At 47.1% G+C, this 288,358-nt stretch overlaps 4 protein-coding genes across 6 annotated transcripts; 2 read left to right on the plus strand and 2 right to left on the minus strand.

The window, feature by feature from the left end:
- Nucleotides 1-8,104: 8,104 nt before the first annotated feature.
- LOC144179653 (cholinesterase-like) lies at nt 8,105-168,854 on the minus strand. Of its 3 annotated transcripts, none has more exons than XM_077708090.1 (3): nt 168,616-168,854; nt 15,548-17,040; nt 8,105-10,697 (listed from the first exon to the last, which is right to left on the minus strand). In XM_077708090.1, the coding sequence occupies exons 2-3, from the start codon at nt 17,035-17,037 to the stop codon at nt 10,520-10,522; spliced, it is 1,668 nt and encodes a 555-aa protein (XP_077564216.1). In that variant the 5' UTR covers nt 17,038-17,040; nt 168,616-168,854; the 3' UTR covers nt 8,105-10,519. The 3 variants fall into 3 exon arrangements, with proteins under 3 accessions (XP_077564216.1, XP_077564217.1, XP_077564215.1); XM_077708091.1 differs by lacking the exon at nt 168,616-168,854 and adding an exon at nt 62,053-62,133; XM_077708089.1 differs by lacking the exon at nt 168,616-168,854 and adding an exon at nt 31,173-31,516.
- Nucleotides 168,855-202,297: 33,443 nt separating this feature from the next.
- On the plus strand, nt 202,298-235,824 carry LOC144178085 (alpha-(1,6)-fucosyltransferase-like). The gene is made up of 7 exons (XM_077705613.1): nt 202,298-202,643; nt 206,862-207,201; nt 209,532-209,805; nt 210,347-210,536; nt 213,322-213,486; nt 225,317-225,595; nt 235,544-235,824. Exons 1-7 carry the CDS (start codon nt 202,306-202,308, stop codon nt 235,770-235,772), a joined length of 1,815 nt encoding a protein of 604 aa, XP_077561739.1. The 5' UTR covers nt 202,298-202,305; the 3' UTR covers nt 235,773-235,824.
- Nucleotides 235,825-241,299: 5,475 nt separating this feature from the next.
- Nucleotides 241,300-282,499, minus strand: LOC144178086 (uncharacterized). The gene is made up of 4 exons (XM_077705614.1): nt 282,447-282,499; nt 248,460-248,593; nt 245,568-245,715; nt 241,300-241,438 (listed from the first exon to the last, which is right to left on the minus strand). Exons 1-4 carry the CDS (start codon nt 282,469-282,471, stop codon nt 241,365-241,367), a joined length of 381 nt encoding a protein of 126 aa, XP_077561740.1. The 5' UTR covers nt 282,472-282,499; the 3' UTR covers nt 241,300-241,364.
- LOC144178908 (uncharacterized) lies at nt 266,249-271,093 on the plus strand. Its single transcript, XM_077707048.1, has 2 exons — nt 266,249-269,308; nt 271,079-271,093. Exons 1-2 carry the CDS (start codon nt 266,372-266,374, stop codon nt 271,091-271,093), a joined length of 2,952 nt encoding a protein of 983 aa, XP_077563174.1. The 5' UTR covers nt 266,249-266,371.
- Nucleotides 282,500-288,358: the final 5,859 nt, after the last annotated feature.

The raw sequence follows: 288,358 nt of genomic DNA on the forward strand, positions 1-288,358 counted from the left end.
CGTAAATGTTTAGGTTGAATAATTAGCTTGTTTTTTGAATAGTGCATGCGGCGGCCGCAGTGGCGCCACCGTGCACACGATCCAAAAAAGGGGGGGGGGGGGGTTCCAGGCGCGGGCCGTTTTTTGAGGCGGACTTTCGCTACTGCATACATCGCAGAGCCCTGGACGCAGCTTCTCAGGGTTTTCTTTTTCTATGGCGAACAGAGCCTTCTGTACTTTTGCTAGTGTGTTTCTGCGGTCCCTGCCCGAAGACCAGGTGCAGATGTAGTCAGCTTACAGCGAGATGTGAACGCCGTGAGGTAATACTTCTGTGATGCGGATGAGACATATGCTGAACAATGTAGGGCTCTGAACACCACCTTGTGGGACACCTTGCTTGATGGCATGCCGTGTCGTGTCACCGTCTTTGGTTGCCACGTAGACGTACTGATCCTCTAGGTAATCACTGAGCCAGGCTTGCGTTCGGCCTCGCAGTCCTACGAACGCCACCTCTCTTCGAATTGCTTTGTGGGCAACACGGACAAATGCTGCCTTTATATCCAGGAAGACCGTCAAGTGTGACACAAGTATAAAAAAGCAACGGTATAAAGCGAATGAGTCGAAACTTCTAACGGTTTTTATAGCCAACGTAGAAGCTAATTTACAAGGGGAAGGTATGGGGGCCGCCTCCCCCTTCTCTTCTTACATAGCCCATTGTCGATTTCCAATCTTCAGTGCGTTTCACCCCTATTTCATTCTTGGCTACCTTCCAAAACATCAACCCGCCGCGGTGGCTCAGTGGCTAAGGCGTTGCGCTGCTGAGCACGAGGTCGCGGGTTCGATTCCCGGCCGCGGCGGCCGCTTTTCTGATGGAGGCGAAAAGCAAAAACGCCCGTGTGTACGAGATTTCGGCGCACGATAAAGATCCCCAGGTGGTCAAAATTAATCCGGAGCCCTCCACTACGGCGCGCCTCATCGCCTGCGTTGCGTCGGCGCGTTAAACCCCACAATCAATCAACCTTCCAAAACATCACCCGCAACCTGAGGCATGGATCCACTTGCGCAGAGGTTCTATTCACACATTTTTATACGGATCTGAAAACATGTCAAACAAAAATTAAGAGAATAGATTCACTTTCGGCAGTTTCATGAAAGGTCAGACAGCCATATAACATCCACTTTATTATTTTTGGCATAAATCTCACATTATTCCGTGTGCACTGGGAACAACATATCGAATGCATTTCGTAGCAAAAAGCGACCCTCCCCTCAAAAAAAAAAAAAAAAACAGAAGCCCAAGCATAAAAGCGCCCTCGACTAATTTCCGTAAATTTTATATTTCGGCTGCTGGAAGACAACAACGGTTGTAGCCACCTCAGCTGTTTCTCTTGTTTCGTTGTGCTTACGACTTTTTAAAATGAAAAAATGTACAAAAGCTTAAGAAAACGTGAGAGTATCAAAAATATATGTTGAAATCAAGAATGTCTATCTCACATACCACCCCTACGTACCGAAGACGAAAATAAAAAAGTTCGGAAAGACTAACCGAAACAAGCAAGCAATCGTGTGCGTGCACTTACCCTTTAACGCTCTCTATCTGAACGAAAATGAATAGTTAGCAAAGTTGACACGTTTAATCGATTAAATAACGTAAAATAGACGATGACTATCGAAACATTTAAAAACTACAAACAAGAAAATACAAACATTAAAAAATTCAAAATGATTTACAGAAGTAAAAAATAAATTCTATACCCGGCTCTCACGGCAGAGGCACGAAAACTCAGAGAAAGAAAAAAACTAGCAGAAAAGCAAAACCACAAGAGGAAAGGCCCTCTCAAAATGCTTAATAGGGTCAATATAAATTATTTGTCAAAGGTAAAAATTCTGCAGAAACTCTTTTACAAGTCTTAAAGGAGCCATGAAGACAAAATACAAGTTGGGTTCATTAGAAAGACTGCTTAGTCCCGATAACAATGATACCAATATCATCGCAATCTTCGAACAAATAACGGAGATATTAAAGAAAACGTGCAAAGCCGAGGCGACCCCCTAGCCAATTTCCCGCAACTTTTCTATGACGTCACGGAACCTTGTTTGTGCGATTGACGGCCGCCTAACTGACCTGTCGCGATGACACATGACTGGACATCTGTAATGGGGCCTCTAGTTCCATTTGACCGCATCACTTGAATGCCAACGTGCAGTTAACGCACTGAAAATTATGTTTTATTGTTGGCCCGTATGACGTCATTGTTGCTCATAACACGTCATTGTGGCGCGAAATTTGAAAGTTTTTAAATACTTCTTGCGTTTTGTTTCGTTAAAAAACAGCTTTTGTGGCTCTAATGGAGCTGAGTGAGATACTGAATCCTAGTTCTTTCAAATTAAACGAAGTTGTATTTTCTCTTCATGGCTCCTTTAACAACACAGATGTTTAAGATTGAGCTTAAATCTGTTGGCGTTAGCAAAAAAATTTCCCCGCATTTCCCCGAGGGGAAGAATGTGAAAGTGCGAATGCACGAGTTGAATTTGCGCGGTTCGGTAATGTTCGCGAAAGAGAGATCACACACACACACAACTACAAAGAAAAAAAGATGCATTTATTCACAGACACCTATTTGTGTTGTCGTTGTACTTGATTGCTAGAGCGGATCTCAGCTTTGAAATTTCGTGTCAGTACTCCTTTAAGCGGGTGCATTAGCCCTTCTCACGCCCGATTCCTGGCCAATCCCCCACGTGGGTATGTGCCATGCACAGACACCTATTTGTGTTGTCGTTGTACTTGATTGCTAGAGCGGATCTCAGCTTTGAAATTTCGTGTCAGTACTCCTTTAAGCGGGTGCATTAGCCCTTCTCACGCCCGATTCCTGGCCAATCCCCCACGTGGGTATGTGCCATGTCAGCGGCCAGGCAGCGCGCGCCCATCTCCCCCCGTTGCCAAGGAAGACGAGGAGATTCCTGGCCAATCCCCCACGTGGGTATGTGCCATGTCAGCGGCCAGGCAGCGCGCGCCTATCTCCCCCCGTTGCCAAGGAAGACGAGAAGCGAGCGCACCCGCAGCTGTTGCTATGTGGACGGACGGCGGTCGCCGGAATTCAGGGTTGCTTATAAAGTGCATTCGCACTTAAAAAATACCGCGATAAAACTTATCTGGCGCGAGGCGCCCGACACGCCCTTCGAGGATCGGCGCGCCAGCACCTTCGCGTACACTCTGTCCAGAGTTCGTGGAGGGATCTTTCGCGTGCTATTCTCCTCGCCAGTCCACATGCGTTGCCGGCTCAAGTAGGAAGCACAGCCGCTGAGTTCCGCGATAGATGTCGAGTTCACGAAGCCTGTTGCGGCCGGTTATAGCCCGTGCTAACGCGGTCCTCCTTGGTACAGATGTGAAGGCCCTCGGACAAAAAGATCCGTGCCTGCCAGTCATGGAGAACTTGCAGCGGCAAGTTTGGAATTCTATGTGCGATGCATTAGCCTAGCCCTCGATGAAGGGATAGATGGGACGACAGAACAAGAGCGCCACTCGCGAAGAAGGGGAAGCGCTGCGCGGAGCGTGCGAGCAAAACTTTTATTGAGCAATTATATGCGTGGGGATGGCTTCTGAGTCCAGAAGTCCAAGCGTCGTCTTCGCACGTTCCGCCCTCTCCGTCAGCATGACCTGGTCGGCGAGGTGTGCGCTGGACAGCGCTGTCTCCCACTGCTCGAGGTTGGGGCTAGGGGAAGGGGGTGGTAAGTCCGGGTTTTGGCTACATTCCCAGGCTACGTGGTATAGAGAGCCTGATTTTCCACAGAACTTTCATAGGTGGCTGCTGATTGGGGAATTGCATATGGAGCCGTACTGGGTGAGAAAACGTGTTTCAAGCAAGTGAAGTGTCGAGCCTTGTTTTTTACTTAATTGCGGGTAAACTCTATGTTCTAGCCGGTAATGATGGGTAATGTTACGGTAAGTCACAACAAGGGTGGGGTAAGGTTCTACTTCCAGGGCCTGGTGTGCGGAAGCCTCCGCGCCGCTACTCGAGAACGAATGTGACGACTTCGGTCCAATCCGAATATCGCGCTGTTGTAGCGGCGGCGAAACGACAGCGAATTGCAGAAGATCCAGAGTTGCGAGCCAGCGTACATTGTACATGCTTTAATGGCCGCATTTTCATTGCTGTTTGGAGGGGCTAACGAGGACACCACGTAAAATCTTTGACCGGGCTTCCAAACAAAACATTTGACCGAGCATGCAGGTATACCCACGCAAAACTTTACCTAACCAAGAGTAAGCGAGGTGGGGTCGCCAGTTCTCGTGTTTCTTCAGCCTTGCGCCACTAGTCAAAGCTCCACCGTTTTTTTTAATTGTGTAAAGAAATAGATTAAACTCGGCTGGTTTTAGTTGTCATACGGAGTGCTGTTGAGTGTTATAACGAAAATCACCTCGGAAGAACTGCGACAACTGAGAGCCGCAGTTACAGCGCCGAAATATCAATTGTACCAACTCCGGCGTACGAAGAAGTTGCGATTCGTAGCAACGTTAACGCATCATAGAACTTTCAAGAAGAAAGAAGAGTGATTGAGAATCAGAAATACATCTGTAAATTACGCAAATACAACCTTTATTGTGTAACAGTGGCTACTACGGTTCGTGCGCTTTTTTTTCAAGTGTATCTTGAATCGTCGGTAAATGCGTCACGTAGCGGGTCGAATTGACTTCACTGCAGTGTTGTGACGTCGTAAAGCAACTGAAACCTGTCGCACACGTCACACGCACGCATTTCCGAATTCGAATCTCAATACGGGCAAAAGATTTTGTAATTATCGTGGGTGGTGACAGTGTCACGCTGGCGATATCCTCATTAAAATTACGCAGAAACGCTTCGAATTTAAAAAAAAAAACTCGAAATGAGGATAAGCAGGGTTGGAATGCCTACGCTTCAGCACAGATTTCCCGGAATTTTTGCACACTTCTAGGGGATAAATAAAAGTACCTAACGGGGGTGTCTTCGTCTGAGGCAAAATTTAGATAAGCAACACGACAATGGTATCATCTGCTGCTATAGACTCAAGAAAAAGGCTTCGCACGTCTTCCTCCTCGTCCTTGACAACCAGCAGCCCTTTGCCCGCTATTTATATTTTTGAAGAAAGGAGCAGCTTACGGTCGCGGCGAAAGGCCCGATTTTAATTAGTATGTCAGACAAACAGAACACAAGTTCATAGTTAGGTTACAAAGGTTTAAAAGCGCTGCACAGGGGACCGAAACTGAAAGAAAGTACACAGTGCGAAGTGCACAGTAGCGCACTCTGTGTCTTGTGTTTCGTTTCCTGGCCCTTGTGCAGCGTCTTCAAACCTTTTCAATCATTTACTAACTCGCCCAAACGACGACTAAGATGATCTTGGTCAAGCGCCAAACAGGCGATCTTGTGGCTAGTTGCGCCAAGGGCAGCAGAACGTGAAAGCGCAAAAAGAGAGGCCTCCTGGCCTGAACTAATTTGAAGGTGGCTTATATCAGAGGGCTGTCAGTAGCGTGGCACCTCCAGGTGATGAAAGTATTTTCATAGATACAGATCATCTTCGGCTGCTGACACGTGTCCGAGTACTTAATTATTCTTATTTAGGGTACGCATGTACATGGAGGCCGCTAAATATCGGCATGTGGTAGCCGCCTTCTAGTCCAAGGGTCGCGTACTGACACTAGTGTAATTGCATTTCATCCGGAGCTTTGGAAGCTAGCGGTTGAATAGCGACGCCGCAAATGCACCGCGCGGGTCGTGAACTCAGCAAACCAAACCATTGCGTTCTAAAAGAACGGAACTGCCCGCGGACGATAGGCCGCCGGAAGCACGGTCAGCTGCCGCATCACTTCCGCTTGCCGTGTTCAGTGCGTCCTGAAGCCTTTCAGTTAACGTTTCCAGCAGCCAATGTGGGCGACGCTGTTCTCGTAGCCTTTTTTTGCTCGGTGCGGATGCTTGCTTTTGCTTTGTATCTCATCGACATTAGTTCCCTTTTTCTGCCGCGCGGTATTATTTTCGTTTGTTGCATACTCGACGTGGGCCAGCCCCTCGCCGACAGCAGGAATTACTAGCTTTTATGCGTCCCTTTGCACCAGTGGCTTAACGACTCGTGAAAGTGTTCACATAAATTGTCGCCTCATAAAATTTCACCGTCATGCGCACATATGCGAAAACGTAACCTGGACTCCGGTGCTGCTGCAAGAAAGCGGATAGATTGGTACACTTAAAAAAAAAACATTGCGTGCATTTTTGCTCAAAGGAGCTCTCGCATGGCTACGACATCCGCTGTGCCGCCTTCGCAATAACTACCACTCCCTTCCCCCCCCCCCCCCCCGACGTTGTTCTCAGCAAAAATAAAGCGCATAAAGTAACAATTTGCGTGCAGAGATCTGGTGCATCCTTGTGAATAATAACACCAACAGCACCACGCCTACGGCTTTTTGCAGGTCAGGCTTCGTGGGCAGTGCCCGCTGTACTATGCATTATTGATTATGGCATCGTCCGCCACAAGAGTGTCGAGCTATCCCTAGGAGTTGCAGCAAGGTTGAATGTTCTTTTATTCGTTCTGTCGCAAGGCACACGAAATAATAGGCGATTTGCAATTGCAGCACCTACAGTATCATCGCCATTCGCACATTTGGGCCCACGGCCCTTTTCTCGGCGGTTTAAGTAAGATAAAATAAATCCGCTGCTCTATTTTCTACTACGGTGTAAATTACGGTGTTAACTACGGTGCCAACTACGGTGTTAATTACCTAGTGTAATAGAAATTAAGCTCCCTAACTTCCTTTTAAATTTTACAAAATACGGTAGTGCGCCTGCTAGTAGGCACAAACATCCGTGGGTCGTCCGCCCATTGCATCTGCATGCACTCCACAAAACTCGAGAGCAGAATGTTTATACCGACAACTATTATACTCAGGCAAGAGCAAATGGCATTCGTTAATTCGACACACCAACAACTTAAATCCTCGAGTTGCTTTGCCACACACACTTCAGAGAAACCGGAGCTCCGATACCAACACGATGCTAAGCTCACGGCCAGAATTCACAGAGGCGAATATATACACAGAATGCAATAGCACTGGGAAGCACTTTCAGCAAGTGAAGAAGGCGCTTCGAGTGGACCAGCCTTTCGAAGACGGCACAGCATACGATCCGCGCTATACATTAGGTGCAGCGAATCTCCGTAAATTTCCACCTTCACCTTACTTACCTAGGAATCCTTCTGTGTCCTTCTATTCCTTCTATTCCGTGTCCATCCTCCTGTACCCTAGGGTTCCTTCTATTAGGTCAAATATCTCTCCTCAGACGGGGTAGACATGACCTAATTCCTCCGTGTGTCGATTTTTTCAGCAGCAACCTTTCTCGGGAGGAAGAGGTTGCTTTCTGGAGACTCCGTGGTGAGGTAGCCCTCACACTTATACTCACCTGGACTAATTAGGAACGCGCACCAGAAGATACGGGAAGTATCCCATGTATCAGCCTCTGGTGACTGGGACTGATGGCAAGCATCTGCTGTGGTCATTTCCGGGCACGGCGACTACTGCAAGCCCAATGGCTACGACTGCGGTGTACACCACATCCTGGGATACATGCACGTTCTGATTTTTCAAGAACGAATCTTCTCAAAAGCTTTCCAATAAATCTCGCTTCCCACCAGGCCGCTCTGCTTTCTTTCCTTGGAAATTTGATTCTTATTTTCCTTTGCTTCCCTTAGCTTAAACCCTACTCTTCTTTCTCTTTCTTGATCTTTTCCGCTATATTCCGTACTGCAAAATTAAAAAAAAAAAAACTCGAACTAATGTTTCCCTTTCAACGCTTGCTTGGCAATAAACATTTGAAGCACCCGAGATGTTTGCTGTAACTAGCACTCCGAGACTTGGTAGGATATCTCCGAATACCGGGCATTATTACTCGAGAAGATTTGGCCACGACATTTCATATCTGCATAAAATGTTATTTGGTAGCTACTCCACTTTCTTCGTTTGATGCTTTATTCCATGTTCAGTAACACCGAATGACGTTCTGGCCCATTTCTCTTCCAGCACAGCGCAAACATGCTACTAAAACATTGCGGAAAGGGTCAAAGAATACTGCCGTAGTGAAGCGAGACAGCGGAGAATCTACGGTTGGGTTTAACACATTTATTTTGCAACAACAAACAGAAAAACAACTGGGTATAATTTTCGCACTGGATTTACAATATTACTCAATGTTTCCAAATCTCCACAATACACAAAGAACACGCAAAAGATCACGTGGTGCAAACTATGCGCTTTGTTGCTGGTCGCTTATCACGGTTTGCCCATATTTTAGCTATACATCGATTGAGTATTCTAAGCTTCGTAGCCCACGCGTGGTTGTGATAGGGAACTGAACAAAATTTGAAGCCTGTTTATCACAGCACGTATGTTTTATAACCGACACATATCTGCATCACCGTCGAATGTGGCTTTGCAGAGGGCTTAAAAATGACCACGCAGCTTAAGTACTTACTTGGCACCCGAATAAAAAAAGCGTTTCTTTCTTTGCAGCGAAATTCAACTGCATGTTTCAGAATGTGTTGTTCATGTTATACGTTAAAGGGCAGACAACCGATCTGTGTGGAGTGCATGTCACCTAGCTTATATGAAAGCCAGTGTTTTCATAGGGGGATAACCACAACAAACTTCTAAATAAACGGGTGGCAATATTCTTATTTTCGTGTACACTTCTGAAGTCGGAAAAGTGTCGCCTAATAGCGACTAAGCAGGACACTACCGTGCGTATCCAAACAACCCCGTCGGTTAAAATGCGTGATTCAAAAACTGCATAAAGGAGTAGGAAAGGCTGCGCATTACTATTCTTTTAGCCGCGGACAAGTTTTCAAATACCTCTTTTCATCTCACGTAGTTAAAATTTTGTTGCCGGTCTACTCTATGTCATGGTTGCGAGCATTAGTTTTGGCAGGCTTCGTACGGCTCGTAGATATACAAATTCTGATTTTAAAAGTTCTAGGGCACTATCAGTGTTTAGGATAAACGTGTTTGAAGTGTTGTCCTTTCATTTGAGATGCAGAAAAGATACTCGACAAAATTGGTTGCCTGTCCCTTTAATGATATTATGCAGGTACTTCCATAAGCTGCCGCAGTGTGCTCTGTCTGAAATAAAATGCACAAAACGCAGCTGCACTAATTCCCGTGCATTTATTGTTTTCGTTGTTTCCGCTGGCGGCCTGCAAAAATTCGTATATCCTCTAGACACAGTGCTTAGTATACATTGCTTCAGCGGTGATTCAATCCCGGTTCGAGTTTTGGCAATGACAAAAAAGGCGGGTCGTGATTTTCTAAATCCAATTCATAAGCCATGCATATTTTTTCAGACATTTTTTACTTCATCACTTCTGGGTTTGGATGTTTCACCTAAAACGTGCGTCATACACATTAGAGATGGTCTGAAGAGCCTCAGGTCTGTTGAAAATACAGCTCGCTTCACACCTTAGTAAGCGCATTGGAGTACGTTTCCCAAAACGTTTTGTACAGACTCTTCCTGGGAACGTAAAAAAAACAGCTTTAAAATATGGTGTAGTTTTAAAGAATTCTTAACACTACTGGAATCAGTGCAGCTGGGGCCTACAGCTTTTTTCCCGGAAATATAATCAAAATAACGTTTCATTTTTTTAGAACAAAACACTTCCGGCATGTTATGCACGGTGAAATATGCCAGTATATAGTGTAGTACATATCTTCAAAGGCCAATAAACGTTTCCCATTATTAATATTCATGTGCAGCGCAATGTCCAGCACGCACTACGACCTTCCCCATGCAGCAATTTCAAAGGGCAAAGGAAGTTTCCTGGGATGAACATTACTAAATAAATACAAGGCCTACACATTCTCCAAATTCTTCACTTTTGTACTGGGTGACATACCTTAAATTGATAAATTTGGTATATGCAAAAATACTCAATCTATACATATTTCCAGCTGCTACGTGGCTACAAAAGCCGGAAAACATTTTTTTTTCAAAATCCGCGTATTCGAGGTCATGTTTTCTATTTATCAAGCGGGAGCCTGGTTCACGAGAAAACACCAACGAAAATTACTTTGCAATAAAGATAATAATTCGATTGCCGTCTGCGATGTTAACAATACGAGTTACAACGCCTTATCAAAATGGCGGTAATAACTTTGCTGTTTCAATGCCACGCACAGGTCGACCCCAGACATGCGGGTTTGCATAATGCTGCAAAAATAGTGACTTCCGTTAAATGCCATAATAAATAATGAAAGGCGCGAGCAATCTAAAAAAGCACGACAACAAGTTGCACAGAGCATTAAAATGGGCACATACAAGATCAACAGACGGCCACTTTCAGCCATAAAATAATCCAACCATTGTGTTAGGGTACCTGAGTAAGTAAAGCCGAACTCTTGCAGTGGACGTACAAAACACATGTTTATGGCGTGTGATGTACCACGTCAGCAAGATGTCTGTAGCTTAGGTACAGCCTAAGAAAACTGTATAAAATCTACTTTTGCAGTATGTACACCGAATGGTAGTGCTCAGGAACAGTCGTATAGGCTGCTTTCGGTGTTGGGCTTAGTAAGTGTTTCCCAGAAGCGGCATTTTTCCAACTGTAGCAGCGTCTCAACCTGCGAGCTGTTGCGATCCAGACTGACCACGCTGTGCGTCTCTGTGTCGAACATGGGCCACTCTTCTCCGCCAACTGGTGGAGGAGCCCTGCGTTTCGAAAGCACCGAAGGATGAATTGGTAAAAGACAATAAAACACCGCACATTGTATCCTAAAAACGTTTTGAGTTTTCAAGTGCAAGCTTTTTCGCAAGTGAGGCCGAAAGTCACGACCCGAAAGTGCGAGCTGAAAATGAAAGGCATGTGTACTTTAATATATAAATCTACTATCGAAAGTAGAAGTTTTCATTGAATTGAGTTCAATTTATTTCACACGTACTGCTTCACGAGTACCCGCAGTTGTGGTGTTTTCATGGGGACGTTTAATCGATATGAAAAACGGTCAATTTTTTGCGGGAGCAGAAAGGTACGCATAACAATAAAAAAAATGAGATTTACATAGATTCGTACACAAATGAACGGAAGGATTGTGAACATGGAATTCTTCAGTGAACATACAAACCGAAAATAAAAAATAAAGGCCACATTTGTACACTAAAAGTTGAGAAGAAGCATCCTACAATTCAAGGAAACAAGAAAGGAAGTAATGAAGCAAGTAAGTGAGTGGGTGAAGGAGTGAGGAAGTGATTGAGTGGGTGATTGAGTGGGTGATTGAGGCATTGAGTGAGTGAGTGAGTGAGTTAGCAAGGAAGTTAGCAAGGAAGGTAGGAAGAAAGAAAGAAAGAGAAAGAACGAAAAAGAAGGAAGGAAAAAAGAAGGAAAGAACGTTAACTGGGCGTACAGGTTAGCAAATCAGGCTCTACGCCTGATTTGCTAACCTGTATGGTGGAAAGAGAACATCGGCGAAAAAAGAGCCAGCAGACACCGACGAAAGGTTGGAGCACCGCCTTGACAGGTATTCCCAGCGTTAGTCCTCTAAACGTTCCAGTTCAGAGGTGGTCACTTGACAAACAATCAGGAAGAGCCCGCAGTGCATCTGGTTCATGAAATTTGCTGGCTAGATGCTCTTTGACGCGTGTCGTAAACAATGGCTAGTGATTGAAGCTTTCAAATTAGTACGCAACTTGTTCTAAACTGTCCTTGCAATCAGATATAGAACACACTTTATTACGTCTTAACCTTAGGTCATGCAACAGCGGTTTTCCAACAAAAAGAACGTTGTGGTGGTGGTAAACGCTTTTGACGTGGGGATGCTTATTAATAAAAAAATTCTTTTGGGATGAAATGTTCGGTAGCGAGTTCGGCTGAGGGAAGATGCATTCATTTCCAGCCGGACCACCTCACGGCAAGCGTTGGCTTGGTTGGGCTCTTGCCTTTCTGAAAGCATCAGTTGTAATTCCGCGAGCCAAACGGGGCCATGCAGACAAAATAAAAATTTGTGTTACTCCAAATATTTCGTGTTTTATAGTGCCTTCAGCGCTTTCCGGAAGCAAACGAGGCTTTATTCACTCAGGAATTAATCGATTTAGCTTGAAGTTTTGAGAGGAAAGACCAGCGAGTAATATGAATGGGGGACAATGGTACCATCGATTCTAAGCGAAGCGTGCTAACAGATCATCGATTTTTAGTGAAAGAAAAAAGTGAAAAAACAGAAGAAACAATATCTAATGCATTGTCCGAAAATCACTCGAGATACAAGTAAATCGTAGACTCAAACACAAAAAATACTTAAGTGATATTTTATGCAACTAAGAAACAACAAAATACCTTCTCCAACTGCTTCTAAAACTGTGCCCGTCATGCTCTTTCTCTACCCTGACACCATCGGTTCTTGCGGCGTAATGTTACTGTCAAATGACCTTTGATATATTTGGCTCCTCCGTTTTCAGAACCAGAATAAGTTGCTACAAAAACCTTTTCTAAGCCAATTACCGCTTCCCGTGATCCGCACCGTTCAAGGAAGCGCAGTTCGGTGAAGTATGCGAGCAGGATTTTGGCGCCATCAGCAATCTTTACCGCGCTTTCCGGAGACATGCGTTCCATTTGCGCGTTGAAGGACCAGGGCTCTCGCCTCCCATGGAGTGACCGGTCGGACGCAGCCGGCACCCGAGGGCCTCATGGCGTCAGTTATCGACTCGCAGTTTTTTGTTGCGCGGTTAACCAAACCCGGCATTCTGCTTAAAGGAAACAAGGTACGGAGAAATGAGAAGGGATAGCCAAGCATTAGGGATGGCACTCTGTTTAAAAAGAACGACTGCGGCTTAGCTCAGCTAATCCTGAATATGCAAAACGTAAGCCTAGCTTAGCATGCCTAGTTATTGTATTTCCCTTGGTTAACCTTTGATTCAGCTGCAAGTATTAGTCTATTCGTCAAACGCGTGCCTTTGTCTACGCTTGTTGTCCGGCTGCCGGCGTTTTCCAAGCCAAACGGCTCGCTGGCCGATATCCGCTAAGTGGTCAGGCGCCGCTCGCCGACACAAGCAAAGCATCCAGATCCCGCGCAACGCTAGAGAGGACGGCCGGATTCGCTCTCATTCATGCCCAAGCTCGCAAGCACGCGGCGAGTCACGTGGTCAGGCGCGAACCAGCTGCGGAAAGGGCATGCGCCAAGGCGCCAGTGAACGCGGCCGCCTTCGGAGCTCGGCCCGGTGAGTCCCAGGATACGTTGACCAGGCCACGGCGCAGCTGCCATCATAGGAAGGTCGAATCTACCTCGGCGGCAAAACCACTCGACGAGATTAGTAAAGGTTCGCTTCAGGAAGTCAAGAAATTAGGGTGTCTTTTCTTCTCCGCGAAATATGCTTGTACAGCATCGCGATATATTCAATACACAATGGAAGTATACCGCTACAAAAACGACTGAATTTTTAATATACTTCGGAGAAGATGATGGTTAGATGTTTATGGCGCAAGGCCGACTAGGGCAAAGAGCGCCAAAACAGTGGTTAGGTATGAAGGATGTAAACGTAAACTCTAAAATCGTTCAACAAAACAAAAAATAAAATAAGTAAAAGACAATGAGGATGGCTGGTGTAGGAGGCCAGGTTGTGATTGTGCGTGGGATGAAATTAGGTCTAAAAAAACTACGCGTGATAGGAAATGAGGTGTAAAAATTGGATTTCCGCCAGAAACTTAAAAGTGCGATGTAAAGAAATCATGGGATCATCCGCTAAAACAATGCTGGGTGTAGTGCAATGTGTTGTCTGTAGAGGTTGGCGAAGTGTTTGTGTCGTGTTGTGTGGAGTCGCTTTGCATTGAAGTAGCACATGGATCAAGGATAGGCCGTCTCCACACCTGCTACACAGGAATCGTGGAGATCCCGTGAGCAGGTAGGAGTGTGTTTCACGCGTGTGGCCCATCCGTAATCGAGCATACTTCGGATAAGACATACAAACACTGAACAGCACTTACGACAAACAATAGCGGTATTCTGGTATCGCAATACGGCCGGACCTGCCGGCCGCAGTGCCCCCATTCGTGTACAAGCTCATGTTCCGGTTTGGGAAATCAGGGAATGAAGTCGGAGACTGAAAAACTGGCAGAGGGAAGCGAGAGACAGAGGTGGGGAACGCCGGGATGTACACAGGAGGACTATGCGCTGGAGCCCCCTTGAGAAAAAGAAGGTACGGTGGGGCGCGCAGCGCACGGAGGAGGAGAAAGAAAGCGGAGCATCGCCGAAACAAGCGGAGGCGTGTTGGCTTGACGTTCCTTGGCAGTTGCTACGGTCCCTGGGGGCGCTATAAGAGTGCCGGGTTTCTCAAGAGGCCGAGTGCAAAGCAAGAAGGAAAGAGCAGCATCGGCGGCGGGCCTAGCGAGAGTCGACCGACCCCGAAGACATCGTCATGCACCGGGCGCAACGCGACTGGAAAAAGCACAGGCCAGCTTCTCCAAGACGTGCCAGCGTGAACGCCGTTACGACAATAGACAATACCAAAAAGACAATAGCTTTTTAGGGGGTCTAAAACCCTAAAATTTTGGTCTCTGATTGGCGGCCCCTTGATTCAGCCGCTCACTAAAAGATAAAATAATTCTAGAGGTGTGTATAGGCAAAACATTTCCAAACTATAATTGACATCATGGAACAAAACGAGAACTAGAATATATTTGAGGAAAACATCAATAAGTAAGAGGTACTAGCAGTATTCCTTTAATTAACAAGACATATAATTGATATTTGCAAGAGAAAATAGTGATACACGTCGAACACATTTTTTGACCCAAAATACCGGACTAGCTCGCGAGCTAGGCTAGACCGCCTGGAAGATTTCCAAAAACAAAGGTTCTAGTGGATGGTGCGTGACCACTGGAGCGCGGTAAAATTTAAGTGAGTACAGCAAACCTCCACCGTATATATCGTCAGAGAAGCAAGATGGGAGGGGATGCGAGCACGGAATATGGGTGGGGGAGAGAAGACCAGAATTTGCGTGGCAGGGGTGGCAGAACACGACCGTCTTTCGACCAGACATGCAGCAAAATGAACTGACACGCGGCGATTTTTTTTCGTTTTTGAACACTTATGACTAGTTTTGTGTTCAGCCTCTTACGTTTTATACGGCAATAACTGGGTGTACGGAAGTTTTCCTGGCGCCACACGCAAGTTTTGAGCCAGGCTATGGGTGTTCAACGTGCGCGCTTAGGCGTGCTGTCTCTCGGCGTACACTTTTTTGCCCCTGTGTGTGGTCACCTCACAAAAATGTGTCAACATAAATTTTATGTGTTATTTTTCCATATACAACTGGTGACTTTGGTAAAGCGAATATAAAATGTCAGCAACCTATATGGGCAAGCAATCGACGCGCTGTCCACGACTTATGAAACATGAACGACACCGCATGTAGTTTTATACTATGCAACCCACGGTAATATTTCGAACCTGCAGGAATGTAGCTACAAGTGTATTTTTTTTGTTTTATATACATCGGATAAATAAATGCGCGTTTGCTTGAAGTGCTAAGGGGTTCTCGTTACGGAAAGAGAAACAGCCAAGGAATGCACTCACCCTGACTTGGCGAAGGTCGACCAGATATGTATAATTTTCCGGCTGAAGGCTTTATCATCCTCTGAGTAGCGTTGGCTGCTAAAGTCTCTGAGAGGTACTCCAAACACATACTGCACGTCCTCGAAGTGGGTCAACCCCATCCAGGGGTCAACATGCGTGGCCGTTGTGGAATGGTACACCATGTTGTAATAGTACACTTCGGAGTCGTGCTGTGACAGCCTCTCCCCGAAGAAAACCTCGGGGCAGAGTAGGAATGCGTCGCCGATTGCGTGGCCCAGCGCGGACCGCAGCTTGCCGTACTCGTGCTCTCCTAGCGATCCCACGTAGAGGTTGTACACAGCATGGGATACATGCAGCGGCACAAAGTAGAAGGCCTGAAGGAAGAAGAACAGCATGTCCGACTTGGTAACATTCAGGGGTTTGGAAAAAGGAAACTGCATCCAGAAGCGCAGGCTGGCGAACACAGAACCCTCGTTCTCCACATTTCCCAGAAGAAACTGCTTAGAAATACTCTCCGTGGGCTCCAGCACAGGGTCATGAGGCAGGTACTCGTCGCCGTAAACGGCGCTGAAGCATACAATGTACTGAGCACAAATGAAGGCCTCCATCAAGGCCAAGTGGCGAGCAGTCTTCTTTTGTAAGCAGGGAACAATATCAGACGTGTCACTGCTTGTACAACCAAGGCTCTCTGCAAGCTCCAACGCCTTCATGCTGGCCTTGCTGAAGCTGTCAGTCAAAAAGTGGACCACGGTGCCCGCGCTCTGAATGATAGCCCGCTGAAACAACGGGCGCGCCACCGGGGAAATAGTATGAAACCCTATAGACCAGCCTCCAGCACTCTCGCCGAATAAGGTCACTTTTTTCGGATCACCCCCGAAGTGAGCAATGTGATCATGAATCCAGCGCATGGCGAGCACCTGGTCCAACAAGCCTTGGTTTCCTGGTGCAGGAACGGTGTCGTTTGGCAGCGTCAGGAACCCGAAGGCCCCAAGTCGGTAGTTCATTGACACGACAATCACATCACCCTCAGCTGCCAAGACCGCACCGTCGTAAATATCCATGGACGCAGAACCGAAGTTGAGGCCGCCGCCGTGGATCCACACCATGACGTCCTTGGACGCTGCCGTGTTGTTCCCCGCAATATGTGGTCTCCAGATGTTCAGGTAGAGGCAGTCCTCACTCTGCTCGCTTTCCCTGTCTACCCATGGCGGTAGCGGATTGACCGGAGTGAACTGAATGCACGCCGCACTTTTCTTTGTGGCCTGCAGGACGTACGGCTTCCAAGGTGGAGCCGGCACAGAGGGCCTGAAGCGCCGTTCGCCAACTGGAGGCGTCGCGTACGGTATGCCCAGGAAGACGTCCACCTCTCTAGTTCCATTGAAGACGGTGACCGTCATACCCAGGATCTTGCCGTTGTCGGTCTCGACGATCGGGTCAGCGACTGCCATCGCGATGGCGATGACGACAGCCGTGGAGATGAAGGGCATCATGGCCTGCACAGCGAGGACGAAACGAAGCTTTCGGAAACTGTTACTTCAACCCTTCGCCCACCATTAGTTCCCATATGGCGGCTCTCGGCTCGTGTATGGGGGTAGGAGAATATTACGTCACTGAAACGGCAGGCGGAGCATCTGTTTAACGACACACACATTTCACCATCACCCGGTCGTTTCTGACAGCGCCGAAAAAGATGAGTAGGGGGGTCGAGTGAATGCTCTGCTTTGTTCCAGTGGGAGATGCTGATGCAAACACTGCATACACTGCTTACCAGGGACAAGTAGAGTACAGATGGCCTTGCGAGATAACGCATTTACCCATTAGAAGTTCACAGCCTAGCTGTCATGCTCTCCTGTTTACAATACGAGAGCACGAAGCAAGAGCAAGTTTAAATGCAGAACAGGCGAGGTCTTATTTGAATTGAGACATTTCGATACCAATAAGTTTAAAATGTGACGGTTATCAAGTTTTCTGTTTTGAAAAGGTTATATTGGCTGCATTCTGCACCACAGTGTGCCGTTTTATAGCTCTCAAAACATTACATTACTTTTACAAGTGATTCCCCTCGTATTTTTAAAAAGCGAAAAATTTGCAAGAAAATGTTTGCCAGTGTTTATTACAAAGCCCAATAGGGAAACTGAAATACTGCTTCGCCGCAACTCAACACTGTTTGGAACTGATGTACATCAGCAGCAGAAAAACAAAGAAATGTAATCGCTAGGTGCATTTCCGAATGCTTACCCCAAAGCCAGTTTAACGACCATTCTGTGTTTGAACTTCCAAATAGAAACACTGCAGCATCATTCTAGCCATTGGCGTTCGCCATGCAACCACGAAAGGCGTAGACGACGTGCTCGGGGCTCGTTTGCCTGCCCCGGACTTGGCAGTTTGCCCCGTAACAATATTGATATTTACAACTATCCTCATCACAGAGCTCATTGACGTATTGTACTACGAACAGCAGTTGTATGCAATCTGCGATCACGCTTTGATTCAGCTTCATCAAAACAGACTTCATTGATCAATTCATACAACCAACAATAAAATTACTCGAACGACGAAGGCACGCATACGAATTGAAATAAAAGGTCCGTCGACGCTGTGGCATTACCCAAAATCAAGCCTCAAGTGCTGCACTGCGCAGTGCCTCAACGAGGTCACATTTTTAATCGAAGGGTATTCCTGTCCCAACACATCAGCCTAATTTGCTTTGTTGGCATTCATTGTTGGCGTGAAGCACAGTTCATTGTCGAAGCCCAAATCACGGCGCTGCTTTAGGGCGTATGGTACAGTGCCTTTATTCGCACAGGTACCTTGAGTGAGAGAGATGGGCAGCTATCCTGCTGTCCAAATGGGCAGCTATCCTGAAATAGCTGCCCATTTGGTTGCAAACATGCTCAAAATAATTTAGTTGCCAAAGAGCGACGTTTGAGTGCAAGTTTCTGCTTCCTCCCTTATTTCATCGATGCCACGAAAAAGGTTATTTAGCTGAATGATACACCTGCCAAACAATTTAATTGCACGAACATAAACCGGCGTCATGTTTCAATACTTCGCGGAGAAAAACAATATTGTCGCTGCCCAACTGTAAGCCCTGAAAATGCCCGGCTGATTTTTCTCGGTTCGGGCCGCGATAGTGGGGCCAAAGCAAATGGGGCGTTGATTCGATAAAATGAATGGGAATTTATTCTATAAAAGGGTTTAACCTGATTAGCAGGTAAGGTCAGGGGAACCTAATTGTTAGTTGCTGACTAAAGAGTGTTGATTCATGTGAGGGTGGGGTAAACCCCACCCTCTGTGAAACGGCAGCCCGGATCCCGGGGGCCTTGGTCGCGCCTTCGGCAAGTTTTGTGTTATTTTTTTGAAGTGGTTTAAGGTTGCTTAGAAAACGGTCTCATATTGCTGAGTGCTAGTGATAGCTATGTTCGTGGTTAACTTGGATGGTACTGGCAGGCAAGTTCACACCATGTTCGTAAATAAAGAAGGCCTTTCGCGCCACTTATTATTTTCTTACTGTATGTCTGAAAGGTTGCGATGGGACAAGGCGCGAAGTGCGAAAGATTTCATTTGATGTGTTGTGAATACACCCCCCAAATGGAGCTCTTTTGAAAGTGGCGCTGTTCTTCAGCGGTCCCTGGATGGTTGAAAATAGCGCAACAGACCAGGGTGGGAGTAGGACGGCACAAATGAGGGCAGCACAAGCGCTGGCTTAAAACTGATTTTTTAAGAAACCCCCCTTTTTACATCACAAACTTGTCTTAACTTTTTATCCGCTTCACACCGACTGCTATTATGAAACGGGCAGCAGCCTATGTTTACAAAGCTAGAAACACGTCCCTGTAGTGATCATACTACTCCGCCCATACTGCCTCGTCAGGTCTCGTAAAACCTGATTCGTTTCATTCAGCGGAAGCGACGCGTGGCTGATGCAATCTCTGCCATTCTAGCTGGTAAAACATGATTTGATTATTTCTCTGGTGCACCAACCCAAGCGTTTATCAATATTTCAGTGTCAGCAAAAGTCAGGCTGCCCTTGCACTTCCCTTCAGCGTCTCTCTCAACTTCTATCGCCATCTTTCACGTTGTTTCTTTCGATCCCGGTTCTTCAACTTGCCAAATTACACATATTGGGCTAAAAGCACGGCCCCAAAGCGCAACGGAGATTGCCGGTCCTGCAAGCTGGATAATGCTACCGGCGCTCGAAAAAAAAGGAAGTCGCTTCTATTACCTGCCTTCTGGGTTCACCACTGAGTTTACTAAGGATTTCATGTGGAAGCTGAAGCCAGACAATTTGTTGTTCTTCATGCCGTTGCTTATTTTTGCACTGGATTCGAGGCGTATAGTGCAACCACATTTGTTTAGATTTGATCAGCCGCTGTGGTGGTTTCGCATGAGGTTTATTTCCTGCATGACTTCCTACTCTCCCTAGCGTGGGTAGTCTAGCAACTGGTATTACCGATGGCCCGACTCGTTCTCCGGTCGTGGCGAGAGCTTCCCTTCGGCTTTGTCGTTTCGATGCCCAATCCAATCAGGACGCGCTCTCGTGTCGCTCCCGCCGACAAAGCACGTAGACCTCCCGTCACAAGCTACGTGTAGTACTGTGGATAATACACGACTACAGCGTCGTCGTACAGCTGTGAGTACAGCGTCGTCCTGTCCCCTTCTTTCCCCCGTGCCTGTGTTAGCCACGCCGCCGTTTACATCGTTGTGTCAGCCCTGACGCATACCGCTCGTCTTGCTTACAACATGCTCGCGCAGTTGCTACAGCAATGTTGCTACAGACCACATCCACATGTTGCTACATACCATATCCACGCTGCCACGGATTTGGAGCCCTATGCGTCACAACAGTAGGCTGCTCTTTATCGTCAGTTAGCAAATCAAGGAGGATGGCGCCCACGAGGCAGCTCTCCCTCTTTCCCTATCTTTATCCGGCAGCTAGTTTCTGCCAGGGAAACTGCTCATCGCGAGCGGGACACAGTGAAATCGGTATCCCAGAATCCCCCGCTTACATTGTTCTACTGCGATCGCGTTTACATTTCTTACACAAAGACACAGTCCCATCTCCACCCCCTATTTACTTGCGCAGTGACTCCGCTGCGCCTCGCAAGCGCAAACTACCACATCTAGGGTGTTGACGCGAACGAAACAGTGTTCGCTGCGACCTTGTCGCAGTAATATAAACGCATTTATATTTATTCAAACGAAACTAAGATTTCTAATCTGGCGATGGGCCTCCTTTAATAATCAGCTCTGAAAAGTCCACGAGCAGTCCCAAAATTTCATTCGAACAGGAAGAGCCAGCAGCACCAGCTGTAAAAAGGGTATAATCTTTTTTTAATTCGCAAGTTTTTTTTGCCAAGTACCCTCACAGCCAGTACCGTGTAACGCCCCCCATTGCCGCAATAATGCAGATTTCGCGAAAGTTCTACATTTAATCGTTAAAATACCGTAGCTGGATATAATTGCTTGAACAGAATTGTTCAAAACCAGAAAACACGAAAACTAAAAAATAGCAAACATGGCGAACCCGGTCATTTTAAAAAAAAATGCAGAATTTGCGGAAGTTCCACCTCTAATAGTTTTAAAGGAGCCATGAAGAGAAAACACAAGTTTGGTTCATTCATAAGATTGTCTCGTTAGAATCATACTGACACCACTTTTAACGTAAACTTCGCTCAAATAAGCTACATAATTAGGAAAAACGGGAATGGTCATGCGACCCACCAGCTCATTTCCCGCAACAGAACCTATGATGTCACATGAGCTAAGCTCTGCGATTGGCGGAGGCCGGCAGAAGCAGACGCAAATTAGGTAGAGCTTACAAACTAGACGAACGAGCGATTTGCGCTTAAATTTAGGGCACATTCTTTACAAAGCAATAAGAATGATGGGACAAACAGTGGAAGTTACGAAAGTACATGTAAACATACAAGTACTGATGCGTTCTGCTGTTCGTACTGCGCACAGCATGCCTGGTTTAGCTGCACAGCACTACGGGGCTTGGGGTTGTCTCAGACGACACTGGCCGATTGACGCAAGCAATGGTGTCTTACGTGACCCCATTTGTCGAGCGAGCACTGTTTCAGGGAACGAATATTTTCTCCCAGAAATTAACGTTAACAGGGCATCTGTTGGGGCTAGTTGGTTATGCATAGCTTGAATGGAAAGTGCTTAAACTTTGACTGGTAAACAAGGACGAGAAAAACTACAGCACAGGACGAAGCGCAAACTAACAACTGATTTATTTACGTGGATGAACATATATATACACACGTGCTTGTGTGAAAAGGAGACACAAAAAACAAAAAGATACAAAAAAGTTTGAACGTGTGTGATTACAACTGCACACTGTGTACAAGGAGCGCGTGCTCAGTTCTTAGCGCGACAAGAAGTCTATTTCTCTTTTTGATAATGTGATAGATGGTGCGCTGACGTAATCCCCTTCTTTACCAGAAACCATGCTGTATGTTTCCCATATCTGGCGCTGCAACTTGTTTCTGGACCTAAGGAGCACTGGCGTTTTATCGTACTCAGGCGTGCATCCAGACCTTCTACAATGCTGTGCCAAGTTGCTCGGCGCATTTATCAACGAGCACGCGTACTTGTGCTCCCGGAGCCGTTCATTGAGACAGCGACCAGTCTGGCCGATGTATGACTTGCCACCATTAAGCGGAATCTTGTACACAACACCTTGTTCACATTTCACAAACTTCTGCTGTGAAATGTGAACAAGGTGTTGTGTACAAGATTCCGCTTAATGGTGGCAAGTCATACATCGGCCAGACTGGTCGCTGTCTCAATGAACGGCTCCGGGAGCACAAGTACACGTGCTCGTTGATAAATGCGCCGAGCAACTTGGCACAGCATTGTAGAAGGTCTGGATGCACGCCTGAGTACGATAAAACGTCAGTGCTCCTTAGGTCCAGAAACAAGATGCAGCGCGAGATATAAAAAACATACAACATGGTTTCTGGTAAAGAAGGGGATTACGTCGGCGCACCATCTATCACATTATCAAAAAGAGAAATAGACTTCTTGTCGCGCTAAGAACTGAGCACGCGCTCCTTGTACACAGTGTGCAGTTGTAATCACACACGTTCAAACTTTTTTGTATCTTTTTGTTTTTTGTGTCTCCTTTTCACACAAGCACGTGTGTATATATATGTTCATCCACGTAAATAAATCAGTTGTTAGTTTGCGCTTCGTCCTGTGTTGTAGTTTTTCTCGTCCTTGTTTACCAGTCAAAGTTTAAGCGCTTTCCATTCAAGCTAAGTTCTCCCAGAGCAAAAACAAGCCAGGTTTAAATGCGGGCAAAAACAAACCAAACGCTTGCCACGGTATGGTGGCGCCATCTAGGTTACGGAACGTAAAGAAACGCGGGAACAAACCAACACCGCTGTGCAGGGTGGAGACAACCTTTGAACGGTCCCGTGCCGCCGCAATTGGGCCAACGGGCTCAACGCGTTATTCTTTTTGTTTCCCACGAGACCTAGCAACGCGAAACAGACAATATGATTCAAACTTCTTCGTAAACCGCGTTGCGGCGATAATTTTAGCGCGGTTTTGACACAATGACTTGCTTCGGCGGCGAGCGAGCAACCGAAAATGGCGGCGCCAGCGTATACGTGTCTCTACCCTGTACGGCGGACGCGTGAATGAAGGTACTCTAGGCTGCAGAGCGGTCGGTTCCTGTGATGTCACTTGGGACCACGAAAACGCACAATTGAGCGGGAAAATCAAAATTTTACCCTAAATTGTTTAATTTCTCAGTGAATAAAGCACCGTTTGTATCCGGACAAGCGCTGGGGGCACTATAAAACACGAAATCTTTCGAATAAAACCAACTTGCATTTTCTCTTCATGGTTCATTTAATTATGTAAATAAAGATACATCGTTGAACAGAACTTTCGGAAACAAAAAAATAGGAAGAAGGAAAAAAATGCGAAAATGGGGAACTGTACAACGCTCTTCATTTGCAAAAAATGCTATTTTGGCGGAAGTAACACCTGTAATCATTATAATAGCGTAAATGGAGATAATTGGTCGGACAGAATTTTGTAAAATAAAAAAAATTGACTGTAAAGAACTCACACTCTTGACAAGCGGCATAAGAATACGACGCGTTAGTAGACAATTCTCTGAACTTCTGCTGATTTTTCCGTGGCAAGTTCACACCCAGTTCGGGACGAATGATTTGGGAGGCCCACAGCACACACTCACGGTGGCGCTTTCCCTGTGGCTCTATGTGTAATATGAAACAATGAATCTTGGTTAAATGCGTGCCGAAAAGCCACCAGTATTTCTGCTTGTTTTCTGTGAGTCTCAAGCGGCACTCAAGATATCTAATAACCGATGTTTTAACGCGCACATCTGCTCACTATTACTCACTCTTAAATAATGATCAATAACCTCGGGACAGCACAGCGGTTTGAGATAGGTGGTGACGCAGTGGAAGTGGTAAGCCAATGTATCTACTTTGGCCAAGTTGTGACTCCGGATCTCAATCATGAGGCAGAGATAATTAGAAGGATAAGAATGGGGTGAAGTGCATCCGGCAGGCATTCTCAGATAATGAATGGCAGCCTACCATTGTAGCTGAAGATGAAAGTGCATGACCGCTACATCTTACCGGTACTTACCCACGGGGCAGAAACTTGGAGGCTCACTGAGAGGATTCAACTTAAATTGAGGACGACTCAGCGAGCAATGGAACAGAAGATGATAGGCGTAACATTAGGGGACAATAAGAAAGCGGAGTGGTCACGGAACAAACGCGTGTTAAGGACATATTAGTAGAAATTAAGAAGAAATGGACGGGGGCAGGGCATGTAATGCGAAGGCAAAATAACCGCTGGTCATTAAGGCTGACAGAGTGGATCCCTAGAGAAGGCAGGCGTACCAGGGGACGGAATAAAGATAGGTGGGCAGATGAGATCAAGAAGTTTGCAGGGATAAATTGGTCGCACTTAGCACAGGAGCGGGGTAATTGGAGATTAATGAAAGATGCCTTTGCCCTGTAGTGAGCGTGGATAGGCTAATGGTGGTGGTGGTGGTGGTTGTGGCAGTGATGATGATGATGATTATCTGCTCACTGTTGGCCGGAAATATTGCTGTCTGCTATATTCGTCAAGACTTTGCATTGTTACTCCAGCCCAGCCTAAGAATCTGTTCTTATTGGGGTGGCCATTTGAGGTGAGGACCTTTGTGGTGTGCAATGCGCTACTGTTTTCATAAAAGAGTAGTGTATCCTCTTACCTGAAGCAGTGTTTAGGCCTCCACTGACAAACATTTAAAAAAACGAAGGGCGAGATTTATTCCGGCTTTTTTTTCACTAATACGGGAACTGAGTTAAAAGAATCCCGAATACGAAAGCGTGCTCAGGCAACAAGAGAGACTAAAATTTATTAAATCATTTTGCGTTCGAAGACGAACTATGATTCTTCCCCTTACCCCTACCGGTTTAGTATTTTTTTTTTATTTCTATTTGCGAAGTGACTTGTCATGTCTGCTTGAAAGCGAAGCTACGATCTAGACAGGCTAAGGACGCGCCCTACTTCTAAATCAGATGAAAAGTTTTGCATTCTTTAGCAGTACTGCGAAGACCAGAAACCTTACCCCGCCTTCTTCCGTATGTTGGAACTCGAATTGCGGATTTATCGGTATTGTATACTTGTTTTGTTTAATTAACCAGACGGAACTGTGTCCGAAGTTGTTCCCGAATCCGACGAAGCAATTTACAGTAAAAATGAAGTACAAAACATTCCATTATTATTGCGCTCTTTGTTTTTTAAAACCCTGAGCCATGTCTACGCCGATACCTACCCAGATGAAAAACGTGGTTTTTGCATTTTCTTGCTCGCCTCCGGGATGGTTGTTGTACACGCACAAAATTACTTCCCGGTTTCCTCGCCGCAAGATTGTGTTGCACATAGTGCATTTCTGCTGACATATGTACTCTGCAAGGCTCTAGGGCTCTGCAATTGTTTTATTCTTAGAAATCCATAATGCGAAGCCTATGGTATCTTAACATATCCTGTATATTCTCCATTTTAGTCACAATTCTTTTAATAGATCTGCTAGTTTAATAATTGAGTTTTGCAAGTTCAGTCAACTTCTTAGCAGGACCGAAACGCGGAGTACGTGATGCTATGGCAAAAAACATGGCGAATGTACCTGCAGCTTCGTTTATCCGTGTAATTGCAATCATATCTCGTAACCAAAAAGACTGTACTAACGCTCAAATTAGCAGGGAACAGCACGAGACCTCCTTCGTTTGATATTTAACACCTGTTACTTGAAAAAGGTCACTCTGATGAGCAAGCGTCTTGCGTGCACTGCGCACCAAAATTTGGATTGGTTTTTGAAATGTGCAAAACAATGCAAGCAAGCCTCGACTATAACGACTGCGGGTTAATTTGTTCCAAAGCGATTTTTGTGGAATAAGTCAATGATAAATGCACAACCTACTTCCCTCCAACGCATTTAGAACACGAGATGTAGAGGAATGAGCTCTAGAAAGAAATGTCCTAATTGCTCTTACACAAACTACTCGGCAGAAGAAACATCCGTATGCCATTTGGATTTTACCATCTGCCATGCGATTAAAATCGCTGCTCAGTGCTTCCATAGATCTTCATGGCTGTACCACGAGGTTTATAAGGCTCGTACTCTATTCTACCCAATCAGCCAATTCAAACCGGAATGTTTATCGGAGTGAAAGTGTTTTCATTCGTAACTATTGTTTAACCGACCGAAACCCCTTGGCGCGTTTTAGTGTGCAGGCGTATGTACTTAGCGAGGCCACTAGAGCGGATGCTAAAGCGATTCGGTTTAAGTTCGTTTAGCCGCTCCGCAACCAGGACAAGATATGGGAAAAAAACTGGCGGAGGGCTTTGATGGCGTAGTTCTTTTGTTGTGTGTGCCGCAGTTCTGGTTCGCTGCGCTAAATTGAAACAGCACTAGAATACCGATTCTCGAGGCTATTGAATTCTCTCCAAAGTATGTGGCAAAGCCTGTTTAATTAAGCTAAAGCTCTCCCGGGGCGTCTCGGAAGCCAATAGTCCAACATGGCGTTTTAACTATTTAGATGTTACCGATAAACTAGAACTCATCTAGGTCGAATTACCGGGGGCCCGCTATACTCATTACCGAACTTTGCTGTAACAATGTTTCAAAAGAGACTCGTAGATTATGCCAGCCCAATATGGCGCAATGACTTTTCACAGCAATTAGAACGCATTCAGGGTGTTCCCATCCTAATTGGAAATACACCTGCAACTCCATGACAGCGATGAAATTCTGAAAAGGTTTTCTGCGCGTCAGCCGAATAATCTAGAGTCGCTTCACTATTGCATGATTGCAAGGGGCGCAACTTGTAGTCGCTTGCGTGTAGATTGTGTGCTGTAGACTGTAACCCTCAAAGGCAGTAGAAAGCAACGGGTGTGGGCGCCTAGGCGTCAGCTTTTGAAATTAATATGTTTACGCCTACGAGCTTGCGCTCCCTCGAGATAAACTACGTTTAGCATGCTGAAAGCTTTTCGAAACGCGCAAACAAAAACACCAAAAAGTGGCGAATAGGTGACGGAGAGAAAGACAGCAAGGCAGCAGTAAGGTGATATGTGCGCCCCGTCGTTTTTCCCTTTCCCTCTTAGTGCGAAGAAAAACTGGCCTTTTGTAAAGCCCACACACATTAGCGATGTGAGAAGGGGAATATATTTTGAGTAGGTGAAAAGAATCCAAAGAAAATTCGCTCCAGGCGCGACTTACGAGTTGAAATTGTTTCAAGCATTCGTGCCGCGTTATAACCTGTACAGCTGTTACTGTTGCAGAGCCTGCGCTAACTTAGCCACTGGGTAGTGCGCGAAGCGAAGTGGCACGTGCAGAGATACCTGCAGCGTCTTGGGGTTACGTGCACTGTGCTTGCATATTGGCGGGGAGCGGAGAGGGACCCGCTCACACGTGTTTGAAGGGAGCGGAGTGGGGATTATAACTACGAGGAGCATGCGCTCTCGGGCAAGGGGGGCCCAGATGGTGACTTTCGTTTTGTCGACTTCTTCCTGTCCGCAAGGGAAACGTGGTGAGTGCGCCAAAAAGGGAGCTCTTCCGCTGTATTTAGGCTGAGAAATCATGCCAGCCTATACACCTCCGGGGAAAATCTAGCTGAACGAAAATGAGACGTTCTGTTGTGCGCATCACCCTCTACTCTGCAGTACATAGGGCTATTGCGAGAAAACTGAATTCTTTCGAAGATGTAACGAAGTGCGCTACTGGTGACGATGACGAAATAATATACCACATGAAACAAAGAAAGGAAAGAAGAAGACAGGAAGGACGGAAGGAAAGAAAGTAAGAAAAAAGAACGGAGTAAAAAGAAGAACCGACGGAACGAAGAAAGGACGGAAGGAAAAAAAAAAAAAGAAATGAAGGAAGAAAATAACGATTGAAGGAACAAAGAAGGACGGGAGGAAAGAAAAAATAACGGAAGGAAGAACGAAGAAAGAAAGAAGGGAAAAAGAAAGAAAGAAGGAAAGAAAGGAAGGGAGGAAGGAAATCCAGCACGGCATCGTCCCAGTACGGCGGACAGTCGCGTTACGGCGAAGAGCTGAGCGTCGCAACACGGCGGAGAGTCTCACTGCGGCGAAAAGTGCGTTACGACTGAACGTCGCAACACGGCTGAGAGTCTCACTACGGCGAAAAGTGCGTTACGGCTGAACGTCGCGACACGGCGGAAGGGGAATTGTTTCATCTGTTCAGGCGTTCAAATAATCTGCAGCTAGTTTCATTCAGCATTGTCAAGGCTGTGCGTTACGTGCAAGAGTCTGCATATATATGTAACACTCACACAGAGGCGGAGCGTCGGAACAGAATTTCATACTAGACTGCTCCAAAATTTTTATAAAAGCGAATCTTCTCGCGTGTGTGTAAGTATATCTCTACGCAAAATATCGTAAAAGATGCATAATTTCGTTTTCAAACAGGAGACCTACTGAAACCACCTTGCTAACAACTAAACGGGCCCTGGGGGTTGGAAGGCGGGGGGGGGGGGGGGGGGGGGGTGTTGCCGATACATCGGTGTTCACATTTTCAGGTAAATCAGTAGAGTTTCAGCTGACCGTTTTCGACGGCCCGCTCCACTATCGGCGGCCCGCTCAGCGCAACCGGAGCCAATGCCGTTTGCGGTCAAGCGCGCAACGCATGCGCACTGGCGCTCCCGCTTGCTTTCGGAGCGGCGCGGGCCGTGAAAAGAATGGACGCCATCCCGCCATGGGGAAGTGGATGTCCAGCGAAGCTGTTGTAAACCACTACACATGCTGATGGGGGATGGTACGAAATGTTCCTCGTTGTCCTGGCGGGCTTGTCGCTTGCACTGGGCTTTTCTGGCGGCAAATGCAGGGTCCTGACGCATGCGCTCAGCGTTTTGGGCAAGAACTGCTGGGTCCTGCCTATACTGACCCATGCACTACCCTCGATGATTTCAACCCCCCACCCCCCTTTCGAGTGCAACTGCAAACCTAATCTTTACCAGGACAAATTGAGGAGGGGTAAGAGTGGTTCCGTTGTTCACCAGCGCCTTATCATACATCATGCGGGTTCGGTGCTTGTTTTGTGGTTTTTTTTTTTCTCTACACGAATACTGAACTCTATGCTGCACGCCTGACTAGCCTGACTGACGCTTGCGCTCGGCGTCTTGGGCGAGAACTGCTGGGTCCTGCCTAGGTTTTTTGTTTACGACACAAAATTTTCCGACCATCGAGAGGCTAACGGATTCGCTGTAAAACGGTCAGCTAAAATTCGCTAGTGTCCTTGTAATCACCTCATTCAAGAATTTTGTTAAAGCGATGAGTATTGGCGGAGTTAATGCAAATAAAAACAGCGCATTTTCGCCCGCGGAGTGTTTCCTGGTAGGTTTGCCTGTGTCCCCGTACCGCGCGAGCATTCCGTTTGGATATTGCCCATGATGCCTTGCTTCTTGGTGACAACAGCCTGTTGCGCGCGTCTGCTACTGATACAGTACCGAGTCGCAAGCATCGCTTTAGGATGGGGCTGTCGTACTTTCCACGTTACGTCGTTTGCGTCTTTTTTTATATCATTAGCTCACCAATCCCGCACCTCGCTCACGGCTGGAAAAGCTGACGAAAGGAATGAGGCGGAATTTGTACACTACCACAGCACGCCGAAATGTCACGCGAAAAGAGGACCCTGCCAGAGTCACCGCGGGGACGCGGTGACGAAATGTATTAGACGTAAGAGAGACAAAAATTTGTGAGTGATTCACTAAAGAGTCGCCCCAAAATTTCATAGAGTGAGCATTTACCTGCGCTCAGAACCGACGTAGGTTTATATATGTCTTAATGGAGCCATGCAGACAAAATGCAAGTTTGGTTTATTCGAAACGTTGCCTCGTTAAAATTACACCAAGATCAATTTTAACGCAAACTTCACTCACGTAAGCTGCATAGTTAGCCAAAAAAACTACATGACGCTTACTATGCTCCCTAACGCTCAATATGCGCGCATCGCGAACTGCAGTCTTCTCGGTTACGGCGCATATCTGCTGCATCTCAGGAAGTGATCACGTGATCAGCGAACGGATGGAGGCGTGCGCTACTCTGCCGTTATCTCGCAGCGCTTCGCTGCCGCCGCCGAGCCTTTTGCAAGTCGGGTTTGAACCTCCCGCGAAAATATCATGTGGTTCAGATCAGCCCCAAATAGAGACGGAAGTGTGAGGGGGAGGCAGTGAAACATGCTAAGCCGTAGCGACGCACTGGGAGATTCATTCATTCATTCATTTATATTTATTGCGTGTCCAAAACGCCCCAAGGGTTTTTACGTATTGGTACATATAAGGTAAGAGTACTTGTAATTGTAAACATGTCACTAATATATTTACAACCCCGTCTTAATCGTCAGCACAGATTGAACAGGGAGATATTCGTGCACGCAAGGCGTCATCAACGCAAGATGACGCCTTAGCAGCGCGTGCCTCACTCCCCGCTCACCAGACGCCGCTCGTCTGTTTTCTTTCTGCCTCGGGTGCCTCGTTCGCTCTGTCAGTTACACGGACACCGCCGCCTTCGCCGCCGCCCCGAAACGCCTGTGCTTGGCGCCAAATCGCTGCGCGCAAAATGAAAAAGGCCATGCGACCCACTCGCTGACTTACCGCAATAGAACCTATGAAGTATCATGGGCAGCTGTGCGATTGGCTGTGGCCGGCAGAATCGAACGCAAATTAAAGAGAGGTTATAAGCGTGGAGAACTAGCTATTTGCGCTTAAATTTAATGCATATTCTTTGTATAGCCGTACGAATGGCGGGCTAAACAATGGAAGTTGTGAGCGCAAAAGTAAACATAAAAGCACCACTGTGTACTGAGCGCACTGTGCCGGTTATAGCTGCACGGTCGTCCGGGACATTACGCTTACATCGCCAAACTGGCATAAGCGACATTGTCTTCTGTAACTATGTTTGTCGAGCATACCCAATGTTTCACGAAACGAGTACTAGAGAGCAAATGAACGCAATACTCTACCGATCACGTAAACAAGCTGTAGCCTTGCATTCGTTTGACCCACAGAATCAGCACGAACTGTCAAAGGCTCGATCCCGAGGAAACGTTCTGGCTCACCTATTCTCCTAGACTTCGCAGGAGTCAGTAGACCTTGCTGCACGGGCTGCGACTTCAAGTGGCATTGACCACACAATCGGACGCGAGGACAGCCCGCACTGAATTCTGTGCGATTGTGCTGAGACAATCGAACATTTGCTTAGCGTTCGCCCAATGTACACTAGGGAGCGAAAGAACCCTCGTGCAGCATTAACACGCTTGCACACACACCCTCTGTAAGAATAAACGATTTTGGGCACGTGTGCTGACAACACGAAGCAAAGCCTCGCCGTTAAAGCCCTGCTTATATTCCGTTGTGACATCCTTATGGATCCCCGGCTCTAGGTTGCAAAAATTTAACAGTGCGGAATAACGTCCTATATTCTTTTTATATGGACGATAATCATATGCCGAAAAGTGGACTGTGATAATAATCTCATTCGACGCCCCGTTGCATGTGGCACGTGTATTGGTCTTACTGCATGTGTTATCGTGACAAATTGACATACGAACAACGGAGCGCGTGGCTTTCAGTGCATGCCGCGCATTCTGCCGACAGGCCGCGTATGCGCAGTGCAAACACGTGACGAAAGTTTGTGCGCAACGTTGATATAGAAACACCGTCTTTCGGCGTGTGGGCGTTTTGGTTTGTCTTCCCACCGCGTCCGGCGCCCGCTCTCGCAAGCGTTATCTAACTTAGTTGCTGGGAAGAGTGAAAACGGCGCACGAGCTATTGTCATTTATTTTTTTATTTCACGCTGAGCGCCCAACGGACGGTGGAAACACGATGGGCTTTCCACACCAAGGTTGGTCACAAACTCTCGTAAGTTGTTCGCATTGCGCATACGCGGCCCGTCATCAGGATGTGTGGCATGTACTGAAAGCCTCGCGCTCTGTTGTTCGTATTTCACTTTATCTCGACAGTACATAGCTCATGCGTCGATTTCGCTGTCATTTCTCATACCTTCCAAATTCGATTGATTGGTTGATTCATTGATTGATTGCAGGGTTTAACGCGCCGACGCAACGCAGGCGATGAGCCGTGCCGAAGTCAACGGCTCCGGATTAATTTTGACCACCTTAGGGATCTTTAACGTGCGCCGAAATTTCGTACACAGGAACGTTTTAATGCAAAGCTTTTTACCTCTACCCCCAACGGGTTCTTTCGCGACCGTTGGTGTCAACAGAAAGCTCCCGCGAACAAACAAAATAATTTACTGGCACCGCCAGGAATCCCCAGGTATCGAACCTGGAATATTAGAGTAACAAAGCCTGAGCCCATTGTCTTACCGGTTTAGATACGAGCCCACACGGAGAAGGGCAAGACAAGTGGTGCACTCACCAATCACATCTGCGAATTTAACCCGTGCATTCTCGCTGAATGCCCCGCGATAGCGATTAAAGAAAGCTCACACCAACCCATGGCATCTCACTTCTAGTACGCCAATATGCTAAAGCATAAAGATCCTGGGCCTACATCTTCAGGCCAACACCAAGAGTGACGTATACTTGCAGCGCCGCAAACACAGCATCAATAAAAGCATACACATGATCAGGCGAGTTGCCACGAAGAAACGAGGCCTCAAGGAATCCGATACCTTTCGATTAGTTCAAGCTTTTGTCCTCTCGAGAATCACTTACGTCAACCTCCTGCTTCTTCTCGGCAAAGAGGACATAAAGATGCTGTATATAATGATTAGAAAGGCGGTTGAGCAAGCCATTGGTCTTCCCATGAGTGCTTACACAGAGAGGCTGCTTAGCACGGGGCTCTACATCACGGTGAAAGAGCAAATAGAGGGCCATCTTTCTATCCAGAAGCTCCGAACGAGCAGAACTGCGGCGGGTCGCCGCATCCTTCACCAGTTTGGCTGGGCCGCAAAGAATGTCACTCAGTTTGATGTGCTCCTCGACTTTTGCCGACAAGAACTAAAGTTGCTCCCTTTGATTAGAAATATGAACCCCCTCACACGATGATGGTCGCCGACAAGCATAGGCTCAAGCGCTCAACACCACGCTCGGTGGGGATCACGCAGTTATCTACACAGACGCCTCCCAACATCGAGTGCATCAGTACGCCATCATCGTGGTTACCTCCAGAACCAGCCTCCTTGCTTGTGCCTCACTCAAGACCGAAGACATGACGGCAGCAGAAGAGGCAGCCATCGCCTTGGCTCTCACTCAACCAGGGGTTCGTAAGGTAGTCACCGATTTCCAACAAGCCTACTGGAATTACCAGTCGGGTTTGGTGTCCCGACCTGCACTGCGTGTGCTAAAAACCCACTCCCCAAAATGGTTCCATTCAGCTCATCTGGACACCCGCTCACGCTTCCATAGAGGGCAACGAATACGCCCACCAAGCCTGCACTTTTACCCACCGTGCTATGGAGCTGCACGAGGACAGTCACCCGCTTGTCTCGTTCAGGGACATGACCCAGCATTATTGCCTTCTGAGACAGACCCTACCTTCGCCTTACCCTGACCTATCCATAGAACAACAAACTACTCTACGGCTCATACAATCCGGCTGCTTCCCACACCCGACGCGTCTTCACTTAGTGCACCCGAATCGCTACGACGCTGAATGTAAATTTTGCTCAGAAGTAGGAATACTCTGCCACATAATCGGGGTGTGCGAGTTTAGCCCTGAGCACCGTCCTATCTTTCCGTCAACTACCGAACAAGAGCAATGGGAGATGCTGCTTTCCAGCCCTTCTCTGCCTACCCAGCTACAGCTGGTGGACAGAGTACAGGCGGCGCGGACTGAATATGGGCTACAGTGAAGAAGGAACCACTCCCCTGGGCCGCACTCTGGGCCGTTCAGAAATCTGAATAGAAGTATTTGCTTCTACTCCTCCTCCTCCACCGTCTCTGCCGTCGCGGACGGACGCGACGAGATCGGCGGCAGAGACGGAGAAGTGAGGTCGGCTAGCACCGGGTTTGGGCTTTAGTTCTATAAAAAAACGGTTTCCACACAAGTTTTGGTTGTATTGGTTTCCACCAATACAACTCTTCCAATTACCGTTCATGCATCGTGCATTAAGTTAACCTTACCAAGAATAGCTCTTTGAAGTGATAGAGAGTGTGGTTAAGTGCATTTCACTTCTCTCTGGTTTCACTATTTTTAGAGGGACGTGAGTGAATTTAAGTGACGTCGCATGGGTAACCGTTGTGTGTGCCGTTTACAGCTTTGCTTTCCAATCACATTCGAAGGGTGGATTGGCGCGAATTTTTTGCTTTACGCCTACTTTCCAAATTCACTTGCTTCTCTTTTTGCTTCTAGTAGCCTCCTCCAGTGGAAGAAGCTGGCCCAAGATCAGTTTCCCAGGCAGACCTCTTCTTTTCGATAAACATTTCCTCTCTCTTTCTGTGTATTATCAACCATAACAAATATTATGTAGACACAAATCTGGTCAAAAGGAAGCCAGGACGGCCAGCAGTTCCAAGCAGTATGGTGGCGCCACCTGGAAGGACTGACAGCAGCCAAGGCGTTCCGTTGTTCACGGCACCCTAGTGCGATGTTTGCTTCAATACTTGCTCTCGATACGTCAACCCAGACGTGAAGAAGAAACACATGATTGAGTAGGAGAATCAAAAGTATAGCCTAAATTGTCTAATCTATCAGTGAATCTATCTGGGACGGAAAACTCTGGGCGCACTATAAAATCCCAACCTCTAGAAGGAAACAAAGTTTTATTTTGTCTGCAGGGCCCCTTTATTCGCCGCTCGTTCAAGGCAATGTCGTGCTTGGACGTGTTGTGATAACGCCTCGCACGCACGTACGCCGACAGCAGAGTATTCCATTCCGTTATTCCCATCGGTTCAAGGCATTTATAACCGCAAGAAAAAACAGCTCAAGGGTTGTTTTTTTTATTACGATAGTATGCTCGTTGGCATACATACTATGTCACAGGTATAGATTAACTCCAGTTTCGCAAAAAAAGGCAAGGAGGAAGGGATGTTGGGGTCCCCAAATCCACCGATGAAGGTCAGGTGGTCTGCCAGGGTGGATCTGCCTCGGATGTGTCTTGTTATCGCCGCTTCCAGTGAAGGGCTGCACGATACGGCACCGGGCCTTTTTTAGCGTGCGTAGCGCATTCGATCGCGCCACTTTCCGAGAAAATATATGCGTCCTTGTATTTAGCGATTGGACAAGTACACAGTAATCGATATTACAAGCGGTCTCGCACGAGCGGTGTGAGCTTCGTAGCTGCGGCTATACGTTTTTTCGACCCTGCATACTATTGAACAAAACAATTAATCCACCCTTGATCTTCCCCCTGATGGCCCAGAGGCTTTTTTTCTCTCTAGAAAGGCTGTTCGCTCACTTTGTAAGTGCTCCTTGCTACCAGTAGCGATATGTCGCGGTTTTTGCCTGCCACGGCACTATATTGCCCCCCCCCCCCCTCTTTCGCCAAGCCTACCTTGTGAATGGAAGGAAACTATGTTTACTCTAATAACGACACAACCATTTTGCAAAGCACAACATCAGTATTTGTTTATCTGAAAGTACAGTTGACCTTTTCTATATACAAAGCACGAGTTCAAAAGTGAACAATTCGTGCCAATGATGTAAAGGGACCGTGTAGACAAAATACGAGTTTGTTTTATTCGAAAGATTTAGTGTTTACTGTGCTCCCAGCTTTCTCCGGTAGCAAACGATGCCGTATTCACTAAGAAATCAATCCATGGAGGTTCAAATTTTGATTCACCCGCAAATCATGTGTTTTCGAGACGTCAGAAATGATGTCATAAGAGCGCGTATTCAAATAAACTTCCACTGCGTCGTTCGGCTCTGCAGCTTTGCTTACCGTCAGCCCTCCCAGATGGCGCTACCAAAACGGCAGTGTGCGGATATTTCGGCGCACGTTAAAAATCCTGGAGCAGTCTAAATTCTTCCGGAGACATCCGCTACGGTGTGCCTCGTGGCCCATGTGCAGCTTTGAGGAGTGAATTACCGGAAATTATGTTTTTTGACCCTCTCGTGTAAACACGCTTTGGTGTGATGGCTTAAAGGGGCCATGAGGACAAAATACAAGTTTGTTTTATTCAAAACATTTCCTGTTTTATAGAGCTCCTAGCGCTTGTCCAACAGCAAATGATCCCGTATTCACTGAGAAATTAATAAAGTTAGGTAAAAACTTTGATTCTCCCGCCAAATCGTGCGTTTTCGGAACGTCAGCCATAAAGCCATCAGAGCGCGTATACAAACAAACTTGCAGTGCGTGATTCGGCTGCAGCGCTGCTTGCCGAAATTCTTCCGACATGGCGCTACCGTACTCATGCACGGACCGTTGCCTGCCGTTGCTTTGTTCTTTGACCATATTTGCATCTGGCTTGCTTTTGCTACTGTAGAAAGTAATCGTTTCGTGAAACATGGGGAATGTTCGACATACAGGGTCACGCAAGACCCCGTCGCTTAGGCCAACCGGCCAGTGTCATGTAAGACAACTCGAAAGCGGCGAACTGCTTAACAGCTGGAACAAGCATAGTGTGCCCAGTACCAACATCAGTGTGCATCGGTACTTCTATGCTTACGCGTATTTTCGCAACGTTAATTGTTTACCGCACCATTCTTATTGCTGCAAAATGAATATGCATCACATTTAAGCGCAAACAGCTCGTTCGGAAAGGTTATAACCCCTGCCAAACTTGCGTTTGCGTTTGCCGGCCTCAGCCAATCGCACAGCTGGGCTGTATGACATCATAGGCTCTGCAGCGGGAAATAAACTGGCGGGTCGCATTACCCTTTCCTTTTTTCCTAATTGTATACCTAATTAACCGAAGTTCGCGTTAAAATTGGTGTCAGGATGATTATAACGAGGCGATCTTTCGAATGAACCAAACTTGTGTTTTGGCTGCATGATCCCTTTAAAGTATCTGTTGACGTTTGAAATAGTAGTTCCACAGTTTAATCCAACAGCTTTGTTTTTATTTCGCGTATAGGATGCGCATACAGTGCCGCCTAAAAACCGTGCAGAAAAAGAAAGAAAATTAACACACTATCGGTATTTGAACCACCCACTTTGATGGAGTGCGCGAAACGCTTGAGACCAGTGAGTCACAACTGAACTGGGGGAGGGGGGGGGGGGGAGGAAGAGCGGGGGAAATAACCGGTGTGCTAGATGGAGGCCCTCGGTTCGTATGTTACATAAGTGTTTCCTACATGGTTTAAAGAATTTCTGTCTGGTAAACTGAACATTTCTTGAATAGCGCTTCCGCAGTAAGCTTTCCTGAAGGCTATCATATCTGAGTACCACTGATTCAGGCGCTTCACCTTGGGCTTAGATTTTCCACTTCTGGCTGCCCGCGGGTTGGCAGAGGCAATAGTCACCCATTTGTGCTTTTTTGGGTAGCTTTATACGCCACTTTTGGAGGGGCCAGATCGTCTTCGATTTTATAGGCACGAGCCATCTCTGGCTCCCCGCAGGGTGCCAGAACCGCCACGACGTTTGTGCTCTGGAAGTTTACCGACGACGCCTCAAGCAGGTGACAAAAGGGGGTTGACTTAAGCCATGAGCCCAGCTTCAACCTAACATCGCTGAGTTGTTTGGTTCCTTCGGGTTTTAAGGTTTACAGTTGCTTTAATTGATGTGCAGCGTAACTATGCAAGCACAACAGTTCTCTTTACTAAAGCGTTTTGTCTTAATATTAAGCGTATTTCCTTTGCAACGTGCGGCTTTTTTTCGTCTTGAAATTGCAATGAAAGACTCCAACTTCCTGCTTCAGTTACCCATAATTTTTGGTCGAATTTGTGTTAAACATGGCTAGTGTTTTTCAGCTTGTAGACGAGGGTAGCCTACGGACGTTTGACGGAAACATTCATTCTTCATATTAGTTCAGGTACGTGTTATATTACACGAACATGGCTGTCCGTACGTGGAGCCTTTGAATGAATGTTTTGCTTATGCCCCCTAAAACAGCGCTGGATTTCCCTCAAGGAACGGCGTTATAAAGCGCACCAAAAAGATTTCAAATATGTTTTGAGGCGTATATCCCCCTTTTTAACTGGCGGGTTTAAGTAACCCCAGAACAGACTCGGGAAAATAATAAAGCAATGCGGAAAATCCGGGATGGTCCAGAAAAAGCCATACTAGCTTGGCGAGGGACTCTTTCGCAGTTCAAAAATAATGGATGTCCAGCGACGGCAAAGGCTGCAAAAATGAATCGTTATCGCTGCGTAATGTCCGCTTTCAGCTTCAGTAAAAGACCCGTCCGGATCGAGCGCACCGACGAAAGAGACGCCGAGAAGCTTCAGTGACTGGTAGTGATTTCCCGCGCATAGCGATAAGAAGGTGCTGACTTGGGGTAACAATTTACCTCACATCACAGAAGGTAGTCTGCGCCCCCCTTAACATCGCCAAAAGCTGACAGAATATTGCGAAGTGGGCCGCTGTAGACGACAGAAAAAAGGCTGGCGATTGCGATGCTCCCTAATGCGATATTTGGTCGCAGCTGCTAAGATGTTTTGACAGTGCAAAATATGTTGAGGCAAAGAATTTCCCACGGACATATTTGCATGGTTACAGAAAAAGTGTATTTGCAGTGCTGCCGTGGCTGCCGAAGCATAAGCACCGGTTGCCTCGCTCATTTTCAAGACGTCACTCGGGGTTCTGGCGTCGGTGGTGGGGAGCCTTTGATCTGGCAGCTCGTTTAACAGCAGCGGCTGACGAAGTGTACGAAGGGTTAACAAAACTTGTCGCTGAGCTAGGTGGTACACGCTTTAAGAAAGAAGAAAACGAGGCGCCAACTAGACGTGGACGAAGAAAACAAGGTAATACATATACAGGCGCCAACTTCCAAATGTTTATTTAAAGGAAACCACACGAATTTATACATGACTTATCTAAACAGAAACAACAACAACAACAGCAGCAAAAAAAAAATAGTGCCCTTCTACTCTGTGAAGAAGGATGACCTTCAAAGCTGGACGCAGTCCACGGAATGCATGAAACAAAACACGTTTATAATTTGTGATGGAGCATATTTCCTAGCCAATTAGCTGAATGACCCTTTGAAGGATCCAAGCTTTGTTCTTGTAGATATACATGGAACTGCCTGATCCCTCCCGCAAGGCCGGGTTCAGACTTGCCGCAACTGTCGTAATAACTTTAAAGTATGACGTCATTTCACGTCTCAGTCAACCGAACTGCGTGACATGCCATTTTCGTATGTCCATACATCACAATACGGCTTTTGCGTCGGTAGTCTAAACATAGCCAAACACACAAACCGAAGCCGCTCTGCCACTAAGGACTTCGGACAGGTCCCATTGGGCCGTTTAACGTCCGCGTTTAAACCTCGCGCCAGCACAACGGACATACCATTCATCAGTACGCGCATGAAACCTATAGTTGCGCGTGCACGCCCCCCTCCTCCCTCCCCCCATTCTTCACTACAAACCGGCGCGCGCATAAACCGATAACCGGTAATGTGCGCGTGCTTAGAAGTGACAGACGCCGTTGAAAATATCCCCTGAAAGCCCTCTGAAGAAGTCATATTGGCTTACGCCGGTGTTCCAAGTGGGAAAGTTGCTGTTAATCCGGGAGGGATTCACCGCTACTCTGCTACCTCAACTTGATGCGGTAACGGCGGCGCCGGCAGCTTTCCTCTGATTTTGCGCCCATTCGCGCTTGTGTTCGGGCCAACTCGCTCTTCCTCCGAACGAACGGCATGGAGCCGTCCCATAGCGATTTGAAATTTGGAAGCCCTAGAGCTCTATTCTCACGTGCAAACATGTGGCTGTCCGTTTTCCTTCCCCCTCGTACGCATTTTACTGTGTGTGTAAGATGTCTGTGTAACACAGCAACCCACACCCGAACCATTCAATTGAGGAGGACAGACGAATAACTGCATTCAGCCATGTAATTTCGATATCTGAATATACCACCAGCACAGCCGGCATTTCATCGGTAGCGGCATTAAGCCTGGCTGTGCGTGCACGCCCCCTATTTTGTACCCACAAACCGTGCACGCATAAACCGGCAACAGGTGATGGCGCATACTTAGGCGTGAAAGACACCGGCGAAAATGTCATTCTGAAGGCCTTCCAAGCTGAAAAAGAAATATGGGCTCAAGCCGGCATTCCAACTGGGAAAGTTTCGCTTCTACCGGGAGGGATTTGCAGCTACTTGGCGAACTGAGTTTGAGTGGAAACGGCGACGGCGGGTTTCGGTCGATTTAGGGGGAAGCCCTTTGGCAGCCGTTACCTGGGCTTGGTTGGAGCGGCTTCTGTTTATGTCCGCAACACGTGCGGCTACGGCGCAATCCCTCTCACTGCCTTTCCCTCACAGATGTCTCATGCGTCGCCACCAAGGAGCGCCCTGTCCCTGACCCTTTCCCCAGACGCTGTTCCATTCTCCGCTAATCCAAACCACGTTACGTTTGCGCGGGTGGGTCAAACACGATATGCAGCAACACGCTGACTGCTGCCTTGTGCGGGGCTAATCCGAACCACGTGACATTTGCGCGGGAAGTTCAAGCACGATTTGGAAAATGCTGGCCGGCTGCGGCGGCGCACTGCGAGGTAGCACCGGAGTAGCGCACGCCGCCGTACGTTCGCTGATCACGCGAACACTCCATGAGACGCAGCAGAAATGCGCCCCAACCGAGAAGACTGCAGTTCGCGCTGCGCACAAATTTTACATTAGGGAGTGTATTAATCGTTAGTGCATTTTTACGACCATACGTGCTCCTGTTTTTTCGCAATCATCTGATAACCGCACTACCGCCTTTATCGGCCGACTGCGCAACTTGCCAAAGGGGCATCGGTGGAGGCGAGGGGGAAATAGTTGTGAAAGAGATGTCTGCGGTGGGGAGGAGGAGCCCCGGAGTGGAGGCGAGTAAATCGATGACACCGGAATCAAAACGAGGAGGGGGGTTAGACATATACTGCTTTGCAGTAAAAAATCAACCAAGGTATAACCATGCTAACAAGTGTAAAATGTAGTGAAAATGGCTAAAATGAATAAGTACTACACTGCTGAAAGAATGACAACATATCTACTTAAGCCTCAAGAGCAATTAAGATGGTCCAATAGCGCGTGCGTGCAGTCCAGGCGCCGACCAAACCGAACAGAGGGAAGGACATCTGCGCGTGCTAAACTACACGCTGTGATTTAAGAATAACATTTCTTCGTCACTTAACGCTAGTGACGGCGTGCTCACGCACTTGTCGCCTGCTCTTTTGATAAAAAAGCCTCGATCACCTCCCTTTCCGTTTTGTTTCTTGCTCTCCTCAGAAAGGTCGCGTTATCCAGGAGTGGCTCATACCCACAGCGCTTCCAGCGGTCTGCAAGATGCCCACGCATGTAACTGCTGACGGCCTACGGGTGTTCTGTGGCACGCTCGTTGAAGCAACGTCCAGTCTGACCAATATACACTCTATCGCAGTTCAAGGGGATACTGTAAATGATGTTGCTAGCACACTCAGTGTAGAGCATTGCGTGCTTCTTTTAGCATGACTCCGGTATCTTATTGGTTATCATAGGGCAACCTTTAGCCAGCTTGCACAGGGCGGAACACACAACGCGAACTTTATACCTGGATGCGACCTTCTTGACGTTGTGCGAAAGCCTGTGGATGTACGGCATTACTTGCATTTTCATTTTTTCCCTCTCTTCCTGCACTTTTCTACCGTTTTTTTATTTTCTGCAGGATGCTTTCACGCACGCTAGTGATAACGGTGGGAGGAAATCGGGCGGCTTCCAAGCGGCTGATCTGCTTTCTAGAACTTACAATCAGATTGTGCTCGCAAGATTTTGTTAAGGCCGAATTAAGGCATGTGGCGGCTATTCTGCTCTTTATCAACTTGGAATATGCGCTGTCGTATGGAAGAAGGATTTTTTTTCGTTCTTGGGTAGCACATCCAACACGTGTGGTCCTGTGCGAATGTGAGTTTTAGGTCCAAACATTGTACCGAATTCCTCTGAGGCACCTACCTCCCTGGTAAAGTCTAGCGCGCCAGATTCAGATAAAAAGGTATTAGCCACATCTGCCATGGCAACGTCAACGTTAGACTCAGCTAAGTTTAAAAGCACAAGGTAGTCGTCCACATATCACGTTTATCACTTCAAAACCACGTTCCCTGTCGCGCATCCCCCGCATCTCGCTGTTAGCGCAGAGTACTGCCCGTTTTGCCCCCCCCCCCCCCCCCCCCCCCCAGGCACTTTGTACCGTGCCGCCACATTTTTCTGCCGGCAAGCCGAAACCGAAAAAGTGCGAAAAGAAGCATGCCAAGCGCTTTGTGGCCTGTGACGTCGGGGTAGTCTACGAGATACCGCTTTCTTGCGGGGAGGCCTACATCGGCCAGACGGGCAGATGTGTGAATGACCTGGCACGCGAGCATAGTTCTTCTTTTAACAATGATACGCGCGCGCATTTACCCGCGTATTCGAAAGATTGCAGGCCTGTCAGTCCTTTAGAAAAACGCAGACCTTTCTTTCAGCAGATTAGAATTCTCGGCAGGAGTGATAATACAGTGGCGAGGGAGCTCTCGGAAGCGTTTTATATTAAGCAGAAAGGGGACAAGTGCGTCAGTGATACTTCTGTGCGTTTGCGTGCCAGCGAGTTTGAGTTTCTGAAAACGTCAGTTTGATCATGTCGTCTCTTTGATTGCGGTCCATGTAGTGTACAAAAGTGCGCATGCTCCTGATGATACATGTTTAAATATGAGACGATGCCTCAATAAATGTTAGTTACAAGTGAGTTCTTGTCCCGTCGTCCTTCTTTACTGTCGTTGTCTAAGTCGCGCTCTATTTTTTCGATCACCCCACCTTCACACGCGTATCTCCCTCCACCCTCTCCACTACGGCAGCGCTGCTCCTCTTCATGTTAGAATCTCCCGCAATGATTACCACCTTATCATCTGCCACGTGCCGCTCCTTACTGGGATCCGGCTTATCGACTGGTTCTGCTGGCCTATCTTGCAGCACGTGGCGTTTGCAGCACGTGGCATTTGGCGTTTAGCTGTCGTCTTTCGTATCTCCCGCCCTGTGTGTCACTTCGGTGCATGCCTCCGCTCCGCTGTACGGGCCGAGGTGCTCGTCATTTTTTGGAAAAATGACGTTCCTTTCTATAGCTTCGTTTCAGCTGCTTCGAACTTTCCCTCAACGGCCTTCCTTTCGTCGTGTTCGTTACTTAGCACTCCTCCAATTCAGAGACATGCTTAGCGAGTTACGAGTTATCCTCTTTTACACGTTCTAGGCGCCACACGATTAGGAATAAATGATATGCACTATTATGAGAAATATTAAAGTGAACGCACGAACGCCTAGAAAAAAATTGGGAGCGCATCTGCTCCTTTCGTTGCAAATGTCGTCAAAAGACGATAGTCTTTGTAGGAATTTGAAAAGGAAATGCCCCCCTTCGCTTTCCCGCTCACCTTTCATGTTGTTACTGTTCCGTCGCGCTCATCCCAAAGTAAACCCACTAAAGGTTTGCTCAAGGCGATTCAAATTTACCGCGTTCCACTGCTACAGGCGGGGTTCCTCGATGCCAGCGCTGCAGTACTGCGGAGACGCGAGTGAATGGAGGCGGCCGACTACAAGGTTTATAGAACCGCGTGGCCGTGCTCCACGTGCGTTCCAAGCAGAACACGGAACCTAGCTAGTGGAACCTTCCGTTGCTGTTGCCGCGTAATTTTTCATATGCCGCCAGGAGGCGGCGGTTTTCTGAAGTATATGTAGAATATCATTTGTTATCGAAAAACCAAGCACCCAGGAATTTTTTCATAAAGGAACACTGTAAATATCCCTTGTGTACTAATTTCCTGTCTTGTATTTGCGTAATGCCTTGTTCTTGTTCAACAAAGTTGACAAGTATGAACATATAAACCGGGCTTAGACGTTTACATTTGGCTGTGAGTATATCAGACTATTGCGCAGTAAGCATTTTACTTTGGTAGGGTGGGTGATTCGAGTTACAGACAGACATAGAGACAGACCAAAATTTCTGGGTTTAAGCAGCCCAAGAAAGACTATCATCTTTATTAATACCCTCAGACCCAGCTATGAGTGATACGCAGCGGCCACCATCGGAAACAAAGCGGAAAGGGGGACGCTGTTCTAACAACTGTTCCCATTCCCGCCGTGCGTCTTATAGGCCTCCTGCGCTGCCCTGGGGGCGCTGCCAAGCGACTTCCGGGCAGTACTTCCGGGTAGTACAAAGCTGCGCGGGTCCCATAGGATCGCGTGTTGACAGAAGCAAACTGAGCTCGATGTTCCCGATTGTTTTGCGGCATGGTCACCAGCCCATCCCCGACGAGTCAGGTCTCTTCCAGCGATCAACTTGGCATTAGGGGAAAAGGCTTTGCAGCGCTAAATACGTTTACAGCACCTACGAAAGTGCCGGGACGGTGACGCGCCGCTCTCCCACTCGCAGGTTAACTGACCATCTGAAGTGAAACTTCTAGCTTAAACTAATACTCTAGGTGACCCATCAAAAAACAGCCGATCAAAAAATAAGAGGGCCGCAATCCGCGATGATCGCGCTTTAAAAAGCCAGCGAGTCCGCCGGACCGCTGGCTCGCCTGCTGCGGAAGCGCCGCTCTTTTGCGTACCTGCGCACTACGCGTGCACTACAGTACTCGTTTGCGTCGACGTTACGACTATATGGTGCAGCGTTAGCTTGCCGTTTTGTTGCGTGTCTGAGTGACAAAATGCAGCGAGCGTCAGAAGCGTGCAATCTGTTCTACGATTCCGAAATTAGTGGCGGTAAAACAAGGTGGTCGGGCGAGCTGTGAGGCCGCTCGCTTTCCTTGTTTGCTCTAATTTTACTTAATTAACCTCTTGCATTATACATTCCCAGTTCGCACTTAATAGGCTAGAATGAGCGTCAGCAACGTTTTGAATTGTAGGGCCGAGTTGCATGCAGCCGATACGGCGAGGTCTGGACGGAAAAGCGGGTGAGAGGGGGGCTTTGAACGAAAAAAAAAAATAGCGAATTGCCAATAATATTTGACAATAATCTGGCGAAGTGTGAAGACTGGGACAATTCAGCTGGAAGCGATCAATTCTCTGTTCTTGTCTCGCTGTCTAACTCCATTTGAGGACAAAACTGGCGTGTCGGCGTTCAGATTGTTAGCGACGACCCCTGCACGAGAAGACAACCAACAGAGTCAGTGATGATCGTATGCGTTCGGGGCCGCGCGCCGTGCATGAGGCTGTTATGGGGCAAATATAGAAGTACACATCTTTGCAGGCAGCGGGCGTGCGATCTGGTGTTATTTTGCTTTCTTTATTAGGGCTTAATTTGTTTATTTGACGCTATTGCCTCACCTACTCTCTAGTATTCATGTTCCCTGCCGTTCGTAAATCGAGCGGCGTAAAACATTACGCAAGAATCATTTAGTTTGCGAAAATACAAAACACAATGTCCATTCGTTTTCAAGGCGGTGCCAGGCCAGCAGTGTCAACTGAGTCGGCCGCGCAATTCTTGCGTTCGCTTGCATTCTCCCGCGAAGCAACCTTTCGCAGTTACCAGCAGCGTTCCGTGTTTATGCTACTCGTGAACTTTCCTTTGTCTACCGCACGGAAGAAGAAAGAACGGTAATGGTCGTCAGGAAGTTAGACCATCCGACTTGGCGATACTGTCCCAAGCCGCGACGACCACGACAGCTCGCTCAAAAGAAAGCCGATAAATCGGATCGCTTGAGCGGATGTTCTTTTGTTTAGCCTCTGCAAGTACTTTAAGGGCTATTTCATACAGTATGCAGTCATTTAAACGCGCCACAAAGCGATTAAACTACGTACAACCAACTTTCACTTTGACTTGTAATGGAAAACACATGGAGGGCGGCGAGGGTCATCTGCTTTTGTGCTACCCAGAGGCGTCGGCCACTAGGAGCGCTGCATGTCGCCAGCGCAGGAGGCCTATCGGCTGTCGGAAGCTACCATATTATCGGTGAGATGTCGTAAGCTGCTGCTTTGTAGAAATGCCATCATGGTGGGAGTGCCAACAGTTACTGAAAGAGAACCCTCCTTTCCCCCTTTGTTTATCACAGCGCCATCCGCGTATCGCTACGAGTCTGCGTCGAGGCTGTTTGCCACGCGTTCCTGTGTTCCCTTTCATATTGCTCATATTAGTACCTGCTCCTTCGTCTGCCTCGCGGCCATACCGCTAAAGCTCCTGTGCATCCACTTGCCGCGGACAGCTACCACACTGTACCTGCTTTCTACGCGTGTCCGTCATATCCGTTGTAAACCCGACACAACGAGAAAAATCCGTGCAGGTAAATACTCAGCTTCGGCTGTTCTACACTGTCTCTGTCGTTGCGCTGTCCTTCACTACCGAAAAGCGCTGTTGTCGGAGCACAAAAAACACGACTGCACAATTGGACTGCACACTGTGCACTGTACATCAAGCGTCGCGCCGTCGAGCGTCATTGGCTCGCGCCGCCATGGCGAACGGGCCGGCCCTCCCCTCCTATTTTCGCGACACTCCCCTCCTATGCTTTCTTTCTCTGGTGGGTCTTCCAATCTTTTTTCACTAGACGGTATTCCCATAGTTCGCTCGGTCACGATGACGCCGACGCGGTTGAGCCCTGGTACAGGCTCCAAAGGGCTGCGCCCTGAGAAAGGTTGCTCCATTCAGCGCCCGTTGCGGGGCGGCTTGGCTGCTCTGCGATTTTAAAGGAGTACTGACACAAAATTTTGATACCTAAAAAATGATATAATTGGCTTCAGTAGTTTGTACAGATGCCTCACAGAAATTGTTGCAGCGATCCGAGGCCAGAATCACATCTAAAATCGATTTTGATTGTCCAGGCCGCGAGCTTCCACAAATCGGCAGCGCTAGCGCAATCGCTTTCGGCGTGACGAAACATTGGCCTGCGTGTCGGGCCGGTTTAGGGTGACGTCATATAGTCGTTTTCAGAACCGGAAACGATATCCTGCGCTGCTGTTGTCGGTGGTATTCGTTTGGGCAGGAGACGTGGGCGTAGCTGTGTGAGCAATGCTTGTAAACGTCGCGTGTTCGACGTCTTTGCTCTTCAGTTCGTTGCCGGCGCATGGTGTTCGGCACTGGTGCCGAAAACTGCGCGATGTCGTCGGGCACCGCGGCGACGCGGCGGTGCGCGTCGCCGACCTCGCCAAAGTTGTGCTATGGCAAGCTCGCGGTATGCGAAGTACTGCTCATGGAAGCCTGTCCGAGCAAGTCGACGACGACGCCAAGAGGCATTATTTTCCACGCGACGACATGCAGCGCTAAACGTGGACTGAGTTCGTGCGCGCCGGCGGCCGCAAGAACTGTCGCCCAAGCCAGCGGGCTCGGGGTTGCACGGGTCACCTTGGGTGTTGGGAACTTAGTATCGTGGCGATTATTTCATCGCTGGTATCTGTACAACTGCGAATGACCATCCGTTACATAACTTTTCACCACACTATCATCCCCTTTTTCGCATATGAAGCTTTATTTTGGTAATAATTTCCGTTTCAGCGATCGGTGACCAAGACATCTGCCGCGGCCTGTTTTGATTCTAGCGTGCAGGTGGCGCCATCTTTCGGCCGCTTGCCGCACCGTGGTTCCGGCAGTGCTGGGTCGGAGCGCCGAACCTCCGCTGCCGGTCAGCGTAGGGTTACCATCGCGGCAAATATCCGAACGCCACTTTTAAATTCAGCGCTGATAACAACTCCTAGCACAATTTTCAACACACTAACATCTACTTTCTCGCATGTGGAGCTTCTTTTTCGTGATCAGATTGATTAGAAGAGTGGGGACAAGCTGTTGCTATCACGGTATGCGCCGGTTCGAGCCGCAGTGATATTAAAAAACGGACGACGGCGACGACATCGACGGCCTCATCGCCTGGCCAAATAAAGTTGTTCTGTCTGTCGGGTGGCAGTGACTCATCCGAGTCTGACGATTCAGACGACATGTCGACTGCGCGGGAGGATCGCGGACCATGTGCAATCGTAGCAGACGATGCGGTGAACGCATGGAGGAAAGAAAAACGTCCCTGACGTCACGGGTGAGACCGTGACGTAAGGCTGACCCGCTTGCAGGCTGGCCTTCGAACGGACATTTTCCCGCGCGGCGACCAAATTTGAAATTGGTTGCAACAAACGTGCTATAATTAATTCTGTGTTGGCGGCTGACGGCTTTCGGTTCGATTTTCGTAATTACTGGGCCAATAGGTATTCTTTACAGCATAAAAACTGCAAGCGATAAATTTCGCTTTCTACCCATACCCGCCGACGGTTTTATCGTGTGCGCCACAAGAAACTCCCAACCTGGCTAAACAAAACTACTGGCATTGTTACGGGTATAAACCAGGGTCCGAAGAGAGGCGGAGCAGGCGGAGTAACTTGGCACTCTCAACTCCGGCCATGCGAAAAAAAAATGATCTGGCTGTTAGTGCATGTTTTTTGCGTGCTTGTAGATTGTTAGCAATTTTATCACGAAAATTTGCCTCTTTCCCCATTTTAACTCTAAACTTTAATTTTTGTCAAGAACGAAGCAGGGCAGCAGTGGCGACACCAAGACATGGCGGGCTAACGCGGAAACGTTCAAGTACCTTTGAGAATTGTCGTGTAGATTAGCAGACCTCCTTACAATTCGAACGACATTTGAAATTTGGAAGCCCATTTGACTCAACCGTCATTCCAAACGCTCGTGTAGCCCAGGTATAACTCAAAAACAAAAAAGTAGTAAACGAGATGCTTCTAAAACACGTTTAAATATTCAAGAAATGGTGATGGAACTTTGCTTTTAATTTTTAAGCAGCTTTAGGGCCCAAGTGGCCATTACATAAGCGTTATGTGGTTAAAGGCACTTAATATGCAATTTAGCAACTAAAAAAAATTTCCCCGCATTTCCCCGAGGGGAAGAATGTGAAAGTGCGAATGCACGAGTTGAATTTGCGCGGTTCGCTAATGTTCGCGAAAGAGAGATCACACACACACACACACACACACACACACACACACACACACACACACACACACACACACACACACACACACACACACACACACACACACACACACACACACACACACACACACACACACACACACACACACACACACACACACACACACACACACACACACACACACACACACACACACACACACACACACACACACACACACACACACACACACACACACACACACACACACACACACACACACACACACACACACACACACACACACACACACACACACACACACACACACACACACACACACACACACACACACACACACACACACACACACACACACACACACACACACACACACACACACACACACACACACACACACACACACACACACACACACACACACACACACACACACACACACACACACACACACACACACACACACACACACACACACACACACACACACACACACACACACACACACACACACACACACACACACACACACACACACACACACACACACACACACACACACACACACACACACACACACACACACACACACACACACACACACACACACACACACACACACACACACACACACACACACACACACACACACACACACACACACACACACACACACACACACACACACACACACACACACACACACACACACACACACACACACACACACACACACACACACACACACACACACACACACACACACACACACACACACACACACACACACACACACACACACACACACACACACACACACACACACACACACACACACACACACACACACACACACACACACACACACACACACACACACACACACACACACACACACACACACACACACACACACACACACACACACACACACACACACACACACACACACACACACACACACACACACACACACACACACACACACACACACACACACACACACACACACACACACACACACACACACACACACACACACACACACACACACACACACACACACACACACACACACACACACACACACACACACACACACACACACACACACACACACACACACACACACACACACACACACACACACACACACACACACACACACACACACACACACACACACACACACACACACACACACACACACACACACACACACACACACACACACACACACACACACACACACACACACACACACACACACACACACACACACACACACACACACACACACACACACACACACACACACACACACACACACACACACACACACACACACACACACACACACACACACACACACACACACACACACACACACACACACACACACACACACACACACACACACACACACACACACACACACACACACACACACACACACACACACACACACACACACACACACACACACACACACACACACACACACACACACACACACACACACACACACACACACACACACACACACACACACACACACACACACACACACACACACACACACACACACACACACACACACACACACACACACACACACACACACACACACACACACACACACACACACACACACACACACACACACACACACACACACACACACACACACACACACACACACACACACACACACACACACACACACACACACACACACACACACACACACACACACACACACACACACACACACACACACACACACACACACACACACACACACACACACACACACACACACACACACACACACACACACACACACACACACACACACACACACACACACACACACACACACACACACACACACACACACACACACACACACACACACACACACACACACACACACACACACACACACACACACACACACACACACACACACACACACACACACACACACACACACACACACACACACACACACACACACACACACACACACACACACACACACACACACACACACACACACACACACACACACACACACACACACACACACACACACACACACACACACACACACACACACACACACACACACACACACACACACACACACACACACACACACACACACACACACACACACACACACACACACACACACACACACACACACACACAACTACAAAGAAAGAAAGATGCATTTATTCACAGACACCTATTTGTGTTGTCGTTGTACCTGATTGCTAGAGCGGATCTCAGCTTTGAAATTTCGTGTCAGTACTCCTTTAAACGGGTGCAATAGCCCTCCTCACGCCCGATTCCTGGCCAATTCCCCACGTGGGTATGTGCCATGTCAGCGGCCAGGCAGCGCGCGCCCATCTCCCCCCGTTGCCAAGGAAGACGAGGAGATTCCTGGCCAATCCCCCACGTGGGTATGTGCCATGTCAGCGGCCAGGCAGCGCGCGCCCATCTCCCCCCGTTGCCAAGGAAGACGAGGAGATTCCTGGCCAATCCCCCACGTGGGTATGTGCCATGTCAGCGGCCAGGCAGCGCGCGCCCATCTCCCCCCGTTGCCAAGGAAGACGAGGAGCGCGCGCACCCGCAGCTGTTGCTATGCGGACGGCGGCGGACGCTTCAGGCTCGCTTAAGAAGTGCATTCGCACTTAAAACAAAAAAGTTAGTAAACGAGATGCTTCTAGAACGTGTTTAAATATTCAAGAAATGGTGATCGAACTTTGCTTTTGATTTTTTAAGCAGCTTTAGGGCCCAAGTGGACATTACATAAGCGTTATGTGGTTAAATGCACTTAATATGCAATTTAGCAACAAAAGAATATCTAGAGAACAAGAAACGCAAGGGAATACCCCAAAAAATTATGCACCCCCCGTCTAACGACGACGATGGTTGAACACGAAGCTTTCTCGTGGTGACTTCTATGGTTAGCCAATCCCTAACACTGCGAGTATGTTCTACTCTGAAGGTACGCACTACGTTTCTAGAATACCCACAGGAGCTGTAGGGTATGCATGTACTCCATAAGCTTAACGTTTGGGTTTGAGGTGTACGGCGCGAATTGGTACCTGCTGTTTGGCGTTCGCTTCGACCACGTCGAAACGGAGCAATCGGATAGACGCCGGCTTCACAACGCGAGGGACGCGGGTTCGATTACGGTCACGGGAACCGCTATTTTATTTGCCTTCTCGTATGATCATTCATCACCATCGTAAGAGAACGTTGGCTTTACCTGCAGGGCGTATTTGCGTACAATGGCATCCGTGGGAGAGTAAAGCTTCGTTTTAAAAAGTTCACGAACTGCAGCAGGAGATTGAAAATTCTGTATTAAAAAAGAAAATTATAAAATTAAATAACAAAGGGTACTGCACCAGTAGGAACGAACACTTGCAGCGGAAAAATATCATCTTCATGAAAACAAGTTACAAAATTACTTTTAGTCGTTAATAATGTCCCGTACGTGAAGCTTTGTTTCTGAATGAGATAGGTAAAGGCGACGCTTGAGCACTCAAGACTTTTTCAATGCCTATTGTATGGTTTTTTATAGGCGGAGCCCAGTTTCAATCAGAGGTAAGGGCAATTCCAAGATATATAATGCATGAAAATGGTACGATTTTGGTGTTATGTACTAAATTGTTACAAGTGCCCGACCTCGTAACAACAGGAAATCTAACGTGTTTAGTTAATTCAGCGTTTATTTTCTGCGCAATTTTCCGCACTATTATGTTAGTGTAAACAAATCATGATGGAATGCAGTAACGTCGTCAGATGTTATTATTATGCTGTAAATTACAGCCATCGCTAAATGGAGAAATTGTTATAGAAACCTTTCACGCTACGCCTATGTAAACTACAAGTAACAATATCCATAGTACCGACCCTTGGGGACTACTGACGAGACACCTAGTGAGTTAGAAACGCGGGCATTTATTTTACTAATAGCCAGTGGTTTGGTAAGAAATGTTCAATCCAAGCTGCTGTCATATCCTGAAAATTATTGTTTCAAATTTTACCGATTAGACGCTTCCAGGGAGCCTGATGGAAAGCCTTCGACGAATAAATAAATAACGCATAGCCACAAAGGTACGCGTGCTGTAAAATGTGCAAATCAGTGACCATGACCCAAAATTTGAGTGCTACATAAAAACTTTTTTATAAATCCACGTTGATTGCTGGCGGAGGAATTATTCTGGTTAACGTTGTTTGGCATAAGTGATAAAAGAATATCTGTAAGCAACTTGCAGCTTATTGAGGTAAATAAAATAGGGCTATAGACATATCCCCGGATTGGAAAAACTGCAGGGTGCGAGCGAATTTCCAGTCGTCCGGCAAGCAACCTGAATCCAGGGGTTCTTGAAGTAATAACGGAAACAAATAAGCTAAGTAATGTGTAGTTAGTGTTTTTGAACTATGCTGTTATGAGGTCATGCCAAGGGCTAGCCTCGCCAGGGGGCTATAGGGTTTCAACGCCGGCGACGTGCAAACCAACCCAGGCCCTGACAAGCTGGATCAAATTCTTGGGCTTGTTAAGAAATTAACATTATCGAATAAAAAATTTCAGAAAGAGAAATAAAACTAAAAGATATTCAAACAAACGTCACGGACATCAAAAGGCGACTCAGCGGTGTCGAAGAACGGTTAAATGCGATTGATAAACTGTGCCATGACGTCACCCGGTTAACTCAGTCGTTAAATAATCACAAGAACCGCTGAATACCATTGAGACTAAGCAACTGGAGCAGGGCAATCTGGTTGTTGATGACCTAAGTAACCGTATGCGCAGAATTAACCTCATATTCAAAGGAATTCCGGAAGAACCCAGGAAAAATGGGGTGACACTAAACGCATCATCAACTAGTTTGTTTCCTCCAATCTAGCCTTGAAATTTGGCGAAATAGAGCGAGCCCACAGAGTAGGCCGACCTAAAGCAGATCACATTCGCCCAATTGTCGTGAAATTTCTGAATTTCAAAGACAAGAACACCATCTTAAGAAATGCTTCCATACTAAACGATCTGCAAAACATTCACGTGTGGATTGAAGAGGATTCCTCTGACTGAATGCAGCTCACCAGGAAAAACCTGAGAGATTTTGCTTGCAAAGAACGTGAACCAAATGAGAAATATACTGTGATTAATGATAAACTTCTCCTCGAAAAAAAAAGTTAAACCTTTGATTCATCAAAAAACCAAGTAACCTGTCTTCCACGGTGCGATGAAGCTGCAGTCTCTGCGCTAAATGAGCAAACTGCCGTTAGCACACAAGTTGACGACATTAGCAAGGATGATCGACGCAAAAATGTTAACCAAGGAAATTCATTGTCACTCATAGTGTGCAACTTTCGAAGCATGTTCCATGACAAGATCAGCTATGTACATTTACTGAAGCGTGTTCTCCAGATATTGTCCTGGGGACCGAAACTTGGCTTTCACCCGATATTGCAGACAACGAGCTATCTCTCTTTAAGGACTTTATTAAATTTAGAAAAGATAGGGGGGGGGGGTGTACGGGGAGGCCGAGTTAGAACAGCCGTGAAATCTAATCTATGTGCCCGCGCTATTGATACAAAGTGAAATATTGAAATTTCGTGGATTTCACTTCAGTTGTGTGCTTCTGTGACTTGCGCAGTCGGATAGTGTTACCGTCTGCGAGATTTCAGTGCTGAATTTATTGACAGCCTAAATGAGTCTTTAACTTTAATCCAAAACATGCATCCAACGTCAGCAATAATCCTTGCCGGGGATTTCAACTACCCCGCAATAAACTGGCAGACGTGCACACCCCAAGGCTGCGCAAGGAAAAGCGAATGCAGGGCATTTCTTGATGTTCTTTCGTTACTTGATCTACATCAAATGGTTTGCAAACCAACACGAGGAAGTTCTATTCTTCACCTCGTCCTGACAACCGAACCGGAAAATATGCTTCTTAACGTTTTAGAATGTATTAGGGACCACAATGTAATACACTGTGGATAGCTTTTAAAAAAAGTAAGCATGAAAAAGCAACAAAAACTATTTCCGATTACTTCGATTAGTTCATCTATGGTATTATGTATACCAAGTGCGAAGAGTCGTTGTGTGGGTGCATGTGGGGGAAGTAGCAGCATGGAGCGATAGGCTCTTCGAGGTAAGGCATCGAGGGAAGTGCGTTGAGAGGGGGTGAGCTGTACGTACGGGAGGTGATAGCAAAAACGGTTCACCAGGAAGCACTGCACAAGTTTCAGTCGTTCTAATTCCGTTAGTCCGTGTCTCCTAGATGCGATACGTTTAATGAAACCAATAGTTTGGATGGTGTGAGTGCGCAAGAGATTTATAGTGGCTGTGTTCTTCCTGTTGGCTTGGAGATGCATGCCGAGAAGGCGAAGCTGGGAGACCCGGCGGATGGGTTGTCCGTCTACCATTACCTGAATGGAGGTCGAGGCCGTGGGTCTAATCCTAGGTGGAGGAAGGCGCAGGAGTGCTTATTTAGTGGCTGGGCAAGTAAAGCCTGCTTGCGCAGCAAGACGGGAGACAGTGCAGCCCCTGCTGAGAGTGTGGCCTCTATGTGGGCGTCGCTGCATTGCGTGACCCAAAGTGTAATATCATCCGCGTATATTGTGGGGTGGAGGGACGGTATATTTTCTAGAGCCTTCGAGATTAAATAGTAGTGGCGAGAATAAATAGTAGAGGCGAAAGTATGGCCCCTTGGGGGGTGCCTCTGTTAGGCATGTCGAAAGTGTTTGATTTGACGATGCCCAGTCGGAAAGTGGCGGTGCGATCGGAGAGGAAATTACGTATGTAGGTGTATGTGCGATCGCCTAGGTGTAGTGTGTTAATGGAGCTAAGAATGGCAGAGTGCCCTACCTGATCAAATGCCTTATGGAGATCTAAGGCGAGGATTGCCGCATAGTCTCTGGTGGGAGCGTGTTGTAGAATGTCATGGTGAATTTGCAGAAGGGTGTCCTGTGTGGACAGCCCAGGGCGGAAGCCTATGAGGTTGGGGGGAAAGAGGGAATGTTCTTCATGGTGTGCGGATAGTCGCCTGTGGATGTCGTGTTCGAAAAGTTTTCCGAGACATTAGGTGAGCGAGATCGGTCGGAGATTGGGCCGTGCGAGAGGTTTAGCTGGCTGGCGTTGGCTTAGCCCAAATATTGGAAATATTGGACGCGGAAGTGCAAATGACCAATAATTTATAATAAATTCTCTTTTTCTTTGAGAGATGTAATAGGAATGACATATGTACGGCAATTATGCGTGTCGCGCTATTTTTTAGTAGAAATACCATTTAAAGTAAAAACAGTTTTGCTAGCTCCGGAACGTTCGCAAGTGCGCGTATAGATTGTAGGCTTCTAATCTCTTTTATTGAAGTGAAAAAAAGGCGGCCATTGCTACCTATGCGGTTAGTTTGAAACATGTCAAGGCGATGGTGGTACAGTGCGGTGGTGTAGCAGAGAAGCCCCAGGCAAACGTGTCCCTGAACCCGGCGGAGCCCCTCGCAAGTCGCCGGAGAAGAGCGAGCTCCACGGGACCAACGTATTCTAGTAACGTTGCACGGTACAGGTTCCCCAATCTCCGTCGCAGGCCGCTCGGAACCTGTTTCGGCTACTCTCCCCCAGGCGCAAACGTCGTCCGCGCAGGGCTATTTTGAACAACGGTGCCTGGTGTGCTGTGTGCTCACGAAGCTTGGGATTTGGCCAGGGTGATTTTAAGAGCTTAAGCTGCTTATTTGGACCAAACCTGGACAAAGAAAAATTTGAGTGCAGTTGTCCTTTATAGGCCTCAAGGAATTTTAAACCCGCGGAAAATAATAATGTATCCCGCCAGTTCACGTGGTTTAAGACAACTCCTCCAGTTGTTTTACCTGTTTACAGCCATGACTCAGTAAAAGACCATATTGACCCTTCTAGGGTTTTAGGCGAGCAATTTTTCGCCTAACCCTCCTCCCTAGTCTATACTACCCCTGACCACTCTGTCTCTGAGAAACCATCAGTATAAATAACCGCTATAGTGTGCACTAAGTTTGAGTCAAACCTTGAGACCCGTTATGCAGTAGTGGGCAATCTCGCATCCGCTCGTCCGCTTAAATGCGCCTTGATTACACGTTTGGCCCGTTATAAAGAGTGACTTGCCCAATAACAATGACGCCAACTTTATTGCAAACTTCACAAAATTATGTAGGTATTCCAAAAACAGATGACCCCGTGATACTCGCCACAACTTTCTCGTCGGGTTTATATGGCGTTACAGGATCTTGTTTATGCTGTTACTCGCCGACAACCACAGCAATCACTCAGAAACGTGACTGTGCTTGGCCCCTTTAGCATCGCTGACATTACTACTTGAATGGTAATATTCAGTTCGAACACTGGTAACCGTGCTCGAACACTGGTAACCCTCGAGCGTAGGCGGTGCTTCCCTGGCCAGTCAGTACTCGGATGGCCAACTCAACCTAATGACCAGAGAGGATATCCAGTCAAAGAACAGGCATCCCGGGCGCGCGCATTTAATGCCTTCCAGAGCGCGAGGCATATAACATTAGCCCCTTTGGTGGAAATATAAAAACATTTGTCCCTCTTTTTCCCACGTTCAGGGCAGCGGATGAACTACTTGAAGAGGTGGACAAATTCAACGTTTTAAATACGTTGTCTGTGCTGCTCTCATGCACGAAAACAAAATTGGAAACACACACATGAAAGTTCACAAAATAGTTGTGCCAAAACTCCAAATTGAATAATTCTCTATGCTCGTTGCGCAATGGATTCGATAAATGGGCTACCCGCAACAAATGAGAAGCGCTGAAAAAAGTATGCACCTGAATAACCAGATACGAATGTTACGATTAAGAGATGCAGTACAAACCTGTGAGCCCGATTAGAAAGGAGACATCCTTCCTCCGCAAGTATTCATGGGTATTTTACAACATGATGCAGGTGATAAAGTACGGTGAGAATATCGGCTTTGTACTTCAAATTTTGTGTTCGTGTTTCATTTCTTGTCAACGTTGGGTGAGAAAATGAACCGCAAAAATAAATATAAAGGTAAAATTACACCAAAAAGAAGCGATGCAACACCGGAAGCTTTATCCGCATGCGTATGTTGTTTGCAACATGGAAGTTTGGAAGAAATAAGTCGAGATTGTCACTACAATTACACATATAAGGGGTCACGAAATGAAATGTAGGAAAACACACGCTGCCCATGCGATACCAGCGCATCTGCTTCATTTCCATACGCATAATATAAAAAAGGGCTGCTGAGAGGGACGTTTCACCTGTTTTACGAACACAAAGCCATCATCACCTCAGCGTTCCTCAAGCTGAGGTACCTAGTGGTATCATTAGGCCTCGAAACATAATGTTAAGCTTAACGTCACATTGACGCCTGCTAACGTTGCCCCACCAGCAGATTATCTGCCACCTCAGCGATGGTGATGCTGTTTCTATGGCTCCATCTTACACCTCCAAATCGTGGACGGTTGAATGAAGGAACTTTCCAATCACTTGGTAAACAATAGCTCTCCCGTGTATTCAAGCTGATGGCATTAGCAACACCGTGGACTCCGAGCCCCCAAACATAAGCTGTAACCAACCGTGGCGAGTTTATATAAGTGTAAGAAACCACGAACGGTTGCCGTCGGAGCCTTGTCCAAGCCACGGAAGATGGGCTGCCTGTCTGTTTACCAGGCAGGGAGCTCCGAACCCCTTTAGCCGTCAGTGTAAAGCTAAAGAAGAAAGAACTACCCATCCCCTACTTCTTTCTATTCCCTGCGGTAAATTCAAAACCCCTCAAAAACTGATCGGACCATGAAAAGGGTCCACACCGGTGTCTCTTACCTACCCCTTCCAACTTTCACTCTACCAAAACCTGACAACTATCCCAGTTTTTTTATTATTGAATCGGTTGAAAAAGACAAGCCTATGGCCTCAATGTCCGCGTTTCTCATTTCGAATTTCATAGAAGGAATAATCAGAGCCCTACAAAGTCAAATAACAAAGGAATGGAGTACTGCTGGTGGAAGTCACCACTCAGCAGCAGGCCTCAGAACTGTATCAGACCGAAATTGCCTCAACTCTTGAAATATTTATATGCTTGGTTCCTGGACACTGTGGGATCGCTGCCAATAAGGCTGCCGATCAAATGGCAGTTGCTACTGCTTTGATGAATCCAGTGGACATAACAACAGTACCTTACGCCGACGTCATGCTACACATTACAACACAGCTTCGTAGAACATGGCAATCAGACTGGAGTCAACAAACAACAAAGTACGTGTAGTACAACCACACATAGTGCGATACACAAGTGACTCACACAACAGACACACTGAAGTGGTCTTGACTAGGCTACGGATAGGCAACACATGTGCAACGCACTCAGAACTGCTTACTGGCTCCTTAACACCTCGATGTAGCAGGTGTGGGGAGGGCATACCAGCAGTCCCCATACTAATCCCATACAAGGCACTCGACAGAACACGACACAAACATTTCCCTGCACTCTGCAGAAAACACAGCTCACTACACCGTGTATTTTTCTTGCCTGACGATGCCACTTTTTCTGTCGAGAATGTTTATAATTATTTAGCATAAGTGAAATTTTCAGACCTAGTTTCATACCACGATAATCAAAATCTGGCCTTCTATACCAGCCATACTCGTTGTATTTGAATGATTTTGCTTTTTTTCTTGCTGACCAATTTTACTAATTAGACTTCACGTCTTCATCTCGCCTATATAACCACCGTTCTTTGGACCAGTTGGCCCTGCGCGATTAACATCCAACCGACATCATCAATATATCTCATACCCAACATGTTGAAGGCTCACTCCTGCGATAGCCCCAAGTTTTGGCTGCAGTATGAACAAATAAAAAATAAATAAATATTAGAAATGTAGTTTGATCCAATATCTTGTTCAGAACTGCAGTTCCGCCTAAGCTATAGTGATATTACTGAACATAGTTTCGGGTATCACACATCTAGGTAGGACTTAGCAAGGTTTAATTACACGTTCGTAGATAACTATGAACGAGCCATGATGAAATATAACAGCGCCTTTAGAAGAAATGAGATACATGAATATTTTTAACTCATCAAATAGGATGAATTTGTACAGATTCCATTCCTCTTAGCAGTGCAGGATGACTCCTCTATTTGTAAACTGTAACTCTACAATTCAGTTTTTCGCACTCTAGTGAAAGCATAATTACAAAACGGTAGGCCCTTGGTATCACCAAATGCTGCCCTGCACGAGCTGTCAGGCTACGTGTTCTAGAAAGCGCAAGCACAGTGAAAGAGAATGCTGTAGGCTGCTGTGGCTCCCAAATCAATTTTCAACCACAGCAGCCTACGGTATTCCCTTCCACAATTCTTATGCTTGTGCATACGCTTATTGCGTGCAATTAAAATTAGCCGAAACTCACAGTATTTAGGGGGAGCAGATGATTCAAGAGGAACCCTTGGCGTGACCACGTGACCAGAGGATTCAAATCGAGCTGGCCAACAGTAGAACAGAAATTTGTGGTCAGTTGGGCATAAATGTTGCCGGTTTTTGAAGTGAACGCAAAAAAAAAAACTTTAGACAAGTTCCCGTCACTGGTGCGAGTCGCTGCATTTAGCAATTAACCAGATAGTTGATGCGGGTGTCCTTAACAAATAACCTCAATTTTTGGAAGGTAAATTGGGCATGGTTAAAAGCTTTTTCGGAGCTCTGTAAGTGTAAACTATCGTTTAACTCGACTTGAAAGCTTCGGTACGCCGCTAGGCTACTCATAAGTGGCCAGGTGAATCAATATAATAGTCACATAAAAAACAGTCACCTTATCTTACAGAAAAAATTGTTTTTGTGGGTGTGTCTCTTCATTGTTGTTAATTTGTAAAATGAGAAATGTTACAAAATTTTCAGATATTCCCAGTAAAAAGCACAAAATAGTGACGACGCGAGAAGGCGATACCTCGTGCCATGTCTGAAGTGCGCCTCGTCCTTGTGTTTCCCTTTCCACAGGAAAAGTGAATATTTAGACCGACTTGGTAAGGTGCCGCTCAAAACGTTTTCTGTAAGGGAGCTCTAGGCTGTTTTGGTAGTTCATCCGGAACTAGCAGCTTAGATCGCGTTCATAGAAGGTGTATGCATGTGCCCGGAACTGCGGTTCGCGGAACTTCGAACGTGTGGTCCTGGCGAGCCGTAACAGGTTACCATGAACACGTCATATAGAAAGGAAAAAACAGGAACATTCCTTACATCTTATAAAATTCCAGCGATGCAAATCATGGAAACTTATTTTGTGAGAAAAAGTATTACGCACCGTGAGAATGGGGAATAATGTGGACATCTCCACAGTTCCTACAATTAACAACATGTTTGTGTAAAGGAAGGACATTTATGAGCACGCTATCACCTGCCACCAGGTGTGAAGGGGTGTTCGACCAGACTTAGCGGTCAATAAACTCTCGTTATACAATTGAAAGCTCGTGCGCTTTCGTTGGTCGTTGCCGAAGCGAAATAGCTGATTAGTTACATTACACCGCGATTCCATAATACTCCCAAAAGGAGAGAAAGGCCAAACTTTATTGCAGCTTCACATCTACGCAGAAACGATATTCTTGTTCAAAAAATTTCCGCAAGTCTGGAACTTCACTATTGAAGCCAAGCATATAAAATAATAGCGAGAATTACACCTTAAGGAACACGCAAGATAATGTGGACAACCAACAACGATAGATGTTTCCCTAAGAACCACGACGAATATTTTGATACAAACCATACAGCTTCTGTCTCGCACGGTAACATTCAAAAGCGTTTCGCCTTTACCCTCAGAAACATCCGGTTGCTCCAATTAGCGTTGTCTCAGCGTTTAGTGGTTTTGCATAAACACGGCACACGTACGTGTAATCGCGCACGTTATTTCCTTTACGGGGATTGTAATGGCGATGCAGACGAAATATTTCTAGGGGACATCTTCACGCCATTTCAATGTTTAGAAAATAAGCATACTGCGATACTCACGTTACACACACGGACAATCACTGTACACAGTAGAGCAATGAGAGACAGACCCGGAACCCACGATTTAGAGAGGCAACTGACTATCGGTTCCTCCGGTGTCTATTCTTCGAAACGAAGCTCTTGAGATCGCCGGCCCAGCCAGTGTTGCATCCCTTCGCTTTCGCAACCACCTGCTAGGGCTCGCGGCCCACCCTGATTTCATAAACCTCAGAGAAGGCTATGGTTTCCTGTAAGTTGCGTTTCTTTTCTTTTTATAGCTCCCTAAATCTGGCGCAGGAAAATTGCGCGTGTGCGATAAGGGTCACCGTGCAACCTTGCCTCTGCTTGGAGAGTCGTGAAAGCTTATCTTACAGATAGAACATAGGGGAAAAAACCTACTGACTAGACATGTTAGCCCACGCTTTTACCCGAGTAAGATAATGACGCAAAAGGCCAGGCGTACGGAAATCGTGTTGAAATAACAGCATGTGATTAAGTAGGGCCGCAGCCATCTTAAAAACGGCTTTTGATAGCTGCCGTAAACTGGGTTGGCTGTACTATGTTTGATCTTTTTCTTTTAATAGAGCTACGCAATTGATTAGAGCGTCACAAACACACCGCCGCTTTCATAACTCCCTATTGCTAGCGCATCTCCAGGCGCGTTACATCACACTGTGGGGCTTGAGTACTTGTCATTGGGTAATAATTCCCGCAATCGCGCTTTATCTTCCCTGATAGCTCTTTGAGCTCAAATAGAGCAATGCACAGCCGCTTTTCAAGAGTAAAACACCGCTCCATGTGTGGGTAATGCTAGAGGGCGCACCATTTCAGACCTCGTAGTAGAGCTTTCAGGGGCTTTCTTTAAACAATGTAATGCCGTGCGCAAGGGCAACTGTTCAGTGTTCTCTAGTAATTTCTTTTAATTTACTCCTGCGAATGTCGTCGAGAGTCCTCTGCCACCTTTGCCACCTAACCACTCCAGTTCTCTTTGCCGTCCACTTCTGACGCTCCTAAAAAAAGTAAGGGTTCCGGCTAGTCGGTACTTCATCCGCTGCACAGCGCACAAACCGACAACCGACAAAGGGAGCAGACACACCACAGACACCAACTCACGCTGCTTCCCTCCCGTTTCGCGTTTCCCTCGATAGACACGGTAGACGTTTACTCACATCAGTTCAATTTTCCCGCTGAAAATAATGATAATTACAGCCTCTCCCTTTGTATCACGATGGCAGTATTTGTCTACCTCTAACAAATTTGAGCGGCTGTCTTCCTCCCTATCCCATGCCTCCTTCCACGGCGGTTCTATATTGTTATCCCTGCCCCTACCTTTTCCTGCTCTTGCACGTTTATGTTATCTCCCTCCTGCTGTTCTAAATTTTCATTGCTTAAAATTAAAAAAAAAATACAAGGAACATTAGATAAACAAAAGGCATACACGCTTCCTCCTGACGGATTCCTTGGTTGTCGCCTGGGTATGCACTTGGACGAGCACGAAGTTTGCTCTTTTGGTCACAGCGGCTTTGAATATGAGCTTTTGCAATTTGATTTCGCAAGAAGAAAGCTTAGCGTTCAACCGTCGTTCAACCGTCAACAATTTTTCTGACTAATTTTGGACGTCTGTGCACCTTTCCTGAATTCTGAATGGCGCAATCGGATGGACGGCGGCTTTATAACCAAAGGGGGACAGGGTCGATTCAGGCCAAAGGAAGCGTTTTTCCCACTTCATTCACGATCATCATTATCGTCCGAGAATGACAGCACCACTGAAGTGCGGTTTTGACGCGACATGCGGGATCACCAAGACATAGCAAGCTTTGCTTTAATAGACAACTCGAGGTACATGTCATACAAATTTGCAGTGACTGTTCTAGGCAGAGGTATAAAAATATAAAAATCCACAAAACAACTGCACAAGGCAAGGTAAAAAGCATACAGATCGTACTACAAACTGAAAAAAATGTTTCATCAAGATGTTACTGGAATCTGTGAGCATTTCTGTTTCGACGTTTGCGTCTAAATCAGTCGCAACAGGCGGGTTTGACAGGGGGTTTTGCAGCTCGCGGAAGGGTTCCTATTGGGGGTCTCCCCAGCACAAACGGGTGCTATCTTTTGTCAAGCACGTGAGTAGCTCTGCAATGTGTGCGAAGGTTGTGACGAAGAGCCGGTAGTTCATGCAATTCCGGGGAATCTTTGCCAACCCTTCTTGTCTTTTGGTCTTGGAAAATTTGCTACGGGTGAACGTTTTGCCGTACCAGGCAGGACTTACGCGGCATTGAGGACGTGGCCCAAAAACTGGACTTTCCCGTAGAGTCGTCCAGAGCCTTTACCCACTTATCTTCTCCTGCTGTGGTGCAAAATATTCACAACTGCTGCATTTCTTTAAAATTTAGGGAGCCACTGAATTCCTCTACATTTGTATGACCATTTTTTTCGTAGGAATGTTTTGACATTTCTCGCACTAAAGTCAAATCTGATGTTCCAGCTATGCAGGTGGATGGCTGTACGCGACGCGGCACTTTTCAGGCTTCAGCATTAACCCCGACGTGCGAATGGCCTCGAGTACAGACTGCAACCTTGAAAGCTGTTCATCGAAAGTCCGGACGACTACCACAACGTAGTTGATTGGATTGGATTGGGAAAACTTCATTGTGGCCTGCGAATAAAGTCCTATTGCTAGGTCTTCGCGACTTGGCCGGAGTCGTCACCGCAGATGTAGCCTCCCGGCTAGGTTCCCCCGCTCCCCTTCACCGGGTCGCCGGGGTCCCTTTACCTGGCCAGCGCCACGATGACTCACTGGACAGCGTGGAGTTGTAGGCTTTGGTCTTCAGTCCGCACCGCCTCTTCCGAAGGCAGGCGGCATCCTTCTTCTGTTTGATTCGTCCGGGTATGCGAGGCAATCCCAGACGATGTACGATGTGCTCGAGCCTTTCTGGGGCTTTGTGGCACACCCGACAGGCGGTATGCGGGTATGTCTCCGGGTACATCTTGCGCTTTAGGTAGGGGCTCGGGACCATCTTCGTTTGGAGTTGCGAGGTAGGCGAGGCAGGTGTTCCACTTCAGGACAGCCAGCAGAGTGTAGATAACTCTTTGAAAAGTTGCTAGTGCCATGCACAGCCCAAACGGCGTCACCTTGAAATCGTGTTGAACTTCCGGGGTAATAAATGCAGTCTTCTCTCGTCCTCTCTCGTCCACTTCGATTGGCCCGTAGCCTGACAGAACGCTGAAACAAGACGTTCGCGGATATGCTGTCAATGTACGTCGACGATGAACACAAGACGTGGGGCGAAGTGATCCCTTATGTCACGTTTGTGTACAACACAGCTATCCAGGAAATTCCGCAGATGACCCCGTTCGAGCTTGGCTACGGAAGACGGCCGACTACAATGTTCGACGCCATGCTGCAGTAAGTAGAAGACCACGACCTCATTGCTGACGGCCAAGAATACCTACAGCGTGTGTAGGAGAGTTCGTACAACGGACCAGCAGCTGATGAACGCCGGACACTAGAACCTCCGAAAACGAGACACCGAGTATCGCCCAAGTGGGCTCGTATACGTTTAGACTCACATTCGACGACGTAGACCTGATGAGAAGGTCTTGCGACGGTATGTTGATCCCTGCGAATTCAGTAACATAGCCTTCAGTAACACAGCGACGTGTTGGGTAACTTACCTACGAGGTTGTCCCCGACGGGGACTCCGGCACGTCACGAGGGTGCACGCGGGCCAAAGTCGTCCACGTGGTTACCCTCAAGACCTAGTACGCAAGGTGACGGAGTTTCTTATTGGTTGGATTATCGGTGTATTTTTAGCATCGGGCCGATGCACTCTTAGAAGGGGGGTAGTACCGCGAACTATACCCTTGCCAACATCTTTACGTGTTTGTTGCCAACGTCTGGCCGCGCCCAGCTGTGTTATCGAAGAAGTGAAGCGTGGCTTTCCGTGTCTTTCTTTTGTATTCCGCGCACGCTGTCTAATTTGATAGCACTTCTGTATCCGCCCTCGTCACAAAAATAGAATGTTCGTCTTCGATCGCCAATTCTCCAGATCTAAATCGATGGTTCTCGCAGGATTACCGCCGTCGGATAAATGCTCGCAAGAAAATTCCGCATCAATTAGATTCACGAACACTTCCCCGTGACGTCACTTTGTTGAATGCTCCTTCTAAGATTGTGTATTCTTTAAGTTGTTACCGGTGCACAAATTCGTTCCAATAAACCTTTGTTCCTCCTTCACCAAACCTCCGTCGTCCTTTGGTGCGTGGAAATATTGTCACATCACAAAGCCGAGTCCAGATGGAAGGGGGTTTTAATGATTGAAGAGCGGCGATCAGAACAGCCAGCAGCCGGAGGCTAGAAGAGAGAAGAGGAAGAACACAGAGCAACCAGGCCGATCCCCTCGCTCATAAAGCCGTGCAGACGCTTGGCGGGGGCAGCAGCTTGCTAAAAGCGTGAACCCCCGAATACCATGTCATCGTGGCAATACCCCCCGCTTTTTCAAAGCATCGTCTCGATGCTTACCTGATGTAGATAGAATGTAAAAAAACACACACACACAGCAGAAAAACACGACGCAACACGCAAAAATTTCGCGGCCAGTGTCAACGTGAGTGATACGGCTTCATCCGGGCAACATGAACCACTTCAGGGAGTGTCCTACTACGCGTTGACCGTAGTGTTTCTTCGGGAAGAACTTCATAGTTCACTGCGCTTACTTGGCGTATCACTTTGTAGGGCCCAAAGTAGCGGCGTTGAAGTTTTTCCGAACGTCCTCGGAGTCGCACAGGGCGCCACACGCAGACTTGGTCACCTGGTTGGAAAGTTACTTGTCGGTGCCGTAAGTTGTAGCGGCGGGCATCAATCGTTTGTTGGTGACGGATGCGTTGTTGCGCAAGTTGTCGGGCAGCTTCGGCGCGGCTAGCGTATTCCGTGGCGTCTGGAGTAACCTCGTGGATTTCATCCGGAAGCAGCATCGCATCCAACATAGTTGTTACTTCGCGGCTATGAACCAACTGGAAAGGAGTGAAGTTTGTCGTTTCTTGAACTGCCGTATTGTATGCAAAGGTCACGTACGGCAGTATGTCATCCCAGTTCTTGTGGTCAACATAGACGTACAGGCGTCCACAGAATAAACCGGACCAAGCGAGCGGTGCGCGAAAACTATCGGCGCGACACCTTCCGGCCCAGCGCCTGCTGTCGAGATAGCGGAGGGCGCCTGCGTGTCCCTCCCTATAGTTTGTGCATGTCAGTTTCCTTGACTGCGGCTGCAGCACTCCGTTCCTTTCGAATGCGACGCGCGGGGGCGCCTGGCCCGACTCGCCTACCGAGCGGACGTGATGCATGTCAGCAGCCGGCATCGTGCGCCATGCGCTGATGCCGCGTAACTGTGCGTTCATCTGAGAATGTTCGTTCGGCGCTCTTTTTATCATTTTAATGACTGGAACGCAAACTGGCGTTGAAGAAAGGCTGCGATAAAGATTCACACATGACTGAACCAGTGCTGGTCGTTATGCGACAAACACACAGTTGATAGCAAGAACTGAATACAGCGAAGGTTTATTCGGTTCGGAACAAAAAAAAAAAAAAAAAAAAACATCAGTGCTTGTCCGAGTGGTTCCCCTTATTTATTGTGTGTGAAGTTTCCGTCGTTTTTGATAACTTCACGAATGCGTCGGGGGAGCGACTCATAAAGCGACTTTATGATTTCGGGACGGGGGCGCAGGCGTCCCCATTCATCTTAAACTGCCTGCCACAACTCGTCCGCCGTGCGACCGCAGTCATTTCGTTTGCCGAGATTCATCTTCATAATCCCCCACACATTTTCTATCGGATTTAGGTCTGCCCCGCACGGAGGCCACCGCAGCTGTCGCACCGCGTGGTCCTCGAGCAGTGAGCTCACGGCTCGTGCTGTGAAGACAGGGCTTCGGTCCTGTTGCAGGATGAAGCACCCGTCCAGGACGTAGGGGAGCAGACTTGTCGAAATGATGTTACAGTACTGGGAAGCATTGAATGGCCCAGAAATTCTGACGAGGGGTCGCAGGCCGTCCGCACTCATTGCGCCCCATACGCTGACGGAGCACCTCCCACTGGAAAGGACGCTTTGGATGTAGCCGGGCTGGTATCTAAATACCATCGGGCTAAATACAGAAATACATTCAGGAAAGATATCTCCGAGGAAAGATATATTCGAAGATGTTCGGAGGGTATACTTTTACTTATACTTTTTTTTTTAGTTTACATCGATTGAAATTACTGGCACATTTTTTTAGCGGGAGGCTGCACCCCCACTGCCACGTAGGCGAACAGTATCTTGTATAAAACTATGCATCAATTTCATCCTCTTTCCACATCGGGAATTACAAAAGCCCCGTTAGCCGATGCGGGTTACCTGAAGTGTTTCGTAAAAAAACAGCGACAAGAAACGCTTAACAAACGGTGCTTATAAAACTACGATTAAAACGTTTCAAATGAACCCAGCTGAATAAAATTTACAGGGACATTGTATATCGGTCGCTCCGAAATATAGTTATTAACAAGTAGTTATGTATTGCTAGCCTTAACAATTACGCTTAGCGTTGCACTCGGGACCCCCGAAGGAATGCTCAGCAATTCTCACATTAAACCGTGCTCCCGATTTGACCTCTTACACTGTAGTAGTTTATATATCATCTAGAATGCACATTACCAGCTACGTTTCGCAATTTAGTTTCGTACCTGCAGCTCATCGGACGCCAAACACGCCGCTGTTGATCCCAGCGAGTGGAGAAAGTCGATTCGTCTGTGAATATAACTTCCTTCCACTCGTCCGTTGTCCACCGCTCCACTTCCCGGGCGAACTCCAGCCTTTCCAGCCTCTGGCGGTCCGTCACGCGCGGTTTCTGCGCTGCCACGCAACTCCCGAGTCCCGCCTCCTTCAGTCGTCTTCGAATTGTCTCGCAAGAAACATTCAATGACAGCTCCTGTCGAATTTCTTTTGCATACAGGAGGGGATCTGCCACAGCGGCTGCGACAATCAGTAGTTCCTGCTCCTCACTGGTGACTTTAGGCCGCCCGCTGCGCTCTGCGTCAATGAGTCTGCCCTGATCATCACGGTAAGCTTGAATAATGCGGCTTACAGAAGTCCTAGACCTCCCGGTGAGGTGGCAACTTTCCCACTGAGTAGTCCCTTCGATGAAAAGTCGCACGATGTGCCTCCGTTGCTCGATGGGGACGCGGGAAGGCATTATTCACGAATATGGCCATGCAGGACGAGTTACGTGCTTTATACACTTCATAGCTATCACTGTCCAATGGGTGACATGGAAGCTAACGCCTCATTGCTTTTCGATAGCAATTCCCTCACACCGACAGCTGTGTATTTCGGTCTATTTTTCAGAAGCGAATAAACTCTTTCCTTCCTACTTTCTTCCCTCCTCCCACCTTTAAACCGCCTCTCATATGCCGCACAGGAAAAACTCGAAATTAAAAAAAAAAACATCGCTGTTTTTAGTTCTATCAACTGTGTGTTTGTCGCATAACGACCAGCACTGGTTCAGTCATGTGTGAATCTTTATCGCAGCCTTTCTTCAACGCCAGTTTGCGTTCCAGTCATTGAAATGATAAAAAGAGCGCCGAACGAACATTCTCAGATGAACGCACAGTTACGCGGCATCAGCGCATGGCGCACGATGCCGGCTGCTGACATGCATCACGTCCGCTCGGTAGGCGAGTCGGGCCAGGCGCCGCCGCGCGTCGCATTCGAAAGGAACGGAGTGCTGCAGCCGCAGTCAAGGAAACTGACATGCACAAACTATAGGGAGGGACACGCATGCGCCCTCCGCTATCTCAACAGCAGGCGCTGGGCCGGAAGGTGTCGCGCCGATAGTTTTCGCGCACCGCTCGCTTGGTCCGGTTTATTCTGTGGACGCCTGTACATCGAAATCATGTTGGCGATGGTCTTGTTCAGCCTTTCGGTCAGCCCATTTGTCTGGGGGTGATATGCAGTGGTTATGCGATGGTCGGTATGACACAGTTTCATTACCTCTTAAGTAAGTGCTGCGGTGAGCGCTGTGCCTCTATCGGTTATGATGACTGATGGGTCGCCGTGACGGAGCACAATGTTATGGACGAAAAATCGGGTGATTTCAGCCGACGTTCCTTTGGGCAATGCTTTGGTTTCGCAATAACGGGTAAGATAATCAGTAGCGACTACAAACCACCGATTCCCAGCTGATGACGTAGGGAATGGCCCCAGTAAATCCATGCCGACCTGCTTAAATGGCCTGCTTGGTGGATCAACAGGCTGAAGGAAACCGGCTGGTTTAGTGGGCGGTGTCTTTCGCCGCTGACAGTCACGGCATGTTTTGACGTAGCGCTTGACTGTTGGAGCCAACTTTGGCCAGTAGTACTTCTGACGAAGCCTTCCGAGTGTGCGGGTGAAACCCAAATGCCCCGACGAAGGGCCGTCGTGGGAGGTGTGTAGGATGTCCTCACGTAGCGCTGCTGGCACAACAAGAAGGTGGGTGGCTCCTGTACGGTCAAATCCTTTTTTATAAAGGACTCCGCTGTGCAGCGAAAATGATGAGAGCGAGCGCTGGAAGAGCCGTGGAGGACGCGAGCTGTGACCTTCGAGGTACTCAATGAGCGCCAGAAGTTCTGGGTCCTTCATCTGTTCTTCGGCAAGGACTGATGGTCCCAACGCTCCGAGAAACGGTGTATCATCTTCCTGGTCAGCAGTAACTCGCTCCAGCGGGGCTCGTAATAGGCAATCAGCATCGGTGTGGCGTCTTCCGGACTTATATACGACCGTCACGTCAAACTCTTGGAGCCGCAGGCTCCACCTCGCGAGACGTCCTGACGGATCTTTTAGGTTGGCAAGCCAACACAGACAGTGGTGGTCGATGACCACTCGAAACGCCCTGCCGTATAAGTACGGGCGGAATTTCGTGACTGCCCATATCACGGCTAAGCACTCCTTTTCGGTCGTGGAGTAGTTTGCCTCAGCGCGTGATAACGTGCGACTTGCTAGGCAAATACGCGTTCAGCACCATCCTGCCACTGGACTAGGACTGCACCGAGACCGACGTTACTCGCGTCGGTGTGAAGTTCGGTGTCGGCGTCTTCGTCAAAATGTCCTAAAATAGGGGTACTTTGCAGGCGCGCCTTATCTCATCGAAAGCATTGGTCTGCTCAGGGCCCCAAACAAATGGCATGTCTTTGTCAGACGAGTGAGGGGCTCGGCTATCTTGTAGAAATTGGCCACGAAGCGCCGGTAGTAAGCGCAGAGGCCCAAGAATCGGCGCACGGCGCTTGTCAGCGGGCGTCGGGAATGCGCTCACAGCCGCCGTCTTGTCAGGGTCGGCGCTGACACCCTCAGGACTAACCACGTGGCCGAGGAACTTGAGCTGTTGAAATGCGAATTGACATTTTTCCGGTTTGAGCGGCAGTCCCGCTGAACGGATCGCGTTCAACACGGCATGCAGGCGATCGAAATGTTCATCGAAGGTCCGGGAAAAAATGACAACATCATCCAGGTAAACTAGTCAGGACTGCCATTTCAGGTCCGACAGTACACAGTCGATCATTCTTTGGAGGGTCACAGGGGCAGAGCAGAGACCGAACGGGAGAACCTTGATCTCGTATAACCCATCTGAAGTGATAAAGGCAGTCTTTTCGCGGTCGCGCTCATCCACTTCGATCTGCCAATACCCGCTGCGTAAGTCGATGGAGGAGAAGTACCTGGCATGGCGTAATCGGTCTAAGGAGTCGTCAATTCGAGGGAGAGAATAAACGTCTTTCTTCGTAATTTTGTTCAACCTCCTGTAGTCCACGCAAAATCGAAGAGTGCCGTCTTTTTTTGCCACCAGATCCACGGGCGACGCCCATGGACTCGTCGACGGTTGTATAACGTCGTCTCGCAACATTTCTTTGACCTGGTGATGTATTGCATCTTGCTCTTTTGGGGAGACTCTGTACGGATGTTGACGAACAGGTCTTTCCCCTTCCTCTTTCACGATGCGGTGCTTAGTTACCACTGTCTGTCGGACCTTCGACGAATGAGCAAAACAGTCAGCAAAAGAAGAGATGACGCTGTGGAGTCAGCGCTTTTGGTCTGCCGATAGGTCCGGGTTAACCTCAACATTAATGCCTAAGTTGGAAGCGGCCTGAGGGGTTTCCGTTGTCGAGGTGTGCTACTGATCATTTTCCTCCATCGCAAAGAACGAAGGTTGTCCGGTACAGTCATACTCTTCGTCCAGGTGGGCTACGGGGGTCTTCATCAGGCGTTGGTGTGCATTACCGAAGTTGGTTATCAGAACTTCGGTCCGGTGGTCGCGGAGCTGCACAAGTCCTCGAACTGCGCAAACTTGCCGGTCTGGTAAGAGGAACACGTTGCCTTCAGCGATCCCGCAGGTGGCGTGGCTTTCACATTCTACCGTGACGAACAGGCTAGCTCGGTGTGGTAGTGTTACGTACTCGTCGCAAATGCGTAACGCCGCATTTCGGGCAGCTCCCTGTGTCGTTTCGGGAGCTGCCCTTCGTTTCGGGCAGCTCCCTGTGTCGAGAACGTCACGAGTAGCTCTCGAAGGTCAATAATCGCGCCGTACTCATGGAGAAAGTCTAATCCCAATATTAGCTGCTTGGTACATTCCCGCAGCACTAGGAAGCAGCCAGAGAAATGTACGCCACGTATCTGGATCCTGGCGGTACATACACCGATCGGCGTTACCAGATGCCCACCAGCCGTACGGATCTGTGGACCGTCCCATGGTGTTGTTACTTTCTTCAGTTTGGTGGCTAGCTCGCTACTCATCACGAAAATATCGGCGCCGGTATCCACCAAAGCCGTCACGTGATGACTATCGACCATAACTGCAATATCGACCGAAACTATTTTACTGTCGTGATGGTGCGCCGACGGAGCTGGTGTGGTGAAGTCGTTGGTATGGATCGTTGGTGTCGAGTCGGGCGAGCGGGTTCGTGGGATACGTGGAGGGTGTTGACCTTTCTGAGCGGCGGCGGTCCGACCTCCGGATGACGCCGGATTTCGTTTCCCAGTTAGGACTGGGGGTCCGGCCGCTGGTCTTCCCCGAAGAGAATGGACGTCTAGGTGACGTGAAGCGTCGGGGCGAGGGTGACCGAGACACACGGCGTTGTGCGGGCGGCGCAGGGCGCAGGTGGGCGGCCAGGTACTCTTGGATGTCGTGGGGACGTTCACCGTAGCGCGGTCGTGGAGCATCTGGCGAGAACCCCCGTAGACCCATCTTGCGATATGGGCGATGGCGAAGAACATGTCCGGCTTCTCCGCAAAGATAACATAGAGGCCTGTTGTCCACCGTGCGCCAAATGGTAGCCTCCCTTGCGTAATGGCCTGGCTCAGTTTGTGGAGCACCATCGGAATACTGCTGAAATAGCGACCTAGGCTGGGGTTGTATGTGCCGGAACGTGGGGGCAGTTGGTCGTGGCATGTCCGTGTACGCTATGACGGGAGGGGCTGCTTCATAATACGGCGCAGGGGTGCTCTGCGATGAAGTAGAGCTTTGCATCACCTGCCGAATTTCGTCGCGGACAACGTCGGAAATGGCGTCGACGTTTGGCTGGCGACCGGCGACGTGGAGCTTCTGCAGCTCCTCCCGCACGATGCTTCTGATAATCTCTCGGAGATCTGCTGTGCCGCAATTACTCGTGGACAGCGAATGGCAGTTCGAAGTTGCCGGGTCAGTCTGCCGAACGTATTGGCGAAAGCGCTGCTCCAGTGCGTGCTCCATCATGGTCGCTTCCCGGGCGAAGTCCGCTACGGTGGCCGGGGGATCACGCACAAGCCCCGCAAACAGCTGTTCCTTAACGCCGCGCATTAAATGGCGCACCTTCCTTTCTTCGGGCATGTTAGGATCGGCTCGCCTAAATAGCCAACACATGTCCTCAACGAACATGGCAACCGACTCATTCGGCTTCTGCACTCTCACCTGGAGAGCGAGCTCAGCCTTCTCCTTCCGCTCGCTGTCACCGTAGGCGGCGAGCAGCGTCCGCCGAAATTCTGGCCACGTTTTCATAGAAGCTTCATTGTTTTCAAACCACGTCCTGGCATTCTCTTCGACAGCGTAATATACATGCGTGAGCTTCCGCACCTCGTCCCACTCGTTGAACGCCGCCACACGTTCGAAGCTGTCCAGCCAATCTTCGGCGTCCTCAAACCTCTCACCGTAGAATGGTCTCGGAGTGCGCGGGGTATGGAGCACCACTGGCGGGACTTGCATACTTGTCTGGCTCGCCGTTGAAACCATCGCGACCCTGCTTGGCGCGGCCCTGGTTGGCGTTGCAACGCGGCCGAACTCAGGCTGAAGGCCACGCAGGCGCCGGCTGGTCTTGTGGACGGGTGTTGTGTCCACCGAGGCCGAACCAGTAGCGAAGCAATCGTCCGGAGCTACTCAGCAGCTACACGAAAATGCCACGTCACAAAGCTGAGTGGAGATGAAAGGGGGTTTTAATGATTGAAGAGCAGCGATCAGCACAGCCAGCAGCCGGAGGCCAGAAGAGAGAAGAGGAAGAACACAGAGCAACCAGGCCGATCCCCTCGCTCATAAAGCCGTGCAGCCGCTTGGCGGCGGCAGCAGCTTGCTAAAAGCGTGAGCTCCCGAATACCATGTCATCGTGGCAATATCAACATGCTTGGCCGCACGTTTGTTCAGAAAAGTAAAAAATGTATGGCGACGCATTTGGGTAAGGTAGTTCGTTCGGACGGGAGGTGTAAACCCGTATTCCAGTGACCTTGTGCTGTAAGACGCAACGCATTTAATTAGGAAGGCTATAATACTTAAGTCGTTTTGACTATATATTTTATCCTTTATATATGCTAAGGTAATCGCCAGTGGGATAAGTGGTAAGTTTTGAGAACATGTATTTGTCGAAATAACGGTTCGGTAAGGCAGGCGAATGTTGCGTCGCAGATTATACGAAATATTATCTAATCTAAAAGAACAACTGCTTTATATTTGATGCTGATGTCGTGCCCCAAACGAAGCAGCAGTAATTTAAACAACTGAAAAAGAAGTCGTTGTGGGTGATTATTTTTACTTCGAAATGAACCTAATTTCCGCGGAATATCATTGCTACAACTTCAGAATGTTTTCCCGAAAGGAATTTTATATGTTTATTCCAGGGCACGCACTCATCAAAAATCGCACCCAGTGTTCTTACTCAGCCTAATTTAAATTTTCGAACCAGCTACCCTAACGACATTTTCCAAGTTAATGTTGTTGTCTGTTGCTTTAACGCTTTCCTGCCCAACATAAAGATTTTAGAAAAAATGACCACAAGTAAATAAATTTTGTGTATTTACCCCTTCCCATTGATGCTTCGACAAGTTAAAATTGAAAGCCCAGAGTATTTCACACAGAAAACAAACCCACACATATGTGTGGGCTGGGCTTAAAAACGGCATCAGGCAGAGAAAAACTACGTTTTTACGTATTATTTATAAGTTTTATATTGTTTTCACGAGTATTTATATTATAAATAGGATTTTGTGAAAATAAATAATAATGAAGTTTTAGTTAACATAATTATTAATTATAATTAATACTATTATCACAAGTAATTACGCAACGAGTTGAAGGTTAAGGCGCAAGAAAACATTACCAATGAACCAGAACAAAACCGCGAATAAATGAGACACCAATAAAGCAAGAACAAATTTTTTATCGCTAGCGTTGCAGTGCACGAGCCCGCCACCGTATGCCGCCCAGCAAAATTTTCGTGACGACTAAAGCCCAGCCCACACATATGTGTGGGTGCATTTTTCAAGCGTGATAACAGTACGCACACGAAGGGAACGGGTGTTTTTTAGCCGATCGTGTTTTCCCAATTCCTGAAAATCGCGTCTTACGCTTGTTATTCAGAAAATACGAGAATAGCAAGAAGAAATACCAGCTTTCATCGTGAAGGCGGCTAGCGTGATTGCGACGCTGCGACGGCTTGGGCGCCGGTTTTAATATGCGATTTCTCGCCCCCTGGTGGCGAAATGAGTGAACCACCGAAACCAATAAAGTCTCTGAAGCGTTCGCAGTGACTACCCAGGGCTCTGAAACCGAAACCGAAACAGGTGCCACTTAGTAAACGAATTTGTTGATCCTACACGTTTGTGTGGGCTGGGCCGTAAAGGGTTAAACAAAGGGGCTTTCGTTTTATCAACATTTATTTGAAGGCTATGGTTCAACGGCAAAAGTTAAGTTTTCTAGGATAAAATAACCCGTAGTTGCAATGTTAGCGGCATTGCTCGAGGTAATTGACAGAGTTGTATCTTCGGCATTAATTGTATATTTTGTGTTCTGATAAACAAGCACTATACCATTCATTTAGGTATTAAAAAGAAGATGACCTAGTAGCTTCCGGTACACCAGCTTTCACTGCTGGTCTGTTTTATCACAAGTAATTGGATTTTATGTTTCAAATAAGATGTAACAAGACCTAAGACGAACCTCCGAATGCCATAACGAGTTAGGTTTTGAGTAAGACTGCGTGATTAATGTAATCAAAGGCATTGCTGATGTATTGCTGAAACAGAGTGTGCGTCAAACGCACGGTACCCCTCCCTCCCTCTGAGTTGTGGCAGTCGGTTGCAGGATTGCGTAGGGGCGGGTTGACAGAGTTGGCTACCACGAGGTAGCACTGCGGTAGCCGGGCCATTTCTGGCGGAAGTCCTCACGCGAGTGGAGCGCTTTCACTAGGAAACTTAATGCCTCGACACGTCATCTCTGTCCTGGCTTGAATCACTCTGAAGCGTGTTAAGGCAGATTGGCTTTCTGCTCCCACCCTACACAAAGCAAGTGTGCGCAGGCGGCTGCGCGTATTATCTAAGCACTGAGCCCTGCGCTGTGCAACAGTCAATTGCCGGTACCTTTTTGGCAGCCAACGGGTAAAACGTTTGGTGATCTCATATGGCGGTAGGGGAGCTTGAGCAGCGCCGCCGACAGAGAATAGCGCATGATTTAAAAAGCCGTGCAATTGCACAAAAATATAGCAGTGGCTTAGCTCGGCTGTGCCAGGATATACGTAGCGTGGGCTAAGGTTCAGGCGGTTATTCTTAGGTTTCCTGGTTGTCTAAAATTGGCTGATTATCAAGCTTACTGCTGCTAAAACGATTTCCAATCCAATCCAGTCCAATCCAGTCCAGTCCAGTCCAGTCCAGTCCGGTCCAGTCACTGCTCCTCGCGCATGCGCAGCACGGCTCTACAGGAGCCACGCGAAACGGCTATCAAGTGGTTCCGGCGCATCGTCAGACTTGGCTACTGCGCAACGGAGGCGCACAGCTGGGCCAGTGCCGGCGCCAGTGCACCTGCAATGGCTATAACGTCCCTCCTATGGAATGCGCAGACCGGCGAACGTGCAAACCCAATTCTCTACGCAGCCGTACTCCAATTGGATTGGCCGAACCAATCCAATCCGATCCAATGTAATCCAATCCAATCCAATGCTCCTCACGCTTGCGCAGCACGGCCCTTCAAGTTCCACGTGAAACTCCGCAACCTCGGCCAGTGTAGCTTACGCTACAAAAGCGGTCTCGTCCTAGCTTGGATAATTTATACGCCCTTGCGCGGGAAAGCCGCATCCAGGAAGAAAGTTGATACCCGTCCGACGTGGCTGAATGATTCGTGCGCACGCGTATCTAGGTGAGTTACACCTGCCGTTTTAGGCGCTCTAGAGATGTGGCACACTTCGAACTATACTTTGCAATTTGGAGTTTTCTTTCATAGCGCAGCACTCGTTGCCGAGTACCCCTACAGCAGGAGAACTTGTAGCATCCAGAATGAGCAAATAACGTATAATTGTCAAAAGAAACGCATTTATTCGCTATAACTAGGCAAGTAGAAATAAGTGGTCGAGCGGAATTACCATAACTGAACCGACAAAACCAAAAATGTGCATTTGAGACATCACCTCCCAAAAAGAAGACTGAAAAAGCTTGGGAAAGACGATTGGATGTACGAATAAAATAATAGCGAAAATGAGCTAACCGTGTCAGACGTTGCATTTCCAAAAAAAATGCATAATTGACGAACATAATACATTTAATGGCTTTATTAGCGCAAAAGGGAATAATTGGTCGACGGAATTTTAAATTAACTGGCGTATTTAAATTAGATATATTATATATCTCCCCTAAAACAACAAACACTATACTAAACAGCCGGGGAAAATAACGTCGAGAAAACGGATAAAAACAACGAAATAGAGCGAACCATGTAACGCCATCTATGCATTTCTTCATTTCAAATGATGCATTTCAAATGATGCATCTCTTCAAAAATGCATGATTGCCAGGAGTAACACATGTAATCATCACAGTAACGTAAAAAGAATAAAATTAGTCGAACCAATTCATCATTCAATAAACCAAAAGTACAATAAATAGAAGAAATAACATTTTACAGAAATGAAATTAAATAATGCAAAATACAGTTAAACCTGCATGTAACGAACTTATATGTAACGAATTACTCGATTTAACGAAGTTTTTCCTTTCCCTAATTCTACCTTCATTGAAGCCCATGTGTTTGCGACCCCTATGTAACGAAGGAGTTGCGACGGTTAACCTTGGTGTAATGAATTCGCTACGCCGATGAGCCAATGTTTTTTGCCCTTTTTCTAAAACAAATCGGCTGGCGAGATGCACCAATTTAGCGAATTTCGCCCGACCGCAATCTCCCGTACGTTTCCACGTGTGATTGCAATGGCGGTTAGGGGTGTAGTCGCGCGTCTCCACTAATATCTGTGGAGTCTGTTCGTCGGTGATCAGTTCTGCTGCCAGAAAAGGAAACGTTTTGTCTTTTGAAGACGAGCCCGCCACCGCACCGAGCGTGGTCATGACGCCGTCTTTGCTTGCGCAGGCTTTACTGCTGTCGTCAGCTGCTTTGGCTGCGTTTCTCGGAGGAGCCTCCATATACCCCTGCCTCGGGTTAACGCTAGCCGAAAATTACGTGGACAACTCCTGCCGGCTCGCCGTAGATCCAGACAACGAAAACGACTCACCCTCAAGCCCACCACTTTTAGCCCCATCCCTGCTTTCCGCCTGGCCACGGAGAGCTACTTCCTGCGCGGGACACTCTCTACCGCTATTTAACCACTTGAGGCACGCCACTGCACCGAGCGTGGTCGTGACGCCGTCTTTGCTTGCGCAGGTTGTATTTGCGCAGGTTAGTTACCTACCTTGTGCTAGATGTGTATGTTCTAGTGACCGAATGTCGTGCCCCACTGGCCCGTTTTATGCCACGCGAAAACTGCTCTTTCAATCTCTCTGTCCATTATGTGTCAATGCTCACCTTACTCTTCCTCTACTTGCCCTTTCTGGGTACGTTGAACTGAACCCTGGCCCCGACAACGTAATTCTGACTCCCGTAACCCTTGAGCTCATTGCAAGCACCCTATCACGCCTTGAAATTTCGCAAAACACTGTTCTGTCACAGCTAGCTATAATTCGTGCAACGCAGTCCGCCATTGAAAACCAGATTGGTCGCCTATTCAGTCTCGTTGACGAACATGAAAAAACACTCGAAGCTATTAAACCGCGTCCCCCGATATCTGACTCGAGTAGCAAACCTGAAATAATTAGACTGTCTCCACAAATAAATAACCTCGCGCAGAATTCCGACAACTCGGAAAATCCCCTTCGCAGAGACAACGTACTTTTTTTCGGCATTGAAGATGCACGCGACGACACTTTGGAACAATAGGAATCACGGGTCATTAGTGTGTGTGCAGATAAACTTGACATTCTTATTACAAAGGAGGACATCGAACGTGCACACAGGCTGGGGCGTTTTCATGATGGTAAGAGCCGCCCAATCATTGTTAAACTTCGCGGTTTGAAGTTAAAGGTATCATTCTGTCAGCCTTGGCCAAAACGTAAAAGTTCACAAATTTCTACCCGTGAGGATTTTTCGTATCCGGAACATTGAAGACCACCTTCAACAGACTAAACTCCGCTATCCGGTGCTATACAATCAGATTAGGGCGCTCCCAATTGGCTGCGTTTTGCTCTTCCTTAAGCGTGTTCACACCAGTGCCTCGAATTTGTAGCATCGTGAACTTGTCTGGACAGCCACGTTCGATAAGGCCATTTGCGGCCTTGGCATTGCGGAAGGATGTGACGATCTCCCAATTGGCTGAGGAATTTGCGGACGCATACACTTATACCATAAATGCAGGACTCCCTTCCTCGTTAGCCTCCATGTCCTCGTCAGCGTTGGATGCCCAATTCACGCTTCGGGAGTTCGCGAGCGCGCCAAGTTCCTTACGCAGGCGATGTTCGCCAGGGCCTGACGAAATCACCGTTCAAATGCTGCTTAATTTGCCTGCAGAACGTAAAAACGATCTCCTCCGGTACTTCAACCACATTCGGGAGACTGGTTCCATTCCTTCTTCGTGGAAACTCGCCTGGCGGTGCCGGTTCTTAAAACTGGAAAGGACCGAACGGTGGTATCTTCATACCGGCCTGTTTCCCTCACATCTTGTGTGGCGAAGTTATTGAAGAAACTGGTTTGTGCGAGACTAACTTGGTGGCTAAATTGCTATAAGAAACTATCATACAGCATGACTGGGTTTCGACGACATTTAAACGCCCAGGATAGTGTTCTGGACTGTATCAGCTATGTCGAACATAACCGAGTGCATGAACTTTCAACTATAGCTTTGTTTTTTTTACGTTTCGAAGGCATGCGACTGTGTCCTGATACAAGCTATACTAGACAGACTACATGCCATGGGGGTTTCAGGAAACCTTCTGCACTTCGTTCACGGCTTTCTCACAGATAGGTACATGCGAGTACGGTTGAGGAGTGTGCTAAGCGAAAAAAGAAGCGCCTCGAGCAGGGTTGCCCAGGGCAGTGTTTTGTCCCCTATTCCTTTCAATGTGACTATGGCTGGGCTACCTGCTGCACTAAAAGAAGTTCGAAAACGAGCTCAAGTATCCGTGTACGCTGACGATGTTTGCATCTGGGTGTCCGGATATCAACATAAGCGACTGGCAGTGATGGCTCAACGTAGTGTTCACACAATGCAGAATTATTTGTCCTCCATCGGACTGACGCTCTCGGTCGAGAAGTCCTGCTCTGTTCTTTTCCCTGGGATCCGGAGACAACCCATCCGCGTTAATTTAACATTGGGCAGCCTCTCTATCAGTCAAGCCACTCACGTGCGGTTACTTGGTGTCACCCCGGACAGCAGATTGTATTGGCGACGGGCAGTTGACATGACTGTTTCGGCTCTCCTTCCCCGTGTGAACATTTTGGACCTAAGTGGGGGAATCACCCGGCGTCCATGATTAAGCTGCACTCAGCTCTGATTGTGAGTCGCATTCTTTATCACTTGCCTCTGATCTCCTCTTCAGAATCCCAGTATGAGCGCCTCGAAGCGTTGTATAGGAAAAGGTTGAGGCTAGCAATTGGAGTTCCTCAGGGAGCGGCAAACGAGAAGCTCATACGGTTGATCCAGTCTGCTACACTCCGCTTGATGGCGTCACACAGGTTACGGACGCAGGTAATGCGTCTTGGGGAAACCAGGGCTGGACGAGCAATAATGAGACGGCTTCGAACAAGGACGGCCTCTCATTCGCACACTGCTATTAACACTCTGAGAATATTGCGCCATCAGTGGCCAGGTAAATTTCCCGTGTCAATGCCGCCATGGTCTTACGAGAGCCTTCAGAGTCAGCTACATGTTCCTCCTCACATGAGAATAAAGCGAAACACGCCAGTGGAAGCAGCCAGATATTTGGTTCTTGAACATTTGGAGAACTCTTATCGCAATCACCTTCAAATGTTTACGGATGGCTCAGTCGATCCACACAGATGGGTTAGTGCAACGGCGTATATCATTCCTGATGCCCAGGTTTCCTGAGCAGCACGCCCGGATAATGTGGTGTCCTCCACCGAATGAGAGTGCATTGCCATCGCGGCTGCTTTCAGAAAACGTAAGTCATATGAGCCGCAGGAAGTTGTAATTCTGACTGACTACAGCAGCACTACAACTTTTGCAGCGTGGGATTCCCACGAAAAACGACGGTGAGCGTTCCTTACTGCTTGTGCAAGACCTCACCAGCAAGGGTTTTAATGTGCGGTTTCAATTGATTCCATCCCATGTTGGCGTTAAGGGCAATGAGACCGCTGATCAGATGGCACGGAGTGCGCTGCAATTCGTACCGACGGTTAAAATTTTCCCCAATCACTGGAAAGACTTCAGGAGAACAGTGGCCGAACATTTCAAGTCCTTGGAAAATACCTATCACCAGCCTTGGGTTACAAAGGGATTACAAGATCGAATGCAACATTGCTGTACAGCATCCCAACGGGCTCAGCTAAGACCACATCATGGCTATTCAAGGTGGGCCTCGTGCGATCGCCTCTGTGTTTGTCATGTGCAGTGATAGGGGATGTATACCACCACGTAATGTGTTGCCCAGAGCAGGATTCCGAGCGGACTGCAATGCTCTCAGCGATTCGAAAGCTGGCAGCACCACACAGCACTCTGGACTACATCGTCTTTCCCCAAGGGGACATTAGATGCTGCGCAGAGACGTCTCGCGCCTTTTCCTAAGCTTCCTTTAGGAGACGCAGCTGGCAGGCTCATGGTGAAAGGACACTACCATTGGCTAATTAGGGGCAGCTTGGGCGGAGCAATTGCCGGCATATTCAGCCAGGCTAACCCCACCTGATCCCACATAACCCTACCACCACCACCACTGTGGGCGTTCGGCTTGCAAGAAAAAGGTGGTACGCGTATGCGAAACAAAGTGATTTCTCCAGTTTTAAGATGAGATTTTATAAGCTTCAGATGAATGAAAAGCAATTTTGTTATGATGCACAATCAGACTCAGTCTTAGAAGTTAAATCCTAGCGATCACAGCTGGCTTGCCCAACCCCAGTTTCCCTTTCCCAGCAGCCACTACTAACCCCGATTCATGCAACACGCACACACATAATATCCGTAATGATGGCTAACGTTCACAGCTACATCTCAAAAAAAAAGATATCGTGAAATCCATTCTCGCTGACAACAACACACATGGTCAGGCCATCTTCACTGAGTCTTGGTTATATTCTGACATCAACAACAGTGAGCTACTGCAAGCCAATTGCCCCTACACTGCTTTCCGACGGTGGTGGTGTCCTTGTATTCACCTACCAGCTCCCGAACACTTGTACACACGAAACCCTTTGTGTGCACTTATCTGTGCCGTCGGGAACGAAAGTACTGATGTCTTGTTATCACCCGTCAGATTCCGACTCTTCTTTCACCAATGAACTTAACTCCGTCCTTCTATATATACCCTTTAAATTTCACCCTGCGGCTACATTCTTTGAAGGGATTTTAACTTCCCAGAAATAAACTGGGTCAATCTAAACGCATAATCGCGCCACTCAAAAGATTTCCGTGACTTAGAAATAAACTTTAACTTTACGCAAACCGTAAATTTTGCAACCCGTGGCACAAACACTCTTGATCTGGTTTTGACTTCTCACGCCGAAAACCTTCAGTCGTTATCTTCTGTAGACGGGATGAGTGATCACAGTATTGTTCTATTCAATTTGACTATTTCCGCTCTAATCAGACAGCATTGAATACAATTATTTCGAGATTACAGTAAAGCTGACCATTCCAGAATTAACAGTGAACTTAAAACCTTTTTTGAACACCTATATGAAACTGCTTATAGAAGGTCTGTAGACGAAAACTGGTGGTTGTACAAACAAAAACTACTCAGCCTGATCACTCACTACGCACCCCTCGTTCGCATCCGTGCATGGTGTAATGGGAAGGCCCTGGTGCACAAACCTGTTAAAAAACAAGCTCAAAAGAAAAAAGCGCCTCTTCAGAGTGGCAAAAAAAATCTGGTACTGCTTCAAAATGGAAGAACTACTTCAACTGCTTGCGAGAGTACAACAGCCTCTTGAAGCGCTCGAAGAAAAAAATTTTCACCAGCAGCTTCTCGATATTCTCCACGGTAATCCCAAACAATTCTAGAAAATACTCCCTCCCAACAGACATAAGTCGCATAACATCACCTTAACCAATCCTGATGGGTCACACTTCCCAGTCGCAGAACGCTCTGACGTCCAAAACTGCCATTTTTCTACGGTTTTTACATGTGAACCTTTGACCAACATTCCTGCTTTACCAAGATTTGACTTCACTGAGATGCCTGCCATTGAAGTAACTGCTGAAGGTATCATGAACCCAATAAAAAAGCTTAAAATTTCTAGCTCCCCTGGACCTGACAACATACCAGTGAAAATACTAAAAGCTACCGACGTCATTTCCAGCCAGATCTTACCAACAATTTTTACTCAGTCTATAAGCAAGGGTATTCTGCCAAAAGACTGGAAAATAAACAAAGTAGTCCCTGTTTTTAAGTCTGGTAAGCGCTCCGACCTACCCCATTATCGCCCAATCTCACTTACATGTACTGCCTGTAAACTTTTGGAACATATCATATATTCGCACGTAGCAAACAATCTCGAAAGGAATTCTTTGTTTTTCAGCAATCAGCGTGGATTTCGTCCAGGCCTGTCATGCGAAACTCAACTGTTTGAATTCACCACAGACCTTCACCTAAACCTAGATTCTTCATTAAAGACAGACGTAATTTACTTAGATACGTCCCCCATAAAGAATGCGTCCCCCATAAATGAATACTGTCAAAACTTTCATGTCTTCATCTTGACCCACTAATCCTGTAATGGATCACCTGTTTACTAACAGATCGCGTTCAGTTCACTTGTGTTTGAGATCGCTGCTCAGAAACTACCCAAGTAATATCCGGTGTTCCTCAGGGATCAGTACTAGGACCACTTCTTTTCCTTATATTTAAAACGACCTCCACACTGGCATTTCATCTTCAATCCATCGTTTAGCCGTTGATTGTGTAATTTACCGGCGTGTCACAACCAGTGACGACGAATCTGTTCTCCAAAATGATTTAACCTCAATTTGCAAGTGGTGCTCACGCTGGATGAGGAATCTAAATGTTAGCAAATGTAAGTTCATGCATGTTACCCGGAAGCGCTCCATAACTACATTCCCATATAGTTGAGGCACAGTTAGTCTATCTGAGGTCGATAGCTACCGCTACCTTGGCGTTACCATCACTAACAAACTAAACGGTTTGAACCACGTTCTAAAACTAACAGCCGATACCTCGAAGTCCTTGAACTACATTAGAAGATCGTTATACCTGTCCCCTCCATCGATCCGTAAAATAACATATGAAACTTTCATCCTCACCAAACTGGAATATGCTTCCTCCATTTGGAACCCGCCCCAAACGTACCTGGCTGACACATTAGAAGCTGTCCAAAACCGCGCTACCCGTTTCATTTTATCCAAATATGACCACACTATGAGCGTCACCAATTTAAGAGCATCTCTCGGACTGCCCCTCTTAGCATCAAGACACAAAATTTCACTGCTCTGCGTATTCCTTAAATTGTACTATAACTTCCCTGACGTTTGTTTTACGCTTTTATTTCCACCCGTGCGCTCATCACATCGCCTCTTCAATTCTTTGAGCGTTCAAAGACTTCACGGTTCCAGTAACGCTTTGAAAAAATCTTTCCTTCCCATAGAAATAGAACAATGAAAATTCCTCCCAGGATCCGTCGTTGCAAAGTAAAACCCTTCGAAATTCCGCGAGTTACTAACCTCCTATATCCTAAATTAACCGACAATATTCTGTTTCTTGTTTCTTGGTCTACGCGTAATTTTAGCGTCATTTTCAATTGCTTTTACTTCTAGTTGCTTCTTTACATGTCTGATAAATATAATTACACCCCCCGCCAATAATACAAAAAGTGGAGACCCGAAGTTTCGAACCCGGATCGGCTCATTCTTCAGAGTGACACGGCTTACATTGCAACGTCGCCTTGCAATATTTCGCCGCAGTCTGCCTTCCACGAACCCCGCTCTGCGGAACGCAGCTCGTGTGTTTACACAGACTGGGGAGTCCCTCGCGAGCCATTGCGGCGCCGTGGGGCTCGCTGTAGATACTTTGACTCAACGTAAAGTCACTTCCTCCAGTTTGCCTCTTTTTCGAAGATGCCAGTTCCGGCGAGGTCACCTTGTGGTCTGCCGCCTCGCATTGTTAGGAGACGTGGGCTGCGTTCCTTGCCCTGTCTGCAGACGTCGTTCTTGCTCTGCCTTGTCCTCTCGGGAATATTTTGGCGTACTGAGCGCAAGGAGTGGGGAACACAACTCCGGGTGTTTCGCCCATCGTAGCATGGTCGGCTTGGTCCTTAGGGCAAGGGGATTAGACGGCCCGCCGACGCCAAAGGCTTGTGACCGTGTGAGAGTACGCAGGCCGGCAGGCCGGCGCTTCTGGCTCCTGGTTCGTAGGGCAGTGGCACGCGTGCCAAAGGCCATACGGTTGATGCCCTCAGTGAGTTCATTGCCCTTTTTATCTTTTTCTTGTTTTGTTCGGCGGACTAGAAAACGGATAACTTCTTAGATTTGCTTATTTCTCTCCCTCCCCCTTCTCTCTTTTTTTATTTTCTTCTCTTTTTTAAGGTTGTCAGCTGCAGTGATCTTAACTACGCAAAACTTTTTCATGCCTGTTCGTCTTTACTTTCTCAACACGAATGTATGTCGGAAGTGTTCCTTTATTACTGTCTGTATTCTTGTTATGTGTGTAATATTGTTTTGCCCACCCCCTTAGTACTACCCCGCAAGGGGCTTTTAAGGGTACAATACATGATTATGACGATGATGATGACGATATTCTAGAGGCCGTCTCTGCCGCCGAGAAAGAAAAGCGTCACCACCCGGTGCAGTGTCCCATCTAGCATCCCCTCAACAATTTTGAGTGCGGAAAAGAGCATCAAGTTTGCGAAAAGGCACCCTTTCAACATGGATTTTGTTATTGAAACGCGTTTTGACACCTGAAAGTACCAAAAAGCGAAAGTAATACTTAAGTTACGTTTGTGAATACGGGGGCCGTGTAGCAGGCGCAAATCACGCAGTTTTTCAGTGTGAAATGTATCCTTGAACAAAGGTGAGTTCACCATCACTGATGTCTAGCATTTTGCTTTCGTGTCTGCTTCATTCACGCAAGCTTAAATTCTAAACCTGCATGTAACGAAAGACTGCATGTAACGAAAAAATTCAATTTTTTTGTCAACTTCGTTATATCCAAGTTTAACTGTATGCATTTTGTGAATCTGCCACAAAAACGAAGAATAAACTAAGAAATCCCGGGAGGGAACGTTGGGAATACGAATAAGAAATGGCAAAATGAGCAAGCCGTGTAACGAACTGCTTTTCTAAGAAAACGTATTCTTGGCGAAAGTAACCCATTCAGTTGTTATTTAGAGATCCGTCCATCCCCAGAGACGAGACTCGATAGTCAAGACGAGAGAGTAGCGACCACCGCAGTCCGTGTTTAATACAACAATGAGAGAAAGCAGGGGCAAAAGGTAAAGCAGTGTGCCCTCTAACGGGTCACGGGATATGTCGATGATGCCAGCCAACGGAAATTGGCCTCAGTTTATTAAATATGGTTTTCAGCAGCAGGCTGATGGCGGTCAATGGTAATAAAACTATGCAGCACTTCAAAAGATTCTACAGTTCTAATAGCGTAAACTGGGATGCACAGCTGAACGGAATTTTGATAAATAAAGAAACACGAGAAATAGAAAAACGTTAAAATTTTAAAGAACTGCAATGACAGAATCAGGAATATGTATTTTATACGTCTCTTCCAAGAAAATAAGACTAAACTAAAAAATCCCGGAAAATAACTTTCATAATCCGCAAAAAAATATGGCGTAAATGGCCAAACAGTGTTAGGCCATGCATTTCCGCAAAAATCCGTAATTTGTGGAAGCAACACAATTTTTTTATTGCGCCATTTTGCCCCAGGGCATCAAAGGAACTGAAAAAAAACGAAAAGGTCGGGAGACAAGCGCCTTCATGGACTACAGAATGCCGTACAGGCCAGTTTCAGCAAGGAAGTCCAACACAATTAATCGTTGTAATAGCGTAGATAGAGGTAATTGATAAAACCTTACAAACGTTCTTTGGCATTTGCGAGTGACTTTTACATATATCTACGATTTTCTATATTTTTTAATATTAGAAATTATTCGACATTATTGCAGTTTTGTGAATATTACGCCTTGTATTTTATTTTTAAAGATTATAGTTCTTTTTTCATTGAGGCATTTGTGCCACCAGTTATTTATTTGTTATATTGTATATGTTACTCCACCCTCCCTGTGTAAAATCATCTTGCAAAAGGGCCCTTAGTGGTATTCTGAATAAATAACAAGAAATTGTTTAATTATATCGCCTCACCAAGAAGCACCGACACCCACGCAATTTTTTGCATTGAAGCATGGGGATTCACTTACAGCACGTATATTGCACCAATTGTGCGCCTCCAAAAAAGAGCGTTTCGGATAATTAATTCCGTAGCACGTTGCTCACCGTCAAAACCATTGTTTATTCACAGTCAAATAATGCCGGTGATATTGCTGCGTGATTACCGGTCAGTCATTTTATTGCACAACATCATTCATAACAACTTGCCTTTACCAGCGACAATGCTTAGGAAATCTAACATAAGTAGTCGTTCTGCCTCCCAAGGCAAATATTTAATACCACCTATACACAATGTATAAGGCCAGCGGCGATTGCAGTATGCTGGTGTGAAGATTTGGAACGAGCTCCCTTGTACAGTCATCCTGTGCTTAAATCAACGTGCTCATAATGTCACGACGTATTTGAAGGCCTATTTTTTATCTTCCTTGTCCTAAACTCACACTCCTGTTTTTGGTACGGCAAGCTGATCATTGTTATGTATTACAATACTCTTGTAATATTCCCTGTATTTCCTGTTTTTTTTTCTCTGTGAATATTTTTATCAAGTGTTTTGTTGTATCGTACGTCTGTAACTCGTGATTCCTAATTTTTTTGGTTTACTTTATTTTGTGTGCTGTGCTGTTCGCAAGCGGTCTTTTCTTTTTACCTTTTTCTTGAATTGTTGTACGCGTGTTGGTACTCCCCTATGTCAATTTCTATGTTTTGAATGGGTCCATAACTAGCCTGAGGCTAAGGACCCAGCCACTGCTGTTTGTATTTTTTAAATGTGAAAACTGCACAATAAACTTCAACTTCAACTTCAACTTCAACTTGTCGAACATGCAAGTACGCCGAGTAATCCGGTGAATAACGTAATTTTAGCTGAAAAGAGCAAAAAAAGTTGATCCCGGGGCATCTATCTTTGCGCTGTGTCGAATTATTGAGATTTTGTGAAATTTTACGTGTAACTGAACACTTGTCGAACAAAGTGAGAAATGAGAAAAACCGGGGTTTCAGCTGAATGCCCTCTCTAGAAAGTAGCTAAATACATATTCAGCGCAGTTCCTGAATCCGTACAACAATGCTGTAATAAAAACATTCCTCACAGAGCATTTGTTGTGTACTACCAACACAGCCGCAACCGTGTAACATCCTGCACGCGCACAAAGTTGCGTAAATGCCGGGGTGAACACATTTACAAGGCGGGGCTAGACAAAACTAGTCGAACGAGACTAAAAAAAAAACATGAGGGGAAAAAAATAAATGTTATAGAAGAGGACACACAAAACCCAAAATAAGCAATCTATACACCGCCCCGCCTCTAAATGAGGGCAAAAGTATGAAAGCGCGAGAAGGAACGATATATTCGATTATGTTCGACTGGTGTCCTAAACAAAATTTTGTAGATTATGGAAGCTATCAAACAGATTGTGTTCATTTGCTTCTCCATATTACTGAAGTGTACTGTTGTTGTAGTTATCCGGCGTTTTCTTCATGCGTGCTCGAGGTCAAAATATTAACGTGCAGTTAGCGTACATTGTGTTTAATGTACATTTTGTTCTTCTTTTATTTTGTGCTGTACCTTAACCTTCTAACGGGCTCTGTGCCAACAGTATGCTAAAATAAAAAATAAAATGGCGAAAATAGACCCGCCGTGAAATGCCGTGTTCTTGCAGTTAACACGTGTAGTAGTTATACGAGCGAAACAGATGAGAATTGATCTAGCAAAATTACACAACAATAGGAAAAAGAAAAATATAAAAACAACTAAATTACAAAGTTGAACCGCCCAAATAAAAAAATCTGCTCCATAGACTGCCCGAAAACACCTACAAAATAAAAAAATCTTTAAAAAGAGCGAAGGGAGCACAAATAAAAAAGCTGAGAGAGAAGAGAAGAAACACTTATTAGAAAAAAGCTGAATAAGCAAATTAGTGTTTTGACACCCTACATTTGCATAAAAATGCACAATTGGAGGAATTAACCCCTTTAATTGTTATAATAGCGTAATTTCAGAGAATTAGTCAATCGAAATTCAATACAAACACGAAATAAAGAAAAAAATAGTGAATAGCTAGAGAAATTAAAACTACCAATCTTGCAATTAGGAGCTATTCACTTTTTTTAATATACGGGCTCTAATAAGCGTGTTTTTCCTCCACCTTCTAACGCCCTTCCCCCCCTCTAAAGAAACAAAATCCCAAAAAAGGACCGGAGAAACGCGAATAAAAAAAAATCCGAAATAGCCCCACCGTATAAAGCCGTGCATTTGTACAAAAAATATGTAATTGGCGGAGTTGGCCCATTCATTAATTACAATAGGAAATTGTGATCAAAGGAAATAAATTAGCAAAGAAAAAAGCTTGAAATGTCGATATTACAAACACTACAGGCATGTACAAATTATTCAGGTGAACTAACCAAAATAAATTTTGGTATCGTAAACACCAACCCCAAAAAAAACGAAGACAAAGATAAAACTTTGAGAGAAAAGCAAGAAAAGCGCGAATAAAGAAATTGCGAAAACGTGCTAGCAGTGTAAGAACTACATTGTCACGCAAATATGTCATCGGTGGGGTTAGCACCCTTAATATAATGAGGAAACTGCAGAGGATTCGTAGAACTGCAATTAAGAAAACTAAAAGTGCAAATTCTGTACAAATACTAAACTTAGAAAAGTGAATTACGAAATTAAAATATTCGCTTTATAGACCGCACTCCAAAAACGGGTACAAACGTACTAAATCCCGGAAAAGCGACTGATAGCGCAAATTAAAAAAAATTGCAAAGCGAAACGACTTTTCAACGCCTGCAATTGCAAACTGCAATTGCAAGAAAATGAAGAATTGCCGCAGTTAACGCATTTAATTGCTATAATAGCGAAAATGAGGACTATTGTTGAAACTGAAATATGCCAAAAATTCAAAAAGGGGAGATATGTTCAAAAGTCCAGTAACAAAATAAAAAATGTTCGCCTGATACATTTCGCAGAAAGAACTATGGCGAAAAAACGGCCGAAAAGAGCCCCACAAGCACGGAAAAAATTCCCAAGTCAGACCAACAAGAATGCATTATTGGCTGAGGAACACATTTGTGTGTTGAAGAGCGTAATTGGGGAATTTTTCTCGCGAGGAATATTAAAAACTAAAAAGCACCAGAATTACAAAAAATACAAAAAATATAAAACGAACCAGTGAAATCAAAAATCTGGGTTTTATATATAGTACGCGTACAAAACAGACAAAAATTTGAAAAATACCAACAGGAACGAGTGGAACACGTATAGAATATTCGGAGAACCATCCAACCGGGCACCCTGTCTTGCATTTGCACAAAAATACACAAAATCCGAAGTTAAGGCCTTCAATCCCTGTATTAGTGTAAAGGCACATATTTGGTGAAAATAAAAAAATGCAAAATAAGGAAACTTTAAATAACAATATGTTTGGCTATTCTTAGGCAAATCTGAATACAAAAAACCACAATGAATGTAGGCCTCGGAAGAATACTGCGGCCTAGTAAACGATTTTCAGGTTTTCGCCATATCTTTTCACGTAAAAAATATATTGAGCCGGTTTTGTAACTCATTCTTTTCAAAAATATGTTCTCCTAGTGAAGGTGGTCTTAATATTTCTATGCGGGCTCACTGCCTACGGTCTTTCTATTTTCAATTTGTTTGTGTAGTCCAGTAAGAACTATTTCAAACATGTCAACGTCGGTTCGGCCCAAATACGACATCTGTTAAAAAATCTCGATGCATAAATGAGTCTTTTTCACACTTCTTCGCACTTGTGGGTCTAAATATAGAGCACACATTTTCTAGTTTTGTACGTAGCCATATGGCATTGCGATGATGTGGTGGCTCTAGATAAATAGAATTGGCCTTCATTTTGGTTAGTTGTGCATAAAGCTCCAGCAATAGCAGCTTAATTAGGATATCTCGATAAGGTTAAGAGTAGATTAGGAAATTTTAGGAATTGCGTAATAAAGGGCAAGCAAAAGCGTTTCCTGTTAGATGTTCACTTCAGCAATCCAAGAGCACTTTTCTATATACAAATGAAAACTACAGGTACCCGGGGCCCACAAATTGACAAAGAAATCTCCTGCGGCCAACATTTACGGATATTCCAAGGTGCATTATACAGCTTTCCAACATTACTGTTAGTTGCGCGGAGTAAAATATTGCCTCATCAATGTCGTGATAATTAATTGTAGCAGCGTGTCCGGCATAATACAGCCAATTACTACTAATACGGTAAATATAGAGATTCATTCACCTATTGCTCTAGTTCGCAAAACGACGCAAAAATTCACTGTACAAGAAATTCTTCATGTGCGCTGCGATTGGAAGCATGAATTTTTTTAGAAAAAGCAGAAACGCTTTGGAAGTAATGGATGGCCCAATCTTTCAGCACCAGGGAAGAAGAAGACACTCACCCGTGGAGAAACGTATTCAGCTATTTAGCACCCTGCATTTCATATATTGCATGAAGGATACATCACCGGCGAGAGCCGCTGCAAGCCAGTTGATTTGATGTGTGTATTATTCGAAAAACGAATACTGAAAAGAAACCGATACAAACATACATACTCAAACTTCTCCCACGAACATACTGGTGCGAGGAGTACACGAGCCGCAGCCTCATCCACGGGGTTTCAGTCTCTCGGGAAACACAAAGTTCTGTGTTAATTTCCCTGGAGGACAGCTATCTTTTAGCCTCCCAAAAGGACTTATCTGGCCCGGCTTGATGGGCCCGCGCTGATATGACAGCGGAGGCGCGCGCCCTTTCAACAACAGCTCGGAACAAAATAAACATCCAGCGGAAGTTTGCGCACGTGGACGACCTCAACGGGAGGCCGGTGTACTGGAACTCGTCGTGATGTTTGGCTGATGCAGTTTATGTTACGTTTATAACCTTACACGTCGAGTATCACCAGAGTCTAAGCACATAATCTGAGCACGTAATGACATAAACTTGTGTCATGGGCCAACAAAAAGCCCTCACGAGAGCATTAGGCACTTGCGTCATTAAAAGGTACAAAATTTCTCTTTCCGCGGTACCTTTCAGAACATTTACACTAAAGTTTGGATATTGGAAAGCTATGAAGCTCCACCAATTTTAGAACTGTACAAGTTGTTTAATTTTTTTATTGCGGGTACAGTCAATGGCCGCTGCTTAATGGTGATGGCAGAGCCCCGGGATTATGATTCCGAGATCCGACCTCTATCAATCGGTTACAACTTATATTTTAGGTGGCCCGATAAACATGGTAAACTCTGAGTTTAAGAACAGTCGCGAAGTCCCGCAATTATGTGCAGTGTGTTGCCTGAAAGCATTTACCTTCCTTGAAACTTCAAGAGGTTCAAGAACGTTGAACCGAATCAAGCATTAATCACACTACACTATATTTTATTGGGTACTTACGACAGCTTGCGTAACCACAAAGTTATGTAAGAAACCAATATAATTCCTTCAAAGATCTAGCTGTACAATCGTTGGTCCTCTGCTCGCCTTTTCTTTAATAATAACGAGTACAGTACTTTAAAACGTCTTCGCCACAGCTGCTTTGGCAACTATTAGGAATACTCCATAATGTCAGCACGTACATTCATTACAGTTTTAGCGCTTCCTTCGCGCCCCCTTGATTAAAAATGTTCGTTGGCTCCCTGTCGGCCACACAAGAAAGCCGAGTAAAATGAACAGCAGCGCGGCGCGGGCTCATTAGCGGCACCCATCTTTCCACACTGCCCTCAAAGCGTTTTATCGCGAGATCCGCGCACAGATTCCCTCCCAGCCTAGTTATCCTTCGCGCACGTAATCGAGACAGGGACGAAGAAACAAACCATTGACTTCATTTATTTTCTGCGGAAATGCAATATATCAAGAAAACCAAAAACGAAGAAAGGGGAACCTGAAAAGAAGATATGAACTAGAATCCCCACAAATATCAGTCATCGAAGCGTGTATTATTCAGATACGCGAGTCTCTTTCTACGTGAGTCTCACAGCAAAATAAACAAACCACAACGACGAATCAACAGCTAGAAACGCGATCAAAAAAATTCAGGGAAGCTTCCAGAATGGCGGAGCTGTTGTAGGTGATCACTGACGGACACGATGTTGAGTTTTAGCATCGTTGTGTCGTGCTTGACGTCGGCGGCATGGCAGGCATTTCAGTGAACCTCAGGCCCTTATGCTGAACAAGGCCAGAGTGAGCTTGTCGTTTTGGTCGACTTTTTCGTACGACACTCCGCAAGCGCGACTTATCGTCTCTAGCGGGTGTTTTCCATATCGAGCCTCTCGAAGCGCGGGCTGATCCTCGCCCGTCCGAACTTTCCGTGGCCGGCCCATGTGTAGTCAAGGATCACCTACAGCAGATTCAACATTCAAGTCGCGGCTCTTCTACGGCACACAGCGCATACGCAGGACAGCACGAGGGCAAACGAACGAGGGGCGTACGCGACCGACGTGTCTTTCTCGTTCTAAGCAAGTGTTGGACAGACAGACAGACAGACAGACAGAACAACTTTATTTGGCCACAGCTGGGGCGACTACGCCGTCGACGTCTTCTCCGTCGTCGATCGGGCAGCAGGGCCCCTTTTGGGCAGGGGTCCGGGGCCGCCGGCCAGGCGGGCCAGGTCTTCTTGAACTTGGGGGATTGGATCACGCACGTCGGCCAGCGCTCCTCGCTGGTGATGGTAAGGAGAAGGGGGTGGGATCGGTTCCTAGATAGTGGGATGCTATCACAGGACCGTATGATGTGCTATAGCCATGCGTAAGGGGTAGAACGATATAGACATGCGTTTACGTAGGTGTCAGGAGGGATCGCCGACATGACGGCAGGGGCGGGGAAGGAGCGGGTCTGGAGCTGCCAATATATGACCGCCAAGGATCGGGATAGAGATGGGTGAGGAGGTGGGGAAATAGAGCGCTCCAAGCGGTAATGGGTGAGGATGTCCCCGTAAGTGTGCAGCCTGTCCCTTAGAGTGAATATCTAACTATCATTGGCGGCGCCATCGAGCACTCGGAAGACCGAAGGTCGAGCATCTCCGTGAGCCGCTGAGTTTCCAGGTAGCGCGGTATGGCCGGGAGCCCACACCAGAGGGACAGAGCGGGATTCTGTGCCTTCAAAATGACTGATAAAATTGCTGGGGAAACTCTTCGTAAAGGAAATTTAGGATGGCTGATTTAGAGTCCCTGATAATCGTTGTTTGAAGGTAAGTACTCTGGGTCGTAGCCCACGCGATGGCGGTCTCTTCTCCCGACGTGGGGGATGTTGTAGGTAAGGAGGCGGAAGCAAGCTGGGCTTGATTCGAGTCAACCACCGTGGCTACAGCAGCCGCTCTGGTAGGATAGGTTGCTGCATCTGTGTATAGCGTGGAGAAGCCTGGAGGGTACGCCTTTTCAAGGGCTTTCGCGTGAGCCAGTCTGCGATCCTCCTTGTGTACAGGATGCATATTTCGCGGAAGAGGTTTGATTCGGAGCGTCTGGCGGATGGAAGGGGGGATGTCTACCAATTGCTGATAGTTGGAGGTGGGTGGTGAAAGGCCTAAGGAAGCAAGCAAGTGCCGACCGGAATGACCCTTAGTAAGTCTTTCTAATTGGGTGGTGCGTTGCGCTTCAACTAGCTCGTCAAGGGAGTTGTGGAAACCCAGTGCAAGGTGGCGGTCATTGGAGGTTTTTGGAGGGAGTCCGAGGGCTACCCTGAAACATTTACGTATCAAGCCGTCAATTTTGATTCGTTCACTTACCTTTATGGTGAGGAAGGGGGTCGAGTATGCTATTCAGGACAGGACAAAGGTTTGTATGAGTCGAATGAGGTTGCCCTCCTTGACACCCCTATGCTTTGAAGCTATTCCAGTTAGTAGCCTGGTAGTTTGTTGTACCCCACCTTCAAGTTTTCGGTTAGCGTCCAGGTTGTGCCCGTGCTATGAAGGCCCAGACCAAGGACCGTGATGGTGTCGACGGTAGGTATGATTTTGCCTGATTGGGTGGGAATCGAGATGTTGGGGAAGGGGTTATGTGTGTTGGGCCGAAAGAGGAAAAGCTCGGACTTTTGTGGTGAGCAGGAGAGGCCGCGGCTAGATGTGTATGTTTCGATCATTTGGGTAGCTGTTTGAAGGGTGTCCTGAATGTGTCCGCCCGAACCCTTGGAGATCCAAATAATGATGTCATCTGCGTAAAGGGAATGGTGGTGGTATGGTAGGGTCGATAGTCAAGGAGGAAGGACTTTCATGGCGATATTGAAAAGAAAGGGTGATAGCACCGAGCCCTGGGGAGTGCCATTGCTTCCCAAATTGTTTGAGGACGTTTTAATAGGAGCCAGCTGCAGAGTGAGCGCTCTATCCAATAAAAAAGAATGAATATAGTTGTAAGTCCGCTCTCCCAAATGTTAGTTCGTTATATCCGCGAGAACTGCCGAATAGGAGATGGTGTCGAATGCCCGTGTAAGGTCCAAGCCGAGGATAGCCTTGGTTGTCCGCTAAGGAGCAAGAGCCGGGTCCATAATATGATGCCGGAGTTGGAGCATAACATCCCGAGTGGACAAGTTAGGGCGAAAGCCGAACATGGAAGGCGGAAAGAGATGTGTCCGTTCGGCAAAACTAGTCAGTCTGGTGAGGATAACATGTTAGAAATGTCTACCCAAACACGATGTCGGTGATATGGGGCGAAGGTGATCTACGTGTGGTCGTTCACCGAGTTTATAAATTACGACTGTTTTGGCAGTGCGCCACCGTTCCGGGATAGACCCAGACTCCCAGCACTCGTTGAAGATTCGCGTGTCATTCTTCAATGATAAATCGTCTAGGGTACGTAAAATGTTATTAGTTGTGACCTCTCCCAGAGGCCGATCTGGTGTTCAGCCGCTGCATGGCCTCCCTCACCTCGGCCTCAGTTATGGGGGCATCCAATTCGCCGTTGGAGTTGCTTGAGTATGAGGGGTGTTGAATACGGGGACTGTGTTGGACATATTTCTTACTGATGTAGTTCAGAAGGTCTTGCTCCGATCCTTCAAATTTGTTAATCACGTATTGTATGGATTGGGATTGTGCTATTGTAGTGGTACTCGGGTCAATTAGATGGCGGAAAACGTTTCAAGTTTTTTCGAATTGGAATTGGCGACAATAGACTCGCATGTGGCCTCGCAGGTTTCAGCTACGAGTTTAAAAGAGTAGTTTTCTATTCCGCGATTTAGTCGAGCAATCCTTCTTCGGAGGTTCCGGTTGTGTTTTTGTTGGGAGAGGCGTTTTTGCATGCTAGTTTTAGCTTGACACATATGAGCGAGGCGTGAATCTGGCTGGGGGAGATCGGCATTCATTTCTAATTGACGTGTGGCCGATTTAACGCGATTTTGCAGACCGCCCTCTCACTCAGAAAGAGTGTCCCTAGCGAAACAAGGAGATTGTTCGGTGTGTCCAAAGGTGTCCCAATCGACGATGGTGGCAGATTTCACCTGCCCGGACATGTGCTTAAAGGGGACTGTGATATGCAGTATTTTGTGGTCACTGCCTAGATCCTGTTGCGTGTTTACCCACTGGGCTTGAAGGTTGACATATCGGCTGAAGGTTAGCTCAGGGTAATGTCGACGATAACACTGTTGCCCAGCCTGGTTGGGTATGCGGGATCCGTGAGGAGGGTAAGTTGTTCCTGTTGTGGAGCTTCCCACAGTGATCTCCCTTTGATAGTGCCCTTTATGTAGCCCCACGCTGGATGGTGCGCATTTAATTCACCTGTTATGAAGATTGGGCTTTTCCGTCAAACAAGAACAGCCTTTTTAAAGAGACAGTGAAAGCGATGCCAATGAAAGTGAGGGCGGCTGTGAACGTTGAAAATAAAGAGACTGGGGTGACATACTTTCTGGCGGTGATTTCCACAAAAACGTGGTCTATCTCGCTTTCAAGAGTGGGTTGTACAGCGGGAATATTGCGATGAACTAAAACAGTAGTTTCGTTAGGACTCGAATGTGACTCGGTAAGGATTTATATCCCGATGGTTTGGCCGCGACCCCTGTCTCCTAATGGCACATTGCATCTGGGGGAGGACCTAGAATTTGATTATCAATGGTTTGTTGTAGGTTGCCGCGCTTATGTCGGCACCCACGACAATTCATTTGCCAAATGGTATAACTAGAAGTTGCCATGATCAGTGATTTGAGAAGTGGATGGCCTGTCGTAAGGCTTGGAAGCTTTCTTGGTTGTAGGGCGTGACTCTACTGCCAATAACCGCTCTTCTAATGTAGCTACCTGGGAGGTCAGTTTCGTCACAAGGTTGCAGAACGGCTCACATTGTGTAGCTAGCTTGGAGGTGATAGTTTCTGTGATGTGAATACAATGCTCTAAATCTTGCTTGGCGATTTGGGGAGCAGAAGAACCAGTTTGTGGAGGGTAGGGAGGCGTTGAGTGAAAAGAAGGCGGGTTATCACTGTCCATGACGCTTAATTATCGGATTCACTGGGTGGTGGGGAAATGTTTTCAGCTGTTTGATCTCGGCTCGAAGTTTCTCATTTTCTTCGAGAACCTGATTGAGTAACTGCTTTAAGTGAACTAGTTCATTGGATGGGGGAGATGCGCTCTACGCCGCCGCTGCTGCCTAGTTTACCCACTTTGAAGGTCGGGACGATGCCTTTTTCTTCTCTTGGGTGGTGTTCCCCGGTGTGGCTGCTACAGAAGCTGCAGAGGCACGTCGTTTTTTGGCGGCAGGTTAGTGCTGTTCATGGGAAACAGGTGGAGATTGAGGGTGACTTCCGCCGATGATGACAGTGTAGCGCTATCTTCTCGCCATTGTTTGCGGAGGATGGTGGTCTTTCCACGTGGAGGTGTCATTTTGAAGCGTTGCCTGTATGAACAGTCTCCCAGAGGATGTGCGCCGCCGCACAGGGTGCATTTTGGCTCACACATGTGGGAGGAGAATTCGACGAGATGGTCCCCACATCTCCTACAGCGCGTAGGGTTGGGACGTGGGCAAACGTCTTCGCGGTGTCCCTTGTCACCACAGCCGAGGCATGCCTCCATCTTCTGACGATGGATGTAGCATCTTTATTCGGCACCACGGTAATAAATGTATGGAGGTACCTTGTAGCCGTCGAAGACGATTATGGCGGTGCTGGTTGAGCCATGCGGCGCGCCTAGAGGGCTTTGGGGTTAGATGGTGTGACTATACTTGCTGTGATCGCTTCCGGCCTATCGTAGGCGGGTATGCCATGTATGACTCCTTTGGAGGTACCTTCGGGGGTGACGACATAAGGAGACAGCTGGAAGTACTGCGAGTCGATTTGAATTGCCGTGACAGCATTGTATTGGCCTGCCCTTGTTATACTGGGCGCACTAAGCGCGAGAATGTTCTTTTCGGAGTTGAGGCAGAAGATGTCAACCGATGCGTTGGCCACAGAGATATTAGCAGCGGTAAGAATGGCGTTGGTTGGCGGAGCCCGTTCGAGCAACGTTCATGCCACCGTGGGGCCTAAAAGTAACCTTGATGTGATCTCGGGGAAGAGGAGGCAGGCAGGGGAGTGTGCGTGATAGAGAGCCGCTAGCAGACGTGTTGACCTGGTTGCTAGAAGGGACAGCTTCACGAAAGGATTGCCGCGGTGGCGGTAGCATTCCAACCAGTCCTTTTCGGGAGTAATGTAGGTAGGCGAGATGCCCTAACCTTGCACTGTGACGGCAGCCAGAGTCATTGGGAGGAACCTTGTTCCGACAAGGCGACAGCGTCGCAGGGGGGGTGTCGATGAAATCGAAGAGGCGTTAGACCTAGCCGAGGCGCGGCGTCGATGTAGACATGGCGGCGTTCCCACGGTGCAACCTCTGGGATGAGGCAATTGAGGCTTGATAAATCGTCGGTGGGGTGTGCTAGGATATTTCACACACCGAAATTCAACGATAAGAGCAAACTACGCAACTAAGAAAGTGTTTGGTGCGGAGCCCATGCGAGCACGCCTTACTCCGAGTGGCCCCCTGGTGGAAGATCGAAGTGTTGGAACAATCCGGCGACCGCTGGAGTTTTTTTATGGCCAATGTTGGCCCATCTCCCTTAGTGGATATGCTTGGCTTGACGAACGTGCGCTCGAGGCAGGTGGTGAACGCTGGAAATTTCTTTTTTTTTTTGCGGGCGGGAGGGGGGGCGAAATTGACCAATCTCCCTAACTGTGTATGCTTAGCTTGACAACCGTGCGCTCGAGGCACGCGTGCACGAGCGCTCGGCATTTTGTTGGTATTTTTCACTGCGGACACCATACACGAACGATTTGCTCAAAAGCTTCACTCTAAAAAAGTGGCAGTTCTCTGATACCTTAAAGGCGCCATGAAGAGAAAATGCAAGCTTGTTTTATTCGAAGGATTTTGTGTTTTATAGTGCCCCTAGCGATTGTCCGGATACAAGCGATGCTTTAGTCACTGAGAAATTAATCAAATTAGGTTCGAATTTCGATTTTCCCGCTAAACCGTTTGTTTTCGTGGTCTGCAATGACATCACAGGAACCGACCGCTTTGCAGCCTAGAATACCTTGACGCGCGCGTCCGCCATACAGGGTAGAGATGTGTATACGCTGGCGCCGCCATTTTGGGTCGCTCGCTCGCCGCCGAAGCAAGTCATTGTGTCAAAACCGCATCGAAATTATCGCCGCAACGCGGTTTACTGGCGAAGTTTGAATCATCTAATCTGTTTCGCTTTGCTAGGTATCGTGGGAAACGAAAAGAACAACGCGTTGAGCACGTTGACCAATTGCAGCGGCACGGGACCGTTCAAAAGGTGTCTCCACCCTGCAGGGTGGTGCTTGTCTCGAGGAACCCCGTTCTGAGCCTAGATGGCGCCACCATACCGTGGCAAGCCGTTTTCTGATTTTGGTTTGTTTTTGACCGTGATGAAACCTGGCTTGTTGTTCTGGGAGAAAATAATCGTTTCCTGAAACAGTGCTCGCTCGACAAATGGGGTCACGTAAGACACCGTTGCTTGCGGAAATCGGCCAGTGTCGTCTTAGACAACCCCCAAGCCCCACAGTGCTGTCCAGCTGAACCAAGCATAGTGCGCGCAGTACCAACAGCAGTACGCATCAGTACTTATATGTTTACATGCGCTTTCCTAACTCCCACTGTTCGTCCCACCATTCTTATTGCTTTATAAAGTATGTGCCCTAAATTTAACCGCAAATCGCTCGTTCGGCTAGCTTATAAGCTCTACCTAATTTGCGTCTGCTTGTGCCGCCCTCCCCCAATCGCAGAGCTGGCTCGTATGACATCATAGGTTCTGTTGCAGGAAATGAGCTGGTGGGTCGCATGGCCATTCACATTTTTCCTAATTATGTAGCTTATTGAAGCGAAGTCTACGTTAGGAGTGGGGTCAGTGGGATTGTAACGAGGCAATCTTTTGAATGAAGCAAACTTGTGTTTTCTCTTCATGGCTCCTTTAAAGCCGTTTTTTCATGCTGTGAAGGAATGGATCAGGTAACTCTTCCAAACCTAGTTATGGCGCTCGAAAGAAATACTGTGCACAGTTGTTTAATGAAAGCATGCCTTTGCTCTGGTTTTCGCATAATGCGGTCTAGCTATATCTACCGAATGATTGCATCGATTTTTTTAACAAGCGAGGCTGTTTAGAATATCATAATTTGTCGTGTTCGTAGTTAAAAGTATCAAAAACCTTCCGAGCGCGGACCACCCGGCTGTTAATAAGACCAAAAAAATGCCTTGCGCTCGTTTGTGCGTGCCTCGCGAGGACAGATCAGTGTCACCAACGCACTTTTGTCAAGCCAAGCATGCCAACTTAGGAAGATTGGCGAAGATTGGCCAAAAATACTCCAGCGTTCGCCGTAATCGTGGCCACACTTGCTCGGAACGAGAAACTCCAGCGTTCACCGTAATCGTAGAAACTCTTGCTCGGAACGAGGCACATCATAGCGTACGCCCCTCCAATGTGATGTCCAATGATTATTGTTTCCCCAAAAATGAAAGAACCGCACACTTATAGTAGCGACAATGATGCAGTGAATGTCGTTGCGGCAGCGAAGACGAGCAAATCGGCTGCAATCGTGGAATTAAACATTCGTGATGGTAGTGAAGGTTCCGTACAGCTTCGCCACGTTCAATTGTTCCGCATTAGTGTGAACTTCCTTCATTTTTTTTGCTTGCGTGAAATGGCATGCACAGGCAGCCGAGTCGGCGCGTCATCAGTGGGGAGACTGAGGCCCCGCATGTCGGCGAAGCAGCCGTTTCAGTCTCGCCTAGGTCACCTGTGTCGCCTAGGTACCGCAGCCGTGAGGATCCAAGCCAGCGAAGAGATAACATAGGCGCAGCTTGCGCTCTGTCGGATAAAGGTTGAAAGATGTAACGGAGTGGTTGACCTTGGACAATGTAGCGTAGTAACGCTTTCGCTCTAAAAATTGGCCAAGCAATAGCTGAAGTACAATAAACGTTTGTTTGATACCGTTTGTATATTTGTGTTGTTGTTTTTTTTGGGGGGGGGGGCGCAAATATTACCGGAGAATATAAGCCAAATTATTTGCGTGGCATGCATGCTAAAGCAATATAGGAGTAGGAATTGGTGAATCGGCCATGATCTTTTGACGCCCGCGGTCGACCTCACTGGCCAATTCCCTTTAGTTGGTATGGGACCAGTACTAAAGCCGTTCGGAACTCCGTACTGAGAAGCTACGGATCTATATCACGGTAGCTTCGTAAAACTAACATAACAGACGTAATAACCAAGTATGGCCAAGGGAAGCCACAATTCTTGCGCATTCAAATTACGAGGGAAGACGTAGGTGTGCCTCAAAAGCCATGTTCCATGTGGCGTAGTCGAACAATAATGCTTAAAGGAGCCATGAAGAGAAAATACAACTTCGTTTAATTTGAAATAACTATGATTCAGTATCTCACTCAGCTCCATTACAGCCACAAAAGATGTTTTTTTAACGAAGAAAAAGCAAGAAGTATTTAAAAATTTTCAGATTTTGCGCCACAGAGACGTGTTATGAGTAAGAATGACGTCATACGGGCCAAAAATAAAACATAATTTCCATTGCGTTAACTGCACGTTAGCATTCAAGTGATGCGGTCAAATGGAACTGGAGGCCCCATTACGGACGTCCAGTCATGTGTCCTCGCGACAGGTCAGTTAGGTGGCCGCCAATCACACAAACAAGGTTCCGTGACGTCATGGAAAAGTCGCTGGAAATTTGCTAGGGGGTCGCGACTGCTTCACACGTTTTCTTTAATATCTCCGTTATTTGCTCGAAGATTGCGATGATATTGGTATCATTGTTATCGGGACAAAGCAGTCTTTCTAATAAACCCAACTTGTATTTTGTCTTCATGGCTCCTTTAAGTAACTTGCCTGTGACTGCGCTTCCCAAGGTTCAATCCGCGTTCCACACATTTTACCTCCACTGGCAAATCACCCTAAGTAGGCGTATGACCATCCAGGACTCAGTACGGAGAAGCTACAAACCATCATCATGGTATCTTAATGAAACCAGCAGGACACACCCCAAATAGCAGTTAAGTAACGCCAGGGCAACCCATAATTCCTTCGAATTCAAATTACGTAGCCACTCCTCACTTACTTCGAAAGCATTATTGCATGGGGCATACTCTAAGTGCCATGTATTTCTGGGGAATCTTCGAAAAAACACTTATAAAACCTTTGATTCTATTCTTCTTACAATGCTTGCTTGCGTGTTGCCAAAGCTACGTGTTTTATTAGGCCTTCCGTTTACTTAGCTTGATCTCCACAAGTGGAGATCTCGCTCAAATAGTCATGCTGATTTTGATACGCGTCGCAGTATTTCCGCGAAGTGGTGCCTGCCACGCCAAGTACACATTTGCGACCTTGTAAGCACTGCGTGTGATGATATAAACTTGTTCGTGGTATGAACTAGACAATGGATAAACTAGGCCTGCACAACCCTATGGCAGAAATAAGGGCAGCCACCATATTAGCACAGAGACAGCGTCGGGTGAAAACGCAGACAAAACGAGCCATACCTTGCGTGGTATGAGACCAAGCAAAAAGGGAAATCCTAAAACAGGAGCCCGATCTTTCCCCAGAGCAACGCGAACACATAAAAATCTTGCCTCTCTCCAAGAATATGCTCCCAGAGATCTACAAAGAGACGAGGAAGGCTAAGAGGGACTTCATCCGGCGGACATTCGATAATAACAAGGATACGGTGTATGCCGACACGGCAAGCTACAACTGCACTACAACAGCCTCAAGGCCAACCAACAAGGAAGGAAAAATTTTAGGCTGCATCTCCCAGAAAAAATTCCCCGAATTTCCCCGAGGGGAAGAATGTGAAAGTGCGAATGCACGAGTTGAATTTACGGGGTTCGGTAATGTTCGCGAAAGAGACATCACACACACACACACAACTACAAAGAAAGAAAGATGCATTTATTCACAGACACCTATTTGAGTTGTCGTTGTACTTGATTGCTAGAGCGGATCTCAGCTTTGAAATTTCGTGTCAGTACTCCTTTAAGCGGGTGCATTAGCCCTTCTCACGCCCGATTCCTGGCCAATCCCCCACGTGGGTATGTGCCATGTCAGCGGCCAGGCAGCGCGCGCCGATCTCCCCCCTTGCCAAGGAAGACGAGGAGATTCCTGGCCAATCCCCCACGTGGGTATGCTATGCGGACATCGCCGGTGGACGCAGGTTCAGGGTCGCTTAAGAAGTGCATTCGCACCTAAAACGTCACAGTCAAACAAGCAGAAGTGGAAGTGGCCATTCGGCTGAGAGCAAAAGAAAAAAGAGGCCTAAACATCGTAACGGACTCCCAAGAAGCAACATGACCAATCAACGCTGGCTGAATACACAAATAGCTCAGATTTATACTATTAACAGCATCCCGTGGACCCCGTGATATAAAAAACTGGAAGGTAACCAGGAGGCCGATTCGGCTGTGCGTCCACTCACATACAACGCAGTCGACGGGGCCATCACGCATCCTTACACAGCGCCAACCTATGGTGAAATGCTGAACTTAGCCCGACGGCTGAGGGCCCAATTCTTACCTCCCCAATAATACTTCGCAGGCTCAGAAGCTCAAATTATGCGAAAAACCCAAACATGAATACACGTATCCAAATGGTCCAAGAGGCTGCTACACCAACGTTGAGACCTCCTGAACACCTTTTGTTCTTCCTAGTCTTGTAAACACATTTTGGCAGCGATGCGTTTTTTTACATAAGGTAAACTAAAAAATTACGAGGACACCCAAGCACATCATATGACTTAGTGATTGCGAAAGAATGATTGTCCAATTGCAGAACGCGCACTTGTCCTCTTATTATTGCCATCACCGTGTTCCCTGTGTGTATTTTTCTTTTTTCGTTGAGTACGAATTAGCACAGATCCGCATTGACATCGCCAAGAAAAGATGACATTAAGTGGGGGATCCATTGCTGCTCTGCGAATGCTAATGGTGTAATTAGCATGGTCGCCAAATGTGGCGCCACGTGGCAGACAGCACAATGTGTGTTTCACCCAGCAGAAGTTGACGGGCCCGTAAATGTCGCTAAGCGCCCAAAGCCTGCTTGCGAATCAGGAAAGACACCGTCCAAAGCGTCACTACTGGAGTCCTTCAACAAGAAGGCAACACCAAGCCTTTGAACAGTCCAAGACACCAGACAAAACGTCACTCTAGGAGCCGTCAAGAAGTGTTTCGCGGAGTCTATGTGCCGTCCGACGGCCCATTTTTGTACCACGGACCCTAAATTTCCGACAAACATATTTAGCTACTGTTTTCGCACTCAAAAAAACGTAGACGTGCACTAGTTTTATGCCACTTCCCTGTAACTACGAGCCCCATTATTTGATGGCCGCGACTGCCACGGTTTAATTTAAAAGCACTACTTAACTTTGTTTCCGAGTGCCGGGCACAAAAACTGGCCGACGGACAGCTCGCAATATGGCCGACACCTCAAAAACTGGAGAAGGCCAATTAAATTGTAGAATTTTGGTTTGATTGACTGCTCACAACGGTGGGTTTTTCACCTCTTGGGGCCCGCAAGGCTGTATACATGAAAATTGACAAGCCGACTGAAGACACACCCTACGGGCAGCTCACCAGGCACGTTATGCGTGATGCCGTTCCTCCTAGTTGAGCATGGCCTAACAAACATATGTATTCCTACTACTCTCAAAGAGTAAGTTGATATTTCGCAGATTAAAATAAAGGCAGACGTACAACAAATCCTTCGCGTTAGTTCATCAGTAGTAATTTTTACGGCGGAGTTAGCGCGTTCTTGGTTCGAATCTTACAGCGGAGCTGTTAGCCTCCTGTTCATCGGGTGTTCCTATGTCGTCCAAATGCAGCAAGGTGGAGAAAGTGAGAAGAAATTCGAAGTAGAAGTTTTTATCTTGCTAAGAGGGCTAGTTGCAAACAATATGGCGTGCTGTCTCGCACTGAAATCTGCACATTTGTGTAGATTTTCTGAATGATGTTCAAAGCATCAACGTTGGCTGTCCATTTTGTATAAACCGGATGGCTCCTAATTTTCTTTTAGGTTGTGTGAAATGTGAATAAATAATTACTTTTAGCTTCTAGAAAGAATTTGTGACAACTGCGGCTTTCTAGGAGCAAACCTATCGCAATAGGTTCCCTATGTGCGGCAACCACATGGAAGTAAATGGTATGCGGACGAATTTTTATGTGTAGCTGCAATATGTAGGGAAGAAACACAGACGATTTCCAGCGTCAGTAATTTAAATTGGTTTATTGGTTGACAATTCAAAAGCAGGGTTTCGCCTCATATGTACTTGATTCACTTACGCTGAAAAGGACGTCAAAAGAAAGCGTTTCCAGTCTTACAAAAGTACCACCCCTATCTTCGCTCCATTTACTTTCTCCGCCTTCAAACTCTCCCGTTGTCCCTGACGCCTAACTCACCATTCATATCCCCGCACAGTCTTACCATCACTACTCTGCCTTTCCGTCCCTTGTTAACTTCTCTCCTTCTCTTATTAGTATTCCGCTTACCTCCTTTTACTGCGCTTCCTGGTCACGTGACCCTTGGGGGACCAAAGAAGGGAGGGCACTGACTGGCCCCCATTGGCGAGTAACCAGTGACCCACCAATTGTCAGTGTGTGAATGCTCCACTACCAGATTTGTTCAATCCAGTGAGAGACAGATGGATAAGCGGGTCTAACTTGTCGCGTTTGCCAACCTTGAGAAATATGTCTTGTTTTTACAACAGTAGTTTGCACTACTCGTGCAACAGGCGAACTTCTGCAGAAGGAAAAGCCAGTCGAAGTAAAGGATTCCAGGACTAGGAATGCCTTTCACGGGGCGAGGCCCGTAACATGAGCCTCTCCTCGATGAATAACAATATTTATTTTTTCTCTCTCTTGGCGACGACTACAAGCCCAGACACCCCAATTCTACACAACATATCAGCAACCACGTACCCTGGCGAACTCCCACCCTTTAAAAAGCAGCGACTGCAAGCACTGGTAAGCAGAGGCCTCCGTCTCTGCCTCGTAGTGCCAAGGCCAACGTCGGGAAATATGGTTCTCGCGGAAGCAAGAGAGCCACCAGTAAATGCTTTGCGAGTGCAGGAGGTGCGCCGCCATTACCAGAGCCTGACTACGCAGCATGACTCGGACCCTTCGGTTTCCCGATTTCAACAGCGTTCAGCGCCAAAGATTCATCAGGCCATCTTTGGTGATGTCATGGCACCACCCCCTGTGTGTCAATGACAACACAGCACTGCGTTGCCTCCATCGACTATTCCTTGCATTGACACCAATGCTCATATCCCCGGGATGCCCAAAATTTTCTATATCTACAGTGGAAGCAAGGCAGATGACGCTTAATTACATGCATGAACGTTATGCTGATTATGTGCATATATGCACCAATGGATCGTCGACAACGGCCTCGTCGTCGTCAGCTTTCACTATACCGAGCCTCCACATAGATAAAGAGGTCAAGCTCTCGCACCCCACATCGTCGACGGCTGCAGAGCTTTACGCAGTCTATCTTGCAGTCAGATTTATGGCTACCATGACTTCACCGACTAAATGGGCACTTCTCACAGATTAGAAAGCAGCTCTTCAAGCCCGAAATCCAATTTCGTCTAACAGTAATGACATTCTGTTGGAAACCCACATCTTTGATGTGATGGCAACTGAAATAGGAAGAACTCAGAGAATAACATTTCAGTGGATTCCCGGGCACATTGGAATAAACGGAAATTCACCAGCTGACCAATTATCAGCAACCGTTCATTCAAATTCCACTTGTAGCGCCATGCCTTTTAATTGAGGTGATGGGAAAAATTATTTGAAAAAACTAAGGACACACATTACTTTGGAAACCAGGCTGACCGATGAATATCGTTCATCGCTGTTACACCAAGTGGTATAACCAAGTGGTATAAGTGGTATATAATAACTCATTTCGGTCGTTCGGTCGGCGCGTTATTAGAATGCCTTCGTCTAAACGTGGCCTACACCAAGAAATTCCTTTATCGTATTCGACTTGCTGATGACACCTGCTGTGCTTAAGGACACCAAGCTGAAGATGTGCATAATGTCCTGCTTGAGTGCTCTCTATATGCGACCGAGCGGAAAAAATTAAGTGACTAGCTTAGCCTGCTATCCCGGACACCCCTTTCTTTGCTGAAAATGTTGGGTCCGTGGGACGATCTACCAAACCAAACGAAAGCCTTCCTTGCCTCTAGGGAGTTTTTTCAAGTGACGAAAATGTGCGAACACTATTAAATGCGAGTACATTCCTCTGAATGGATGTGCAAACACACAGAGGTGCTTCTATATTGGCGGAAGTATATGTGTCACATTGTGGATATTGTGTTGCATATAGACGTATATATGTATGTATATATATATATATAAATATATACATATATATATAAGAGAAGAAAAACTTCGAACAAGGTAAAAGCACGATTGTGGCCTACGTTTCAGCAAAGAGAACTTGCTTTCCTCAGGGCCATATATATATATATATATATATATATATATATATATATATATATATATATATATATATATATATATATATATATATATATATATTATATATATATATATATATATATATATATATATATATATATATATATATATATATATTGTCACGGGCTCTGACACATCGGCAATCCAAGTGTTCAGCTATGGCCAACCTCTCCTCCAGGGATATGCGCCACTGCCAAGCTGGTACACAGCCTTGAGAGGCGACGACCACGCTGAGAGCCTTGCGGACGTGCGTACTGTTCCTGGTACATTCGAGCTGCTTTACCTACCGGCTTGTATTTGACTATCCATACATCTTATTACGAGCAGTGCCTTCATTGCCACGGTACAATATATATATATACGCTTTTCTGATGGAGGCGAAAAGCAAAAACGCCCGTGTGTACGAGATTTCGGCGCATGTTAAAGATCCCCAGGTGGTCAAAATTAATCCAGAGCCCTCCACTACGGCGCGCCTCATCGCCTGCGTTGCGTTGGCGCGTTAACCCCTACAATCAATATATATATATATATATATATATGTATATATATATATATATATATATATATATATATATATATATATATATAGTCGTGAAGTGGAGTCCTTAGTTGCTGCAGGAATACGCACAAAGTAGAAGTACGCTCTTCGGAGACTTTATTTCCAACGTTTCGACCTGAGACAGGTCTTCCTGTCTCAGGTCGAAACGTTGGAAATAAAGTCTCCGAAGAGCGTACTTCTACTTTGTGTATATATATATATATATATATATATATATATATATATATATATATATATATATATATATATATATATATATACATATATATATATAAAGAATAGGGGTTAGCAAGAAAACCTCAGAAAGCAAAGGGGGTGGGGGAGGCAGCAGATCATAGATAAAGAAAATAAATTTTTGAGTCAGAAAGAGAGGGGTGAAAAAATGCCCGCCGGGTGGGATCCGAACCCACGACCTCCAGAATACCGGTCTGGTGTGATGACCACTACGATACCGCCGGGGCTGTTTCCCCACCGTTTTCTGGGGTATTTATGTTAAGGTATTTTTGTTTCCTGCACTTGGGGGTGGTAGCCAGCGCCACTCGGACTACTGGGGTGAAGGGGACCTTCTTTTTAACTCCCGGGCCGTGACTCCAGTGTCTACGACTTGTCGAGAGTGGTCGACCAGAGTTGAACCCTCTTAAGCTACCTTTGGCACCAAGACTGTAAGAACAGAGGCCTTCGCTATGCATGTAGCGAATCAGAAATGGAAAATTAGGGGCTATGTGAATTAAGACAATAAGGGTTGGCAGTCAAGAATACCTAGGAAAGCAAAGATGCGGTAGGTCATAGCGAATCAGAATAGGAAATGAGGGCTGGTTGATATAAGACAGAAATAAGGGTTGGCAGTCAAGAAAACCTCGGAAACAAAGGGGAGGATGTGGTAGGTAATTGAAACAGATTAAGAATTTGGAAAGAAAGAAAGAAAGTAGAGAAAAAATGCCCGCCGGGTGGGATCCGAGGTGGGATCCGGGTGGGATCCGGGTGGGGCCTACCACATCCTCCCCTTTGTTTCCGAGGTTTTCTTGACTGCCAACCCTTATTTCTGTCTTATTTCAGCGAGCCCCTCATTTCCTATTCTGATTCGCTATATGCATAGCGAGGGCCTCTGTTCTGGCAGTCTTGGTGCCATAGGGAGCTTAAGAGGGTTCAACGCTGGTTGACCACTTTTGATATGTCGTAGACACTCGAGTCACGGCCCGGGGGTTAAAAAGAAGGTCCCCGTCACCCCGAGAAGTCGGAGTGGCGCTGGCTACCACCCCAAGCACAGGAAAAAATTACATTGACATAAATACCCCAGAAAGTAGAGGGGAAAAATAGCCCCGCTGGTAGCATAGTGGTTATCGCACCAGACCGGTATTCTGGAGGTCGTCGGTTCGGATCCCACCCGGCGGTCATTTTTTCTCTACTTCCTTTCTTTCTTTCTTTCCAAATTCTTAATCTGTTTCAATTACCTACCAAATCCTCCCCTTTATTTCTGAGGTTTTCTTGACTGCCACCCTTATTTCTGTCCTATATACACAAAGTAGAAGTACGCTCTTCGGAGACTTTATTTCCAACGTTTCGACCTGAGACAGGTCTTCCTCAGGAATGAACGCTTTGGGTATATATATATATATATATATATATATATATATATATATATATATCAAAGTAGCAGTCCTTATTGCCACTGCTGGTTGGCGTTTTGACAGTGTTTTATAGTGCCGAATAAGGTATGATTGCCTTTTTTTTATGCAGGAATAAATAATTGAATATTCAAGTCGAGAAAAAATGCGCCGTTTTTTCCGGAAGCGGGAATCGAACCCACAACCTCCGCATAACGCGTATATATATATATATATACCGTAATTACCCGATTCTAACGCGCACCCGATTTTACAGGCAAAAAACCGAAAAACCTGCACCTCCGTTTGTAACGCGCAAGGTACTTTGTCAGCAAGAAAAACGAATGCGAGAGAAACGGGCGATTTATTTCCCGAAGTAATCTCACGCATCTCACTCGTCGTCGCTCTCCGAGAGCTCCTTGTCGCCTTACGTTGACCGCAACATCTCGTCATTGGTGCCGTCAAGCGCGTTCGCGATGCCACACTTCTGAACGTACGTTCAACTATGTTCGATGGGATTGCGGCCCACGCCTCGCATGCCCATCCCGCGAGCTTCTCCAGAGGCATACGCTTCAGCCAACCGTTCGTTGAGAACGCTGGGAGCCGCTCGTAAGCCGCGGAAGCTAAGGTCCCTGGAATTACTAAGGTAGCGCCATCTTTAGATCTCGCCGCCTTTCGCCCTCGCCCGCGCTCCTTTCCTCCTTCGTTTTTTGCCATTTTCTTTTCAGCGGCTTCATAATTTTTATAACTGTGTTCATTATTCCTACCCTCGAATTTCCCATCAGAATTCGCAGAAACTCTCCTAATACAGCAGCTTTATTAGCCTAATGCGGCTCAACAATGCCATTTGTCCTGGGGAAGGAGGCCTCGTTCCCACCAACACTTAAGAATCTCTAACTCTTTGTGATCTACTCATGTTTAACCTTTTGTGACCCTACCTATTTCCTGTTCAGTTGCTAGCTTCTGTGAAATGCTCTTTTGTGCCCCCTATCTATTCTCTTCATCCGAGGGGGGCACACCCATCTTCGCTTCCGCCCCAACGAGTCTCCCCAGCCACTGAATACCTTACTGTATACTCTTCCCTTTCTTTTCAAACCGCGGTTGTCCAGTTTCCCTCATTGTCTGAACTTGCAGCCCGCGCGGCATACGTTGACCCGTCATGGTGCAACCTTGAACGCTGCCTTGTTAACACGACCCCTTTTTCTCTCTCTTTTTTTTTGTTTTAACATAGGCGTAGACTGTATGCACACTCTCCATTTCTGAAACATTTTCCGCTCCTTCTCACAGTTTTATGCAAACCTATATAAGAAATGTGTTCGAAATGTTTGCGACAGCAAAATCATGTAACTTTACTCTGATGAAGGCAAGACCCGTTGCCGCTACGTAAGTAAACAAACATTGTTTGTTATTGTTCTTGCTGTGTATCCGACTCTTTACTTATACTATATATATATATATATATATATATATATATATATATATATATATATATATATAGTCTGGAAACACAACTTTACACAGAGCGCAAAAAATAAGGTAAGTAGAGGCAGAGGCACACGTGAAAGACATTAATAATAAAAATACAAGTTCGCTGACGTTTCAGGAAGATGACTTCCTTTCTTCACAGTAGAGAATAAGTTGGTTTCACGGTTATATATATGCAGAAAATGTAGCAAGGGCGAGGGCAGGGCAAGTCAAGGGAGACACCACAAGCGCAGGTCTTGTGGTGTCTCCCTTGTGGTGTCTGTGGTGTCTGCGTGTCTGTGGTGTCTGTGGTGTCTGTGGTGTCTTGTGGTGTCTGCGCTTGTGGTGTCTTCAGTGTGTTCACGTCCTCGTTAATTTGCGCGCAGTTGGATTTTTAAGATGCGTCAATACCAACTTGCCCAACATTCGACCCTTTTCAAGGGAGAGTTTGTACAGTGGGATCATGGTTGGTGGGCAGCAAAATAATGAGAAGTGGAAGAGGGAGGGAAAAAGTAAAAATAAAAATAAAAAGCAATCAATAAAAATGTAACAAGAACCCACAATCACGCGGTACGAAGATGAGAAAAAAGAGCCAAACAAGAAAAAAACAACCTGAAAAAAATTAACAGGGTCATTCCCCCCCTCCACCTTGGCAACAGGGGTGAAAGAGGGGCCAAAACAAGATATGCCCATGCACGTGTTTGACATCGGCAAAAAAATCAGTCAGGCGGGACGAAGAATGTCCAAAGAAGATATGCCCATGCACACAAAAGGCGAACATCTGCCCATACACACCCGTTCTAAGAATCAGAGTCAGGAGATTGAAACATGAGACACTTGGCTTGTGTTGGTGCGAGGCAAGGTTCGCGCCCAAAAGCAGTTGGACTGGCCGTTTCAACAGGAAATGAGTGTACATTGGTATACAAAGACCAGAGAAAAGCGGAAGGAAAAAAAAGACACGGTCAAACAAGCCATGAAAAGATAGAAAACGGAAGGCACGCGTATGACGTGGCGCCGGTCGGTACACATCTGGCCGGTACATGGTACCAGTTCAGAGAACGCCTAGGTGGTCAGGACGAAATATTTGAAAACAGCAATACAAAAAAGAAAGCAGAGAAGGAAGCAATCACACACCCTCGCGTGCACAAACTGATTACAAGGTGAGCGTGTCAAAGCTAACAATGGTACCGGAGCCTTCTACCCAGAACGTAATGTCCAGACTTGCTTGTCAAACTTGGTTTAGTGAAGCCATTGTGCTAAAAAACGAGGTGCTAGCACAAAACTATAACGATCTATTGGGGGTCGCCAACTGATGGGAGAATATTATCAAGGGGAAGAAATGAACAGGCATAACACTAGCCTGAAAAATGTAGCCGAAATTTTAATCGGAGGAAAGACACGTCTATTTTACGAAACTTTCATTGATGTCAAACGTCGCTGACTTAAACTTATAGATGAGGTAGGACTCACGAACTTCGCGATCGTGATGCGTTTTTCAAAAGTTCAAAAGAATGACCAGGAGTGTTAACATGTTTTGATAGAGGCAAAGAAGTGCAGGTTTTGCATGAGAGCGGTGATTGTTAAACCTCAAACGAAAGGGTGTTTCAGTCTTGTATTGTTCAGTATTGTTTGCCGCAGAGGGTGCATTCCAGCAGGTATACGACGTGGGCGGAATCACAGTTAAGGTGCCCTTTTACATTAACATAATAGTTTGAAGCTGTGCTGGCGGCGCGCTGTGTGGTGGTCATTTTTGGGCACACCTTACACCGTGGTTTGTTACAGGGCATGCAACCAGTAGTCTGTTGTCGGCTGATGCTGGATTTGGTGAGAACGTCACCCAAATTTTTGCTGTGTCTATAAACAACACGTGGCTGCTAGTGAAATAGTCTTTTTAGGCGTTCACTTTGAGCAAGGATATTGTGACGTTTCATTAGTATGGATGGAGCTTTCGTAGAAGAGGCCGAATGGGTCAAAACGGGGTTTATTTGTGGATTGGGTTTCGGAGATTTTTTACGGAGAATGTCGGTGCGGTTCAACTGGTTAGCTCTTGTAATCGCGTCATCGATCGCCTGCTCTTAGTATTTTTTATTCAAGAGCGTGGTTTTAAGTTCTCTGCAGTTAGAATCGAAATCCGCCTAGCTTGTGCGAATTCGCCTAAAATGGTGAGATTGGCTATAAGGTATTGCAGTATTGCAGTGCCTGACATGGCTGCTGTGGAAGTGCAAATACTGGCGCGTGTCCGTAGGTTTCCTATAGAGATTAGTCGGAAGCCTGCCCTGAGAAAATGTGACAGTAACATCCATGAAATTTATGCTGTGAGTATATTAGGAATGAGAGAGGGAGATAGTAGGATGCGCAAGGTTAAAAGCCTCAATGAACGCAAGAAGTTCCATTTCACCGTGCTGCCATATCATAAATATATCATCTATAAACCTTTTGTAGTACAATGGCTTCAAATTTTGGGTTGCGAGGAAGTTTGACTCTAGACATCCCATCAAGATATTCACGTAGTTGGGCCCCATTTTGGTTCCCATCGACGTTCCGATGACTTGCATGTAATTCACACCAAAAAACTCAAAATTGTTAAGCTCAAGGATAAGGTGAAGGAAAGTTTCAAGGGTGAGAGAATCGATAGGTTTGTCACCCGGCGTCCGCTCATACCCACATTATACAGCGGTGATTCCATCCGCATGCGGAATGTTAGTGTATACCGACACGACATCCACGGCAACAAGTAAACAGTTGTTAGGAATTTCTATCTTCATGATATCCGAGAGGAAATCATTTGTATCCTTAATGAAGGATGGAAAGCTGGGGGGAATGTCGCGAACGAGAGAGTCGACTTAGCGCGAGAGGTTCTCGGTGACAGTACCAATGCCAGAATCAATGGGGCCACCTGGGTTTTTATTTTTATGAATCTTAGGGAGAAGGTAGAATCTACCGGCGACAGGGCTTAAGGGGATAAGAGAAGGAACAAGTATTTCAGTTATTTCCTGATTTTGTCGTGTATATATTTTCTGTATATATATAACCGTGAAACTAACTTATTCTGTACTCTGAAGAATAGAAGTCCTCTCTCTTCCTGAAGCGTCAGTAAACTTTTATTTTTATTTTTAATGTCTCTCACGTGTGTCTCTGTCTTTACTTACCTTATATATATATATATATATATATATATATATATATATATATATATATATATATATATATATATATATGAGTGTGTCGAAAAGAAAGCAAAATACCGGTTCAGTTCCGGGTCGACTAAATCACAACCCGAACCGGTTGCGAACCGGTTCGGTGAGTACATTGTTAGCGAAATTGGAAAAAAAGTTTGGTAGTTTAAAGCGACCACGAAAACTAAATACAATTTTGTGGCATTCCAAAATTCAAGTTTTTTTTCTAATAAAGGTTGCGCGACTTCAAGTGAGCAATTAGGCCAAATGTTAAAAAAACAGATGAAGTAGCAATAATCTACTAGCTAATTTCCCTCCCAGTTAGAATATTCAATGAAGCGCATACCCGAAAACAATGCATGACTGAAACAACAAAAGAGCAGAAAAAGAGCAAAGTATTAGCATTTGGCAAATGGAATATAGAGGTACCGGCCTGCCTTTCCACATGTATCGATCTTTAGTGCCGTTTTTTTTTTATTCGACACGAAATACGTACTTCTTTTCGAGGTCGGGGGGAGAGAGCCTTGCAAATGGAGAAATTGCGTGGAATACGCTAACAGGTCTCTCAGCTATATCTTTTATCATTATTTGGATCCGTTAAGAACGCAAAGTTGTCCGCTCTAGACGTCCTGAAAAACTGTTATACCAGGCAACACGGCGCTCGCACCATTTGCCGGAGTGACACGTTTGGATATGTTAAGGATTCGACAAAGGAAGGGATGTCTAGAGCAAAATCTACTTTGGTGTTTAGCTTATTCGATGGCTGTATGCAGAGAAAAACAGCTTAATTTTTTTTGTGCGGAACCTCGACGCGAGACAATTGAAAACCAAGCCCTGGGCCCGCGGAAATACGCTGCTAAAGTAACATTGGCGGGTTTGATTCCCCGAAGGTACTCCTGTGCTATGAGGAGCGCCGTATATTGAACGCCGCCAGAGCAATTTAGACCACCTGGGGATCTTTACATGCGTCTAAATCTCCACACATTGGGCGAGAGAGCGGGGAGCAACGGAGAAGGAGAGAGAGTAAATATTTTTTATTCGCCGAGCAGATGTTTATGTTATGGTCCTCGCCCCGTGAAAGGCATCTCTAGTCCCGGGTTCGCTGACTTCGACTAGCTGTCCTTGCTCGGGTCGCCAGGTTGAGCTGGGTATCCGTGTCTGGGCTGGCCAGGCAAGCCCTGCACTGCTCGAAGGTGGGACTGGCAAATGGGGGAAAGACTGGAGTGCGTTGGCACACCCATACTATGTGGTACAGGGTGAGTTCTACTTTTTTCATTTAGATCAGAAAAACGGCCGCAAGGTGCGGTGATCGAACCCGCATCATCATGGCCAGCAGTCAACAACTCACCCTCCGAGCAGTCTTTGGTGGTCACACTTTTTATGTATATTTACACTCTACGTGTACTACCATTTAGAGAAAAGTATGAAATGCAATTAGTATGCACATTTCGGGTGCTGTCCTTCGCCGTTTCGCAGTGAAGCAGAGTTGCGGTCGGAGCGAGGGAAGGCCAAAGTCGATGTTGTATTTCGCCTGCAGGCTGCCGAGAGTGTGAAATTTCATTTGCTCAGCCTTGTCGCCTTCTCGCGCTACCAGCAGTGGCATACCTTTACAACATTGGTGAAGATACCTTTCAACATGTTGCGACGACGAAGAGAGCTTTGATAGTGTTGTGACTGCTCTGAAGGGGAAAGTGCGGCAGAAGTTGCGGAGTTAATGGTGCGTGACCGAAAGAAAAAGCCCCGAATGGCGTTTACCGCGCATTATCAACTGCAGATGGCCGAACCGTTTCGTCGTGAACTGGTAACCGCTATTTATTTGTTCGGTTCAGTTCCGGTTCAACACCCTGATATATATATATATATATATATATATATATATATATATATATATATATATATATATATATATATATATATATATTTACTACAACTGTATCTGACGCTTGAGGGTGGTAGCCAGCGCCACTCAGACTGCACGGGGAGAAGGGGACCTTCTTTTTCAACCCCCGGGGCGTGACGCGAACGTCTACAGCCTGTCATGGGCGGTCAACTGGCGGGTAACCCTCTTATGCTACCTTGGCATCAAGGCTGCCACCCTCAAGGCTGCCACCACCCTCAAGCGTCAGATACAGTTGTAGTAAATATAAATAGCCCAGAAAGTGAAGCAGAACACAGTCGCCCAGATAGCCGAATTGGTAAGGCATTCGAGATCTAATCGAAAGGCGTGGGTTCGGCCCCCACTCTGGGCGCGTGTTTTTATTTCTTTCTTTCTCACGTAATTAATAATAAAAATAATAATGTAACATCACTAACGGTAAAAAAAATAGTCTAACCACTCCCCTATGCCTTCTTTGGCGTTGTAGACTGCCGGCGTTTCTTTCTGTATTTCCTAACGAGCCCCTCATTTCCAAACCCTATTATCGTGCGAAAGCTTAGCGAGGGCCTCGGTTCTGGCAGCCTTGATGCCAAGGTAGCATAAGAGGGTTACCCGCCAGTTGCCCGCCCATGACAGGCTGTAGCCGTTCGCGTCACGCCCCGGGGGTTGAAAAAGAAGGTCCCCTTCTCCCCGTGTAGTCTGAGTGGCGCTGGCTACCACCCTCAAGCGTCAGATACAGTTGTAGTAAATATAAATAGCCCAGAAAGTGAAGCAGAACACAGTCGCCCAGATAGCCGAATTGGTAAGGCATTCGAGATCTAATCGAAAGGCGTGGGTTCGGTCCCCACTCTGGGCGCGTGTTTTTCTTTCTTTCTTTCTCACGTAATTAATAATAAAAATAATAATGTAACATCACTAACGGTAAAAAAAATAGTCTAACCACTCCCCTATGCCTTCTTTGGCGTTGTAGACTGCCGGCGTTTCTTTCTGTATTTCCTAACAAGCCCCTCATTTCCAAACCCTATATATATATATATATATATATATATATATATATATATATATATATATATATATATATATACATACATATATATACATATATATACATATATATATATATATATATATATATATATATATATATATATATATATATATATATAGGCAGTAGAAGAAACTTCTCGAGGAGCCAGAAGAAATACTTGCACGATTAAAAACAAAAACAGTGGTTTACTGACGTTTCGACTGGAGGACCAGTCTTCGCAGTGAAGACTGGTGAAGACTGGTCCTCCAGTCGAAACGTCAGTAAACCCCTGTTCTTGTTTTTAATCGTGCGTCTACCACCATTTTCTCAAGTATATATATATATATATATATATATATATATGTGTGTGTGTGTGTGTGTGTGTGTGTGTGTGTGTGTGTGTGTGTGTGTGTGTGTGTGTGTGTGTGTACCATACAGAGAGAGTAGTTACTGAGTGCGCATGCGATCTTTCAGCCGCTGCTGTCTCAATGTACTTATCTAACCTTGTAGTTCCTTAGGGCAAGTATTGTGCCTTTTGCATACTCCAATGCCTGGAGTAGCCAGCTCCTGTTTGGGTTGGAGCTAAACTCTCCAACAAATAATTATTTCTCTTCCTCTCCCCAACACCCCATACAACCTTGTCTAGGCTTGCCCCTACCACCCATACCTAGTCTCTTCCTCCTCCTTGGAGCATTGGGACCGCGAGTTGGCAAGCTTCCGGCTGGAGACGCAGGTTAACCTCGTGTCTCGGGCAAGAGCGGCTGCTGTGATTCGCGGCTATCCGCACTAGGAAGGCCACCCACAGCAGCATTTCTCGCTACAATTAACGTTCCTCTTGCTCCTCCTCCAGCCCCTCCTCTCTCTCTCTCGCTCTCTCATTGTGGTAGGATGAGACGCTGTCAGTTGCCCGTTCCGCAGCAGTGAACGACTTGGGCAGGAATTTGCTTGCTTGGTTAATTGATTGATTGATTGATTGATTGATTGATTGATTGATTGATTGATTGATTGATTGATTGATTGATTGATTGATTGATTGATTGATTGATTGATTGTGAGGTTAACGCATCGCAGCTACAACTGGCTATGAGGCGCGCCGTAGGGGAGTGCTCTGGGTTAATTTTGACCACCCGGAGATCTTGCACGTGCGCCTAAATTTTGACGCACGGGCGTTTTCGATGTCCGCCTCCATCAAAAAGGCGGCCACCGCGGCTGGGATAGAAACCCCGTAATTGGGCTCAGCTGCATTGAGTAAAGATGAATGTGGTGCAGATGCTCAATGCTTTAGCCTCCTGTACGCGCTGTAAATCGCCAAGAGATTTTCCGCGTCACCATCGATGAAGTGAGCGGTGAAACTGTTAGTCTGTATGACGTCCTCCGTATACACAGAACTTATGCCTATTTCATTCATCTGTATGGCAGCAGCCTCACCTCCGGGGTTCTGTGTGAGGCAGCTGGTATGCTTTATTAGAGACTTGCGTGGTTCAGCAGCATTTGACTGCTTCGTGGCCAAGCGGTACATCCGACGAAACACTCGAACGCTCGGTCATTCGGCGTGAGCTGCGAACTACTAGCTGAGAGGGACGGCACCACTAGCAGGTTCTTACCTGATGCAGCTATCTCCGGCTATAGCCTCCCGCCCACGCGTTAGCCATGAATTACCAGCATAATAATGATCATCGTTAGCAAACGATCCAATGCGAAAAGGCTCGACGATGATTTTCTTCCGCTCTCACAATGCACCACTCTTCCGCTTAAAACGATGCAACATTTTCCAGTGGAACGCTCGTGGTCTGAGGTCTAAGCTCGGTGATGTACGTCAGCTTCTTCAAACTTACCGATTCCCATTCATTGTCATTTCAGAGTCACGAGTAGATCAGAATTTCCGCTTGAGTGGGTACTATTTCATCCACTCACAGAGAGTAAGCGGTACAAGACGGCTTCTTGTCGGGTTCCGTACTGACGTTCCGGCAGTTGAAATTCCCGTCTCACCCCACGAAACAAATGAGTACGTTTCCGCAACTACACTTATTGGTTCTCAGAATTTCCCATTCATCGCAGTGTACTTACAACCCAAGGCAAAGTTTGAGGAGACCAGGCTGGACAACCTCATCATGTTGAGTGCCACGCCGCACATTATCTGTGGGGACTTTAATGCTCCTAATGAACTTTGGGGCAATTCCCTACAAGCCTACATGGTGCAAAACTCACAGACCTCCTAATTAGACATGGCATTGAGCCCCTAAATGATGGGAGCATTACCTTTCTCAAAGCCCTCAAAACAACCAGCTGTATCGATATATCCTTCGTCACTGCTGGTTTTTCCGCAAAATTCAGGTAGTGCACAGACTTAGAGACAAGAGGAATGACCACTACCCGATTTTGATATCAACTCGTGACTCGCCCTCACAGACTTACAAAGAACAGGTCGTGTGCACAGACTGGAGAGCATTTGTGGAAGCTATACGCACCTGGATTACGGCTGCGACTCGAGATGACGAAATTATCCCAACGATACTGCACTGTTTTCGGAAATCCACATGCTTAAGAACAAAACGCTGGAATCAACGCAATAACGACGCTCAGTACCAAAGATTGTGTGCCCTCCGTACAAAATCTGTAGAAGCGTACATCCCTCCGTACAAAATCTGTAGAAGATTTACGAGCTTCTCGAAGGGCTGAGAGACATGTAATTCGTCACCTATACAAGCTTCAGCGACAACGGTAGAGGAACTTTTGTGCAACGTTAAATACTCACACACCATTGACACGCACCTGGCGTGTTGTCAAAGGGTTAGTCACGCAACCTAAGCAGCTGCGCCCTTCCATTGCCCCTCTCACTGCACGAGCACTCCCCTTAGAAAGTGGTCGCAGAGGAATATTGCGAGATCCTCTCCGCATCAACGCTGAGTACACTTCCACCTCTTAAGCCTCCCAAATCAGCTGTTTCAGCACTGTACCTGCCTTTTACATTACAAGAACTGACAGCAGCCATTTCCGATTTAAAGACCAAGTTGTGTCCAGGTCCGGATGGCGTAAGTTACGCAACTTTCACGCATTTGCCTCACAATGCCCTGCTCCGTCTCCTAGAATTCTACATTTCTCCTAGGTGAGCGCTAAGCTGCCCTTTGATTGGAAACTTACGCAAATTAATCCTATTCTAACGCTTATCCGGCCGCCCACGTGTTATTCCTCTTTTCGGCTAATATGGTACATAAAAGAATGTCGTGCTTTCTCGAAAGCAGACGCCTTTACCCGCAAGAGATGAATGTATTGGATTCTAGCCACATACCAATCGCAATTTTCGTAGTCATGAAAGCTGCATACGACTTTGTCACAAACACAGCCATTCTTACCGCTCTTGCAATAAATTGCTTTCGAGGAAGACTCTACGATAGGATCGAGGATTACATTGCTGGACGTCAGCTTTTCATGCGCACTTCGGACGGGGACACATCACGTTTGCCCGTCGAAAACGGCACTCCACAAGGAGCCGTTTTAAGTGTACTGCTCTTTAATTTGACTCTCATACAACTGAAGCGGTGCCTACCGCGGGGCGTTAAAATCACGATTTGCGGAGACAACATTTGTATCTAGTACGCAGCACGCTCCCGACGCACCACTCAGCAACGTTTCCGGAAGGCCCTCTTCTCCATTTCAACCTACCTTCGACCGTAATCTCTCCTGGTCGCCTGAGATAAAAAAAAAACTGTGTGCCCGCATCTCTGCGACACCTGCCGAAATATGCGAAGAATATTTTTACCAAACACGACGCTTCCACCTTGGCCACACGCTACGCCCTTTCAGAGAGGAACAGAATCTGGTCAGATTCTACCCACCACCACACGTTTCTTTACGCCCTTCACCCTCAGCTGTCGTCAAGACCTCCTCACAAGCTCCCCCGTGATCTAGAAACATTATTTCATCGGCTCCGACTTAATGCAGCGTACACCAACAGCTACAGTTTCCGCCTTGGACTATCTCCCGATTCCAGGTGCAACAACTGTGCATCGGAAGACACAATTGAGCATCTTTTACTCTACTGTCCCGCCTTCAAGGACTCTAGATCAATCTTGCTACACAACGTGTCACGCATAGGTTATACGCAAGGACCAGTGACTTTAAAACCATTTTAGGGCCCTGGCCTTCTTGTTCTCAGCAACGTCTAGCCCTATAATTCTGTTTCCGTACCTTAGTGACACTGGCTTAATTCAAAAACTTTAAATCTCTTCACTCGGAGACTTTTGCACTTGCCTTTTTTTACCTAAGTTCGTTAGCTCTCTCAAAGCTTGTATCTCTTTTCTTCCCTCCTCTCTCTTGGGCCTTTTTCCTCCTCCCCTAACATAGTAGCATGAACGCGATTTTGTACGCCGGTTAAACACTCTGTTCTCTAATAAAGAGCTTCTCTCTGTGTCTCTCCGCTCTCAAAGAGCATGCCATGCAGGTTCTTGATATAACCATTGTTTGCTAACTTAGGAATAATCCGGCGCTGAGCCCCGCCAAAGCATGGCTCAGATAACGTTCTACGACAAGGAGGTTTAAAGGCTCGGTTTCGAATTCTCCGTGCCTGAAAAATGCGTCTACGCAGCCGCCGCCGGCCTAGGTCTGTAGGGCTGCAATGCGCTGTGGTTATGAAGCACAACTTGAATTATTTTCCGGCAACGACCAAAAAGGTACGACCGTATTCCATGTGACCTGAACCATGTTTCCCGGTAACTTAACTCTGGAGAGCTAACGCGGATTTTGAGGAACCACGAATAAGACGGACCACACTCCATTTTACGTGCCCCCAATTGCAGTAGCAACACTCCAACCCATCCCCCCCCCCTCCCGTCTGAAGATGCTTCCCAAGTATGAGGATGCCCAAGTGCACGGGTATAAGGCCTATACAGGTGAACAAACAAGTGGTTATAAACACACAATTGAACCTTAAGTGCACAGCGAAAACAAAGATGAGGTTATTTCAATGAATTTAAGTCCATTAGGGTACTATACTCAATGTGCTGACAGGACAAACTGCTGCAGCAATCAGCCCCAAAGCTAAATAATAACTTTCTCCCAGATAATGCGTTATGACCAATACGTTAATGCCTCACGTAAGAATATTGTAAATAAACTTCCGTCCAAGTGTTAGTGTCGTCTCGCGAGAGCTTCATCACAATGAATCTTTTTCGAGAGCAATGCGCAAAACCGCTTTACCCCAATCAAATTCCAAATTGCCTTTTTATACCACGTCCACAAAAGCGATTATCCTCAGTCTCAACTTTCTGCAATGTACGTTGCCGTCATTCGCAGCGCACGCACAGTGCTGATGAATTATGTTTTAGGAGAGATATTTTTATTTCAGTTCATATTTCTTCTCTGCTGCAATGCGCTGTCAAATGGACACTGAAGGAAACCAGCAAAAGGGTTTCAATCGAAAGAGTCTGACCTTCCCATAGTCATTTTAGCGTTGATTCGGTGCCGAAAGATGCGTAATTGCTGAGAAACAGCTAATCAAACGCTGATCAATCGTGATCAATTTCCCTCTAGTATACATTAGTAGGAAACTCTATGCCGCCGCCCTATGATGATTCAGATGAGGATAATGATTAGAGGCCCTCCCGTCGCATCGGGACGCTCGTTCTCAGCAACTCACTTACCTGTGTTGTTCCACTTTAACTAACCTAATAGATCTGCCTGCTCCAAATTCCCCCTTCCTGCTCTTGCACACTTGTGTTTTCCTCTCCCACTGTTCCAAATGCTCATCCACTTAATTACTCTTCCACCCTTCTCTCGTCCACACGTTCCCTCCCCCACTATTACAGCCGCCTGATCTTCACCTCTCTGGCCCTGAAGGCTCCGCCTCACACCACATCCCAAAGCCTCTGTCAACGTCGTTTCCCCATCGCCCCGCGGTGGTCGTATCTCTGTGCAGTCTACTACAATATGCTCCACGGTTTCGGGATCCCTGGCGCAGCATACACAGGTTTCATCCTCTTGAATGTAGAAAGATGTGTATACCCCTGTCCTTTCCGCAGTCTTCTGTGGCGCTGATGTTATAAGTGCAGGCTTCCCTACCTCTATTGCCCTAAACTTCTCACTAATCACTCCATGAATATGCACCAACGCGGGCCCTTTTTCTGAATGTTTTCCCTCCTCATCAATCAAGAATTTTTGATGGATATGGTATCTTGATCTTAGTAATTTTACATGGTTTCAAAACTTCTTTGATACGCTTTTGTCCTTCTTCCGTATTTCTGCCATATATTGTTCGCTTTTCTGCTTGATCTTTGCTTGCATAATTTTCGGCACTCCTAGTTTTTTTTTTCAGGTAAATATCCCAGTTTTCCTTCACTACCTCCGGTTCCATAGCAGTTCTTTTTACCTCTCTATGTTCTCTCGTCGCCTTTTTTCGCTTGTCAATAGCCTCTTTTATTTCCTTTTTCGCCCAGCTTTTCTGCTTTCTCTTCCCTTTGCACCGGTTTCGTTGCTTAGGTTCATTCATCTTACGGTTTATGAACGCGATCATTTCATCGTACTCCAAATGTTTGTCTGCGTACTTATTGATTTCGTCGTCCATCATATCGGCTTTGATCTTTAACTGTTCGTCGTTCAAATTAGTTTCTCCGGTTGTACCGATTTCTAAATTCATCCGGGTTGCGCCTCCAAAGGGAAAGGGAAGCCACTTGTGGTCGCTTCCCAAGCTGTCTGTTCCGTTCTCATCTATCCTCATTTCCTGCAACCTTCGAAGACTGTTTCGAAGACTGAACTGTGGTATATGCTGGACAGTCTGTTAGCACTTTCCTACGTTACTTGTCCGTCACACTTGTTTTCTGTGTTTACTATTACAAACCGGTTTTCCTGACATAGATGTATCACTAGAGAACCGCTCTGATCTGCGCATCCATACAAATCCTCTATGTTGGCATTCATATCACTAACTAAGATTATTTCACCCGAATCTTTGAACTCGTTTATATCTCTCCTCAAACAGTTTACCATTTTCTCATTTTCTTCTCTAGCTTTGTTTCCAGTCCACAGATGCACAACTCCTAACCATGTATTTTCCCCGATATGGTGCCTCTAACCCACAGATGCTCTTTATAGCTGTCATGCCCTCTCTTCCAGTCGGTGGCTTGTTTAATAAGCATGCCAACGCCCCCCCCCCCCCCCTCTCTTCATTCCTGCGGTCGTGCTGCATCCTTCCCAGACATAATTGTCTATGACATGTGGGGCTCGTAGGTCTCGGAGGTGAGTCTCGGCTCAAGTGTACGCGTTTATTCCTTCCCATTCAAGTTGATTTTGAATTTCTAGCTTTCTGCTTTCCTGCATATTTATGAAGCAGATTAAAAATCTATTGCATTTGGTTTTCCCTTTCGCTTTCCGCTGACGGGGTCTATTTTTGTCTCTTACAAAATTGTTAGCTCTATTGTTTCCACTTAAATCCGCTCTCTGTATGTTCTCAGCTATGTCGATAGGTTCTTCAGTTAGCTCTATGCCTACTGCCTCCCAGCTTTGAGAGTGCATACTTCCCTCGCTTCCCCTTTGCTGCCTAGTTCGCCTTCCTAGCTCCCCGGAGCCACCCTAGCGCCACCCCACCTTGTTTCTGAGGCTGGGGCTGAAGTGAATTTCAGCTCCCTGAAAAGCGAAAAGCTTGCCTATGTCCAATGCTGCTCGCTACCCTGTTTACGTCTATCACTACAAACCAAAGTTCCTTCCCGCGCCTCTTGATCTCGCTGTTAGCACCGAGTACTGCACGTTCGGTGTGCACGCCCTGCTTTGTCACCTCCGGCACGGTGCAGGCTGCAATGAGCACAGTTGGGGCGGTCGCCCGCAGATCGTTTACCCCTTGCGCTATCTCCTGACGATGTTTTCCCCCCTCCCCCTGGTCAAAATCGTTATGCCCCGCGGCAATCACCACGAGGTTTCTGGGTTTACTGGACGAAGACAGCTGCCTGTTTACTTTTGTCATCAGCGCCTGCATCGTTCGACAGGAGAAGCATCCCACCTTCCCACGCTTATCCCCCTTTACCCTTTGCACTATGGCTGCGCTTCTCCTCATGTCTAATCTCCCGAAATGATTACACAAGGATGGCTTGGTAGGCTAGTTGGTGTAGCATCATAAAGGGTTAACAGCGCACAAAGACGACCCCACAGAAGGAAGTGATAACAGGACGCTATCATGCTGTTCATTACTGGTACCCGGCTTATCGACTGGCTTTGCTGGCCTATCTTGCCGCACGTGGGAGTTGCTGTTGCCTTTCGTATCTTCCGCCCGGTGTGTCACCACGGTGCATGTCTCCGCTCCGCTGCCGGGCCGAGGCGGCCGATGTGCTCGTCATTTTTTGACGAAATGGCGATCCCTTCACGATTGCTTTCAGCTGCTTCTAACTTTCCCTCAACGGCTTTCCGTTCGTCGTGTTCGTTACTTAGCACTGGCTCCAATTCTGTCACAGGCTTGTTTAACCCCGAGTTTATGCCTCTATGCGTCCTAGCCGTGACACTACCAAGCATAAACGACACGTACGGTAGAAAGATTCATGACAGTAAACACGGCAGCGCGTGCCGCTCAATACATGCACAGCGCTTTGGTGAGAGGCTGGCGCGCTCTGTCAGTTTGTGCGTTTAGCCGCCGAACCCCCTGAAACCGCTTTATCGCTCGGCTGCCTGCTGTATTAGTGACGTCACGGAAGATAACGCATTTTTTATCACCCAATCGGGCAGCGAAAACCAAGTTTTAATGCATTCGCTGGGTTTCGCGCTTGATAAAGGGCACATCATCGACAGAAGTATTCTCTGGAATACTTTCCAGATATCGAACGCAGCTACCTCAGCAGACAACAGCGCAATCCGTTTTCGGGGAGTGGATCTGCCGAATGTACGAACTACGAAAGTTCGTCATCTCATCGCTAGACCGCTCTGCATGTACTGAGTGGCACGCGCTCTCGTGTTTACTCTCATAAAGCTTTCGACTGTACCTACCCCTTCGTTTGCCTCGCCGCCATCCCGCTGAAGCTTCGCTGCATCTACTTGCCGCGGAGAGCTATCTCACTGTACCAGCTTTTTACGCGTGTTCATCATCTCGGGTGTAAACCCGACAGAACGAGAAGAAACCCTGCAGGTAAATACTGAGCTTCGCCTGTCCTCCGCTGTCTCTGTCATTTCGCTGTCATTCGCTGTCCAAACACGCAGTTGTCGAATCACAAAAAGCCCGACTGCTCAGGTGGACTGCACATTGCGCAGCAGCGAGTATGGGCGAGTAGCGCCACCTGGCGGCTTCCAGAAAAGACGTTGCACACGTAAGACGTTTTAACCAATACCGGTGCAAGTTCCGCGGTATAGCTTGTGGCGTCGGCATCTGCCTTCACGTTTTGACAATTTTCTACCGTGTTTTAAAGAAAACTACGCGTACGATTGGTATATTTGTGTTCTGGATGAGCTTGTGTTTTGACTTCGGGTTTTTTTTTTATGGACGACGGCTTAGCCACGCTGTTGTAGGCTGGGCCAGCACGTGTCCCCCACTTACCTTTTTCGACTCGGCTTGCCCGTCCGTAGCAGGACCGACGCAAAATTTACATGCCCGTAGGCGAGTGCGTTGCATTGATTTTCCAGCTTTCCCACGTTTTTCTTGAGAGTGCTACCTGTGGAACGATGGTACGCAGGTAGTTGAATAAATGTGTAAAGGCGAGGGGTGCCTTTAGGGTATTATCTGCCGTATTCTGAATCCCTTTACCACCCATGCCTCCAGTCGAGGAGATCCGTAAGAGCATTTTTCGTATGTAAAAGCATTGCGGTATCCTCCACTCAGCCGAGTCTAGGAACCAAATGGAGTGGAGGACGAACATAAGAACTGTGCTTCTAATGCCAGCCTGAACTTGGCAGCCTCACATCGCCACGACGGTGGTTTCCGTGCGGTTCTCGGGGGTTTCCCTCGGGTGTCTTGAGCGGCGCTAAACGTATGCTCGCCCCTTGGTGAGCACGTCTTGAGTAAGGAGCAGCTCTGGCTCTTATCTCGTGCACCAGGACTTAAGCGCCCCTTGGGAGTCCACCTGGGACTGTTCTTGAGTCCTGAATTACTGCTGCGCGTAGCTTCGCCCTGCTCTCTTGCTTGGCAGCGGCTGTGCCAACCGCAAGGTCAGGGTGTTTGCTCAATAACTTATTCCTCATGCGAATCCCACTCGCGTGCAAACTGCAAAATAAAGAATTAGGCTTCGCCTGCATGCATCAACCAGGATAACATTATCGTACTGCGCGATGAGGACGCCTATGTAGTGTGCCCGGCACTGATATGCGGCGTTGCATCGATGACAGGAATATCCGGAGTGAGCGCACAATACGCCGTATTGCTCCCGGAGATAGGTTCGCCACGTCAGGTGATGTTGTCACGAAAACCGAGCTCTTCATGCTTCAACACGTTCGACAGTGCACCGCACTGCACTGCCTGGACGCATGTGCAAATAACACCAAGTAACTGTTTCTCCATAACACGAAACAGCGAGCGTGACGTCGCCGTTGCGGAATGCAGCGTGCCGCATCTCGCCGCAGCTGCCGTCGAACGTGCCGCCTGCTCGCACGCAATCTGTTTAGATCACAGCTTATGATCCCAGGGATACCGATTACACTCAGTGGTGCCAGTAATCCCAGGATTTCAGATTTCAGAGAGCGCAGAAAATATCCCGACAAGATTATCTGGTTCAACGCTGCCGACGTCGCCGACTTTTTAGCGCCACGGTGCATTAATGTTTAGCTTTATTACTTTGGGTGTGTAGTAATTCGCGAAATGCTCTAGTATAGTCATTATGCTTACGTAGCACGTACTTTTTTTGCGAGGTTGGCGTTTAGAGCGCCTGAAGTGAGAAGTTTTTACATTTTTGTATTATTTACTCCAAAATTTGTTTAGCAGGATGTGCTACATGGCGATTTCTGGTGGTTCTGAATTTATATTTCCTCATTTTTACTGATCGGTGTGCGTTTTTTTGCCAGGTTTAGTGCAATAAAACTAAAACATCACTCGTATAATGAATTAACTGCCGTAACATATCCGTAGCCCATTTGCACTTTACTTAGACTTTGATATTGGAGATATTCGAGGTGTCGCCCTTTATTTTTGTGGCCACCCTCCAACTGTGGCGCTACATTGGCCCAGGCTGAAAATTTAACAACGAATTTGCTCTAAGGTAAACAAATGATTAAGTGATTCGCGCAAAATTTCACAGTGTGCAAAGGTAGCTCTCCGAAAATACGTGTATTTCGCAGACGTCCCTAACTGAGAATGTAAGATCCGAGCCGCAGTTGCGCACGACACATGCAAACGTACTTAATGTTGAAGAGCTAATAAACTGCGATTTTTAGTGGGTGCTAGCCTCCACAGCTGCCGTGGTTGCCAGCCGTGCTGTAAAGCAGCCGCGGAAGGTCATCACCACCAACTGCAAACGACGACCCGGCAGCATAGAAGTGAGCGCCAATCAGAATCTGGAATCAGGCGCAGCGACTACTTCAGCATCTAAGGAGGAGGCGCGCCCATAGGTTCACCAACAACAATACTGCGGGGGGGGGGGGGGGGGGAGGAACGATGCGTGGTTCAGCAAGCGCCGCGGTGCGCAGTGAATGTCTTTCTCCCCTCGGGCGTGCCAGTACGGTGCTCGCTGGACACGGTCTCTACCCGTGCCTGGATCTGAAGACGTTACACCAAATCGCTCCTCCCCCCGGGAATCATGCCGTCTCCAAGAGTTCACAATGTAGGTAAAAAGTAGCCAAAAGTTAAGCTTGGCTTTCAAAAACTTATGAAAAGCAGTGGTTATAAAAACAAATGTGTACTGATGTACAGTAAATAACATCCCTGTCTAAAATCACACAAGGAATGCTGCGACAACCTAACAAGAATTCCTTTCGTACGAGAAAGAACTTTGTTGTTACGAGAAAGGCATCTGTTGTTACGACGCACATTTCTGTCCTAACGACAAAGTCAACTTTCTGAGCGACAAACATTCCTGTAGTCACAACAGAACTGCCATTTACGCTACTCTTCACAATGGGCGATAACATTCAAACCATCTGCCACTGCTGATGGTACATCAGAATCACGACACGCGAAAATACGACTAACTACAGAAATTTTTCTTGTCGTCCTTTTCGACTGGGATATAACTGCAAGCATCATCAGCAACCTTTTGACTGTACAGAGGCGCGGTCGCGGCCCCAAGGTCTGTATGCCAAACAAAAGATGGAGCCACCCAGCCAAGCGCCTGCCTGAACATGCCGCTCACAGAAGCAACTCGACGCTGTGCGCTTTCGCGCCCACATTTGCTGCTGCACAAGCGTAGACGTCTTCCACCTTTCTTCAGATTTCACAAATACGTGTATCTGCGCACCTGGTACTCTCCCTTCGAAAAAAGCTGCACCTGCACCTTACGCGTGGGTAAACTTCGCATTTTGTTTAAATTCGGGATCCCACCATGGCCCTTATACGGCGGAAACCTAAACTGTCACGTGCTAGAAGGGCACCGGTCATGGAGGAATTCTTTCCGCCATGGCACCGGTGGTGGCTAGACCGCTGGCGCCATATGTATTAGGGGGGCATAACTACTCGCTGTAAACGGCCTACAAAGTGACGAGCCGCCGCCACCACCACTGCGGGGCTTCATACCCACAACACTAGAGGAAAATCTAGCGCCAGATTCGAGGCTAGGGGAGCATCAACGGGCGTGGCGCCATGGATCATAGAGGAACATGCTATTTTTTATGGCATGCTTCCCGAGCGGGCTCAAAAATTATAATTATAGTGATCGAAAAAAATATTTAAAACCTTTTATCAATTTAGAAAGGCATCTCGGGGAGCTTCTTCAACAGCAATTTTCCAAAAGCTTCATGCAACCTGAGCAAAAGAAGTTGGCCGCGTGTCTGCTGACTTTGCTGCAAATGTCGTCGAGAGACGATAGTCTTCTTCCACCCCTGCCAGGAAAATGCCTCTCTTGTCTTTTCTGCGCACCTCTCATGCTCTTCCTCTCCTGTTTGATCGTCTCACGATAAACAAAGAGGAGGTTTGCTAGAGTCAATGTAATTTTCTCACATTCCGCTGCTCATGTCATATGCTGGAACCGTTTGTTACGGCTGAACTTGGAACATTACCAAGGTGTCCGGGATCGCCGGAGCTCTTTTTGTATTTTTATGTAAACATAGTGTTTTTTTTTTCAACGCGTATTTTTTATTTGCAGTCGAAAATATCAAACACGCGTTCATTTTTAATTAGAAGAACACTGCGAGTACCACTTGTGCAATGATGTTTTGTCTCAAATATGCCTGATGTTTTGTTTTTGCTCTACAAAGTTTGAAAGTGTGTGTTCAGATTTAGTGGAAAAGTTTTGCTTCAATAAACCTGTGATGCCAGTATTCTTAACATTTGCCCGGAAGGCTGAATCGAGTGACGCACAGACAGACAGACAGACAGACAGACAGACAGGCAGACAGACAGACAGACAGACAGACAGACAGACAGACAGACAGACAGACAGACATTTTCGCATTTAATTAGCCCGAGAAACACTATGGTTTTTGAAAAGTGCTCCTTTTTATCACCCTTACCAGAACTTTCTAGTTCCCCGTCCCGGGGCTATAGCCAATGCCAAGAGTAACTGGACTGAGGCGAACACAACCCTCTCTCTGTTGCCTCTCTTTCTGTTGCCATTGTCGTCAGGGCCAAAAAAGAATGGTTTGAAGCCAAGAAATGTAAGAAAGGAAAGCTGTCCCCTGCTATCGACTAGATTCAGGTTTCCATCCAGTCCTTATTAGTATAAAACTCCATATTTACAGCAGCCTTTACTAAGATATCGGTAGTTTATAGTAGTATAGTTAGTTAAAGTGAAGTTAAGGCATAGTGAGTGTAGATAGTTTCACATAGCAGTCTCAACTCCAGTTAAACAATCCAGCAATATTGTGCGCTGCATACGTACGCATGGAGGTACATACAACGTACATACATACATACATACATACATACATACATACATACATACATACATACATACATACATACATACATGCATGCATACACACATACATACACACATGCATACATACATACATACATACATACATACATACATACATACATACATACATACATATATACATACATACATACATACACATTAACCTTCAAATATGCCGTGAATTTTGCACCGGCTTTTTTTTTACTTTCGAGCGCCATTTCCCACAAGCACACGTTGTTCACTCTGGAAGCCAGCCCTCTCCTTCTTGCATCAGAATAGCTTTCAGCGCTGTGTTTATTGTGACTGATGGGGATGCCGGGGCCCATAGCACTTAGCGCCCGCTGTGTCGCAACGCTGACAAGCGCGTCGCAGTGGCGGCACCGACGCACAACACCGACAAGCATCCGTCTTGTCACCCTTCTTGCTCCTTGAATGCGTGCCAACGGCGACAACGCGGCCGCGGCTAGCACTGCTCCCCTTTCTCCTGTCAGACGCCATTCCGCGCCTCGGTTCGTTGCTGTCGCCGGCGACAAAGATAGCCGATGTGTGCCAGTCGGTGGCCATGCGGTACATTCTCCTGATGGGACGAAACTGAAGAAGCTTCGGAGTACGGTCTTGGGAATTCAGTGGAGAAGAACGAGTGAAAGCAGCTTCGAATTGTGCGCACTGAGCATCCCGGCGGTTCTATTTGAATTAGTGGGAGAGAAAAAACATCCTGTGAGTGTTGAGAGACGATCAGCGCCCAGAGTTTTCAGATGAAGCTGTACGCTCACCGCTTTACGACAAAACACAAAACTCTTGAGGGAAATATGTATTCCACGACGAGTCTATTATTTCAGGATAACCATCTTCTTGTCAACACAATAATGTGCTATACATTTGCATACAATTCAGCTGACGATTACGTTGCAGTTATTTGCTTGGGAATGGCCTGTTCCATTCATAGGTATGAACTTTTAAAGATATATTTGAATACCTATGAATGCATAAATAAGAATTCGTGAGCATGTCATCCTCCTTCTTCGCGAATTTCAAGATGGACACGATGCGCTGCATTGCTCGCACTTGCAATATTGCTCTCACGTGCCCTGTACAGCACGCCAACCGGTCCAAGTGCTCTAACCATCGCTGTGATATCGTTTGCTCGCGTTAGCAGCAGCATTGGCTGCCTGTCGCTTCTTTTGGTGTCCGCCAGTATGGGCATATCGTCGCCGTAATTCCCAGTGATTCCTCATCTTAAGCCCTCCGCGGGCTTCTGACCCGATTGGAAAACGTGTACAAGCGTTGCCGGGACCGGGAAACGCCGCGCTACCGAACCGCCACATCGGCTGATACAGGTGCCAAGCCTCGCTTCGACTAAGGTCTCCCTGAGAGCGTCCCCCTTTCCAGTCTCGAAGGCAGCGCTCTCTACTTTTCTCTCTCTCGTTCTCTCTATATTCGTTCGCTGCTTTCTGTTGGTCGCTTTCTTACACAGCACGCAATCGACGTAAAACTTACAGCATTCCACTAAAATTTGCCAACAAATTTTGCCATGAAACTGAGAGGAGCAACAGTGTAGACTGCCACGTCATCGAAAACGCCATTATAGAGTTGTCACAGCCTGATTTGCCCGCTCAGCTTATGGCCGAACTTAGCTGAGCTCAACTTCCACTTATTATCGCTGTGCAAAAGAAAAGGAATTGTTATTTTGTATACCAGTACACAAGAGGTGATGTCTCCAAGAGGAGCAAATACCGGTGAATCTCTACACCAGGGGAAAACTCCAAAAAATTAGCCCATCTTCGCTATTGGGATGCGAAGACTGAGGAAACAGCGTATCTGGCGGTGTTCACTAGCTCTAACTTGGCTTTTATTAGTTCTGCCTCATTCTTAAGACAAAGGTGGCTAAATAGCGAAGCTTTCACCATGCAAACTTAGGTAAATCAAAGACCACAATGCACCCTCCTAAAGACCAAAATCTAAACTACTAAAGTTTGAAGCCAAACGCAACTTCAACTCATCCATATTCCAAAGTTAAGGCCCCCGCTGTGAGCACCAAGGAAATGCTGAGAGCCCCGAGAACTAAAAAAAAATTGATAGCTACCCCACTCGTCGTTCACTTAGTGATGACTGGGGTTCAGCACTTGTAAAGGAAGTAATTGAAATTCAACATCAAGGTATTAGGTATAGCGAAGCAGCTGAAATTGCTAGTGCTTTCAATGACCATTCCAGCACACTATTTGCGGGGCCAAGTTCATTGCCATGGGCGCACAAATTTAGTTCCCTCATTGATTTACTGCCTAAGCTGACAGACGATTAATCCGGTCTGATTTCTGGGCCTCTTACACTTGAAGAAGTTAAGGCTGCCATCTCTCAACTTAAGACTAACAAGACCCCTGGGCTAGATGGTTTTATTGGAGAGTTTTTACAAAAGTTCTCTGCTATCCTTGCTCCTGTTCTGTTAGACATATTAGCAGTATCTAACGAGCATGACGTTTTGCCGCCAACCTTTTATTTTGGACCCATAGTTTTAATTCCGAAAACGCAAGATGAACAAAAGCTGAAATCTGTAGACGGCTATCGGCCAATATCTCTCTGCAATGTACATCATAAAATTCTGGAACAAACGTTTATCTAGGCGCCTTCAACTTGTCATCACTAATTTAGTAGGGCCTCACCGAAATTGCGGTATTCGAGGTAGGAGCATTCAAACAAATATACTTATTGCTCGTTAAATACAGGAGTGTGTGTCAGATTCGGCAGAGCAGTTGGCCCTTATCCAAATCGACTTTTCAAAGGCAGTTGATCGAGTAAGTTTCGCATGATTTTCTATTCGCACTATTGGTACCGGTAAATGTAGGTGATATATTGTTAAAAGGCATTCAGCTTTGTCACAAACAGTGCACCAAAAGACTGGCCGTCCACCGCGTTCTGTCTAATCCAGTTGCGACTTGGTCATCTGTTAGGCAGGGCTACCCCCTTTCACCCTTGTTCACGAAAAAACCGGAACAGCGCGAACGAAACAGGACCGAGGAATAGAAACACGTAGAACACAAACGAACGCTATTCCTCGGTTTTGTTTCGTTCGCGCTGTTCTGGTTTTTTTATGAACATTGACCAACTAGCTCGCACCAGAGACCTGCTAAGTCACCCTTGTTGTTCGCCTTATACCTCGAACCTCTGTGCCTTAGTATTCCACAGAGTCAGAGGGTACGGGGATTTTCCTCCTTATCCTGCCAAGTTAAGGTCCTTGCTTAAGCGGATGACATTGGCAGTTTTCGTGTAGCTAAAATAAGCGTTCAAGAAGCCGTTCATTTGACCAGACAGTTTTGTGACGCGTCGGGAGTGGATGTGAATATAGAAAAAACAAAGGGCTTTTGGTTTGATGAATGGCGTACGAAACCCTCCTTATTTGCTAGCATTACTTGGGATAAGGACAGACTTCAATACCTAGGTGGGGCTTTGCACCCAATACTAAACACCGGGACTGATTGGTCATTGGCGCTCCAAAAATTCAAGCGAGCCTCGGAGGCATGGATGGGGCAAGAACTTTCTGTGTTTCCGCGTGCGCAGGTTTGTAATGTCTTCCTTGTCTCCAAAGACTGTTCATGTGCTGCAAGTACTGCATTGTGCGCATTCTAAAGTACAGGATTGAGTTTTTGCGACTTTTGTGTGGGAGTCTCAATGGGAACCTATGCGTATGGACAATTTGTTTCTTCCATTACTGCCTGGGAGTGCTAGGGTGACACATTTATTTGCGTACCAGCTTATGTCTTAGTCTTTCGATTATAAAGTGACGCATCATACGCTTCTTCTAAGCGTTATTCAAAAGCAAATAAGCTTTAATTTACCGTTTTGCTGGTCTCCAGGGGTGAAGTTAGAACGAAGTCGCCATGGGGCTTTTTAAAGAAGGTGGTCGATACCTTTCACTTTCTGACTGCGATGTTTTCCTTGCAATATCTGTTTACCCTTTCCAGGAGCGCTTAATTAACGTCATTAGAGCGATGTATTGGCTATAGGGCTTTTGCGCTGCTACTTGCGCGGCACAGGCAGCGTGTCCAGGTAGCCACGGCGGCATATTTTTCTCCTAAGGGGCCGGCAAGGTCAGCCGCCGGCAGCGGCCGTGGTGTCACAGAACGGCGCTTTTACGGGCACAAAATAAGCAATTCTGCCTACTTTTATGTTTCAGATGGCTCAACAGTTGCAAAAACAAGGCTGCAATACCGGCGAAAAATAAATTATGTCCGTTTTTATGCTAATGCTATCAGGGAGAGCTCGGGATGTGCTCCGAGAAGCCATCTGATCCCTTCAACGCTTGGTTCCAGCATTTCTTCGTCAACAGCGTCTGTTGGAGCTTATGTGGGCTCTACATTTTGGTGGCTGCCCTCGCACACAGGAACATAACCGATTTTCACATCGCGAATTTGTGCGGGTAACTTTTTCGGTTGGCGTGTGAACTAATGATGTTCGGCAGTTTCAATAGCGCTCGTCGTGCTAACATAAAAATAAGCGTTTTATCTACTGCTATGTGTCCGGCGTTGGACGCATAGATGGCTTACCGCATGCACGTGGAAACTCCGCGGACAATTTCTGCTCGGCTCTCGTGGCAACTCTTGTAAACAGCCACCGTCACCGTGTGCTACCCCCAGCCGCGGCAGACAGCCTTCCATAAGCTTCCACGAACAAAAAAAAAGCGCTTTGGGTTTGCCGACAACTACAGAAACGAAACAATGGATTTGTACGTGAAATATCGACATAATTGGAGAAATTTAGAGAGCTGTACGTCTCTTGTACATGGATTCATACGCCGCTTCTGTTTATCTTGAGACTTTTAATTGCAGCCAGATTGGTGCTCTTCGGATTTCTTTCGTGTTTTTGTTTGCTTTTTCTCGTTTGTGTTATTTTGGAATCAATAAATAGGTGAGTGCGGCGAATTGGTTTTCTTTTCGTTCCACTAGTTCATTTCTAGCTCTATTGATATTTTTAGTTTTTCTTATACAAATAACATACATTTACGCTATGTACGAAAAATGTGTTAACTTCTCTAATATATATGCCCTTTTGTGCAAATGCAAGGCGTTTGGCGTTTGGTGCGTTTTAGTAATTTTTGTCTTGTTCGGGCTGTATTTCCGGGTTTTTCTATAACTTTTTTAAAATTATCGTGTGATTGTGGTGCATAAGGTAGACTTTTAGATATAGTAAGTTCATTTTTATTCCTTTTTACTTTATGTCTTCTTAATTTCACTCGACAAATGGTCTACAGTTACTCTATTATGACGCGCGAGGACGCGAGTTCGATTCCCGGTCGCGGCGGCCGCTTTTCTGAGGGAGGCAAAAAGCAAAAACGCCCGTGTGTACGAGATTTTGGCGCACGTTAAAGATCGCCAGGTGGTCAAAATTTATCCGGAGCCCCCCGCTACGGCGCGCCTCACCGCCTGCGTTGCGTCGGCGCGTTAAATCCTACAGTCAATCAATCAATATTCTATTACGACGCGTTAACTTCGATCTCCCATTGTGCGCATTTGTGCGAATGAGAGTCAATAACTGTACAGATAGTGCTCTGGGGTATCAGCGAAAAATGCTGACGGATTGAAATTTATATTTCATATTTTCTGCTTACTCCCATCCGCACTTGTATTTTAAACTATTCATTTCAATCACACCATGTTCCAGGGCTATATAGACGGTCCTGTTTCGGTCTGAATTTCAACGTTGATGCTAAAGACGTGGTTGCTGGCGTCTAGTTTTTTTTTTCCGTGGGTGAAGTTGCCTTTATTTTTTAGTATTTCTCAGGGCTTCCTATTTATTGGAAACTCCAGAACAGTTCACGCACGGCGCCTTTCGTGCAGTCATGCTGGCCCTGCGCACGGGATACGCAGACCGGCGAAGAGCGGTACGAGCAAAAGATACGGCTCCGATCAACAGGGGGCGCCACTGGTTCAAATTCAGTGGCGCCACCATAATAGCGTACGAGGCCTATTGGCCACTTCTTTCAGTTGAAGCATTAGTAAATGCATTCGGCACCTACTTTAAAAACCACCCCAAGCAAATCACGCAGTGCCGCTTTGGGCTGACGATAACCAAACCTTTCACGGTGCTTGAGGTCCTGGAGGAAAGAGTGAAATCGTCTCTCTGGGGTGTTTCAGAGTTCCTTTCACACGTTCGCTGGGCAATGCATTTTTGAGGTGTCGTTTTACGTGCGGAGGGACCAACCCGTGAACCATTCGACATATCTCCCAGGTGCGGCATGACCCACTTGTGGGTCACGTGTCTATGCCTGTGTAATTTGTTCCAAACCGGATGGCACCGCAACCTTCTTTGCTGGAGTTAGGCGACTTATTTGGAAAATGCTAAAATGTTTGAGGGCAGGAGGAAATACGAGTGAAACGTATTTCAAGAACCAGTTCAAAATATTGGCGAGCAACAAAATTCAGAAATCGCCGCCACTCGGCTCCTTGCAAACAATAGCTCCGCCCCACATCCAATGCAATGAACATATAGGTATACATTAGTTGAATGTTTAAACATAGGTGGCAGCACATCAGGGAGCATTTTCAAGCGTGGGTCACCGGTGAGTCACACAGCACGTATCAGGAAAACGTCCACATTTAGTGCGTCGTGGCTCACTGGTGGGTCACAGCGTTTAATACCAGAAAAGTATTCTTCTGGCCATTTATACCCTCATGCAACAAGAATAGCATTACTGTGTTCAAGCATGATGAAGCAATCATATCGGCAAGCAGATGCATGCTCGTAACTAACCTGCGGCTTAGAAGGCGCACAGGCCGTGACACACCGGAGACAGACAGCGCAGTGAACGTGTCTTCGCTCTTAAAACGGACTGCACGACGGCTTCACTCACAAAATGACGTCCTTATTTGACGTGAGAAATGTGTCCTTTGTTCTAGAATACTCGACAGGTGAAACTAGAGAATTTACTGACAACGGCGGATTGAAGCGTGGTGGGAGCAACGCTTGAAACGACGCCCCGCGGACATGTCCGTTACAGCTTAGCTTTGATCAAGCTGCTCTTGATAGTGCCTTCTGATGTGCCTTCAACAAGAGCACTTTTAGCTCTCAGAAATGACCTCACCATTGTACACCACGATTTGACGCCAAGTGCAGAAAACGAATACGTAGCAGCCACGGTGCAAATCGAAGGTCTGTCTTTCACCGTCCTTGCCGCCTACATTCCACCTCGAAAGGCGTTAGATAGAGACCGTTTGGAGAGTATCCTTCGTGCTACGCCGCCTCCGCATATACTCACTGGCGATTTCAATGCGCATCATCCGTCATGGGGAAGCCGCAGAACAACAATTAAAGCGCAGCACTTGCTAGATATTGCTTATCAGCACAACATGACTGTACTTAATACCGGAGAACCAACTTTTTTCCGTAAAGGCGTTTCAAGCGCTCTTGACGTCACCCTCGTTTCCTCTACGCTGCTTTCCAGATTAAGCTGGTCTGTGGATATTGAATCCCACGGCAGCGACCACACCTCCCTACTTACATAACACTGGACGGTGCTCCGGGCTGTTATAGAAAACATGTGGTCCGATTCACAAACTGGGAGGTATTTACCACAGCAGTACAAGAGGGCCTGAGTTCAGTGTTATCCTACGACGACTTTGTAAGCACGATGGCTATTGCGCGCAAAACGAGCACGACGGCTTTTATATTACCCAAGTTATTTTCTGTCGCCGACGCAGAGTTTGAAAGGCTTCGTGCCATACGCCGGCGAGCAGAAAGAAGAGCACGTAAAACACTGGCACCTGAAGACATTCGAGAATCCAGACGAGTGCAGAAGCGCATTCAACGGCACATGGGCAAATTGGCTAAACGTGAATGGACATCTTTCTGCTCAAAGTTGGACCCCAGGAAACCACTCACTAGAATATGGAGCCTCGTCAGAAGTATTCGCACACCACCGACATGTCTCCACCCATTTAACGCAGTTTCATTACGTACCAATTCCACATTCTTAGACGTCGCTGAGATGTTCTGTGCAAAAATTGCGGCCACATCAACGTGACCTCCGTCACTTCCATTTTCGGATAAAGGACGCCTATCACATCACACGCCCCTTACGGATGCCCGGTTTACAATACCGGAACTCGTGAAGGCTTTATCTGAAGTTAACAAGTCCGCCTCCCCTGGTCCAGACCGCATAACTTATACTGCTCTGACCCATCTGGGAGAAGAGGGGAAGAGATTTCTCCTGGACATTTTCAACCAATCCTGGAGGACCGGTCGTCTGCAGCCCAGCTGGAAGACTGCTCGCATTGTGCCTATACTGAAGCCAGGAAAAGATCCCTCAGACATTCAATCGTATCGACCCATTGCGCTCTTGAGCTGCGTAGGCAAGCTGATGGAGAAAATGGTGCTGCTTCGGCTAGATTGGAATCTAAGTACTAGAAATATTTACCCGCCACAAATGTCCGGTTTCCGCAAAGGCAGGAGCAGTATCGACAATGTAATCGCCCTCTCTAATTGCGTCAAGCGCGAAAAAGCACTCCGTAACACCGTTATAGCGGTGTTTTTGGACATCAAGGCTGCGTATGACTCTGTCACGCATGACGCTATCCGCTTTCAAATGCACTCATTGGGTATTGGTGGTCGGATGTACGATTGGCTGTCGAATTACCTTACCGACAGAAGCATCTTCATGACCACCTCTGATGGCGACACATCGAAGCACACCGTAACTCGTGGTGTTCCACAAGGAGGAGTACTCAGCCCATCGCTTTTTAATATTTCCCTCATCGGCATTGAAAAATGTTTGCCACCTCATATCGCGATTTCCTTATATGCCGATGATATTTGCATATGGTGCTCCGGCCGAAATAGGCGTGTGCTTCGTGCGAGGCTTCAGCGGGGAATAGATGCTATCTCAGAATTCCTCGCAGTGCGTGGACTCCAAATCTCGGCAACAAAATCAGCAGCCATCGCTTTTACGAAACGTGATGTCACACGGTACGAGCTCACGGCAATGGGGATACCAATACCTTATGTCACAAATCATAAATTTCTCGGCGTCACATTCGATAGATTGTTGACATGGACACCCTACATTCGCAGTTTGAAAGAAAAGTTCTCGTCATTTTTCAACATCTTCCGAATGCTTTCCAGCAACAGTGGTGGCTGCACAGTTTACTCGCTTCTTCGTCTCTACGACGCTCTCTGCGAAGGGCTTTTACGCTACAGCCTTCCTGCGTTGTTTCCCCTCTCAGCTGGAAATCTCAAGGCTTTGGAAAGCATGCAGGCGCGCATACTCCGAGTGTGTATCGACGTCCCAAAAACAACATCAACCCTGGGAACGTTCACTGAATGTAGACGATTGACGCCGGTAGCGCTGCGCAAACAGGAACTGCTTCGGGCATGTTTGCGTTTTGTCACGAGGCAATGTCACCATCCATTGGCTGAGACTTCTGCTTCAGATCTGCAAGACCTTTTACCGCAACATTACGAGATCCCATCTCTGCCTTCGTACCCGCTATGGTTGCTCCCACCCATAAGCATTCACACAGCCGTGCCAGGAGTGACGCGAAGAGCAAATGTTCCCGCTCCAGCTCTTAAGTTTTACACTCTACAACTTCTACACAGCAAATACATCGGCCATAAACATATATACACTGATGGCTCAGTGACAGAAGGATCTTCCACGATTGGTGTTTGGATACCTGCGTCGGGCACTACGATAACCAAAAAACTCAGTCACAGGACGTAATCAACAGTAACTGAGCTCGCTGCCATCCGTGCTGCTATTGTATATATCACCACGCAGTCACCCAGCCAATGGGCTATCTTTACGGATTCCCGCGCGGCCCTTCAATGCCTCCAGTCTTTCCCTTCTGACCAGCTAGTCGGGGACATTCGGTTTTTACATCACCAAGCCGTGAATGCTTGCCATTTCGTCGAACTACAGTGGATACCGGCACATTGCGGGGTATCGGGTAATTCAACAGCAGACGCTGCAGATTCCCAAGCTCACAACTGCCAAGTGCCTACTGCGGCAATACCGTTCTCTAAGAAGGATGCGGCCGCACTTGCGTGTCGTGTTGCGCGGCAGGTACAGCTTTCAATATGGGTGGATCCTTCACGTCGCTATACCCCGCTTTATTCTGTCGACCCAGAATGTACTTTCAAGTTACCCTCTAATCTCACCAAACACGACGGAGCCGTAATACATCGCATACGCCTGAACGTCGCCTACACTCGCCTTTTTCGTTTCAAGCTTCAGCAGACCAGCTCACCCTTCTGTCCGGACTGTAACTGTCCCGAAGATATTTACCATGTCGTATGTGTGTGTAAACGATATGACGAACCAAGACGCTCCTTGACAGTGACTTTGGGCAGGCTACCCACATCGTGTCTTACGTTGAATGATGTGCTTGGCCCCTGGTCATGCGCAAAGATGGCTTCACGTGCGACGAGGGCCTTCCTAAGCTTCCTTCGCAGTTCAGGCCTAGTTCACAGACTTTAACAGTGCCGAGCATTGACTCGACATGTGCTACAGAACCGTGACCGTGACCTTTGCGCTCTCAAGCTCTTAGTGATGTCCCAGTGAACATTTCGGGGCTGTGATCACCGTGACTACTAGGTTGGCGGTCAAAGTGTTATGATTGCTCGTGGTCGCTCCGCAGTTTCCTGAACTGTGCTTAAATTCAAAGTGAACCTTCAGCCATTGCGTGTTTACCCCGTCTTTTATTTTTAACCTGACCTAGTGATCTCATGACCCCGTGTTGTCACTCCGCGGTTGCCTGAACTCTGCTAAATTTGAAAGCGAACATTTCCCCAGTGCGTTAGAACAATTCTCTAGTGTGTTTTAACACTTCTTTTACTTTTACTTTGAACTACTGAACTCTGTCTACAGACCGCTTGTCGTTTTTTCTTTCTTTCTTTTTTTTTAATTTGTGTCATTATTCACCTGACGTAGCATGTTAGGCTATCTGCTGGACAGACCTCGTCAGTACCATTAAACTGCGTTCTCTCTCTCTCTCTCTTGATAGTGATTTTTTTTTTCTTTTTTCGCTTGTCGATTACTCCTGAACTAAGGTATTCACACACGTTTGTAAAGAATTCAGCGTCAACGCGTCATTTCCTGATGCCGTCTGAAAGCCATCCCTTGGCCAAAGAGATGGAATATCTGCATACGTAGTTAACTAATGCTTTCGCATAAAAGTATTCAATGTACGCTGGTGTGACAGCCAAATAATTGCATCATGCGACACTATCGGGGAATAAAATTGACCGCGCCACTCGTGTAACTTCACAAGGTGAATACCAAAATTATGCGCCGTTTGTGACACCTTATTCAAACACATTTGACGGTATGCCGCCGCAGTACACTCGCATGTAAGAAAGAAAAGACGCAAACAATTGAATCCCTGAAAGGGCTGTGTGGCCTAGAGAGCCTACGCAAATCTGTACAGGCACAGATATCTGACGCGTTCCCACCACGTCACCAGGGCTTCGCTGAATGCGCGCAAATATCGCAAAACCTCGGCACAATGAATTCGCTTTAATCTATCCCTTGCCATTTTACAAGTGGTTCTTGGTCCCACTAATGTGCTTTGAGAGCAACTCACCAACGCTTTTAACAATGTATCGCTTATAACAAAGCCAGTTTCTTGCCTCAAGGATTGTTTTGGCGAGTGTTTAGTGTACAGCATAGACACCGTTTACGACGTACTCGGTTAAGCAAACTCCATAATTACAAGAACAACACTTATTGTCTCTTGTAACGACCACAATGCAAAAAACTCCGTTTAAGACGAATTTCAGATAATAGGAACAACTTTCCGCGGTCCCCTCGAGTTCGTCTTAGCAGGAGTGTACTGCCTGACATTCGTCAGGCACAATACCATGGTCGCGCTACTGTCAACACAGATAAGCACCACAAACTAAGCTACGGGACGCTGAACCCGCAAGCACACATTTGTTGCATCTCCACGTGAAATCAACTTATGGCGCATAAGCTGAGCGCATATTGCTGTTGGGCAGCTCTTATTGTTGGGCAAGTTGGTAAAATTTAATAAACTTGCACACAAAAAGATAACCAAGAGAACACATGACTAAACCTCTCCCCCAACTCGGATCATTCCACAGAAAACGTGGAGCTGCGAAAGAAAAAAATCAATCGTCACATTTTCACAAACGATTATCAAACAAGAATTACCCCAGCAATCTGTTACTAAGAAAATTTTACCTTTCTTTTTCAATACTATCCCTCTGCGATTTCATCCGCAGTCTGCTCACCGCTTATGCTCACTATCTGCACACCTCCCGCCTTAATAATGAATCGCATCCCCTGCTACTACAATGCGAATTTGGGCACGCAATGAGACTTGACTTTTTTAAGCAAAAAAGAGAAATCTGGCCCACTTGTTCCCGAATAGTAGTAAGCTTCGAATGGTATTCGCTTCTTAAGGTGGTGAACATTGTGTGCAGAAGCGAAGACCAGATTGCAGGTGATGTTCGTGGTGGGATACCGCAACAGATAGCTAGGTGGAAAATATGACAGCAAAAAATACCAGTTTACGTGGCAATGAAGCATGGTTTATGAGCGTTGTTGTGACAACAACGGGATGACAAGCTGTTCGTAATGTATTCCCATCTCTTCTGCAGAATAAACACAGTTGTGAGGGAGAACTAGTCCCATCGGCTCTTTGTGCGCCACGAGTGGATTTCTTCAGCTCCATTTTAAGTGCTTCTAAGGGTCCACGTGGAAACACAAGAATCTGACCCGATCGCTGAACTAGGCACGTTCATGGGGAGATTACAAGTGCCCTGGAAAATCAGAAGGCGACCTTTGGAATAACAACTTCTTCCCTCTTCCAACGACGTTTTCTGGCAGTCAATCCGCACGTGTACAAGAGGCCTGACCTCACGCATGCCACACCGCTTTCAGCGGCGGTTTCTTGCCTTTTTCGAAAAACAGCTGATAACGGTAAGTATCCCGGAAGCTCTCGTTCTCTCGCCGTCAGCATAATACCGTATTTACTCGGTTCTACTCCCGCCACCACCCATTTTCAACGACGAAGCTGTTCAGCAAATCGCAATTTTTAGTGTGCGCAGTTAAAAATACCAAGAAATTGCCGAGCGCGAGCACGTGAACAGGCCTCGCGGCGACTGCTCGGAAGTTAACAAAGCCAAAAAAATAATGGGAACTGGTGGGTGCGTGCCTCGTGACGACCGCAAAGAGTATCCGGCGCATGTTCGTCAAGCCAAGCATACCCACTCGGGGATATTGGCAAAGATTGCGGCGACGGCCAGCAGTTAAAAAAACCAAGAAAATGCCGAGCGCTTGTGTGTGCGTGACTCGCGGCCACCGCCCAGCAACCCCGGCGTACGCTTGTAAGCAAAGCACACCCACTTATGTAGATTGGTCAAGATTGGCCAAAAAAACAGAAAAGCTCCAGCGTTTGCCCTAATCGTACCACCGCTTGCGCGAAACGAGAAAGTCTGCAGCGTTCACCGTAGTCGTGGCAACTCTTACTGAAAACGAGAAAAACACGCCATAGCGTGCGCCCCTCCAAGGTGATGTCATATAATTATCACTTCCAAAAACGTGAAGGAAGCTCACACTTATAGCAACAGTGATGGTCCGAAGGTCATTTCGGTAGCGAAGAGGCACATCGGCTGCAATAGTTGACCTAAATCTCAGTGATGGTCGTGTTGCGTACAGCTTCGCTACCTTCAAGCCTTGCGCATTTGCGTCAGCTTCCTTTATATTTTTGGGGGGATCGCGGGGGCCAAAGTGAGGGGGTGCTTAGATTCAAAAATATGAATTATACACCCCCCCCCCCCACACACACACACACGCACACTCACACTTTTTTGGCTGTGGTATCTTCAGGAGATGTGCGGAATGAATGTTTCATTTGGCATACATACAACAGAAACATTTCTACAGACCATGAACCCACTGCTTTCGTCTGATACTCAGTCAACCTCACTACTAGTGGAGTCCGATCCACCGTTTGAGTCGCCGCTCTCTCCATCCCACAGAAGGTCGTCTCCCATGACATTAAAGTTGGTAGTAATTGAGCACTTCATAAATGACCTGGTGACAACGTCAACTTCGACCCGCTAACACGCGTCCGAAATCCACCTTCCGATGGTTACTTAGAAGATTGGTAAGATTCGCTAAGATTAGCTAATATTCGATGGTTGTTAAGATTCGCATGCGGAATTTTCTACCAATTTTTTTTTCAAACTTTATATTTGTATTCTAGACACTGTGGCTAAGCGAAGTTTACAGAGAAAAGATTTGTAACTAGCGTCGTACGTCCCTCTTACAAAACAATATAACACATTTGACGATGAAACAACTGTGTAACTCTGCCTCCCAAGTACCTGTTATTAGCAGTGGTGATATGAACTTCCTGGAATACTGCCCGCTGTCATTACACGAGCGTGTACGAGTGAGTTTCGTTCCAGAAATGAGCAAGACTCGAGTTTTCCTCCAGCCATTATGAAACAAGCTACATGATTTACAACTGCTCATCCTACTGAGTAGCTGTGGGGAGCGTAATCTTGTTCGGTAGCATGGACATTATCAGCGGCAGTATGGATACAAATAACAACTAGCTCATGCCTCCGCGTACGTTCGAACAGTATTGCAAAGTTTGATAAAACCCTCACAAGCTGATAAGAGGGCACGAGCAGCCAGCAAGAACTAGGGCATACTGGACTAGCGGACGCCCCCCACTAGTGCTCTCACCATCCTGCATCGTTAGGCTCAAAATTAAAGTTTATATTCTCTATCTCTCTCTCTCTCTCTCTCTCTCTCTCTCTCTCTCTCTCTCTCTCTCTCTCTCTCTCTCTCTCTCTCTCTCTCTCTCTCTCTCTCTCTCTCAATCTTAGCAATGTAGCAGGTTGCACGGTTGTCCACTAGAATAAAAGTATAATATAATTTAATACCAAGTTTTCTTAACTGAATTTACTTCAGGGAAACCGAAATCACAAACTAAAAGTGATGGAGTTAACTTTCTTGCACTCGATCACTCTTGCAATTCTTGGGACACGTCACCCTAAATGCGGTCACCAAAAAATCAAATGGAACTAATGCTTTAATCGCGGATACTATTGCTTAAATTTAAACGTTTACAGACACCAAAAATAGAAAGAAACATGAAGTCCTCTGCGTCGCACATCATTCATATTGCCATAAGATGGTTGCAACGCATTTTTTCTTTGAAATTCAATATTACGGAACAAAAATTGTTGGGAACGCCTCGTTCATACACATGTATTTTCGAGTATTTAGGACTAGGACTTCTATAAGATTGTGCTTAAATTGAAAATTTCGGAAGCCAACTTTCACACCATGAAACTGTTTAGCACATTGTTTGAGAGATGTGAGAACAAAGTGAGAAACATGTGGGAAACAGTTCCATTTCCAGTTCTCAATGAATATCTCGAGCGAACTCGAGCAAACTGGAGCATATTCTAAGTGGTCCCGCAGCAGATTTTTGTTAAGTGCATCTTACCTGAATGTTCCTTCATCAGCCATTCGATATGTTGGTGCATAAGCACCTACATGCAGATTTCATGTGTATGTTATGGTTTGATTACGACAGTCTTCTCTCAATGTTTTCTAACGTTAGCCAGCCGGGCATCTTTCTGGCTGAATTCTACGACTTTGCATAAATACGTAGTAAATAAATCTCGAAGTTTTTGAAGTCAATGACCATGTTTTTTTACACGCAAATGTTCACCACCAGAAATAATGGGATAATAGAAGAAAACCCGTAGTAAATATTGCTTAGTCTGGCGTGCCGTAAGAGCATGCAAGAAAACAGCCCATTGTAGCTTCCAGTTTCAGCAGCATTTTCTGTAAATACAACACTAAACAACAACCTCTATAATAGTTAAATAAGAAGCACTGTACGAAAACCACAACACAAACATTTATGAACTAATGGGTTCAATTCCCTGCCGTGGCAGCCGTTTTTTGATGGAGGCGAAAAGTTAGAACGCCCGTGTGTGCAAGATTTCGGAGCAGGTTAAACATTGGACAAAATAATCCAGGTGGTCACAATTAATCCGGAGCCCTCCACTACGGCGCGCTCCATCGCCGGAGCAGCGTCGGCGTAATAAACTTTATATGAAATCAATAAAATGCAAGAAACACGATGAAAGAGTTCTCTCATGACATCAATTTCAATGCCATCGGAGTGTTTCATATATAGCTAAAAAAATGTAGGCTTTCAAACCAATGCAACAAGGTCCGTCCGCCGTGATTCGAGCCAACATTTGTTAAAATAGTCACCACTCGTTCCTTTTGATTCCTGCAAAAGAGGCTTGCGCTACTTAGTTGAGACAAATTATGCAAAAGCCAAGCTGGCATCAACTGGAACATACCGCCGTATGTGTGTAAAAATAGATCACACACCGCAATCCGAACACAGCCGCAAGTTGACTCAGAAACTGCGGCTGCTATAAAACATAGATGGATGTTCTGTCACTGTCAAAATAAGAATCAACTCACAGTAGAAGTCGTAAAGCAAGGAAGGTAAATTTACTGACATAAAATAGTGCCTTTACACAAGCCATATGTGTGTAAAAATAGATCACACAGCGCAATCCGGACACAGCCGCAAGGTGACTCAGAAATCTCGGCTGCTATAAGACGTTGATGGGTGTTCTGTCACCGTCAAAACAACAATCAACTCACACTAGAAGTCGTAAAGTACGTAAGGTAACTTTACTGACATAATATGGTACCTTTCCACAAGCCATATGTGTGTCGTCGAAAGTATGTAGTCGAGAGTCCACCCAATCGGCTACACCACGGTAAATATAAAGAGCAGCGCCGTTGTGTGGCCATAGTGAGATTAAGGTCTGGCTGAGCACCACGTGCCGCTGCTTCAGAGCCTACAAATCCAGGGTGCAGATCGATCTTGCTGGCCTTCCCAGTGCCTCTTCTTCGTGCGCCAGCTATACAAGGCCCGCCGAAGTATTACCTCTAGCGAGAAACTGGAGAGGAGAGCGAAGGTTGCCGGACGTCGAGAGATTGTGCTGAAAGCCGGCGACTCAGTCAGGGCGCTGGGGTGGCGGAGTTAGATTAAATGCACTCACAAAGCGGGCGATAATGTTAGCCTCAAGAAAAGCAGGCTCTTATCCCTCAACGCAGATTGTATCCCGGTGACCCGTGGAAAAAAAAAACTAGGACGCGGATTCAGAAGGTTTTAAAGGACTCAACAGTGCTTTCTCTTCAGTCACTTTTTGACAACCGTGCCTGGCGTCGGTGTATAGACAAACACATTACGTAGAGTGGTGCATAAATAAGGCAAGTCCGCCATTTTTAAATCTATAAACGGAAGAGGGAAGAGGCACTGACTACGTATGTGTCACACCCGACCCCTTCGCGTGTGACCACACAGCTCAGTGTCCCACGATGGTTTGTTGGGCAATATTTTGCGCATACCATTGTACTAACCAAACGGGCATCAATATTACTTTATTTTTATTTCTTGAAGTCAGCATAAAATTCTGCTACAGGCTCAAAAAAGAAAACAAACGAACAAAAACGAGAATACGATGCAGACACTACTGCCCCGCTTGCGTCGCTTGTGTACGCTGCCTGCTCATCCTTTCAAACAGCGTATCACGGTACACCACCGTGATAAAGCCTTTTTTCAAGTGTATTCTGTGCCAGCGCACGTTCTTTATACGTTATGTGCATGAGTGGTGGCAACGCAAAACTTGTAACGCCGCCATCAAAATACCCGAAAAGGGGCGTCAGGCCACCATGAATTACAACTTCGGCAACGTCCCATTTTTCCCGGTTCTCACTGCACCCACCGTATCCCGTCATTGTCGGCATCATTATCATCAGCATCATCAGCAGCAGCAGCAGCAGCATGCCTCTCCCCTTGACCTCCAACCCCACCTTTCCTGCGCTAATCGAATCCACCGTTTACCCCCGAACTTCTGTATTTCATCGCTCCATCGTGTTATTGTCCATCCCATTCTTCTAGACCCATCGCTTGGTATCCACTCTGTCACCTTAATTGTCCACCGGTTGTCGGTTCGTCCCAGTACATGGCCAGCCCAAGTCCATTTCTTCTTCATTATTTGAACTATGATATCTTCTATTCTACTCTGTTCTCTGATCCAGGTAGCTCGTTTCTTGTCCATGAGTGTTATTCCTAACAGTATTCGTTCCATGGCCAGTTGAGCTGATCTGAGTTTGCTTTCTTGTTGTTTAGTAAGGTGCCAAGTTTCAGCTCCGTATGTCATCACCGGCAGTATAAATTGTGCTTATGAATGACAGAGGCAGCTCACGTTTTCATCACTTGGGAGGGCTTGCGGAGTGCCCCCCGCCCATAGCTATTCTGCGCCGGATTTCACTCTCGTAGTTGGGGTCAGCACTAACCATCCGTTAGAGGTAGTTATATTCTGTTCCTTCTTCTTCTAGCGTTTCGTTGCTTAAGCTGAAAAAGACGTTCTCGGCATACTTAGTCCTCATTACTTAAGGTTTATTCATGCTTATTTTTAGCCCCACCACCGTGGTTTCTGATTGTGGTAATTCACGCACTGTTTGCATGTGTTCTGCAATCTCACTCAGCAAGACTATGTCATCCGGAAACCTCACACGGCTTAAGCATTTCCAGTTCCTCCTTAATCCTATGTTTTTCCAGTCAAGATTTTTAAATACCCCCTCCAAAATTGCTGTGAATAGTTTTGGAGGGATGGTATCTCCCTGTCTCACTCCGTTTAGGATCGGAAATTTGTCTCATTAATGGCTTGTAGAAGGTTATCCTGCACGCGCATCCCTTATACATATCTTCTAGATGTATTATGTAGGTTTCCTCAATTCATTTGTCTTTTAAGTGCTTTTACAACGGCTGCGGTGAGCACAGAATCAAACGCCTTCTCGTAATCCACTACTGTCATGTAAAGGGATTTAGTGTACTCCGCGGATTTTTCTATCACTTGGTTGGCAACATGGATGTGATTCATGGCTGAGTACCATTTCCCAAACCCAGCCTGCTCTGTGGGTTGTAGAGAATCAAGGCTGTCACCTATGGGCAAACTATAACTTTTATAAACACCTTGTAAACAAATGAGTGTGGGCTTATAGTTCTGTAATTCTTGAGGCCCTTGGCATCTCCCTTCTTATAAATCAGAATAATGTTGGTGCTTTTCCAGGTTATGGGCACTTTTTGAGTCTTCAAGCGTTTCAAAAGTACTACCGCAAGCATTTGCAGTACAGTATCTCCTGCCTCCTTCAAAACATCTGCGTTTATGCCGCCGTCACCAGCAGCGTTTCTTATTTTCATTCCCTTGAGAGCCTTTCCAACTTCCTCTTCAGTTACTAGTAAGGCAGCCCAAGTTGAGCTTGTACTCTCAATATTTTCCCCTGGTCTAACGTCGTAGGCCGATAGCGGGGTGTAGAATCGTTCTGCTAAATAAATATCTCTTTCAAGTTAGGCGTAATATTTCGTTTATCGCCTCCGAGTGCGGACATCCTGCCTTTACTGAAGGCGAGCTTTCTCTTAGTCGCTTTCATGCTTCACCCTATTTGCAGCGTTTCCTCGATCACTGCCATGTTATATGCACAAATGTCTTTTGTTTTATTTCTTTTAATCAGTTTTGACACTTTCATGTTCCTACGTTTGACACTTAGTTCATTCGATTTCTTAGATGTTTGCATCTAACCATCCTGTGATCGTTGTTCTGAATCTTAGCACCTCTACGTCTTGGATGATACCCTGGCTGTCACTTTGAATGAAGTCAAGTACCGTCGGAACTTTTCCTGGTTCATTTCCTATTCTTTCGTTTGTAGAAGAATGTGTTCATTAATCTTAGGTTATCCCCGGTTTGTTCTGTACATGTTGCTTCTTCCACAGCTTTTGCTGGTTCATTGAGTGCCGATGACCCGTTGCCAGATAGCCTTTTTTACACTAACTCGTTCTGCTCGTTCAATAGCGAGAATTTGTTTTGGAGAAATAGTTTAAACTCCAGTGATCTGGCTCAGACATTTCATGCGGGGTTTCTTGGTTTTCACGAGTTTCCTTCTTTCTCTGTTAAGGTTCAGCCTTAGCTTGCTTCTAACCACCCTGTGATTGCTGCTTCGAATCTTACTTAGCCCCTCTGCGTCTTGGATGGTACGCAGGTTGTCACTTAGAATTATGTCGATTTCAGTTTTGGGTGTACCATCGGGATTTTTCTATAAACAAATCCTATTTTTTCGTTTGTGTAAAAATGGGTTCATTAACCTTAGGTTATTTCTCTCTGCCAATCCCACCGGCTTATCTCCTCAGCTGTTGCGATTTTCCATTCCAAAGTTTCCCACTGACCATTCTTTCAGTTGCATCTTGCCGACCTTTGCTTTATATCACGCATCACAATCGTGAATTGCGTTGTTGCCTTCTCGTAGAAGCTTCCTCGTAGAAGCTATCCACGCCTTCATCATCATAGCTGGTTGTAGGTGCAAACGCCTGCAATATCTTTAGCCTGTACCGCTGATTTTGCTTGATCATGATAGGCGCGACTCTCTGGCTAATGTTCAAAAACTCCTCTTAGGTGTCCGGGATTATGGTTGCCTAAGAGCAGGCAGCACTACCTCCAGGGGTACAACTAAGAGCCAGACAAAAAAGAGAGAGAAAGCAAGAGAAGTTTTCCGCGGACTATGTGTCCGTGTACACCTGCGAATATATTACCGCGAACCATGTTTGGGTTTGTTTATTTGTTTGTTTACTGCCCGGACACGCTGGGCTCTGTTATCTGTGTCCCAAGCGAAGCGCGTCTTCCATTCTTTATTTTTATGCCGCACTGGCTATCTCATTCAGATAAGCAGGCTGTTTCGCCTTAACGTCACTAGCCCAGAATAATCTTCGTTGATGTACGATGTTCTGGATGTAAACCGACGTTTCCAGAAACACTCGCGCCGAAAGAGAAAAGCCTGCAGAGCAGACGCCGAGCATTCGAATCGCCGGAGCTCGCCGGCACAGGTCACTTTGTTGAATGCTGCTTCGCCGCCTGTGTATTCTTTGAGTCGTTAGGGGAGCACAAGTTCGCTCCAATAAACTTGTTTTCCTTGAAGACAACTGCGCCGTCTTCCCCCTGGCTCACTGATGAGATGCACCGACGTCTGGCTGTTGGGCAAGCTAAGCTACCGCCATGTTCAAGGGCATAGCTACAAAAAATGACTTGTTGATAGCTCATTTGTACAAAGAGATGTTGGCCAAGAGAAGCTGATCTTCTCAGATGACATTCGGCTGGCAAGTTTGCAGCTCAGCTAGCGCAGCTCCATCTAAGCGTGTCCCCCATCAATGGAAGCTTCTACAACGCACGTTGACTGCTTACATTTTGGCTCTTGGCTGCAACTTTACCAACCGTGCTCCCAGCGAGCTGATTTACCTTGTCAAACTATCGCAGCAGCAACGCTATAACGAGAGTATGATCTTTAGATGGTCACCTTGTCACGGAAGTTAGGTAGGTTTTTTTTTTTTTTTGCATGCGACACAGAGCGCGCCCGGCCACACCCTTGCCGAAGAATAAAAACGTTTATAACCGTAAACCTATTGACGCTACAAGGTTCACGTTTGGTATTAGGTGCTCTAGAACTTTATGAAAGGAGAGTGTGAAAGCATTAGAACTTACATGGAGATTTCTTCGCGAAAATGTGACATTTCGCGCAGCACTGTCCCAACGCGTCCGCCTTGAATGGACTGTTCTCGTGGTTACGGTGGCGGTTTTTTTTATATTTAGGCTTTTGGTTGCAATTTTGACGAAAATGCGGATAGCGAGAATATTAACGTCAACCTATCGGAACAGCAACGCGATAAGGCGACTATTACCTTTAAAGAGTCACCTTGCCGCGGAAGTTAGCTTGGTCTATTTTGCTTGTGTGGGACTAAGCGGACGCGGCCGCCCCGGAGCAGAAGAAAAAATTACGCCCACCTCCCCTTGCGGGAACCCTGGTGTGATGCGACGCTGAGAGTTCAAACGCAAGTGGAGAGCGACCGTCGACCGAAAGGCCGCCGGAGAGCGGCACACCGGTTATATGCGCAGTGCGCCCGAAGGAGAGGAGACAGCGGAGAGAGAGAGTACTGCACATGCGCAGCACCGCGTGCAGCGCCGCCCACCGGCGGAGTGAGAGCGCGCTGGGCCGCACACGCTCTCACCTGGGCACGCGCCGGCGCCAGTGCGTCTGCCGCGGCTATGACGCAACACAATCCAACACAATCCACTTTAATCCAATCCAATCCAAATCCAATCCAATCTAATCCAAGCCAAGCCAATCGAATCCAATCCAATGCCCCTCGCGAGAGAGTGTTCGCTATCGGAGAGGAGAGGGAGAGAGTGGCTGCGGACAACAAAGGACTCACGCTGACAACAACGGACGCACGCAGGAAGGACAGGGCCGCCGACAAGAGATGCTCTGAGCGTCGCATCTAAAAGAAAACGTTTATCACTGTAAAACCATTGCTGCTACGAGGTTCAAATTTGGTACAAAGGTGCTTTAGTACTTTATGAAAGAGGATTGTGAAAGGATAAGAACTCACGTTGCAGAGTTTCTGACGATAATGTGAAAATTCGCGCAGCTCTGTCCGAACGCGTCCGCCACGAATGGAAGTTACCGTCATCAGGACAAATACCGTCATCAGGGCGAAGAAAAACGCAACCTGCGGCTCTTCCGTTGTCAAGGATAGACGATCTTCATTTAAAAAAATGGGCGCAGCTTGCACTAGTGGTGCAAGGCAGGAGAAACAGCGGAGCTCGGGTACGACCGAGTTTTTTCTGATTTTCCTTAGTATTGCTATGTTTGGCTTAACTTTGCTAAGTTTTGATAGGTTTTTCGATGTTCTTGCCAGCCTTGGCTAAGTGTTGAAGGGTGAGACCAGGCTCAGGCGGTTTCGCAAGGCATTTCCTCTCGGTCCTCCACACTGACAGCGGATCCCAAGTGGGAAGAAGCTTGGTCGACCGCACGTCTACTGTTTCTGCAGCCTTGCACCACTATTACAAGCTGCGCCAATTTTTCTGAAATTTAGTAGCCGAAGAAAAACTATCACCTTTAAAGTATAGCAAGTAATTTGGTATAGTGATATAGTAAGGGGTGCGCATACGCACGTTCCCATTGTGCGCATACTCGAGCCGGCGGGAACGCCGGGTTCACTGTTATAATGGAGAGTTTTAGCAGTCCGTCCGTTCCGTCCGGTACGTAGTTAGCGTGTTGACCGGGACCCGTCTGGGCACTCGGGCATTCGTCATGGTAGGGGAATTAGTTCCGCTGGCCTGCCTTCGCCATGAACGGGTCCTACGTACGTGACGGAACGGAAGAACTGCTAAAACACTCTAATAAATACCCTGGCCCCTGTTGTGCAGCCTTTACAGGCGACGAAGATTTTTTTCTTCGTATTTGTTTGCCCACGCCACCGGTTTAAGCCCAAGATTAAACAGCCACGCGGCCAAAATTGAGTAAATGTTTTTATTTCTGCCTCGATATTGATCATTCTTATGGCGTCTCTCGGTGTTTGGTACAGAGAACCGACGTAGTGCCCGAAAAGTTTCCAGAAGCGTTGTTTGGTCATTTAAAGGGGTCACGAAGATACAGTACTAACAATGACAATGGTATTCATTTTAACGCGTACGTGGAGCCCATTATCTTACCTATCAGGAAAGCAGAGCAACCAGCGAAGACTCACAAGCCACTTTCTCACTGGGGCCCAAAAACGCCGCAAAAACTTTTTCCTGCTTTCGGCAGCCACCGAATAATGCCAGCGTCAAGAGACGTAGCTGTGGAATTATAGTGTTGCCTACGGTTTTCTTTGACTGTGCCACTTGAATGCTAACGTGGAATTAACACAGTTGTGTTTGCGTTGTTTGTTTTTGGTACTTTCCTCTTACGTTACTGCTGGCGTTGTGTAGCTGAAACATCTGAAGTGTTTCAGCATTTTCATGTTTTTTTTATTAAAATTTGTCATTCGGTGCTGGAATGGAGGGGAGTGAGTCCCAAAAGGCTAGCTCTGTTTTAGAAGTATACAAGGTTGCATTTTGTCTTGACGGCCTTAAAAATAGCCAGCATATAATGAAGGCTCTGTGCATATGTACAGTGGGGTCCACAGTTAAAGCAGGGGGATTATTTCTGTCCCGTGACTGCAGCGATCCTAACGTTTGGGGGCTGTACTACGTACGAGCATAAATGACCGTTGTTGTTGCATTTTATATTTATTACCAGCTTACTTATTAATTACGGAGTTTTTATTATGCAAGTGATCTTAAAAGTTGCAGTTCGAGATTGCGAAAATACGGGCGCCACCCGGAGGGGAAAACGGGAACCGCGCCTTTCTGCTTCGCACCGCTGAAGGGGCGTTTCTTGTCGCGCCCACCGGTATGCTACAATCCACGGTGTTCCGGGGGCTGTTTTTACCATCGCAAAGTTCGTTTCATCGAAACAGACGCATGAATGGATTCGCGCCATTATCACAGATCGTTCTGTACTGAGTGGTGTCAAAATTCTTCACGCCAGGCCGCATACAATTATTTTGGATCCCGGCGGACAAAAGGTACGATCTGCATGCTGCTCGTTTTGGTTTCCTACGCTTGCACGAGATAGCAGGATGCGGTTGCAGAAGTAGCTTTATAACTAAAGTGAGTTAAGTGAGTTAGTGAACTAAACTAAGTTAAGTGAACTAAAGTGAGTTAAAGTGAGTGAGTTAACTAAAATAACTATGCACTATTTATTTATTACATTCTGATTGTCTTCTTTGACTCTTGAATTATGCAAGAAATGCGCGGCAGAGCATCTGGTAATTAATGCAAAATCTACATTAGCTACACATGTTTGTTTTACATGCGTTATTGTTTAATGCGCTTCGATCATGTGTTTTGCATTTTAGCGCAAGTGAACGCCTGGTATGCAGCAAAATGTATATGAGGCAACATATACAATAACTAATGGAACAGTTTGAGGTTATCTGCACTCTTTTAGGGGCGAAGCTCCTTAACTCTTTCGCTACCGAGCCTATCAAAATCGATCAATTTGATCGATACTTTTGGAGCGCGTTTTCATAGCGTTCCGGGCGTTGCTCGAACAAGTAAAGCTGTTTGGAGTTAGATCAGAAAATGGCCTTTCAAAATCAGTTTTGTTTTCATTTTTGCAACGAAAACGTGGTTTTTGACACGCGTTTGAATCACCTGGGTGTGGAAAAGGGGCGTGGTCATCGCGCGTCACGGCTACCAGCGAAGAATGCGTGCCACTCGTAATTACTCTGCGTCAGCGTTTGTGTTTTGCTATCAGGGCATGAATGGTGAACCAGCAAACGATTTTCAATCGTCAGGTTCGCACTCTGACAGTAATAATCCCCAAAAATCGGCTGAAAATGTCAAGCAGTGCCTGGTTGCTAAGCTACTTATAAGATTTTAGGCAGTTTCATTGCCTTTTCGCACGTTGTTCTGAGTTCTGTGGTAGTTCTACTTACCCCAGGACCATTCGCGAACAGTTTACAACAGTTTCGGTTTCGTTTCTGCATCGCGAAATTCATATTTAGCGCTACTACGCAGGTGTCTAATCTTGCTGCTTAGTTGAACTGTCTATTCGGACGGAGTCTCCGATAAGTTTTTGTACTGTTTCATTTGAAAACTGTTAAGTGGCGCTGCAATAGAGGAGGCTCGTTGTGCTGATTTTTTTCATCGCGCAACTGCTACTCGGCCAAAGATCGCAGGGCACGATTCTAGCTCATGGCACCTCATTTTTGCGAGCAAGGCTACAATTGCGAGTAAGAAGATGATAATAAAGCTCAGCTTTATGTTTCAGGAGATAACTGACCGTGAACGACAACAAGCATCAGCCACGGCGTTCCGTTTCCAACTTCATGCATGTTTTTTTCCGCATGGCGTGCTTGTCCCAAATATTGTGCTCGCTGTAAATGCAAAGTCAGCCATTGACAAGATGTTCTTACGTTATGTGGGGGCAAATTGGTGCCTCTGATAATGACAAACCGCCAGATTTATTCCAGGAAACCACCCGAAAGTGCACATTTTGAATTGGAGGTTGGGCTTCACCGCATAACACGAGCACCGTGCATTGTACTTTTTTTTTTTATATCTGAAAAACTGCTCCGCGCAAGTCGACATTTTTTCTAGGGCGTGTTTTTTAAATGTTTTCCTACAAAATGTATATTCTAATTTTTTTCTACTACCGGTGGTTTGATATACACAACTCCTTTTTTATCATTTTTTTCGACAACTTGACAAAAATTTTGATTTTGATATTTTTTTTACAACTATGATATGTAAAAACCTTTAAAAAACTCGTGTTAATGGAAAGGCCGTTAAATAATCTACATTTTGTGTTTCTGCAATTAGTGCCTAACCAATTTTTTAGCAGGAAAAAAATGTTTTCTTCGACCCCTAAAATTAGTCAATTTTCCGGCGGTAGCGAAAGAGTTAAGTCATGGGTGACAGTGTCCACCCCTGTGTCTCGTGGTACGTGACCGCCGCATGCTTTCGGAGATGTCGCAAAGTGGGCCGCGTTGCACGCGCAAGAACCGGCTGCAACCGGCAGCGCAAACTCGGCACCGGGAGCGCGAGCTTGTCTGTGTTCGCCAACGGAGGCGCGAGCGCACGTGCACTGCGACGGGGAGATCACGCAAGAGATCACGCCACGAACGCAGGCAGTCGTTCTCGGAGATCGAACGAGACGCAAGGACCTTTGCTCGTTTCCTCTCGTCTTGTTCGGGCACAAGTTCGCCCTAAATAAAAGTTCTTTCTTTACCGTTGTGTCCCATCCTACGTGACAAATTGTGGTGGAGGTGCGGGGTAGTCCTCGATGGCGCGGGATCTTTCACGAGGTCTGGGCGTGGGAGCATTGACTCCGAAAATAAAAGTTGATTTGTACAATGTACGCACACAGTCTTACGTCTTTCTTAAAGGAGCCATGAAGAGAAAACACAAGTTTGGTTCATTCGAAAGATTGCCTCGTTAGAACCATAACGACACCACTTATAACGCAAACTTCGCTCAAATAAGCTACATAATTAGGAAAAAAGGAAATGACCATGCGACCCACCAGCTCATTTTCCGCAACAGAACCTGTGATGTCACTTGGGAATGCTCTGCGATTGGCGGAGGCCGGCAAAAGCAAACGCATGTTAGGCAGGGCTTACAGCTTGCATAGCGAGCTAAATGCCCGTGAAACATACTGCACATTCTTTTTATGACAAAGAACGGTGGAGTAAACGGTTGAAGGTCCGAACGAACTCGCAAGCGTGTGCGCCAATGCGTACGAAACTAGCGCGCCGGCCGAGCTCGACATCTCGCCGTCGCGCAGACGAATTTTCGGGTTCGAGGCTCTTCGGGGCCAACGAACCGTTCCAGCACGCACAGCCGCGACCTTGCTTCGTATCGTAATCCCTTCACAGGAGGTTGGCCGTCATATCATAGGTCATATCGCCAACCAGCAAAGGTAAAAATAGAAACGAGGGGAGTAAGCAACAGCAAGAAGCGACGAGATAGTGCCAGTCGTCGCGTAAGTTTCGAATGGTGTTGGCTTGCTGCTGTCGTTACGAGCTCGTTTCCAGTTTACAACCACTGAAAACTTCAGTTTGTTCAGTTACGGCAGGGACCCTTACGTTAGCTCACGCCTGGGACATGCTGGCGCTCGTCGCCGACTTCGTCAAATCGCTCTGACCTTGGGGAAAAAATGCTGTAACACCGCGAATTGACGCTCGTATCTTTCTGGTCGAAGCAGAGAGCTCGCGCGAACGGCTTTCCATACACGACACCGGCCAACTGGCATAAGTGATACTGCTACTGAAATTGAACTATTATTAACCGTAATCAAAATACGGCACATACGTACCAGTCTATATTCGTCCGTCGCGACGGGGCTGACGAGGCAGCGGTGCCGACGGCTGGGCGTTCGTCTGTTGTGGCTATCGCGGAATGGTCGCTTTCCCGTCCACCGCGTATCCCACAACTCTTGCCGCTCCTGCACTTAGAAGCATTGAGCGTTTTTGTGGTGTGATGTTGTTAAATGCAAGCCCGAGCTCCTCGGCGAGAGCTTTGTTCTCCGGATCAGGCAATTCCATGACTAGGGCTGCGGGTGCACTAGGTTTTACTAGTATTTTTAAAATGGCCGCCGTCTCGATCGACTACCGCGTGTGGGTGCTATATGGGGTCGACATACTAAGTATCTGTTTCATGGACCGGCTCTATGACGCCATTGTACACGTCACGGAATGTTCAAATTTAGAGGGAAATTTAAAATTTTGGCTTAAATTGCCTTATTTCTCAGTGAATAAAGCATCATTTGCTTCCGGGAAAGCGCTTGGGGTACTATGAAACACCTAATCTTTCGAATAAAACAAACTTTTGTTTTCTCTTCATGGCTCCTTTAATGATGTAATGGGCGAACTTTCACGGGAGAGTTACGGTTACCGATGATCTCCCCCTCTCGAGCTTCGCCCCACTTATCATCATTCATTCCGTGGATATGGCGTGACTTTTTTATTATCTTTTGACTGCCTGCGTTTAGTTTGTTTTCGTAGCATGCGTCGTTGTTGTTATTACTATTATTAATATTATCGTGATTAATATAATTATTATCAGTATTATTGTTATCGTTATTATTATCAGCATATTTATGTCCACAGGTGGAGGAAGGCATCTCCCATACACTTATGGCTCGAAGGATGTGTCTGTAGGTTCATATCGTGTTGTTTGCTCATTGTAACTAAGTAGTGAATACATAAATTATTTAACGGGTATCAATTGCGTGTTCAGCATTTTCTCTTCATGTTAATTACGGAACATAGCAGAGTGAATTTGTAGCAATAAATATACAAACTAAGCAATTATTGAATATGTTTATTATACAATCATAACTGTAATTCCGCCCCTTATAATTGATAATTTACGCTTCAGTTCCGTGCTTTGAATTTCAGCTGTAAGTACAAGAGAGATATATTCACAAGAACACAGTTAAACCTATAAGCCGATAAATAATTAAACAATGCAGGCTTAACTTTTGCTAGTAATTTATTAGAGTTTTTTAAAAAAGGTTTTTATAACCGGTTTACTGCACGGCCGGAGAAATACCTGAGGAATACATAGTGCGCGAAAGTATGTATACATGAATGATTGCTCAGCGATTCTGGTGTGGGATGGCTGCTTTTGTCTGCACAAATGTATTTTGTATTAGGAGAAAAGGTGGGTCGTTGCCACCGAACAGTATGATCGCAGAAGTAGAAATATGTATCTGCGTCTCTTAATATAAAAGGCTGATTTTAATTTAAAATTTGCCTTTACGATTGGTGTTGTCACAAGTCGTCTTTGTAACCGAAATCAATTTAAGAAAGAAAGATTCCTAATATATCAGATACCGTTTATTCCGAATACAGATGCCAGTTTTCACTCAAAACTATGTTCGCCTGAAAGCGGCATTAAAGCTAATATTCATTCTAACCCAAATATACAAACGTGCTTGTTGATGTTCCAGATCTCGCGTTTGGCTCCAGTGTGCGAGAAGGCAGGACCTGGCTCATTTACCACCTCGCCAGAGCTACAGCAGCTACCGGCTGTGTCCTGCCCATTTTACCAGCAGAGACTACACGGACCTTGGACAGACAAGGCACTGCACAGATATGCACTGGCTGGATACCTAGTTATTAGCATGCGGCCATGTGCCGTGCACTTTTATTTGCGACTAAAAGCGTAAAATATCCAAGTTGTGTTTTTACTGTGTGAATGGTACATTAAGGCAATAAAAATAAAATAACGGTACTCTTTAGTCTTGTTTAGATTTTGTTTGCTAATAAACCAAAACAACGTCGTACTTAGAATAAGTGGTGCAAAAGGAAGTGGACGCGGAAAACTTGATGCAATCAGAACGAAACAATTGCCCTTTTGATAATGTGGTGGGTTGCGCAACAGGAACAAGGTCGTGCGCTGGCCACTTTCACTCGCTCAACTTACCTTGCATGTGCGTCCCAATTGAATTTGGCGCTAAATTGACCTTCCCCCCCGCTCGGCTTTTCAGTCCTCATCAATATGGCACCTCCCAGTGCATGTCTGCAACGCGCCGCCATGTTTTTAGTGCCGCCCCCCAAACACCAGGGGTTTGTCCGGCGCTGCGAGCGAATATCGCGTCCCATGCAAGGTATAGGAAGTTTCACTCCCCTGGTTAAAGCGAAACGGCGAGCGCGTGAATGCTGCGCTCCGCAAAGCGCTGGCGCCGAGAAGGGGCGAGAACGTGCAACCGCAACGGCGTTGGTACGACCTGCTTCCTTTCTAATGGCGTCGTCGCGTTCACCACCAGTGTTACCACCACTGAATTCTCAGTGTTGCCCGCCTTTTTGCAAAGGGTCTAGTGGGGCTCCAAATCGCGCAAACTGCTCTACTAAAGATCTGATCTGCATTTAACGACAGAACATTTGTTAACTTAAGAATAATAGTTAACTTACGAATAACAACTTAATAAGCAACAATGGCCACGTTCTTTCTCCCTCGTGCGACCATTAAAAGTAATTTTGACTAACATCCGTAGCCTGCTTACGAAACGTGAAGAGATCTGTTCGATCTTAGGTGATTGCAATACGGACATCGCTGTCTTAAATGAGACATGGCTCCACGCACATATTCATGATGCAGAAATATTTTCAGGAATAAGTAGTTTGACGATTTATCGGTTGGACCGTTGTGAACGAAAACGGGGTAGTGTTTTGATCGCCATAAAGAATGCCCTATCATTTTTTTTCGGTTGATGCGCACTCAGCCCTTGTAATAGACTGGGATGCCTGCTTCCCTGCCTCCTCAGAAATACTGATAGCGGTTGCTACGGACAGCCCGATTCCGTTCCTTCCTTTAGTGATGACCATGGAAAGAGGGTAGCTGCCACCGTGCAAAGCTATCATAGAGAAAACGTCTACCTACTCGGCGACTTCAATTTTCCTGATGTTGATTGCCCGTCTCTTTCTTGACCTAGTTGCGTTAGTTGCGTGTCTGCAAAATTTATAATCGTAACTTTGCATTTTAACCCCTCCCATACTGTTGACGCACCAACACGCGGATTTAATTTATTAGATATAATTTTAAGTAATGCTCCCGAAACCGTGGAGTCGATCATTTACCGGGACGGATTTAGGGACCGCAAGCAACTCCAGTTTTCAGAAGACAAAGATTCAAAGATTTTATTTCCTCAGAAGGCAGGCTGGGTCTAAAGGCTACAAACGACACAGGTAATGACAGCAAAATAATACGAGATTATAATATGACCTGTTACGCAGGGATAAACTCAGATCTTTAACTATTTTTTGCTGAAACGCTGATGCCGTTGTTTGATACTCGCACCGTGAACAAACACTGGTCCCTCTTCAGGGACAGGGTTCGTGAGTTGGTTGATAAGTTTGTTCCCGTAGTTCCAGTAGTTTCAGTAGCGAATGATAGGTATTAAGCATGCTTCACAAAGTCACTTCTCATGCTTAGAAACAAACAAAAAAGCGGTTGCACAAAATCGTCAGCAATGGGCATAAGGAAGCTGCATGGAAAAAGTACGATTAGTGCCCGGCTGGTTATTGCTCTGCGATTAAAGACTCGAAAGACACATATTCCTTCCATGATCTCCTCTCTCTTGGAAATTTAGTCCCCGAAACGTTTTGCAATTGTTATTACCAGAACGCGACCGACATTATATCTCGTTACTTCGTAATGACCACGAACCACTCTCCGATAGTGACTGTCCATTCGCTTTCAACTGGTTATTTTCTGAGTATTATATTTCGTTGCTTCGTAATGACCATGAACCACTCTCCGATAGTGACTGTCCATTCGCATTTAACTGGTTATTTTCTGTGTATACTCAATAGAAGACCATTCCAAAGGGCCCTTCATCTCAGGTCATGACTGGGTGTTTATGGAACGCCTAGTTCTCACCGTCGAAGGTATTGCTTCCGTCATTCGCCCCCTTAAACTGCCTACTTGGGGAAAGATATCAGCCGAAAAATACTAAAGAACACAAAAAACATATCCAGCAAAATCTTACTTCATATCTTTCAACCATCCTTGAAGTCTGGTCAACTTCTCGATGATTGGCCCATCGGTGAAATAGTTCCCGTCTTTAATAGGGGCCGTAAACACTCACCTGGTAACTATCGACCCATGTCCATCACTTCCATCTGCTGCAAATTGCGGGATCATATTATCGCTTTAATGTTCGCCGTCATATCGAGTCAAATAACTTCTTTTTTTCCCTACCAGTTAGTTTTTAGAAAAGGCTTCTCCTGTGATTTGCAATTGTTTGAGTTAACTACCGATCTTCAGTTTATTATGGATGAAAACAAACTGAGTTTTCATACATTGATTTTTCAAAAGCTTTCGACCGCGTCGCATATTTCCGGTTATTATACAAATTCTCTGCACTTAGACTTGATTCCCTAACCCTTTCACGGATCAGGAATTTTCCTTCCTTCCGCAAACAATTCACTTTTGTTTATAAGTGCTAGTTTACTCCCTCTGATGTCAACTCCGGTGTCCCCCAGGTTAGTGTTCTCGGTCATCTATTATTTGTTATCTATGTAAAAGATTTTCCAACGTACTTATCATCCAAAATAACGCTACTATCTGACTATTACGGAATGTACCGAGCTATTAACAATTATTACGGCCACTTTGGCCTTCGAAAGAACTTAATAGCCGGTGCAACGTGTCGCAGATGTTTTTTAAGGCTTCCAAGTGTCATGCAATAAGCTTTAGTAAAAAACCCAATAGATGAAATTATTCCAACTCTTACGAATTATACAATAGTTCAGTGCTCTTCTTATAAATATTTAAGCATCAACCTAACACCCAGCCTTTCATATTGGACACACATTAGAGCTGTTTCAGCGAAAGCCTCGAAGACATTAGGACATCTCTGTCGAAATCGACGCAGCTGTCCAACAAACATCCGAAAACTATCCTATTTCACTAATGTATGGCCTCAGCTGGAATTTTAATCTTCAGTTTGGTCCCCTTACCAAGACTACCTTATCACAATGATGGAATCGATACAAAATAGGGCAGCCCGGTTTATGTATCTTATTGTAGCACTCAAAACAGCGTAACAACATTTAAACAGAACATTGAATTCTGCCACTACACCTTCGCCGCTCAGTTACGCTGTTACATAACATTATTCACATCACCAGGCTTCCTTCGCTACCGCTAACAACATGGCGCACGTCCAGACGCTTGCGCGATCACCATTGCTACACTCGCATCTACGGCAAAACAAAGGCACTCAACTCATCAGCGCTTCCTACGACCATATCATTGTGAAAGTATCTTCCCGAAATTATCGCTTCTATCACCGGTCCGGCTTCATTTCGCGTACGTTTGTGCGACCACTTTTTATAGCACTAATATCGCTTTATTTCGCTGATGTTCGGCCAGCTATGCCAACATGCCTACATGGACGCTAGTTTTTTTTTTTTTTCACTACTTTTGTTGTGCACGCACTGGTGTCGCGTTTTGTGTAGCCTTTGCACGTCTTGCAATATATATTCTTGTAGTATGCGTACGTGTGTTTAACACCTAGACATTTCGATTTTTTTTTTACTGCGTGTTACCTCTGATGTACTTTGAAGTTGTTTCTTTTTTGCCAGAGTTCCGCATATCATCAAGCCTTTCCGTTGCTATATTTGTTTTGGGGGCAAGTTGCTACATCTCTTTTGTGGCTTCCATTTCAGTTAGCATACAATCTTAATTTCTGTGCATTTTTGTTGATTTAGATGACCGCCCTGTTATTATATTAACTTCGTAACCCTCAGTCAATGCTCTCCTTAAGCCTGTAAAATAAATAAATAAACAAATGAACAAACAAATGAATAAAAATAAATGAATAAAAATAGACAAACAAAGAAATAAATAAACAAATAGAAAATCCGGAGTCCCCAGCCCATCGCAGGCACATAAAGCGCCGAAGGTTAAATCATTTGAAGAAACGGTGAAAGATGCTCGAATTGTCTAAAATTGAAGGGGTGAAATTGTAAAATAAACGATTATAATTCAGTTGCATAAAAAATTACATAAATATCAATGAAGGTGTTATCCAAACCAGACACCTTTAGGGTGGAGGACAATCGAATATGCCCTACCAACGCCCCCTTTCGACTGAACCAACACCACCACAGCTCGTTGAAGCTGGCCGTGTAAACTGTTGTGGCTCCCGACTTAGAAACGTTGGGCAGGTAATTTTCTGAGGCTTACGTAGTTCAAGCAACTTTACTGAAGAACTAGCAATATAGATTGATTGATTGTAGATTGATTGATTCAAGGCACCGACGCAACGCAGGCGATGAGGCGTGCCGCAGTGGAGGGCTCCGGCTTAGTTTTTACCACGTGGAGATCTTTAACGTGCGCCGAAATCTCGTACACACGGGCGTCTATGTTTTTCGCTCCATCAGAAAAGCGTCCGCCGCGGCCGGGAATCGAACCCGCGACCTCGTTCTCAGCAGCACAACGCCATAGCCACTCAGCCACCGCGACGGGTCTAGCAATATAGAAGTAGCACAGTACCTTCTTCCTAATACACTAACGCTTTCGCAATCACTATACATAGCTTGCGTGTGACGTCAGCTCAGGCCTTTTTCAAGTAGCGCTCTGACCTTTTACGGTGCTTCTCGAGGTAAGAACGGCAAATAAATTCACAGCCTCCAACCATGCAAGCAGTGATCCAACATCGCCGCTAGAGTGACGTCCCTGAAAGCTATGTATATCGTGATAAACTGCTGAGATGTTCTAAATATTTTTCCTTTTATCTACTCGAAATTACTTTTCGCTGTTGAGTCATCTACAGTGCTACGTGTGGACAATGTGGCTTTGCAGAAGAAATTGAAGAATATGAGGTGCCAAGGGTGGGATAATCGTGTGGAATAGGCAGATGGATTGACGTCCAACTGCGTAAGCCACGCTACCTGCGTTGCTCAAGCGTTTGAAATTGTCATAATATAGCCACGGTAAAAGGTGACTACCTTATGACAATTTTTGTTCTGTCCCGGATGACAGAACAGATATCTGTGCTGTCTCCGAGGGCAAAACAGACTTCAATGTCTGTTCTGGGTCTTTCTGTCTCGGATGACGCATGAATTCAGGGCGGTGCCACAGCTAACCTGAGTCTTTGTAACCAGCAGCCCGGACTGCGTACAGTCATTGAACTTCTGAGATATGACCAAGGCAGTGGCTGTGGTAGGCGCAGCTGTGAATCTGTTCATTGACGAATTATTTTGCCTTTCAGTAATCCTACATCGTTCGGCTTTTTTGCCTGCTCCAGCGTAATACCAAAATGCAACCACGAAAGAGCATGTCTTGCAGTAAACAGTTGTCATGATAGAATTTTTTTTTAATTTACTAGAACACTGTGAACAGTAAATTCCCGGCGAATACATTTGACATGCAAAGCCTACAGCATAAGTTTTCAATCTGAGGTATTTGAACACTGGTAGGTATTCAAACGGGTATTTCTGGCACCCATGGCCTGTTTCGTCGTCATAAACAATGACACATCATAAGCTATAACACAAGCTAAAACTTTCCAACGTGCATAGACGAATAAAATATGATTGAATATCAGTGCATCAACTCTCAATCTCTTGGCAGTGCATGGGTCGAAGAATCATGCATGGCGGGTGCACACTTACAGGAGTGATGGTTCCCCTTGCTGTGCAATCTTTGGCCGATCTCTGGGGAAAGTATGGTCCGTGGGACCAGATTACGGTAGTCTCTACATGGACATAATGGCGCTTTATAACCAACTTCCGGCTGATTGAAGCTAGAAAAGTCACAGTCCCGACATCGAGGCAGACGTAGAGTTCAAGCTCAGAGCGCGAGTTGTCAGTCTCCTCCTGGGCCCTCTACTAGCTGGCTTCAAACTCTCCCCTGGGCTCCGGATCCTCTGGAAGCCTGAATGGCCTTGCATCCTGCGGCCACGGTTGGATCCCACGGCAAAAACAAAAACAAACAAGACAGAAACAAAGAAAACAAAACAGGAGCGGTGGATCATCTGTTCAGTTGCTAGCGTTCTCCTTCTCGAAGGTTTCGAACTTCACCAGCCGAAACGAAATTCGGCAAAAATAAACAATAATCAAAATGTAAAAAAAAAAGGTGCAACTTCTACCCCTTCCCTCCCTCACGGGCAATGTGGCAACTAGCAAACGATGCGCGTGACGAGGCTAACTCGGACAAAAAAACAACGTTGGCGAGAAGGATGGGAGACGAAAGATAAAGTGAGGAACTGTCACGGGCATGCTCGTAGTACAAGACAGTTTGTGATGAATGTCCACTGGCTAGAGAGCGCTTGGTTGGCTGCGCGCGGTGGAGGGCTCTTATTTTTAGCGCGGAGTTGGAAGCCGTCCGCATACTTCGCCGCCACTTCGGGGCCTGTCCAACCTGCGGCCAGACTCGAAGGCCGCCTACCCATCGGAGCCCCTCGCGTCACGGGGAGCAAGGTGGCGCAAGTGGATGCGGAGCCTGTTTATCGTCCTTTTAACGCGACCTGGCTTCCCTTTTAGAAGCGCCGCTCCGTGAGAGCACCACTTTCGCACGATTGCGTGCTCGCTGCCCCGGTGCCTGGGAACCTTACTCTTGCTTTCGCCGTGCCTGGAAACCTATATACGAGTGCGGGGCAGTGAGGTCCGAGCAAGCAGATGTATTAGCAAAAAGGCGCGAAGGTATCAGGCCTTAAATAGTATTGGAGTAATGCCTCTATACGGTATGTCAATGAGACGAGTGCTAACGGCATTCTACAGCCTGTACACGGTCTGTTCGAGACCATCAGTTACTCCGGTGGTGTCTTCGGTATATTCCATGCAAAGAAAGCACTCGCGTAATTGAATCGTTGCAGAAACCAGCTCAAAATCAATCACAAGCGTATCGTAGAGCCGGATTCTTTGTTGTCCATATAACACAGGCTGCTGCTTCATATCACTGCTGCTCATCGCTGTGTGTCGCTGCGTCTCTAGCAGGCACCGTATTGTTGTTTGTTAGCACAAAAACATGGGTAAAGAAGGCTACTTATAAAAATTGATTTCGTCAATACGTACGATATAGACCCTATATTTAGGGCAGACGATTACTGTCATTTCTTTTATTAGCTTAAGACATTTAATTTCCAGGGTTGAAAAGAGTTTTTGGATGCTTTCATATCAATGGTCATCATCGAAATAAGGATCTGCAAAAGATTGGGGACCTGTCTTTTCAAGCGCACAGATACATCATGTCGACTCGTTTGACACTTCTTCCACGATGCGTCTGCTCCTGTCTAGCACAAAGAACCGTTCGCTCGAATGTTGTAAGGAGTGATTGATGCTACATACATTTGCTGCAACAAACATTCCACATAAATTGAGAGAATTATCTACTAATGCCGCTTGTCTTGAGTGTGAGATTTTTTGTTCTGCCATTTTTTTTTGTTTTTCAAACTCCAGTCGACTAGTTATCTCCACTTACGTTATTATAACGATTAAAATGGAACTTTTGTTAAATCTGCATTATTTTTGAAATGCAGGGTGTGACACGAATCAACCATTCTCGCAATGAACTTATACTTTTCGAATTTTTTTAGATTTTCAAAATTTCGTTAAACCAATTATCTTCAGTTACGCTATTATGACGATTAGAGGTGTAACTTTCACGAAATCTGCATTATTGGGGAAATTCAGGGCATTAAACGTTTCGCTTTTTCCGTATTTTTTTATATCTTTCTTATGTTTTAGTCTGAAAATTTCGTGTGAACGGTTGTCTCCATTTACTCCATTCTATCGATTTCAGATGGAACTTGTGCGATATCTGCATTTTTGTGTAAACGCGAGGCGTTACACCCTCCTGGTTTGGGGGTAGTCGGCAAAGAATGGTGTGCATTAAAAACATTCTATTGGCGTTTGCTTGCGGTAACACGCACGCAAAGGGGCCACCTGGTTTATCAATGATAAGTGTATTTTTTACTCGTCCTATTGGCCGCCGTGAGTAGAAAAGCCACTCCTACACGGCAAAGCAGGCGTAAATTCACAATGAAAGCGTACGTTATCATTTGGTAAACCTAAATTGGGCGCAACCTCGCAGCAAGAAAAAGCAGGACTGACTTTCTCTTCAGCCAATATTCACTGCACTTAGTGACATTGTGGTCGATGCGAGGTACTTATTTACATATTTAGGTGTTTATGTATTCCTCAAAGGTGTAACTTGAGTACTCAAATACTCGAAAACTCAGGGTACCGACTCGGGTTTTGTACGGCTTGACTACTGCGAGCTGTGGCAGCATTTTTGGCTGTTCCAGAGCACAGAAACAATCAGATAGCCTAACGATGTCCCATTTAATGAAAGACAATACAGTCACTAAAACTTGTAATAAAATTCCCGCAAAAATGCATTCTTTGTTATAGGCCCGTCGACAATTTTTTTTTCGCACGCATCTACGCAGCAATGTTTCCTTTCCAAAATGAAAGATCGAGCAGAGAAAAATTCCAAGTAAAGCACAACCCGAAAATGTATAAAATTATAAACATACATAAATGTATCCCTTGTTTTTCCCTGTTCGCGCTCTGATTATAAAATCGCGTGCGCTCCTCTTGCGCCTGCATGTCGTGCCATTTTAAGCTAAGCGCTTCGCGAAAAAGTCAGATACCAATTTGCATTATTGATGAAACTTTCTTTTATCCTTCTAAAGGCGTGGCAGCAAGTGCTGGTTGCCAAATACGACAACAGTCCAAATAAGACAACCGTGTACGCGCTAGAACACAAGCCGTGATTGGTCGGAGATGGTACGTGTAAAGGAGACGTTTCCTCGTTTATCGCCGCCCCACTATAACTTATCGAAAGTACAAATTCGCCGCGCATGAAAATACTACAACATTGTTTGAAAAGTCGTTGCCATGGCGAAATAAAAACAAGCTTCTCCCGTTTATGTGCAACACAGTAGATTTTCCGATGGTTTTCACAGCTGAGGGACATCCTTCCGGGCACAACTGCCTCTTTCCTTTCAAGCTATCACTTCCGCCGAACACAGTTACGCTTTTCAATCAGAAAAACTTACCCGTCATGAATCTTCGAAAATTTAGGTGTTTAATTTTTCGTGTGGGCTTCGGATAGATATTTTTTAGCAAGGCGGACAGTTCTTCATCTCGTGGGTGCGCTTCGTCCACCAGTTTCGGTGCATCTGAACGCAATGTAGGAATTTCACTCGCTTCGTCAGGAGTCTAAGTTAAGTAGAAAGTAGTCGTCGCCTTTCTACTACTCTAGGCTACTCACAGATAAGCCAGCAAACAAGATGTATCACCACACAGTCGCCGTCGTTATCACGGCACTTCTACTGTTGCAGCATGCCGGGCAAGGAATCGATGTGCAGGATCTGTTGAAGCAATGGGTTGGCAACGAGGCCGCAGTGCTAGTCCCCTGCTACGATGACACTTGGAGCTACAGAGACACGTTTTGGATCAAGCGGTTACCGTGGAGCGTTCTGACGTCGTGCGGCAACTGGTCGACTCTACTCGAGGTGCTCAAGCTAAGAGCGTCTCTGAACATCCAAACAACTGCCATTGTCTCGAACGCGGACTCCCAATTCAGCAATATTTCACTGATTTTAAACGACTACTCCCGCTACACTTACCTCGTGACATGGGTCCTACTTCTGGAGACTCCGTTCAACGCAAGCGTTTTCACAGTGCAAGTTCCACATCGCACTTTATGTAACCTGATTGTAATCGAGACAAGAGGCACTAGAGCTATGAAATCTAGTATTGCAAAAGAACGGTTCTGGAACTGCACCACGCGCGAAATACTGGAATACGACAATGCGGACTCAAAGGTAAGCGAAAATAAGATCAAAAATTCATTTGAGCCACTCTTGGGGAAAAAGATAACGATAGGGTGTCGTTATCTCTCTGGCAGCACAGGGGAGTCTGTACATGGCAAGTGTCCCGTCTTCATGCGCGTGAGTGGCGCCCTTCAGTTGTGTAACGTATCTTTGGAATATGTGAGGGTTGGGCACAACCAGATGGCTGCGAGTCTGCTGGAAAAGAGGGCAGATATTTACGCGTCCCACGTGGCTCTCAGCTTGTGGAGGCTGCAGGAACTTGACTTTCCCGTAATCACCCGCTACACTCATCTGACTTTTTATGTTCGTGCCAATGCCACGCGACATTTGCACTTCGGGACTGTCATGGCTAACTCTTGGTTTGTGCTGCTGCTGCTGTGCGGTTCGTTGTTGCTTTGTTTCGGTGTGCTGCTTGTGATGGACCGTTTGGATGAGAGCCGCCCTGGGTACGAGACTGCCGTACGAACGCTCTTTTTTCTCATGGCTTCTTTCTATGCTAACTCCACGCGGATGCCTGTCGCAAGTCGCTGGAAGCACAGCCGGAATTTATTGGTGCTGTTCTGGGTCATCGGTACGTTTTCCCTTACAATGTACTTTGACGGTGAGTTAGTGTCATGGCTGAGCGTGAAGGTGCCATCGGATTATATTGACACGCTCGAAAAACTCACCAAGGCTCTTGAGAAGCGGCTCATGTGGCCTTGCGTTATCAGTACCTCGGTTTACCACTTTCTATCCATGAATTCCGGCGAGCACACATTGGCGCAGGCCTTGCACAGGTCGTATGGCCGTCTCCGAGAACGGATGCTCCGCGGGAGCGTCCGCCAGTGCCTGCAATGTGCAGCCAGAGATGATGCAGTGTGCCTCACGGGCACGGTGGACCCCTGCTTTGTAAGGTGAGTGCGAATATTGGTCGCGCAAGCGCATTTGTGACACGGAGAGTGAGTGCTCTCTCGTTTTGGTGTAATATTTTGAAAGGGTTCGCGTTCGTACTAGCATGAAGTCGATGGTTGGACGGCACACCGCCTGGTCAGGTGGCGTACGGATACGGAAAATGAAGTACCCGTCACTGGCCAATTCAATTAAAAATCACGCTTCGGGAGCGCTAAGGCTCCCAAAACGTCATCGAAATCTCGGCTCCCTTCACGGCTCCCTTGCTCACAGTTGTGAACATGGGAGCTGTAGCGCTCACGAAATGCCAGTTTTTATTGACTTGGTCAGTGACTTGTAATTCATTTTCTGTATTTGTACCTGCATGTAACGACCATATACCGCATTTGACATAACCGCAAAACACAGAAACAAGAACAAAAACACACCAAATCCCAATTATTCTTTGTCGACGTCAACTCTAATGATGTTTTCCGAGTGCATCTTAAAAGGAAGTACAGCCCTACACTGTTGAGAATGCGACCATTTGTAATTGAACTATTTGCGTGCAGTCATTCATCTTTTTTTCTGATCCAGTTTCACTTCTGTGCAGCCTTGCAGATTCCCGCAACACGGAGACCAATAAAAAAAACGTTCCAGTATGTTTTTCTTACAAATTTTGTTTCGAATACATAAAATGCCACAAAACGGAGCTTTCATTCACGCGGGGATTTCTCCACGGTATAGATACATTATTATCCATAGCAAATGCGACGGAAATTTCGGTATGTAACCGTAAACAGGGTTAGGTTGGGCAGCACCTATTGCAAACGAAAGGTTGCATGCAGTGCCCACCTAACATGGTATTTATTATTCATAGTACCACAGCTTCGACACTTGCAGGAAAATGAAATTACTGCTCAGTGTCGAAAGCCCCCAGGCGAAGATAGCAACTCTCCGATGCGAGTATTTGTCATAGTTGTCAGGGATCGTATTAGCTCTAGCCAGCCGTTGAAGATGAATATGCTTCGGCGGACTAGCCCGTGCACTGTCCGAACGACGTATCTACCTGCCTGCAACTGCCTTGTAAAGAATTTTTAAATAGACGCGCCTTTGTGTATAACTTGTTGATATATTTTTGTCTGCTCCGCAAGAATAGGAAAATCATTCATCGTAACTATACATTTCGTAATTGCTTCTAGTGCAAAAAGGAATTGGAAACAGCACGCGTGGATGTGCGAGTCAACGTTACTAGAATAAACTCAGTTTCAATGCTCCGCTGGAGAGGCGACCTGGTGGCGGTCGCGAGAACTAGTGGCGCTGAAGCACGGCCTCCGCGATCGGCTGCCGGCGGCGCGCCGTTGCCGCCGGCAGCCGATCGCGGAGGCCGTGGCTGAAGTCAAGTCTTGCGTAGGGTGCCTGGATGCGAGCGCCCGGGCGGGCGCGCCAATCCCGGCACCCTATTCTTGCGCTACCCTTGGCGCGTCGTCTGCTTCGGTGGCGGGCCCCGCTGCAGGCGACCGCGGCCGGCCGCCGCGCAGACGTAGCGCGGCAGCTCTCTAGTAGTGCTGTTGCTAAACTTAAACATCAATCATCTTTCCAGTCGACTAGCTTAAACGTCTTCATCCTTCTAGTCGACGTTACCGCATCCCATTTGTGCACTGTTTGACTGGAAATGCGTTAGGTCGCCTGTATGCACTGCCCTGCACGCGCTACTCATTGGCTGGCTAAGAATCGATGGTCGGCCTATATTTGAGCTGTCTACTTTGCGTTTAACTTCCACGTACGGTAGTTTCTAAGCAGATTAGCATTTTCAGCGTAGTTTTTATAACTACTGCGCCGTCTTACCTCGACCAAAAATAACACACCACGTTTGTGAAAGCAGTGCCTTTATTAAGTGCTTTTATGTCCGCGCGGCAATACGACAGTTATTTTGAATGTCGTCGGTGCGAGGTCCCGTTAACCAGCTTCCGAGGTACAGTTCCTATGCTCAACTTTTATATGCCTCGGGCTGGTCTCACCTCATATCGCCTTTGTGCACTCTGTGGTGCATAATTAGATCACCAAAGATGAAAGTTCGCCTTACAGATTTGACGCTCAGCTCATCTGTGACAAACGCACTCGACTTTTTTTAGTTCACATTAAAGCTAGAATCCGCAATTTAAAGGTGCTCATGGTACGCCTAAATTCATCGGGATCTTTGACCGCTATTTTGATGTCTCGAACTCAAGAAATCCGTTCAGCTGGTCATACTAGACACGTCTTCGAAAGGCGAATCAGGCTTAATTGTGGACTTTTTTTTAAAGCTGAATTGTACATAACATGACGCAAGGATGCACAAGGAAAACCCGTGTTTGAGGGCCTCAGAAACACCGTATTTGCAGGACTCCTTATATGTATGCACGGTGTCATAGCGCCTTTTTATAGGTTTGTGGCGACAGGGAAGCTGCTGAATTTGCTCAGGCACAATTAAGATGTCTCAATACAACATTTAAGAATTTTCTCGTTGCGTAAAAAGGAAAGGGCCACTAAAACAGCTATCCTATTGCCTCCCAAAGGAGCTGCACAATGCCGTGGTTTACGGTATTACATATGAGCCGCACGCGATTACATATCAGCGAATACGCATTCAGCCGTTCACGGGTGTAAGGCATATTCGCTTGAAACGTTCCAGAAGAGAGGCACACGAAGGAAGCAACAAAAGGTACACGATTTCGTATTCACCCCAAGGTTCATACAATGTAAAAATAAAAAAACGTCACACAGGATAAAAGAGCGACCAAATAAAAAAAACTGCGTGGTGTGTCAAAACGCAGGCTATGAGGCAACTTATACAAAACGCACGCACTTAAAAACCACAAAAAATACGTGGGCATACTAGCTAGCCAGCTTCCTTCAATGCTGGTTCTAATCTGTCGTTTGCAGATTTTACGAAATTTTCGTCGTTGTCTGCGGTTCATATCCGTGCGAGTTTTTCCGGTTGATTGCAGTCGGAATGGGCTGAACCTGATTCTTGAATGCAGGTTGGCAATTTTCCTCGACAAAACTTAAATGTGATTCTTTGAATGGATCGCAGTTAAACAGACGAGGCTCCAACTCAGCAAGTAATATTTGTCAAACAATACTGTCGACACCTCCACCATATAGCCGCTCACTATTGGCATATAACGACTGCATTAAACGTGTAGAATATTAAATCTTGCATTAATCCTGCAGAACACGAAACCTGTTTTCCTCGACGTGACACAATTCCGAGAAGTATATCGCTGGTGCCACGAGACCACCGTTTGTTTTCGCACCAACGACTTCTGGCAGCTCAGTGGACATCAGTGTAGTGCGGTATTCATTGCGGGATGTGCCTCCATGTACTTTGCGTGCCTCGAATACTCCTATATATGACAGTACTAAACTGAGAACAGGCGAAAGGCTTTTGGGGAAGTCGACCGGCTGGGTGTTTTAGTGATCATCATTAAGTTCCTGCAACAGTGATGATCTTCTTAACGCGGCGAAAGCCGCTGGTGACTCAACGAGGCTTACGTCACCTGAGGGACAGAGATCAGTCACAATATAGCGAGAGAAGTTTCCAATATCTGATGATGCAACTTCTCTTCTGATAAAAAGACGTTTGTAGGCAGCTTTAAATTAACAGGCAATAGTGTTGTTGTTTTACCGCCCTTTCCATTTTACGCAACGAGAAAATGTTTCAATGTGGTATTGAGATATTCCTAATTGTGCGTGAGCAAATTCGGCAGCTTTCCTATCGCCACAAACCTATAAAAAGGTGCTATTACACCATGCATACATATAGGGAGTCCTGAAAATACGGTGTTCTTGAGGCCTTCAAGCACGGGTGTTCCTTGTGCATCCTTGCGTCATGTTATGTACAATTGAGCCTTTTAAAAAAAAGTCCTCATTGAAGCCTGATTCGCCTTTCGGAGAGGTGCCGGAGATGACCAGCTGAACGGATTTCTTGAGCTCGAGACATCAAAATAGAGGTCAAAGATCCTTATGAATTCAGGCGTACCATGAGCACTATTAAATTCCGGATTGAAGCTTTTTTGTGAACTCGCAAAAGTCGAGTGAGTTTGTCGCAGGTGAGCTGAGCGCCAGAACTGTAAGGCGAAATTTCATCTTTGGTGATCTAATGTTCGTATGCACCACAGAGTGCACAAAGGCAAGATGAGGTGAGACCAGCCCGGGGCATATAAAAGTTGAGCATAGGAACTGCACCTCGGAAGCTGGTTAACGGGACCTCGCACCGACGACATTCAGAAAAACGGTCGTATTGCATGCCGCGCGGACATAAAAGCACTTAATCACTGCTTTCACAAACGTATTGGGTCGTTTTTGGTCGAGGTAAGACGGCGCAGTAGTTATAAAAATTACGCTGAAAATGGTAGTTCGCTTCGAAACTACCGTACGTGGAAGTTAAACGCAATGTAGACAGCTCATATATAGGCCGACCCTCGATTCTTAGCCAGCCAGTGAGCAACGCGTGCAGGTCAGTGCATACAGCCGACCTAACGCATTTCCACTCAAACAGTGCACAAATGGGATGCGGTAACGTCGACTAGAAGGATGAAGACGTTTAAGCTAGTCGACTGGAAAGATTATTGATGTTTAAGTTTAGCAACAGCACTACTAGAGAGCTGCCGCGGGACGTCTGAGCGGCGGCCCGTTGCCGAAGCAGACGACGCGCCGAGGGTAGCGCAAGACTTGACTGCAGCGCCACTAGTTCTCGCAACCGCCACCCGGTCGCCTCTCCCACGGAGATTTGAAACTGAGTTCATTCTAGTAACGTTGGTTCGAGTGTTGGCTCATAAACCTTACAGAACTCCGTATGCACACAATGTAATTTCTGAGGCCTTACCAGCTCAGGCAAAGTTGGCGGTGTGTGACTGGTAAGGCCCGCTGTCAGGAACAATAAACACTAAATGAGTTTTTACTTTAACTAAAACTTCCCACACTTAAAATATCTGTTTTTGTTTGTTGAGCAGGCACCGATGATATGCTGGTTTGAATTAAACTAACAGGTAGATCTCGTATTTGTACTTCATGATGCTTTACCATTTTTTCGTCACGCAAAAGATCAAGTCACACATCGGGAACAGAAACCAAGTCATTCAAGCAACTTTCAGCAAGGAAGGTGGCACCACCTAGTAAATGTAGTAGAAGCAACTCGGGCGATTTCTAAACGCGGTGGCTGACTGACAGACACATAGTCAGACGGATTATGCAAGCAATTTTGTAAATCTTGGGGTGCTTTTTTGTATGTAAGTGAGTCCGGGAAGTTAAAAAAGCGACTGCCTAAATTGCTTGCTTGCATGCGTGTTATAACATTTCTTAGAACTATGCGATGCACTGGACGAAATTTGAAATTCAAACGATTCATCACCAGTGATCGGCATAATAACGTCGAACAGGTAAATTTTGTGCCTGTGGAAAATATTGACTCAGCAAGATTGCCACATGCATTTATTTTGCTTTTACATGCGCCTACTTTGATGTTTGTTTCAAAAAAGCCTGAACAAGCTGCATCAACCCTTTTTCATCATTCCGAATTGGCGACAACACAAATCGTGGAGCTAGATAGTGTATGGGATGGGCTTACAAGGCGATCGTCATTCATAAAATGTTGTAGCAGCGGTTTGGAAAGCTTATATTAAAGTACTTCGAATGGTTCCCACCTAGGAGCTTTACCTTTTTCTTAAGTCTGGTGATATGCACTGCAGGACGAAGGCCTCTCCCAAAAATCGGCAGCCAGGCCTATCCAGCGCTTGAAGGACGATAGTGTGATCGTATAATCATTGCGAGGGCTTTAGCAAATTTTCCCAACCCAGGTTGCTAAATCCTTGTCTGGTGAGGAAATGCTGTTCGTGTCCTACTAATACTACTACTGCTAATACTAATACTAATACTACTACTATTAAGTGGCACTATTTAGTACTGCTACTACTAAAAGGCCACTACTAGCTAGGTGCTAGTAATGGCCTTTTCATAATTCTCGGTGGACGCTAAAAGTACGGGTCGCGAAGAGGGCCGGCATTGCCAGCACATCTTGTATTGCCAGGTAGATGGAATTGAGGTGATTTGTTACTCGCTGAATTATTGTAAAACGTAGTTGGGGGGCTACACATGGCACACAGTGTTTCACTGCTGCCTTTGCCGCGAGAGTGCGCCCCGAGAGCACTCTGTCACCTTTGTATCTGAAGCATACTCTGAACAAACCCAGCAGCATTCTTCGCATCAATTTTTCGACGTAACTTGTTCGGCGTTCCATCTGTCATGCTGCTATCAGTTCCGGGGGGACCCCATACCATGGAAAAACCTTTCTACCATTAAAATATGAATAAACGCACAAAAATGGCGCAGCTTGCACCAGTGGTGCAAGGCTGGCGAAAGAGCACAGCTGGCGCCCGCTGTCGCTTCGTCGGATACCCGGCTGTTGCACCTCGTATGAATTTCGAACTTGCCGCTGAAAGTTCTCCATAACAGGCAGGCCGGGATGGTTTTGTCCGCAGTCGTTCACAGCTCTCCCAAAGTGGACCGCGTTAGCACCGCTAGAACACGCAGCAACCGGCTTCGAGAGCGCGGCGTCTGTGCTCCCCACTTCGCGCCCGAACGCAAGTGAACTGGCGATGAGAACAGCACGCCAGAGATCACGCCGCGAACACACTCGCATAGAAGACGGTTTCATAACGCGAGGGGCACATGTTAGATTCCGACCACACGAAGAGTTTCGTGCCCTAGTCAGCCTCTTTCTGTTCACATGCGGCGGCGGTCTTTTAAATGCTTTCTGTTATGGTTAATTTAGCGGATAGGTTATTTCTTTTTTTTCTTTTCGTTTTTTGTTACTTATATCCATCCTCCCAAACCCGTGTCATAATGAGGCGGCTTGGGAAGGCGAGATGGAACTGTTTCTTCGTGCTATGGGCGCCTAAATTCGTTGTTATGTTTATTTATTTCTTCCGTACTTAAATTAACACATTTAGCTATAACACTTGTAAAAATTTCTATCTTGCCTTTTTTCCTGGTAGGTGTTGCGTACTGCGTGCCAACACAACTTTTTTTAAAGACTATAGTCTTTCTTGGGCTACTTAAAGTCAGAAATTTTGGTCTGTCTGTATGTCTGTCTGTCTGTCCGTCTGTCTATCTGTGACTCGATTCAGCCACCCGGCAATGTATACCGTGTATACTGCGCAATAGTCTTATATACTCATAGCCAAATTTGAGCGTCTAAGCCCGGTTTATATGTTCATACTTGTCAACTTTGTTGAACATGAACAAGACATTACGCCAATATAAGGCCGAAAATTAATACACAAATGATATATACAGTGTTCCTTTATTTAAAAAATAATGTATGCATCGTTTTTCGACATCAAATGATATACTACATCTACTGCAGAAAACCGCCGCCTGCTGTTGCCTGCTCCACCTTCTGGGGGCAAATGAGAAATCACGCGTCAACAGCAACGAAAGGTTCCACTAGCTATGTTCCACGTTCTGCTTGGAACGCACGTGGAGCACGGCAACGCGGTTCCATAAACCTTGAAGTCGGCCGCCTCGATTCACGCGTGTCTCCGCCGTACTGTAGCCCTGGCATCGAGGCACCCGACCTGTAGCAGTGGAACGCGGTAAATTCAAATCGCCTTGAACAAACCTTTATGTGTCTACCTTGAGATGACCGCGACGGAACAGGAACAGCATCAGAGGTGAGCGAGAAAGCAAAGGGGGGCATATTCTTTGGCAAATGTCTACAAAAACTATCGTCTTTTGACGACATTTGCAACAAAAGGAGCAGATAGGCGGGAATTTTTTTTTTTGGTCTAATTGGCTGCAGATGTTTTGCTTTCCCGCCGCTGCGAAGCCCGTACCCATCGGGCCTTTCGGGTGGCCCAGGGGTTAAGTAACCGGTTTCGCGGCGTAAAGGGCCGGGGTAGATTCCCGGGCCTCCTTAACCACATTATTTTCGTGAGGCGCGCACTCCCAACACCTGCTCGTGGGCTCCTTGCCTCCTCGCCACATTCTAACGCTCCATGGCGAAAATAAATGCTAGAACAGCTCTGCTGTTAATATATTCAGACAACACCTTTAAAGGAGCCATGAAGAGAAAACAAAAGTTTGTTTTATTCGAAAGATTAGGTGTTTCATAGTACCCCAAGCGCATTCCCGGAAGCAAATGATGCTTTATTCACTGAGAAATAAGGCAATTTAAGCCAAAATTTTAAATCTCCCGCTAAAATTGAACATTCCGTGACGTGTACAATGGCGTCATAGCGCCGGTCCATGAAACAGATACTTAGTATGTCGACTCCATATAGCACCCACACGCGGGAGTCGATCGAGACGGCGGCCATTTTAAAAATACTAGTAAAACCTAGTGCACCCGCAGCCCTAGTCATGGAATCGCCTGATCCGGAGAACAAAACTCTCGCCGAGGAGCTCGGGCTTGCATTTAACAACCTCACACCACTAAAACGCTCAATGCTTCTAAGTGCACGAGCGGCAAGAGTTGTGGGATACGCGGTGGACGGGAAAGCGACCATTCCGCGATAGCCACAACAGACGAACGCCCAGCCGTCGGCACCGCTGCCTCGTCAGCCCCGTCGCGACGGACGAATATAGACTGGTACGTATGTGCCGTATTTTGATTACGGTTGATAATAGTTCAGTTTCAGTAGCAGTATCACTTATGCCAGTTGGCCGGTGTCGTGTATCGAAAGCCGTTCGCGCGAGCTCTCTGCTTCGACCAGAAAGATACGAGCGTCAATGCGCGGTGTTTACGGCATTTTTTTCCCCAAGGTCAGAGCGATTTGACGAAGTCGGCGACGAGCGCCAGCATGTCCCAGGAGTGAGCTAACGTAAGGGTCCCTGCCGTAATCACTTCCTCGGAAATCAAGCGAGGTACACTCGTACTTCCTTTAGCTCTCTTTCTCCTCCGTTTGCAAAGTTCACAAAACGTAGCCACTTGCTTCGCCTAGGTTCGTCGTTGGGCAGCACATGAAAGGAGATCTCCTCACCGGCGGGGATGTCGCACTCCCTCGACGATTTGCCCGTACTACATTGGCATTTCAAAACGCAGCAACGAAATTTCATTTTAAAGTACTCGAACAAACTGAAGTTTTCAGTGGTTGTAAACTGGAAACGAGCTCGTAACGACAGCAGCAAGCCAACACCATTCGAAACTGACGCGACGACTGGCACTACCTCGTCGCTTCTTGCTGTTTGTTCCTTACTCCCCTCGTTTCTATTTTTACCTTTGCTGGTTGGCGATATGACGGCCAACCTCCTGTGAAGGGATTACGATACGAAGCAAGGTCGCGGCTGTGCGTGCTGGAACGGTTCGTTGGCCCCGAAGAGCCTCGAACCCGAAAATTCGTCTGCGCGACGGCGAGATGTCGAGCTCGGCCAGGCGGTAGTTTCGTACGCATTGGCGCACACGCTTGCGAGTTCGTTCGGACCTTCAACCGTGTACTCCACCGTTCTTTGTAATAAAAAGAATGTGCAGTATGTTTCACGGGCATTTAGCTCGCTATGCAAACTGTAAGCCCTGCCTAACATGCGTTTGCTTTTGCCGGCCTCCGCCAATCGCAGAGCATTCCCAAGTGACATCACAGGTTCTGTTGCGGAAATGAGCTGGTGGGTCGCATGGTCATTTCCTTTTTTCCTAATTATGTAGCTTATTAGAGCGAAGTTTGCGTTATAAGTGGTGTCGTTATGGTTCTAACGAGGCAATCTTTCGAATGAACCAAACTTGTGTTTTCTCTTCATGGCTCCTTTAAAAACTTCATTACAATGGAGACGTGGCTTGTATGCATGTCTACGGTGGTAAACACAAAAGAAACGTCAAGTATTCGGAGAAAAAGTATGTGACCGAGAAAGGTCGCGTTCATTTATTACACGTGATATTTGTTCAGTTATTACAAAAGGCAATCCCATAAAACCGGGATAAAACGGCGCTGAAAACGCTGTAAAAGCAGAACAAAAGTATTGAGAAAGTCTCGTTCTTCTCTTGTTGGAACGAACGGTGCCAGTAGTTACCCGGCAGGGTGGTTTAAACACCGCATTCCTGGGAACCCCGCCTTATGGCAGTTTATATCGCTGACACAAAACTGAATAGCAGCTTCCGCCTGCTCGTGTTGCCAACATAAGTCACGCCCTGCACGTGCGGGCAAACTTGCTTGTTCACTGCAAAGTACCATGTTTGAGTGCACTTCAGGCAACTCTAGGGCGACCCTCGGAGGAATCTTTGAAGTTTTTTTCAAAATTTTGAATACAGGCATGTTAAAGTTTGAGCGCACATAAGCGACCTTGGGCAGCACATTTCATGTAAATTTCAACGGTGTGCCTTAACTTCACCTTCACTTGTTTAGGGCAGGCGCAAAATTTGTAGGCGTTCCTAAAACTCGGTACGTAGTGCGAGCACGTGTATTTGTTAGTTTTTCCAAATCGTCCAAATAAACGCAAAACTCTAACATAGGGTTAAAAACAATGCAGTCGCACCCTACCTTAAATTCTCCGTATAATGGGGTCGATATTTCATGCGAACTTTTAGCTGTCTGTAACAATTAAACCTTTGAGGACGTTTTTGTTTAACGACTCAAAAGAGGTTAGAACCCAAGTTCATAAATTTTCAATAAAAGGCCAAAGGGTCTACATATCTGAAACTCTCAACGAACAACCCCCCGTACATCCCCCATTCTATCTAAATTGAACTCGGCACGGCATGTGGTTCACCCATGGTACAACATACCTCCGGCGAAACGCTTCCAATTGCGTGCTGTCGCAGACACCTCTTCAATATGAAATAAAAAAATGATCGCTGCCGAACGATGCTTTGTGGAGTCGCACCAAGGCACATAAGGGGTGTGCAACGTCCATTTAGTTCTTATAAATGGGAGTTCGGAGCAAAGTAGGATACGCCTATATTTCAGTGCACAGACCCATTCGGGTGACTGCTTGGTTCTACCGATTTATTCGGCGTTTTCTCTCGCCTACTATGGTGCGCTGCGCAATCACCGCGAGTTATTTGTTAAGCTTAACAGCGACACCACACTTGCTGCAAAAAGTGACACAACAGGAATATTTTACACCCACACGTAAGGTGGATTTCATGCCGACTGTGCAAGGCTGCGCTTCAGTTCGCGATACCTTCAATACTCGAACCCTTGTCGCCGTCAAAAATAGACAGAGACCTTCTCACAGGTGCCTCGGCTACCAGTGTAATCAATATTGTCTGCAGCGATCGTTGCACTTGAGTTTCAATTGAGATTTTTTGACAGAACATCGGTGCGAAAATCGGGCTATTAATACCACTAAGGCATGGTTTCCATACTGCTAGCTATGGAAACATTTCATTTCTTTAAAACGAAGTGGTCCTTGACTCTTCCACTCTGTTTTCCGGGGGCTGCTGCTGCTGCTGCTTTCTATCTGGGTAGACCGATCGGTGCTGTTACGATTCCGCGCGCCGCAAACATGTTTGCGCGTCTTGCAAAGTTTTCGGAGTGCAAGACTGCCTCGGACAGATCACAACATGCCGCAGAACTGCCGGCACAAGCCCGCGTTGCTGTCGGTGAATCAAACTTCGCCGCCGCGTGTAGCAACCTGTCCGAAGGACGCAGAAGCCACAGCGGAGATCTCCCTTGTCCCCTCTCTCAGACTGAGCGTGCGCCGCCACTACTGACCCCTCACGAAGTCCGTAAAGGGTATGTTCGGGCCGTTTGCAAAAGCAGTAGGAGCGTTGTTTTGACCGTTAGTGCTTTGGGCATAAATGGGCATACATACGAGGCCCTAGCGGAGAACCACATTCGTTTTGGAGCAGCGATTCAATGCTGTCACTCCGGTCGAGTCCTGTACTGTAACCTCGCCCGGTAGGGTATTGTTCTTGTATTGCTTCGAATGATCCCTCGCCATGCAGTAAACCACTTAAGTATGCCTTGGGCTTCTTGTCGTCGTCACCAAGGCAGCAACGTTTGCTGGCCGCTCTTCACCACGCTACTTCACATGGCGGAGGCGACCGAGCCCTGTGCTGCGATGCCTTCCCGATCGTAACAGTACGCTGCCCAAGACAACGCACTCCGCTGCCGCCAGCCTTTCATACTTTGTGCGTTGCAACCTTGCGGACTGTGCTGCACCCTTTTGCCTTACAACAGATAACGCTGGACACCGCACCTCGCACCTCGGTACCACTGAAGCGACTCACGTATGGTCGCCCTAGGAAATTGAACTTGGTAAGGGTGGCCTGGCCGTACCGCTCCCGCTGCATTGGCTGAATAGTAGCAAAAAGATTGAGACGTTGAAAGCCTCTCGCTACGTCTTGCATTTCGATGCACTCGCCACTGCTCGCCGTTCTGCAAGATCAGCAACTACGCTAAGCAATACAATATTCTAAAAGGCCACCTTTATTGCCATTCAGGTATACCGAGATAAAAGCTTCGCTTTACGTCGGTTCCGGCCGACGCGTAAGATCCGCCAATTTTTGTTCTTTCCTGCGGCATTTTTTGTTTCTGTTTTCGTGCTATATCTGTGATTTTGGTGGCTAAGGGTTGAATTGAAGGAATATTGAGGAAACAGAGCCTTAACGGTCACTAGCGACTAGCTGAGATTTGCTTTTTTGTGTCTTTTATCAATATCTGCAGTCTAAGGTCAATGATCTAAGTTTGCGAGAAAACAAAAAGCGGAGAAATTCAGGGTGTCAGAAAAGAACCCGGCGCCGTAGGTTTCATCGGCTGTTTGAGTGTCTATTGAGTGCTCACGGGCGGAGAGCAGTTCTGATGAGATCTTATGACACCATGCTGCTTTTCTTTTCTTCGTGCATTCTTACAGGAAGGTCGGTTCGGGCATCAAACCGGGAGAGGTGTTCGGGCAGCTGTTCGCTTCGACACCGGTGCGGAAAGACTTCCCCCTCAAGAAGGCTTACCGGAAGCTTGTTATGAGGCTTGATGAGACTGGATGGCCGGATGAAGAGGCGAACACAAGCATCTGCGAATCAAATGAGCGCGTTCACCCAGTCACCGAGGAGAGTTTGGCCGTAGAAAGCCTGTATTTGTTGTATTTTGCTTGCATAACTCTGTGCTCGCTAGTCTTAATATTAGAGGTGCTGTTTCACAGGAATGTCAATCCTTCCTGCGCTTTCAATACCAATAGGTTTGAGAAACGCCATTCACTTCACGTCGCGGATAAGAACTGAGTGACGGGGGTTTTTGCACTGGTGTAGCTTGCGGTCATCCTGTGCTTGAACCGTGGCAATAAAGGATACCGGCATACCTGTTTGTAACCGTACAACCACTGTTTCAGTTCAATTGGCGGTCGACATCATCTCGTTTTGCCAAAGATTCTGTTGATATGTTTTTTCATGGGAAAATTGACATATCAGAATGTTATTCTCAAGAAACACAAACTTGAAGAAGGGTGTAATAGGGGCAATTGCAAAGTCTGCCCTGACGAAGCGAACGCGACGCCAAGTGATTCCCAGCCGGATACCGGATATACTAACCACTGAGCTTCGAAGGGAAGGCGCGTCTCCGAACTAACAACCATGACCATTGGGGTGATTCCTTACGTAAGTAGCGTCAGACAACGTAGGAAACTCCAGAAATGATGTCCCACCTTCTGCATTACATCGCAACCACAAAGGCAAGAAAACTAAACTCAAGGTAAGATAGTTTCAGGCAGACCCTATCGTTTTGTAGTTCCTGCAGGGACCAGACAGGAGCCGGCATCTCCTATTTTGAAACACCGAAGACGCGGCCTCAAAAACCAGCTCGTGCAGCTGCTTTGTTTTGTTTTGTCGATCTTGCTTGTTCAGGAATGCCAGCCATGTCATAACAAGCAGCCGTGCAGAAACCCATGGTAATTTCCTGTATTTCAATGCTCAAAGAGGTGCTCGTCTCTTGACGCCGCCGCTCTTAGCTCAGTGCTTTTGTGCTTTGCTGTGGTCCCCGCGAGGCAAGCAAATGTCTGACGTTGTGAAAACTATACAGTTCCAAAGAGACAAACCTAGGAGCGTGATCCTACTGTGCAGCTGTGGGAAGGTGCCGTGCGCGTTACCGCTTACTGTCGCCAAAACTATAGGAGTCGCTATGTTCAGATGGAGGTAAGTGAACATACGCACCCATATATCCAACAAAAGGGTCATACAAAGACATCATACATTACAGCAATGCTTGGATTCCTTACATTTAACCCGCAAATTCCTTTCTCCGCGCATCGATGGACCAATTTTAAAGCAAACCTACATGTCTTCTCTCACCTTTCGAAAGGGGCTGCTACTGTTGCTGTTCCCTGGCCGAATGCACCACTGAGTTCCCGGTTCCTCCTCCTCGCCTCCGGATATGGGCATGTAGAGCATCCGAGCACCACACAGGAATGTTTTACAAAAGCACCAGATGACGCTCATTTCCGTCGCTGTCACCTCCTCCGGCACCTTGTGTGTCGCTGTGCGCTTAAAGCTGGCGGCCGGTGAGTATGCTGGCCAGGTACGCAGCAAACGCACGTAGGCACGGGCCAGAAAAATGGCTCAAAAGCGTTCTTTCGGTGTCCATCAGATCCAGGCTGCAAAGAATCTTCACAAAGAGCAGGAACGTGGCAGTTCCGCAGCAAAATGTGGTGTCACACCTCGAATGCAGGCTGGTTATACGGCCTCGAATAAGCTAGTCAAGGCATCCTTTCGTATCGAAGACAGACGACGAACGTCGTGAGAACGACGCCTCGAAGCGACAAGAACAAAACTGCCACATGCACTTTGGTCTCAGTGCAGCTATGCCACGACAGCCTCGCAATTTTTCAAATGGCGCTACTTGAACTCCATTAATCAATTTAGAACATTGACATTGGCGATGCTAACATCATTTAAAGCCTCGTTTTACGTCAATTGCGTCATATGTGTCGTATTCGCCAATGCTTTCGCCAATATTGGATATAGCCGTTTGGTTCAAGTGCAGAAAATTAACACTGTTAAAATATGGACTCCGCTATTTAGACATCCTGGAATTGAATGGAGCAACGGGATTTTAAATGTTTTGTAGTGCGAAAGACGAGCAAGTGGCGCGCAGCCACCATGCGAGCACTACCGAGCAACTGATAAGCTACGCGGCCACAACAACCGTCAGCAGTGTCATTGTGATTGGCGTACGCCACTCAAGGGGATTGACCACTTGAATTGTGCAGATGACGACGAGGCAGCACGGTGAGCCACCGCAGCGGCATCGCCATCGGCGTGAAGCTCGTGAAGTGCTCGAGATATACTGCCGGCTGGAACACTTATCCGCTTGCCACTTCTGAGTGCCCCTCCTACTCTCCGCTTTCAAGGCAATAAACCCGCATTACAGTTTGTGTTAGTTTTCGCGAGCAGCGATATATAGTGGGTGCGCCTTTGCGTATTTCAGCCCCCAATACGACTGTAGCACTGGGGATTACACAGGTACTCTGGTAAGGCAGTGCCACAGCGCCATTAAAAAGCCGAATGGTTCAAGCACGGGGAAAGCCAGGGAATCGCCTAAAACCATTTAGGCCAACATTTTAAATGCATAGCATTTTAGTAACTCACAATGTCACGCGGCGTTGGCGTGCGCTGTCGTAGTCCGCATGCGCGCCTTGTCGTAGTCCGCGTCCGCAGCCAGGAAGAAATAACAGTTTCCGGCGCCCGGTTTCGAACCCATGACGCCGCGGGCGGAACGCAAGGTGCCCGGCGCACAACCGACCGAGCCACGAAACCGACACAGATTTCGATGCACCGAACGCGCCTTATATCCTTCACTCATTTCTCGTTTGTTTCGAAAGCGCCACAAGTTGTCCCGCGCTTCCAAAAGATGGCGACACGGGTCCCGCGATCAAGAGATACGACTTGCCGGCGCACCCCCTCGGAAATGCTGTGCATTTGATCGTGCCCCTCGCGAGGGGGATGTCTTTTTAGTTTGGCTTGCGCCTCCTTTAGATCGTGATGCATCACGCCGAGCGGCGTTCCTCCGTTTCTTCTGTTTTTTGTTGTTGTTGTTGTTGTCGTTTTTTTTTTCATCAAGAATTCTAAACAACCCCCTTCCGGAATCGGGGTACGTTATGATGAAAGCGTAAATATAATGTAAATGTCCGTGCTGAGGCACACTCCATTCCCCTTGTTAAGACTGAAATGCATGATCGGTCTTCAAAAAATGTCTGACGATTATTATAATTCTTAATGCAAAATTTGGGTACAGCACTAACGGTCACAGCGCATAGTTTCTACGTCTCCGGTATCACCGCGTCGTGCGCTACTCTACCATTATATCCTAGCGCGTCGCCGCCGCCGAGCATATTGTAAATCGTGTTTGAACCTCCCGCCCAAACGTCACATGGCTCGGATCTGACACACAAAGAGGACGACGCAAAGCACATCCATCTTACCTCCGCCTCACTAGTTGTTCAGCACACCGTCCTGAGTGCTGCTGTGCATTGAGGGAGCACATCACTTCTCGGGTGTCTCTACGTCAGCGATAGTAAGCCTCTGCGTCAGCGTCTCGAAGTGCGTCTCAGGAAGGGAACGCACATCATCGTCGAGCGCACAATGGCACGCTCTGCTACGGCGTCATCTCGCGGCGCTTCGCCACCACCCAGCATGTGTCCCTGCCTCCCCCTCACACTTTCGCCATGCGTCGCCGTGCGGGCGCAACAAACCACCTCCCCCTCACATATCGGCGACACTTTCCTCCGCCGCTTTCTTTATGTCTTTGTTCCTTCGATTACGACGCCAACGCCAATTTCAAACAACAGTAGCAGCTGCCAAATTGCTACGCAATAAAAAAAGGAATGTACGAAATGGTGCACCACTCAGATTATTTTTGTTTCGTGTTAACCCTTACTTCAATAAATCATCAGTAAAAAAAATAATTCCTCGGGTCACTCAGGTCTTCTTGCGTGTTTGAAGACAAAGGCAGGGCGAGAGGCAATAAAGCTTCTTTACTCCTGCGTCTGGCTTTCTGCTATACCGAGTATGCGTCTATTTCATAGCTTTTGTTTCTTCTTCTCCCGGAGCGAATTACGCCAAAACGTAGACTGGCACACACAACAGATTCCCTCGCAACCGGTTTTCGCTCAGCTGGTGTTCACCTGTTTTATTGACGTGTCATCACGTTCAGTTCTCACGCGGCTCACACTACTCTTGAACTTTCCCGTTCCCAAGTTATAGGTTTGATAATTTTGTGAGTCGGACACATGGCCGTAAAAGCGTTCTATTCCTGGCCGATACCCAAAGTGGGCATGTGCTACGACGAAAGCAACACAACAACAACAATAACAACAATTTTATTCCATGCTGCCAAGGTGCCGAGATAGCGCACTTGCTACAGCCCTGGGCTTCTACTGTGCAATCATGGTTCAAGTTCTATCGCATCATTCGTGTCTTTTATTTACTATTTACACTTGCAGCAGCATTTTTCTTGACTGGACACCAAAAACAATGGCGATTTTTCACAGAAAGGGGTAATTGAGGCTTTCGCCTTTAAAAGAACGGGTGTAGTATCAGCAACGTTTGCACTTTCTACGATAAATAAGAACAGACAAAACAAAGATAGTGCGCCGTCACCATGGTCAACAATTCGGTTTTGACGTAGAGGATGATAGGGCCTCCAAGTGCCTCGAGGGTGACTTGCGTTCACCGACACTTTCCTTAACTTTTTGCGGCGAAAAAGACGTCGCTTGCAGCTTGCTGATAGTCCATGCACGGTCGTCGTACGCTTCGACGCCTTAGTTTCAATTCATTCATGCGAATAAGAATTAAAAACTATTACTATTACCTTTTCAATTGCTTTACCTACGCTCATGCTTCCTGAAAGCTCTTCACATCAAGAACCGCCAAAGTGATTCAAGGGCACGACGCCGCTACAAAGATGGTGCACTTACCTCTGCTGTACTTTCAGGCAGCGATCATCTTTGGCTTCCGTTCCCGCTTTCCCGAGACAGTGCTTTTAGGACGGAGCGATCCGCCTACCTTCTCGTCACTGCCAAATCAAGAAGTTCCAAATGTGGACATCTCCCGAGAATACGACCGGCAACAAGGTTCTACCACGTCAGTCTTCGCAGTGCCGGTCGCCAGATATAAGCAGATGCTCCCGCCAACCAGCCTTGGGCATGCCACCGCTACGAAAATGGGGCACTTGCCTCTGTTATACTTTCAGGTTAGTTACCGCACGCCCTGTTGTGTGTATTAGGAGCAACAATTATTGTCTAATAGTGAAGTTGTGCCCTCGAGTGCTGCACGATGATGCAATACAAGTGTTGTGCCTGCTATCCCGGGTTGGTGCCGGTATATCACAATGTTACTTTTTGCTCTTTGCTGACGTCTAATTAAACCTCGGTCCCGGTGATGAAACTAACCCCTGTATTCACAAACCTAACTTAAGTATCGCTTTGGCATCATGATGGTTTTCGGCGCCTTGACGTGTTTTGAGATTTGAACTTATGCTGCAAGGGCGCCTTTTCGCGAACTTATCTGCCCGAAAAGTAAGCACTACTTAACGTAGGTGGGGAGTTACCTCAAGTGCGCCTCTTCGAGACCAACATCGCGGACTACGACGATAGCTTAGCTGAGGTTTCAGATTTCGCGCGTATTTCGAGAGAAATTGTTATGGCAGTAAAGACTCAAGCGCTTTCTGCGTGTAAAAATGATCCGCGAATACCTCTGCCGCCCTTAGGCGGCCGTGTTTACACCCGCACACCGGCCCGGCCGGCGAGCGATGCGGCCAGCGTCGGCACCATGGCGCTGCGTCCGCGCATAGAACGACACCGGCAGGTGCCGCTTGGATGCGGCTACAGTTTGTCGCCGCTTTCCATGAAACCAACCGAGCAAACCAAGTTACACATACGAGGAAGGAGATGATACTGTGGTGAATATTTCCGCAAAGGATAGCCATGCGCGGCCGTAGTGCAAGCGGTGATCAAATATCGGCTCCGAGGTTAAGCCTAAAGTTCTGTAGGCGTACCAACCACCGAAGGAGCTAGCTGATCCGAACGCATTGAAGCTGGGGCAACGGGAGCGTCCTTTCTTGTTGGTGCAAGAGTCAAGTCTCGCCCGAACTACGAAGGCGGATTGGCGCGTCACGTGCAAGCCTCGTTCACAGGAGCCTAGCGTGCTCCAGAAAGGGCTCTTTTCATAAGGGCGCCTCAAGGAAGGTTTCTGAAACGCGCGGCGGCCTTTCCTCATTCTGGCCCTTTTGGGAACTTACGAAAGGCGTCCTTAAGGCATAAGATAAGTTTGCTTTCTTAATACGGGGGTAAGACAGCTGAAATACTTGCTTCTCTCCTTGAAAGTACGGGCAAGCTTGAAGCAGGACAGAGTGCTATTTTAAGTGAACTAAAAGGTCTGAGGGAGCGCAATGGAAGTGTTTGGGCTCGTTGGTTCATACTTTATACAAAAAAATTGTCTCCAATCCACACTGTGAAGGTGATTGGAAAGTAAAGCTTTAAATGACACCCACAACAATAGCCCATGCGACGTTATTTGAACTCACTCACGTGGCTCTGCAAAGAGTGAAACCAGAGATTCTATCAGTCGTTACCTGGAATTCGCGGGGGCGGCGTCCCAAACACCGCAGCAGCGCCGGCCACGGCCGGGCTAGAGTGGCGGACGTTGCCGCTGTACCCTGGCCGTGCGTCGGCAGAAAGAAAACGGAGAGCAGCTTCTTTCGAAGGGTGAGACAGCGGAACCCAGCCATCCTGATGTGCTAGCTCGGGGCTACACCACCGCGCGACACAAGCGCAGATACCGAAACAACTGGGCCTGTGATTTTAGTGATTCCCAGTTATGCCGATTCAAACTAGTTAGTTTAGTATGTTTGAGAATTGCGAGAAAGCTGTTGGAACTTTTATAATCGCTATTTATCACACCAGTTGCTCCTTTCGCATTTGTAATACCTCTTCAAACACAACCGAAGTGGTATCCACCAATTTAGAAAACGGAGCCCCATTCGTGGCATGCAGTCCGCAAAAGGTAGCGTTTTTTTAGCAGACAGATGTCTTTATGTGGTCTCTATATTTTGTTTTCCCGCCCTGCGAACCAATCCTCAACGTATCATTGCCGTACGAACATTTAATTCCATCGTGTCCTGGTTACCAAGGAGTTGCCATCGAACAATTTAATCAAGCCGTTCGAAGGAAGCGTGCAGTGGACGCGAAGCCGCGCCTAACCAGGCCCAAACAACAGTCGCTGAAGCAGACGACAAAGCCTTAGCGCTGACGCGCCCGCCGGCGAGCAGGCAACTCCGCGCGGAGAATGCTGGGCAAATTCGTCGCACCATGTAGAATGTGCTCCATGAGTGAAACCCTCTCCCCTCCCCCCGCCACCGCCTCCGCCGTGTCGGGAGTTTATTTTCCCGAACGCCGCGAAAGAACCGTTGGCGGGTAGAGGTAGAAAGCTTTACTTTAAAGCGGCGCTCAAGACGGGACACAAAGAAATGGAGCTTCTGGAGCACGCGTCCACTCTCAGAGCCAAGTCCGGTGGCTGGCTCGCCTCGCACGTGTCATCATGCAAGGTCACCCCGGAATTTGAGCGATGTCAAGTGATAGAGCACTATGGGAATCAGCGCACGCGTGTGCTGCTGGAAGCTCACACTATTTGTAAGAGAGGCACTGATTGAGTAAGCACCCCTTCTGTTGTCTTGTTGTCTTGTCTACAAAGGAGATAACGTTTATTGAAGACTAACCATTATCGTATAGGAGCGAAATGGTCGAACTGGTAATATAATGAAGAAAAATGCCTACACTTTTTATGTTTTTTGGAATGTTTATGTATCTGAATTCTTTCCCCTTCATCTTTCTGTAACCTTTTTGCTTAAATTGCTGAGAGGCAACTAAACCTCATGTTGGTAGTCAGCGCTATGTGTGATCTTCAAGAACGAAATAGCCGAACTGGTCGATAAACACGTGCCGTTAATCACTATATTAACAATGATAAGTCTAATCCGTGGTTCCACAGAAAACTCAAAAATAAGCGAAACACAAAAAAACGCTCATGTAGGAGTGCTAAAGCTACTTCCAGTGTGTCTTCATGGGCCAAAGATAAGGAATGTCTGAGAACTTTTAACTCTGCAGGACACAATGCCAAAGAAAAATACTTTTCTGAGAATTTACCTTCACTGTTAAAAAACAACCCCACAAAGTTTTGGAAGACAATTTCAAACAATCCGAACAAGCCAAAGAAGCATAATGCGTAATTCTTTGAGCTCCAGGTCAACGAGCATGCGGCGGCGACCTTTGACAGCCGGGTCTCCGATGAAGGGAGAGGGGCGCCCAGCTCTGCGTTTTCTCCAGCCTTCCACCAATAATGCAAGCTGCGCCAATTTTTTAAACGTTTGTTCTATTCGACCAATGTGGCAAGGAATGCAAGAAAAAAACCCGCCAATGCATATAATCGGGGCACATTAGATTGGAAATATCATATCCTCTCTTTGTGTGATGCGTTTTGTGCCTTCTCCGCAAACAAATAAATAAACTTGTAGTAATATTTGGTGCTTAGCATTTTCAATAACACCCCAAAAGCACTCAAGCCTCGCCTAGCCTAAAAACCACTTTATTTTTAGTCTCGTGGAATGATAAATAAAACAACCTTCGGTTCAAGACTTTCCGTCAATTCTTAGATTTATACAAGCAGTTTCTAGAACACCGTCCACACGACGATTGAGCGCAGTGACGCCGGCATCACAACGAGAGACGGCGGCTACCACCACGTCGCGGCCACGCAAGGGTGCGACACGTCAGCGCCGAATACCGGGGTAGGCTAGTCCATTAAGGACACATGGCATAGTACACAACTAGAGAGTAGTTGTGGAGGCTTGGCTTAGGATTTGTACTAACAGTGTAGAAACTTTAATGTAGAGACTTCTCTGTTGTGGCTTGAATTGTATTTTGGAATATTTAGTTAGGGGCTTGATTGTTTATTGGTTGTCTGTAATTGATTTCTTGAGTGCTTTGCTTACGTTTTTTCAAGTGTGTAGAATAAATGTGTGTTTTGTTAACCCCATCAACTGCTTTAGGGCGCTAATATCTCTTAGCTCGTCAAGACACCTCTCCACCCGCCACGTGACACTGGCTCGTAATTCAGATATATGCTAGCGTTGGCACATGTCGGGGGTGACACTGCAATGGAACCATACTGTGACAATTGCTGGCTCACACAAGTTTTTTTTTAACACTTCGTTCAGAATGATCTCCAATCACTTCACAGTGTGAGCGATACTGTTAACTCTACTTCCTGACTACGTGAACCACTAAGTGAGTTTTAAAATTGGGCATCGAAAATTGCGCCAACGGGGAGGCGATCATTTGTAAAGATCAGAGCGAGATTAATTTAAGCTCCTGTTGCCACATGGTGTGGAATCCACGCAATCTTTTTTGTCTGAAAGTCAATCTCTTACACCCAAATCCATTCACACCAGCAGGGCCAAGAGGGACTAACTGGCAGTGTCGGCTTCAGAATAGCACATCGAGGACGTGTACAGGCATGTCGAAGATGCGTCGAGGGTGTGATAATTTTACCTTGTGGCCAACTGTAGCACTTGTGCTTCACCTTGGCACGTATACTTCTCTTTTCGTAGTTGGCAGTTTTGTGCTAAATATGTTCATGTTTCCACTTGTCACCTTCTTTTCTCATTTTACACCCTCAGGAAGCTCGGCGTGGATCGCATCATACGCAATGCTTCTTTGCGTCCGGCATCCTTCTTGGCATTCTTTAATTGGCCCAACTTTATAGCAAGCTGTTCTGCGGGTTGGGACGGTGTTGGCGATTTTAAATTAAAGTAGCGTTGCCTGACTGGATGCAGGTACACGAATCTAGCTTGTTCTTGGGCAGCGTGCACTTCCTCCCGTCACTCTGCAGTGACCAGATGAGTGGGTCTTCCGGAAGCATGTCATTTCGTTTCATAGTTATGCTGTCCTGATACACGCACATCTATAACGCGGCCCGAACGCGACCGCAGGTGAAAGCAACGAAATTTAAATCATTGTTACAGGTTCCGACGGGCAATTTATTGAGGAACATAAAAAGGCACATCCTGCAAAACACGTCTCTTTCAAGGGCGCTATAGCAAGGGACTGCTGCGTAGCGGACGCTGAAAAGAATGGGCGCCGCATAATTGCCGTAACCTTGAAAGAAAAATTAGCGGCACAGGATGGCATGTCGCAACAAAAAGAATAAAGCGGCATTTTTTCCTTTGTAGTGGCTTTAACTATAACAACCGCTTGTTTGGTACTAAGCGAAAGCGCGCCATGCCACGGGTGCACATTCTTCAGAATTGGCTGCTTCCGCCTGCACGCATCAATTTTGCGAGCTCTCTGTCGAAACAATCCAGTGCAGTGCTGATCTTCCGCATGCCTATTCCGCCCCGTTGGAGGACTGGTCTGCTTGGGGTAAACGTCTGGTGGTGCAGGGGACGAAAGAGGAGAGGCGCCTTCTTAGGAGGAGGAATGTATGTGCAGTGTTGGCGTTTCTACGCTCCCCTTGATTTTATAACACGGTGTTGTCACGTCTCCCTGTAAGTCCAGGAAAAAGACACTGGTAGTGGCCAAGATGGCTGGCACTTTCCCGTGGAGTACAAGGAGACCACCCACAAGGCTGGATGCACTGACTGTCTGCCATTCTGCTTTCGTTCACAGTGCCCATGAACCATGAGAGTCGTTATTGAGACCCCAAATGTTGTCGCGCGATAAACACCCCTGCCGATGACGATAGAGGCAGAAGAAGACATGCAATGGAGACGGAGCCGCCTCTTCCTTTCTGCTTCGGCATGCTTTCGCTCAGCGTTTCCATGCAACTGATACTCATGCCCAGCCATTATTTCTCGCACTTGGCTTCAGTGCGTGGATGCTTTTTTTGGTCATGGTGACTCTAGCAATTACAACGGCTCAACCGTCAAGTTGTCAGTTCGGTCTCACTACCACAAATGTGGCGTGGGCAGTAGTAAGCCCTACACTCTAAAAAAAAGGTATGGTAGTTCCTCTCTAGAAGTAGTAACTGCTATGTGTCGTATGTTTGTCTCGAAGAGGAGTAAAGATGCTCCTTTAGCAGAGGGAGCAACGCCACTCCCTTCAACCAACATGGACGCCGGTAAACAAGCGCGCTGAATGTGGGACTCGTTTTTGCTTCTGATTAGGTATATCTCATATCGAGCAGGATGCGCGTATAGTAATCACCGCCTAACAAGTTGGAAAAGGCTGCTGTGAGCCTGTTTGGATACTTTCAGGGGAATTTTTGAGCGCTACGAGGATCGCTGAAGGCATGGTTCATTGCGGTGAAAGCATTTGTTTATTGAAAAAAAAAATCGTTGGTGGACCGCACTCACAATGGATTGTTCATCACGAGGGCTTAATTGATGGTAAAATATTCTTGCTCGAAATTATCTTTTAGTGGCACGAAAATGTACGAAACAGCCCGAACTGGCTTTTTGGAGATATGCGTGATTCACAGAGGCATACATTGACACGCAAAACTTTGTGCAATGAAACACCCTAACCACCATGCCAGCAACACACCACAGCAGGAATGACACAAACGCAAACAAACGCGGCATTGGAATTAGAGATTCGCCTTTGGTGCACTTATGTATATATAGCCGTCGTTTGCCAGATGCGGACGCATGAGTGAGGCGTGCCGCTCATTGCATGTTTACGGAACTGTCCATTATTAATTACATACTGGTCAGGCTAAATTTAACTGAGGACGCAGACAAATACGAAAGACGAAGCACAAGCTCTGACACTACCAATTTAATTTTTATTGCGCCTCGCCTTGTACATTTATACCCACCCCTAACCATGGGTTCCAGGAGAAACAGTGCGCAGAAATAGTTTTTCTTTATCGGTTAGCGCAACCGACGCAGTACTGACACAATCGTCGGCGCCCTCTTCAATTTCCATAGCTTCGATGACTTCGCGCGCAACCCTGTCGTTGTTTTTATGCATGGTAATGACACCATGGAAGTAACCTTCACACTTGGGGCAATCTCGGAAGTGCATGGCCAAGTGTCCTGACGGAACGTTCTTTGTTGAGGCCTTGTGCTCTCGAACTCGGTCGTTGATACAACGGCCGGTCTGGCCAATGTAGCTTCTCCCGATATAACGGTAGCTTGTACACATTCCCCTGCACACATGCTGCGTACTTGATACGGTGGTTGGTTATGCAATGGCTCGCTATCATTGGCTGGTTGACGCGGCGGCACATGGAACACCCTTTGTTTGGGCCTGAGCACGCAACTGTCACCCCCTCTCTGTTCGCTGTCTTCTTAATGTTGTGTATTATCCCATGCAGATGGCTTCTCTCGGACTCTCGGGAACGTTTCCTTTTATGTTTTGAAGCAATGACTCGCAGATCGACACCAGGACCGCATTTCGATAGCCTGCATTGCCTAGCTTCGAGATTTGGTCTGTGAAGCTCCTCTCCATTTCGTAGCAGCATGGCCGGCTTAAAGCCGAGTTTAGGGCACTGTTCGCCAAACCGCGCTTCCCATTCTTCGAATGCGCAGAATCAAAGGGCAGAAAACCCTTCCCTTCCCGCGGTGCGTATCTCCAGCACGTGAGATCGGTCCTGAAGTGCAGTACTAGGTCTACAAACCTTATTCTTTGTTCGACTGCCATCTCGTGAGTGAAAGTGAGTGCTGGGCATGCGCCTTAGAATGCGTCCAAAACCTTTTCGACGCACTTTACTTGGTCCGCTGCTGGGCTCTGCGTGGACAAAATTAAAACGTCGTCCACATACCGGTAGATCACGAGCGCTCTCTCTTCACCTAGAATACCGGTGACCTGCCTTCCGAAGATGGCCAGAAAAATGTCGCACAAATACGGCGCAACTCGTGAGCCAATTCAGATGCCGCTGCGTTGCGTGTAGTGGTTATCATGGAACGATACAACTGTGGCTATGTGCGCGGAATAACAAACAGCATTAAGAAGATAGCGGCCAGAGAGGGGGTGACAGTTGTGTGCTTAGCGAACCGCTCGAAACTCGGTCATTGTCAAGGTGCCGCTCCCATGTGCCGCCGCGTCAACCAGCCAATGATAGCGAGCCATTGCACAACTAACCACCGTATCAAGTACGCAGCATGTGTGCAGGGGGTTGTGTACAAACTACTGTTACCGTGCGGGCAAAGCTACATTGGCCAGACCGGCCATTGTGTCAACGACATAGTTCGAGAGCACAAGGCCTCAACAAAGAACGTTCAGTCAGGACATTTGGCCATGCACCTCCGAGATTGCCCCAAGTGTGAAGGTGACTTCCATGGTGTCATTACCATGCATAAAAACAACGACAGGCTTGCGCTCGAAGTCATCGAAGCTATGGAAATTGAAGAAGGCGCCGACGATTGTGTCAGTACTGCGTCGGTTGCGCTAACCGATAAAGAAAAACTATTTCTGCGCACTGTTTCTCCTGGAACCCATGGCTAGGGGTGGGTATAAATGTACAAGGCGAGGTGTAATAATAATTCAGTTGGTAGTGTCAGCACTTGAGCTTCGTCTTTCGTCTTTGTCTGCGTCCTCAGCTAAATTTAGGCTGACCAGTAGTTGATCAATTATGATCCAAATAGCTCAGATTCTGCCTATTCTGTACATTATTATTTCGAAAATGCTACACCGGTAAACATTAGAATGTTAAGAGTGCACATACGTCCTTTTTTACTTGCTTGTCACAACCTGTATCCGAACAGTACGGAAAACTGGAACTAGCTACAAGAAAGTGGGTGAGGATCGGCACGCGCGATGCGCGGTGGCTGCCTTGGGTGATTGACGCGTTTTTCCCGGAGGTACGGTCATATGATTGTTTTGAATCACTGAGAGCGACCAAGGCATCTCCGTGGGCCGACTAGGCTTAGTACAGCGGGCGATATGCGATGACCGCCTCATTTAGGCACGCATGCGGCAATCTGTGATGAAATATTTATGCACAAAATTTGTTTATTTCATGCATGTGGCTCTTATTTTCTGTAAATCAATACATGGTGCCGAGTGGTTTGGAGTGGCTGATGCCGCTGGCTGGCGCTTCTTCGGGACCGCTGAGCACCCATGTTTCTTGCCGTGGAGGATGAGAGGGAACGGTTCGTGGACGAGCAACGTTGCCCCTCGCCCGGTACTCGTGCGGCTGAGGGATTAACTGGGTGGTCGGAGGGAGAAACTGGGAGTCTCGAGGGACGAATCGTGAAAGCTTCTCCCTTTTTCTACCTTTTTTTTAAGTGTATAGCAAGAAATAATTCGTCAGATAAGATGTCAGAAAACCTAAACCTTTTTTAGCCGCTCATTAAATATTTGTGTTTATTTCGAAGCACACTCCTGAAGGGAAAACACGTCAGGAACGCGGATACAGACGCATGATATCAGCACAGCTAATCCAGCAAGGAAGTATGTTGTAGTCGTGGTTTTCTTGCGGTACTCGCGAACTCTCACTGCGATAGCTGCATCTTCCAGGAGAGGGTGGATATTTGCAACAGGGTATTGGCATGCCAGTACACACCGACTACACACACATCACAAACACGTCAGGGGAGTAGTGGGAGGCCTTCTTGCGGAGCGATGACTATCTATGCCGGCGATAACTGGCAGAGAGAGCCACATCGCCGTTAGAACCACCTGATTTCCTGCTTCTTTTTAAAAATATTAATATTTTCAATTATTCAATCAATCCAATAGTGACGACAAACCTCCCAAAAGCAGACCTACCCCTGGAACATCAGCCACCGCGTGCGGCCTCCTCGGATGTCCCCTGAGCATCCTAACGACCTAGCCTGCTCGACTGGACACGGCGCTGTGAACAATGCCATCTCACCGGAGTTAAGAGTTGCCTGGCTAGGTCCGCGGAAACGTGCACCAGGCTGGCGAACGCAAAAGGCGTCCACAAATGACAAATGACCTGCCGCAAACAAATTACGTTATCCAAATAAAAAATTGGCGTCGCAGGCACTATTGGTGCAAGGCTGGAGAAACAGCAGAGCGGAGGGTCGAGCTAGCTTCTTGCTGCTCGCCTTCCTGCTCACGTCATAAATACAGCTGCTCATCGTTGCTCGAAAAAAAAAAACTATCTTAGGTCACTGGAGAGATCAAAGGTCACGTGAGATCTATGCGGGTTTTTTCCCTATACAGTGTGGCGATGAATGTGTTTTTGTTCTGAAGGTCTTGCTCCACGACAAAGAGAATATAAATTTTTCAAAAACCACACGTGCCTTTTTTTTATCGGCCTCTGTGTAGTGTTAGACCTGGATTCCTGCTGTACCCTCCCTTTTCACCTTCTTTCTTGTTCTGTTGGGTTCACCCCGCTTGTAAAGATGGCGCCCTTAACCAATAAGGTTGTTTGGTTGCTAGTAAGCGCACGTGCTTGTCTCTTCGACTATGCCGTCTGATACCCCGTTTCTCAATCCTGCCATGAAGTAACCCAGACCTGTTTCAGCGCTTTTCATCTAAAAGAAACAGATTAGAATGTTTTAATAAATAAATAAATACCTAAACAAAATTATGTTTTCACACCACGGTAACGATAGGTTAGATAAACTACCATTCCCAAAGCGGTCGGCTACCTATTTAGAGCAGGAAACCGACTGCCTGGGCGAGTGACAAGAGTGCCTTAATAGCGGGCAAAAAGAGTCCAGGAAGAGATGGCACAATGCAGGAGGTGCGCTAAGTCACAAAAGCGGCGACAAGCGACACAAAAATGGTCACGGAGTGGACGGGTGCTCCTCTTTCCGGCCAGCCGCCCAAAGCAGGAGGCAGGATGCTAGCGACAAAACGGCGAGTAGGCAGGGGCTCGTTTTGGCGCCGGAGCGCTGTCCAGTGGGCAACGATGCGGAGAACGCAGCGATGGCGGAAGGCACCGCTCCCGGTTCCAACACTCCTGCTGCTACTTGGGCTGTTGCTGACTCTCGTGTTCGCGTCGACACTTTGGATCTGGAACAACAGCGCTGGTCTCAAGCCCCTCCTGGAGAGGCGGCTCAACAGGATACCACTGGAAATGTACGGAATCTTACCCTTGGAGCAGGAGCCTTCGGTCTGGTAAGTCAGGATCCTGCACGAACAAACGTTTTCTCAAACGTAGTTTGAGTATATTTATCTAGCGGTGACGTCAATGTAAGGATGAGAGATATCGGTTTCCGGAGTAATTTTTACTCGCAACAACAAATATGTTCTTAAACCCACTCTGGATATCCCGCATGCACCTTGCCATGTGGCAATAGTGCCGTAATTAAGGCGCGTAGTTTTGCGAATGTATAATCTTTCATCTGTGTCTTTTTAGAGAGTGTTCCTAGTATGAAAAGCACGTCATGTTTTATTAAAACTGTACCTCAAAGCGATATCTCGCCGGAGGCATGGTCACCACCCAGCATCCGAGCATACGCTGCCACACATCATTAACGAATAGCCTGTTGTCTAAACTTCCGTAACACTTCAGACAAAATTACCAGATAAAATGGCCTTTCCGGCGGTAACCAAATACCAGCGCTTATTCCTGCACTTAAAGGAGCCATGAGGAGAATGTACAACTTCGTTTAAGTTGATAGAACTAGGATTCACTATCTCACTCAGCTCCATTACAGCCACAAAAGATGTATTTTTAACGAAAAAAAAAGCAAGAAGTATTTAATAACTTTCAAATTTTGCTCCACAGTGACGTGTTATGAGCAAGAATGACGTCATACGGGCCAACAATAAAACGATTTTCAGTGCGTTAACTGCACGTTAGCATTCAAGTGATGCGTTCGAATGAAACTAGAGGCTCCATTACAGACGTCCAGTCATGTGTCGTCGCGACAGGTCAGCTAGGCAGCCGCCAATCGCACAAACAAGGTTCCCTGACGTCATAGAAAAGTTGCGGGAAAGTGGCTAGGGGGTCGCGACTGCTTCACACGTTTTCTTTAATATGCCCGTTATTTTTTCGAAGCTTGCGATGATATTGGTATCATTGTTATGGGGACTAAGCAGTGTTTCTAATAAACCCAACTTGTATTTTGTCTTCATGGCTCCTTTAAGTCGGCCGGCATAATCTCGTATGTGTTCCGAGTGGGATATGTTTGATGACATCGCGTATGCGCCGTCTGCGTTGGAGCATTTTCACTCAGCGTTAACTACAGCTCTACGGTTGTTGCGCCGTCCATTATTTTTGTCGACCTTTGAGCCGGCGTTGGTAGTGCTGTCCGGGTAACAAATGGTGGAATATTTTGGCTTGAGAACTGAGGACTTCTAAACCGTCATTAACGCTTTATGGCTTTCATGTGCCAGCGACACCAATGGAGCGCCTCCCTGGGCGTATACACACCTTTTCGTCTGCCTATAGTTTATAGGTCCTCGCCAGAAAGATTTGAGCAGATAAAGATATTTGTGTATGCGTGTGTATCCGTGAGTGGCGCATGTGTTTGTTCCATCCCCATCTAAACGGATAATTAATGATACACAGTCTTAACGCCACCAAACAGGTCATCTCTCTGATGTTACGGCATGCTGCGTTGGGTGGCGGTCGACAATGACATATGCATGCATCCATACATGCCTATCTGGGAAACCAAGCAGTCTATGACGCTAAACCAATGAGAAATGCAGTAGTATAACTCTTTTCCTAATTAAGACAAGCATTCTTGTAAATGTCACAAAACAAAATGAAGAAAATCGCGCGCAAAGTTCGAATAAAAGTCGGAACAATACTTTTAATCGACAAGAATCACCGTCATAGACAACGCAACAAAACAGAGAAAAAAAGTAGGATTATCTGATGTTGACTCCTAAATGTGTGCGTGCACGCTCAATCTCGATCATTTGCATCACAGAGAAACTTCACGTGCATCTTGCTTATCTTTGTCATTGTCAATTCATTCGTGCGGTAATATTAAGTTCAGAGCACTTTATGCGCTCGCCTTGTCGTCTTAGCTCGCTAACGGTCGATGCGACTGCCGGAATCAGGCGGCGCAGCGAGATAGCGGGCCCCAAGTAGAGCTTTCTGCACCCGCGTCAGGGAGTCACGCTGAGGCTTCGAAAACCATGCGGTTTAAATAGTCATAACCGTTCGAATCTCGCGAACCACTGGCGCTCGTCATACATTCCCCTTTATTTAGCGCAAAAAAAAACTTCAGCTACATTTCACGCAAAATCTGTGTATATAACCGGCAGCCCCCGCGTTCATTTAGTGAGGAACGCTCGTTTGGTTGGTCTTGGTCACGCAAGATAGAAATGGCGCGTTCGAAATGCCGCAGAAAAGCTCCAGCCGCGCAATAACAAAATGGCGCGTTAAAAATGCCGCAGAACAGCTCCAGCATACGAAATTAAAGCAAGCGCCAAAAGTAAAAAACTCCCGCTGACGCTGCCCAGGCAGGGGACGCGCGAGCACTGCAAAGGAGGGAAATTTGAAATGCATTGGGTAGCAGCAGCGTGCGGATAACGGTGGTGGAGCCCGTTATGGCGAATCCTTGCTCTGCACTTCCGACAGCTTTCACATTGAGTAGAACGGCTTCGAAAAATTTTTCTTCTTTGCGCCGTATCGAAGAGCGACTTCAATGCTCTCCTCATCTCTTTCGGACTCCACAGGCTTGCTTTGTCTCCCTCTGTATACTGGTTGCCCTCTGGGTGTATCGTCTTTTTCTCACATCAGTGCGGCGCCCATTCTCTCACTCCCCGTCGCTGATCTGTCGGCCGTGCACATGAATGCACAGACACCCGAGCACCGAGCCACCAACAAGGGCTATCCGCCGACGGTGGTTCTTGTCCGTCCGTCTACGCGTTGTATCGCCGCGAAAATATTTTCGTCTCTAATTTCACGCAAATGCTCTGCGGCACTCTAGTTAATGTACAGGCTTTGTCAAAATTTAGTGGGCCACGGTGACCGTGGCCGGAGCAGGGGCGCAGCCGAGCAGGGGCGCTTCTCTTGCCGCTGTCGGCTGGTTACGAGGCTAAAGAGAGTGAGGGGAACTTTCGCGCTTCCTTTCGTTGTACGGCTGCCGCGATAAGTGCAGCAGGGCCCGTTTCTCAGAGTAGGCGCACTTCGCTTCAGCGCAGGAACTTTGCGCAGCACTTGTCGCGCCGGACACACCACAAAAGCAAGAGCAAAAGTTCCCCTCGCTCTCTTTAGCCGCGCAACCAGGCGACTACGGCAAGCACAGCGCCCCTGCTCGGCCTCGCGCCTGCTCCGGCCATGGTCGCCGTGGCCCACAAAATTTTGACAAAGACTGTACATATGTTGGGAAATATTACACTACAATTGGCCGCTAGTATTACTTTACTTTTACACCGAGCGTCAAGTGCTTGTCATAATTATTTCACAGTGAAGTTGCAAACTCTGTGGTGTTACCTCCTCCGTTCAAGACATGGCCGTCTACGCAGGGGAGTATGGTTACACGAAAAGGGTTTGACTCTTGCTTTACCGAAACTATTCAGAAACGAATTGAACAAAATCACTCGCTAGAACTGCTCTAACAATACGCCGAGTTTCATCTATTTTCTATTAATACGTAGTTCCCGGTGAAGTAGTAAATATTAGAATTCTCATATGCTGTCTATGGGAGGGAAACGGACCGCCCGATGTTTGTCCTCTAAAATAAAGCTCTATTCCTTCCAAGTTTTATTCAGGTAATTAATCAGTAAGTATTCATCAATCGCAAATTAAAAACAAGCATGTTTCGTTTCGCGCACACAAGCCTAGATTGGAGTAAAACCACGGAGTAAGAACAAGATATGAGGGGAAACGAGGCTTCCTAGGACGGCCAGATAACGTCACAACCGCTTGGCCTAGGTTGCAGAGCTTGACAAATCTTCTTTGCCCGCGTTGGTTTTCATTGTGACATTGTTGGGTTCCTCACCTGCAGCCGTCGCAATCGGTCCATTCTCCTCCGATATATATATATATATATATATATTCTTGTTCCGTGGGTAAAACGCACCCCAGTTTTCACACGCTTCTCACGCGCCAGGCTTACCTATGTCGCGAAAATATTGGTTAGATACTCTAAATAAAACTAAAAGCATTTGTGCACATTATTATAAAAATTATCATCATCATCGTCATCACCACCACCACCACCACCACCATTATTCGAAAAACCCTTTCCGCATTCACCTTGCATAGCATGTTAGGCATTCTTGCTCGACAGACATCACCAGTTGCAATTTAAACCGCCTTATCTCTCCCTCCCTCTCTCTATCTTCCTCTCACTCTCAACGTGTGCGATGACTAAGAAGATTACGCATACCCGGTTTGAGAAGAGAAGGGCTATGTATTACCGCATCCAGGGCTCGCTTACGCCGCCTGGCCGAGCCAACGCCCACCCCGGAGGACCTGATCAGCAGTGCCAAGTTCGCGCTGGGAGGCCGCTTTCAGGGCTTCAACAGCACCGTGGCTCTCTACAACCACATCCAGCTGGCCACACGGGAACTGGGCCGCTTCTTGACCTTCCATCTTCGCGCGGCCGTGGCCACCGAGGCGCCGAAGATAGTTACCCGAAGCGTGGCCGCCATATCAGTGGCCATTCGGGAACGCTTGCGCCATCTGGCAACGGAAGTTGCAACCATGGCCCACGAGACTGGCTTGCTGAAACGGAAGCGTGAGGCTCTGTTCAAGCTGAAAAACATGGTTTGTATAAAGCATTGTGCTTTTGCGATTAATGTCACGCCTTTCGTGCGTCCCTGTGATACTACGGGGCCATTAATCCGTTTCCTCCCGCTTTGCATGACTCACCACTAATCTTGAAAAAACTATTTAACACTGTCGTATGGTGGTTTTCGTTTTGCTTTCTGGAGTGCCTGTTTTGGGCAATCCGAATTGTAGGGAATATTCGCGTAGCTAACATCCGCAAAAAAGCCTATTTGCAGGTTTCCTCAATTCGGCAATTTTGAGCTGAATTTGTAACACGGCGTGACCTACGATGGTTCTTCTTTCGCGTCGTTTTGGTTTTCACGAGAACGTAAGTTGGTGTACATTGTTCAGAAACGTTCTTAAGGCTGAACATCTTTCGTCTGTGTGACTTGATTCAATGGGAATAACACAGTGGTAGCGAGTATTCTAAAAATGTACAAGCCATCGGAGAGTATTCCTCCCTGTATCGACATTCTCTCTTTTTTATGTGGGCATCTGTGGGTAGTAACATCCATTACTGTATTGGTTTGTGATCTGGTATGCCATGCATCACCTCCGAACTGACTGCGTCGTCGGAGATCGTATTATTAACAACAGATAAATTAGATTTATTGTTAATTTCTTGAGGGTGCGTATGGTAGGGAAACAATCTTTTTTAAATAAACAAGAGACTACCGAGTAACGCCACTGCACCTGACGTAATCTGAAGTTTCCATGTGAAGAGTATGGCTTGATATTACGATAGGATAGATATCGTGGTTAAAGTAAACCTTTTGGAGTATACAAACTGTGATACTGCTTACAATTAGTCGTTATTTCTATTGTGTTTCGCCAGTATTTGGGGGCCACACATTGTATTTCCATAAAAAGGAATTTTTATGGTTAAGCGTACACAACACTGCTTCAGCGTCGTAGACATATGGTATACGGACGTAGCACGCATTAGGAACTCCACGAATCCCCGAAGAGAATTTCTCTCTTGGCGGAAGGTAGCATAACCGACAACAAATACATTGTTATTTCAAATAAAACGGAAGGCATGTTTCATTAAGATATTGCTTTAGGAGGAACCCCTCAGCTCAGAAACATTGCGAACAGTACTCCTGGCGTTCAAGTTATAACTGAAGAGCGTATAGCCGTTCCGGAATAAGAGTAGCAATAAAATCACTGCAATCACTTTCTATTTGTCCTACTTGTTTTTTTTTTTTTCGTTGTGGCTGCACATGTTGCGTAAAGGCCTGAGTTGCTTTTTTTCTGGTTGGCGTAGTTTTACACTTCAGAAAAAGAGATTCAAACTGATGGAATGGGTTTGTCGTCATGAGCGAAGCCTCCGAGGCTGGGCGCCGTTCCTACTCTCACAGCTCCATGATAGAAACTGGCTCAGACTTTTGTATGTGTGTGCCGTCAGCAAGCCTCAGAAACCCCAACAAAGCGGAAAGATTACTGAAATTAGCGCGATATATTCGTATCTATTACCTCCGCCTACCTCCAGCAATTTCTTTTTTTCTCGATGCTTTCATCCCCTCCAGGCATGCGACGCACGATTACTGCATCCTAAGGACTGGTAAAGTGCCCTGTAATTTGTTCAGTGGTTTAGTGCGCAGCCCTTAAGCGTCCGCCACTGCGGTTTGGCGGCTTTGTCGTCGTCGTAACCGAGCGAAGGAAACACCGAAGACCGAAAGAAAACGCTGGAAAAAAGTGTGGCAAAAGTGGGAGAGGGAGCACAGTATGCCGAGGCCGCGCCACAGAAGCCCAGCACGCGCTGCGTGATGCATGTACACAGTACCTTCGGCGTCTTCCCTGTTGCTACCTTCTTTCTTAGTAAAGTAGCTCTATCTCTCCTCCTAGTTTTGTGGCTCATCCAAACCACGTGACATTTGCGCGAGAAGTTGAAACACAATTTGCAACAACATGCTCGGCGGCGGTGCCGTGCTGAGAGATAACGGCACAGAAGCGCGTGCCGCAGTGCGTTCGCGCACGTGTCCTATTCAGTGGTAAAATGCCAGTGCTAATCAACGAGCCTCCTGTTCCCAGCGCTGACTGTTTTGAGACGGCAGAATTGCTAGAGATAACCACCTAAACCTGTTCCTTATGCGCCTCTCATGTGACACCACGTTATCCACGACGGGTTGTTGCTGGCAGTGCACGCTCGCTTCCGGAGACGCAGCAGATATGCGCCGTGACCGAGAACACTGCAATTCGCGCTGCGCACAAATTCCGTATTAGGGAGTATAGCAATCGTCAGCCATTCTTTTTCTCTAACAGGTGCAGTAATTTAAACGGGGCAAGAGTATAAAAAATGTAAGGAGAGAAAGTCACGTGCGCAGGTTCGGCGCTCCATCGAGCGCAACCAGAACGAGGGCAACTGTTCTCAGGCCCTGATTTGCCGACTGCACAACCCGTACGGCTTCTCTTCCGCCATTCACGATGTCCTCTGGTGCCTGGCACGCGGACTAGCCTTGGGCCGACCCGTGCTGGTCGACTCGGAGCCCTGGCACTACGCGCCGTCCGGCTGGCAGCGGGCATTTCTGCCGCTCAGCTTCGCCTGCCCTGAAGCCACGGGCAGGTCGGCATCACACTCGACATGGCCCGGAGAAAACTGTGAGTCGGCGTGTTCGTGTACTTCTCCACGATCCTCCTGTGTAACTGAGTCGCACTGAGCAATAAACCCACGAACTCCTGATTCTGTCAACCCCGAGGTACGATGAGTATAGAGTATATACTGACGGAAGTGCTTGTCTGCCCACCGCTTCGGGTCAGGCAAGCGTTCGTGAGTCCACCAACCTCCATGTTCACGCATGACATTAAGTAAAACGCAACTCTTTCCTGTAAAAGGTAATGCTTTAGGGCAAGTTTAAAGAACGAACGGGTGTGTGACACCACCATTTTGTATGGCAGGTCTTACGGCAGCCACAGTGGCTGGAGCTTCAATTACTAATAAGCAGAGAACGCTGTTGAAGGGCAGGAGCTTATTGATGGGCTTTTGGGTATTTAGAGATGCGCATGCACACTTCGACCACTGGATGGGGGTAGTGGGTCTCGTGCTCATGCTAGCTAGCACAGGAGCTGAAAGTGACAAAATACACCATTCCAGGCATACCAATACTTCATCGTCAAATGCAATGTGTTGCTGCAAGCGCAGTGTCACCGAACCGAGCAGCTCTACTTGAGATCCCTCGAGACGTGGGCGAAGCGCTGGTGGACCTGCACAGCGACCCGTACGGGTGGTGGTTCGGCCAGCTCATGGCCTACATCATGCGCCCCTCCGAAGAGCTCACGGAGCTCGTCGCCGAGACAAAGAGGAAGCTATCCTTTCGGTCTCCAATAGTAGGGTTAGTCAACTTTATTCCCGTATTAATTAATTAATTTATTTATTTAGGTACTTTGCTAACTTTAATTACTTATAATTAACTACTGCCACCCAACTCTTTGTCGCGAAAGCAGAAGTGGTGCATACTTGCATACTTGCAGTGATGTAACGCTGCAAAAAACATTGCAACACTGCATTTTAATCTGACTTTTATTTTACTAATTTTTTCGCCATTTTTGAAAATGTATTCTGAAAAAAAGATGCTACTAATACCTGAATAGAAGTTAATCATTGCTTTTTAGTGTCTTATTAGAGGGGTTTGCTTTCGGTAAAATTTAAATGCTATGGGTGGGCAGGCTTGGGGATGACACGGCGAAGTTTTGTATGCACCCAGCGTCTTTCTCTCGCCCCCGATACCTGCTTGGCGTATACGCAGCTTATTAATTTGACCTTAGACTTCACCCCAGCTATGCTTGGATTAGGCTCTCGCCGCAGCTGCCACTTCCAAGCCGATCTCTTGTGTTTGTACTGAAAGGATGATAATTACAGGAGTCTGCTGTTCCGCGCCGGAGAATTTAATACGACCGAAAATTGATTCCCCGATCTGAGTGTCAAAATTGTAAGTGTGAGCTTTAAACGCCGAATGTCCGAACCTACGCTTGCGTTGAGCTGAAAGTAGTTTTACACTTTAAACCTTTTAAACTTTCATTTTATCTAGACGGGTGTGTTTTTTCTCCTTTTATCTATACGGCTGGCTAAATTATTGTTTTGAGAGCCGTAATCCGGGCCGCCATGCTGCAGCCTCTTCATTAAGAGACGGCCGACCTGCAGTTGACTCTTAGGCTGCCACTAGAAGGCAGGGAAAGCTCCAGGACTTTTTTGGTCATTTCATAAGCGCTGTCTTTTAAACACGACTCAACAGGAATGCTGGGACAGGAATATCAACAATAACATATTAATTATACATAATGTACGTTTAAAACCCCAACTGCTCGGGGCGAATGGTGTTCTGTGAAAGGTGCGCTTATTTTCTCAAGTTTGTCTGAAGCGTGAAAAAGTACTACTCTAACTGTCGCTCTCACGCTGGAAGAAGGCTGTTGGCCAAAGGCATCTAGGTGACCACTGCAGCAGCCATGAAACTTAAGTTTTAAGTATCCAGTAGCATAAGCGTGCGGGGCATGCTTCACTTATTTGTTGTCCATGAGCGCTAAACTACATGACAACAAACCTATTTTGTTGGCACACTGGTGCTGCATTCCCCGTCTCGTAAGCGCTGGTGCTATTGACGGAAGTCTTTCTATAATAGTATCAGTACTTTAATCCAAATTGATGTCCTAGTGGTTATACTGGTGAACGTTCCTTTGTGAACAAATAATTGTCTATCAAAACTTGACATCACGTGGCTAAAACCGATTGCAGGTCGAACGAAATGTCACCTTACTGAAGAAGACTCTTTCTCTATACATTGCATTTAGAACCTGAACTTAAGGCTGGTGGGTATCATATAACGCTGCATAGGAGTTTTTCAGCCTTAAAACAGTGCATTAAAATGTAAAACTAGCTATGGTTAATGCTTACGTCTAAATGAATGTATGAAAAAGAAAGAGCATCTTGCCTAAGAATTAATTCCTACATTTGAATGGCACGAACACATTTTAGTCTCTATTTCTATTTTGCATGTTTATCCGCGTACCGTCATATACAGAACTATTCATGGAAACATCACATGGTAGCTTTTAAGTATGTGTACAATCTGCAGTGAAAACTCGAACAAGAGCACATAAAATGGTGGTGACAGCGTCAACTGAGCTAGTTGACTGCACAGAAACGCAACCACCCGGGAGCATATCTTTAGGCTGCCGCACATGAGCGCGAGAACGCGGGTGCAACCATCAAAGGATAACAACTATTCAAATACTCCAAAAGAATGCAGGGTAGCATGAATTATCGGCAATTGGGAAACTACCGATGTGTCTCGGCACTATCGATAGTTCGCATGGACTGTTGGTGCTCATGATCCCTAAATTCTATAATCCTACATTAGGTTCTAAAGCAAGGAAGCTAATAAATCGTCAGCCGGAACTGTGCCACTAACTTTGACGCCATCCCAAACCCAGTGTTATATATGCGCAGTGTTACCCATTTTAGTGTTTGGCCACAATGTCAACAAAAGGGGAGAAAAGGTAAATTCTCGATGATTCTTTAATCTAAGGAGCAGAGTGAACTGGGCGTCCTGTATTATATGCACCTCTTTCTGTCTCCTCGTGTTACCGCGCAGATATATAATGGATCAATACCAACTCGCCCAGTATAACTGAGCCGCGTCCTGTATTATATCAGTGTCCTCGTGTTATCGTGCAGTCATATTATGGGTAAATACCAACTGACCCAGTCCAACTGCGCCGCGTCCTGCATTATATGACCCGCTTTCTGTGTCCTCGTGTTATCACGCAGTTGTATTGTGGATCAATACCAACTCGCCCAGTTCACTGTATTCCTACCTGCACCGCGTCTTGTGTTATATGTGCCTCTTTCTGTGTCCTCATGATACCGCGTGGTTATTTTGTGGATTCTTTAATGTCATGCCATTCCGTTTTAGAATACGATCAAACGATAACGTGGGGCAGCTTACTAAGTTCAACAGCCTAAGACGAATGGCCAGGCCTAAATGGTTAGTACTATACAACTGCACCACTACTTATATTTCAGCTCATGCTCCGTCGGCATATATAGTCTTGCCTTGCGATTTTTTAAACCATTGACATTCCTCTGCTAATTACGTTGGCCCACATTTTTTGAACACGCAGCCTCCACATTCGTCGCACGGACAAAGAAAGCGAAGCATCCTTCCACGAGACGGAAGAGTACATGGAGCACGCTGAGGAATTCTTTGCGTCAACAGGCCCCCAGGTCCCAAGGAGGGTTTTCGTGGCAACCGATGAACCAGCTGTCTTTAGGGAACTGAGAGACAGGTATGACACATATTGTTCCGTTTATCTACAACAGCCAGCAGAAACTGCATCATCTCTGCTGTTCTGACACGGTGCCACAACTGCGGGTGCATTGAAGGCCGAAAACCGATTCCTGGCACTAGCAGCAGCGTGTCGTGACCAATTCTCTCCAGTGTGGTCTAATGGTTGAACGAATGCCAGGGGTTAGATCATAAGCGCTACCTCAGACACTGACGAACACTTCACGCGGAATTGCCAATGTGCTGTTGTTGTTGATAAACTTTACTTAGACAAAGAATGCCGAATGTCCGGGGTTCTGGGATCAGATCAGAGAAAAAAACCTGAAAAAAGCTAGCTATGCAGATGGGAGCACCTGAAGAATGTTGGCCACAAAAGCTCGCCTCCGTTCCGCCGGTAGGCTCCCTACGGTGGCGCCAGCATGTCTTGAAAGAGAACTCAGAGGGGGAGAAAGGGATTTGGGATGAGTTAGACGTGATGGGTGCGAACCATAACAGTCCCAAAGAACATGCGCTGTGTTGGGAAAGGTGTATAACTGGGAGCACCACGCACGGCTGCGACGGCCTTTTAGACGACATTGTATGTGTGGGGTAGGAAGATTGTGCGGTTGCACTTGCCTGATGAGACAACCATCTGCGTCGGGGTAACGGTTGAGAGAGAAGGAAGAGTCTGCTTATCTCTGATTAACTCTCGCAAAGCCTGATGGCGAAATAGACGGTCATGCCATTCCTGCGTGGGCGTGTGGATAGACATTTGCCAGGGCGTCTCCGACTCTTCAGTTTCGGACGAAGCCCGGGAGAGCTGATGGGCCAGCTCCTTCTGTGTAATTATCTTGTGTACTTAACTTTTTTACATTTGTTTTCGATTTGAAATCCGTATATCCAATTTCAACCTATTTAATTTACCCGCTATACTTTGGTGGTACAGGAACGGTCTCTGTGCTCGTTGCCCGAAACACCTCGTTGCCCGAAAGCTCGTTGCCCGAAACACCTGCGCGGCCAGGAACCCCGTCCAGCACGTAGCTAGTACCAGCGTATTTGGCCAGATGAGTGTGGAGTGCACGCAGGCGTATCAAGGGGAAGCAAGGGCTGCTTGAACAAGCAGCGAGCATCCTGACTGCCTCTAAGGATCACGTGGTTACCAGGAGTGATTAAGGATAAGACTGCGTCGGCGATTGCCTGCGCCTCGAGAAACAGGGTAGAGGAACCCCCGAGTACCCTTTCTGCAAGGGTGACTGGGCAGGAGGAGCGGCTACTGTGGCCCCGCGGCGCCCTGGGCGGAGGAGGAATTGGTGTACGTCACTGTTTCTAGATCAGCATTGCCGTAGCGAGGAGTGCATACTCGAGCTTGACCTCGTCCTGGGTGTGAGGTTGCGGATAAGTTGATTGGAATGGTGGAAACTGCTATGCGAGGGAGAGGATACCAAGGGGATTTCCCCGTAATGTATTGGCTGTAATGGAAGAAAGATACACCCTAATTAAGTAAGGAGAAAAAAGAAAGGCCCCGCCAAATCAGCTGGCGAGGAGTGTTTTGTGCCACCTCATGAGGATCAATTTTATCTGACAGGGATGCGAATGGCTAAGCCTTCTCTAACATAGCCAAAGGGGGGAAACTAAGGACTCCTAGAGCCAGACAGATGGCTGGCTGGAGGAGGCACTTAAGTTAAGACCTGTGCGATGACGTTCTAATCATCCTCCAATAGAGGCCGAGGACGCGCAGCCAGGACTTACCGAGAAGAGAGGTGGCATCAATCATGAGTTCTACTTGAGAATGCTGGTCGTTAGCTTTAGCCCGGACACGTTCGTCAGACACCATGAGACACTCAGAATCATGTGGAGGTGACGTAAGACCAACGTTTGACCCAACGTTACGCACGACAGCATCAATGCCCGCATGAAGGGTGTCGGAGATTACAGCTGCGCTTCCATAAAACATCTAAGTATGATAATGTCTGTGTGGAGTCCAAAGGAGAGATTCGAAGGAGAATAAAGCAGACGAGACAGGGAGCCAAGTCGTCATCATTACCATCATCAGACTGCTCAAGTCCATGCTGGGCTTCCCTAAACCTTCTAAGTATTATATCGCCGCTGTAGAGTTCAAAGGAGAGATTGGGAATAGAATGAAGCAGACGAGGCAGGGAGCCAAGTCGTCATCATCATCATCAGCAGCATCATCCGCCTGTTCAGGTCCACTGCAGGACAAAGGCCTATCACACTGACCCCCAACCGCTCCTGTCCTGCGCTACACGAGTCCACAGTTTACCTCCGAAGTTCACTATTTCATTCTTGTACCGTGTTATTGGCTTTCTCCTTCTTCTATACCCATCACTTGAATCCATTCTTACTATAATTGTCCACCGGTTGTCAGTTCGTCTCACTACCAGCCCAAGTTTTGTTCTTTATTTGAACAATGATATCGGGTACACTACTTTGTTCTCTGATCCGGGGAGCTCGTGTCCTCTCCCTGCATTATTCGTTCCAATGCCCCCTGAGCCTACTAAGTTTCCTTTCTAGTTGTTTAGTGGGGCGCCAAGTTTCAGCTCCGTCTGTCGTCACCGGCGGTATGCACTGGTTCTAGAGTTTTTTTTTGAGTGACACAGGTAGCTTACTTTTCATTATTTCGGAATGCTTGCCGAGTACTCCCCGGTCCATACCCATTCTGCGCCGCTTTTCTCTTTCGTGGTTGGATTCCCCAATAACCATCTGTCGGAAATAGTTATATTAGATGCGACGCTGAGAGGAGCATCTCTTGCCGGCGGCCCTGTCCTGCGTCCGTCGTCGTCGTCGTCCGTGTCCGCACAGCTGCGTCTCTCCTCCGCTCACCCCCTCTCCTCTCGCCGTGATAGCGCGCCCTCTCTCCCAACATCTGTGGCGCGCGCAGTGCGGCGCGCTCTCTCACTTCCGCCGGTGAGCGGCGATGCGTGCGGCGCAAGCACGCTGTGCGCATGTGCATCGTCCTCTCTCTCTGCGGTCTCCTCTCCTTCGGGCGCGCTGCGCATACAAGTGGAGTGCCGCGCTCCGGCCGGTCTCTCAGTCGACGGTCGTCCGCGCTGCGCTTGCTCTCTCTCTCTCTCTCTCCCTCTCTCTCGCATTACCCGACGATTGTTCACGCAATTCGAGTAATCGACCCAACGGAAACGCACAATGGAACCCCCTTCAGCGTCGCATCACACCAGGGTTCCCGCGAGGGGAGGTGGGCGTAATTTTTTTCTGTTACTTCTTGTAACGTTTCATTTTTTAAGCTAAAGAAGATGTTCTTAGCATACTGATTCCTTATTACCTTAGATATATTCATATTTATTTTATCCCCATGGTAGTGCTTTCTGAACGCAGTGCCTCAAACATTGTTTCCATGTGTTCCGCAGTCTCACTCAGCAAGACTATGTCGTCCACAAACCTGAGATGGCTCAAGTATTCCCCGTTTATCCTGAATCCTGTTTTTCTAGTCAATATTTCCAAATACCCCCTCCACACACGATAGTTTTGGAGAGATGGGATCGGCCTGTCTTACTCCCTTTCCGATCGGAAATACATCGCTTTGCTTGGGGAGGGGGGGGGGGGGTATCCGGCCTGTGTGTTCCTTACATATGTCGTTTAGAAGTCTTATGTAGCTTTTCTCTATTCCGTGGTTTATAGTTATTTTAAAACGGCTGTGGTGAGCAGGGAATCAAACGTTTTCTCGTAATCTGTAAATGCCATGTAAAGGGGTTTAGTGTTCTCTGCGGAATTTTATATCACTTGGTTGACGACACACCTGTGATCCATCATTGAGTACCCTTTCCTAAACCCAGCCTGCTCTACTGGTTGATGGGAATCCAGGCTGTCACTTATGCAGACAAATACAACTTTGGTGAAACAGTTTGTAAACAACCTTTTTGTTTATTTATTCATTCCAATACCCTCAAGGCCGATAGGGAGTTACGGAGGGGGTGGGTAACAGTATTTTACAGTCCACAAAGACAAAAAGAGAATAAAAGACAAGGAAAAAAGAAAAAAGGACGAAGCAAAACGAACAAAAACAGAAATAAACTACAAAATGAACGGTTATGTCAAAAGCAAACAAGCAAAAAAAAGGTAACTGAAAACTAACACTGCAGATGGTTACAAAAAGTGCTTAGTAATGGCATTTTTGGGCAACGAAGGGTCTTGAATGGTTACGATGGAAGAGCGTAGGTAGTTCCATTCAGCACAGGTTCTGGGTAAAAAGGCAGCTGAAAATAATTTCGTAGAGCAAAAATGAATAGCAACCTTATGCTTGTGATCAATGCGTGATGAGTGGTATGATGGTTCTGAAATAAGGTATTGCCTCATTGATGAGTTCTGAAAGAACATCTAATAAAAAAGATTGAGTCGCGCCAATTTACTCCCCACAGTTAAATCTGGTAGTTCAAGGTTAGATTTCATTTGGGATAGGCTCGCAGTACGGGAGTAATTAGAACAAATAAAACGAGCTGAAAGGTTCTGGAGAGATTCTAGCGGGGTGATTAGGGTTGTCAGCCGAGTATCCCATATTGCGGAAGCGTACTCAAGTTTCGGGCGAATCAGTGACCGGTATAGTAGAATTTTGAGGGACAGCGGAGCATGAGAAAAGTTGCGGCGCAAGTAGCCCAGCGTTCGATTAGCATTATTACAGATGCAGGCAACGTGTGTCTGTCAAGATAGGTTATTAGTAATGTACACGCCTAGGTACTTATATGAAGAGACACGCTGAAGGGTAACTGCGTTAATGGTTTGATTGATTGATTGTAGGGTTTTACGCGCCGACGCAACGCAGGCGATGAGGCGCGCCGTAGTGGAGGGCTCCGGATTAATTTTGACCACCTGGGGATCTTTAACATGCGCCGAAATCTCGCACACACGGGCGTTTTTGCTTTTCGCCTCCATCAACTGCGTTAATGGTCTAAGTACACGCGGTAGAAATAGATCGCTGAGTTATTGTCATGCATATAGATTTGTTAGAGGTGAGAGTCATGAGCCATTTATGTGCAATAAATGGCTGAGGTTGAGGCAGTCTCGAGGTCAGCCTGTAGAGTGTGTTATCTGATTCGTTCGTTGTTTCGCGGTAAAGGACGCAATCCTGGGCAAATAGCCTTATAGAATTGTTGATACTGTCGGGGAGGTCGTTAACATGTATATCAGGAAAAATAAAGGGCCTAGAACGGAACCTTGCGGTACGCCAGATGTTACTTCAGAAAGAGATGGGTCACAGTCATTAGTTGTTACAAACTGAGTGCGATTATTCAAAAAACATTGAATTCATTTAAGTATGTTTAGGTCGATGTTTACCGCACCATATTTTAGAAGAAGTAATTGGTGAGGTACTGTGTCGAAAGCTTTTTGAAAGTCAAGAAAAAGGCAGTCTACAAGTCAACCGCGATCTAGAGCTGAAGCTATGCCATTGGTGAAATAACGAAGCTGGGTTTCACACGAGTAACGTTTTTGGAATCCGTGCTGGCAGGGAGGGAAGAAAGTGTTAGATTCCAGGAATGGGACAATATTTGAGTAAATGGTATCTTGTAATGCTTTACAAGAGGCACTGGTTAGGGAAATTGGCCTGTAATTCAGGGGAGACTCAGTGTTACGCGATTTGTGCGAACGGACCACGTTACCCACTTTGCAATCAAGCGGCAAACTAGAACACTGAATAGATTGCGAAAACATTAAGGACAAATGAAAATCACGGGAAATAAATTATACGTAAAAATATTACGGCACCGTGTGCATTCAGATACGTACAATACAAATTAGCAGTGGGTTACATTTACGACCATCCCTGGGTACTCCTGGCACTAATTTATGGTGTACAACCGCTTAGTTCTACCAAGTTGTGAAAAGATTGCGTCAGGTCATCAACACCCGTAAAAAAGAGAGTAGTATACGTGTATAATGTGGAAATAAAATGATTTTCGTAGAGTACTGTTATAAATCTGCTCCCAAGTCTTTCTAACGCAGACTAAAATGTAGTAGTGCAGTTTGGGCAGCTGCTGGTGGGCTGGATCCACCGGAACAATCCGAGCAACGGAATGGCTGTCGTGAAACAGGATAAGCACAAGAACACAAAGAATTTTAGAGGGGGCAAGAGAGCAGACTTTTATAGCAATGGATGCCACAGTATAAACGTAATTAGAAGTTTAATGACCGTTTTGGTCCATCTTACGGCGACAGGTTTAAGATCACTTGTCGTTTACCATAAATCACATACCATTGCACTTTTCTGTAGCTCCACAAAGTAGAAACTACAGGCGTATTTGATAGCCACGTCATAACTATTGTAATAGCCCCACAGTGTTTCAAATGCTACTGAACGGTGCTTTTTCCCTTTATCTTTATGTCCTCATAGAGCAAGCAATCATCGACTTTGTTCTTGCTCATGATCATAATTACCAGCTGATTTTTATGGGAAGTGCCGCTCGAACGAAAGGCCTATTCAACCGCAAACCTGTGATTTGAATCCGTCTCTTTCGCACGATATGGCTCCTTTTTCCTCTTCCACACTGTTTCGTGTGACCACGACTGCGACAACCTCTCATCTCATTACATTCCTTGTTTTAGCTCAGTGAAATTTTTATTCTAATAAAATCATTTTTAAAGCAAAGCTTTCTAACTCCACCAGCCAACGGTTCTTTCGTGGCGTGCGGGACAAGAAACTCCGAACGCGGCTGCGGAGGAAAGGGCGGTTTTCACTCACGGAGCAGAGGGTAGATGGCGCGGCGAATTTAGCCAGCGTTCCCCGCACGCTCGCGCCGGCGGCCGCATCGGCGCGACCCGGCTTTGTCGTCTGCTTTAGAGACAGCTGTTTTGAGCCTGTTTTGGCGCAGCTTCGCGTCCATTGTGCGCTTCCTTCGCATGGCTTGAATAAATTGTTTGACAGTACCTCCTGGGTAACTCAGACGCGATGGAAGTAAGTAATCGTGCGGCAAAGATACTTTGGAGATTGGTTTGCAAGGAACGAAAACAAAATGTAGATTCCACATACAGAAATCTGGCCGCTAAACAAACGCTACTATTTGTGCACTGCTTGCGACGAATGGTGCTCCTTTTTCTAAATTTGTGAATACAAATTCGGTGGTGTTGAACAGGTACTTCAAAAGGCGAAAGGAGCAACTGGTTCTGATAAACAGCGACTATTAGAGTTCCCTCAACTTTCTCGCCATTTTCAAACTTACTAACCTAACTAGTTTAAATCGGTATAAACGGGATCACTAAGCTCACATGCCGAATTGTTTCGGGGTCCGCGCTTATGTCGCGCGGTGATGTTGCCCCGAGCTAGCACATAAGAATGGCTACGTTTCGCTGTCTCCCCCTTCGAATGACGTTCCTCGCCGTTTTCTTTCTACCGACTCACGTCTGGGATACAACGGTGGCGTCCGTCGCTCTAGCCCGGCCGGGGCCGGGCTAGTCCGGCCGGGACCGGGGGACGCCGCCCTTCCTAATTCTAGGTTACGACAGGCAGAATCTCTGGTTTCACTCTTTGTAGAGCAAGGTGTGCGAATTTACCTGACGTCACATGGGCAATTGCTGTGGATGTCGCTTACAGCTTTGCTTTCCAACCACCTTCACAGCGTGGATTGGAGCCAATTTCTTTCTCTGTCTACCTCGGTTATTTTGTTTAGGTACAACGAGGTATTCTGTCCAATTGAGTTTCCTCTTTGGCTGTATGATGTTCATGGAGCAAATGCAGTGTGGTGCTTGACTTTCTTTTTTTACTCTGCATAGCGCTATCCCCATTTTCTTTCAAGTTGGTTCCAAAACACCACGCATGATCATGTTCTACAACGGCTACGAAGTGAGACGAAAGCGTTTTTATATTTACTGCAAAGCAGTACCTGGACGGTTCCCGAAGGGCCTGCAAAAAATTTGTCTCATGGAAACTTACGCAACCCTCACAGTTGAAATAATTTGTTTATTATTTGTATGTTGTTAATATCTCGTAAACCGTGCAAATAAAGTGCGTAAGCGATTTCATCCTTGTGTCTGGTTAATCTAGAAGTTTTCGTTCGTGTAATACCACCCTGAATTCGTTGTGTTCACCCCTATCGCATGTGTTCCTTCGGCACCCGATCTTATCTGTCCTTGATTTTAAAGCTCTGATATGCGTTTGCGGCGTGTGTCAGGTAGCTTGCGCCGACGAATAAAATAAAAATGTATAAAATTTGAGTGACAAATCCTATAATAATCACAGAAATTGTTGCAAACCACTTCACCCTGCCTTTGTAGCTTGGATAGCTCAGGGATTATAAATATGTCTGTAAAATGTTCTACCGCAATTTTACGCACCGAGGCAGCACCTGTTCATTGGTTAGCATGTTCCGTATTCTAGGCAAAAACAGCCGACGTTGCTGTGAATCAACCAAGAGCTCAGTAACACGATTCAGTACATATAAAATTACCTTTCTTTTTTACTATTGAATTCCCCCGAAAATGTTCAAATAAAACTAGTTATACCTTCAAATGAAACCCAATTAAAATGTTTGTGTACAAATTCCCATAGTGGTTAAAATGTTTCATTCAGCTAACGCAAGCTCCCCGAAGTCAAAGTACGAATTTGTGAAGCGATCATCCCAACTTCGAACAGGCCAGTACCCTCTCCCCCTGGATATCGCCGTATTGTGCCACACACGCTGCCATAACTTTTATAGGAGGTGGGCGCAGCAAAAAGTTTCAATCATATCAGAAGCCTTAAATTCAACCTTATTCAAGGTATTCTATTAAAGACATTGGGACCATTTCCTCGCTTTGGTGCTATTCCAGAAAACAGGGTTAATGGTTCTACAATGGCGATACTCTCCCTATACAACGCCTATTGTGATTATTATCTGTTCAATTACATTGCAAGAGTGTCTTCCGTTTCTGAATAATTAGCTGTTAAAGGTCTCTGCTTTTAGCTTTTAGAATGGCGCCTGACGGCTTTCACCTCCGTCGAATCCGCCGGCACCTTTGACTGAACTTGATACTTCAGCACAAAGGAATGTTTCGCATTTAGTTATATTGTCTCGTATCCAAGAAGGAACAAAACACACAAATAAACAAACCGGAGGGTATAGTTCGCGGCAATATTAATGCAATTGAGCATCACAGAACGCTGTAGACTTTTGTAGCTTTTTATTTTGAAATATGGTAATGTCATCAAAAGGTGGACTGAAACATTTTGGCTTGGTCGAACTGTGAACAGTAAATAACGTTTTAATCTGATTCATCATCCCAATATATTTCCAAATACTGTATGGTAAGATTACCCATACCAGCCGGTATGAATGTTAATTACCTCATTGTTGTAAAGTGCAACGTCTTTCTTTCTATTATTTGGCGAAGTTACACTGCACACGCTATCTCATGTTTTCCTTTCTATAAATGGGCGGGGGCCAGCGCTAGTTGTGTCTTATTTGTTTCTTTCTCTCCTATCATTGTCTTTTTCGCTGCAGCTCTTGATAAATTATCTTATAAACGGGATTCCATTCCGAGATAGGTTCAGAACCGGCACTTCTAGAGAGATGCAGAATCACAAATTAAACACCTTGCTATGCCGCGCACCACCCCTAAACCGACCTAAACGATAGAAAAGCTCCCTTATAGCGAAAAGAACGCGTAAAAGTAACGCATTTCTGAGTGAAAAATACTGTTTGTTGGGAAAAAAATGAAGGTATCTCACACTAATACGCAAGACTTGAAGGAAGCGAAGCTGTACGCAACCTTCCCGACAATCACGAAGGTTTAAATTCACTATTGCAGCCGCTTTGCACCCGCCGCGGTGGATGAGTGGCTAAGGCGTTGCGCTACTGAGCACGAGGTAGCGGGTTCGATTCCTGGCTGCGGCGGCCGCTTTTCTGATGGAGGCGACAAGCAAAAACGCCCGTGTGTTCGAGATTTCGGCGCACGTTAAAGATCCCCAGGTGGTCAAAATTAATCCGGAGCCCTCCACTACGGCGCGCCTCATCGCCTGCGATGCGTCGGCGCGTTGAACCCTACAATCAATCAATCAATCAGCCTATTTGCTTCTTATTCGCTGTCGCAACTACCTTTCCTCCATCAATGTTGCTATGCTTGGCTTGACATGCTTGGCTTGACAAACGTGCGCAGGGGACGTTGGGTGGTTGCCGCCAGGCACACACATATGAGCGCTCGGCATTTTCTTGGTTTCTTTAACTGCCGGGCGGGCGCCGAAATCTTGGCCAATGTGCCTAAGTTGGCCTGCTTGGCTTGACAAATCTGCGCAGGGGACGCTGGGCGGCCATCGCGAGAGACGCACACACGAGATCTAGGCATTTTCTTGGTTTTGTTAACTGCGGGAGGCTCCGCGCGAGGCCCGCGCTCACATGCGGGTGCTCACGTGCGTGCGCTTTGCAATTTCTTGGTATTTTTAACTGGGGACGCGAAAAAATTACGATTTGCTCAACACCTACGCTGTAAAATTATTACCACATCTGGGGTTCGAACCCAGGCCGCTCCCGTCGAAACCCCTGATTGTACACCTCACCTGCTTGAACCGAACATCGGAGTGGTTTTATCAGCTCCAACAAAGAGTAGATGGAGCGTTCTAAGCAAGCCAGTAGATGGCGTTTGGTAGATACAGGAAATGCCGGGCTTGCACCCACATGGGCGCGGAATCTTGCACCTGGGAAGCGCGGACGTAACCGCTACTGTGTATTTTGGCAACCTAATCGCACTGCATATTGGGTACGCAAACATATGTGAGCAGACGCCGTTAACCGTAACGAACGCGGACGCCATCCCTTGTTGTTCGGCTGATTAAGCTCATTGTTGGTTGCTCATTGTGAACCTGCTTTTCAAGCCCCGCTCAACCAAATTTCGAAGGCGATCGCTTTTCTTAGGCTACCTCAATGCAAAAAAAATGGTCTGTCTGTTTATCTATCTGCAACGGGATTTAGCCGCCAGGCCAAAGTAAATGAATTCCTGACCACAGAACCGTCCCGATCTTCGAACAGCTGGCATTAGTGATAAGTGCAAGCAATATTGACCACAAAAAAATGACCAGGCACATTTCACTCATAATGTAAGCGCATAACCTAGAATACCGGCATGCTTTTAATGAAAATTCACATTGACTGGTTCTTAGCAAAGGAATGAAAACAACGTCTTAAAAATGTCGGAGAAAGGCGAGATAAAATAAAACACAAAAACAAATAGAGCTGAAGCTTGTGCTGTTTTGAGGAGGACAAGAAACAAAACCTATATAAAAAGATTTGCGGTGTTCCAACAAAGGGCGTGTCAGCAGTGTGAAGGCGGTAAAATTAAATTGCTTTTAAGAAACAATTTGGCAACTCATTATAAATGGAGCGAGAAGAGAGGAAAATAGTTTCAGGGGTGGGAGCGGAGAACTAAGAAATACTTACATGGCAGCGGCGGCAGACGACTTATACTTTCTTTAACGGGCTCATACAATAAAGACCCTTCCCGTACCACCAAGGTATGACAGGTGAAAAATACATTCAAATTGTTTGTTTCGCTTTCAAATCGAAACGCGCTGTGTGAGACGACTAGACCAGAAAACTCAATGTAAACAAACTAGATATTCACACAAAATCTCAGTTTTTCTCGCGCTTTTTGCCGTTGCTTTTGTGTCTGTGCCTTTATGGAATTTTGCAAGCTCTCTAGCGTGAGGCGCAAACGAGTTTCCCGTTGTTTTACCACCGTGACTGCATGAGACGATGGGTATGACGGCGACAGGAGGCGCCAACAGCCCCAGCCCCTAAGGGGCTTCGCCACTAAAATCTGTTTTGGAACATCGTAATCAAAATCAACGGCACGTGCATGAAGTTAAATTTCAGCGGACTTTGGGTTTACATTTGCATTGACTACTGGGTCTCTACCTGCAGGTTTCACAACTACTCTTTCTTGGGCGACGAAGCGGCGTCCGAAGTCGCCAGGAACGAGCGCAGGCGCTACTCGGTGTCGTCGCTGCTGTCGCTGGCCAAGGACCTGCTCCTGCTGGCAGAATGCGACCTCGTCGTATGCACGCTCTCGTCGGGCGTCTGCCGTGTTGTCTACGAGCTCATGCAAGCGCGGCGAACAGACGCCACGGCGAACCTCGTCTCACTCGACGTGGACTACTTCTACGCCTTCGTCCAGTTCCCGGCCAGAAGAGTTCTGTACAGGTATAACAAAAGGCTTGCGACGAAGCTTTGTCGTGCTTTACCCCATTTCATATTAAAGGGAGAATGGTTTGTGCTTCTGGTATTTACTAGACTGGCTGTCCACGAAAAGATATGCTCATAGCATACGGCGTTTTGTAAAATCAAATATGCTCTTCAGGGATACAGGGCGTCAAAAAATTGTTTGTGTCATTTTGCCAGGTCTAGCCACCGCAGCCATAATACCCGAAAAGTCAAACCCTGCCGTAACCGGCATGTAGTAAGGGAAACGATCCTGGCCAATCCCCCAAGTGGGTATGCGCCACAAACTGCGCAGGAGGCCGCCTGGTTCTTGCTGCGGCAGGAAACTAAACATCCCCCTCGCGAGGGGCACGATCAAATGCAGAGCATTTCCGGGGGCGCACGACGTTAAGTAGTTTGCGTTACGTTAATGTTGTTGCACTTGTTGCTGTTGGTTGTTGTATTGTAATTAAATGAGGAGACGTAATTACGTGGTCACGTGACATCATTTATTAGCAGGTGGGTATTACATCATTTATTAGCAGGTGGGTATGATTATTGTGGCGCAGTGGGAAGAGCGCCATGTACCTCGCGTTCCGCCTACAGGTAGTGAATGCGTTGTATCAGCCGCTTCTTGACGTAGTTTGAATGAGTCAAGGATATAAGGCGCGTTCGTAGCCCTCCATTCTGTGTCGGCTTTGTGGCGCAGTGGGTAGAGCACCATGTACCTTGCGTTCCGCCCGCAGGGTCGTGGGATCGAAACCAGGCGCCGGTAAGTATTATTTTTTTTTATAGTGTAGGGGGAGGGGTGCGGACGACGATGGACAACTAGAATGGGTGACATCGTGAGTTAAAGAAATGCTCTGCATTTAAAAAACTGCAGGAACTTCGCGTCAGAAATCAGACGTGACATACGAGCACTGAATTAGCAAGGAGTACGACAGTAACTTGGGTGGTTGTATGAAAACTAGTGACATTAAAAAAGCTCTGTCATTCTGAGAATATTTCTTTAGCTTTCTCCCCCAATATCGCCTCCATCCTTTCGGTAGTCCGAATTTATTACATCGTCCGGTTAGTTGTATCTCTCTTCCCCTTCAGTGCCGTTTTGCACGTCGTACTTATTTTTAATTTATTTACAATACTTTCAAGGCCCAGAGGCATCACAGGAACGAGTGGTACAAAGGTAACAGACACATAAAAAGAGCGCATTGTCAATTTACGGCATTTCGTACTGCAATCTCGAAACTAGCACGATTGGTTATATCAGCTATGGAGCCAGCAAGCTGGTTCCAGTCATTGTTGGCAGTAGGAATGAAGGCATCGTGATACGTGCTATACTCGGGAACAAGTCAAGAACGGCATAGCTTATGTATGGTATCACTCCGCCTAAACGACGGACCCGGATGACAATGGGCGCGCACGTCTTGAAAGGAGATTGCTGTGAATGCGTGACATCGTATGCCTCTTCTCAAGTAGTTTCTTTGTCGTTGCTGCAGTCGTTTATAATCATATTCCATCGAAAAAATCACCGAAACGGCTGCTTCCATGTTCTCAATATTCCCAGTAAAGCGCTACTTGCGCCGCGCGTAATACCATCCGGCTGCGATACCCGAGTGTACCCGAGTACCCGAGTGTAGTACGGCTTGTAGGTAAGCTTTATGCATGTGGTCAGATCGAGAAGATATGTACGAGGGGCGAGTGAAAAGTCTTTGTTGCGGAATGGGGTTGTGGTAGAAAATTCTATTAAATAGGCTGAGGCGATAACATTTTCGCCGCAGTGAAAGAGCAGGAAGGTGGAGAGATGTTTTCATCGTGTTACACTGACGTGTCGGGAATAATTTGACAGAACGAAGCAAGCTGCTCGCTTTCGCGCTGCTTACACGGTGATGACGAGTTAGGTTTGGGAACGGTCCCATACGGTGCAGGCGGACTCGAGCTTTGAGCAGGCGTACTGAGCTCTGTTGCCCCGAGAATTTCAGCTGCCACGTTGGCGAATCGTGAATAACACTTGGCATTGGATTAGTCTCCGCATAACTTTTATCATCCGCTGCATGCTTTTTTTCATTGCGTCGCCATTGTCATCTGTGAAAGCATACCCTCTGAGCCATTCATGCTTTTTGTGTGGTAATCGTGACAAAGGGGAATTCGCAAATCTTTGTACACCGGTTGCAAGCTGGTCCTTACGAGTAATAAAACACACTATGGTCTTTCTACACGAAGACAAAAACAGCGCCCTGCTTCGCAGTTATGGAGGGCAACACGCTATGAAGAAAAAAACTCCGAATGTCTGTTTTAGTACTATAGAATTCTAAATACAAAGCTACGCGGCAGGAATCCGTGCGTTTCAACAGCACGCACAGAAATCGGGACACAAGGACAGGCAGAAAGAAACTTTACCTTTCCTTCCTAAACACAGCTGAGAGGAACGCGAAAGCTTTCCAACGTGAAAACTGCGTCAAAATTTGTCAAAACCTTCGCTGAAAGTGCGTTACACCTTCGTTGAAAGTGCGTCCAATCGATCGTCAAACCTTCAAATGCCCAAATTCGCAAACGAGGAACAAACGCATGCCATGGTTTTTGAGGTCTAGGTAAACGCATCTACGAACAATCTAAGTGTATACTGATACATGGTTTGTGAGATAAAGGCATACTATTGTACTCCCTGTCCAGGACCGATGCGTGTATTGCTTTATCTGGAACCGTTCCTTTTTCGCGATTTTCAAGCAACAGTTTTCGCACAAGGGATGCACAGTTTCCCCCTCGTGCCGTGTGTCCAGATACCTTATCAGAGCTTTTCGGTCGACCAACTGGTCGTGCATACAGGCATTGGTTTTTAAGTGCAGAGCACTTTAGGGGCTCGCCTTGTCGTCGTAGCTCACTGTAACGCTCGGTGTCAAGCGACTGCCGGAATCATGCGGAGCAGCGATATAACGGACTCAAGTGGAGCCTGGCGTACCGTCGTAGGGCGTGTCCCAGAGGCTTCGAAAACCAAGCGGTTTCAACATTCATAACCTTTCGAAACTGGTGAACCGCTGGCGCTTGTCATACGTCTCCCCGGTGTTTAGCGCAAAGAAAACTGCAGCTACATTTGAGGCAAAATATATGTAATTAACCGGTAGCACCCACGTTTATTTAGTTCGGTGCGCTCGTTGGTTGGTTTTTACGATCGTAAGCGAAACATTCGCCGCGTATCTGCTCCTTTCGTCGCAAATGTCGACAAAAGACGATAGTCTTGGTCGACATTTGCCAAGTAAATGCTTTCCTTCTCTTTCCCGCTCACCTCTCATATTGTCCCTCTTGCGTCGCGCACTTCCCAAGGTAAACACGCTAAAGGTTTGCTCAAGTCGATTTAAATTTACCGCGTTCCAATGCTCCACGCCGGGTGCCTCGATGCCAGCCAGCGCTGCCGTAGGGCGGAGACGCGCGTGAATCGAGGCGCCCTACTTCAGCGTTTATAGACCGCGTTGCCCTAGTGCACGTGCGCTCCAAGCAAAAAGTGGAACCTATCTAATGAAACCTTTTGCAACTGTTGCCGCTTGAATTCTTGAAATGCCGCTAAAAGCTACAGTGGCGCGGGGGACAGCAGGCGACAGTGTGAGTTTTTTTTTTTCTGCAGTAGATGTAGTATTTCATTTCGCAAAAAACAAGCATTCATAAATTTTCTAATAAAGGAACACTGTAAATATCCCCTGTGTATTAATTGTCTGTCTTATATTAGCGTTATGTCTTGTTTCTATTCCACAATGTTGACAAGTATGAACATATAAACCGTACTTAGACGTTTACATTTCGCTGTCAGTGTAAGACTATTGCGCAGACTTCGTTTCACTTAAGCCGGGTGGCTGAATCGAGTCACAGACAGACAGACAGACAGACAGACAGACAGACAGACGGACCAAAATTTCTGCTTTTAAGTAGCCCAAGAAAGACTATCGTCTTTAAAAAAAGTGGCAGTGCAAAGCCGGCATGTGCGGGAGGAAAAGCAAGTACAAAAGACCAGGGCCCGCTTGCTCGAAGCCAAATAAGACAGTCTTATTCGCAGTCTAATCTTATTGACAATCTTATTCGGCGTCTTATGTTCCCTAGGCTATAAGACGCTTTCTGGAAACCTATAAGACAGCGAATAAGACTCTAAATAAGAACGCAATAAGACTGTGAATAAGCCTGCTCCGAGCAGTCTTATTCACAGTCTTATGCTGACGTGGTCGCGTTTCATCATAAAGATCGACCTTCATACCGTGACAAACGAGTGCAGTCGCCGTAGAAGTGGCGAACGATACCGAGCGGCGGCCGTTCGACCGTCTGCTTGGAACAAATAAATGCCTGTTCCAGGGGAGATCGACGCCGTTGGAAACGCCGTCGGGAGAGAAGGTGGAAAGACAGACAACGCAGGCGCCGGAAGCCGCAAGGCCTACGTACTTTGATGTGGCACCGATGGCTGCAGCCAACCACCCTTTTCAACTTTCGCTGTGCGCTATGGGCGTGTGCTTGTTTTTCCCGGGTTGCGCGGCTTTCTTTCTCCCTCACGTGAAACAAAGATGGACAGGAATGGGGCTCTTCGATTTATAGTCTCGGACTCACCACGGACTCCCCGAGAAGCAGTCCAACATTCGATTTTCCCATGTATCCCTATGGCTTCGGGGAATCCTCGGGCTACCCGCAGGCTATCCGCGGTGAGTCCGAGAGTGTAAATCGAAGAGCCCCAATGATAGCCTGCGGCCCGATATTAATCCCGAGCAGACATCGGGCGGGCAAGCGCGCGGTGTGAACGTGTGATCGTCTGCTATGCCAGCTATGGTCCCTAGAAATATTTCTAGGGACCTTATGCCAGCTGTCACCGCAGTAGCTACGAAAAGGCGGCACGGAAAGGACGGAACAAAATCATGCCCATTAACTCAGGAACACCAAACAGGCATTCACAATAGAACTGCAATGTGACAACAAAATTACACACAACAGCGAAACGCTTGCAGCCTGTAGTACCCCTGCCCGTGAGTGCCAATTAAAATCGCGTTTTCAACGAGAAGCTGCGCAGACTTCGTGTCTTTCCTTCCTTCTCTTCGAAAGTGGCGGTTACGAAGCTTGATTGTTTGGGTTTGTACTTTGATTGCGCATTCTGCTTGATCAATTGGGATCCGGAGGCGCCACGTAAAAGCAGCACGCATGGTATTAACATTAGGCTATATTCTACTGCACGATTGTTTACAGCTGCAGCCCTCGCAAAGTGAGCTGCCGGCTAGGCCGCGGGTGATTGCGATCGTGTCGCCGTTCCACGCGGCGTGAGCCGCGGAAGTGCTCGTTGTATCCGAGTCTACGACGATGAACCCGAAGCCAATTCGCAACTTTCTAATTCATGGTGAGATGAAAAGCACGACTAGTGTTGTGACAACGTGAGGCAACGTTACTACTTTTTGCGTCAGCCCAGTGGGTTTCTCGGGCCCACGCTTCGAGCAGACGATCTCTGTTTATGACTTCGTTTACGCGGCCGAGGCGAGGCCCGGCCGCGTGAGTTAGCCTACCAAGGATGGCGGATCATTGTAACGTATTTGTGACAAGGCCCAAATACGCCGTCTGATGGTCAGCGTTTCTTGAATTTATCCAATCATGGTTCAAAATAAACGCTTGCCCTACGCCGGCGACGGCAACAAGCGGTTTTGCAGCGTATTCCCCGCTTTTCCCTAGGGGCCTCCCTCGTGCTTATCTAGGTACCCGCTGTACCTATAGTATTCAATAAGACCGCTCTGTAGCCTGGTCCGAGTGCTTTCGAGCAAGCGCACTAGTCCGAATCTTATTCGCGGTCTTATTGAAGTCCGTGAATAAGACTAGACTGTGAATAAGACTGCCAATAAGAACGTGTGTTCGTGCAAGCGGGCCCAGAACTCCCACTGGCGCTGTTTCAGGCAGGGGGCGCGCGAGCACTGTGAAGGCGGGAAATTTGAATTCCATTGGCTCGTAGCAGTGAGCGGATAACGGCGCTACTGCCCATATGGCGAATCACTGCTCTGCTTTCACGACAGCTTACACGTTAAGTGGAACGGCTTGAATTCTTTCACAGGACGCCATGGGTTCCACTAAGAAAGCTTTCGCTTTAAATATTCTAAAACACTGCGAGACAGTTCTGAGTCCCAAACGTGAGAGGAACAAATCAACGATTTCCACCAGGCACTCAGGAAACGCAAAGTTTCCCATTGCGTGACAGGCACGGTATGTTTCAGAGCGTCTACCTCATCCACATACTCTTGCGTCCTTGTCTTGTGTTTCGGCATTTCTAGCAGACTCACTGACCCTTCGTGTAACCTTTCCTGCCTTCTTCCATGCCCATTACAGCTTATTGAAAGGTCGTGTTCTGCGGAGAATTTCCTCTTTGGTAGTGCCCACAGCGTAGTATACGATGGCGACCTCCTTGATAAACAGTTTTCCTGGATCCCATAACCTTTCCTGCGACAAAAACCAGAAACCCAGCGATTATGACTTCTGACCCATTACTTTCCTTGTGGGATTCAGCGATCAGGAGCGAGCACCGGGACTCGCGATTTTTCATGGTGTGAGACTTGGAACCACTCGCGTATTTTCCCTTCGTTCTCTCTCAGTTCCGGCGTCCGTTGTGCTGGCGGTTTGGGTGAGTCAGCTGATGGCTTCGCAGCCACTCGTGTATTTTCCCTTCGTTCTCTCTCAGTTCCGGCGTCCGTTGTGCTGGCGGTTTGGGTGAGTCAGCTGATGGCTTCGCTGCCACCACCGGTGCCACTTCCACTGCCACCATGAATAGTTAAGAACGTTTCGCGTTAAAAACACTCAAACTTGACCTCATTCCGCTGATGTGTTTTTCGTGCGCACTGTTGGAATGTAATTATGTCGTGTAACCAACTTGCACACATTTTTCGCTCGATCTGAGTGCACAGTCAGCGCTGCCCACCTTCATTGTTCGATTACCTTGTTGTATGGAATTCAGGTCGTGTGAAATAGTGAATTCTAATCCGCACAACAGAAAATACAATGGGAAGCTTGAACAAGCTTCAGCATTTGACATGCTAACGTACTCTTCTTGAAGAAAGCGAAGATTTCTGTTTGGCAGGGAAACCGTTTTTGCCATAGCACCGGAATTATCGTGTTTTCGCGTGTTCTCGGGAGTATTTTCAAAGCCACCCCATGGCTATGAACAGGAAGCATCCTGCCGGGTCTGTAATAAGTATTGCGAGAGACACGTTGTTATACTATCAGCCAGCGCATGTAAGGCCCGCTTATATTGAACACGGATATATCGAATTATTGCCTATATCGAACCCTTGTAAAGTTCTTGTAAAGATTATATGCATTTAAAACTTTTTATATCGAACGCGATTTTGCTCACAATGGAAATATCGAACTCTCAGGCTTTTCCGCAATGCGTCGGCGCGAAGCGGTGGCGCGGGTGTCGCTTGCATCTCCCGTGGTAGGTCGGCCGCGTCCAAACTGGCCGTGGTAGAGTGGACCAGCTCCACGCATGCATGCCCTTGGAGCCGAAAGCACCACATTGGGCGCTGCGGGCTCCGGTGTCACCGAACTTCAAGTCCGCGCCACTCGCTGCCTGCGCTTGCTCGGTTCGCCGTTATTCGCTTGTATCCATGCTTGTCTCCGCTCTGTCGAAGACGCCGAGGACTCCGTACCACCTCCGAGCACGAGCAAAGCCGTCGCTGCCGTGGCCTTGCTACGGCGATACTGCAGTGCCATTGAGTGCAGCGGTCTTGTGCTTGTCGACTATTTAGATACCGTGGAGCAAGCAGTTACCAGTAACACGTTGCGCTCCAAGAAGCAGGCCAAACTCACGCAGTTCTTCCGCCCAATAAATGGTTGTTTTCTTTCCGAGAAAGTGTCGTATCAATAGTGAACTACAGGGTGGTAAGACCTCAAGGTTAGCTCGCGACTCCGTCGGCAAGTTTGCTCTCATATAATTTTTTGCTTCAATTTCTACATCGAATTTTTGCTATATCGAACTATTTTACAATCCTCGCGCTGTTCGATATAAGCGGGCTTTACTGTACCTCCACACGACCACTGCGCCGCCATAGTACTTGGCCTGTTCCAACAGCAGGCATTAGTATGGTAGCGTAGGAAGCGGGAACAACACAGCGGTACCGCCTCGTTCTTTTGTGGCCAGCAGCATGCGTGCTGGTGATCCTCACTGGCTGGATGCGGCTATGTGGCAGCAGCTGCAAGTTCGTCGTTATCTCCACCGTTTTTTGTGACAATACCCAGCTCCTTCATCTGTGCCTTTTAATCCTGTGAACCTAACCGAGCAATCAGTCGAATTCACGTGGGTGTAAGGGAAGAACTTTTGTGCTTTTCTACATCGCTTTAGTAGCGTAATTACCTATTTCTGGACCAGCGCTTGATGAAAAGCCTGCCATGATATTGTTTTATGGGTTGTGAAGTCTGGTCTTATTGATGGTGAGTGGTCACCCAACCAGACTCTCGTCCGATCGCTGGTTTATTGTTTTCTTCAGTCGGAAGGTTCACTTTTGCATGTGCCCAATAACGGTCTCGGCGTTATTGAATGGTTACCCGCCGCGGTGGCTCAGTGGCTAAGGCGTTGTGCTGCTGAGCACGAGGTCGCTTGTTCAATTCCTGGCCGCGGCGGCCGCTTTTCCAATGGAGGCGAAAAGCAAAAACGCCCGTGTGGACGAGATTTCGGCGCACAATAAAGATCCCCGGGTGGTCAAAATTAATCCGGAGCCCTCCAGTACGGCGCGCCTCATCGTCTGAGCTTCGTCGGCGCGTTAAACCCTACAATCAATCAATCAATCAATTGAACGGTTGTGGAGATTAACATCTACATTTTGCTAACAAAGCACTTAGCAATATCCGGAAAAGTTAACTGCCATTTTAGTACAAACCATAGCTACAAAGACGTATATAATAATTTTGACTCCAAACCACCGTGTGTCCTATATTCGTCAAAGTGTATATATTTTCGTCTGTGAGTTCAAAACACTAAACAATGTACAAAAAATGTACAGTGTAGTAGCAAATATATGTTCGAAAGATAGCAGATAAAACTGCGGCTAAATGCACTACTTGGTAAAACGGGGTAAAAACAATAAACATACTTGCCTTCAAATCCAATGAGCGCTTTTATCGTGCCCGAAAACCAGCCTTATTTTTTACATTTAACACTAGGGCAAACTAGCTATTTTTTCTTTATTGCGTTATTTGACAGGATGACAAACAAAACACACGTAAATGATTATGTGTACACTCAATAATAAACACCAAAAGTGCAGCCCTTCTTGGGCCAGTGGGGTGATTTCAGAATTCTTTCATTACCAACAATGCTTCAATTGTGGATAGTCACTCAGGCTTACAGGGCTGAAGAGAGAGAGAGAGAGAGAGAGAGAGAGAGAGAGAGAGAGAGAGAGAGAGAGAAACTCTTTATTGAAGTGGAAAATGCAGAGTTTTGCCGACATCAGTTCGCCAGCATGCTACTTTACGGGGAAAGGAGGAGAGAAAAAGGTAGTAGGTGTAGGGAAGGAGAGGAGAGTAGTAGTAGAGAAAAAAATAAAATAAAATGTGGTCTTTCTTCAGGACATTGACTTCAAAGGTTCTTGAGATGAAGGGACGACTACAATTTCGTGGACACACCAACTTCCTGGAGGAATTCGAATAGCGCCGACAAGATTTTGCGCTGAGCGGAGAGAGAGGGTCATGGTCCAAGTACCAGAAGTTTCTGTACCTGAACAAAAAAACCTGTTGACTCTTTGATGTACTGTCGGACGGGCCTGGCATCTGGGTCGGAGTAGCGTACCGCCACCCTGTTTCTCAGTAAATATTGTCTAAAGGGTAGCGACTAAAAGCACTTTGCGCGAACAGAAAAATAAAATCAATCTTGCACATGTAGTGGTCGTGGAATTGGAAATTTTCAGTCGCCTTACGTTTTGTGTTTGTAGACTTCGGATTTATTCCAAATTTTTCCCGCAGCCACAGGCCTCTGCACGCCAAGGAGCTGTGGCTTCGCGAAGGAGATGCCGTAGAGAGACTGGGCGACCACTCCGTGATTGGTGAAGCCCGCCGAAAAAAGTACTGGAATGGCGTATCCGTCGGCACACTGCCTGGCACGGTTCTCACAGGTCTGTACCCTACCTACAAGACCGTGACACAGTTCAAGGTTTCCGCTGGGCCCAAGACACGGAAACTGCCCTTAGGCTGACGATGGATCCACTCTGCGGCTGTGCTTATTCGTACACGGCAGCCAGAAGCATCATAAGTATCTCAAAATTGAATAAAAATACCGTGACGAGATTTGGTTTTATACTGCTGTATTGCCTGTATTGCCTGTTGTTGGCGGAAAGCGGGGGAGGGGAGAAGGGGTGTCCAGAACTCGACAACCGATTTTCGCCGAGTATATGTTCTCTATTCCAAACGAAACGGCATCCCTTAAAACACCTTAACGCGAAGCGGTTCTGCTGCCCTAGAACATTTTAAATTTTCTGATACCGCCGTAGAACTTCTTAAATCGAGATTTTTAGATCTGCGAGCCGTACGTGCCCTCCCAACAGATTGCGGCCAACCATGACATACAGTAGCGCCGCAACATGCCTTTGCCTGTATGCGAGATGAAAAGCGCTGTTTAAAAACTTGTTCCCAGCTAAAAAATTGGGAATTGCAGGAGTTCTTATTTCTTAATGTGCTTTTGAATCCCTACAAGCAGCCATCTGTACGTATTGATGGCCTAGCATATACTCGATTTTGCACGAAGGCGCCATCTGTTGGGATGACTCAGAGGTAGAATTCTGGCTTAATGTTCTGGAGGTCGGCAGTTTGGCTCTCCCCGGGTGTCCATTTTTTTTCTTAAGCTGCCGTTGGCGTTCTTGCAAACTGGGAACGAATACTTGGGCAGATAAAACACCCCTAAGTCAGGCAGAATCGTCAAACAACGTACAAGACAAACAAGAAGCTCCTTCACTGGGTCTGTTTACTGAACGCCGCGTTTGATTCTGTGCATGGAGGTTGAGTTAGCTACACTGTGAGCTACCCAGCGGCGGCAGGTGGCTTAAAAATGTCTTAAAAATTTTCAGAAGGATGTTTAAAAACACATATACAAATTAAACTTATACTGTGCTAAAAGGTTTTCAGTAACTGAGTGAACGTTTCGGCAGTTCTATTAGCTTCAAGGTTTGCAGTTCACGTGACCAGGACACTGAATGTAGTGTCATGTTCGTACACTACGAACGTCGACCTTTCTGATTTCGGAAAGTCTATTGCCAAATTAAAATAATTTCCGCCAATGTGCTTATAAATTGCTTGTGGTCCCACCACTATATAAAACACTGCCTTTCTTATGAGCTAAAGAACATATACTCGACAACATTTGGATCACGTGGGCCACATAAAAGTCCCGTTGGTCTCACGGGATGACGACGCATAGTTCTACATTATTTCTGCGACGCCGATGTCGTGTAAATAATCAAACAGTGCATCTAACACTTCTCGTTGGGATGATGGAGATGACGATGGTCCAAGAAGAGCTTTCAATGATAAAAGTCCGTTGTTAAGGCACTCGATCTTCTTGGCGAGATGGTTCCTTTCCTGGTTGTACGCCGGATGCTCTAATAAAATGGGCTCAACAGTTTCTGGCAAATCACAGTTATCACAGTAAGGGTTTGTGGTTTGACCGAGGCGATGTCGGTACAGTTCGTAAGGGCTGCGTTGAGGCGCAACCGATGGTACAGCGTCTTAAGTCGACGTGGTATTCGCTCTGCGATCCTCATTCTCAGGTCAGAGTCTATATGATACAGGAAGGAATGATGAGTTTGGGGGAAAGACCAGAGGCGGTTTCGTTCCTCTAAGGCAACCTGCTTCGCTAGCACTGCAGCCTCGTGCTTTGAAAAGAAAATTTTCCTTACATTGCGCAGTTGCAGCCGTCTGCGGGCCGCCTCATCTGCTATCTCGTTGCCGAGAATGCCACAATGTGCGGGTATCCATTCCAAGGTCACACGATGCCCAGCGACGTAGGCTAGATGGTGCAGGTAAGTGCGTCGCGGGATACATGGTCGTGAAGGCTGAAGCAACTGGCACACCGTAGGATTTGCAGCGCTGTCGTCAAATACGTGAATATAGACCATTCTGCTGATGGCTGACAAAGAACATTTCGGAGGGCTTGCTTAATTGCATGAAGCTTCGCCGACGTGGATGACGTTGCACGTTCAAGGCGGTGGGACAGAGCTTGGCCGGTTGACGAAACGTAGACGCCTGATGCCCTACTGTTAGGTGTAGATGAACCGTCCTTAAAAATGTGGGTCATATGTGAATAAAGGCCACTGATGTGGAAATGAAGGCCACTGATGTGGGGAAGTGCGAGTTGAAGGAGGCAGAATTGAGGGAGAGTTTGCTTTGAGTTGACACCAGGTATGTTGAGTTTTATTCACATGGGTGAGAGAGTCCAGGGGTTAGGTAGGAATGACACATGGAATGCGTTAGATGAACCATGCAATCGTTGGACGCTCATGGAATTGAACAGACGGCGTGAGAAACGCGATTGTGCAAGCAGGAGAGAAGTGCGGAGGTGATGGAAGTGATAATAAAGTTTGTGGAAGAGGCATATCTGTCCAATTTCACGTCTAGTTGCCAGGGAGGGGAGAAAGAATTGCTTTGCACGAAGCAGAAGCGTTTTGGCTGCGGTGCGAAATGTGGCGCCGACCTCTCATGTACGCTGGCTTCAAGCATGAGCCAAGACAAGGGAGCGTGCCTGCCATGAAAGACGACGAGCGTCGTGAGCATGACGTCAATTGACATCTGTGCATAGGGTTCACAATGTTCTATCCAATGCTTGCCTCCTCCCCTCCAAACAATTTCACGCTGCGCCAGTAATGCTTCAAATTTCGCTGATATCATGCAATTCACATGGCCCGCGACAGTTCGCCAAGTAACATACTCAAACGTATTGCTAGTTGTTTATCACTGATTGTCGTTATGCCGCCCAGTTAACAGCAGCTATTACTCTCTGACATTTCCTCCTGTGAGCGAGACTGCCAAACCAGCAATGGTATTTCTAGAAGGCTATACCCCAACACTAAGGAACCATCGTTTTATTTTGTTGCTGTACTCTTTATGGGATAAGTTTAGCCAGTTTTACTGCTTCGGCTAAAAAATGTTTTTCTTAGACACAACTACAATAATGTTTGAACTCTCAACAGAAGTACATTTAAATCTAAATTCAGGTGATGTTTGCAAGATAGAGCAGAAGGTAAGCGTTTAAGAACATCCTAATCAAATCACTCCCTATGGAATAACTCGAACACCAAAGAAGCTTCTTATTTGTACGAAAACCAAGTTCATGGTTCCCGGCGCATCTTTATCTTTCTCAGGTATCTAGAGGGGCCAGTAAGATGTCACTGCATTTGGTTGGTTTGCGTAAGCGCAGAAAAGTTTGTTTGGGCGTGAATATGAGCTTCAGCTAGTTCATCTGATGCCAAATAGGTTGTTTGCCTTTCGCCACATTTTAGTTCAAACGCAATAGCCAAAGGTGTACCCAGGGGTACCATCATTGGTGGGATTTGCTTTGGCGGACGGTGTGGTCGGCTGAAATGAACCAGGCTACCTCCAAAGAAGAATATTTCACTGACCCTTTGCTGGTTGTAAATGACGACTAAATGCGAAGCGTAACTGGTTTCAGAAGTTTCAATGTATTTAATCGATGCTCGTGCTTTAGAGCAGCCGTCGCCGACCCCCGCAGGAAGAGACCACATGACAGAGATTGTATCCTATCTACAAGCGGCGCCTCTTAGCTGTCTGAGTGTGTTGGGCAATCACCTATTTTAATTTTCGGAGTTTTTCTCCACCAACGGGCTCAAACGTTTTGAGGTGGTGGCCGAACGGACGGGCCACCTTGCCATTCAGAAATAAAAGGGTGAAACCAAAGTGCTGGTTAGGATGCGGTCGCTGCATCAGGAACTCTCGCGTGCCGTGGGACGTCGTATTGGGAACATTGCTTGGCATTACCGTTGAAATTAATGTCAAACCTTTCATAATCGGGACGTAACATCAGGAAATTTGTGTCCCTTGCCAGCACGCGCCACTAGCAGAGCAGCGAGGAGGGAAGGTTGTGGGGCTGCGGCTTAAACACGTAAGTGCGTTCGTTTGCAGTTTTATGCGATAAAGTAGCTACAGTCACATAGAGAAGTGCAGTCGCCATCATAACCAAAGCGGCATAAAAACCATATGGTTGGCTCAACCAATTAACGCTGTTGTCACATCGGACAGACACCAGGGAACAATTATCAAACAAAGCGTCCCAAACTGCACAACTCAGCAGCCACCGCAACCAATTGAACAATAACATCGCCTACAGCAGTCGCATGTTCAACACGTATCACAAGCACACTGAAGTCGTGCCTCCGTAGCCAATGAGTTTTCAATGCTAAGCTATACGGGTTTGACTTCTTGTTGTTAGTTTTTCTAAAAAAAACACTTTCCATTCGGTGTTAGGGTTACAGAAATAAGTGGAACAATGTCTCCTGGAGTGAAATCGCTGCACAGACTGTGCATGCAGCTTGATGCATGAGTATGAGATCACTCTTATTTGAATTCCCTAGCTCTTCCCTAGCTCCTCTGGTGTGCGCTAGGCACCTGGGCAGCCGTTGTTTTATTCTGTGTGGGTGCATCACCATCTGCATATAGCACCCTATCTTCCTCAGTGGTACCTGGCGTGGAACGGGACCTGTGTCACGCGACTTCAAGATGGAACACCACCATTGGGCGTTTCCTATGGGTGTTCCCGTCACCGCACCCAGTGGTCGTTGTTGTTGCTGCTCCTTCACTGATGGCACATAACCACGTGGGAGATTGATTCCTATGGGTGTTCCCGTCACCGCACCCAGTGGTCGTTGTTGTTGCTGCTCCTTCACTGATGGCACATAACCACGTGGGAGATTGACCAAGAAACGGGATAGCTTTTTGGGCTAGCACGCCCAACTTATAGCCCTATAAAATCAGCAAGTAGAATTCGAAGTGGGGATATAGCCATCGCATCAAATAATAGAATTGGAGAATAATTATAGGTTGATGTCATCGATGGAAGTGTAAAAAAGACGAATTTTTGAACATTTTAACAGGACAGGCGTCTGGTATCAAAAATGTACGCAACCACTGAATGGCCGCAACCACCCTTCTGCGGCAAAATTTCAGGAATGTCACCCCGAACTAAAGGAGGACAGGCATTGAGAAAGTAGAGCCAAGGCATTGAATTTGTGCGGCAAGATAATGTGTCCTAATGAAAGAAAACAGCTGCAATTTATGAAAAAATTATGAGTTGTTTCACTTTAGCCGGAAATCACAAAGACGGTAGTATCTTTCTGAAGCACCGCAGAGACCGCCGCGATGAAAATAAGATTTAAGCTGGGGTATTCTACATCTAAGGCTTGTTAATGTAACCTTACACAAGCGGGCCTCACAAAATCGCGAATACGCAAGTGTGAGCTAGATGGGCACAGTCATCCAAGCATGTGATAGAACCTTCTTGTGTTGTCCCTAGACGTAGATATCCGCATGCAGTTCCTGCCTGGCTCGCGCTCATGCAATAAATGCAGGAGGCCACCACCTGTCTCCCGAGTCTGCGGCCTTTCCTAGAATTCATTTTGCAACCCGTGGGTATTGCCATGCAGATTCTTTTTTGGCCACTTCGTTTGTCAATAATTTAGAATCAGTTATAACTGTAGGTTTGATTTCTTTTATTTCTTGTGCAACAATTATCCGCTCAGAGTCATAAAAGTGTCCAGGCTCGCGGCTGCTCTGTGAGCAATCATCAAACGCCTTCTACAGGTGGCAAGCCGGCAATGAAACCACCGCCACGCATCCGACACGGGCCCTCTCGGCATCCTGCAAGGAATGCAAAAAACAAGCAATCCGGTGGTGAGGTACGCGAATACTTTCCCGGGGATACTACTAAAACAAAATCATGGGTAGCTAAACCCCTTCATCGTACTGTAAATGACATCAATATTGCCGCGAACCATACATTGGGTTTGTTTATTTGTGTTTTGCTTTTACCGCCCGGCTGCGCCGGTCTGTGTTATCTCTGCGCCAAGGGAAGCGCGTGTTCCATTCTTTCTTTCTGTGCCGCATGTGTTATCTGTTGTGATAGGGAGAGCATTCCGATCTAACCTGAACAGCCCAGAATAATCTTCTTGGATCTACTATGTTCTCGATGTGAATCGACGTTTCGAGAACCACGCGCGCCGAAAGATAAAAAGCCTGCAGTGCGGACGCCGGAGCATTCGATTCGACGACACTCGCCTGTGCAAGTCACTTTGTTGACCGCTGCTTCGCCGCCTCTGTATTCTTTTGAGTTGTTAGGGGAGCACAAGTTCGCTCCAATAAGCGTGTTTCTCATTCAAGACAACTGCATCGTCCTTGTCTTCGTGACAATATTCTCAGGTTGACACTTGCCTTACAAATAAATGCATTTCTTTCATTAGTATAGTACTAATCCCACCCCCGCCTCGACTTGTCCTAGTGCCGGGGGAGCCCCTCATTGATACTGAGTACGTTAGCATTTCTATTTTGGACAAGGATGAGCGTCTTCCCTTCTATCATCTACCACGGCCGAAAGTTGATTGGCATTCTGCAATAAACTGGAACAAGCGAGCGCTTGATCCGGAAGCATGTGACAGATAAACGAGATGTAAAAGTGAACGGGGGGAGGATGTGATGCATAAGAAGTAAAGAACGGTTCATTCTATTATGAGATGCTGCAAATCACGGTAAATAATGGGCCATCACGAGTAGTTGAGCCTACGCTACAGTCATGTTGCCAAACGTGCTGTAAACCCCAAGCCGGGTCGCATGTTTCCAAACGCTTCGCCGCAGAGCACCACCCACGTGACATGTATGATGTCACTGCGCGCGCTATTCTTTTGAGCGCCTGCTAAAAGGAGCCCACCGTTCGAGCTCTGTGGCCTCGAATAACGTTCTCAAATGGCAAGAAGCGAATGGTGTAGGGGGTGATGTCAATGTCCTTCTTTAGTGTCCGTTGCAAAACGACCCGCCGCGGTGGCTCAGTGGCTAAGGCGTTGCGCTGCTGAGCACGAGGTCGCGGGTTCGATTCCCGGCCGCGGCGGCCGCTTTTCTGATGGAGGCGAAAAGCAAAAACGCCCGTGTGTACGAGATTTCGGCGCACGTTAAAGATCCCCAGCTGGTCAAAATTAATCCGGAACCCTCCACTACGGCTCGCCTTATCGTCTGCGTTGCGTCGCCGCGTTAAACCCTACAATCAATCAATCAACCGTTGCAAAACGTCCCAGAACAACACCGCGTCACGGCCCAGCACAAAACAATGGTCAATAGTCTGTGGTTGGTTGCACAAGTGGAAATTGTCTGACCAAGGGATCGACATTCCTTTTTCGTGCAGCCATGTTTTAACTAGAAGCGTTTGCGAATGGAGCGCAAAGAAAAACGTTTCGAAATTTGGCGGCACGCTCATACGCTTGACACGGTCTAAAACATTATTCTTATGGTCCCGCAAGTATGGCTGGCGATAAAGAGGCACGGAAAATAGAATCGGGTGCCATTTGACGTATTTGTTCTCCTAGGATTGTTTAGCTTGTAGAAGTGCCGCATGACTGATCGGCATGCTGAACCCCCTAGGCCAACCAAGTGCATTTTTCCGGAACAGGCGGTGTTGGTACAGAGCGTTTATGCAGCGCAGAGTGATCCACCGGAGTGGTTGCATCTTTTGGATGCGTGCGTTTTCTTGCCTGAGTTTTAAAATAGTGCCGACCTTTGTTAGACTGGCGTGCTTACCCTTTGCTGTCTGTTAGTGTTTATATTGTGTGTTAATTGTCTTGTCTGAGTTTTTGTTTTCTAAAATTTCCATGCACTACACAGAAAAAAAAATAGAGCTCTGTGGCCTCGATGTAGAGAACTGAGTACTGGTGCTGACGGCTTGGGTTTGAGCCACAGCATGTTTAACTCGTAAGTTTTTTTGTTTTCTTTTTCTGAATACTTACCTTTTTTCCTATATATTTTTTTCTAAACTCAAATGTACGTGTTGGTTTTGATAATAGTAGTGATTTGGTATGTTGTAGGTCGCTTTAGGTTTGGGGTGCAGCCAATGCCGACGTTTAATTACCGTTCTCCATCGCGCCAACACACGTGTCACGTGGGTGCTCTGTACAGCGAAGCGTTTGGAAATACGCGCAGCCGGGACAGCCTAGTGCCACGACTGCCGTTTTCTACGTCGGGCGACTCATTGCTCATCCTTTGATGGGTCGTATCAGTGTCATACAGGCATGTTTGCTTTATCATAGAAATCCCGGCCACAGCTTTCTCGGGACTGCGTTGATTCATGACCAACGATAATGAAACAACCGATAGGCGTGCACTTTTCTCCATTACTTTTCCCTACCAAATGAAAAAAGAGGCACTGCTCTGGATAAGCGCGTATCGAGGGCCGTGCCATTAGCTGCGGCGGCAGCCAAAAATAATGCAGGCTCATGTCGCTACGTAGCTGGTGACAAATGATGATTTGGAGGGAATCATGTTGCTCTTAGCAAAACGTCTACGCTTCAGCCCAACAGGATGCTGATGGTGTCTCTGCCCTTCGAAACGGGTTATCGCTCCCCAAACGCGACACAGCTGACGAAACAAACAAAAAATGAAAGAAAAAGAGGCGTGGCGCCGTGTTCCACAGTTTCCACACGCTATTAAGAGAGGAACAGCGTCCTCTGTTGGCAGCATCGTCATTTTTGGCGGTTTCTTTCAAAGGGAATAATTATGCACGAAAGGAAAATTTGTTAACGATATACTTTCTGGCACCTGTGACACCTCGGCAGTGTTTGACCAGTAAATATATTTTTATTATACAGAGCAATAAATAGAGCCCTCCCTGTTTTAAAGCCGCTGGACGGTCGCCGAATGAGCAGAACTTGGAGCAATACATATCACGTCATAATAAATATTAACGCAATATATATTACGCAAAACAGTGCGAATTTAATTTGTAAATTCACATTCAGTGACAGTAGCTCTTGCCTCTGAAGTTTTCTGCTTTCTATGAGTGACCGCTGCCTAGTGTCGCCTTGCAAAGGGCACAACCTTTTTAAGTGATTACACATGTTGATATATCAATATCCTGCAGAAATCTCTTTATTTCTTTATAAACAAAGCTTTGCATTGAACCTAAGTTTTTTGGCTTCTAATTTTCCGCTGCCTGTTTAGTTTAGACTACCCTTCAACCTTTTTATCTGGGTGGATGCGTTTAGTTCCCGTTGGCTTTGAATATATTCTCGTGCGTTCCCGACCTCTCAGCTCATGCTACAAAAGTTGGCCAGATCCACTGCGCGATGCACGAACCCTCGAAAAGATTTTTTAGGCGCACATTTGTCAACAACTTGTGGAGAAAACGTTGGCCGTCAATAATTCTGCAAAACCGCAAACTTGTACTTCTAGCGGCATAGCTATGCAAGCTTAATTTTTCAATGTGGTCCCATTGTAGCACGGCGTATCTTATGAAAGTTATAACAAGCGGGAGCAACGGGCCTGTTAAAACAGAAAATATGTGTCTACAATCAGAACTACCCCATAATTGTAGAGCGAAAGTTCAATTACTCCAGGTACAAACCCGGATAACACTTTTTTTCTCGCAGCGTCAATTCGATCTTCAGGCTCAGCCAAGGTCAAGCAGTGTGTCGAGAGGCCTTGGAGTGAAAGCGTCTAATTTCTCAATACTTCCCAGCGGAGTTGGGCGGAGAAGGAAAAAGGGGCAGCGAGTAAAGGCGCGTGGCGCCAGAAAATGATAGGAGGAGGCGCTCGCTGTATGCATGTTCACAGAGCGTTCTCGCCTCCAGCGCCAACTGCGCCAAGCAGCATCTGTGTTTTGTCTCGCAGTGCAATTATGTGCATGTTCACTCCGTGCTCTCGGCACGAAAACTGAGATTTATCTCGACAAACTTAATCTACCCGCGTTAACTCGTGGGAAAATGTTTGGTCTCCTAACAGACAAGCTCACCGTTTGTGGCTCTGTTCTGGACCAAGTACCGCTCTTCATCTTCCCCGAATAAAAGTCTCATTTCTGGAAGAGAAAGCATGGGCTTTCGTGCTTGTTCATGACGAAGGAAGCCCAGCAATTGGTTCCGCCTCAAGCTTGTATGTTCCAACTGCAAAAAAAGTATTTAATGAGCCAGGAAAGCAGCTCCAAACGTACTCGCATACTAGCGGTTCCGACACATATTCAACTGTTTTTAGCTTTATAATTCTGACGAGGTTGGAGAAAACGACATTTCTTGGAATAAACATCTGACACATTGAAGTTGCATTGATTCGGAGACGCCATGATTCGGGACGTCATTAGCCCACGGGAAAAATTTAACAAGCACTGCACTTTTGTCATCCAAGTGTAACTTCAGAGCTGCGATTAGCGATTCTACTAACCGGTGCTTCGACCAATATGTTCTTTTCTCCTTCTCTTAAAAGGCTGAGTTCTCAAGATCGGCTGTATTTTACAGTATTTAAATTTGCCCTAAAACTAAAAGCTTCCCAAATAGTAGAGATTTGACCGTACACCTCACATTACAGTTGATGGGTCATGAGAGCGCTGATTTCACGTAATTTGTCTTCTCTGTACCAGCCGATTACTGCTGCTAGCGTGCAAGGTGTTTTTCAGCTCTTAAAAAACGCCAGCTAGCTGAAGGCACTTTCATCCAGAAAGTAAGTTCTCTGAAATTTCTGATCTCGTGCATTTTAAACGTTTGCTCAATTGTATGTAAAACTCGGGGTAAAAAACAAACTAAAACGCATTTCCCCTTAGAATGAAGGTAAGAGCATGCTGTCATAGGGGCGCGCTTATTCTTTTAGTAAATCAGCTAACAACCGAAGCAAAACTCGTTATTGGTGAGCAACACAGAGTTGTTGCACTCTAAGTGATTCTTATGCCCGATTTACAAAGTCACAGTTAAAGCATTCGTCTTGGAAGAAATCTTATTATTACAAAAGGAACAAGCTGACATAGATCCTATAGCCCTGATTGTGTGATTCATGGCATCGGTGCCGTGAATCACACAATTCACGGTCCTTGTCGTTTCCTTCTTCGTTCTTGTTGTTTTTTTTTGCACAATCGGTGCCATGGATAGATTACAACTAGGCCGGCTCACGGTGTTGTGTGATTCATTTTAATGGCTGTAAACAGATGAACTCATATATAGCTAAAGCATGGGGCACTCAGGACCTTCATGATGGAAAAAACGGCGCAAAGACGCCGAACTAGAAAAAAAAAAATGGAGACAGGACAGCGAGTGTCCTGTCTCCCTTCTTTTTCTAGTTCGTCGTCTTTGCGCTGTTTTTGTTTTTCATCATGAACAAGTACCAACTAGCCTAATTGACAGTCCATCTGCCCACATGACCTCCACCCACATAGCATGTAATGTATTATGTCACGCTCAGCTTGCGTGGGCTTGATCCCTGCGGCTGATATTTATCTGGACCAAGGGAAAGGTTTTATTTTTTGCCTTCTCACATGTACGCATTTGTTTGCAATATGTATGTGCGACGAAACCAAAAGAAGCGCCAGTTTATCATCGTGAAATCGGCACTGCGCCTTCCAGGAGACACTTGCCACAGTTACACATGTTGAAGTACATAATAAAGAATACGCCGACCACCAGAGAAAATAAAACAATGACGTTTCGGCACCCCGAACGGGAGCCTTGTTCGGCAGTTTTTAGTGTGAACAAGGCTCCCGTTGGGGGTGCCGAAACGTCATTGTTTTATTTTCTCTGGTGGTCGGCGTATTCTTTATTATGTACTTCAGTGTCATTCCCGACCAGACGGGCGTCCGTCAAAGCCTCGATTTCAGTTACACATGTTCCTCCCATGTCTCCTCTAGCTGATCCAGGAAGTCTGAGCCTGTTTGAAGTTTAGAAGGACTGCACGCCAACTTAACACCATCATTATGGCAGGCAATGTAGTTAAATGACAATGGGTGAGCCACCAGGGTCCTAAAAGAAATAATTCGACGGAGGGGTAAATTAAGGAAACTCAGGGGCAAATAATTAGCAAATAGGCGAGATGCCTTTGTACTGCAGTGGACAGAAACAGGCTATATGTGGTCTGCCGAATACCCCTTCTTCACGTGAGGGCAAGTGACCTTGAACGAAAATCTGAGAGGCCAGTCACAATAATGACAGCGCTTGCTACATCAAATATAGGGCAGCAAAGTGAGTTGAAAGATAATAGGCCACACTCTAACAAAAGACGCAACGGACGACCGATAAAGGAAAGCACAACGCAAACGCTTCTGCGTTGTCCTTTCCTCAGTCCGCGGCTCGTTTTTTTTTTTTTTTTTCGCGGTAAGCATTGGGCTTCCCGAACTAGCCGACACCCCCAATTGGTGAAATAGTGTAAATCGAAAACCTACAGCAGAAAGCAAGCACCGTATATACACGCCATATATAGAGAAACGATAATGAGCGACATAAATTGAACGAACGAACAAAAGATTTGAAAGTTTGGTCGACTTATACGTAAATTGATCAGTTCTGAAACAATGGTTGCTTGAAAAAATAATTCTAATTATACAAAATAAAAAACACTTCGAGCTTTTTTTCCGGCCGTGAAATCAGTCTTTTTTTTGTTAAGCTGGTGTTCTAGAAAATGTAAGTACCAATAATTGCACCCGTAAGAAACGTTTACACACCACTTCATTATTAAAAGCTGCCGTGAGCCCGAGATAGGTGAGCACGATACGGCTTTATAGGAAACTCTTGTTGCCATTATTAAATTTAGGCTGGCAAGGAAATGATACCAACAAATTCGGTGCTCATAACCATCGATCTCAATCATAAAGGCTGCATTGTTCCTTTTTTAGGGAGCTAATACAATTTCGAGCAAGTGTGGAAAAACGTACATCCGGGTACCCTGCGTCCCTTCTTCCCATCCGAGGAATGGTGTTCGTCGTCTTGGAGAAGAACTGTCCACGGGATGTTTCCAACAGGGCAAAACAGCAGCAAAGCGCCAGCAAACCTTCAAGGACCGCCCGCTCTGCGATAAAAAAAGAATCAGAAAAGAATGGGCATTATCTTCATTTAGTGAGATTCAATGTCCCGAAACCGGCTTTAATCACCATGGGTTATCAAGGTAAACAAACATTTATTTCTTAAGTATGTATGTATAGCAAACTTGTATCGGGCACATCGCAATATGTATCGACACCCTAGCTTTTTTTTTTCACCACACATACTAGGTTTTCTATGTTTTTATTACCTGTCTGCCTTCAGCTTTTCAAGGGCTGAGCCAAGTGTAAACCGGTGTTGAGTATCAGGATGAAGGGGGTTGAGTTTAACAACAGAGAAGTCGTGATGTATAAAGGAAACCATTGAAGAGAGCTTAGTTTGTTATCACACAGGCGGTTCGTCTACGTAATGTCATTTTTTTCTTTTAAAAGAGATCGCGGTAAGGCTGCACATGGATCTCCAAAAACTAAATACCTCCAAGTAGATCATACGCGATTCAGTGGCTCAGTCTGAGCCCAAGGACGCGGGTTCAATCCCGACCATGGTGACTGCTTTCCAGATGAAGGTGAAACGCGAAAACAACCTGCGTCGAGATTTCGGTGCAGATTAAAAATCCCCAAAAGATTGAAAATCCTCCGGAGTCCTACACTAAAGTGTGCCTACGTGCATCCTCGGTGCGTTACACCCCGTAATCAGTCACTCTAACTCGATCATCAATTGGTCTAAAAACAGAAGAAGTATTCAGCGGTCACCAGGCTATGTTTATGCCATATGCTAAATTACAACAATAGGTCTGCAGTAGCAAAAAAAAAAAGACACATGCCAGGCTTGTACAAAAGAAAACAAAAAAATACACTTATAGGTAAATGGGTTCGTCTCAGCTCCAAGGCAACTTCAAGGAAAACAATTTTGCATTAAAAGCACCAACCCGGTTGCAGGCTGGCGAAAGCAGGTCCACAGGCGAGGGCCCGGTTTCACCAAGCCATGCACATTCCCGACACATTTTTGAAAATGCTACAACATATGACAGACGCAAACGGCTTTCAGGTGCGGAGTATCCTAGGAGCGCACAATGTCCGTCCGCGACCGTGCGCATAGCATTTACAACCGCAAAACATTGCACAGCCACCGGCAGGATTCAAGCCTGTGTCTGGTAAACCAGACAGAGTTAGTGTCAGTCGCCTTAACCATTGGGCTACGATCGTGAGTTAGTAGCCGAGAGTCAAACGGCTTACTCCCTCGTCTGTAACGGTGCGGAGTACCTTAGGATCTCCCAATGTCCGTCCGCGTCCATCCGTGCGCACACCACCATCAAGTGAAACTGAAGCGAAATTCGATTTGAGCCGTGAGTTGCAGTTCCATTTACGGAATAATCAAGGTGCAACTCACGGCTCAAATCGAATGACGGTCGGGGCGCAACCGGATGTCACTCGGGGCGCAATTTCGATGTCATTTCGAGTCCCCGTACTCCGCACCCTCGCCATCCTCGACGGAGTGGAGATGCTGCCATTTTTTTATGCGATGCGGTCTTGCGCAACGAAGCTTTTGTAGTTATAACGGCGATAGTAGATATACTTAAAAGCAACTTGGATAGGCCTGCATCATACATTGTCTGTGTATTTTCGATCGCTGGCGCAGACGAACGTTTACCTATATATGCATGGGGTTATTGCAGGCATTATGACATGTTAATTTAGAGTGATCAGTATGTCGCTAACAGTGGGTAGTCAAGAAAAAAATATGAAATAAAAGTGTAGTAGCCAATAAGTCATTTTATTTGATAATCACGAAATATACGGATTTCAGACGGTTCCTTCCGCAACGATGAAACAACCGGCAAAGAGGTAGTTACTAAAGCCGACTGCTCTCTATGAACACTCCGCAATGAGATCTTTGGCATTCGTGCGTTGGTACGAGCGGAAGCTGTGTCACTTAAAAGAACCCTTGAAGACTTCTCATAAACGCTTTCACTTTTTCCTTCGCATCTGGAAGCACTGCAAAAGGGATAGTTATCGCCACCACGGAGCGGAGCAGCGTTATTTGCTCGTCGCAGCAGATACGCCTCCAGTTTCTGCTTTGCTATTGTGGCTTCCAGGTTAAAGTAGCTATCGAATGACTTCATTACTGCAACCGAAGGAAAGCCGGCTAATAGCCGCTACACCGCTGTTATGACGTAATTATAGCTTTCTAAGAACGCGAAGACCACGAAAAAGGTGAAATTTTCTTGAGGAAGTTTTCCGTTATCTGATGGGAACAGAGTCGTAATTTTTGGCTGACCTACTCGTGACCCCCTACAAGTATACTGGATGTGTTTGTTGACTACGTTCTGCGAGGATTTCGAATTTATCAAATAGTTGAAAAATGTGTTGCATGGTCACTTTAGAAGACAGCCGAAAGCAAGCCTCATGTTGAGGATGAAAATGAAAAATCATGCGCCCCTCCGTCTAATGACGATGATGGTTGAACGCGAAGCTTTCTCGTGATGGATTCTTTGGTTGGCCAATACCACACTGCGCTTATGTGCTTCTCTGGAGGCATGCACCACTTTCCTGGAATACCCAGGGCAACTCTAGGGTGTGCACTCCTTGGGACTCAAGGCCCAACCACATTCACGCCAAAAACCGGCGTACTCGCGCAACTACGGAACGTTTGGGTTTGGAGTGTGCGGTGCGAATCGGCACCTGCTGCTTGGCGTTGCTCAGACTTGTTTGCCTTAGCATACAACAGTACCAAAGGGTACGTGGTTTTTCGTTAGCGTCATGTGAAGCTAAAGTTCTTGCGTATGCTGACGACATTGCCTATGTTTGTGCTGACGAGTGCAGTGTTCACTAAGCCCTTATATTGACTAAGGAGTTTTGTGACGTGTCTCGAGCGGCCATGAATATGGAGAAAACTAAGGGGTTTTGGTTTGGCCAGTGGAGAACCAAACCTTCCACATTTGCGGGTATTAATTGGGACAACACGCCGCTTGAGTAGCTAGGCGTGCCTTTGCACCAGATAAAAAACTCATGGCCACACTGGTCTTCAGCACTTACTCATGTAAAGCGCGCCTCGCAGGCATGAATGGAGCGAGAACTTTCTGTATTTGCCCGTGCGCAAGTCTGCAATTTCTTCTTGGTAGCAAAGCTGGTTTATGTGCTTCAGGTACTGCACTTTGCGCGGGCGAAAGTCCAGGCTCTACACAGAGTATCTGCTACCTTCGTGAGGGGATCTGAATGGGAGCCAATGCGCAGGGATAATTTGTTTCTTCCTTTAGGGTCTGGTGGTGTTGGGTTAATGCATTTGTTTGTGCACCAACGTATGTCTCGGTTTTTCTTCTACAAGTTGGCGGATCATCCACTTTTACGTACTGTACTTCAAGAGCGCATAAGTTACCATTTACCGTTTCTCCTTGTTTCTACGGTGACATGAACAAGAAGCCGCCATGGGGTTTTCTAAAACAAGTTGTGGATACTTTTCATTTCCTTACTGCGCGGTTTTCTCTGGAGCACCTGTTTAGTCTTTCAAGGGAGGCTATCACAAAACTTTTATTCATAATCTGTTTCCCGTGCCTCTTTATCGCTAGCCATACTTGCGGGACCATAAGAATAATGTTTTAGACCGCGTTAAGCGTATGCGCGTGCCGCCAAATTTCAAAACGTTTTTAAAGCACCATTCGCATAACACTTCCAGTTAAAACACGGCTGCGCGAAAAAGGAATGTCGACCCCTTGGTCAGACAATTGCCGCTTGTGCAACCAACCAGAAAATAATGACCATTGTTTTGTGCTGTGCCGTGACGCGGTGTTTTTATGGGACGTTTTGCAACGGTCACGAAAAAAGGACATCGACATCACCCCCCACACCATAAGCTCCTTGCCATTTGAGGACGTTAATCGGGTGCTATATGACGTTTTTGTTCTCCTAGGATTGTTTAGCTTGTGGAAGTGCCGCATGACTGATCGGCATGCTGAACCCCCTAGGCCGGCCAAGTGCATTTTTTGGGAACAGGCGGGGTTAGTACGGAGCGCTTATTCTTCGCTGAGTGATCCACCGGAGTGGCTGCATCTTTTGGATGCGTGCGTTTGCTTGCATGAGTTTTGAAATGGTGCCGACCTTTGTTAGACTGACGGGCTTACCCTTTGCTGTCTGTTAGTGTTTATATTGCGTGTTAATTGTCTTGTCTGAGTCTTTTTCTAAAATTTTCATGCATTAAAAAAAAGTCAAATGGAGCAATCGGATAGACGGCGGCTTCATTACGCGAGGGACCCAGGTTCGAATCCTGCCACGAGAAGCGTTTTTTTATTTCGTTAACCTGACCCACGAAGCAGGGCTGAACGAGAGAGGGGTCACGCGCATTGTTCGGTCCTCACGCTTTGGCACTGGGGCCTTGATCAGCGCAGCCAACGGGCGATCAGCTCTCTGGATCCCTTTATACATCTCTGCATACACGAGAAGTGTACGTAAGCAACCAAAGCTACCGATAGCGAGTGAACGGAAAACAAGGAGGAAGTGTTTCCTTCTTGTTCCTCCTGGTCATCTGTTTACTCGCTATTTACCATTTACTGACATACGAAGTCTAATGCCTCAACGTGACCTTGTTGGTTCCTTTACAGGTGACAATGGCTTTGTTTCCCGCCTTTACTGAGGCTTGGTTACTTCCAGATAAAAAGACAATAAACATGTCCCTGAGGAAAATTCCTATAACATATACCGTATGAATCGTTTTGACAGAATAAGTCGTGGCATCTTTCTCGGTATAACGGCAAGTTCACTTCGTATTCGGCAACTAAAATCTTCTTTGGAAATTGCTGTGGTGATCATAGTGGTACGTGCAAGTAATCGCAGAAGCTTTTCACAGCGCAGCTCTTGTACAACCCGTAATTTCGACTTTGCAGGAAAAAATACCAATAAATGCCGAGTGCTCGTCAGCGCGTGCCTCGCGGCGACCGCCGAGTCGCTGGCTCGAGCAGTGGCTTTATCAAAACAGAAAAAAAATCTTCAGCGCTGTCGTCAAGCGCTACCGTGCATGCAACAAAAAAACTCCAGTGGTAATGCTAAAGTTGAAAAGACGCCCTGCTTTGGAGAGGTCACCGAACGCCGCATTCTGTAGAAGCCATTATGGATAATTGGAGGCATGGCTACGAGTGTGCCAGTCCTTCCCGAGAGTATACTTGCCGATCCCGCCACCACTACCTCGAGTCGATGACGAAGAGCTGGTGGAAGTATATTACTTGCACTGCAACTATCCAAATAAATAGTGGTACTGTTTATTTGCATTATTGTCCGGCAATGCACACCTACAACAGCTTCTCCATTCAAGTCTTGCGCGTGAGGGCCAGTGTCATTTTTTTGTACACTCTACTTGGCTCAATAAGTTCCATTGCTACCGAACTACAGAAACACGTGATTGAAACAAACCAATTTTTCCGCAGACGCAGCGTTAATTTGTCCTGCGAATTGACTCTTACGGTAATTATCTGGGTTTTCTTCTCGTTGTCTTGTCCTGCTTACGAACAATTTAAAAACTCAACTCTTGATTTCAACTTAATTCAGGCCGTTAACCAGCGAAATTGAGGTCTTACATCTAATCCTAATAACTGCACCCGACTTGCTATATCCCGCATTTCTTTTTGCAGGCTTTAGGGACCACAATTTACTACAAGCAACGAACAAGCGTTTAGTGGCGTTCTCCCGCTTCAAACGGTAAATATTGCCTGCCATAACCAAGCACAGTGGGGTAAACGTTAAGAAAATCTCGACATCATCTCTGAACTATTATAATTCCCCTTTTATTGCAGTAAAACAGTTTGGGTTACTGAATGAAGTCTTTAAAAAGCCTACCCTTATTGTAACTACCTCTTTCTCATCTAACAAATACTCGGGGCTCATAAGTCGGCTTGCCTGTTTTGAAGGCGAAAGCTTCAAGTGGTAGCAGGAGCAGTTCATTTTATGCATACGTCGGCACGTAAACACGCCATTCTGCGCTTCTCAATGCCACTTAAATTACTATATTTATTCCTTCATAAAATCTAATATGTCTCATTCCACTTCAGTTCATTATAATCCACTTTAAACCCACCTTACTGGTCATTAGTATCATGACTGATCAGTTAAACCATGTTATTCATCTTATTAATCTTAATTTATTTTAATCTACATTGAACCCACCTTGATCCGGCTTATTGACCATTGTTGTCAGCGCTTATTCAATCATAATTAACTTTGTCAATCATAATTATCACTTGTACAGCGCTGATGTGCGTCGGTTTGCTTCTGGCCATCTTTGGGTTTTTGTACCGTTCGGGCCAACTCCGGGGTCATTCAACGTCACCCTCCGATTATATATACAAGGCTTTCGCCTTAGCAGAGTCCTTTTAGTAACAAATGCTGAAACAAATGCTTCATTTACAAAAATCTCCAGTAAAATGAGCAACACGACGAAACGTCTGTATAAGCGAGAAAACACACGGTAACTATGTTATCTTGGCAAAATTATAGAGATTGCCTCTTCACTCACTGCTGGGCATTAGACTAGAAAAAAAATATGTGTCTTACCAGCAGAGCTGTTTAAAGGAGCCATGAAGAGAAAACACAAAGAACAATAACGACACCAACACAAACTTCGCTCAAATAAGCTACATAATTAGGAAAAAAGGAAATGACCATGCGACCCACCAGCTCATTTTCCGCAACAGAACCTATGATGTCCCTCGAGAATGCTCTGTGATTGGCGGAGGCCGGCAAAAGCAAACGCATGTTAGGCAGGGCTTACAGTGTGCAAGCCAGCTAAATGCCCGTGAAACATACTGCACATTCTTTTTATGACAAAGAACGGTGGAGTAAATGGTTGAAGTTCCGAACGAACACGCAAGCGTGTGTGCCAATGCGTACGAAACTACCGCCGGCCGAGCTCGACATCTCGCCGTCGCGCAGACGAATTTTCGGGTTCGAGGCTCTTAGGGGCCAACGAACCGTCCCAGCACGCACAGCCGCGACCTTGCTTGGTATCGTAATCCCTTCACAGGAGGTTGGCCGTCATATCGCCAACCAGCAAAGGTAAAAATAGAAATGAGGGGGGTAAGGAACAGCAAGCAGCGACGAGATAGTGACAGTCATCGCAGTTTCGGAATGGTGTTGGGTTGCTGCTATTGTCAGGAGCTCGTTTCCAGTTTACAACCACTGAAAACTTCAGTTTGTTCGAGTACTTTGCAATGAAATATCGTTGCTACGTTTTGAAATGCCCATGTAGTACGGGCAAATCGTCGAGGGAGTGCGACATCCCCGGTGAGGAGATCTCCATTCATGTGCTGCCCAACGACGAACCTCGGCGAAGCAAGTGGCTACGTTTTGTGAACTTTGCAAACGGAGGAGAAAGAGAGCTAAAGGAAGTACGAGTGTGCTCGCTTCATTTCCGAGGAAGTGATTACGGCAGGGACCCTTACGTTAGCTCACTCCTGGGACATGCTGGCGCTCGTCGCCGACTTCGTCAAATCGCCGTAAAAGCGCTCTGACCTTGGGGGAAAAAAATGCCGTAAACACCGCGCATTGACGCTCGTATCTTTCTGGTCGAAGCAGAGAGCTCGCGCGAACGGCTTTCCATACACGACACCGGCCAACTGGCATAAGCGATATTGCTACTGAAATTGAACTATTATTAACCGTAATAAAAATACGGCACATACGTACCAGTCTGTATTCGTCCGTCGCAACGGGGCTAACGAGGCAGCGGTGCCGACGGCAGGGCGTTCGTCTGTTGTGGCTATCGCGGAACGGTCGCTTTCCCGTCCACCGCGTATCCCACAACTCTTGCCGCTCGAGCACTTGGAAGCATTGAGCGTTGAAGTTGTGTGAGGTTGTTAAATGCAAGCTCGAGCTCCTCGGCGAGAGTTTTGTTTTCCGGATCAGGCGATTCCATGACTAGGGCTGCGGGTGCACTAGGTTTTACTAGTATTTTTAAAATGGCCGCCGTCTCGGTCGACTCCCGCGTGTGGGTGCTATATGGAGTCGACATACTAAGTGTCTGTTTCATGGACCGGCTCGTATGACGCCATGGTTGACGTCACGGAATGTGCAATTTTAGCGGGAGATTTAAAATTTTGGCTTAAATTGCCTTATTTCTCAGTGAATAAAGCATCATTTGCTTCCGGGAAAGCGCTTGGGGTACTATGAAACACCTAATCTTTCGAATAAAACAAACTTGTTTTCTCTTCATGGCTCCTTTAAGTTTGAGCTTGGTTCGTTGGCGTTAGCAAAAAAAAAATACCAAAAAACATTCACGGCGAGAGACGCCCGGCACGAGCCGAGAGCAGTGGCTTTTGCAAAAAAAAAAAATACTGAGCGCACGTGAACGCTCGCCTCGTGAGCAGCTTCCGGTGTCGTCCAGGTATGCCTTAGGGCTTGCGTCACGGGAGGAGCTCCCGCCTTCGTCGTCGTCGTCTTCGGCGCAGCGGACACGGAGCGCGCCGGTCGCCCTCTCTCTCTCTCTCTCTCTCTCTCCCCTCGGAGCGCCGGAGGTCGTTGTGTCGTCCACGTGACGCTTTTGGACGGTTGAGCTTGGGGATTCTGGGGCGGGGTCGTTGAGGTGGGGAAGAAGCCTTGGATGGGTCGGAGCCCGAGGCGACGTAAGCGAGCTTGACTCGGTCGGCTGTGACGAAGTCTTGGCCGCTGTTAATGTCAAGGGTGGCAGTGTTGGGTTGCCGCTCTCCGTACGATGAATGTGCACATGCTTGCTTTTTTTTGTTCCCTCTCTCCTGGAATCCGATCTCAGTGTGGGGAGAAGCTATGTGGACCCGCAGCCCTGCTGTTTCTCCAGGCTTGCACCACTAGTGCAAGCTGCGCTAATTTGTTTTTCGCATGAGCTTAAATCGCTGTGCAAATGGATCCACTATCCTTTGACGAGTGGTATCACCTGATAATGAAAATATTCCTCTATCCCTCCATGACCATTTCGATGCCCCAGTATCGGATGATTATTACCACTGATATTTTATTGCGTTTTCTTTTCACCTCTATGTAATCAAACTGGCCTTTCGAACTTGTTTATTACGTTTAATACGACTTTTAAATATGACTCTTACGACATAGAAGCTTTCGGAATCACTGAGGAAGGGTTGCATGCATGATCGCAAACAACATAAACTCAAAGCCGTTCCCAACCGTGAAGAAGGATGTAGAGCGAATCTGGCGCTGTCGTGAGATTTGCTACTGTTACGAATCGGCCAGCGCCACCGTACTTTCCCGCATCACTCCTCTGCTGTTCGGCGAAGCCACTGCGTGCGCCTCTTTCGGGAGGTTCCCGTTTGAACCCATTCCCATTTCACCCTTCCCGCTTGTTCCCTCCCGTTTCAACCCGGCGCAAAACGACCTTCCCGTTTCGCCCTTTCCCACTTGGCCCGTTCCCGTTTGAACCCGTTCCCACTTCAACCTTCCCGTTTGTTCCTTCCCATTTCAACCCGGGGCGAAAGAACCTTGCCGTTTCGTATTTTCCTATTTATTTAGCCCGTTCCCGGAATAACGTACCCAGTTTATGAAACGTTATAAAAAATTTTTTCATATTAGTTTTCATTTATTTCCGTTTGTCGCTGCAATAGAATGCTCAGTACATCGACAGTACTTGACTGCTTTTCAAACCTGGGCTTCACTTTTTGAATCTGCAGACGACAAAATTTGGTTACAATTCAAGTCATACCAATTAAAAAATTTTTAAATTAACAAAGCCTAACAAACAAATTAACAATTAACAAATAATAAACAAATCTTTTAAATTAATAAACAAGTCTCTTAAATTAACAAACCAAAAAATGATAAAACCAAAAAGCCCAGAAAAGCGCCGCAGAAGCACAAATAAAAAATCGCAAAAACACCCTCACTTTGAAAGAAATCGTATTTGGCGGACTAACACATTTAATCGTTATATTAGCGCAAGTGTACATCAATGTCGGAAAGAAACAGATGAAAACTATAATAAAAGATAAAAAAAGTATAAAAATAAAGTAACCCTATGTATCTGGATACATATGCCACATCTGGCTAAAAAAATCACAGTCATGAGAAGCGGCGAGAATTATGAACTTAGCCTTGCGTTTTATTGATTCTCTTTATTCCCGTCACTCTAGCGTACTCAATTTGCATAATATGGCAAACCTTCAAAAACTTAAGCAGTGCAGGGTCGTCTCTAGCCTAAATTTTCTTTACTACAGAAACTTAAAATTGTCGCGGGAATACTACCTCCAAGGGCCTTTCAGACGTTCAGCCAGAAGACATCATAATAAGACTATTAGGCAGCCAATCAGCTGAATTACTATTCGAAAGTTCTCTTTGTTTCCTCGTGCAATTTCTTACTGGAATACGTTAATTGAACGAACAGTGAACTCGGTATCGCTAGAAGAATTTTCCCCACGTATTGTAAATATGTGTTCTGGTTGAATCGTCCTATTTTAAAATTGGAATACATTACCAATACATATCCTTGTTCGGACCCCTTTGCGTCTTTTACATATTTATGTCTTTTACTTATTTGTGTGGGGCGTTTTTAAACTACGCCAACCAATACTGATGTGCTTTTATGTTCACTCCTGCATGAGCCGCACCAGGCCGTAAAGTATCAGTAAATAAATAAAAATATCTGCCCATTACTCACGTAGGAAAGGCATTTGTAGCCAATTATCAGATTTCTGCACATGTTTTTGCCTTTTTTTAAAGTCTCTCCTACGGACATCTTTGATCTATACATCTCTCGAAGCCGAAGACAAAGCTACGCTCCAAACAATGAGCATAAGAGCGGCTGATAAATAAATTTCAGCCGCACGTACGAACACAAACTGCAGAAAAATCCAATGCGTGCATTCCTCAAGATATTGGGTATCTTTATAGTACACTTTCGCCGCTACAAATTTTGTGTTAAGAGGGCAGTATCGACTTAAGGCATTCGGAAACTTTTATTAGCCGGAAATACCGGTCGATTCCTAAAAATTTGGTGCATACAAGTTTTTAGTGCATGACCCGTTGCTTGTAAGCACATTTTCGGGAACAGTTTCGAAGACGGTAACGCATATTTTCAGAAATTCAAATGGTTTGCAACAATGCGGGTTCAAATGAGAAGGGCGCTTTGGGAGCGGGTTGTAACGGGAAGGGCGTTTTGGGAACGGGGTGAAACAGGAAGCGCCCAAACGGGAAGGTCGTTTCGGGAACGGGCGCACACGGGACGGGTCAAGCGGGAAGGGCGTTTCGGGAATGGGTTCAAACGGGAAGGGGTCAAACGGGAATGGGTTCTTTCGGGCTACACCCCGCCTTTCAGCCGTCAGGCGCCAGCATGTTCATTCAAGTTTCGACAAGCCGGGCCAGACATCTCGCTTTCAATGCGCTTCAAACTTCGACGGTTGCCGGCCCGGCGGGGCACGTTTCAACGCACTTCAAACTCCGGCGGTTGCCAGCGGCACGTCGAGACTTGTTCAAGGACACAGAGGCCCCGCGATCTCAGCGGAGTCCTCCTCTCTCCCCTCTCTCGGACTCAACGTGCGCCGAGGCTACCGACTGTCACGAACTCTGGAAAGAGCGTTGTCTGTGTCTGTGACGTTCGTGGCGTGTTACCGCTTGTTGGCGTTTTGTCCGTTGACGCTTTTGGGTATAAATAGAAGCCCCGCAAGCGCTATAACCCATTCCTGTTTGAGCAGCGAATACATGTTGTCGCTCTGCTCGAGTCCTGTCTTGTAACCTCGCCCGTCGGGGCATTGTTTTTTTTTTTTTTTTTGGCTCCGGCTCACCTCTCGCTATGAAGTAAGCAGTTACGTTAGCCTACGGCTTTTGGACTTCTTCTCGGCTGCAACAGCGGCTGGCCGCTCGCATCATACACGCTACCACTCGTATGTCGGGGGCCATAGAGCTCGGATCGGATGCCCCCGCTCGGTCGCAACACTATGTACGAATTTAGCTATATTGGGTATTTTTATTTTGATCTGTATTCAAAGTTGCGCGATCTCTGCGTCACAGGTTAACTATACAAACACGATTGCTGGGTAGTTACAACGACGTCTTATTACATCGCGGCTACGCCATTCACGGCGCAGGCTCCAGTGCGCTGCTAGTTGGCCGCCGAAGAGCGCATGGCATTGCGTACTGTCAGGGGGTTGGGGGGGGGGGGGGGGGGGGGCGGGGGGGAGGAGACGCCGCGCGTGGCTAGCAGTATACACGACTTGCGAAATAAGCGGAAGTGGTGGAGAGAGCTATAAGGTGGTGCTTTAACTATACTCCCTTCGTAGGTGGCCATGCTTCACTGTGCAACCGCAATGCGGGAAAACCAGCTTACAAGAACCAACCTTACATCAATTTTTTTTAAGTTGGCTTCACCTACAAACACTAGGTCACCGCAGTGAAGACATTTTAAAACGAAGCTTCATATGGCGACAACTTCTGGTGCATCTCGTGAGTGCGTACAAACGGTGCATAGAACAATAATCCTGCTCGCCAACGCCTACGCCTCTTTTCCCAATTGTTAGGGGAGAAGCCCCTCAGGTTCGGGCTGTCAGCGTCTCATGTCATCGTCCTCGTAACCATCGTCTTATGTAGTAACAGTACTAAAACACCGGGACACTCGTTTACGCCTTGCGCTGTAAGGCTTCGTAACGCGCACTTTTTAGTGCGCGACACTCATTTACGACTCGCGCTAGAACACTTCGTGCTTCGAAGACACCAGACTTTTACGGCAAAGCTGTATTCCTCTCCCCCCCCCCCCCCCCCCCCCTGTTTTCACTCCGTGGGCAAAAACGCCAAGGAGCCAAGAATACACTTACACACTGCATGCTGCGCCTCTCCCCAGGTTTCACGTTAGTGGAGATGGCCCGGGATTTTTTTTATCCTTCTCGCCCCACACGCCATCTAGCTCCCAGCCGTGCGCAATTGCGGCGCGCGCTGTTCAGCGACAGGCCACCTTTGCTGTGCACAATCTCCACACTGCATTTATCAGCTAACCTTTGGACTCACCATTAGACTAACGTGTGTTGTTCGTTCCGAGGAAGTAGCGCGCGAATAGAAGGTGGTGGTGGTAAAAACATTTGTTGGGTATCTTAATGAGAACACGGGAGCGTCAACGCGCACAGGAGCTCGAATGGCCGCGCAAACGGCGCGAAGCCGCTGCCCCCGAACGTACAGCCACAACTACCTCCGGTTCCACCTGTTCGAGTTCCACCTGCTCGTTGACGAAGACTAGCTCGCCGCCCCAACATGGCAAGTCCCTCGCTCTTTCTCCACTGTACCCTTGCCCAGGAGGGAAGTAGCAGGCCTAAGATCAAACTGTCGGGCCGAAATGTTCTCCTTTCAATAAACTTTTACTCTCTTTCGCTCTCTCCCTCCCTTTCTCTCCCTCTCACAGCGGAGCAATGGCTTGGTTTGACCACCCTCTTCACAAAATGGAAGAGCGCTCGTTTTTTTTTATGGGGAACATAAGCCAACTATATAAAAGATGGAAACCTCAGGACCACTTTTTTTTTCATTTTCTTATAAAGTTTGCCCACGTGTTCAAGAGTTTTGTTCAAGCACCGTTTGTACGCGGAGACGAGATCTGCTGGATCGTATCCACGGACAGCTTCGCTGCAAAAAGGTTCCTTGGCCTTGCAGGGCAGGTATCCTTGGGTTACCAGCCTGTTCGAGATGAAAAATTCCCGAGTCATCTCCACTAACGTGAAACCTGGGGAGGGACGAAGCATGAATTCGGTAAGTGTATTTTTGGCGCCGGTAACCATTGGGGGCCAGAGGTTTACTTTGCTGTAAAAATCTCGTGTCTTTGAAGCACGAAGCGCTCTAGCGCAAGGCGTAAGCGAGTGTCCCGGTGTTTTAAGTGCGAATGCACTTCTTAAGCGAGCCTGAAGCGTCCGCCGCCGTCCGCATTCCGCCGCCGTCCGCATAGCAACAGCTGCGGGTGCGCGCGCTCCTCGTCTTCCTTGGCAACGGGGGGAGATGGGCGCGCGCTGCCTGGCCGCTGACATGGCACATACCCACGTGGGGGATTGGCCAGGAATCTCCTCGTCTTCCTTGGCAACGGGGGGAGATGGGCGCGCGCTGCCTGGCCGCTGACATGGCACATACCCACGTGGGGGATTGGCCAGGAATCGGGCGTGAGAAGGGCTAATGCACCCGCTTAAAGGAGTACTGACACGAAATCTCAAAGCTTAGATCCGCTCTAGCAATCAAGTACAACGACAACACAAATAGGTGTCTGTGAATAAATGCATCTTTCTTTCTTTGTAGTTGTGTGTGTGTGTGTGATCTCTCTTTCGCGAACATTACAGTTGTGTGCGTGTGTGTAATCTCTCGACTACTCATTAAGATCACGATATCCACCGTAATCGCGCAATCAACAACCGTGCATTCGCACTTACACACTCTCCCCCTCGGGGAAGTGCGAGGGAATTTTTGTCTAAGCCGTACCATCCGTACTCATACAAACGACCCGAAAGAAAAAAAAAATCATGCCCCGGCATCCGAATAATCGAATCCGTCGGCTCGCTCTTCCGAAAGCCGTATTGAACGATCGTTTATGCAGCTATGCTCAATACTCATGGCATTTGTGTGGGCTGCCTGTGGCGCGGTGAACTTTGACATCATTTGCTTGGGACCCGTATTCTATATTGGCCTCCGCTGGCGCCGTGCATTTTGGAGGCTGGGGGAAGGGTGGAGTGCAGGACATGGTGCTGTCGGAAAGAGTTCTTTGGGGAGGATGCAGTTCCATATGTCGGTATGAAGAATGAAGGCGAATAATACGCGCTATCACTCACTGTGCGCCATCACAGTTTTGGCAAAGTTCCACAATACGACCACGCTTGACATCTGGGAATCCTTTAACATATCAGCCCCACAGAGCGAATGCGTGAGCTTCTGCACAGTAGTGCCGACCTCGCCTGTAACATACTTCATAAAAAGCAGCTCATAGCAACAGGGCCGAAAGGCGTGATAGGAAAAAAGAGTCATGCAAATATTACACCGCAACTCAAAAAAAGAAACAAGATAAAGAGCCCTTCACAAGATTATGACGTTTCGCGCCTGTGTGTATCAGCGGAAAACTTTTTTCACTTTCTTACCTTTTCCATTTTTATTTTCTAACCCTTTCGACGTGTTTGGCACCCCACGCAAATATTGTACTCATAAAAAATCAATTGTTAGTTTGCGCTTCTGCTGTCCACTTTGTTCATTTGTCTCCTCTAATATGTGTGTCTTGTAATTCGAAGCGCAGTCAACAATAATGCAAAACCAGCTAGCACAGTTCCTTACCCTACTGCTACCACTCGAATCAGTGGGAATGAACTACGCTTCGCTACAGGCAACCAAGTTCCGCGTTTTTCAGGAAATACGGGAATGGGTCACAATACTTCCGTTACCTGCAGAAATATGCACCCGGACCCCAACCAGGGAAGGCGGCAAAGGCGAGCCAAAGTCATCAGGGCAATGCTTCGAAATTTTCCGTACGGGATCTACAAAGATGCAGCAGAGTATGTCATGCGTGATGCGACGTCAATCGCCAAACCGAGAGTAAATCAATCGTATGTGAAACGGTAGAAACCACAAAGTCCGAGAAAGCCCAGGAGTCGGCCATCGCAGTTTCAAATTTCCACGTCAGCTAAGGTAAAAAAATTCCCTCGCACTTCCCCGAGGGGGAGAGTGTGTAAGTGCGAATGCACGGTTGTTGATTGCGCGATTACGGTGGATATCGTGATCTTAATGAGTAGTCGAGAGATTACACACACGCACACAACTGTAATGTTCGCGAAAGAGAGATCACACACACACACACAACTACAAAGAAAGATGCATTTATTTACAGACACCTATTTGTGTTGTCGTTGTACTTGATTGCTAGAGCGGATCTCAGCTTTGAAATTTCGTGTCAGTACTCCTTTAAGCGGGTGCATTAGCCCTTCTCACGCCCGATTCCTGGCCACTCCCCCACGTGGGTATGTGCCATGCACAGACACCTATTTGTGTTGTCGTTGTACTTGATTGCTAGAGCGGATCTCAGCTTTGAAATTTCGTGTCAGTACTCCTTTAAGCGGGTGCATTAGCCCTCCTCAGGCCCGATTCCTGGCCAAACCCCCACGTGGGTATGTGCCATGTCAGCGGCCAGGCAGCGCGCGCCCATCTCCCCCCGTTGCCAAGGAAGACGAGGAGATTCCTGGCCAATCCCCCACGTGGGTATGTGCCATGTCAGCGGCCAGGCAGCAAGCGCCCATCTCCCCCCGTTGCCAAGGAAGACGAGGAGCGCGCGCACCCGCAGCTGTTGCTATGCGGACGGCGGCGGAATGCGGACGGCGGCGGACGCTTCAGGAGAAGTGCATTCGCACTTAATAATCAGTTACTCCAGAACGGCCGTTCGAAATTTTACTGAAGGGCTAATATTGTCACAGGCATGACGCATTCTTTAAATGGCCTGGACCTGACAACCGTACAAATTTTATGGCCCTTAGCAAAACGCAATCAGTGGTCTGGCGGCTCCTCCAAACGAATACGTATCCAAGCCCTGTGACATGCCGTCACAACCGCCCTGTCGAATATTCAGGACTGTGCACGCTGCATAAGGACCAGGACGACTGGACTGGACTGGAAATGACTATTTCAATAAAACCTGCAGTGGGCTTGGGTCTGTTACGACCCCCGCCCCGACGTGGCCCACCATCGCATCTTCTTTGCGGCCCTACTAAGCGCTAGCCCCTTTGCGGAGCCCGTGCCTGTCGAGCGCAATGAAGACCTGCTGAATGGCCCATGCTTGATCCGTCTTGTTGCTTGACTCAATGCCTCTTTGGAGGTCCGCCGGGTATTCTTCAAAACTTGCGCCGTCTGGGTCGGAGGCACAATCCCACATGACGTGCCACCGGTTGGCCGGCCCTTTCTTACATACGCTGCGTTGGGCATTGGGGTATTCGTCGTGTTAGGATCGGCCAACACAGGAATTCCTCGCAAGCCCTAGAGCAAAGTGTGTGTGGATGAATCACCCAGAGGCACGAGGAGGCAAGAAACCCTGGCGCCAGCGGCGGCGGCGGTTTCAAGTGGCGGCTTCTATATCCTGGGTTCATCGGACGCTGCGGGCCACTTCTTTTCTTCATACACGTATGAAAGAAGGGTCCACCGAAAGGAAGCTGCAGTTTCAAGTGCCCAAGCTCTTCGGTTTCCAACCATCGGCGAGAGCAGGAAGTCGCTTGTCTTCACGTGCTGGGAGCCGTGTTGAAATTCCGTTCTCACGGGGCCTCCAAAATGAAGACTTGCGCAAAGTGGTGCAACTCCGGCACAAGACACGATCCATGACGTGGATATTCACCCTTTCCATCGAACGAGTGGTCCGTGTGCATCAGCCACGCCTCATGTCGTGGGCGGTACATCAAGTGTCGTCCACTGCCCGCCTGATTGGACAACCTGTGTGAAGTTAAATTCCCTAGCCAGGGATCTGGGGAATACGAACTCTATTTAAACGACTGTATTCGTGTTATTCTTGTTCTCCTGTCTCGACTGTCATCATGTAGAATAAACCTCCTGTACAGTTTCCTCCTAAGCAGTCATCTCGAGTCTTTAGTCCGACACCATGGCGAGCCGGGACCTGCGGGCCTGAACGAGTCAGACAACCCAAGGGCCCCTCATCTCTAACACTGGTGGCAGCGGTGGGATGGACCGTGCCTCATCGTGCTGTCTCTGCGGGTGAGCGTTTGGCTTTTGCTATGGGATTCGCCAGGCTTCAGATTTTGAGAGAATAATCTTGCACTGGGAATCAAGCGCTTGTCAATTGAGAAGGGTTAATCTCACGACATTGCTTGGAAGCAGAGCCAAAGCAAAGCAGAGAAAGCGGGGTCATGGACCTAATGAAATTGCCAAAGTCGGACTTGCTCTTGTTATGCGAGGAACTGTCAGTAGAAGTGCCAAGCAAAATAACGAAAAAAGAGCTGTGCAAGATCATTCCTAAAAGCGTCGAGAATAACGACGAGCTTGTACATGCATGGAACTTAGTTCGAGAAGCTAAAGAGAAAGCGGAACAGGAACAGAAACGACTTCAGGAGGAATCTGAACGAGAGTGGGAGAAAGAGAAGGAACGGCAAAAGTGCGAAGCTGAAAAAGCGGAAAGAGAGCTAAAGCGACTGGAGCTTGAAAAGGAAAGACGAAAAGATGGCGGTAGCGCGAGAGCCGAGACTCCTGAAAGAACATGCGAGGCAGTATCGTATCGGATGGATAAGTACATGCATCCATATGAAACTGGACGGGACATAGGATTGTACCTAGGAAATTTTGAGAGAACTTGTGAACGGGAGAACTTTGCTCGCGGTACTTGGACACAACGGCTTCTGACACTCTTGCCATGTGAAGTAGCTGAAGTGATAGCGAGACTTAGTACGGAGGATGCGGCGGATTACGAGAAAGTGAAAGCTAGCCTGCTGAAGAGATACAGGCTTTCAGCTGAAGCTTTCCGCCAACGTTTTAGAAGCTCAAGCAAAGGCGACAGCGAGGGCTATCCGGATTTCGCGTATGGCCTTAAGACTAACCTTTTGGAGTGGCTTAAGGGAGCAGGGGCCTATGAAAGCCGCGATGGAGTTGTCGAATGCATTTGCCTTGAGCAATTTTATCGAAGCATCCCCCAAGCGGTGAAGCTGTGGGTTCAAGACAGGGAAAATGTCGGCACAGTTGAAAGAGCCGCAGAGCTAGCGGAAGAGTACGCTACTCGCAGAAGGTTGAGCACAGATGAGAGTGCATCACACGCTAGAAACGTGACGCGGAGTCATGTTCCCAGCAAAAAGAACCTTTCTTCGAAAAGTTCCGTGCAGGCGGAGGCGCCAAAAAGAATGGCGGAAAAGCGGGAAGATCAGTCGAAGAGAGAGGGTGCAGACAAAGCAGGAAAAAAAGAGTTTGAGGCTAGTAGGCCACTTCGCTGCTACAACTGCAATGGTGTCGGGCACTTTGCAGCCAAATGCACCAAACCTAGGGTAGTGTTCAAGTGCGTCGATGAAAGCGACGAAAATCTAGAGCTCCTTAGGCCATACTTGCACAAACTGCAAGTCAATGGAAAACCTTGCAACGTGCTTCGGGATAGCGCCGCAACGATGGATGTTGTCCATCCGTCCTACGTTGCAGCAGACGATTTCACGGGGGAAGTCGCATGGATAAAACAGGCGGTGGAGGAACACAGTGTATGCCTGCCAATGGCTCGGGTGAGGATTTGCGGGCCGTTTGGGGAGCTGATCACTGAAGCCGCAGTCTCGAAGGCCCTGCCACTTCAATACCCTTACCTCTTCTCAAATCGATCGGATCGATTGCTTAACGAGGGAGGCCAGAAACTCGGAGAGGGAGTGGTGCAAGCTCTGACAAGGTCTAAGACTCGCCAGCTCGCCTCTCAGTTAAGTCAGATTCCTGAACCTAAGGTAGCCAGAGAGGCACGTGCCAACCTACCATTGGAACCACTTGAGGAGGAAGAAGTGACGGGTTGTCAAAGGCAGACAGATGCACAAGGCTATGACCGAACAGGGACGATCACTGAGGCAGCAAATGAAGCAGAGAGCTCTGAAGGGGCAGTGTTATCTCCAGCTTCACGCAACTTTGATCGCCTTCTTAAGGTTAACCGGGAGTCACTAATAAAAGAACAGAGAGAGGACCCCACTTTGGAGAGATTGCACGTTACGGCCAAAGAAGGCATTGCTCGACGCAATATAACTGTGCATGAGAAAGGAGGCTTACTGTATCGCCACTACCAGGACAAAAAAGGCAAAACACTCGATCAGTTAGTCGTGCCTGAAAGGTACAGAGCGGACATTTTGAGTCTGTGCCACGGGAATTGCTGGTCAGGACATCTTGGGATAAATAAAACAAAAGAGCGGCTGCTAATGGAATATTATTGGCCAGGATGTTTCAAAGACGCGGAGCGCTATGTGAAATCATGCGATGCGTGCCAGCGTGTGGGCAAATCGGGGGAGACATGGAAGGCTCCACTGAAAATTGTGCCACTAATCTCGGAACCTTTCCGTCGGCTTGTAATAGACACAGTAGGCCCTTTGCCCAGGACTAAGTCAGGCTACAAGTACCTGCTTACCATGCTGTGTCCAGCCACAAAATTTCCCGAAGCCATTCCGTTGAAAGAACTGAGCTCCTCAGAGATAGTTGACGCTCTTCTATCGGTGTTCGCGCGTATAGGATTTCCGGCCGAAATCCAGACGGATCAGGCAACTGTTTTTACGAGCGCTTTGACTACCACGTTCCTAGAGAGGTGCGGAGTAAAGCTGTTACACAGCTCAGTGTATCATCCGCAGTCTAACAGTGTGGAAAAATGGCATTCGGTTCTAAAGCGGGTGCTACGTGCTCTGTGCTATGAGCACAAAGAGGACTGGGAGAACTGTCTGCCGGCCACCTTATTCGCTTTGCGTACGGTTCCCCACGAAGCTACGGGTTTCACCCCAGCGGAACTTGTGTACGGAAGAGCCCTGCGCTCCCCCCTCCGAATGCTGAGAGAAATGTGGGAGGGCACAGGAGAGAACCAGACAGTGGTAGAGTACGTGCCTCAGCTACTGGACCGCCTTAACAGTACGAGGGAGATAGTAAACCGCAATATGAAAGCTTCCCAGGAGGCTTCCAAAGTCTACTATGACAAAAACGCCCGCCTTCGAACTTTCCGCGTGGGCGATCGCGTCATGATTCTTCGGCCATCGAGGAAAAATAAGCTGGAAGTTCACTGGGACGGTCCTGTAGAAGTTATGCAGAAACTTTCTGAGACGAATTATGCGCTAAAGATTCCAGGAAGAGGGAAGCAGGTGAGAATTTATCACTGCAATCTCATGAAGCCGTACATGGAACGCAGCGGGATCGTAAATCTAATGCTAAACGAACCCGAGGAGCTCGATAGCGAGATTTTAGATTGGAAGGAGAACGCAGGAGATAGCGTCAGCGTGGAGAAAATCGTGGCTCTTTCTGTAAATACAGAATCTCTGAGTTCGGGCCAGATTAACGCTCTAAAGCGGCTGTTAAGCGAATTCGCTGATCGATTCAGCAGCCGTCCAGGAAAGACACACCTCCTGACGCACGAAATAGAGCTCACGTCTGACGAGCCGATACGGTCAAAACCATACAGGGTATCACCTCGGCAGAAGGAGATAATGGAAGCTGAAATACAGCGCATGCTTAACTTGGGGGTAATAGAGCCAGCTGAGAGTGACTACACCTCACCGCTGATTTTAGTTGAGGCACCAGGCAAAGAGCCTCGTCCCTGTGTAGACTACCGAAAGCTGAATGCTATTACCAGGGACCAACTATACCCCATTCCCAACATAGAAGAAAGACTAGAAAGGGTGAGCGGCGCAAAATTCATTTCCACCCTCGATCTCGTGCGCGGATATTGGCAAGTACCGCTCTCAGAAAGTGCGAGCAGGTATGCCGCTTTTATCTCGCCGGTTGGCACCTTTCGACCCTTAATGCTTAGTTTTGGGCTGAAGAATGCCCCCTTCAGTTTCTCGAAACTTATGGACATCGTACTCAGGGATATGCAGGGCTTTGCTCTCCCTTATTTGGACGACGTCGCTATATTTTCAGAAACGTGGGAAGAGCATCTAGAACACCTTAAGAGCGTGTTTTCTAGGTTGCGAGAGGCCGGACTAACTATGAAGGCGGAAAAGTGTAGGTTTGGTTGCGCTCACGTGGCTTACTTGGGCCATGTTGTCGGCCAGGGAACTAGGAGTCCATCAGAGCTAAAAATTGCTCCGATCGTGGCCTTTCCCCAGCCTCGAACTAAGACGGACATTCGATCCTTTTTGGGACTGGTCGGATATTACCAGCGGTATATCCCGAACTATTCACAGCTGGCAAGCCCCTTAACTGACGCGTTACGAAAGGGAGCACCCACTAAAGTACCCTGGGATGCCGAAAAAGAAAACGCATTCAAGAGTCTCAAGGCAGTGCTTATGTGCCGACCTCTGCTCCGAACCCCTGACTATTCTAAAGAGTTTATAGTCCAGTGTGACGCCAGTGATAGAGGAATGGGTGTTGTCTTAAGTCAAGTGGGCGACGACCGCGAAGAACACCCGATTCTGTACGTCAGCCGTAAGCTGACCTGTAGAGAGGAAACGTACAGCGCTTCGGAAAAAGAGTGCGCCTGTTTAGTATGGGCGTCGCAGAAGTTGTCGTGTTACTTGTATGGAGCAAAGTTCATCTTTGAGACCGACCATTGCCCTCTCACGTGGTTGAGGCAAATGTCCCCCAAAAATGGTCGCTTGCTCAGATGGAGTCTAGCTCTCCAGGAGTATAATTTCTCTGTACGCTACAAGAAGGGAAAACTGCATGCGAATGCGGATGGCTTGAGCCGACTGTTATGAGGCAACTCAGTTGGATCGCCTCCGGGGTTTCTTTTTATTTTAACCTTGTTTAGGGCAGTCGGCCAATGGCGTTTTCTACAGGACCTATACCCTTGCTTTGGCGGCACCAAAATTCAGCCTAAATCATAGCTTCTGTAGTAAAGTGTTTCGTTGTCGGTGCAAGAAGCCTGGTGATTCTCTGGCGAATTCTGGACGCTTGCGTGTGGGGCGGTGCAGTGTTGCATGGGATAGCCCACTGGTGCTTCCCTTTGTTAATTGTTCAAGATCGTATGTCCCTTGGTGGAAGACGGCCCCTACACCCAGTTCCAGGCTCATCTCTTCCTGCCCAGCGGTCGTCAACGCTGGCCATTCGAGATTTTTCGGGCCGCGGAGGAGCTGTTAGGATCGGCCAACACAGGAATTCCTCGCAAGCCCTAGAGCAAAGTGTGTGTGGATGAATCACCCAGAGGCACGAGGAGGCAAGAAACCCTGGCGCCAGCGGCGGCGGCGGTTTCAAGTGGCGGCTTCTATATCCTGGGTTCATGGGACGCTGCGGGCCACTTCTTTTCTTCATACACGTATGAAAGAAGGGTCCACCGAAAGGAAGCTGCAGTTTCAAGTGCCCAAGCTCTTCGGTTTCCAACCATCGGCGAGAGCAGGAAGTCGCTTGTCTTCACGTGCTGGGAGCCGTGTTGAAATTCCGTTCTCACGGGGCCTCCAAAATGAAGACTTGCGCAAAGTGGTGCAACTCCGGCACAAGACACGATCCATGACGTGGATATTCACCCTTTCCTTCGATGGAAAGGGTGAATATCCACGTCATCTTTCCACGGCCCGTGTGCATCAGCCACGCCTCATGTCGTGGGCGGTACATCAAGTGTCGTCCACTGCCCGCCTGATTGGACAACCTGTGTGAAGTTAAATTCCCTAGCCAGGGATCTGGGGAATACGAACTCTATTTAAACGACTGTATTCGTGTTATTCTTGTTCTCCTGTCTCGACTGTCATCATGTAGAATAAACCTCCTGTACAGTTTCCTCCTAAGCAGTCATCTCGAGTCTTTAGTCCGACACCATGGCGAGCCGGGACCTGCGGGCCTGAACGAGTCAGACAACCCAAGGGCCCCTCATCTCTAACAGTCGGGATACATGTGGTGTAGCGCTGCCGGTGACGTGACCGACGCCGTCTGTAGCCTTCTGAGATACGTTGCCTCTTCACGACCCAGCGCCCGGTGGGGCGGCGGATACGCTCTTCTCATCAGCCGCATGTTCTTTAGTGCTTCGCCGTAACCCCTGGGTCTGTCTTTAGTCTTCACCCACCACGGCCACTCGGGACGCCTCCCCACACTGAGGGCGCGGTGTGTTATAGCGCCCGCCTCCCTGTGGGCCGTCTCGTTGTGGTTCGCTGTGTACGGTGAGCATTCGCCCGCGTGCGCCGGAATCCATCTGATTTCTACTCTTCTTTCTTCTTGGACACCCATTTTCTCGATTATCTTGGCTGCCTTGCCGCTCACTCGGCCATTCGCCAGGTTGCGGACGGCCTCTTGCGAGTCGCTCAGGATCGTGTCGCAAGTGGCTTCGGACATCACCAGGGCTATGGCGATCTCTTCTGCCTCGGTGGCGTTCTCGCATTTTGCGCTCGCTGACTTTGCCACCCTTCCCGTTCTTGCGTTTATGGTTACCATCGCATACCTGCCTTGGCCATAGTCTGCCGCATCGACGTACCGTGTTCGCGGGTCGTTACTGTACTGCTCGATTATGTATTTTGCCCTTGCACGTCGTCGTTCTTGATTGCGTTCTGGGTGCATGTTCTTTGGAATGAGACTCACCCGCACGTTCTCCCGCACCTTTTCCTCTACGTCTTGGAGTTGCCTCCCCGTAATCTGGCAGCCGTAGCCCAGGGTATCGAGGATGGCTCTACCCGTCTTGGTCGCTGCCAGTCGTTCTCGTTGTGCTTCTAGCTGTGCCTCGATGACCTCATCCACCATGTTGTGGACGCCCAGTTGCAGCAGTCGTTCGGTGTTCGTCGATTCGTTTAAACCTAGTGCCCGTTTATACATTCTTCGGATCATAATGTCTATTTTGGCCTTGTCGGTCTGCGTCCACTTGTGGTACGCCGCCGTGTATGCCACGTGGCTGATCGCGAAAGACTGCACCAGTCTCGCGAGCCCCTCTTCGCGCATGGCCGTCTTTTTGGTCGATACGCGCTGGAGCAGCCGCAGGGTACTTGCCGTTTTGGTCGCCAGTTTCTTCATCAGCTTCTCCTTGTTACCGTTGCCGTTGATAAGCATGCCCAGCATCCTGATCTCCGGCACTTCGGGGATTCGCTGGCCTGTCTTTGTGATCAGCTCCAGGCGATCCCACTCCCTTGGGGGCAGCGGCTGCCGACCCACCTTGCGAGGCGAGTATACCAGGAGCTCTGGCTTGGACGGCGAACACTCCAGACCCGTTCCGTCGAACCGGTCTTCGATGGCCGAGATCGCCTTTCGCAGCCTTCTCTCGATACCTGCGTCTGTGCCACCGGCCGTCCATAGGGTGATGTCAGCATAAATGGTGTGTCGAACGCCTTCGACGCTCGACACCACTTCGGCGACTCGGATCATGACAATATTAAAGCGCAGTGGTGAGATCACCGACCCTTGAGGTGTGCCCACGCTGCCTACGTCTCGTTCTGGTAAATCTATCTCTCCCGCATGCAGCTCGATCTTGCGGCCCGTCAGGAAGTCCTTGATGTTGTAGGAAAGCGGAGCCGTGGACTCGGCGAGGCGATGTGGCTCTCCTACATTTATTGGGGTGCGCAAGGCCCGGCCGGAACTGGAGTGGGAGTGGCGATGGCAAGCGACCGCCCAGGCGCTCGGTCGTGTTCCATCTGTTCTCTCGCGGCGCGTGGCACTTCTGACTCAGCCCGGCAAGCACCGCTGCTGATGATGATTGTGGGATGCAGGGGTGATGATGCTAGTGGCGTTGTTAGCGGGTGAAGCTGCCGCCACTACAGGGCTCCCCCCCCTCCCCTAGCGCAGGGCGCGTTAAGACAGAAAGAGAAGTACAAGCTATGTGCAGATAATTAACTAAGCATGTCCATGGTAGGTCCTTAGACAGTCCAGGTCAAATTGTGCGTAACTTATAAAAGCAGTCCTGGTCAGTCCGTTGTGGGCCTCCAAAGCGTTGATTGGCCTCAGGTGGCCTTGGCTGGGAGTGCAAAGTGGGACGAACTGGTGTACGGTGTAGTAGTCCCGAAATGAAAGAGGCACGAACCGCGGCCACAGTGCAAACTTGGCGGGGCCGGTAGAACGGGCGTTCCACGACCAGCCTCTTGCTACAGGTGTACACTGGCGTTCGTGTGCCGGTACGACGAGGCTTGTACTCTCGGATGTGACGGTTTGAGCACGGTGTCTGGTGGGACATCGTTGCGCATGCTCTAAGTGCAACCGCAGTACGACGCCTAGGGTGACAGCGGCTACAGCGAGTCACCCACATCCCGGAACGCCGACGAATATGAGCCCGCAACGCTGGTCGTAGCCGGCATGCAAGACGTTGTCGGGCAAAACGGCACTGACGCCTCGTCGATGTGCGCCGAAGAAGTGCCAGTGGCGAAACTCGCCTTCTTGACTGGTGCTTACGGCGTCGATGGTGACGTCGGCGTCGAGTTTCGGGAATGCGCTCCTCTGGTGGCGACATCAGCGGTTTGAGGTTGGACGTCTGTCGTCAGTGGGTCGGGCTTCTCCTGGTTATCGTGCATGTGGCGGTTGACGGGGTGCTGGGGGTGCGTTTCACGTAGACCAAGGGTCGCTGCTGTGTTGGTGTCCGCGGAGGGTGCCGCGGCTGTCGCTTCACCCGAGTCTGGTTGCGGCAGGAGTGGAGCGGGGCTCTGTGTTGCTGTCGTGGTGGACTTGACGTGCAACGGTTGTGTAGCGGGCGAACAGGTTGGGAAGGATGGAACGCTCATGGAGCACTCACCGGAGCCCTTGCATGGGGTGCTATGAGGGGAGGAGGAGGGCTGCGGCTGGTTGGCGTCCGTGACGTGATCGGCTGTGGGTATTGTCATCGTATGTGTGGCTGCCGCGCTGGCGGTGGAGTCAGCGATGGCGACACTCGTTGCAGGAAACGACGCCGATGGTGCAGGAGGTACGATGTGCGGCGGCGAAGCGTGCACGGACCGCGCGAGTACCTTATCTGCTGCAGACCGAAAGCAGTCGTCCCCCAAGCCGTAGTGTACGAGCACGGCAGCGCGAAGGTCATCGTAGGGTGTTTCGCTGGGCGGTGGTAGGGCGAGGACGCAGCGGAGCTCGAGGGGAAGTGTCTCCCAGAGGATGGAGTGCTTGAGCGGCTGAATAGGGACGTAGTTCAGCGAGAAGGTGGCCTCAAGCTTGAAAAACCATCCTCTGAGGTGGCGTGCGTCGAACACCGGTATCGGCGGGTCCCCCCAAGTCGCCATGTCGGTGTGCCGCTGGCCGGGTATCAGGAGCGGAACCTCCGGGTCACCACTTGTAGGAAAGCGGAGCCGTGGACTCGGCGAGGCGATGTGGCTCTCCTACATTTTTGGGGTGCGCAAGGCCCGGCCGGAAATGGAGTGGTAGTGGTGATGGCAAGCGACCGCCCAGGCGCTCGGTCGTGTTCCATCTGTTCTCTCGCGGCGCGTGGCACTGCTGACGCAGCCCGGCAAGCACCGCTGCTGATGATGATTGTGGGATGCAGGGGTGATGATGATAGTGGCGCTGTTAGCGGGTGAAGCTGCCGCCACTACAATGTATTTGTAACTCCACTCTCCCATGTTGAGCCTTGACACTTGCGCCAGGATGGCCGAGTGCCTCACTCGGTCGAAGGCGCTCTGCAGGTCTAGGCCCACTACCACCTTGCTGTCCCTTGTATCGTCCTCGATGATTTTTTTCTTCAGTTGTAGATCGCGTCTTGGGTGCTCAAGCCTCTCCTGAACCCGATCATCGAGTCCGGATACAGGCCCTCTTCTTCGAGGAAGTCCTGCCACCTGTTCGCCAGCACGTGCTCTAGGACCTTCCCCACACACAATGTTAGCGAGATGGGCCGCAGGTTCTCAATGCTCGGTGGTTTTCCCGGTTTTGGAATGAGTACCGTTTTAGCTGTCTTGCACTGTTTCGGTAGTCGGCCGCTTCGCCAGCATCTGTTGTAATATTTTGTCAGCGCTTTGATCGACGAGTCGTCGAGGTTTCTGAAAGCCTTGTTCGAGACTCCGTCTGGTCCCGCTGCCGATCTGGTGTTCAGCTCCCGCAAGGCCTTTGCAACCTCGGCCGTCGAGATGTCCCGATCCAGCCTGGCATTGGCGATCCCCGCGTAACCTGGGTGTTGTTCGGCCGTTGTCTGTGGTAGATACTTGGCGCTCTGCTCCTTGATCAAGGGTCTTCTCGGCTTCGCGCATGACCTGCGCCATGCGGTTTTGCTGGAATGATTTAGTTTTGGCCTCGTCGAGCAAGTGTCTGATCAGAGACCAGGCCTTGCCCTGGTGGAGGCTGCCGTCGATGCGGTTGCACACCTCGTCCCACTGCTGTCTGCAGAGGAACGCGCTGTGTTTTTCAATCGCTCGATTTAGCTCCGCCACCTTCTTTCGAAGCTTCCTGTTCCATCGCTGCTTCTTCCAGCGCTCCTTCATGGACCTCTTCGTTTCGATGAGGTTCGCCATTCGGCTGTCTACGCATGTAATGTCGTCGCTGGTCTCGATCTTCTTGATCGCTTCCTGGACTTCCTTCTTCAGCTTCGTCGTCCATGCTTCAATGTCTTCGATTTCGAGCCTTCCCGGGTCGTCTCTTCTCTGCTTGCGGAAGGCGTCCCAGTCAGTCCATTTGTGTTCGATCTTGCATCCGCCTGTGCCTGCCAGTTCGATCTCTAGTATGTAATGATCGCTCCCCAGATCTACTCCGGTGTTGCGCCACGTAACCTCTCCTCCGTTCTTGATGAAGTTTGGGTCCGGCGTGGTGTCCCGTTGAGTCGACGTGAGGCCCGTGCGCGTAGGTCGCTTGGGGTTCGGGATCAGGGTTATTCTTGTTCCGTCGCTTCATACATCAGGTCTTTACCCTTGGCAGTTTTCTCTGTTGTACCCCCACGAGTGGTGTGGTGCATTGAAGTCACCCTCCACCACCAGCGTGGTTCTCTTGGCCAGGTTACTCGCTGCCCTCAGCAAGGTCTTGAATTTCTGGCTGTAGTCTTTCGGGTTGCTGTAGACGTTCACCACGTACAGCCCCTGCCTGCAGTTCTTGCCCGGTGCGACCTCGACGCAGACGTGTTCGTATTTAGTCTTTTTTCCGTTGTTCAGTTGTCGCTCTATCGCGGTCAGTCCCTTTCGCACGAAGGTACAAATCCCACGCCGACCAGACGAGTCGGCGTAGGCTCTGTACCCCGGCAGTGTCGGGTTCTGCACCACCGTTTCTTGCAGCATGATGATGTCTGGTTTCCTTGACGAGTTTCGAATCTGTTGCTGTAGTACCGTATTCTTGTTTCCGAGGCTTTGGCAGTTCCGTTGCCATATCGTGAGTGATTCCGTTCCCGACCTTATTGCGCGATGAGACTGCCCTGGCATGGTTATTGTACTGCTGGTTGCTGCGCTTGTTCTTGGAGGTACGGGTGGTTGGCGAACTGCGCCGCGAATATCGGGCTGCGTACCATAATTTTCTGCGTTTGCTCTGCGAGCTCGAAATGCTCGCTCAGGTTCCTATGGGACACCACCAACGTGGAGTTCATCTGTTCTAGTCTTGCGAACCGTTGCTCTGTCGCTGTCGCTAGGTTGTTGACCGTGACCGTCAGGTTGCTGAGTTGCTGACCGTGGCCGAGAGGTTGTTGACCGTGGCTGTCAGCTCCTCGATCTGGGCGTCGTAGTTTTTCTTCGTTGATGGTCTTGCTCGCTTCTTTGGTGCTTCTTCGTCTTCCTCCCTTGCGATTTCCATTGCCGCTGCTTCTTTCTTTGGTTGCTCATCTACTTGTTTCTGCTGCTGTTGCTCCTTCTGCTGACTTGGTTGCTGCTGCTGCGTCGGTAGCTGCTTCCCTGCCGAAGTGGTTCCCGATGTCACGGTCGTTGACCCCGTTCGATTCTTCTGCTGTTGCTGTTGCTGGTGGTGTAACTGCATTTGTAGGTTCCAGAGTCTCTTTTCCATTTCTGCAAGCTTTTTCGCCATTGACTCGTTGGCCATTCTCAGTTGCTCGCAGCATTGGTTGCCGCCGTACTTGTGCCCGTTCGTCGCCATCTTGTTCTCTCCCTTCGTGGCGTTAGCCTAGCTCACTCCTTCTCGCGGTTGTTGACCGCCGTGCGAGGTGCTGAGGGAGGAGTGACGTGGCGGTGACGTCGGGCGTCGTGACGAACTCCGCGATGCGTGGCGTGATCTGTCCGCGCCACGTGACGTCACGTCGCCCAGCTGGGGGAAGGAGGCTGGCGAGAGCACGCGCTGCCTCCGCTGTTCCTCGGTGTTTCTTCGCTCCCATCTTCGTCTTCGAACCACGAACGGGATCTTGAATCTCGCTGTACAGGCCTTGTCTCCAGTGGGGTGGCCCTCGCCGCATAGCTTGCGCTTGGGGACGCATTTGTGGTCGTCTCTTGGGTTGCTTGCGCCGCACCCCAGGCAGACTTTTGCGTTCGGTGTGGGACATACATCACTGCGACGGCCGACCTTCCCGCAGCATTTGCACACCTCGATTTGTTTCCTGTACAGGCTACACTGGTAGAGCGTTGACCCTTACCTCACGTACCTTGGTACCTTTTCGCTTTCGAAGGCGAAGATCACCGTCATCGACATGCCGATGCGTTTGGCCCCCACCGCCGTTGGGTTGTGCTTTGTCAATATTTGTTCTAAGATATCTGCGTCGCTGTCTGGCGTCGGTATTCCCTTGATGACTCCTTTGACCGTGCCGTGTGCGGCCGTCCCATACGCGTTGACCTCGTACTTGGTTCCCTGAACCTTGATCTCTCGAACTCGGACGTACTTTTCGGCTCGTTCTGCGTTCGGTGTGCTGATCACCATGATGTTCTGTTGGTAGTTCGGGCATGCCATGTCTTCGGCCCGCTCCGTCTTCTCGTTGCCTGCTGCCGCCATGACGGCCGCCGCGACGCACGCTGCGCCCCTTCTCGCGATGTCTAGCCCGCCGCGGGGCCTAAGCACGATCTTGGTCTCTTCTGCAGGCATGTTCGGCATGCGGGAGGCCCGAATGACCTCCTTCCTCAAGCTCTTGCCTCTCGTAGCCGTGCCGTTAAGCTCTGAAATATTGTTGACGGTAATAGAGGTCGCCTCACCTTGGGCGTCTCGTTGGTCCGGCTGCTGATTCTTCTTGCCGTGTCCACCGATGTGAAGCCAACCGGTCGATCGTCTGAACTCTTCAGGCGTCATTTCCTCCCCTTCTACTTGTACGCACATCCCGGTCGTTGACCCCTCCCTTGGTGACGTAGTAGCTGCGTCTTCTTCCCTCGTGTTCAGCAGCACGCCGGCGGTTAGGCTTAGCAAACGCTCAGTGCGTTAGGCTTAGCTTTACCATACCAGCGGCGAAAAAGTGCGAGCTCAGTAAATTGGCGAAAAACGCACCTTTTGCTGAAAGTCCGGTATCGGTCGATGACCGTTACGTTCGCGCACACACTGGTAATAAAATCGTCGTGATTAAAGCAACCAGCACTGGGTAATTGGAGATTAATTACGGAGCCGATGTGAGCATGTTCGCACTCCTCGGCGACCGCAGCGCCCTCAGGACCAGGACGAACTGTCAATGAGCTCTCGGCTTGTCCCCAGGCGACGTAACAAGGTCCTAAAATGACAAATGAGCTCCGACGCAGATGACCAACTCTGGGCCGTCCAGCTGGCTTAAACCGCCACCAGGGCCAAAGGACTGCTGGTCGCCGTTTAGGGAGGAGGCCGATTCTTCCTTGAAAACAAATAACGGTAAGTTCTCTCTCTCTCTCGCTCACCCTTCTCCACTTAACGCAGCGTGCGATCGGTAGATAAAACCATTTGGAATACTGTGTACACGTGAGTAGTCACAGAGAAGGCAGCATTTGCTCGTTAAGAGTCCCTTAATGAGAGAAACACAAATTACTTGCTCTGTAAGTACCGAAGTACTGCATCTGACCGAGTTTCTTTGGTTTGTGTCGTTGCAGTATAATTATTGGTACAGGAACGGCGTCTTCGGCACACCTGCCAGCACATGCCAAGCGATCGCTTGCTTGTTTTCTGGAGTAGAGGCTATGAGACTAGGTCTTGCGGTTGCCGTCAAAGTATTCCAACTGTTGCAAGGAGGGCCTTCTGTAGAAATGATAAGAGGCTGGGTGCTAACTACAGCAGGTTTATTTCGCCGTAGCAAAACATATACCCCTGAGAAAATGTTCTGCGTGAATGAAAGCGCGCAATCGCAGGGGACAAGGCATTCGCGTGAACACAATAAAAAATATATTCATGCTCGTTTTTTCAGCAAGTCAAGGGACATCGCGGTGACGAACAAGTCATTCCGTGTATGGCCTAAGCAGGCTTCGAAGAAATCTTTGGGGCATTGTTTCTCGAATCTTAGCACCCGCGCATAACGAAGGTTTAGCATGCATCGGCATTTCACATAGTCAATGGCAAGATTGCTGCCTGTCCCAGTTTTCAATGTGCATGCTGCACTCGGCGCTACTCATTTCGCCAGCGACCTGTATATGTGGCCAGTGTACAACTAGCCGCAAGAAAGCTATATGTCAAACACTATCGCGATTGGCGATCAAGGAATCGGTATGCATCTTTCTTCACGCAGGATTTTGCGTTAATTTTTTTTTGTATTCGCACTGCAGCACGAATCATTTTGTTCATTACGTGTTCTCAACACAACGGTGACTCGGACTCGAGCTACAATATTTTTCAGTTCCCGGGGAACAACGTATAAGTACTGAAAGGCTGCCAACTTCTTTCGCTCAGTCACTTCATGTCCTTTTTGTCTTCGATTGTGTATTCTCTTCTAAGGGTTTCACACAAGCTTAATTGCATGGGTGCCATGAATCCTGCGGTGGTATACCTGGCAACCTTCGCAGAAAAACTGTCGCCCTTCTAAAACAGCAGCGCCTGTTGAGGGTGTTTCTGGAAGCCGAGATGGCACTGCCGCTCTTGACGATCCTGGCATGAGCCGATCTGAACCGCGGTATATTCTATTTAGAGCGGGGCCAGTATTTCTAACAACACGTGCTCCTGGTGAAAATTCAGCTCTCGGTCATCACATAGCTGTTTGGTCGTAAATGTGCAATACACCAGGATAGATATAAACTACAATGGAATAAACTGCGCTTGTGTTTCCTCTCCGAGGATGTAGATGGCTCGAGGCGGGGCTTCGCAAATGGCCCTACTAGAATGGGACTTCACCGGGCGACTGAGGTCACGCGGAATCGGCTGACGTGGGCTAAAAAGGCTTATGCACTAAAACATCACTGCACAGCTACCTTAACAAACATGCGATAAGTTTTGAGATGCTGAAAAAAGACGCACACATCTCTTAAAATAACCACTGAAGTAGACGCGTGGAATGTCAACAAGCATTGCTTTAGTAACTTGCAAGTATGTTTAACTTGCGAACAATGATTGCATAACGTTTTTGTGAAACATTAGCGGCACGATAAAGTAGTTAACCCCGCCGTGGTCCAGTGGTCAAGGCGTTGTGCGACTCAGCTATGGACGGGGGTTCGATCTCGGCCGCAGCGGCTGTTTTTCAGATGGAGGCAAAAAGCGAAAACGCCATTGTGTCGAGATTTCGGCACGCAGTAAAGGCCCAGAGGTGGTCAAAATTAGTCCGGAGCCCTCCACTACAGCGCGCCCGATAGCAGAGGTTAAACCAAGGAGCATTACACCCTCAAAATTTGAAATCTGATAAAGTAGTTAAAGCTACAAATCTGTAAAACAACTACTTTGGATAAAATTTTTCCAGCTGTGTTACTTGTTTTTACGGGCAATCGAGCTTGCAGTAATCAACAAAACCTGTGAAAATCCGAATAACTATTAAACAAGAACATCGGACGAGTACGACACTTCGCAGTTTTCATTTTCGTACTTAAAGGGGCTCTGAAACACACCCGACAAGCGCTTTCACTCTTTCCTTCGTGCCTGGAAGGACTGCGAAGGCTATAGTTATCGCCAGCACGAAGCGACGTTGCGGGATTTTCATGTCGGAGGAGATTCGCCTTCCGTTTGTTTTGTTTTTGTAGGCGATTTTTTAAGGCGGCTATCGAGTGCGTTTATTGCTACGGGTAAAAGAAAGTGGCCAATAGCCGCTACATCGCTGTAATGACGTAATTCGAGCGCTCAAAAAAAGCCGAGTCTCGGGAAAGAGAGGAAAATCTTTTGAGAAAATGTCTAAGTTATCCGATGGGCATAGTGCTGTAATTTTTGGCTGAGGTACTTTGTGGCCCCCTAATCTAAGTACTAGATGTGTTTGTCCACTACGCTCTGAAAGCATTTAATATTTAGAAAAAGGTTGAACAAAAGTGTTACAGGGTCCCTGTAAGGAATCTTTTGAAGCGTACGGAACGATTGTCGACAGTACCGATGGCACAGAACACCTATACTCGTTCTCCAAATTAAAGTACTTCGCCGTCATTCTATTCAAATCTTTTGAATGCATTACAGTTGGTACTAAGGCCGACTCACCTGCAGAAGGGCGGGATAGCTCCATCGCAGAGCCAGGCACCGATGTAGGAGCGGAGAAGAATGCTGTGCAAGAAGAGCCCACACCCAGTGCCTTTTTATACGTGGCTTACCGTTTGATTTCTCTGCGTGTGTAACTGGGGTAAACCCAATTACCGCGGCGGTGACGCGGGTGACGATAATTGAAACATGCGTGCTATGGAGGTGCGCTCTAGTTTTGAGCCCCCCGCTTCCATGTGGGCTCGCTAATGCAGAGCGCTCCTCGTTCTATATGCGTGATGGCCTTTGGGCGGGCATAGAGGTTGGCGGCCGTGAGTGCTTGTAGGGCATGGCTTCGGGTCAAACGCATTTGAGCTGTCGGAACAAAGGAAGTTCTTACAGGGTTATGCCATAAAGGATCCTCACTCAATGACCTCGGTTATTGTATTTATTCGAGGCTTTTAGCCTAAGTTGGTTTCTTCGTGAGGAAAAGGTGCGGTGTTTAGAGGTGAGGTGCAGTAACCTATTCGTGGACGTATGTAATAAACGCATTCAGTCTTACTCGCAGATGAATGCAAAGACTAAATATAATTCTTTTTTTTTCTTTTTCTCTGGCCTAATATCTTCTCGAGAGGGTAAGGTATTTGCTGAGTAGATTCGATTTGATGACAAAGAACACTTCGAACACCGGTTGGCCGTACATGAAACGCTCAAATAGGTAGTCCATTAGGAGTAGTAAAATATTGTAGTCAGCTACCCCGGATTTCTGCTGCAACCATTGTTCTAATACGATCGCTTTGTGTTCACAACCGTGATTCGTGTTTACTGGTCTTAATACGAGCCCCCTTACTTCCGTACTATTGCTCCCGTCGGTTCCATAAATACGTCACAACTGAGAAAAATAAATCGTCTTCCTCTACAAGCGTACATGTATCACTTTTTTTCTGGTACGGCACAGCCGTCAATGCAGTAAATACCAATTTTAAAAATGGCGCTAGATCATCTCTGACCATGTGATGACTAGGCGTTCCTGATCGCTTGATGGCAGATTCGCAGGAAATTCTATCAGCAAACCTAAGGGATATGCATCCCGCTCCCCCAAAGCATTTCTAATTAGTTATGAATGCAAACGCATTATGGCCCATCGACCGCCGCTCAGGGGTGTTGAGTTTTTTTTGCGTTGCGTGTAATGTTTTAGTGTTTTGCTGAGGAGTTTGTTTTCAATGTATGTGGCCAATTCCCTTGCGGACAATCCTCTTGTACAGGTGCGGGTTCGTAGGGTGTGTAGGTTCGGCTGCGTAGGTTGAAAGGGTGCGTAGCGTGCGTAGACTGAAAGTTGCGGGTGCGTAGGTTGTGTAACAGAACAATGAGAACTTGGGAAACGGCCATGCTCCAATCAGAGTAAGTGACACAAATAGTGTAGGCGTACGTCTCAGGACGCGTCTGATGTGTTATCCGCAGAAATCCGAACTTATCTGCATTCCTCCCAGCAAACGACACTTGCCCAGGTTCTCCCACTACAGACATTCAGCTTACACTACACGATAACGTCATCCCGCTCGTTCTGTGTATTCGGGTTCTTGGACTCCGCATTCATAAATCAGGCTTTAATACGGACACCATCAAAGCCCTCTGTGCAAGTTCCCTGTAAATACGCTGCCTAAGCATTGCGCATGCTAGTGGATTTTGGGAGCGTACAAGAGCACTCTCGACACCGCCTTTTCTGCTGAACTAGCCCAGTTCTTTTGCCAGGTGCACAGTTTCAGCTGCTAAGACAAATGCGCGAGGGGCCTTCGCAAAATTCGGGACAAAATGGTATTCAATCAGTGGATGCAAAACCTTTTTTCCAGAAACCAGCTGGGGAAGCTTCCAGGATATGTTTTACACAACTAGACGGGGCCCCGGAGGCCACTACGAGGAGTGCAGGTGGCGATTGACAATCAAACGTAATGGCACACAACAATTAATACTGCCACTGCACTTGAACCCAACACTCATAACAGGAAACACGCACGTTGAGTAATAGTTTTACATGAGTGAACATATACAGTAGAATCTGGATAAACGAAATCGCTTAAACGGAATTGTCGCAAAAACATAACAGTAGCCTGCAAGTTGGTTGGTGTTGTGTTCAGATAACGCAAGAAACCTTCCGCTAATCGGAATTAAAATTTCTGCGTATTCGTGTGAACGCAACCGAAAATGGAACTTCTTCTCAGGCCCGTTGCCCCGAGCATCAGCTTTTTCCGGTTCCGGCTGTTTCGTTTGTTTGTTTTTTAGCCTTGTTGACCTAGTAAACCTCGTCTCATTAGCAGTCAGCCGTGTTAGCGCGACGAATGCAACATCGCAGTTCTTGTTCTCGTCGTTCGGTCTCGAATTACGTCGCCGTGGTTACAGGGCTTAGCTCATGCCGCCTGGCTTGTGCCATCGTGGTGCTATTCGTGCTCCATTACCACGTTGCCGTCTCTTAAATTCGGTGGGCCGTAATAACTCGCGAAGTTCAGGCCTCTAGCCTCCGTTGTCTCAATGGCGGCACAGAAGCGTGCACACCATGCGCTTACGTTAGAAAAGAAGATGGACATCATTTTTGACTCCGAAAGCGGCTCTTACACTGAGACGGCGCTCGCGACGAAGCACGGTCTCCCAAAAAGCAGCCTAATGAGGATCCCGCACGGCAAGGAGAAGCTACGGGATGTCTTCGAAACTTCGCGATTCGGGCCCCAAAAGAAGCGTCTCCGATGAAGAGGTGGGCGAGGAGGATGAGGCGGAAGATGAATGGAAAGAGATGTGAAGAGATGTGAAGAGTGTCTAAGAGATTTTTTTAAAAGGAACGAGGATCTGAAACGTAGTCAGAATCTTAAGTGCCATGTAAAAGCGATCCAGAAGATGCAGATGAAAAGACTAAAAAAATTGATGCAGTTTTTAGTGCACCGTGACTAATTGTTGCCAAATAAACTGTGTACATGCTGTGCCTAAACCTCTTGTAGTGCTCAGAGGTGCATGAAATGGCAATAAGCGTTTGTACGCACATAAATTTGCACTTTTGCAGATCTCGCTCAGTAAACAGAACTCCTGTTAATGAAACTACCTTTTTCGGCCACTTGAGTTCCGTTTACCGACAGTCTACTGTACACCACACATTTGCACACACATTGTTGCTCAGGTCTTTTCCATCAATCGATGGGGTCTTCGAAGTTCACAAACTATTAGCGCGTACTCCTGAACGTGAAAACATCAGGGCGCCTGAATCTATTCAAAATGAATTGAAAATTTTACTGATTCGTACTGAATATATAATTTGTTCGCAAGCGGAGTATGATCCAGGAATCAGTTCCGTGTGTGTACAGAAAGACTGTGTTGTTTTAAGGATGTTACTGTTGTTAAAAAATTGCGCGATATTCCAGATTGGAAATAGCGTAGTAGGCAGAAATAGCACCTTTTATCAACTGGAATAACATGAACCTGTTCGACCCTGGTGGTTTCAATTGACGCCACCACTTCCAAGTTCCCATAGCGCACAGAGAACGAAACCTTGCGTTTTAGCGCGAGATGGACGCTACAAAGAAGCTCCGGTAAATACAGGTTTATGGCATTGGGACTTTTTTATAAAACTGTAGGTCCCAGTTTGATTCAGAAGCTTATAACTGTAAAAATATGTACGCTACCAAGCTCATTTTTTGTTTATAGGCTCATGAGATTATATAATTTAAAAAAAACATGCAAAACGCTATTTCTCCTCAACATAAAATTTTTAATTGCGGGATGTCCTGATTAATAAATCAGTTATTACTTGCGGTACCAGGTCTGTTTTTTCGTTTGTTTCTGGGCTTATTGGGCCACGTAATATATGACAACACGCAAAAAACTTTTTTTAGCATGAGATGAAAAAAATCAGGGCAGAAAGGATTAATCGCTCGAAATAAATTTGAAGCTGGGGAGAAATGCGGAACGTTTGCAATGTGACGGATACTTTTTTGCGACAACTTGGTGATTTTTGTCAAATTTGCCTGAAAAGATGTTGTCCAAACTTTGTTGCAATATTAAGCAAACGGAGGTTAATATATGTTAAGTTTTATTTCAGTCGGAAGAAACTATTGAAGTCTGAATGACGCTCCGGTTGTAGAGAACGTGTTTCACACATGGCGGAAATGTGAGAGCCCCAGCTGAGATTGGACGAAAGTGTCACACAAAATGTTATGTTATTCTACCATTACAATTTCCTGCCCTTCATACGTAATACCTAATGAGATTTGTATACACTTTTTCAATATTTCTCCCCGGCTCTTCCTGTATTCCTGTAACGAACTGCGGCACCGATCCCTCCTTTGAAAACGGTCTTAATTGACATTGACCGTGTATCTGCTGACTTCGCTGAAAATGTCGTCGAAAGGCGGCACTTTTCTTGCATATTGGGAAACAGCGCGAACTGACAGGGACATAAATAAGAAAGAAGTGAACAGGACAAGTGCTGACTTTCAACTTGATTTGATGGAAAAGACGTCGTAACTACTTATACATACACAGACTGATACTGATATCCTGTACAAACACAAAGACAGGCGTACTAGAGAGTTGCTGGAGTCTTACTACATCAGAAAATGGGGGAGTGAATGTATCGCTGAATCATAGCTGCGCTGCACGAAAAAGAGTTTGTTTATTTGGAGCGGTCGTTGCGATAAGGTGTTCCAGTGTTAAGAAGGGTGCGTTGTCAACAGTGGAGTGTTTTGGTCGTGTTGGTATGTCATTGACTGGTGTGGGCACGTGGCGTGGTGGGGGAGGAGGATTCTGTGCGTGTATAAGTAGTTACGGCGTCTTTTCCATTAAATCGAGTTGAAATTCAGCGCTTGTCCTGTTCACTTCTTTCTTATTGTGTCCCTGTTGATTCGCGCTGTTCCCCAAGATGCAAGTACACCAACTAGCCCCACTCGCCACCCTGGTACTTTTCTCCCGCCCCTGCCACGTAAATGCCTCTCTTCTCTCACCCGCCCACTGCTCTCACACTCTTCCCCTCGCGTCTCGCTCCTCCCGCTACAAACACGGTGAGGCTTTACTCAAGGACACAGGGTAAGCCCCATACTTCCGATCCATTCTTGGCCATTTTGAGGTACATTTTTCCCCGCCTCTAATAAAGGTAATTACATAATTCATATACCATTTTCTTTTATATTTTGTGGTATTTTAACTATGCTATATGTATAAAGATCAGAATAAAATTGCGTGTTTTATTATTTTTTCAGTTGGTACCGAAATTTTGGCTTTATTTGCTTATTGGTCTGGGCTGTAGAAATAGCAGGGGAGACCTACTAGTTGAGTTTGCAGAACGGAATAACATACGCATAATGAATTTAGGATCGCGCTGCAGAATCGATATTCAGCTCTTACCGAAGAAGCCGAGCTTACGACATAGGAACCCAGCGACAACCTTACACGCATTATCATGGAGTGTGCAGTAGAAGTCGGAGGCACGATGGCTAGACAGGATACTGGTAAACTTTCCCAGGAGACGAAAGATCTAATTAGGAAACGGCAAACCATGACAATCTCCACCCCAGATGACAGAATAGAACAAGCGGAGCTTTCGAAATAATCAATAAGCGTAAGACAGCTGACATACGGAGGTATAACATGGAGAGGATCGAATACGCTGTAAAGAACGGAGGTAGCCTGAAAACAGTGAAGTGGCGTCTTGGCGTGGGGAAAAATCAGATGTATGCACTTAAGGATAAGCAAGGCAATGTCATCACAATAGGGATAAAATAGTCACAGTGGCCGAGGAGTTCTATAGGGATCTGTAGAGTAGCCGGGATATCCAGGATAATGCCGAATGAGAAAGTAGTTCAAAGGAGATAGACATCCCACCAGTAGCGACCGAAGAAGTAAGAAGGCTTTGAAAGAAATGCAAGGGGGCAAAGCACCTGATGAGGATCAGATAACAG

The sequence above is a fragment of the Haemaphysalis longicornis genome, unplaced genomic scaffold, assembly GCF_048455015.1.
Source record: "Haemaphysalis longicornis isolate Haplotype H1 unplaced genomic scaffold, Haemaphysalis longicornis Haplotype H1 scaffold_4, whole genome shotgun sequence".
NCBI lineage: Eukaryota > Metazoa > Arthropoda > Arachnida > Ixodida > Ixodidae > Haemaphysalis > Haemaphysalis longicornis.

What these genes read in the sequence shown, in the direction of transcription:
- LOC144179653 (XM_077708090.1), bottom strand. Translation starts at nt 17,037, where the DNA reads ATGATGCCCTTCATCTCCACGGCTGTCGTCATCGCCATCGCGATGGCA. An exon ending in TCGACCTTCGCCAAGTCAGG is followed by an intron (nt 10,698 to 15,547) that starts GTGAGTGCATTC and finishes TTCGAAACGCAG; the next exon opens with GGCTCCTCCACCAGTTGGCG.
- LOC144178908 (XM_077707048.1), top strand. Translation starts at nt 266,372, where the DNA reads ATGGACCTAATGAAATTGCCAAAGTCGGACTTGCTCTTGTTATGCGAG.
- LOC144178086 (XM_077705614.1), bottom strand. Translation starts at nt 282,471, where the DNA reads ATGGAGCTATCCCGCCCTTCTGCAG. An exon ending in GCTATCCCGCCCTTCTGCAG is followed by an intron (nt 248,594 to 282,446) that starts GTGAGTCGGCCT and finishes TTTTTATCGCAG; the next exon opens with AGCGGGCGGTCCTTGAAGGT. An exon ending in CCAGAACAGAGCCACAAACG is followed by an intron (nt 241,439 to 245,567) that starts GTGAGCTTGTCT and finishes CATTCCTTGCAG; the next exon opens with GATGCCGAGAGGGCCCGTGT.
- LOC144178085 (XM_077705613.1), top strand. Translation starts at nt 202,306, where the DNA reads ATGGTCACGGAGTGGACGGGTGCTCCTCTTTCCGGCCAGCCGCCCAAA. An exon ending in GAGCAGGAGCCTTCGGTCTG is followed by an intron (nt 202,644 to 206,861) that starts GTAAGTCAGGAT and finishes TACCGCATCCAG; the next exon opens with GGCTCGCTTACGCCGCCTGG. An exon ending in GCCAGAAGAGTTCTGTACAG is followed by an intron (nt 225,596 to 235,543) that starts GTATAACAAAAG and finishes TTTTTCCCGCAG; the next exon opens with CCACAGGCCTCTGCACGCCA.